At 49.8% G+C, this 208,725-nt stretch overlaps 5 protein-coding genes across 16 annotated transcripts; 1 reads left to right on the forward strand and 4 right to left on the reverse strand.

Moving 5' to 3' along the window:
- Positions 1 to 4,996: 4,996 nt before the first annotated feature.
- CRIP1 (cysteine rich protein 1) lies at positions 4,997 to 8,245 on the reverse strand. The gene is made up of 5 exons (XM_035537956.2): positions 8,100 to 8,245; positions 5,841 to 5,935; positions 5,665 to 5,722; positions 5,470 to 5,517; positions 4,997 to 5,345 (listed from the first exon to the last, which is right to left on the reverse strand). Exons 1-4 carry the CDS (start codon positions 8,137 to 8,139, stop codon positions 5,477 to 5,479), a joined length of 234 nt encoding a protein of 77 aa, XP_035393849.1. The 5' UTR covers positions 8,140 to 8,245; the 3' UTR covers positions 4,997 to 5,345; positions 5,470 to 5,476.
- An 8,233-nt stretch (positions 8,246 to 16,478) lies between these two features.
- Positions 16,479 to 28,251, reverse strand: CRIP2 (cysteine rich protein 2). 2 transcript variants are annotated; one of them, XM_035537954.1, is made up of 8 exons: positions 28,110 to 28,251; positions 20,384 to 20,478; positions 18,613 to 18,670; positions 18,037 to 18,177; positions 17,883 to 17,951; positions 17,604 to 17,698; positions 17,385 to 17,442; positions 16,479 to 17,300 (listed from the first exon to the last, which is right to left on the reverse strand). In XM_035537954.1, exons 1-8 carry the CDS (start codon positions 28,150 to 28,152, stop codon positions 17,233 to 17,235), a joined length of 627 nt encoding a protein of 208 aa, XP_035393847.1. In that variant the 5' UTR covers positions 28,153 to 28,251; the 3' UTR covers positions 16,479 to 17,232. The 2 variants fall into 2 exon arrangements, with proteins under 2 accessions (XP_035393847.1, XP_035393848.1); XM_035537955.2 differs by lacking the exon at positions 28,110 to 28,251 and adding an exon at positions 22,414 to 22,438.
- A 7,483-nt stretch (positions 28,252 to 35,734) lies between these two features.
- Positions 35,735 to 117,505, reverse strand: MTA1 (metastasis associated 1). Of its 2 annotated transcripts, XM_035537194.2 has the most exons (20): positions 117,312 to 117,505; positions 100,046 to 100,113; positions 97,538 to 97,631; positions 89,751 to 89,877; positions 89,514 to 89,577; positions 83,639 to 83,756; positions 82,012 to 82,114; positions 78,459 to 78,558; positions 76,860 to 77,048; positions 75,682 to 75,756; positions 67,461 to 67,519; positions 61,133 to 61,248; positions 60,168 to 60,319; positions 58,328 to 58,517; positions 57,847 to 57,936; positions 55,876 to 56,028; positions 54,631 to 54,666; positions 44,006 to 44,037; positions 40,973 to 41,124; positions 35,735 to 37,428 (listed from the first exon to the last, which is right to left on the reverse strand). In XM_035537194.2, the coding sequence occupies exons 1-20, from the start codon at positions 117,337 to 117,339 to the stop codon at positions 37,290 to 37,292; spliced, it is 2,085 nt and encodes a 694-aa protein (XP_035393087.1). In that variant the 5' UTR covers positions 117,340 to 117,505; the 3' UTR covers positions 35,735 to 37,289. The 2 variants fall into 2 exon arrangements, with proteins under 2 accessions (XP_035393087.1, XP_050568111.1); XM_050712154.1 differs by lacking the exons at positions 35,735 to 37,428; positions 44,006 to 44,037 and having other exon boundaries at positions 40,975 to 41,124; positions 117,312 to 117,430.
- Positions 117,506 to 120,420: 2,915 nt separating this feature from the next.
- Positions 120,421 to 196,833, reverse strand: PACS2 (phosphofurin acidic cluster sorting protein 2). 10 transcript variants are annotated; one of them, XM_035537193.2, is made up of 24 exons: positions 196,677 to 196,833; positions 171,597 to 171,684; positions 168,030 to 168,119; positions 164,965 to 165,090; positions 162,487 to 162,649; positions 161,374 to 161,447; positions 160,551 to 160,607; positions 158,227 to 158,286; positions 156,891 to 157,048; positions 155,210 to 155,300; positions 153,817 to 153,891; positions 153,077 to 153,198; positions 152,222 to 152,354; positions 151,385 to 151,489; positions 149,766 to 149,872; positions 148,874 to 149,028; positions 145,365 to 145,475; positions 143,136 to 143,244; positions 136,281 to 136,323; positions 132,542 to 132,584; positions 131,540 to 131,675; positions 128,069 to 128,295; positions 126,359 to 126,472; positions 120,421 to 125,363 (listed from the first exon to the last, which is right to left on the reverse strand). In XM_035537193.2, the coding sequence occupies exons 1-24, from the start codon at positions 196,802 to 196,804 to the stop codon at positions 125,245 to 125,247; spliced, it is 2,634 nt and encodes an 877-aa protein (XP_035393086.2). In that variant the 5' UTR covers positions 196,805 to 196,833; the 3' UTR covers positions 120,421 to 125,244. The 10 variants fall into 10 exon arrangements, with proteins under 10 accessions (XP_035393086.2, XP_035393082.2, XP_035393083.2 ...); XM_035537189.2 differs by having other exon boundaries at positions 152,222 to 152,357; XM_035537190.2 differs by having other exon boundaries at positions 153,817 to 153,894.
- A 175-nt stretch (positions 196,834 to 197,008) lies between these two features.
- On the forward strand, positions 197,009 to 205,237 carry SEC22B (SEC22 homolog B, vesicle trafficking protein). Its single transcript, XM_035537678.1, has 5 exons — positions 197,009 to 197,242; positions 197,395 to 197,504; positions 201,496 to 201,656; positions 202,766 to 202,912; positions 203,265 to 205,237. The coding sequence occupies exons 1-5, from the start codon at positions 197,168 to 197,170 to the stop codon at positions 203,417 to 203,419; spliced, it is 648 nt and encodes a 215-aa protein (XP_035393571.1). The 5' UTR covers positions 197,009 to 197,167; the 3' UTR covers positions 203,420 to 205,237.
- Positions 205,238 to 208,725: the final 3,488 nt, after the last annotated feature.

Consider the following 208,725-nt stretch of genomic DNA (forward strand, 5'->3'; position numbering starts at 1 on the left):
AACTGCCCCAGCACAGGTCCCCCACGGGCGGCAGCTCCCCCCAGGCCCCCTGCTCCTGCGTGGGCTCCTCTCCACGGGCTGCAGCTCCGGCCCGGGGCCTGCTCCTGCAGGGGCTCTCCATGGGCCGCAGCCTCCTCCAGGCCACATCCACCTGCTCCACCGGGGGCTCCTCCACGGGCTGCAGCGTGGAGATCTGCTCCGTGTGGGACCCATGGGCTGCAGGGGGACAGCCTGCTCCACCAGGGGCCTCTCCACGGGCCACAGGGGAACTGCTGCTGCGTGCCTGGAGCACCTCCTGCCCTCCTGCTGCACGGACCTTGGGGGCTGCAGGGCTGCTTCTCACTCCTTGCTCTCCCAGCTGCTGTTGTGCAGCAGTTTTTTCCCTTTCTTAAATGTGCTCTCACAGAGGCACAAACAACATTGGTCATTGGCTTGGCTCTTGCCAGTGGTCGGTCCCTTTTGAAGCATATGGAGCTGTCTCTGATCTGACATGGGGCAGCTGCCGGGCTCTGCTCACAGAGGCCACCCCTGCAGCCCCCCTGCTACCAAAACCTTGCCACATTAACCCAATACAGTGCCCTGCTACCCTGGTGCCAGGCCCTTGTGGCATTTCTCCATTGCCCAGAGCCTCACTGGAGCTGGGCAGCCTGCTTTCCCCTCCATGCTGCAGCCTCCAGGTGGAAGAGCCTTCACGTGGCGCTGATCTCTCCCAGTGCCCCATCCCCACACACATTCCTTGCTCTGGGCCTGGCTGATAACAGTGGCAATGAGCAATGGCCAGCTCAGCAGAGCTCCCCGCTCTGGTGTCAGTGCACACACCCACAAGGTCACAGGAGGCTGGCAGAAGCCTCTGAGAGCCTCCACAGGGCCACACCACCCTGACCCCTGGCTCTTTGGCAAGAAGGGCAGTGGGGACCACACCGGGTCCGGCCCCTGCAGGGAGAAGCCCGGGATGCTTGTCCTCTGGGGAGGCCACAACCGCCTCCCCGATTTCTCAGCTCCTCTGGCGCCAGGCAGGGAGCGGAGTGGCGGTGCCATAGAGCCAGAGGCAGTGTTTTGCACACAGCAGTGTCAGTTCGGGTCGTTTCCGCCCCGGGTGACTCAGCCAGGGATGAGGCCGCATGTTTGCTCCCCTGCCATGGCAACCCGCCGCAGCCGCCCCACTGCTGCCAGCCGTGACGGCCGTGTCCCATTGCCTCACGCGGATTGTATGTGATAAGGGCCATCTCCGCGTGCCACGGCTTCCTAGCGGCACCTGGGTGCCATGGGAAGTCACTCTCTGACCCTGCAAGAACACTCCATTTGCTTTTTAAAACTATTCTTTATTTCTATCCACCCGAAGCGCAGGTGGCAGGCAGCCTGTTTCTTGCCAGGCCCCCAGGCTGTGTATCCAGCCGTGCTTCCCATGCTCCGCCACCGCCCAGCAGCTCCTCTCCTCCCTTCTCCTCCCTGCAGCATCCACAGCTCAGCAAACGCCCCGGCAGAGAGCAGCTGGCTTTCCTGCCCCTTCCTGGGTGGCCGCAGCATTTCACACCCGCAGCATTTCGCCGCAGATGAAGTGGGCTGCATCGTTTCCTGCTGCAAGCATTTACGGCTCCCTCCCAGCGCCCTCCCGGCTCTTTTACACACACACACTGCCTCCCCTCGCAGAGACGCCAGGTTGATCTGAGCGGGCTGAGAGACAGCCCAGCTGCTGGCAGCGCTGCAGCATCCCAGGGGGGAGCAAAACAAGCCCGGCCAGGGAGGAGGAGCAGCAGCACCAGATGTGGGAATGGGGTCGCAGAGGAGGAGACATCTGGCGAGGTGCAGGCAGCACGAGGGATGCTGGTGTTGCTGGGGTAGGCGCCACGCATTTAGCATGCTGTGTCACCTCACACAATGGTTACAGATCAACAGGCCTCAGGAGGGACTATAATAGTTGCATGAGTGCCCTAAGGCAGGTTTTCCTGGACACAGCAAGCTGGCCTGCAGCAGGCCCGCAGCGCCAAGACTCAGGGTCAGCTCCCGGCAGACAGATGCTTGAGATGTTTAAGGTAGGCGTTGGCGCTTCAGGCCCTCTGATGCAGGGTCTGCACTTTCAGTACAATAAATGAATCAGGAAGGATTAGGAAGAATAAAAGCCAATAAACATCTGCAAGTTTGCAATTCTCTGTTCTCAGGAGCTTCACCCTTTTCTTTTCACTTCAGTAGCCAGGGAAATGTCCCTCTGCACCTCGGGAAATTCCCTCTGCCCTCTTCCCCCAGGTCCTTTAAGCCAAGATTCACCAAAGACAGACACAGAGGTCTGGCAGAAAGCTCTTACACCCTTCTCCCTTGGAAACTCTCCCTGTTTCCTTGAAAATAAGAGGAGAGGAGTGAAGTGCTGGTGCCTGAGGCCAGCTTTTTACCACCAGCCCTCTCCCGTTGGCTACACTGCGGGACACAACCCCTAAGGAGGGATGCTGAGGGCTTCCAGCCCAAGCTGTCCTTTTGCCAGCTGCAGGCTTAGGGACACAGCTACCCTAACGCAGAGGGGACACGTCAGTCTGGAGCAGGTGAGGAAGACACAGGCCAGGTGACCCAAAGGGCTCCTTGCTGCCTCCTCACCCTGGCTGAAGACCCCCCCACATCTTACAGCACAGGCACCCAGTGGGTTCGGCCAAGCTGAGGGCCCCCAGTCACCCTTTCTGTCACCCTTTCCTTTTTTCTTCTGTACAGAAAGCCACAAAGCGCAGGGCGGGGGGGTAGGACCGCAGCAGTTCAGTTTCTGAGCCCATGCTGTTTCCTGTCCTTTGCCAAAACCTCTTCTGCTTTCCTACCCAGCGCTTTCGGGCTCGCCCGTGCTCGCTGCCAGAGGAACGGCTAATTTTGTTTGTTTTTTTGTCACCATGATGAAGTGTTTATAGCAACCAATGCTCAACAATCCGCAAGTATCACTGATCTCAGCCTCAGCTTCCGAAATAATGTCAGAGGAAGCACAGCTCCTTCCTCTGGGATCGAAATCTGCGATGCTTCATGTCACCAACACGGGGGACTTCGCGCTGGGCATCACCATGCTGGAGATCATCCAGTGCCTAAATGGTCACTTTGTGGCTGCCCTGACCTTCATTGACAGGGGCATCTCTCAGTTGCTCCCCAAAAGAGCCAGGATTTTCCCCAGCATCCTGCTCTCCCCCTCCTGGCACGAAGCTTGTGCCTGCTGTGAGCCCACCTCCCCGCTGCCCGGCGCTCTGCGCATCGGAGGAGTGCATCTGGCATCTCATCCAAATGCCGTACAGCCACTCCTTCTTCCTCTCCAAAACCAAATTGAATTTAAAATCAATTTATCATGTATTTTCTTTGACCGAAGCGCCTTCCGGATGGGACCTGAGCCTGAACTGCTCAATCTCACAGCATCAAGCCCCTGGAGCAGGCGGAGAGCGCACCTCGTGCCAGCAGAGCGCTGGGAGGGGAGCATGCTGACAGCAAGTCCTGGGGCTACACATGCCTCCGCAAGAGGATGGGCAGAGAGACAGTGCAGCTGGAAGGTTTTTGCAGCAGGAATCAATATGCAAGGGCTTGTCCTTGGAGCTTGCTTGAGGTACCCCAGTTTTTGTCCCCCAGGCAAGCCGCGGGATGGGGTTTAGTTTGTCTACACGCTGCATGAGGCTGCACAGACCCTGCACAGCTCAGCTCCTACATCCCTGCGGGCACTGAGAGCAGGCAGAGCTGTCCCAGCACCACACCCGCATTGTGCATAGGTGGCAGGGACCGAAGCAAAGGGCAGCAGGGCCCTGCAGGCTGCAGCAGCCTCAGAAAGAACCCATTACAGCTGCTGTGAGACAGCCGTGCCACACCGAAGCTGCTAAAACAGGACAAGCCAGGCACCTTCATGGGTCCACAGACAGCTCAGTGCTGGGAAGCAGCTCCAGCCCCACTCCAGGCAGAACCAACCTCCTGCTTCCCACAGGTTCCTCGAGGTCCCCACCAAGGCACACTTCTCCCCACGAAGCTGACGGGGCTGTGGGCACGGCGAGGCTGAGGTCCCCACTCCACCCCACTGCCAGGGCAGGGAGGCACTGCAGCAGGCAGGAGAGCAGCAGGCAGGAGAGCAGCAGGCAGCCGAGCACAGTCAAGTCTGCCTTCAGTAGGGCTACACAGGCATCAAGCAGCCCGTTAAGCTTCATTCAAGAGCCCTGTGCAGGCGAGCAGCTCTCCTTCGTTAGAGCAGCACTCACAGCTTGCAGAGGAAGGAGGATGTGGGGTGGAGGGGAGACTTCTGACAGCAAGCGCAAGGGGAATTTTCAGATGGTTATCAGACGGGGCTGCTTCTGACTCCAAAGATTTTGATATCAGGCATGTACCCCTGAGGGTTTGGCCAAGTCCTAGTAACACCAGCGTGACAACAAAACCCAGCAGTTTCTAAAGAAATGCATTTGTATACTGTAGACAAAAATATCTGTGTGTGTTGTGTAGTGTATCAGAATATGTAAATCGAGTGGTTCAAGCTAGGGAAAGACATGGTTGAGAAACCATTTTCGAAACATCCGTCAAATCGACACTTTTACATCTGTCGGTGCTGCTCTTCCCGCGGGGCAAAGCGGCTGAGGCACGAGAGAGCAGGAAGCTGGGGATGCAGCCCTTGCTCCGTAATACTGCACCTTCGCTTTTACTGACGGCGGGGCTCGCCTTGCCTGGCCAGTGACCTGCCCACTGACGTGGCCTTTCGGTATGACTGCTGGGGGTGGAAGCAGCAAATAACAGTTTTTGTGGTGTGGCCTTCAACCGCCTCCCGGTGGGAGCCCACCCTGCCCCGCCGAGCTCCCACCCCAGCCTGGGGCTGCACAGCCACGTCCCCAGCGCCGGCAGCACAGCGCTGGGGGCTCTGCGGGCACTGCCAGCGACAGGGAAGTGGCTGCCCGGGGACAGGGGGACACAGGGACAGCGCTCAAACCCTTGTCCTGCAGCTCTGCCCTCGTGGGGTCCTTCGCCAGCATGTCTCGTGGGACCCCCCGGTACAAAGAGCACAGCACTCGCATGGGGGAAGCATCTCTCGGTCGGGGTTTATTAAAGACTGAAATACAAGTGTGGCCCGGCTGCAGAGCCGGCTGCCAGAAGCAGGGCTGGGTTTTGGCTGGACGGGTGCGGTCTCCTCTCCAGGCGGCCTTCAGCGGTACCGGCCAAATTTCCTACGGGCAGCGTCCAACCTCCCACCCCTGCGGCGCTCCCTCCAGAGCGGAGCCCCTCTCCGCACCAGCCCCATCCGTGGTTACTTATTGCTTTCGACGTGCTAATGGAGTACAGAGTGAATGAAGAACGAGAAGGCATGTCTGTTGCGGCGGGTTCGTGCCGTCGTCGGGCTGTGCTGGGAGCCCTGGCTGTCAGACCTGCGGAGGGATGGAAGAGATGGGCCATCAGCGGTGACACCCCCAGGACAGCGGTGATTCGAGGCACAGCCCCGGCCCCGGCTGCCCATCAAGCCACGGGGGAGCTCCAGAGGGAGGCACCAACCTGAGCTTTACTTGAACGTGTGGCTCTCGGCTCCCCCCCGGCCAAACCCTGCAAGAGAGACAGAGCGGGGTGAGCGACGCCGCGGGGCAGTGAGCGCACGGCGGGACGCATCGCCGCTGCATCACGGAGAGATGGGAGCACGGAGCCCCCTTCCTTCCCTCCCCTCTCCCAAAGCCCCAGCCACGGTGACCTTACCTTTGGGTCCGAACAAGGCGGCATAGCAGGGGTGGTTGCAGTACGGCTTGCCGTCGTGCTGCGGGGAGAGAGGAGAGCATCAGCCCCGGTGCCCTGCCGCCTGTGCCCACCCCGTTCCCTGCAGGACACCAGCCCTTGGCTGCCGGGGTCGGGGCCTCCTGGACACCAAACCTCACCTCTGCATGGCCTCCAGATGTCAGGGTCTTGTTACACTTCTCGCATCTCAAGCAGGGCCGGTGCCAGTCCTTCCCCAGAGAAGTCACCTTCTCGGCTGCCACAGAAAGGAGGTGGGTTAGCTGAGGCCACCGAACGGGCACAACGAGGTGTTTGTGGCAGGCTGGCCTCCCTGCTGCCAGCCCCAGGGAGGACATACGTTTGGGGGGATTTTCTCAAGTCTGCTCGCCCAGAACAGAAGCCCTGCAAGTGCCAAACCCAAGGCATGCACACCTCACCACGCACATCCAGGTGCCCAGATCCGAAATCCCGGGCAGGGCACTGCTGTGAGCCCTCGCCGCTGCGAGCAGCGTGGCACGTGGGGTCACCGCTGCGCTCGCACGGACAGACCGACTTCTGTCCGTCTTCCAGAGAAGACTTGGACACTTCCTCCCTTCCAACATCAGCCTGCACGGGGATGAATTCCCCCCCGGCCAGCTGGAGCCCGTCTGCAAAGAGGACAGATGCTGGGCTGGTGGGTCCGGGGTGGCGAAGTCACCGCTGCGCCCTCCCTGCCACCAGCCAGGCCCCTCCAGCGCTGCGGTGACAGCTCTGATTTGCCGTGTGCTGTCACAAACCACAGCAGAGCTGGAGCCTGGCTGGGGCTCGGGGAGCAACGTGCTGCTTGCTCGGGCCAGGACGTGGTTATGGAGAGGGAGAAGGCGGTGTGGCTTTTTCCATTGCGGCCCAGCAGGGGAGGAGGGTATTTTCTGCAGTATTTTCTGCGGGTGCACGTGTGCTCACTATTGGCAGCTGCACTCCTGGGGATTTATTAAGTGATAAAGCAGCGCTCCCCACGGGAACCCGGTCACAGCCAGGTCCGAGCGCTTATCCCACGCCTGCACAAGGTGGCCGAGCAAAGGGTTTCTTCGGGGCCCAAGCCTGCCCACAGCAGCTTGCGCAAGGAGCCAGGCAGCGGCTGCAGAGGTGGGAGCGGGGGCCGCACCCAAATGTCACGAGGCAGCCCCGGTGCCGTCTCCAGCAGCACAAAGCCCCCTGTGTCCTCCCCCGGAGCCCCAGCCGGGCACGAGAGGGCCCCCCTCTCCCCAGCTCCTTACAGGCACTGTGTGTCCTACAGCAGCCCAGGGCACCTCTGAGGAAAAAGGGCCACCAGGCTCAGAAAACCCCAGGCACAGCGGAGCAGGGCTTGCTCTGCCTCCTCTTCCAGCACTATCTCCAGGCACAGAAATCACGCAGTGAGCTCATGTCTCCGGCCACTTTTGAAGCCTCCTGCATCAACAGAGCCGGTTTCATAGGAGCGGGCCGATAAGAGCAGGGCCAAACCCCTCCCTGGTCAAACAGCCCTGTCCCAGCCGCAGCCGCACCTGCAGGCACAGAAATCCCAGCTGAGACCAACCTCAAAGCCTGGCTGTGGGCAGAGGGCTCGGGATTAGCCAAAGCTGTGCTCCCCAGCTGTGGGAGCCACGGCCACGCCAGTGCCTGTACCGCACCAGAACCCTCTGGGTGGTGGGCATCACCAGCAGACAGATTTGTGTGACGGGGGGAGCAGCTATGGGGCAGCCCCCGTCACTCACCCCACATTTCAGCCTCAGATCTCTTTGGCCGAGCAGAAGCGGAAGCCGCGGCACACCCACAGGCAGAGCAGAAATAAGGCAGGGAGAGCAGAAGTCAGGGCACGGCACTCAGGTCACCGAACCCTCATCTCAAGTACATTACAAGCAGGGAGCGTTCGAGCCTCTGTCAGCAAACCTCAACAAATTCAGCTAAACGAGGGAAGTGGGGAGGTTTGGCGGCTGGAGCCTGGCTGTTTCAGCAGCTGCTGCCAGCAGGGTGAGAGGCTCAAAGCCCCAAAACACACTCGGGCAGGACGGCAGGACCACGGCACCAGGAGCAGGACCCCAGAACTTGGGCCCCAACGCAGCGGCAGCAAACCTGCCTCAAAGCCCACGGACAGGGGGAAGCGCAACGAGCTGAGCTCACGGTCAGCCTGCAAGGCACCCTGAAAACACCACGGCCACTTCTCTCCAGGCCATCCCCTCACCATGCTAAACCTCACAGGCCAATGGGCAGGACGTCCCCGAGCACCCCTGCGCCCCTCGCAGCGCCTCTCCTCGGGTGCATTTGGGGGGCCACCCAGGGCAGCCACAGCGCAGGGGGCACCCCGAGCACCTGCAGCGCAGGGGTGGGTGCTATTGGGGTGCCCAGGACCCGCAGAATAGGGGTGCCCGGGACTTGGGGGGGTGTGCGCAGGATGCCCTTACCGAAGTAGACCTCCTTCTGGCAGCGGGGGCACTTGGGCATGGTGTCAGCTCGGGGCTCGGCTCGGTTGTGGGATGCTGGGCGCCTGCACCGCCGGAGTCACTGCTCGGGGACCCCGCCCCAGCCCGCCCAGATGTGGACCCCGCCCAGATGTGGACCCGGTCCAGATGTGTGGTCCCGCCCACAGCTGGAGACACCCGCCCCAGGCGCGGTCCCGCAGCCCTCGCACCACTGCGCCCTTTGCTTCCCGCACCCCTTTCACCCTTTGCATCCCCCGCGCCCTGCGCCCTCTGCATCCTGCACCCTTACCCCTGTGCACGCTTGCAGCCCTGCACCCCTTGCATCCTGCACCCCCGTACCCCTTGTACCCCTGCACCCCTCGCATCCTGCACCCTCTGTACCCCTTACACCCCAGCCTCTGCACCCCGAGATGCCGTGCCCCAGCTCCCTGCCTGCCCCTGCCCACCCCAGTGCTATGGAAGCGCTGAGCAGGGCAGGAGGTGCGATTAGCATCGCCAATTAACCACGCTCCCAAATCAAGCTCCCCGGGACGCTGGCCGCAGGGCTCTCCCTCTCCAGACAGAACTGTTTTCTCCTAGCAGTGTAAAAGTGGTGTTTTGTAAAAGCCCACTTGGGCTGTGTCTGCTGCCTGGGGGGAAGCCTGGGGTAGGAGATGATGAAGCAGGACGGAGCAGGGGGGCTGTAGCCCCCCTCTTCCAGAGCCTCAGGAATGGCGTGGGTGCAGGACACGGCTCACCGCAAAGAGCCTGCCCATCTGCATCGCTGACTGTTGTCATTTTATAAGAGCGAGGACTTGTTGTTCCTTTGTGTTTGGCTGCGAAGGAAATGAAAAGCCTATCCAAAGGTCTGTTTTGCATGAAGCAATCCTCCCCAGGGCACGTTGCTGTGCTGGAAAGGTCAAGAGGGCTTGTGAAACCCAGCGGCAGGATGCCGGGTGCCTGCCTCCTGAAATGCAAGGCACCCCTTGCCGCCCCCCTGCAGAAACGGGGCGCTGCTGGTGCCAGAGCCCACCCGTGGGTGCAGGAGGAGAGGTGACAAGCTGCACCCAGGGGCGAAGGGCGCGGTTTGTGGGATTGTTTCATGACCCTGCCGCGCTCCACACCGCCTTTGCAGCGGGAGCACTCCTCCGGCTGATGCTCCCCGTCACACCCAGGCTCAGCGATGGCAAGCCCACCGCGCCCTGAAGACTTAGGGGACACGGGGCATGCCCCCCTCCCTCTGGTGACCCTATTTCCCCTTACACACACTGTTTCGAGGCTGCTGCCCGGCCAGGAGAGCCATCCCCAGCTGTGCTCCCTTTTAAGGCAGGTTTTGTGCCGGCGGGCAGCCGCAGGCTGGCCCAGCCCCGGTCCCCACGGACCACGCAGCGCCTGGCCGGGCTCCTGCAGCGGGAGCGTCCCCCTGGTACTGCGGGCCGACTGACCCAGCCAGGCGGTGGGGACAGCACTCAGCCCCCCCCACCTTGTACTTTTTCAAGCCTATTCATGCAGCACAGAGGACACAAGGCCGGCAGGAGGGCTTGCAAAGCTGGCGCCGAGGAGCTGCATGCTGCTCTCTGCCAATCCTGCTGGGACGGGGTCCGAGGCTGCCCAGATCCCCGTGGCGCTGATATGGCACAGCCGCCCTGTTGGGGTGAGCATGGGGTGCCCACGGCACTGCTGGCGGGAGAGGGAGCACAGCAGTGCCACAGGGACCCTCAGGATGTGGCCTTTTATTCATTTTATGGGGAGTGAGTTCATAAACGCTCCTACTGATGGTGTGTGAGATGTATCAGCAGGGCGATAAACAGAGTCCCCGGCAGCCTGCAGCCCCCAGCCCACACGGCAGCAAGCTGGTTGGAAGCACTCCAGCATTTGGGGCAAGCTGGTCGCTGCCCCTTCAGGGCCCTCTGAACGCCCCAAGTGCAGAACTCAGGCATTTCTCAGCAACCTGGTTCCTACAGTGACTTCCAGCACCGTGCCCAAGGGCATAGCAGCTCATCTCACAACCCAAGCTAAATCCAACTAAAGGGCACGGGATGGCTGCAGGGAGAGAGCCACACTGCCCTGCAGGAGAGAGGGGCCGGGGCAGCATCTTCAGCCAAGCCCGGTCCCAGCCCAAGCCCTGCATCAAAGCAAGGCTCCCCCACCTGCGAAATAGCCCAGCCAGCTCCAGCTGCCAACAGCCTCCCCAGTGAACCACAGGTTTATCTTATCTGCAGACCTTGTTCCAGCTAATTCAACCACCCGAGCACAGCACACCCCGGCCGCCCGTGCCCTCTGATACAAATCTGGGGGTGGAGGCTCCGTCCTGGCGCATCAGGCGCCAGCGTTCCCCGAGGGCACGGCAGCAGCCCTCAGACAAACCTGGGCCGTCCTGTTTGTTTGCGTGTGACGAGGTGCTGCCAGGCAGCGCTGGTACGGATCGCTTTGCTGAGCTCGCGGGCAGGGATGACAGTAGGGCACAAACGGCTTCGCTCTGGACAGCCGTGCCCCGTGTGGATCAACCACAGTCCTTGTTCGCGCCTTCCCCCCCGTGCAGAACCGAGGATGCCTCTTCTCATTTCTTCCCCAACCTCAGATCCTCCCGAGCTGCCCCCAGGTCCCCTCCCTGCGGAAAACGTGACTAAGAAAAACCCAGGAATGTCCGAAGCACGTCGCCGCCGCGGGGCTCAACCAGCATTTTCCAAGCGGTCAGACAACTGCAGCTTCTGCAAAATTCCCCTCCTCAGCCATTTTTCAGCCTGCATGTTGCAGGCCCACTCAGCCGAGACGATTTGTTGTAAACTATGTCCTCCCGAGCCCAATATGTGACTAATTTGACAAGAAAATTACAGGGCGGCTTAAAAAGCCCAGCATGGGCTGGGAGAAGCTGCCAGATGTGGGTTCCCATGGAAAGGTTGGAGAGACACCAGGGTGCGCAGGGGGGGCACGCACTCACCTGGCATTGCCCCCAGGTCTGCACGCAGTTAATCCCATTACCCCTGCACTTGGAACAGCCGCATGGAGCAGGCTGTCAACCAATTTATGCCCTAAGGAAAAATCTGGGGTACGTCTTCATAAAGCTGACAGGTGGCTGAGGGCTGGGACGGATCGGGAACAGGGTGGCAGCGGGAAATGCCCTGAGTGATGCCTGTGCCTGGCTGCACTGTGGGAAGGGACGGGGCTGCCCCAAAAGCTGGCTGCTGTGGGGGACATTCACCATGCTGGACCTTCAATACAAAATGGTTTGAGACCGCAGAACACACTCCCTGCCCTGTTTGTGCAGACGCAGCCCAGAGTCCGTCCCCCGTGCCCACGGACAATCACACAGTTGTTTCTAGCAGAAAGTGCACAAACATTTCCAGCCCTGCTAAGGCTGCTGGCTGCCCACGGCAGTCACTTATCAGGCCAACACAAAACCTCAGGAGCATGGGCGTGAATCGTTATCACGCCGTAAATGTGATACCACGCACGCTGTAACAGACACATGCTCTTGCAGGGCTTAGCTCCTACTCCTGCGAAGGGTTCAGGGCAGGCGGCTCATGGAAGCAAACATTTTTGGGTCCGTACCCACAGCCTGGCCCTATGCCCATGCGCGCTCAGAGGCGATACACCCAGTGCCAACAGCTCCCATACTGCTGCCCAGGGTGGCAGTGGCACACAGGGCAGGGGCACACCGGTCCCATTGAGTGCATGCTCAGGAGGATGCCTGGCTGCAGGTCCATGCTTGGGGTGTGTCTGGGATTTCCAGACATGGGACGGGAGAACCTCTCCAATCCCTCCAAGTCCCAGTGACATGGAAAATCTCCTCAAATTTCATCCAGGCACAGCTTCCCACTGTCTCCCCGCATACAGTCTGGCCAAAAAGCTCCGTTACCATCTGCTCTTCCCTGCAAGCTTTCCATTAGCGGCAGCCCCAGGAAATCTCCTGGCCGAAGCCCTCTGTGGGAGGGTTTGGTGCATTTTCCTGGCATGGCCACAGCTGTTTCTGTTGCAGCGATCGCACCCGCCCGCGGCCAGGCTGGCTGAGGATGCTGCTACTTTGGGAAGCTGTCTTGGAGCTGGGGGTGCTCAGCACCCTGTGGGCTCTGCTCGCACCAGGGCCACCTCCCTGCCCTGCCATACCCTGCTGTAGGGATCAGCTATGCCGCTCAGCCTGGGCCAGTTACAGGCTGCTGATACCACACCTTTCAGTCCTGGTTAAAAACTCACTCGCTCCTAGTAGTCAAGGTGAGGAGAAGGGGAACAGAGTGCAGGACCCCCAGGCACCCCATTACTCACCCAGGTACAGATGATGAGTCCTGGTCCAACGCCCTCACCTGCAGCACAGCCCTTATTGCGGGGGAACTCCCTGGTTTACTGCCCCAGCGGTGTTTGCCCTCTGCAGTGGGGTTGTTGATGTGATAATGGTGTGATAAGGGAGACCCACTGCCAGAAGACCATGTTCTCTGCAGTGGTGTCACAGGCAGGGAGACAGACAGCCCAAATGCTGCAAGGCTGCACCCCTGTTTCAGACAGGGCTGCTTGGCTCTGCCTTACTGCAACAGGACAGGAGCAAGGCAGAGAAATCGGGACAGAGTGAGTGCAAAGAGAGGGAAGAAGAGAGCAGCCATGGGTTGTGTAGCATGCAAGCCCCAACAGCAGCATGCACACCTCCATCCCATTAGCACAGCTATTCCTCCCCCAGATCTGCCCCACATCCAGCCCCAGGGCACTCCAGGAGTCCCCAGGGTGGTCCCCAGCTGCTCACACCTCTGGAAACCCATCAGTGATATACAGGCTGCTGCGGAGCCCAGCAGCTTCCAACAGGCAGCCACGGTCTGCACCGCCACCGCTGCAGCTCTCCCAGCACACTGGCAGGGAGATTTACAGCTCTAATTCTCCTTTGCATGGTTTCATGCTGTTCCTCCTCCTACTGTATCCCTGCCTGCCCTCCTATACCCTCTCCAGGATTTAGACCCATCACTTTAACCTCTCCCTGGGGCCAAGCCGAAGCCCAGCCAAGCAAGCAAGAGCCGCTCCATTGCCTTCAGGGAGCATCAGAGTGGTTCTTGGCCCGCACGGAAGCAAGCTTTGTTCACAGGGCCCCTTTTAATACTCCCTCTTAAATCACACCTTCCAGCACTTTATCCCTTTTGGCTCCTACGTATTGAGTCCCCAGCAAATGCTTTAAATCTGTCCTGCTTTCCTGCCCAGCCGCACTCCCAGCCACAGCCTCACCGGCTCTATGTGGGTCAGTGCTGCTCTGTAGTGCTGCGGGCATCTCCCGGCCCTTGGGAGCGTCTCTAGATTGCTTTAGCAGTGTCTAGATTAATTACACAAGCGTAGTGCCTAGATTACTTTAATTTAGTGCCCCCTGGAGGACTCGCAAGGCGCTCTAGTGCACTCGAGGGCACGCTCGAGGCCTTCCAGGGCCCTGCAGTGTGCTCTAGCGTTAGCTGGAGGCCTTTCAAGGCTCACCAGTGTCCTCTAGGGTGCCCTAAAGGCCTTTCAGTGCTCACTGCACACCTCCAATGAACCTCCACTCTGCTCTACAGTCTGTGCATGTCTACCAGGGGCCCCCAGCGTGCTCTAGCTCTCCTTGAACGCCTTCCAGTGCCACCCAGTGTCCTCAATGATGCCCTAGAGGCCTCCCAGTGCAGCCATGAGTCTTGCTGCGGCCCTTCAGTGCTCTCTAGTACCTTCTGGCGGTCTATCACACCTTACAGTGTAGACTAGCATCCCCTGAGGGCCTCGCTGGAGTTTACTCTATACAGTTTACTCTAGTATACTCTAAGGAACACTAAAGGCCTCCTAGTGTGGCCTAGAGCACCCAGTATGTCCCAGTGTAATCTAGCTCCCCACGGACACCTTGCAGGGCCTTCTCCCTGGGAGGCCTCTAGGGTGCAATAGGAGGCTCCTAGGGCAACCAAGAATGCACTGGAAGGCCCTGGGAGGCCTCTAGGGCACATTGGGAGGCCTCTAGGGCTCTCTAGAGAGCACTTGGAGGCCCCTAAGGCGCATGAGGGTATATTGGTGCCCTGGGATGCCTCTAGAGATGCCTGGGAGACTTCAAACTTTTGGTAGAGTATGCAGGAGAGCACAGTGAGGCCCCCAAGGGGTGTTAGAGCACACCTGGAGGCCCTGGCAGCTTTCTAGCTGGTGCTAGACAGCTGAGGACAGCAGGGAGCCCTGTGAGACCCTTGGCTGTCAGACAGCCATGGCACCTCTCCCCTGCACATACCGGCTCTGACTTCACGTCACAGGGCTGCCCCGTCATTCCTGCCCTCACCCAATCCTTGTGGGACCACCTGGGACCAGCATTTGTATGCTCATCATTCCCTTTTCCAGGTCACTAACAGGGACATCAGCACCCCATCACCCAGACTGCCCCAAAAACGCATCCAACACCAGTGCATGGTGGCACTTGGAGGGATCCCTGTTCTGCCACCAGCAAGGAGAAGCCTGCTGCAGGGCACGGCGCCGTGCTGGGCTCTGCTGACTCCCAGGGAATCGAGCAAGACTAATTGGATGGAATAAGTTCATGGCGCCTGGGGGATTTCCAGGCAAAGCTGCATCCACTTTGGTCTGTTTTCTTCCGTACCCTGGAGAGCATGTCTGTAATCACCGGCCCTCTCCAAGTTTCTTATCCCACCAGCAAGTCCTAGCTGAAAAAAATAATAAAATACTTGACATCCCCGAGGGGAAAGATGTTTTCCAAGCCCCTTTTGGCAGTAAGGGGCCTTTTTCAGCTCACATAGGTCTCCCAAAAATAAATACAAAAATGCAGCAAGGATCAGAGGCTAGAGCTGCCCTCCCGGCTCAAGCAAAGCACTGCTGTGCTGCACCAGGACAACCTCAAACCTTTGGCATGCAGGCGGATAACCCCATGGGGGGCCCCAAAACCCCCCCAAGTCCTTCAGATGCCTGCTCTTAGCACCCACCTCACAGGGACCTATGGTACCTGGTGGCCACCTTCTGCCATGAGTGGTGCCCAGTGCCCTCACCATGTCCCCAGGCTGCAGGGGGGCACAGAGAGGGGATGTCACCTACCTGCAGCCCAGCAGCTGGGCTCTCCCTGAGCAGGCAGGCTTCTCACTTGCACAGAGCTGAATTTTGACTATTTTTAGTTTTTCCCCAATGAAACTCTCTTGAGGAAAAAAAAATGTAAGCAAGAAAAAAAAAAAAAGAGAGAGAGGAAAAAAGCCAACTCCACCCAAACAAAATAAAATCCTGCCTTTGAGAGCTGCCGCCTGGGAGTGGCTCACGTCACACCATGCCATGCTCAGCCACGTCCCTAGCCCATGCAGCCCAGCACCATGCCTCAAGCCTCATGTCCCCCCTTGTGTTGCGTGTGGGCAGCACCTAGAGTGCCAGGGGTACTGCTAGCAAAGAGGTGGGTTTATTAAGCTTGTTAATTAATGATGGTAAGTAAATAAGGGTTGCCAGGAGAGCAGCACAGCTTGATTGATGCTAGCTTGCTGATGTGGCAACAGCTGTGACCAGTGCTGTTAGCCTCCCTGCCACATTGCAGTGTGCCAGTAGCCTCAGCTGCAATAGGGGGCAATGAGGTACCCTGGTCCCAGCCCAGGTGCTGCACGGTGCAGTGCTGCAACCTTGTAAATGTCAGCCACAGGATCAGGGAAGGAGCCTCGGAGCGGTCAGGTCTCCACGAGAACCCCACCAGACACAAACATCCGCTTCCCGGGCACAGGAACTGCTGCGGCCGAGCCCATCGTGCCTGGGAAAAGGCTGCGGGCTGCTGCAGCCGCTGCTGGGAGAGGGCAAGCTAGGAGCTCCCATACCAGCAGCTCCTCTGGCATGGTCCTGCTGGGCAACAAAGCCCAGGGAGATGCCACCATGACGGAGTGCTCCCTGTGGGCAATGGAGCAGCTCCAGGGATGCTGCAGCCAGTGTTTGGACTAGCCAGGAACAGCCCTGCAGCAGTGCCACAAGGCTGCAAGACATTTGGGGAGGCACCAGGACCCGTTTTCTCCCACAAACATAGTGTTTGGAGCACCTGCTGTTTGGGAGGCATGGTGACCCTATGCAAACGCAGGTGCTCAGCTGGGCCAGGCTGGAGCTCTGCTTGTGGGGCAGAAGAGTGGAGAAGGTGGTGTCCCACTTGCCTCTGCAGATGGCCACTGTGGGACAGCAGCACGGTGGGGAACGAGCGACGGGGCATGCTTCCTTTGCAAGGAAAACAAGGAAGAAAGCCCTGGACTCCAGCCGTGTTGTGCGGTGGGCTCTAGCAGCACTAAGTGACAAACCTGCTCTGCTCCTGCCTCCAGCCAGGCCATGCCAGGGTGCCCCTGGTGCTCCAGCCCCACCGCCCCGGCACAGGCTGGGGCCACTCCGTGTTGCCTCACAAGGCACAGACCGGGGCAGGAGGGCACCCCCAGAGCTCAGCCACACACCACATCTCTCAAAACCTTTATTGTCAGCAAATAACAAAACTCTGGGAGCCCGGGGAGCGCACGGCGCTGGCGCCGCAGGGCCCGGCCTGGTGGGCAGCGCAAGCAGCGGGGCTGGGCATGCGTGCAGGGGACGGGGCGAGACCCAGGCGGCACCACTCTCCGCGGCGAGGAGCACACTTACAACAACTTATAAATAAACAACCACGACGAGAAACCTTGGGCTCGGGAAAGCAGGCGGGGGCCACACCGCCCAGCCGAGCCGCGAGCCCAATGCGCTCTGCCCCCGGACGTGGGGAGCAGCTGGGCCCCGCAGCAGAGCACGGGTGCAGGGATGGGGATGCCCTGGGGGTGCAAGGGTGGGGACACAGGGAGGTGCCAGCCCCTCGATTGCTGGAGCTGGGCATGCAGCTTGGGAAGACCAGAGCCCCTAGGGGACGTGGGTGTCACCAGCGATGGCATCCCTGAATGCTGCGGGATGCTACACAGCCACAAAGCTGCCTCCTGCGCTGAGGGGGGTGGATAGAGGGAGGGAGAGGAGGGCAGAGCGCATTGGGGACGAGCAGAGCCGCCTTCAACCTTTGCCTTTAAACACTGAAGCTTATATTAGAGACTATGATATATAACCCGGAGGGCAGGGCCGTCCTGCCCGCAGTAGAGACAGCAGAGAGAGCACAGCTCCGAGGCGAAGGGCCGCTCCAGCTACTTCTACGAGCGGGAGGTTAGTGCGGGGGCACCGAGCGGGCGGGCAGGGGGCTGCCCTACGGCTGGTTCTTCGCCTCGGGGTCTTTGTCGTAGATGTAGCTGCCCACGGCTCCGGTGTTGACACCTGCAAGGAGGGACACGCGTGGGGGTGAGGATACGGGTGGGATGCGTGTTGGTGTTCCCCCAGTCCTGCGTCCCCAGCACTCACCCTTCGGCCCAAAGAGGATCCCGTAGCAGGGCTTGTGGCAGTAGGGCTGTCCGTCGTGCTGTACCAGGCAAAGAGACAAACGCGTCACCCGTGGGGACACGCGGCTCGGGACGCGTGGAGCCGCTCTGCCCTCTCGTGGTGGCACAGCGCGGCTCGGCACGGCTCGGCTCGGCACGGGGCCCCTGCAGCATCGTGGGGGCCCGATGGGGCTGCCCTTACCTCGGCGTGGCCCCCGGGGGTCAGCGTCTTGCTGCAGCGCTCGCAGCGTAGGCAGGGCCGGTGCCAGTCCTTCCCCAGCGAGGTCACCTTCTCGGCTGCAGCGGGGACAAGCAGGGACGGTCACCCACACAGGTCACCAACACGCCGGGGGTGGCCAGAATGCCCCACAGGGACCTCACCTCCGTGTATACAGACCCCAGACCCCCCCTTCTAGACCCCCCCATGCCCCAGGGGTCCTGTGGACACCACACACCGCCCAGTGCCCGCTCGCAGACTTACCAAAGTAGACCCTCTTGCCGCAGCGCGGGCACATGTTGGGCTCCCCAGTGAAGGTGGTGACGCTGGAGGCTGGAAGACAAGGGGACACAAGTGTGGGACACCCCGGCTAGCACCCAGCTGAACACCCCTGTTGCCCATGCCCCCCACCCCTCACCTTTGCTGGGTCCCTTGGGCGGCGCGGCGTTCACCTTCCTCTCCTCCACCTTCGCCGGGTGCTCGATGGGCCCCGGGGCGGTCTGCCCCTCGATCTGCGGCTTCTCGTAGATGTAGGACCCAGCGCCACCGATGTTCACCCCTGTGCAGGGGGACAGAGAGGCTGCAGCGTCCCCAGAGCCAACCGGGGGTCTCCATCCTCCACCCGGCCCCGTCCCACCTCCCCTGGGCACCCCTGTTCCTGATGAGCCCCAGAGCCTCAGCCCCAGCTTGCTTTCTCCTGACCCAGGCTTTCTGCAGCTGTGTTTGGGATGGGAGAGTGACTCCACCTTCTGTTTGAACGGAAAATTGTCTCTTTTTTAATTAAAAAAATAAAAGAGAGAGACAGCTGTCAGGATTGACTGCTGTCAGGATTGATCCCTCCCTCTCCTATCCCTTTTCACAGTTTCTGCAGGTTTGGGACCGCTTCAGCCCACACCAGCCCGACTCCTGGGGCTTTTTAGGGCCGTGGGGATGGGAGCAGACGAGGCTGGGGGGAGCAGCCCCCCCAGCATCCCCGAGCAGAGCCCAGACGTACCTTTGGGGCCAAACAGCGTTGCGTAGCAGGGCTTGTGGCAGAAGGGCTTCCCGTCATGCTGGGGAGAGAGGGGTGTTAGGGTGCTGGGTGGTGATCACCAGCTGAGCACCGATCCAGCTGATCACCAGCTCCATCCCACCCCCTGCCCGGCCCCGGGACATCTCCACACACCCTGGCAAGGCCAGGAGAGGGCTTCTGCTCAGCTTCACCTCCAGCCTCGCCGCTGTGCCCCTCGCTTGGCCCGAGATCAGAGGCCTCATGTGGGCACCGGTCCCAGCCCCGCTGCCATCAGCCCCGCTATCGGCCCCGCTATCGGCTGGGGCCGGCTATCAGAGGAAGGCACGAAGCGGGCGATAAGCACCAGGGCCCTTCTCCCATGCGCCCACGAGAGCCGCTGGCGGAGGGGAAAGGCTGGGGCTGCCAGGGCCCCAGATAACGTCGTGCAGCTCCAGCAGCGGCTTCTCACGGGCCACTGGAACAGAGGCCAAGAGAAAAGAAAGAGCGTTTGTCCCTCTGCACCACTGGACGCAGGCTTTCACAAGGCCCAGTGTCACAGCCCTGCTTTTTGTCCCATGCCCCTGCCCTCTGTCCCCTCCGCTGCAAAACAACCGTGCCTTGCCCAAACAAGCAGGGTGGCAGGGCTGGGTGAGAAGAATCTTCTCCAGCCGTCGGAGAGGGAGGTAACGGAGCAAAGTGAGCGCAGCCCCTTCATTCCCTTCCCCTCGCCCCTCCCAGTGCAGCTGTGCAGAGGGAGAGGGCTCGGAGCTGGGCAGGCCAGCGGGCAGCTGGCTGGGAGCAAGCAGCTGCTGGGCAAAAATATCGGCGTCCTCAGAGCACTCCGTGTCGGAAGGGAGGGTAAACATTTAGTCGGTCTCCCCGCGACACCTTCCCAACCTGGCCAAACAAGCTGGCTTTGGGGGGGAAAAAGCTGGGAAGGGCCAAATCCTGCTCTCGGCACAGTCACTGGGGGCTTGGCTGCCGTCCCCCCCGGAGCAGAATCCGGCCTTATATGGAGAAAAGGCAAATTCGTGGCCTTAACCCAACCCGAAACATGGACCCAGCCTCCCCTACAGGGCTGGGGGCTCACAGCCCCATTCGCTGCCCGTCCCCAGCCGGCACGGCTGTCCCTGCTGCCACCAGCTGCCCCTCAGCTGCGCCGCTAAGGAGCTGGTGACACTTTGGCATGACAGGCACCGTGCGAGATCCGGGGCACGGCGTGTCGCGGCGGGGAGCCACACGAGGCAAACACAGTTGCTCCGAGGGCTCAGCACCTGCCGTCACAGCACCATCATGCTCCCAGGCGCCGGTCCTCGCTGGGCACGGCGTTGGGCACCTTCCCCAAACTGGTTCCTGGGACTTCCCCCTCCCCGGGGCACTGGAGAGCCCAGGAGAGTCCATCAGTTCCCCCCTGGCGTGTTGGCACAGCCCCTGCTGCTTCAACTTCTCCAAATATTTACATTTTAAATGGATTCGGGGCTTTTTTAGCTCCATTAGTAGCTGCGCAGGGAATGCAAGCGGCTCCCCGGTTGGGGCGGCGGCTCCCCTTCCTCCATTCCTTCCTCCGGGGCCTGTGAGCGGAGATGCTCGCGGGTCTGGTGGGTGCCTGCACCACGGGCAAGGCCACACGGAGGCACAGCGAGCCCTGGGCCCCTCCGGCGCTGATTACATGCCAAGGGAAGTGCTTGTGGGCTGCAGGACGAGGGCAGGATGTTGGGTTTGGCCCCAACCCCATTGCTCCTGCCTCCCCGCTTCACCCCCCAGCAGCTCTTACCTCAGCGTGCCCGCCCGGGGTCAGGGTCTTGTTGCAGCGCTCGCACTTCAGGCAGAACTTGTGCCAGTCCTTGCCCAGGGAGGAGACCTTCTCGGCTGCGGGGAGACACGAGAGAGCGGGTGAGCGACTGCCTGGCACCTCTGCACAAACCCGGGCACGAGAGGGGCTGCGTTTGGTGCGGGGCTGCCCCACCGATGTGCTCGCACCCCCTTCCCTCGCCGTGCACGCTGGCCACTTCGCCGCAGGCCCAGCATCCCCGGGGTGACAGCTCTGTCGTGGCACAGCCGCCCTCCCCAGCACGCTGCTCCGGCAGCAGTAGCACGTTCCTTCCTACTCCCCGTGTCTATTTTTGCTGCCGCGTTACCCCGAGCGGCCCTGCTCCATTCAAATATTTGGAGTTGCCATGCCCACCCGGCCCCACCCAGCCCGTCGCGCCGGCCCCGCCGGCTCCTGCTCATTTTCATGCCTCGGCTGCCGTGCCTCCGGCTGGGAGGACGGGATGGCAGACAGCCCCTGGAGTCACCCAGGACGGATTTTGGCCCTGGAAGACACCCGTCTGTGGGTGCACGGGTGCGACGTGCGGATGGGTACCGGGCACGGTCCCTGCGCGCTGCGCGCCTGCGGAGCGACTGGCTGCAGGCACCAGAAACGGCTTCAAAGCATCCAGTTCGGGGAGGGAAAACGCTTTGCGACCGGTTCCACAAATGCACCTCCTCTGGCTATCCCTGCTGCACAGCTCCAGGGACCTCATCCCACATCCCCATCCGTACTCCTCTGCGGGCCCGGGGGACCACTGCGGTTTGTGGGACCCTTTCTCCACTCTGTGAATAGCACTCAGGCAGGCACCATGCACCTCCCCGAGCCCTGCTGCTCTCTGTATCTCCCCCCACAGCCCCCACCTCCTCCCCACCCCGCTCCAGGGGTCGGGGTGTCACCTTGCGCCCTCCCGCCCCTCGCACACACGCGCAGACAGCTGGAAAGCAGCACCATCCCATTAAAGCCTCTGTAAAACAAAGTCGTAAGGGCCAAATAAAATATTTAACGAGCAAATAAAAGTGCAACCGAAGCTCGGCCCTGCTCTGCAGGAACACCTCCTCCATGGTGGCCTGTTTTCCAGCACCTTTCCGCCCCAATAAAAAGGGCTTCAGCAAATGTCTCCAGCTTGCATCAGGTCAAGTTGGAGGCCAAGAGCTCCGTGGGCAGGTCCTGGCCTCAAGAGCCGCCCTCCTCCAAGGGCAAACAGCTGCGCCCAGGGCACGCCGCAGCACCAAGATAAGCCGAAATAACTGCCCTCAGCACCCCAAACATCAGCCCCGGTGCGAGGCAGGGCGGCGGGCAAGCCGCAGAGGTAAAGGCAGAGCACCCCAAGGGAAGCACGGGCTGTCTCCAAACGAAGCGTCTCCAAACCGTGACTGAGCAAGAGGAGCTTCTGCAGCGAGCAGGAGGCAGGAGCAGGCAGGCTTTGCGCAACCAAAATCCCCGGCGGGGTCAGCAGGCTTCTCACGCAGACAGAAATTTGCTGGAGCCCCGGGTTCGGCCGCACGCGGGTCACAAGGGGCGGCACACAAAGGAGATGCTTCCCTGCCCGCCTGGGGCTTTCTGCGTGCACAGCAGCAGCGGGGCCAGCACGAGCCCCGGGTATCCCCGCGTGGGCTCAGCAGGCTGCAGGGGCTGAACTGAGTTTGGCCTCGCGGTGACAGTGACCGGACAAATGCCCTGGTGGCACGTGGGTCACGTGCGAGACCACACTGCTGGGCTGAACCCGGTGCAGGAGAGGGCGGTGGGATGCACTGCTGCTGCCCCTTCCTCCCCGGCACACAGGGCAGCCTCCCCTGGGAGGGAAATGGAGCGTGACCGGCTGAAAGCCGAGCCAGAGGCTTGGGGCCAAAGAGCCGCTCGGCTTTGTCACAGTGGCTGCACAGCCAGGCCATTTCGGCTGCGTCACCTCCGCCCCGTCGCACCCCCAGTGCAAAGCAAGGAGCCGCAGGGGGAAACTCCCAGCAGTGTTTTGCAGAGGCCGTGGCACTTACAGCTGGCCATGGCTCACGCGACCTCCTTCCTGCCCCTGGGAGATGAGATTCACCCCCGGGAACATCTCAGGCAGCTGTAAAACCCTGCTGCTCCCCAGACCTCGCAGGCACCTGCAGCCCCTGGCAGGGGATGGGGCAGGAGGGACGAGGTGGCTCGGTGCATTGTCCTGCTCCTGGCACATGGGGACATCCCGGGAGCCACTGGGGCCACCCCTTGTCCTCGTGTAGAAATGCCGAGCCCCCTGTCAGGCTGCCCAGAGGTTGGTCAGATGTCCCCTGGCCGCAAACAAAGGCTCCCAGGGGACAGGGAGCAGAGCCAGGCGCTCAGACCCCGCTCAGCCGGGGCGGCTTTCGGGCTGCATTGTTCACCCCGGGCAGAGGAAACAGCTTGGAGCCAGCCCAGCCCATTTCCAGGGCAGCGGCGTCCCGTTTGTGTTTGCGCTGCCCCATAAATCACTGCGGAGAGAAAGCTCCAGCGGCCAGATTTCCTGTCACCCAGCCACGGCTGCTCCGCGGTTGCATCAGCTCCGGTGACGACGCCTCCAGCCTCATCCCCTGCCACGGCGGCGACCCCCGGGACCCCCCACCATGGGCTTTGAGGTGCCCGGCTGCAGGACGCCGGCCCCTCACCGCGCCCCGTGGCATGGCACACTGCTGCGGCACGGCTCCGTGCCCACGCGGGGAACGGAGGGAACCTGGGCGCCCGCTGCCCCCCGCTATCCACATCCCAGGCACCCCCCGGGATTTGGGAGGGCTGCAGGACCGGCGCTCTGTCTGCCGGTTATCAGCCCCGCCGTGGGCGGGCGCCGGCAGGCTGAGCCCGCTGGCAGCGGGACTCGCGGCGAGGGTGGGAACCTGGCTGCCTCCGGCGCCTTCGCGCTCACCAGGCAGAGCCGCTGCCTCTGCTCCTGGGAGCCAGCCCGCGGCCTTCCCTCCCCTCCCTTGCCACTGGGATTTTCCAGCTGGCTTCCCCGGGGACGCCCGGACGCGCGGCGGCACATCCTATCCCACCCCGGAGCCGAGGCAGATGGAGCAAGGATTGGGATGGGGCTGCTCCCCGGGCTGCTGGGGGAGCTCCACCCCGAGACACCGCGGCTCATCCCTTAATTACCCGCCGTGCCCGGGCAAGGCAGCCGGCGTGGGCGAGCGGCGAGCAGAGCACGCATCTTTTCGGGATGGGAACGGGGAAGGAGCGTCCCTCCTCCCCGCGGGGGGCCGGGTGCCGAGCCCTCGCCCAGGCTTTTCCACGGGCTGACATCAGCTCTGCCTCGCCATGAAGGTGGCGGGGTGTGTTCCAACGAGTGGGGCCTGTCCATCCCATCGCCTCCCTGCGCGGACAAAGCCCAGCTCAGCCACAGAGATGCCAAATCCCCGCGGGGACCCAGCGACAGGCATCCCTGGAGGAGAGAGGGATGCCATCATGCTGTCAGACCGACTGCAGATGCGCTTCAAAGCGGTCGCAGGCACAAAGGAAAATTGAAAAAAAAAAAAAGAGAGATAAGAGCCGGTGCCGGGAGGGCACCGGCAGTGCTCCTGTAGGCACATTCCCCTGGGTCACCGGGATACACAACCAGGCACCACCGTGCAGCCGAGCTGCAGCCCCTAGGGATGCTCCTCGCTGCTCCTTTCCTCCAGCCAGGGCCAAGCCCCAGAAATCAGCTGCTTTCCTGCTACAGCGGAGCCCCGCCACGCAGGGACCCCCGCAGGGAGCAGGGCAGCCACACGGCCCTGGCGCAGCACAGCTGGGACAAGAGCGGCCGCTGCAGCAGCGTGCCAAACGTGGCTGCTCCCCTGTGAGGCCATTTCCTTCTGCCCCGGGGGTGGAGGCAGCGAGCGGCAGGGGCGGCTGGAGCTCTCTCTGAGCCACGGATACGCGCTGCCTGCGGGAGCTCCAACAACCTCCTGGCACCCATACCCCGAGTCCCTGAGCTTGTGGCTCCCAGGGGACGCGACTGGATAGAAAGCACCTTCTGCCTTTGTCTGCCTTCTGCCAGCCTCGCTCCTTCTGCTCGGGGCCCTGCGTCACCACGAAATGGTGAATAACAGGCAGAGCGCACAGGGTGAGCCCGGGCAGGCACACAGGCACAACCTCTCCCGGGTAACTGCTGGTCCAGAGCACCGCGTGCCTCCCGTGCGCTGATACGATCTGTGACGGGCAGCGCTGGGAGGATGAGAGAGTTTCCTGGCCCGTGTCTGGCTCCGAGGCCTTGGGGCGATGCAGGAGCAGCTGTGCCCGTGCCATGCCCACAGCCCCACGGCTCTGCTCTGCGTGGGCACAGCTCGGTGCTGCCGTTCCCCCTGTGCAGATTTTCCTCTCTGGACTCAGGCAGAGGCTGCGTGCACCTGGCTGCTCCTGTCTGCCAGCGGCTCCTCATCCCTTCCCATGGCAGGCTGCACACCCAGCCTCTCCTCGAGCCTCTCGCTTCCCTGTCCCGCTGGTGCCCCAGGGGCTGGGGCCAGGCCTGCGGCAACACAGCATTAACACAGGTGGCAGGGGATGCTCGGCACCTCCCTGCGAGCTGCAGCACCGGAGCTGCCCCGCAGCACGCCCCAGGACCTGTCCCCCAACCTCCCTGCTCCGTGGCATGGGCACTGCCACCCCACCGCAGCTGGAAGCGGCACCACGGCACACGCCCTGCTCTCTCTATTTGATCGTAATGTTACAGAGACAGATTTTCCATTACCTCTCGCTTGGGCGTTCCTGCTCCGCCTTTCCTCTCCTTTCCTTCCCCCTCCCCGGCCCTGCCACCTCTCCCCATCCGCGGGCTGCTACCGGGGACCATGAGGGTGGATGGAGCACGGGGAGCTCGCACCGAGCACGAGCTGACCCGGTCCCCATCTTCCATGCTAGAGGTGCAGCACAGAAGCTCGGGTCACCCCCACCAGCCTGCCCAGGACAGGGACACGTCCACAGCTCCGCCAGCTCCGCACCACGCGGTAGCCGTGCATTTACCGTGCGCGAGAGCCAAGGGGCAGGGACCTCGCTCCCGCCCTCCCTCCCAGGGTTCATTCCTACAGCTCGCGCCGTTTCCCTGCGGGAACGGCTCACGCTCATCAGCCCGTCCTTCAGCTCCCCACAGCCCCATCCTGCCCCCGGCAGGGCCCTGCGCTGGGAGCCAGGAGCCGCAGCGCCCTCCGTTCACGTTGTGCGCGCTCCCTGCGGGAGGCTGTGCCGCGCTCGGAGGGCGGCCCCTTTGTTAGGAGCCGGGTGGAAATAAAGCCCTCCTGCCGCTGCTGGCTGCCCACTGGAACGAGCAGCGCCTGGCCCAAGGACGGCGGTTACTTATTAATTGCGGGGTGGCTTCTGCAGCTTGGATTTCTGCTCGGGCTCAGCGGGGTGAGCACCCCGGCACGCCGTAGCCATGCCTCCGAGCCACGAGGCTGGCAGCGGCGGTGAGCCCCTCCGAGCAAGGCTGGCTCGCACCCACACCCACGTGCCCGTGTTGTCCCCGGGGCTTTCGGGTGCCTCGCGCTCGGGAATCGCCGCGCGGGAACACAGGAAGCTTCCCGCGCTGCCGTCCCGACCATCCCTGGGAAAAGGGCAGGAAGGGAGGCGGAAAGGCTCGGTCACGGCTCCCAGCCCGCGCAGCCGGGGGACCCTGCAAAACTCATTTAAGGCTGGTAGCACAAAAGGGAGCTCAGGAAACCTGCAGCACTTTGGCTCCAGGATACACCAGTCCCTCCGGCACCTGCCAGCGTGGGAGCAGCAAGTGGCCGCCGCATGCGTACGGGGCCGGCCCCAAAAGGGGAAAGGTTGGCCGAGCAGCCCAGTCCTACTGGAAACAGCGGCGAGCAGATCTGAACGCGCTTAAAAAAAATAGAAAAAAAGCCAGCAAACTATTTTTATATTTCCCTATGCTTTTTAAAGAATAAAAGCTCATTCTGCAGCTCAGGAAACGCCCACATCCTTCTGACTACAGGGAGGAGTCTCCTGGATTTTTCCAGGGAGCTCGAAGCAACAGGCGGGCTGGAAATGAGTTTTCCACCGGTACCAATTACTGCTGGTTTGGTCAGCCGCTCAGCCAGCGGGCGGCATCCCGCAGGACGACTGCGCAGGGCCAGAGCGGGACGCGGTGGCATTTCTCGCACGTGACCCCAGGCTACAATGCCAAGCATCCAAGAAGCCCGGGCTGCCAGCGTTCATTCAGCACCGTCGGGCCGGGCTCCTGGACAAGCGGGGCTTTATAAGAGGGGCTCCTTGCTCTGCCAGGGGCAGCCGAGGAGCACCCCAAAGCCCCGTGGCGGGATCCTACTGGGGGTAACCCCTGCCCGCTGCTGGCCTCGTCCCCTGCTCCATCTCATCCCAGCCCCCAAGACAGCTGGCACAGAGGTTTTGCTCACTTCCCATGCACTGAATAAACCCACACGGGTTTATTCTGTGGGAGCCTGGGCGGTTCCTCAAGGAAAAGCCGAAGACGTCAGCGGGGACACGCTCCAGCCTATTTCAACACCGAGCGAGGAGAAGTTTTTTGGCCAGCTCCCTCTTTGACTCACTCCCCACGCTCTCCCACGGGGTGCTGGGGGGGACGGTGTCACCGCCCCATCGTGGCAGCGGCCACCTCCCTCCTGCCACCCTGGGTGTCCCCGAGGGGGACAGGACCGGGGGAGCCAACCAGGACCTGCACAGGGGTGTCCTGGCCATCTCCGGGGAGCTGCGGGAGGGAAGAGGGCGGCACACGCCCAGGGAGCAGCTCCGTGTCCCCCCGGCCATCGCCCTGGCGTGTCCCCTCCTGCATGGCCAGGCTGCCTCCGGCGGGGCAGGAGGAGCCGCTCTGACCCCGGGACGGCCGTGCCCAGCTGGCCGGACAGACGGGCTATTTTCTGCTTAAAAAGGAAAAGATTCACACGAGGCAGGACATCCCAGAGGCCGAGGCGTTCCCACCCCCACACAAATAGGTTTATTTAAAGGAGGAAGACAGCAAATTCCTATTTCTCTGTGTTTACTTGGAGATGGCTGGAAAGGAATGAAAGCTGCCGGTGCTTCAAACGCCCGGGCACCTCCAGCTCCCTTCGGGATTCCTCCACAACCAAACGTGCCGGGGGCCGGGCCCTGGTGCCCGGGAGGGCAAGGGGCAGGGAGGGGCACGGGCAGGTGGCACCCCCAAATCCCCCCCGCAGCAGAATGCCTAGCAGAGACCCCATTGCCCCCAGCCGGCCGCCACCCCACCCCGGGCACACCGAGGCAGAACCCCAAGCCCTGACCCTTTGGGGACACACCGGAGAACCCCAAAACGTGGGCTGGCTCACCCAGCCGGGGGGGCAAGGGGGAGCCGCACACCCGGCCCCGATGTCGCAGGGAGCAAATTGGCCGGGGTCGGGCGTGCCTGCACCTGCCACCTCCTGCTGCCCCGCACCGAGGGACCCCAGCACCTGGACCCGCCCCCCCCGGGCCCATTTTCCCCCCGGGCCACCCCCCAACCCTGCGGACACCGGGACGCCCCCCCGCAGCCCCCCCATGCGGAGCACCCGGGGGTGGGCGCACCCGGCGCGCCCAGGACCCCTGTCCCCAAGCTTCGCCACCTCCAACCCGGGGGGTGCCAGCAGCAACCCCCCAGCGCCACCCGCCCCAGGACCACCGGCAGCATCCCGCAGCTCGGCCGGGGGCGGCGGGGGGCGGCGGGGGGGGAGCCGGGCGGGGATGCGCCCCGGGCCGGGGGACCTGGGGATGCAGCGGGGACCCCCGGGGGGGCGCTCACCGAAATACACGGTCTTGTCGCACTTGGGGCACTTGGATGCCATGGCTGGGGAGCGGTGCGGAGCCGAGCCGAGCCGAGCCGTGCCGTGCCGAGCCGTGCCGTGCCGAGCCGTGCGCCCCGCTCCGCCCGGCCCCCGCCCATTGGCCGCGCTGCCGCCGGGGGGGGACCGGGGCGGGGCTGCCCGCAGCGCCCCTGCTTGGCACGGCTCGGAGCGGCACGGCACGGCCCCAGCGCGGCAGGTGCGCGCTGAGCGGGGCTCCCGCGGGCCGGCGCTCAGCCCCCGACCCCCAGCCCGGGGGGTGCTGGGGAGAACGTGGGGGAAACGGGGGGGTCCTGGCCCCTTCCCTGGGAGCAATTCCAGGACCCCCGCCCGGCCACGCGCTGGTCAGGGTGCAGGGATGGATGGGGCAAGGTCACCACGACCACCCCGGTGCCCCTGGGGTGGGAATGTGGGGGCACAGGGAGCAGCCCCCCCGCCCTACAAAGTGCGGTGCGTGCACAGGGCCGCCTTAGGCATGTTTTTTCTGGATGGGATAACCAAGAAAGGCAGATGAAGCAGCCAGGAGGGGCACAAGACGGGAGACCTTGACGGGGAGACGAGGGCGAGAGCAGAGATAACGCTGGCGGCAGGCAGGCGAGGCATGGAGCACTGCACGTCTTCCCACCCGGGCTCCCTTACCCACACGGCACAGCAGTGCTGCCCATGGCCCCGCATGCTCCTGGGGCCTTTCCTCTGCCAGTGATTCCCCGCGCCATTTTGCTCCGTTGCCGTGGAAACAGCCATGTCAAAAATCCCTCCGGCACGGGAGCGATGCGCGGGGAGCCTCGTGGCGCTGCGGTGCCACGGGCGCATGCAGGAGGGGGACCCTGGGGAGCCCCACCGAGGGGCCCCGCAGCCTCGCTCGTCCCCGGCCCAGCGCCGGTAAACAGGAAATCTGCTCGCAAAGCCCAGGCCATTGCATTATTCATCAGCCCGCAGCCCGGCTCTCCCCCTCCGTGCTCTCAGATAATTCCTCCTTTCTCTGCCGTCAGCTGGCGCGCAGCCGCACGGCCCCCGGCACGGGGACGGCACCGGGCAGTGAACCCCGGCGCCGAGCGGCGCCCAGGGACGGCGACAGCGGGCGCCTGCCGAGGCTGTGTGCCCCACCAGGGTGTCGGGACCGGTGGTGGCCAGGCGGCCCCGTCACTCCGGGCCCAGCTGCTGCCACTACAACGCGTGGCTTTGTCACCAGCGGGGTCCCCGGGCCGGGGCAGGCGGAGCGGTGGCTGTGCCGCGCATCCCCGTGATGGGGCTGGTGCTCCCAAGGCACCGGTGACCACCGCAGCCAGGCGGGGATCTGTGGGCTTCTGGTCCCTCTGTGGCACGAGGCCGCTGTGCCCTACATGCTCCCGTGTCCCCACGCTGGTCCCAAAGGGGCTGGAGGGCCCCGCACTTCCCCCAGAGGCCCGTCAGTGCGAGCTCTCCTGAGCCCCCTGCAGAATGGGGCGGTGAGGGATGGCTCTGGAGGGGCAGGGCTCGGCCTTGGCGCATCTGCTGTCAAAATCCCTCTGTAGCAGCTGGAAATCTCAGCTGGTGTCCCAGCCTCGGTGGCCACAGAGGCAGGAGGAGAACAGGGAGGAGGAGGAGGAGGAGGAGGACGGCTGCACCCCTCCAGTGCGCGCGCACAGAGCAGCCACAGGCAAAACCCCAGGCTTAGGCAGCATCCGAGGGCTTTTCACACACATGGGCCGGGGGGACTTATGGCAAATCACCTAAAGGTGCGAATCCCTGCCTGCAAATGCGCTAAATCCCAAGCGGATATGCTCGCTGAGGAGCAAAGTGGCTTTAGCTTGTCCCCTCTTAATCTGCCCCCGCTCAGGTTCTGCGTGCCCCCGCACCGAGGGCAGGGCTGCCCCGGGGCCCTGGGGACAGGTGACTGGGGTGGCACCAGGGGCACCCTCCCCAAGCTCTGCCTTTTACATCAGAAATTCGGGGGCTCCCTCTCTCGGCAGCACCGGGTTTCCCTGACAACGGGCATAAAGCCTCCTTCCCGCAGCCACGAGCCCCAGGGAGGTTTTTGGTGCGGAGCCGCGGGCCTTGCACCTCGCACAATGCTGGGGGTGTCCCTCCGAGGGGACCACCGTCCCCCCCGGCAGCGGGTGACCCATTTTCCTCCAGTCGCACCCAGCCCAGCCCTGGGATTTCCTAAGCCGCCGCCGCCAGCTGGCTGCACGAGCTGAGAAAGCTGCACGGCGCGGCGCAGGGCTCCTGGTCACCGCTCCTCTGGCCGTGCTCACAAGCACGGGACAGGGACAGGGAGGGGACATGGAAGGGACAGGGACAAGGAGGCTGAGGAGCCCAAGCTGTGCCCCTTCCCTGTGCTCTCAGCTCCGTGGTGTGGGGATTTCAGCAGCAGAAGCCCTGCTGATGGGAAACCCTGCCGGGAAGGCGTCAGGGTGAGCAGAGCTCCCTGACCGCCCCAGCACCGTGCGGGCCGGAGCTGGCCACGAGGCCGGGATCGCCTCCGCAGGAAGCCGGCAGAAGGCAGAGAGCCGGCCGGGACCTCATCCTAGGGCAGGTCAACCAGAGAGCTCGGCCAGGCTGTGAAGGGAAGGCAAGAAATAAATAAGGGCTAACTGCCCCCCAGCTGCCTCACCTCTGGCTCACCCCTCTCCCCCTGCTCCGGCTCCCCTCTGCTCTCCCATCTGCCTTCAGATGGAAATGCCACGGAAAGGCCGGCGCTGCGAAGCCTTCCTCTGCGCGCCTCTCTCTCACATTTTCTGGCACCTAGGATCAGTTGGATGTGTTACAGGATAAGAAGAGACTAGAGGGAAAAGTATTTAGGAAAAAAAAGAAGGTTAAGGGGGAAAAAAAAAAAAACTGCTGCTTGCTGGGTTCGCCCAGAGGACAGTCATCAGTGCATGGCCCTCCTGTCCCCTGTGTCAGGGTCCCCCAAAGTGACACAGGCGATATACAGGATTTATGGGATTATTTGTCCCTCCTAAAGCACCCACATCCCTGGACAAGTCCCGCAGCAGAAGCCAGGGCCCCTGTGTGGGGGGTCAGAGGCTGCAGCTGGGTGCGGCAGCGTGCCGGGGCTGGCGGGCCCTGGGTCTCATCAGGCAGCACATGCCAGCGCCTGGGACTTGGCACGTCACCACCTCGCCCCCGCGCCCGCTATGCGGAGCCCCGGCCCTCCACTTGTCACTTCTCTCCTTTAGAAGGCATCCCAGGCCCCCGAGTATCACAGGGCAGATAGCGCTGTCACGGAGCCTGGGATAAGCAGGGCTACGGCCTGCCCGCTTGTCCTTGCAAGTAGCAAGGAATGGATGTCCCCGTGTCCCCTTCCCACGGGGCTGCAGCTGCCCCTCACCGCTGCCTCCGTCCCTGTGGGCTCAGCCCCCGGTTTGTCACCGTGTCCTGGGGGGCACCGGGCTGCTGGGATGTGCCTGGCTCATGCCATGTGAGCAGGGGCCCAGGCTGGGCACTGCATGTCGCCTGTTGTCCCCGCAGAGTGCCCTCTGCCCCGGCTCCATCGTGTCCTTTCTTCCAAGGGTCTGCTCCAATCCCACCTCCTGGAGCAGCTCGAGGGCTGGTCTGCCATTAACATCAATGCCGAGGATTTCTCCCTGGGGAAGACGCGCTCCAGGCCACTGCCAGTAGCTCCCAGCACGGGGCAGTGTTGCGTGGTGACAATTAAATGAGGGTACAGATGCTTCCGATAATGGCAGCGAGCTGTTTTCCTCACTATAAACATCTCCTTGGCTCCAAGCTGCCAGCACTTACTGGGTCCAAGCACCCATTTGACTTCAAGGCATGTCCCGAGTGCCCTGCTCGAGGGGAAGACAAACAATCAGCCCCTTCAGAAACCACTCAGACCCACAGAGAAGTTCCCAAAGGGCAGCTCCCGCGGTGCCTGCACGTGGAGCAGGCGCTACTGGGCGCAGCCACAGGCTGAACGCCGGGGCGCTGGCACAGGAGAGAGCTCGCACAGCTCGGGCAGCGGGCGTTATGCCTTGGTGAGGTGGGATACATACCTGAAAAGGGGTCTGTAATCCCAAAAACAAGGCAGCAAAGCACCCAAGGGGGGAGTGTGCAGAGCACGGTCGGGCATGACTCCGCTGGCCCTTCGCCAGTGCTGGCTCTCGCCCCCCTCTTCCACGGCGAGGACGGGGTGTCCCGGGCACGGGCTGTGCTTGCAGGCGGCTTCGGTGGCAAAGTTCAGCTCTTGGCTGCGCGAGGAGGCACAGGGATGTCTGTGATTAGGGGACCTGGCTGAATCCTGCAGCGAGGGGCGCTGAAGGCGCCTCTCCCCACAGAGCACCAGCTCCCTGTGGGTGAGGAGGAGGTGAGGAGGAGGCTGGGTCCACAGCACCAGCACTCGCACCAGGAACACGGTGAAATTGCAGGGTCGAGGGTGCTTCAGCCCTGTCCTCATCCTTTTCCCAGGACGAGGAGATGGAGGAGATGGGGACGAGGTCCTGGCCCCAGCAGGGACAACATTCAAGCCCAGGCACCATGGACCTGTGCTTGAAGCCCTGCAGACTTTGCCCCTTGCCAGAGCAGCCTGGGTGAGCGGCCGCCTCTGGAATGAGCTGAGAAAACAGACGTTTCTGGGCAATGTGAGCCTGGCTCCACAGCCCCCAGACACAGGCACATAAAAATGCTAAATATTTGTTTGGAGGAGCGCTCGCCAGCTGCCTCTGCTCCCGCCTGCCCCCGCTGTCCCTCCTCGGGAACGGGGACGACCACAGGCTGCTTTACACCGCGTGCCGTGCCCGAGCCCTGCAGCTGCCAGGACAGAGCTGGAGCCACATCGCAGGGCTCGCACCGGCACCTGCTGGGGCTGGGAGCAGGGAGCGGAGGCGGAGAGGCCAGCCCGGGCCAGGCTCGCTGGCTCCTGAGGAACTTGCCAAGGGAGCCAGGAGCAGGGCAAAGCTGGCTGACCTGCTGGGAAAGCAGGGCAAGGGGGGCACGGCCTTCCCGCGCTCCTCCTTGGAGGCTTCCCACGGTAAAAGTGGCTCAGGGCATGCTGCGCCTCCTGCTTGGCCCATCTGAATTTACTGCCTGCCTCCCCAGAGCCTGCCCGGATGCAATGCGTCCATCAGGTCCTCCTGCCAGGCTCCAACCCCGAGCGTGTGGGGCCAAACCCAAATGTCTGAGTTCCCAGGAAGGGCCCTGGGGATGCGCAGTGAGGACCACACGTGCTCGAGACGTGTTCATGCCCCAGCGGCGGGGATCACAGCTGATCCCATCACCACTGTCTTTTGTAGGCTCTCAGAGAAGTATTCACTGAACAGCACATTTACAGAAAAAACAAACAAACAGAGCAGTAACAAGGCAGCTGGAGGAGCCTGTCGTGCCACAGCTTGCCCGCTTGCAGTGTTCTCAGTTCCAGTCTAATGCCGCTGCCAACGCTCCTTTCAACTTCAGTGTGGTTTTAAGCCCTCTGATGGATCAGAATGAAAACACACAGGGTCCAGTTTCTGTATTAAACCCCTCCTCCCTCCCTCTCAAAGCAGACTGGAAGGTTTCAGGCGCAGCCTTCCCGCAGGGTGACACCCTGGTGGTGTTGGGGCACGCCGACCCATGCCGCCCCTCGGCTCGCCAGCAGCTCCGTCCTCGCACCAAGCGTCCGCCTGAGAGCGGCTCGCAAGCGTCCCAAGCTCTGGCTTGTGTAACGCCGGGGATCCAGAGCCTGGAGCGGAGCTGGCATGGGCTCCAAATTTCCATTTCAAAGGGAATTTCGGCATGTATTTCGCTTTACAACCCTACAGTAGTGTCCCGGTTACAGTCTACCTCCTCCATCAGGAATTCACGTTGCGGAGTCGTTAGTTTTGGTCGCACTTTTTCTTTCCACACCACTCCAGCAGCGCTGTTACGGACAGCGTGCTGCCCTCACGTTACCGTGCCAGTAGCACAGATCACTGTGAGCTGCTACTGACAAGCCAGTGCAGTGCAAAAATCCAAAGTAAAACAACAAAGCAAGGTGCTTTTCCTCCTGGCTCTGCCTCGTGGAGCAAACATACCCCAAGTCATCTCGCCGGGGCTCCCCTCCTTGAGCACGTGCTGTCCCCTTCCCTCTCAAGGGCTGTTTAGGAGGTGGAAGGGACACTGAAAATGAATCGCTGCCCCAGCTGCGTGTACCTGTTTGCAAGGCAGCAGGAAAATAAATAGATAAAAAAATTAAAGACACTCCCTGCAACAGCAACGCATCAGCGTGTGAACGAGAATGTGATTTTCCATAGAGGAGAGGTTGGTCTGCGAGAGGTGCTGGAGAGGAACGGCTCAGGCTTGGACAGGTCAGTGGTGGGACTGACTGCTTCGTGGCACTTGTTGAGACCTGTTAATTTTCTGTGGTTGCTACAGGTACCTTCCCAGCCCTCTTCCCAAGCAGGTACAAATGTAACTAAGGCGGCGAAACACAAGGGAGCGAAGCCTGCTGTAATATATTTAAAAATGGCATCCACATTAAAGGACACGCGAGGGATCCTTCAAAGTCATGGCAGCACAGGATATTCTCTACTTGCCCGGACTCATTTCCAAAGTAACCTCTGGAGCCGCTCCAGGAAAGCTTTCAAGTTGGTGGAAACTGCAGAGCTGGCACCCCCAAGTGGTTTCTCGGAGCCACTTCGTGTGCTCTGAGCCCGCCTCACCTCTCACCAACAGCTTGGCCGCTGCTGCCCCACCTGCAGCTCCCCCAGCACCCGCTGCTGCCCCAGGGGACCTGGCAGAGCACAGCCCGGACATCAGCTCCTCATCCCGCTGCGGATGGGCTGGGGCTGATTCGGACACAAACTTTTCAAAGCCATCTCTTTCAGATTTCATTTTGCAACAGGGAGACTCCTATGAGACCTTTCGCTCGCAGAGAAAAAGCCAAGCGTTACGAAACCTTCCTGCTGTCAGCAGGATTTCTTACGTACCTAGAATTAATCCCGCAGACCGATGAAGGCGAAGGAGAACTGCCAGAGGACTTTGGCACAGTCCTGCACCGTGCTCGTGGGCGGCCTGGAGGCTTTTTGTCTGGTAAGCTCGGTGTCCTTCACACCGAGTATCCTTCAGGATCCGCTGCCCCTCCTGCTTTTAAGTCTTGGAGAGGAAAACGTGAAAGGCAGCGAAGGATAAGCCTCTGCTAAGCTGCACACCTACACACCAGCCAGAGTAAACCTCACCACTCCCAGGCAGCAACTGAGGACAGGCAGAACCCTCTGCTTACCCCAGCAAGGAGCAAACGTAGGAAGGAGGCACTTGGACACTGGCACGGTCTGCTGCTAACCCCCAGGGATTTCTTTCCTCCTGCCACATGTCAGAGCCGTGCCACCCCTCGGCAAGATGCACGAGGCACGGCAGACAAAAGGCTCATTCAGAGCTCCAGCGTGGCATCTGCTGCGGTGCTTAAAAGGAGGAGGAAGTGGGATTCGGAAGCGTCAGAAATATTTGAACTGCGTGTTAGGGGAATCGAGCTATGAATGACTCTCACCCCGCACAACACAACTGCACGGGGAGGCACCGCGGCTATGCAAACACCTCGGAGCACAACACAGCTCTCGGATAGAAAGAAGGGAGCGCAGGCGCCGCGCGCCAGCCAGATGGCACCCTGAGCAAGGGTCCTGGCAGCTGTTCCACAAGAGACAAAAAGCAGATGTTTCACAAAAGCTCACTTTCCAGGTTTATTAAGTAAAGTTAACTGAATTGTTTTCATTTTGTGGGGATTCCTTTCTGTCTAACCCGGTGGGTCAGCAGAGCTGCACAGAATCACGGTTGGACTGTGATAACCCAAATACAACTTTGGCTCATCTCACTGCTGACACATGGAATGACTTGGGGGTTATTACATGCTGTGTCTGCTTGAGGCAGGTACATGTACAGATCAGCACAAGTTGCAAATGATAGTTTACATCCTTTCAAAACAGAGCAGGGCATTCAGCAAATGCACTGCAATGAGAAGACATATGAAAAAGAAATTATACAGACTTGCAAATACATAAGAAGTTCAAGAGATGCAAGAAACCTCAAACACAAGAAATGTCAAGGGGGGAAAAAAAACACTTAACTTCAGACACAATGTGTTCAAATTAAAACCCAGCTGTAATTTAAATTCCCGTCCAAATGGGAAACGTACAGTAACGCAATTTAAGAGGAACCAGGTTTTGTCCTGGGGAGAGACGTGTCCAAAAACACTGATGCACAAACAGGTTCAGAATTCTAAGCAAAATGTCCCTGGGCATTGGTGTACTTGACTCTTGGAGCCAGAGCAAAGCAATTCATTACACTTGCTGGACTGCTGGGCCTACTGCTGGGTCTCGGTGGTACGACAGCACGTAGGATTCCAGACGTCAGAGAGAAGGCAGCACGCAAACTGCTGGTTACAGAGAGAACTGCTGCAAGCCAGATCTCCCAGGGATTGACTAGAGTAAGGACACCTAATTCTGGTAGCCTGGCCTCCACTGCACACGGTAGTGTAACGTTCTGCAAGGGTCTTCGGTTCTTAGCTCACTCCTTTCTCAGCCTGAGTTGTTTCTGTCTTGTGCATGAGCACAACTGGCCGTGCAAAATTATCCAAAAAACAGAAGGGACAGGACCAAAGAAAACTGGCTGAACCTGGGGCTGGCTTTCAGCTCCTATTTCCAAATATCGGTTAAAGGTTGGAAATTTATCTACAAAAGAAATAATATAAATGAAATAAAAAATGGCACCGTCCACAAAATTAAAAAAAAAAATCTTACAACACAGCCTCGTAAAAACGGCTTTGCAACGAGAGCTCAGTCACAAAATGAAGGGTTCTAGCTCTTCGTACATCAGAAGAGGAAACAAAGCTAAAAAGTACTAGTCCACATTCTCTTAATAAGTTAAACTTACTTTCCCTCCCCCGTCTACAAAAGGGGTAGAAGCAAAGGGGAAAATAGGCTACCAAAAATAAAAATAAAAAGAAAGGAGAGAGAAGGAGAGAGCACGCGCGAGAGAGAGAGAGAGGGAGAAAGAGAGAGAGAGAGAGAGAGAGAGAGAGAGCAGTCTGTGGTCAGAGGCTCAGAGCAGGGCTGAGTTCCTTTTAAGGGTTTAAAAGATGCAAAACAGTTCCTCAGAAGTTCCCTCTCTTCAACAGTTAGTTCAATGCTGTAGCCATAGAAACTCAAGTATACATCGGAGGAGAGATTCTTTTGGGCAAATCCACCGTCGGCCGGAGAGCTGCTCAGCATGTGTTAATCCTCAATGATTATGGGTTCATCGTTCATGGGCTGGCGCAACTGCACTGCCTGGATCGGCCGGAGGATAATGGGCTTGTAAGGGCGTCTGGCGGCTCGCTTGGCTTCGGAGGAGGAAAGCAGCTTGCGGATTTTCCTGCAGACAGTAAGGAAGAAAGGAGGCTGTTACAGAGACCGAAGGCTTAGGCACTGTGTGCTTCTCTGTTTCTCCGAGCAAAGCCAGGCCTGCACATGCAGGGGCTGCTCCTTAACACGACAGACTGCCGCTGTTTATTTTGGCAGGGTCTTCCCCAGGGAACTTTTGTTTCGCCCTGTGTAAACCCCACCAATGAAGAGGCAACTGCTTTGGCTGTTCCAGAGCCCTCTCCCTGGAGAGGAGCAGAGGACGTCCTGGTGCAGTTTCACAGGACCGGGGTCTCCTGCTGTAAGCACAACACACGAAATAGTTACAACAGCCAGCTCCCACACCGCTAATTTCTTTTGATGCATGCAAACACACCCGCACAACGTGCCGCGGACAGCTTTGTGGGAATTTCGAAAGCCCAGTCACAACAAATCTCTTCTGGCAACTTTGGTTGCTTCCCCGCCTGTTCATCCATCTCCGACAGCACTCTTAGGCATCTCCCATTCCAAGCAGGTGCACGCAGCTGCCTCTTCAACAGGAACCCGGCCCGGCAGCATCTCGTCTCCCAAGGAGCTGTGCCCCGGGGCTGAGCTCCCACAGGGGAGCTCCGCGACAGCCACTAAAGAGGGAACCAACGCTGGAGACTTATCCTTCCCCGGCACCACCCCAGGATTACTAACAGGGTGTCCCCACTTCTCTGCACGTGCCTGACCTAGAACCGGGCAATATTCAAGTCTTGCATTTGTTAAGTTTCCCTACACACTACAAGGCCAGCATTAAGTCTGATCAGAGGCAGGAAGCAGATTTCCATCAGGAGAGAAAGTAAAACACAGAGAGGGACACGCTGAAGGCTTGAAATTAGAAAAACAAGGTGGAAAGAAACAATACCGAATGATTACTCGCTTCCTTCTGACAATACCAGGCTTAGAGCTAGAGGAAGTGCCTTAAAAAAAAGCACAGCAACAACAATAAAATGTACGATATAATCAAAATGGGAAAATCATTTCCAGAATATGTTCCAATGGTCAAAGATTAAAAAGGAAGGTGATAAATATTCACAGTAGCGGCCCACGAGCATCCGTCATACACACAGCCTTCGTTCAGGGACCAGGACAGCGAGGAGGGGTGATAAGGAAGCCTGTCCTCACAGCCTCCTTCCTTGAAGGTTTAACTTACCAGGAGAGGTCTGGCACTGCACTAGAGGAAGGGCAGCCACATGGCTTTACAATCCACAACTGGACTATCTGTTCCCCAGAGGTAACTGCTTTATTTTTTGATTACTCAGCATTGTTGGGGCCAAATTTCTCTTTTATAAAGACACGTTCCCAGAAGAAACTGGTCAAAATACTCCCCCACTCAATATACCCTTCTTGCCACCAGCATGGATAAATCAACACCTTCAGGTGACAATTTTCAATTGGCCGCAGTCGGATTTGGTTCTCTCCACGTGATTTTTTGCCCACCAAACAGAACAAACCTGCCACATACACACAAATAGATGGGGTCTCTCGTTTGCTCAGTGTCCCCATTTCTCCAGCTTCTTCTAAAGCTGATCGGACATGGGGTGGGGAAAGGAGAGAGCCGGGTGGAAGTGTGTGGGAGCAGGGGGAACCTCGATGTGATGATTTTTCAAAGACTCACTTGGCTGAAGCTGACTTACTGTTACAGCCAGTGGAGCTTCTTACCGCACCTGCGTGTGCTGTTAGACACACCGCCACCAGAAATACGTCTCTCAGCAGTTCTAGATTCTGATCAGGTCACGCTCTGCCTCCACTTGCATAAATTATACGTGCTGAGCTCCGTACTGTGAGACCTGAATTCAAAGACTTGTTCCTTTCAATCTACCAACTTTTCTAATTGCTCCCTCAAAGCTATCCAGTTTTCTAGCACCGTTCTCAGCAGCACCATACAAAAGGGGGGTAAAATTTTAGGAGAACCTACTTTCTGTGACAGAAAACACAGCCTGACCCTCAGCTGGAGGATGATATGCAGATATTGCTGTGAGATTGATTGCTACGGAGCCAACACAAAGCTCAAATTGTTTCAGAGCTCACAAGCAAGTCTTACATTCTTGATACTGGAATGCAGCAGATGGTCCAGGGAAAAGTTCGAGGTGAAATGCCCAGCAGAAAACCCGTGCCGCTTACAATGCTACATCGCTCAACCTTCCCCTGCTTTTCAGCAGGCTGCCAAACATCTCTTTTCAGCACTCTGATCAGTCAGCTAAGCAGCAAAGCTCTTGGACAAAGAAGCCTGTTCTTTTTTCCTTTTTTTAATTTTTTTTAAATGGAAGAGATACTGTCTCACTGAGCTGATGTCTATCGCTGTGCTACGATTTCTGTTTGAGATATGTCAGTCGCTGTGAGACTGATCCTTCCTGCCATGCTCTGTGGTCCTGTACAAGCAGGCAATTCTGTGCCCCTGCAGTAAGCAGTTCTCATGACCGATATTGATGAATATTCTCTCTGTTCTGTATAGATCAAAGAGCAGGACCTTGTAGTAGTACTGAGACATTGGTACTGCAAATCTACAGCATTTCTTGTGGTTTGGACAATAAAGATGTCAAGAAGTGTTTTATAGCTGTAGGATTATGAAATAAGCCTTAAGCATCTGAGGATTGAATCAGAGACTGAAAACCCTGCATTTACAATGGCATGTGAATTTGTCAGATCTGTAACAGGATCCCAGCACCCCTTCACCAGGGCAAGACGACAACAGGAAAAAAGAAATGCCCTCAAAATTTAATTATTTCTCTCACTTTGCTTTCATTTATATTGGGGATCTCACTTCTTACCTTCACAGCACCTTGCAGGAACAGAGAAGGAAAAGAGAAAGGCAGGCTAAAGATATGAACTGGGCTGAGATGTACAGATGCACAGTAACTTGGACGTCACCATCTCAGCCTGTGTTCGAAGCCCACCTTGTAACAGGCCCACAGAACAGTCACTTGACACTTGAAACACTTTGCAGGCTGAGAATTGTTCTGGGAAGCACTACAGCAGAGACGTCAGCACACAAGAAGGCATTCAGAGTGTGTGCAGCCTCAAAAAGTTATTGTGGCCAAAACAATCTGTACCAGGGTAGAGACATACTGGATATACCATAATGGATAACGCTATGCATAATTCAGCGGTCTTAAGTGGATGCAAACATATGAAAGCTTTAAGAGCTAAGGAAAACCCTGTATATAGGAGGCTCAGATCCTCAGTATTACCCATAAGCCAGAAGGCCCTACTCTCCTTCTGAGACACTGAGGTAGGTCCTCCAAAGGCATCTATGGGTCTACATCAGGTGAGTGTCCCACCTCAGTCTTCCTCCCAAGTCATTGCCAACATCTTAAAGGAACTGCTCAAGAAGAAGAATCTGCTTTCTCTGGGAAGCAAGTGCCTGATTAGGCCTATCAGACACGACTAGATCTATCATAGCCTTTATCCACCTAAACACCAGAAGTTGTGTGGCATCCAGTCTGCAGCAGCAGATCTGCTGAAGAGATCCCCATGTGGAACAAAAACCAAAAGACCTCCTTTAAATCCTCTGAAAAATCCAAGCGTCTTACCTGGTTTCTTCAGTGGCCATGTAGAAAACATCGTCTGGTGCATCAATCCAGTTCATCCTCCTCCTTTTCACTGGAGGCATGGATCCACCACGAATTAATCGGACTTTTGTTGGGTATGATTTCCCATTGAGCAGCAAGTTTCGGCTTGGTCCCTGACGTGATACATAAAAAAGTACAATTATGGACTGCAACAAACCTGCAATAGCGTGTGATAAGCACTCAAACAAAGGAAAGGAGAGTTAAAAGTTTTCATGTTAGTTGTTGAGAGTTTCTGATATGTACCCTCTTGCCCACGAATGAATAAAGAATTCACAAAAAAGCAACTGTCCATAAGCAGCAGAAATTAGGCACCTTCAATATACAATAGGGCAGCAATACTCCAGCGATAGGACAAATAATAAATGGAAAGCATCACCATTAATCTGTTCTTTGCGTCTATAAGATGACATCAAACTTGGAAGATTGAGCATGAGACAGACTTCAGCTACTACCATAAACCTAGAGCAACTCTAGTGATTTCAGGTAAAGAAATCTAGCTACACAGCATGAAATATATATATAAAAAAACAGAATTTACAGTTATTCTGGGGTACAAAACTTACCCACATCCTTTTTGTTGTCAGGAGGTTAATATTTTAGTATATACTATCATCGTTAAATAAGTTGTTGAAAACAAATCTAGATCTACAAAGCTTAACACCTTTCATCATGAAATCATTTTGAGCATTTAACAACACAGATTTCCCAAATATATCATATTTGCTTTGCAAATCAGCTACCATTTTCCAAACCCACATTAGCCCCCTTCCACTCAACTGGAAAAACATGAGCTGTTATTAAGAGAGGTGCAGATACAAGGGAGCAAAGGATTAAGCTTCGCAAATGCAGCTGTCCTTGATCATTTGAAGTCCAGTTCTGCCGCCCCTCTTCCTGCTGATAAGCGCATTGAGAAATCCCACTGAAAGCAGCAACACTGGACAGTCAGGAGAGATACAAAATAAGGGCCCAGGAAAATGGATATGCGTAAATTAAAGCTGGTCAGAAAATGCCACAGTAGAAATTTAATGCTGGTACGTAACAGGCCAGAACACCTCCCCAGATGAACCAAAGCTTCCTGTTCTATCCGCAAAATAGGAAACTGAGCACGCAGAGGGAGATCTGGCTGGGGAGATCCACCTCAAAAGGAAAGGTAAGGACATGAGGTACTCAAGCCCATAAATGTCAGGTTATGGCAAAAGCCCAGCCAAAGTTTTGTATGTTGACTTAGAAAGGGAAGACGCTGGCTTGTCCACCAAGGAGGAAAAAAAAAAAAAAAAACAGCAAAACCCTGCATCTCTCACATTTTATCTGAGGATGGGAAAAAAAGGATCAATGACTTTTTTGACCAGCCTTAATTGACTATACTAGACAGATCTGCTTCTTGTAGAAAAGGAGGACTTTAGAGCCAGACAAACAAAATCCCACCTTTAAAAATCCTAAGCTGTTGCATACAAGTGCAATAACAATTTTATTTCTTAGTTGCCCAGCTCCATCTTATACACAACAGTTTTGGCACCACGGCAAACCACTGAAATACTTCAAGAAGTGCTTTTATATTTGAAATTTATTAAGGAAAAGGCTTCAAGTGAAAGGGTTTTGTTCCCCCTCCCCTCCAGATTTCTCCAAGAAAATCCTTTCATGAGTGTTGCGAAGGATGTTTTCTCTCCACGTGCTATACAGGCAGGAGAACAACTCCAGAGACCGTTCTTGGAAATACCTAGGAGGGGCACCCAGGTGCTTTGAGGTCGCCTTTTCTCTACCTGCACAGAACAATGGTTCAAATGGTACATCCTAAACGTGGCCCTTCGGGTTCAGTGGCATATTTTAATCAAGCAATCAAGGCAGTTCAAGGTTTCCTCCCTTGCAGCTAAGAAGCGTTGGGTCATCACAGATCTCTCCCCCTGCACTGAGCTGGTTTATACAGCAGACACAAACAAGTAGCCAGTCTCCTCAGTGACGAGCAGTGAAGCTAAATGCAACGAGGAATAAATAAATACGATTTACTACTTCGTTTCAGATGCTCAAGTACCAAGCCAAACGGATGCTTCGTTATTACAAGCAGACTAGCATGCTCAAGCTATAGCCTCCTAATACTGCCCGCCGTCCGAGAACATTATTAGATTTAATAATCTTTGTGTGATCACTCTGCAGTGACCATAGCTCAGACCTGCTGATTTACCCATGTCAGAGGGACTCTGCTGACACTAATGCATCGTGGCAGTTCACCTACTGAGGCAAACTCCACTTTATCAACGCCAGAAGCAGATCTTTTCTGGGAAAAAAAACAAATGATGCTTCAAGTTCTCTCCCATGAGCAAAGAGATGTAACGTCAGGGTCTCACATAAGCCATCAGCAAGGGGTAAAGTGATGCAGAGCCCTTGTGCTGGCCCTTTCACACTGAGGTGAGTTTCATGAGAAAGCATTTGGCCAGAGATGCATCAATCAGACTGGCTATTTGCTTCTGTCTTTTGATAAAACTCAGCGTAATGGATGAAAGGCTAGGAATCATTTTTACTCCAGAAAAATAAAAGAACGTAACAGAACAAGCATTCTCAGAAGACAACTCAAACACCAACTTCCTAAAGAAAAAAAAAACAACAAGAAACTTTTCCAAATTAAATCCTTCTATCATTTAAGCCTTCCTCCTTCAAGTGAAACACATTCCACCTAGAAACACATCCAGACCTTTGCTACGAACAGCCACTCAGTTTCCCTACGAGCACAAACAAAATATGTCAATGAGATTGTTTGAATGGAACATCAGTTGATTGGAGGTTTAAATTTTATTTAACCACTTGGACCTTTCATACGCCCCAAAATATTATTTTTACTTCATTTTTTCCAACTTTTCAATGGCTCGGGAAGTATGACCAGCTGCAAACAGCAAAGACGGAAGTGAAGCACTACGGTTTAATGGGGTGTGCTATCTAGGGAGGGTTAATAATCATTCTTTTTCTTTTTTCCCTGTTTTGGTTAAATGAACATTCTCTTACCATTTGTCTGGTTTGTCCGTGGTTAGGCAGACCTAACAAACAGGAAAGAGAATAGAGCTGGTAAGACCATTGCTTTTCCAAGACAGAAAAAGTACAAAATCAAAACACGCAACTATGATTGCAACGGTGTCGTTTTGCTAAAAATAAAGAGTTTTCTACCAAACTAACTTCTCCCCTCCTTGGAACGTGACTAAGAAAAGAGCTTCCTTAACAACATGGTTTGAAGAGCAGAGCCCCCAAGTTAAAAGCACATTTCATTCTCTCAGTCTTTTCTCCAGTTTCTCACACCTTTCTTCAAACTACTGCTGCAAGTCCACCTCCTCTTTCAGATCTGAAGTTTTCCTCAAGTCTTTGGAAAAATCTGATGTTCTGCTTTAGCTTTTGAGGAATTCACTGATATCAAGGAGGAGAAAGAGGAAGGTATTACACTGTCAAGACAGCAACAATCTTTCCTATCATCCCTGGACCCCAGGGAACGATCCAGCTCAGACATGAGACACAAACTGTTAGCGAACAGACTGTCGCTGCTAACCTGCTCTGAACCTACCACCAGTGAATACTGCCACAGGCTTAGCTCCATCCGTCACAGAGCACAGCACTCCACGCAAAGCCTTCCTCCAGCAACACTAACAGCACCGTGAAGCACCAAGGCTTGATTTTCCTAGACTGCCACTTGCCATACCATCAGATTCCCCATCACACGTGCACCGAACTGTGTCGTGCATCTACGAGACCCTGCGGGACACACAAAGGTCTTGGGACATGAGAGCAAAGTGTTGCTGCAACCCAGCAGGGTATGGCACAGAATGGAGAGGAAGATCTAACAAACACTTCTGTTACCACCATTTAGTTTTCCTGAGACGCATGCTCCCAGAAAACACCATTTCTTTAACATCAATGCACCAAACCATCTTTCTCAGCCTCTTCTGGCTGAAAACCAAAAAGGTCAGTGTAACAAAACAAAACAGGTACTACAAATGCTGTCACTGGCTACAGAGGTAGCTATCAGTATTAATGTGAAAGCGGAATTCCTAACAAGCTTCCCAGCACTGCCCTTTTGGTTTGGATTTTGAAATCTCCTATAGCTAGCCAGCTAGGTTGTGATGAAACAGCAAAGCCCTTTCAGAATCCAGCAAAAATGGGCTTTTACAGCTGATGGCCTATACTCCAACAGATTCCTCAAAGTTCTCCTTGGTAATAGCAAACACAAAGTATTCGCGGCAAGTATGCCAGGAAGCACAGGGCACAATAACATACTGGGAGGGAGAATGACACAACGAGGGACACTTGGAGCGTCGTGACACCACATTAAATCAATGGTTTATACCAAGTTTATTCTTTATTCTGTAGAGATGTATGCAGTTAGCTACTTTAAACATGAAGACACATGCATAGCTTCACTTTCTGCAACGTTTTAGTACCTAAGTATGCACAGAGATAAAGAAATAGTTGCCAAAAAGGCTTCCATTGGATCTGTAGAACAGATGTACCAGGCACCAAGTAAGACGACCAGCAACAACCTTTGGATGTTGACAAAGACAATGTAAGCGCCAGATAATCACAAATGTTTTTAAATAAATTTAAAAAAAACACACACAGGAACAGCAGTCACATGCAAAACGCAGCTGTGAGCAGCCGTCGGAGATGGATGGACAAAGAGCCCCACGGATGTTGGGAAACAGCACAGCCAGCAGGATGCAACCTGAATCTGTTGGCTTCAGCCCAAAGGGCTAAGCCCTAGCGCTTGGTTTTTTCCTCCCCCTTCCGTACCAGAAAGATAGCATTTTCCTCCTTCACGGGAGCTCTGAGAGATGTAAATCCACTGATGCTGGTCCCTGGATTGAAGCCACGTTTTTCTTTTTAACCACACTTAGGATTAGCTCTTTTCTCCTACTAAGAACATACTTGATGCCAGGAGCAGCTGATATATTGCGGTTGCTGCTGTGATGACTAGCTCTGGATGCACAATAGACACTAAAATTGTTATTTCTAAGCACCAGAATTAACCCAGAATATTCCATAACGAGATGTTGAGACTGACACTGACCGAGGGCTGCAAAGAACTGCTTCCAGCTCTGAGCCCCAGAGCTTCAGTCCTCAAACAGTGAGGAAACAGTGGTCTCAGAACAGGGATATTCCTCACCAAAAGCTACAACCTCCAGGATAAGCTGTCCATGACAAAGCTTTGCTCCAGTAAATTAAGGCACAGAATGTTACAGTTTCAGTACAATTTATGTTCTTGCTATCAGAGTAATACGGTACCGATTAGCATGTTAATCTTAACTACCTGTGAATTTTCCCTTTAGTCACACTTGCATAACCGGAGTTTGAAAGAATCAATATAAAAACAGACAAAAAAGACTAGCTTCAGTTTGCCATAAAAAAATTAAAGTATATGCACAGCTGAAGCGCTGCTTCCAAGTGAACAACCTTTATCCGTTACAGCCACCTACGAGAAGCAGAAAGCTCAACATCTGTAACCCATTGCAGAACAGCTGTCAAGTCAACAGGATGCATCTGCACTGGAAACAATGGATTCTCACCCAGAATTATTCAGTGGCTTCTGTGCAAGAGAAGAGACATGCACCTCTAAGAACTAAACTGAATACCACAAGTATAAAGGTCTACAGTGATGGCTCCAAGCAGGTCTTCCAGTCTTTTGCAGCCAAAGAAACTGAAATATATTCTAAAAATGCAAGGTGGGTTTTTTGTTTCTTTTCTGTAGCATGGAAAAAAAAATGAGGCCCTGGAAAGCCTCCTCCTATACAGTTCTTCCTGCCAAGGCCTGTGCTATACATTGAAATAAAGAGGAAGTCCCAGAGGATTAAGTGAAGACGAGGTAAACTGAATGTATATCCGGATATAAGCACAGACATCCTTTGCCACAGACGATTCTACCTCATTACTGAAATGTAACAAAACAACTCATCACAGTACAGAGACTAACGGAGACCCTCGAAGCATGCCTCCACTCCTGACAACTTAGTGACCAAGACCTCAGAACTGTTCCTCGAGCATAAGCACAATTACAGATGAGATTTTAGTCCACAGCAGGTTCCTAAGGCCTAATGAACCCTCCATTCTCGAAGTATCAGAGCTGCAGATACCCCCTCGCAGTCTACCTACCTGGTTCTACCCATGTAACAATCTCATTGCATTTGGGGCTAACTTTTTAGATTTAATGAATGGTGCCATTCAGATATTACAGACTGAATTTCAGCTGCAGGAGGTTTGTTTATTATTATTATTTTTAGGCCAACTCCACACAATGCATGAGTGCCATGTTGAGGAGGAGAGCCTAAACCCTGAGCAGCGTGCCCAGCACAGGCTGGAGCTCAGAGCTGCTTTCAGGTAGTTACTACATCAAGCATCAAGAAGCTGCACAATAAGCACCAACCATGGCTTCTTTTCTACTTTGGCAGAAATCTTCTGGTGCTTTTCCACACCTGAACATACACACTGTTGCCTGTATATTCACAGACCATTTAAAAGCATGGCACAGAAGTCTGTATGTACAGAGATGACCCTAGCATCAAGGAAGAAGAACAGCCCAGCCTCCGGCCACTGGAAATAAATTGAAGTTGTTTAATTTATAGTTGTTAGAACTTACTAACTCCAATCTTCAGCATATCCACCATGCACAAAAATACAGGTCCTTCATCTTGTGTGAACCTAATCTTTTTTTCCTCTTTCCAGACATCAAGCAATTCGTCACACATAGTATCTTGTTTTTACTTCTGCTTACCTAAGAGAGGTATCATGCAGAACATGCAATATGCAGCAACGTTCATAAGCACATCTTCAGTCACAATCAACACAGAGAATTCAGTCAATACTTTCAAAAGTTTAAAATACAAGCTATACTAAAATAAGTTGCTTTCAAAATCCACACTTTTTATGTGTGTTTTCCTTTTTCATAAGTAATCTTCCTCCTGGGATTCCATCCTTCCCAGCAGGAAGGAAAACAACAGTACCACATTTGTGAGCAAGCTATTAAAAATAAAAAACAAACATGCATGAATGAGGCTTGACGAACAAGAATTTTATTTCCAAGTTACTGGTTCACTTGAAAAAGCGTGTGTTGACATATACACACATACAGTCTTTGCAAGCCTACAAGAAGGCTTTAGTACCTTTCTTTCTTAAACTGCCAAGAGTCTGTTACAACTGTGAGTAGATTGAGTGTCCAGCTTCTAACAATCAAAGACTATAAACCTTTAGGAATGCAAGTGCAACAAGCAGAACAGACCATAAATTGTACCAAATACCACCTAGACTAACATTTTCTTAAAATTCTGTTGTATATAAAAACAATGTTAAAATTGCAATTTACTTACCTAAGTAAGTTCCTACCAAGATTGGCAAAGGAAAAGGAAAAAAAAAGATCTAAGGTTAAAAAAAAGGAAAGGTTCACATAGTTCAGAATACAGTAGCTCAGCCCCATGCAACACACGCAGAAACACAGACTGTTTTGTTCTAATGAAACACAGAAGTCATCATCTGTTGGACAGATAAACCCAAGACAACATTAAACAACCAGCAATTCCAAATAAATTCCCAAAAGAGCAGCTTCAATTTTGTATGAGTAAGCAGTGGTTTCTTACCCACCTCCTTCCGCTAACCCCTGCACGTTAACCTGCTTGGATTTGGACAGCAGTTCCTAAAATGCTCGGTCTAACAGTTCACACTAGCGTGCTTCATGGCATCTCACAGCTGATGTGGTTGGTCATGCAAAGCTGGACCTTCTGCTAAGAGCACTTCAAATGTCCCTTCTAATGCTGCCTGGGCAGTGACATCCAGCTCTGAGGAGTCAGTAGCTGCCCTTGGACTGGTGTGTTCAGAACGGAGAGCCAGGACCTGCATCTCAGGGTTGAGTGAATCACTGCTGTTCACCCTCTTTCCTAAAGGGAACAGCGTGGTATATTCTGACTGTAACACACCAAGGGGTTAAAAAAAAGAAACAAAGCCATACATCCCATTGCTTTAGGATTTGTTCATTCAAACTGTAAACTAGAAACCACTGAATTATTCACTGTACTTAGAATTAGGAGCATTCCACTTTATATATGTATCATGTATATATATGTATGATATTTATCACATGTAAACTCCACTTATTAAAAACTCCACTTATTAAAAAGTTCAGGTTTTGTATCATTAGGGTCATTCACAATTCTGCCCTTGCATTCTTATCCATTCATCTCCTTTCAGATTAATTGCACCTGCTCCCTACTTTGGTATATACATTCTACTCTAATTAAATCAACATTTGTATCTTATTCCACACCATCCCTCTTAAATAAAATGGTTTTCACTATTTGATTCATAGAGCGTGAAGCCCATCCCCTGATTTCATTTCCAGATCTTTCTCCATAGCACCAAAAGAAACTTGTCACAGCGTCATGACTGAGCTGAAGACAAGTGGAAAAAAATCATTCAACATCTGAATACAAAATGCTAAGAGAAATTCTCAAAAATAATCTGCACTTTTGTCATATAATCTAAAGCAAGGAAATTGCATAGGCATGTCGTTCTTAGGGTCTCCAAAAAGCATTTCAAGCAACTTGTCATTCTTCCCAGCTATGCTGCTGCTGGCAAGAAACGGTCCTTGTGTTAAGCAGCACTGAGAAATTTTTCCTCTGTTGACACTAGTCAGCATTACACTGATCTGGATATCAACAGCTAAAGCCAGGACCTTTCCCCCAGTACTGCATTATTCATTAAAGGAGCAATATTCCCACTTGTTTACACCCTGGATGGACAGATTTTCTTGGGCCTCATCTTTGGAAGGGCAGCCAGTGCCACTGCTGATAAAGGCGGAATTTTAATGCAGCTTATGCATCCAGGTAAGTTTCTGCAAGGTCCAAGTCAGCCAAGAAAAGAGCTTCCAGATAAGTCTAGTTTCCTACATAGCTGATGCTAGAGGATTTCTCTGTATTCCCACCCTCGATAGCCGTTTTTGATCAAGAACATTATTTCCATTTTCATGCTCATCTCTTGATAATTAAACTAATGCTAGGCTGATGAAGCTACAAGGCTTCCAGTTCCAGGAGTCCATTCACATTTCCCTGAAAGGAGCTGAGAGACAATGAACCAGAACACATTAAGTTAGATCAACGCTCCATTTTGCTTTAGAAATCCCCAGTAGCAGAAGCAAGGTATTCCAACAGTTAATTAACCTCGCTCAAAAAATTGCAGCTTTTTTCCAGCCAAAGTTTTTCTGCCGTACCTTCTGGCTACTGCAGCTCATTATTCCATTCCCAGCTGGACTAAAAAGCCCTCTATTATTACACTTCTGCTGCTCCTGTCAGCAGAGACAAACATCTACTTCTGCTTTGATGAAAGTATTTTCCATTATACCGTGTGTTTTCCAGTCTCTTCACCGTTTTCATGGCTCTTCTATAAACCCTCTCCGATTTTTCAATGTTTTACATGGAGCTTGACCCACTACCGTTTTTATCAATGTAAGTTCGTTGCTAGGAAAAGCCTTTCCTTTGTCCTGGCTACTCATTCACATTCTCTCTTTCTGCCAATTTTAGAGTGCACGTGATGACCCTGAAAAACTAATTTGATTAGTTGAAAGCTAACACAGTGCAAGAGAGAAAAAGATTTAACAGTGCTCCCTCCCTTCCCCCTGTAGGAATCTGTATGGAAGAGTATCACACAGACCCCATGCTGGATAGCTGTAAGGACAAAAGTAACCAGGGCCCAGGACATAAAACATCCCTTCAGCTTCCCTAGGGGATTTTTCACAGTGAATATTGTCAGGCAAGCTCCAAAACTTTAATGGAAAAAGGAATAAACTTATACATTTTTAACATCTCGCTGTATTCTACAGCTTATGAGACTCCCTGTACTTTTCATGCTCCAAAAACAGCAATCTGCAGGAGTTTGCCTGTGCCAGCCTAATGCTGGAAGAGTGCTGGGGAAGCCAGTGTATGCCTAATAATGCCTCCAATATGACTTAAAGTGGGAAAACAAAAATACAGATTTAAGAACTACACCTTTCTTTTAAAATAGAGTGGAGGGAGAGAATAGAGATGAGTATTTTCCTGTTCCTGGAATTCAAGCATCAGTCAAAATTCTCTGTACCTGGCCAGACAAGTCATATTTAAAGAAGTTCAGCTCTGCAGTGTTAAAGAGGGATGATTCAGAAACAGAAAAGTTCAAGATATTTAGCTGGAGTTACAGTAGCAAGAGAAAAACACGAATTTCAAAGGAAAAATCCAAAGTACTCTTAAAAGTTCAGCAATTTCCAACGTTTTCATAATTAGCTATACTAGTTCAGGCTGCAGCTCGGTAACAGCAGTCTCCTTTCTTTTCATCCTTGGTCTCTCACTGCCAAGATTCCCCTTTCCCAGCCTTTCCTTTGCTCCCACCACCACCGCTTCTCCTCACAGAGCCCGCGCTGACCAGCCCATACCCGCACACGGACTAGGCCTTCCTCCCACCTCCAACTTCCCCACCTCAGCCACCAATTTGGTACACAGAGCCGTTTTGGATTTAGGTTTCAATTTAAATAAGAACAATTCAAGGAGCTTCATTAATCAGGCTTCTCTGAGGGCCGAACTCTAACCACCAACCACCATCCCTAACTGCCGAGTGGTAGGAAGGCCTCAGATGCGGATCCTCCAGCAGCGCTGCCTGAAGAACACCCCAAAACCTACACACACAGTTTGATTTTCAGCAGTATTGGACAGCCTAATTCTAAATGAAGACAGGTGTTTAAATGCTTAGAAACCTGACCACCAATATACACGCACAAACAGGAATCTTAATGCTTTACACTAAGCAAAAATACTATCTGCTATTTGGCTCGTTCCCTGCAAACCCATCTCCTGTTTCACGTTGCTTTAAAACCCAGCCACAAGGAAAGCCTTACAGACTCATCACAAACCATCAGCTCAGCAACAAACCATCCCTTACAGCACAGGTACCTTCCCCCACAAGCCTGGAAGTAACAGCCCAGCACCAAAAGGCTTTTATCACCAGTTTTCAGCAAAGAGACTTCAGCTGAAGCCCACCGTACTAGCTGCCTACTGCCACATTTTAGAGACTTTAACACAGTGACCTACACAAACCATAAAATATCTTCCAGGTGCCAACACAGCACGTCAGCGGGACACTGGGGAAAAAAGTGGATAATTCACAGAACAATAAGTTAACATCTCTTTGAAAACTATTTCAACAGAAGCAGACAAAATATCTTTCTGCACCTAAATTTGTGCAGGAAGACTATTTTCAGTCTCTCCATGCAGTAGTTTTAACACCAGCTTTTCTTTGCAGTACATTCCTAGAACAAAATCACCCAAACCAGTCAGTATGCCACCATGTCTCACTAAAAGCAGAGGAAAAAAAGAAACCAAAAAAATACAAACACCCTTCCTGTACTGCCTATAGGAGCTATGTAAATGCATCTATGCTTATAAAAAAGAATCTGACTGGTCATAAAAACCCTCATTCATCTTTTGCATATATTTTAGGACTGTTATAACCCCAAAATCAGTTGCATCTGAATAGATGGGTTCATTTCAATCCTTTTATACCGCTCTCACCAGCTCCTAAATTCTGTTTCCGAGGCCTCATCACTCCCACTGCTTTTCACCCTTTCTCCACAATGCTTCCACTTGTGCTCTTCCTCTTCCCATGCCTCCTCCTCACCCATCCCACCCAACTAATAAGCCTGTACGACTCCAACCAGAGCCAAGGACCTCAGTTCTGGCACAGCACAGGCAGCAGGCATTAGGTAGGTGTGCCCAGAGCCAGCAAAGCTGACCAGCTCACATGCAAGACAACTGGGAACCAGCACAGAGGCACCGACACAACTGGCTCCAGGCCACAAGCACCTCTACTAGACTTTCACCATCTGATCCCTCGTGCCCAGCAGATCTTGAGGTTCTTTAAACCCTCTTTCCTTGCAGGTGATCCCCCTCCTGCTCCATCTCAAAGCTTCCAACAACCCAGGATCAGAAAATACTCCACGTGTAGAAACTGCAGCATGACAAATGTTTTCCATTCACAACTGAATCGCAACCAACAAGTTTCAGCTGAACTGCACACAAGAACATCTAGTCAACACTGACTACTCCAGCAGGTAAACAGATTCTGGATCTGAATCATACTTGGCTACCTAGCAGTTACAGGAACAACCAGCGCTCCGAGTCTTTCAGCAGCTGGTTGAGAACAGAGCAGAGAAAGCAGCAGGCATCAGTGCCTGCACCACTGCAGGCATTCTGAACAGCCTGAACAGGTACCTCACTGAGATCTGCTTTGTACAAACTACTATAGCAGAAGTTAGCACTGAAATATATCTGATGAAATAGGTATACCAGCAGATAAAGGTTTTAAAACACCACCACTAAAATATAAATCCTCCATTTGCAGTAAGTAAATATTCCAACGTCATGAAACCCAGAGCTTTACACAGAGACAGCCTGAGGGAAGGGGTCAGCTCTTCTTTCCTCATTCGAGCCCCAGCATCTCCATGCTTCAGGAGTGTGTCATCTGCTGAGTGACTCAGCAATCACCTTGCTGATGAGGACATTTAGCAGGGAGCAGCAGCAATGACCATAAGTAGCTAGTCACCAGGAGACGTGGAAATTCAGTGAGCTACTCCACAGCTACGTCCCTCATTACCGAACAAAGCTTCTGAGGAAGCCAAACTAAGTCAGAAGAGTTTGTTGTTTTTTTCCCAAACATAAGAGCACATTAAAGACTCAGCAGCACAGCATCGAAGTATAAGTTCCCAAGGACAGCAAGACAGCATAAAGATCACTGTCCTCATCTTTACTGTGTTCTCTGCATGCACTTACGTATGCATGCACGTATATATTGGAGAGTCATCCACTATCTCAGCCAAAACACAGAAAAGAAAGCTTAACATCAGGGCATGCAGCATCATTATTTAATGGTAATGCCTAAACCCAAGTTTTTGGGTCTCACATTGACATTTCCATAGCCTACCTATTCAGAATTGGTCTGTTTTACTGGATTTGGACAAGCAACATCATATGTACGTTTTCTGCATTATTCCAAACTGAAGCTTCTCAGGACAATTTTTTAGTGAAAAAGTTTGCTTGTTTGTTTTTCTCCCCCTGTGGAAATTTAAATGCAGTATTTTCTACTGCAGGTAGAGAACATGCAGACAGCCTCACACTGGTGAGATTGCACTCATGCTAGAAAATACAGAGGCTTCAACCTGGGACTTGATGCAAATACTGTCTTTTTTTCTTTTGGTCAATGTGAATCTAAAGTAGTTCAGAATATATGAAACTTCGATTTCTTAGAAGTCAAGCAGTGAAATAACACACAGTTTCAAACCAACCATCACAGCTTTCAGTAGTTTCACAAAACTGCTAGAAAAATGTTTTGTCAACTTGAGAAATTGGTCATCAGTTCTGAATATATCTTTTCATGACTTCAGTACGGTTGTATGACTTCTTGTCTGCATGTGAAAAGCCTGGAAGGTGAGCAGCATAACCACAGGTGGAAATGGTTACCCAAGGAACATAGACATCAACACAGAATGTACACACAGCATCATTAGCCACAAAGCAAGACAAGCCAGCAGATGAAACTAAAAGTCACTGTCCTAGCATAAGCTGAGCGCAGCTTCAAGGTCTTACCCCTGCTAGGCATCAACAGGCGCTTCTTCATGTTGCCTGACAGAGCACAAGTGAACAGAAAAGAGAAAAATATCACATCAGCAACCTGAACAACAACAGTTTAAAAAGTTCTTAATGTTAAAACAGAAACAGTAAGATATCAAATGTCTGTAATTATATTTCAGATAAGCCATGTATAATGTTAAAACTAAAGGTGAAAAATAAGAAAGATTCTGTTCAGCTGCATCAAAACTTCTGTGCAATTTTGCTGCACTACGACAGTGTAGTTCTATAGGAATAAGACACAGCAGGAGAGAATCCATTTTCCTTCTAAGGAAACGCCTGTAAGGGGACGTAACTTAACTTTTGCTCACCCCTGGGAGGCCAGTAGAGATCTCTCCCACTCAGAGCCACCTTGAAAGCTAACAATTCCACTCCCCTGTTAAGGAGAAATACCCCTCCATGTCCTCACTCACGTTAAGACATTTGAATAGGCCCTTTTATCCTCATCTGAGGAAAAAAACTGCACTTTGTCTTCCCGACAATCTCAGGCAAGAGCAGCTCTTCAGAACAGAGCCCTGTGTTCCATGCCAGAACATCCTGTGTCTACCTCTCACTTCAAACAACTTCCCCATGCCTTTTATCCTCGGGGAGACGAAGCCCACATTTCATTGAAGAGGTTCTCAGTGAGAGGGCCAACAGAAGCAAACGCTCTAGTTCTGAGCAAGGCAGGAGCAGGTTTATGGCACACCAGGTCTGGCACTTCTGCCTCCCTTAACTGATCAGAAGCCTGCCTCTCACACTGCCTCCAGCAGCTTTTCTGAAACCCAGGTGATCCAGACATTACAAAGCCACCTGGGAATCACACAGCTACTATACTTACAGGTTAAAAAGCTGTAAACCTCACAAGGAAAAGGAAGCATCTCTGGAAATGGCTATTAAGGTTTTCTTCATACTGGTCATTTTAAAAAAAAAAATGAAGGGAAGTTCCTCTCTTGCTGTCCCACTTGCAAGGTTGGTCAAGCTAGGCAGAGTTTCACTAACATGGTAGCCTTCCGTGCATGTACCACCCAGGCAGCACACATCACATCACACCCAAAATTAGAAATGGAACAAGCAACTTCTACGAAAGGGAAAGAAATAAAACCCCTACGAATAAGAAACTGAATTTATATCTAAGGCTATGATTTTAAACAATATCCTTGCATACTGAAAGGACAGAATAAGCCTACACAGACAACAGACATGTTGAAGAAAAATATTTACCATCCATTCCATTGTGTTGTTCATAACTTCTTTTTCCCAGGATAGTTGGGGACCCATTATTAATGACAGGCGTAAACTTAGCAGGAGTCAGATTGTTGAGAGAACTGGATAAGCTCTTTGCAGGATCTGGTTTCGGAGGACATGGATGAGATTCTGTGGTGAAACAGCAAGGTGTCACTTTTATTAATGAAGATACTGGAATTACAAACCCGAAAGCAACCTGCAAACATCCACAGTGACAAAGTATACTTCCCCTTATACAGAAATTATCTCAGCCAGTAATTTTGATTGAGGATTGCTATTTATATTGATCATTTTAAGTATATTTAGGAATTCACTTCTACTGAAGATGTTAAAATCAATTTCATAACATCCACTGTACCATATCACTATCCTAAAATAAGAGCTGATAACAAGAGCACTTTGTATTTATTTCCAAAACACTGTTCTCCAATAATTTGCTGTAATTTCTGGCCTGCTCTGTATTAAAAGCCATCTTTGGGCAGTCACACAGCACCCCTAAACTCTGAGAAAATGACAACTTTACCAGTTTAGCAAGGTTTGTAAAAATATAGTTTTTAACTGGCTGAACAAGTGAGGATACAGAGCACCACTAGAAAGAACACAGAGTCTGAATTCAACCTTTTGGCTGAGGCAGAGACCAAGCACAGGCTGTCCAACAGAAAAGGTTTTGAGAAAGCTACAACTAACAGCAAATGAGAGCTTCAAATGAGTGGCGCCCTCAGCCCCAACAGTAGGGTAACATACGATGTAAAGTGCACTGAGCTCCAAAAAGAGAGCTATATTCTCACCAATCCATCAGCCTCCCTCCACTTCCTTCACTCCCCTCTCCCTATGCAACAGTCACAAATCCTGACACGGCGCTACTGAATTTGTGCTCAGGTGAAATCTCAAAATCTATTGTTACATGCTCCACAACTATTAAGAGCAGGATTTTATTCAACAGCAAAAAATCTATTTGCTTTATGTGGTCGTGCCATACATACCCAAGGTTTCCCAGTCTGTGTATCTCATCAGTATTCAGCACTTAAGCACAACACTCAACAGAGAAGCAGTAAATATTTAATTAACCCTCAGCCTTACAATATTTCATCAACAAAAATGTTCAAAGAAACATAAAAATTAACTCCAGTGTTTCTTATCAGAGTAAAAAGGCAATCAATTTCCTTGATAACCTGGAAGCCTTCAAAAGACCATGGTCCAAGCTAGCTTTCCACGGTTAGACTCCTGTTAGACTGCTGTTACACCCTCAGACTTGGCTTCAGGGTATCTCTAACAACCAGCAGCACTAGGGAAAATGATTTGTAGTCAGAGCTGGTATATCATGTATCTGGCTGCTTCCAACACCTAAAAACTTACACTACGGTCCGAGACAGAGCTACTTAGTACTCCACCACAGATCAGCTGCGAGAGAGGCCCAAGTATTCAAGAAAACAGTAGAAAACAAGATGAAAATTAAGATGAACAGAAGCATATGCCCCATTGTCTGGCTCCTACACAAGAACAGCCAGCAGCTGATTCACAAGCTGTGCTAAACCTGAAAGGCTCCCTGGAGGACCCAGCTGTAGTAACTGCCTTCAGAGTGCCCTAAAATTGGAATAACGGACTGACCAATTGTTCCCAAAACATGACATTTATGCCTCCACTAGCAGAGGGCAACCTGTCCACACATGCATGAGAGACCACAGCAAACTGTGCCATGTCCCATCCCTCGTGTAAAAAAGCTTCAGCTGCAGCTCAGCAAGCCCACAGTGGATTGGAGCAACTAGGTCTGTCAGACAGGAAAAGGGAGAAGTTCATGGGGAGGTCTTCAATTTTATTTTTTTTTCTTTTAATCCAGAACCAGCATCTAAACCCAAAATAGAAGGGAAAAAGAAAGAGCTAGCAGAATTAGCTAGTAGGGTTTTCTGTTTATTTTGTGAGGGTATTTTTTGTTTGTTTTTTAAATACCTAAATACCGGAGTACTGCTTCTAAAGGCTTTCGAACCACTTGCTTTAATAGCAATGGGTTTTCTGATGCCTCTGGTAAACGTGCTGTGCCTGTAAAACAAACAAAAAGAATTAGAGGGCAACGACACTTAGATATTGTAGTAGAACTAAGCGAATAACTCTAGTGTTCAGAAAGAGCTTTCCAATCAAAAAGGGCATTTACACGTTGCATGCATGTCTTGGCAACAGGACGCAAATGCAGGAGAATGCTAAAGGTACTAGCAAACAAGAATATTTTAAAACAAATAACTCATGAATTTTCACAGTATTTGTCTAGCCTGTCATCAGTTAGAACACTCTACAAGTAGAGCCAGGTTTTGTGGGAGCACTAACTGAGAGCAAAAGAACACCAGGAAGCTGCAGCTCAAACTTAAATACGTAAAGGAATCTCAAAGGGCTCCTTTGCCCTTTGCAAGTTGGTGCCAGCTGCATCACCACTCACATTCTGCTTTGATTGCTGCGCTGTTAATAGGCAGATAGGGATGTCTTGCAGCATGCCAAGGGCGTAAGATATCTCGACATAAACGTCTGGCAATTCTTGTCAGTTTTGTTGTATGGAGATAAAAAGCTTGTCGTGTCTTCATAGCAAACTTGGGGCTCCCACTGTTTCGTACTGGCACACCATGAGGACTCTAAAAATAAAGAAAAATAAATATAATTTTTAAGAGCATGGCCTTAAAGAAAAGAAACTATATAAAATCACTTTCAACTACTGATACACAGACATATGAACAGCAACAGTATTATAGAAAAAAATATTTTCAGCACAGCTATTTACCATTTCCCAAGTCTTATCCATCAACACTTGCAATTTTCTTCCAAAATGCTTTCAGGATAAAACAAAGGTAAACATTTTCTCTTCACAGGTATGTAGTCAATTCTGTCCTCAATTTTAAAGCAAGGATTCAAAAGCCAGGCCGAAAGAAGTTGCCTGATGTTATCACGATTTAGTACTTAACAGGGTCAATGGCAAGACTCACAAACTTTGGGTGCTTAGAGTTGCTCTGGATATATAATGCAAACTCCTTATAACAAATCATTTGTAGGAGGGAGAAGAACACCAGAAAGCAGCTGTATGGCCAATTTACATCACAAACTCACCTCCCAAAGCAAACTTACAGCATGCAAGAACTTTTTTGTCTCAAAGCTGCAGAAAATTGTTAAATGCTTACTCTGAACTCAACTTACAGAGCAGGCAAGTATTCACTACATGTAATAAAGAATAATACAGAAAGACATTTATCTAGTACAGAGAGCAAAAGCTGTATCTTTTTTAATAAAAGCAACAAAGTAAACCAATCAAATGATGAAAGTAGTATCTTGTTATCTCAAACCTGCCTATGGGCGGAAAATAAGAGGAAATTTCAGCTTGGTAAGAACAAGGATTTCCCCTCTCAGACTGTTTGCATACTTTTTAACTAACAAACGAGCTATAGGGCTGATAAAACCTGGCAGCTATCTCGGCAATTAAGCAGCTTCAGAGGGTAAACAGAATGCTGGAAAGGACAGAGGCTAAAGGAAAGAAACAGAAAAGGAAGGCGGCAATAGGAAAGACTAGGAGAGGGGAAAAGAAAGAATCTAAAACCAAAGTGCACTGTGTACTATCCTTCTCTCCATAGCTGCTGTTGTGATGCAGCCATTCTTTCCAGTCAGCCCAAAATACAATGCTTCAAGACTAAACTTTCTCTAAATTCAGAAAAATTGAGAATTTTTTTAATAAATACAGTACAAAAAATGAAGCTCACAAAACGCTTAATCAAAGACTAAAAAAAAGAAAGGATTAATTGAAAAAAATAGGAAGAAGAGGAATAACAAGATAAGGGATCTCTAAAAAGCTACTAGCTAATTGGGATATCTAATTTTGAGTGTGCCTTAGGAAAGGGAACAGCTTTCAGGAAATAATGAATTCCTTTATGGAAAATTAGTCCTCTTCCTCCTGCAGCAAAAATCATGGAAAGAGAATATCAGAAACATTGGCTGGCATTCCAATTTTTTTCCATGAAGTTCCTGAGGTTATCCCATGCATTTGATGGCTACTTTGCTAAACAAATAATGTGGGTTTTTTTCTTTCCGTGGGGGCGGTACTTGGCAACAAATTGCATATAGCTGAAGTTAATATGCCTACTTTTTGCAAGTGATAAAAAAATCAAACTCAAGAACAACGATGGAGGTTGAAGGCATTCTTTTTCTTAAATATTTAAGAACAGTGAAGAATTGATTACAAATTACATCACCTAACTTTCCAGACAAGATCACCAAGCAGCCTTTTTTCTAATACCTACCAAATTATTGCGGTTTGGTCCTGGTCTCTCTCCATCTAACCGTGTTGGCATTTTCAAGCCACCGTATTTCTTCCAGTACGTCCAACAGGATGCACAGAGGCGACACTGCATGTTAGGGGGACCCCAAGAATACCACTGGTAAGACTGTGTGGCTAGAGATAACAAAGGTGGAAATTATATATATCCTTAAACAGGATCACTTTTCAGAGCTTATTCTCTTTAGAACCATCATAAAAGAATACCCACACAAAGACAGTGCAAATCTCAAACAGATCTTAACCTGCTGATGGCCTTATTGCCATCACCACTGTTAAACGTGCTTGTTACTTCAGTGAAATCAATTACATACATTAAAACCCTTTTCAAATATGAACAGAAAAAACACGTACTAGGATGGGAAAACATCCTGCCAACAAAACTGAAAGCTCTTGTTTTGCAAGACTGATAGACAATTTCTACAGAGAAGGATAGAAGATTCTCTCCAGGAACTCCCCAATACATTCATTTAACAATGGAAGAATGAAAGGTAAGTCTGTGACTTGACTTCTCGTGCAGTCTTACATTCCAGCACCTCTAAAGGCTCCCCATAAAGGGGGGCAAGCATTAGTGTATTAGTACCAGACAGCAGACCAAATACACTGATGTCCCATATTTTGGAATCTACTCAAAAATAATGAAAAAATTGTCAAGTTCACAGCTTGGTGATTAAAGTCTTTGCTCAACAGTAAATGTCCTATATAATTGTAGGTAGCTAACTCCCCCTTAAGTACTTCATAATTATATTTATGCTAAATCAGTAACTCCAAAACCACTTTTGCTGAAATGTTGCTTATCAAATTCTGTCCCCCCACCATTTCAAAGCCTTCTCCCCCCTGCTCCCTCCTCCCAAGCACAGCTTTTACTTTACTGCTTGCAATACAGCACTCGCTCTCTATGCACAAGTGCTATGTTCACGTGTCACTTACTATAACAGCTTTCACAGGCCCGTCCTGCTCCCGTGTTCTGTGCCTGTACTCCAGTACCATTTACCACTCCTGGTTTGACATTATTTACATTGATCTGGTTGGGGTTTGGCTTGTTACTTAAAACACAAAGCAAAAAGGAGGACAAACATTAATCAAGGCATGCAATTTCCTAGGAGACTTAACAACATGGCCCAAAATATTTGAAATTGAAGACTGAAATTTTGTTCATCGTGTGGCTTTCAGAACAAGGAGCTGTACTTACCAGCAATCTACCTTTCATGAATACGCTCTCCAATGTCCACATTATATTAGTTCAATACCATTTAAGAGACCAAAACCGTTTAAAAACAACAAACCACTGAGGCAAGGCAGGTATCTTAATTACAGTCCTGAACATTCTGATCAAACTGGCAAAAAGATCCTATCTACAGATCTCTCCCTGCCCTCAACATGAAGGATATGTTATGTGAATCTCCAAGAGGCAGCACAGGGGATGGAGAAGGAGAAGTAGGCAGAGAAAGACCCGTTTTATTCAGGGAAGGATAACCCTATACCACAGTCACATACATATTTTCACATTGTCTTACTGTAAAGGTTTGCAGTACATAGCCACAACTTGCGCAAGAACACCCAACACCTTAAATTACATCTCTGGACCTAACATACAGAGGTGATCAGGAATACAAGCCTTCATCAAGTCTTAATCCACAATCTGAGCTTTTCCTAGGAAACATCTAAGCTTCGGCTAAATGCAGGAAGTCCAAAAGTTTAACAGCCACAGAGCAAGAAGTCCATTGACATCTGTCATTAATACATCCTGATTTAACAACATCACCTCCACTCATCCCTATGTGCTGTTAAAGGTGTTGACTCAGGAACAAAAGTTAATGGCAGAAGCTGGGAATAGAAGGACAAACAAAACCTTGGCACAAAGACCAGTACGAAGAGTACAGGCACTGCAGAGGAAGATGCCAGAGAGGGAAAAGGAGACATTCACAAAACCCTTGGCATGGGAAGGAACAAGAAGCACAGTGAATCCATATTGCGGGGACAGGATGTCTGGGGAATGGAAGAAGGTGGGACACGCAAGAAGTTTCACTGAAGCAGTATACGCAAAGAATTTATGAAGACACAAGGACTCCAAGCTGCTGTGAGGAGCTCAGCTTAGAGATGCAACAAAAAGTGGGCAGCCTTTGGTGCGGGCTTTTGAATATAAGCCCAACCTCTAATGCCAGTTATGTTTCACCCATACTCTCTTACCTGAAAAAAAGAATATGCCCACTCCCTTCAGTTATTTCCAATTAATAAACTAGTAAATCCACATATTCAATTCACATACTGGACGCTGCAGATGGCAAGAGATCTGCAGACACGGTGCAACAAAGGGACAGTTGGAACAGGGGAGCTCACGCCACCCTGCATTTTGTTCTGGAGTGTCACTACAGTAACCTGCTGCAGCACAACTTTTGCCATGAGTCACTAGCAAACCCCATGTGCAAACACGACTGAGATGCTGCAAAACAAACGGCCCTCACAGATGCACAGTTATCAGACATGCCTGCTCCACGGACAGAATGAAAGACTGAAGCAAGGAAAACTAAAGGCTCCTCTCTGGGTTTTACACCTCAACATAAGGCATGTGGTTTCCCTTCCATACATCGATTTATCCTCTGAGAAGCAGCACTACAGGAGGCTGAAATCCATCAGCATAGCGCACAAAAGGCTTCGTTTTTTGAGCAGTGTGCTGGGAAGCCCTGATGGGTGCAGTTGTAAGCAGCTGGGAACAGGACCAAGCGTTGGCACGCACGGCCAGACCACCGGGCTCACGTGTGGAAAGGAGGCTGACAGCCCGGCTGTTCTCCTCCCAAGAACCCTTATCAAACGTGCATTTCTAAACCCAAGTGAAAGCAGTGAGCGGGTGTGGGTGAACGCCGATCCCCAAGATAAGCACACTGTAGCTGTGACAGTAACTTCCCACTCGGGGATTTTGGAAGGCTGCAATGAAGGTAGCTGCAACAAGCACCACGAAGTGTCCTGGCCCCAAGCTGAGGTTAAGTGTCACAGTGGGTGACCACCAAATTTAGGCAGCTGTTTTCATCTGACAAGAAGCAAAAAGTCCCCAATTGTTGGTGATTTGTTAATTAAACTTGTTTGATATCACCAAAGCCTGCTGCAGCTATTAACAAGAGAATTAGATGAATAACTGTATGAATCATTAGGCAACTGATGAAGCTGAAGTGAGAAATGCAAATAAGGTACTGAGAATATTGATGGTGTGGTAAACTATCATTTCCATTTCTTAAATCAGGAGTGGAAGCCTTTTAAATGGGTTTCAGCTGTGATGGAGCACTCAGTTATGCTAGAACAGGGATTACAAAGCACAGGTTTCTGGGCTGTCATACAGAACAGTCTCAAGTAGAGAGATGAAGATGATAAAGCACATGCAGAAAGACGACAACCATCATATACTGAAGCCACACCACAAAACAAACAAACAAAAAAGCCATAAGATATTCCTGAGCCATGCAGAACACTGAAATCCTCTCACTATATAACTAACATTTGAGCCACAGCACAATAATGAAATTTTAGTGGTTAGAAGTAACTATAAACTTAACGCCATCAGTGAATGTTTCCAGATATTCAAGAAAACACAATTGTTCTGCTGCATCTAGAACTAGTAAGAAATAAAGGCTCAGAAATAAGGAATAAGAACAACGTTTAATCCTTTCTAGGGACAATTTATGCCATCTGCATTTAGGCATCTAATTCAAGTATCTGGATTCCTTACCCAGGCACCACAGTGGTGAGCTCTCATCACAGCTCTCACAATTCTAAGAATGGGTCTAATGACTGCAAGGCAATGCTTTCTGAAAATTAAAAGCTTTCTCCAACAACGTGGTCAAGGTCACTGTTTTAACTAGCACAGCTACAGAGAAAGACCAGCATCACACTTGTGAGTTTTCCCTGCTACAACAGACCTCTGCACCATTAAGCAAGGAAGGAGAAGTCTTGCTCCTCAGGCAGAGGACAACGAAGAAACACATAAAGGAATCATCTTCAGCTTGTTAAGCAGTCTCTCCTTGTAGTGATAGAAAGCTTTGACCTAATCCTCCTATTTCCCTGTTGGCTTAAAAAAAGAGGCAAACATTCCCCTACTTACGATGTTTGTGAGGCAGCATTCACGGGTTGTGAAAGTGCTTTGATATTCTTGGATAAAATATTCCAAGTAGAACGTATTAATTTGCATTTACAGATGCAGTTAGAATTTACATTTTATATCAATATATTTTAGAGACTGGGGACTGTATTGGGCAATTCGTTCTTCCCTTGCTGTTCTTACCACTTCTGATATCATCTAGATCAAAGCAAAAGAGAGAAAAGCCACACAAAACTGCATGTCTTAGCCTTCACGATTTGCAGATGTCCTAATCCCAAAAAGCAGCAGCTACACAACCAGACTGTCATTGAATAGAAGCAAGTAACAGGTGCACATGATGCCCCTAAGATGAGTAAAAACAGAATATGAGTTCCAAAAAGGCTTGAATAATATGTCTGGGGACACACTAGAAGAAGAAACACTGAGACTGGAATGAGAAAGCTGTGAGCCCTACAGTCACACTGGTGGATGGCGGGATGAAAGGAGTAAGAGCATTGAATTATACATTCAGGATTGCACTACTGCTTTATTTAACACACTTCCCAACTAAAACTTACAGTATTATCTGAATGCAGAATTCAGCTTATTTTATACCTTCCCTTCACCACAGAAGCATATTGGTGTTTTCCAACCTAAGGGATGCCTTACAAACCCATGCTTAGAAGCAATGGGTTCAGCCACATCAACTCCAGATGTCTGCCCCAAAACCAGGGCTCTTCTTGGAAGGAGCACAACAATTTATGTCCAACACCTAGGATGTTGCCTACGGACTTGAGAACCTCACAGCAATTACCTGCATTAACTCTGCATGGAGTACCTAGCCTCTCCGTGATTCAGTTCCTCATATTATAAATTTGCAGTACACTCTCAGGTTAAAAAATATCAACTATAAAGTTTCACTACTCGATCTTATCTTTCGCTGTATAATATGCATGTAGGATGATAAACAAGCCTTGAAGGTTGCTTCTATTGCTTTTCTTACTATTTTTTCCTCCCATTGCTCTAGATTTTTCTGTTAACATCATACAAACAAATGAAATCCCTGTCAGTGGAAGTATGCCGGGGACAAAAAATAAGGTTGTTTGAATTATATCCTTCTGGGTCTCTCTTTGCAAACCATTTTACACCAGTTATTGCTAGAAAGTTTCACCCAATCAGCTGATATGCTTCTACATAGGCCTCGTCACCTCCAAAAGAAATTACTTGATGTAGCTTGTCACAACTGGATCATTATGGTTCAAGCCTCAAAACAGGAATGAGCTCAGTAACACGATAAGGACTAATCAATAACATTGATATTTAGATCCTTACACTGTGTATTGCTTTTACAAGCCAAGAATATAATCTTTTTCTAGGTCACAAGGTAATGCAGATGCAATATATTCCCTGTGTATCAGATCCTGGACTGAAACTTATGTAGAAATAATCCAAAATCTTAGAAATACTTAACTGTTGCCACATTTACAGGTTTTAATAGGAAAAAAAAGCAGCAGAAGCATTTATGTGGGATTGCCAGGTACACAGCTGCTACTTTTCCTGATACATATGAAAGGATATTGAAGGAGGAGATAAATCTGACGCCCGTTTTGTCAATCAACATGCGAGTTAAGGTACAACACTCACAAAATCAGCTGTGGCTGGAAATCAATGCCAGAGACAAAAATAGCAGGCACACAGGTAGAGAGAGACTTTTCCTGAAGCAGAGAGGTAAGCTGCTGATTTGATTACATTCGCTAGATAGCAACAAGAATTATCTTACTGAGATACAGGGTGGAGGGATAAGATACCACTCCAGACAGTCATTATCAAGTGAGCACTGTAACCTTTCAAATACAAAGCCGTATCTACACACATTATAATCCAAGAGCAACAGGAAGACTACTGGGCTTTGTCATCTGCAATATCCTTTTGCATTTGCAGTCTAAATTATGCTAGCTTGTGCTTTACAGGCTTATCACATTTTGAATTCATGTTTAATTTGGTGTCCAGAGTCCCCTTGCACAGTAACACCCTCCATAAAAGGCAATACTGTTGAAAAATAGCATGACAAGAAATCTATTTGGCTTCACACTGAATCTTACATTTAATTTTTGGTAAATTCACGTGAGATATATTGACACACTTCAGTTAAAAGAGAGGCAAAAAAGAAACCAAGGATCCTGTATTTTCACAAGAAGTTAGAGACCATCTTGCAAGCTAAACACGTAAGACTTCATTTTGCCTTAATTAACAGGAATACGTAGTAGACCTTCCTAAACATTTGAAAATAAATAACATAAGAGTAAAGGAGTTATTAGGGTCACACATGGGAACGTGTCTGGGAATTAAAGATGAAAAGAGGTAAGGCAGGGGAGATTTGAGTTCCACATTGTAACAGCTGTTGACTGGGTTATGCAGAGGGAACACAAGTGAAGAAGCACAGTTTACTAACCATATGTATATATATATGTGTATGTGTGTATATATATATATATATATAAATACAATGTGACAATGTGACATTAGGAAACAACTATGCATTCGTGTTCCACTGATGACAATTAAAAAAAACAGATGAATTACTATTAAACAGTTAATTAGCTATCCTTCTATGCATGACCATAGTGACCTGCTACCAAGTCCCCACTCACTTTCTGTATAAAAATAAAAATCAGAAGTAATGATTGGTTCAGGGTGGCAACACTATACAGTACGAAGGAAACAAGCAACGTGACAGCACAGCATCCTAACCAGGAACGCCCTCAGCTACCCATGGAGGAAATACCCTGCGCTCCAGAAGCAGCAGGTCAGCTTGTAGGAACAGCTTTGTCTTTTGTACACTCATAAGCAGCAGCACAGGCATACTGGGAGGAGTGCTGCTTTGTTCCAGGCAGCTCTGAAATACAACAGCAATCGTGTTGTCTTCCACAGGACTCCAACTTGTTTATTAGCATCTGGGTGCTTAGCATTAACTCAGCTAAAATAAAAAGGAATTCAAGCCTATTTAAGCATCAGCAGAAGGCTCATTATATTGGTAACCTAATTTAGTAACTCTCTGACATTGTTTGTTCAACTATGTCTCTCATTATATAATTAAAGCTAATATATAATACTGGCAGGCCATGGAAACTGCTACACCAGACCCTCTATAATGAAATAAAAAACAAAACAATACAGAAAGATACTTACTAGTTGGGTATATACACTTGTTTTAGCTTGCTTTCTGCTTCTGCTGCTTTCAATCGTTTCTTTAAAAAGAAAGAAAAATAACAGAAAAAAGTTAGAATAAAAAGAAAATAAGGGCTATTTTACCTGGGAGTAAAGTAAGTCACCAGTGAAAACTTTAGCACTCATTATCAAACAAGTTTTTTAATTTCACTGAGCAGCTATCCTTTTCCAACAGGAAAAAAACACTCTGAAAACAATTGTGGGTAGTAAATGACTACATACACAGCACTTTGAAAGAGTTAATGAGATTACAAAACTACTATTTATACAAATTTTTTTTATTCCCATTCATTCCAATACAAATTCATACATTGTTTGCCCCATAACCCTTTATCTTCCCCTGCAGAGAACGATCCAAAGTATCAGCCTGTGCTTGTCCTCTCTGACAAGATGCAACAACCGGATAATAACAAGCATAGCAAAACACCTTCTCCATCATTTTTCCCCAACAGCTGAAGCAATTCCAAGAATTTGAAGGAAGACTCCTTTTGCTGATAGTTCTCTTTTTATTTCTTTTTAACTGACTGAAAACTGACTCACACTGGAGATTTTCTTTAAAACTTAAAAAGGCTACAAGCTTAACTAAAAAACAGACACAGCAACACCCAATAGGTTTGTTAATTATGGTAGGTAATCACTTCACGCTAAACATCAGCCATGGGCAAGCCATACATTTGCACTTTCTAAAGGTGAAAGGCTTTAGGTAGACAAAAACTACCGATTATGCCCCTTTCAGATAAAAGGAAATAACCCTGAGGCACAAATCTCAGGGGCCAGGTAGCAAAGAACATCAAGGGGATAAAAAGGGAGAGGTTAACTACACCAAACAATCAGCTCCTCGTTAAAAAAAAACCACCCATCACCTTTCCCAGGAGATATTAAGGAACATCACAGGGTGTGATGTTCCATGAAAAACATGCACAAAAAGTAGCCTTTCAGAGCATGGGTACACACAATTTGTCTCTACATGGCCTTATTTTGGTAAGACCAGCCATTAACTTCCATCCCCGTTTCTGGAATAGGTGGATTATGCGATCCTTCCAATGGCAGGTAGAGAAGCAATTCCCCCAGAACGGTACAGCTCCTTTCCTTTCTGAACATGGCACAAGAGGAAGACAACTAGCAGGAGCTTTACTAACTGGCCAAGAATTCATTTTATTACTCAAATCTTCACTTTTTTTTTTTTTTTTTTAAGAAAGAGACATTTGAAGGTTCACATTTCCTCTTTATTACATGAACTAAATGAATTTAGGGTGAAAGAAACCTCTGGAGGCCTCTATTCCTCTCCTGCTGAAGCAGGGTCCATGCCCTTCAACATCCACGTCAGTAACAGCAGTCTGCAGACAGTAATGACGATGTTTTCCAGACAAACCAGCAATGCAGGGTTTGCTGGGGGTTTTACACATATCCTAGGCAAACAGATTAGTTTAACTTTTTCAAATTTATGACATCTTCTTGTGCTTTTTATTTCTATGCAGATACTCACTTTTGCTTTAGTTATTTTCCTTGAGGAAAAAAATGCCTTGAGGCTGCTCACTTAAAAAAAAATAGGACTATACACATTCTCTTTACAGGGCACTATGGACACATAAAAATAATGAAGTAAAAGCTTCCAGTATGCATGAAGCTCGCTTTGATCAGAGGGGCAGTCTTAAGCAACAGTTTTCCATTTGACAGCCTGACAGTTTCTCACCTAAACTCTCTAGACTCAAAAAGAATTCCCTCTTACCTTTTCCAGCAAGTAATAGTCAATCCATCTTAGAAATCAAAGAACGAAGGTGTCAGACAAGAGAACAAGGACTGAGAAAAACAAACAGCTATTGGAAGGGATTCAGAGACTATGAGTATGCCTTCAGAAAGCTGCATCCAAAAGCAGACTTCTTGCTTCCCAGGTTGGTTGCTTCTATTAAATCTGGTCTCAGACACAGACAGCTACCCCAAAGCTGTCCTTGAGAAAGCCCAAACAGACCTCATGGAGACGATACTTATCAATCCTGCAGCACTGGAGCAATCAACAATACACTCTGTACTGGCAATCAGTAGGATAATTAAAGAGGTTCTCCCTCCATATAGAGCCCAGAAATTCCACGCTGAGCATTTTCAAAACGCCTTCCTCAAGTTGTTTTATCTAGGCATCAACAAGTGCTGTGCAAGTAAGTGGCTCTCCAATAGCACCAGAAAACCTTCTTTAACTTCCAGAGAGATACTATCCCAAAAAAATCCTCCTTCAGTGAGATGCATGGTCATCTTCAGGAGCTGAAGGCAGCTCCACCCTCAGCCTGGACTGGAAAACAAGCCTTCTCCTGCTCTCCCCAGGAATTACAAGGAAGTCTAACAACAGGTGCTGATAAACATTTAAAATACTGCTTGATGAACCTTGTACAAGAATCGTATTTCCTCGAGGCCAAGGCAGGAAATTCAGGGAACTTGCACTGGTAGAGAACTCTTTTGTTTTGTTTTTTAAATTTCCACTAGATTTCTAGTGCAAATTGTTGGGGGGAAAATAGCTGCAGTGTTCTTGACAAAAGCTCCCAAGGGCGCTATCTAGAGACATTATGTTGTGACAGTCTTGGAAATCTACGAGCAGAAAAGCTTCATGCAAACACAAAGCATTTCCAGCAGCTGAAATATTCTGATATCCACAATGTAAAGTCATTTGCCTCGGAGGCACGGTTAATTTAGCTTGTTAAGCAACATTTTCGTAAAGTAGTGATGAATGCTAACCTCACACCAGATTTTGCTCATGACTGATGACCATGGTGCAAGCTCTAAGCTAATAACTGCCACAGGTCACCTGGGCCTGGCAATACCCCCTTATCTCCTATAGCTGCCTTGAAATCAAGGCACAAGCCATATGAGATGTTCTGCCTTTATTACAGAGCAGGATATCAGAATACCAGAAGGTTCCGCAATGTGCTGGGGCTAAGAAGGCAAAGAAGAGGTTGGTTTTGCACTAAGCATTTGTGGCCGTGGAGAATCAATAGAGCAGATCTCATGAGCTTCCTATTCCGACAGTGACTGAAAACAGAAGGTACAAAGAAAGGTGCCCGACACGTAGTCCCACACAACTTCAGCACAGTCCCTTCACAGAGAAGTGCTTTCCTAGGTCCTTTGCCAGTTATCAGTTGATTTGTGCCTGAAGCATATTTATGCTATAAATTCTTAATGTTGCTGGATGTAGTTAGGAATGTTCTCATCCACAAAAAAAACAACACCCTGAGCATTTGTAACTTCTTCTAGAAGCTTGGCCTAAATGAAATCTTTTGTCTCTGTGAGTTATTTATAATTGCATATCTTAAGTATATCCTCATACTTACCTCATATTTTCCCTATCTATAACAGGGAGATGTTACCAACTTTTTTTTTTTTTCAATCCCACAGAGACCAAGGGATTAAAATACTTTAAAATCCTGTACATTCAAGCTGGTGCAAACACCTCTCCTTTACATAGCCTCTCCCTGGATTTAACATCTTTAATTCTAGAGTTTGAAAGAGTCTTAAAACGTGACGTATCACGAAATTATTAAGAAACATTTGTGGGCATTTTCTAAAAAGTGAATGGCTTATAAAAAGAAAATAATAGAAGAAACACAGGAACGCAAGAGATATTTCAAGGTCCGCAATGCAAGAGTTGGGTTGGTAGATGGTGCAGGGACAGCTCAGATACCCTCTAATACTTAGCCTCTTTTGGTTCACGCTGGGGAAGAAGAATAGCCTCTAACTTGCACTTTCTGGATTTAGGGGAAAACTTTCACACTGCTTTCCTGCCCCCCAAAAAGCCTCTGAGCACACACACAAGTGCTGCTGGGAGGCAGGGGGGAGGCAATTAGTCCACGATGCAGTTGGCAGAAGTGATTCCAGCTGCCTGAGCTCCTGCAACACATCTCAGCACTGGCATGCAGTACCTACAGTCTCTGTCACTTGCTTGCCAAAATTACCACAGTTCCATGTTACTGCAGGCTTACTAGGAGGTGTTTTGGGATAACATGTCCTACGTCTGTGGAAAAGCATTTCTTTGATGTTATTTCTATTTTCCTAGCACGCAGTACTTTATGAAGGCTAGTACATTAAGATGTCACACACAGCTCTTGGCTAGGTACAAAGGTTAGCTTTCCTTAATAAGGACGTTATCTAACTGCATCAAGACTTACCCAGAGCTCCACCCTTTGCACTCCCTACCTCATGTAGTCATATTTAATGGCACTTGCACTTCTCCATCTTCTCTTTTACATTTGTTTTTTTTTTCAATGCTGTGCATACCTTAAAACTGATTCTGTCTCTTCCTCCTAATTCATCTTTGACATGCTGCAATTTTAAAATGGGACTTCCATGTAACAAAAAGACAACCGAGTAGAAATTTGTAATGCTTGATCTTCCTCTTGGAACTTTCATGCTCAAGCACAAATGAAAAAGTAAAATTGAAGTCTAACTCTAAAAAACACATAAAACTAATTCAAATGATCATTTGTCACTGCCATGCCCTGAGCAATTCTCAAGTGCATCTCAACAGCTGGAGAGTGCTTTAAAGGTTTCAGGACTTCCCCTCCTGTTACACAACACAGCAAAAGCACTCGGATTTTAAAAATAAAAACAAAAAATCATCCTGGAACACACAACTGCATAAAAACACAAATTTCATTTTGAATGAAAACATAGGCATGCCCAAACATCTCAGAACTTTTAAAGAGCTTTGGAATTGCTGGGGAAAGCCACCACCAGCAGTTAGCCAGTGGATGCAATTTCAAACCTGTCCAAATCAGAAATATATGCTCTTGTGAATTGACATGTGAAATCTGACTCAAAAAAAAAAGATGCATTCAAACAAGATATGGGATACTGAATTTGGAATTTGGCCTTTCCCTCATTTTCTTCAGGACAACTCTGAAAGGACTACTTTGGGGATCACTTTGGACATGCGTTCAGGACCATGCATCAGACCATGATTTCTGTGCTGACACCGCAAGAGAATTATTCCTTCTCAAGCAAGTCTCTGCTTGGAGGGTTTGACCTCCTCTTGAAGTGACTGAACTTCTAGTTAATGCTGTTAAGTGTCGGAAGTAAGGTGGAGTTCAAGCCAAATAGAAATCACTGTGTAAGAGATCCAAGAACATGCTCGAAAAGAGGTCATTTTGCATCCATCTCACGTTATGCTACCCACAAGACAAGGAAGTGCTATATTAAGTAGGAATACCAAGCATCAGGCCTTCTTTTTCCCCTCCATGCAAGCACAAACACCTGTGTATGCCAGCACACCTTCTGTTATTCGTGTCCAGGTTGTTCTGACTACTGGAATTCTTGGTTTAGGCTTGCACAGGACTCTGCACTACCCTTACTGTTCAGTTCTGAGAAAAGGTCTTTTGTGAAAGTCAGCTCAAAATTTAGCTTCCTCAAAGTCCAGGAACAGATAGATTCTTCTTCAAGATTATGACAGAGTGCTTTCTTGCTCCAAGAAAATCTCAAAGGAAATACAGAGGGAAGTAAACAGTTCCCACTAACTGGTTTTTAAAACAAGCAGTTTGCTTGTGACAAAACCTTCATTATGAACTTGTATAAATCACAAAAATAGACGGTCTAAATAGATGTTTTTAAGTGCATTCAGCCAAAGAGTCTACAAGAATGAGCAAGTTAAGTTTTTTGGTTTGTTGTGGTTTTAAGACAGTAACATACAGACTTAGAAGGTACTTTAATTATCCCCTTAAAAGGAGGACAAGTGAAAGTGAAACAACTCAGGACACACACTTGTCATATCCTTACTTAGCACATTTTCAATATCTGAAGTATGAAAATGCTGTTAGGCCCAGAACCATTTTGTGGTATTAGGCTAAGGAGAGAATCCACACAGACAAAACACTGAAGAAACAGATGGAAAAAATGGTGAGGGATGCACTTTGTCGAAGACTTAGGGCACGCCAAGTAAAAAATAAATGCAATGCACCATTATTTCAAATACAACTTCCTATGCTTTCTTTGTGGTTATATATAGATAGCTCTCCCAAGCTTTTTATAAATGTTTAATAGTATTATTTGCTTGTACAATCTGGGAATTTGAGATGAAGTCTTCAGCTCAGTTCAAACTTAATTGATGCTATATCTCTGTTCTGTAATTTCTACCTGTTCAGCTTATGCTCATGCTCTCTCCTAAGTGCACAGCCTCTAATTGGAAGTTTTCCCCAAATCCCACTCCGTGGTACACTGCTGGGCAGCACACGTGAGGTACAACATTATCACCATTACAGAAAACTCACTGCGTAAGAACACAGCAAAACAATACAAGAAACTGTGCGTGGGGGTGTTACTTTATTGCTGCGAGAACAAATAAAGCTTTTTATGCAACTATCCCCTCTGCAATTTTGTCTTTATAATAAAAAAGTTCATAAAAGTGGAAAGAGCAAAAGAACTTAACCACTTCCTAGGGAAAGCACCATTTCTGTAGCGGTCTCTCCTTCCACAAAATATTTGCTTTTTCTCTGTTGTCTATGACTGGAATCAGCATCTCAAGACCTTGATCTTACTGCTGCATACTACCACCCACCATGCCCCTAACCCTCCATAGCCCCCGGGGCTGAAAGCAAACACCCGGACCACAACACTAACCTGTCTCCCACGGTATCCACGAGTGGGCACCAAAAAACCTGCTCTGAACCTCTTTGTTTCTCAGCCCCCACACTGTTACATACCTTGAGATGTGCCTAAACAGAACTTCAAAGATGCGAGTGTATCATGGATTTTCTGAGCAGGACAGCGCTGCTTTCGCCTCTAACCATTCCTAATTCCTACTACTGCTTACTGGTTTGACTGCACTGGGGTGATATTTCATGCAGCAGTCTATTTAAGAATCTAGTTTTCACTATCAGATAAAATAACTTTCCTTACCTTTTCCGATACCTAGCACATTGCTACATGGATTTTTATCTTTACAAGAAGAGAGGTGAGATAAAAAACGCACAGAAGGAGAAGACTAATTGATTCATCTCAGTGCAAACACTGAGTACAGTACAGGTTGAGTACACTCAGCTCTTGCCTCCTAAGTGGCTATAGTCAGACAGTACAGCAGCACCCACTACACATTTTTTCTCCACCACAACAGCTTCCACCGCTGTCCCACCAAGCATTTCCTTATCAGAAGGAAAAATTTCCATCCAGGAATGAGCTTGGAAAATATAGGAATGAGGATGCAACTATTAATGCTGCTTAGTATTATTTAAAAAAAAAAAAAAAAAAAGGTAATACAGAATCAATTCAAAAAGTATTCTGATTTGTCCTGAGTCGCCCTCTGTAATTTAAGCAGTATTCCAATCAGAAGATCGCACCGCAGACCTTGGTGGCCAAGTACATGCCAAACACCGGTCAATGCCCCAGGCATTGAATCTTTATCATAGGCTGAGTATCTAATGAAGCAAGTCAAGGCAGGACATTACTGTGCCTACACTTTTTGTAATACTTTAAATAGATGCCTAAACATTATACTGATAATTACCATAAAAAATACATTATGTATTTCTCCCTTTTAATTAATTTTCCTATTAAATATTGTAAGTATTTTTCAGTAACTGATATTCTAAAAACATTTTACATGCTTCTTGCATTGTGCTTTCGTTATTTAAGGTACCAAGCAGCCTTTGTATTTAAACCAGTAGGAGATAAAAATTACTGTAAACACTAGTCAAAGTTGATTCTCAAGTATAATGAGTCTGGGAATTTGAGCCATCAATGCTTCCCAAACACTCTACTTACAGCACTTCCATGGGGGAGATTCCTTGCATCTGCAATCAAAGTCATGGACAAGCAGAGGTGGGGGATAACGATGATTGCCTGTTGTACAGCAACTGTCCACTCCCCCATAAAAAGCTAAAACTGAAATTACTGCTGACCTTGAACAGAGTTATTGGCAGAGATTAACTGTATACTCTTCCTCAAGCTATTGAATTCCAAAACAGACATTTGAAAGCTCCAAGTAAAGTAGCAGCAAACATGAAAAAAACACAAATGCCAATGCCACAAGTATTTATCTACAGAATGGCTGATGAATTTAGCAACAAGAGTTTATTTGGTGCTTCAGATGATTACAGAATCCACCTATAAGAAAGGCTGAATCCCACATAGAAGAACAAAGCAACTGCTCGGTTTCAGCGGCAAGTAAAACAGCTTCTCTTGGAATGAAAGAGGTGATTCTGACTCTTACCTGCTGAACGTATCTGTCTGTCGTTTTCCACATATAGTAATACTCTATTATGCTTGTTAAGGACTTCCATGGGAGCTAAGGACATAAAGGAAAAGCAACAGTCATTGCGGGGAGCTGGCGCACAGCCTCACGGAAATTCACGGGATTCCTGTGACAGACAGCTTAAAGCAGAGTTTGCAACTACTAACCCTGCTAGCAAAAAAAAAAAAAGACAGCGTCTGTTATCTCCTAAGGACATTAGATGCACATGGGCCCCATGATAAATTAAATGGCCTTTCAAAAAACAGTGCTTTCAGTGTAGAAACAGAGCACGTTACAGGTAAATCTTCATGCTGCATTGGCTCCACAGTAAACCATTCAAGAGAGGCACAATGTGGAAGGGAGCCCACTGGCTGAGACAGTCTTGCTGCTTGAGCAAAGACTCAAGCAAGAACCAGTTATCACAGCTCCAGTTTTCTCCGCTTCTATGTAGCTGGCCTATAAAAATAATAAAATAATAACTACTAACAGAAATGTGCCATACCGGCTGTTCTCTGCATGAAAAGCACAAGGCTTTCAGCAGGACCACAGAGTGTTGTGCTGCTTCCAAGTCCCTCCATCTAAAAGATTAGAGCACAGGACAGGCAACACTGACACTACTCGCTTTGTTCTGAGGACTCGAGGCGTGATACAGTGAAACTTGGCTCTCTTTACAGTGCTCCATTCAAACTGCAGGCTGAACACCTAGGGTGGAGATTCGGCCAAACTGCAGGACACTTCCCCTGAATGCCCAAGATTCCTTTTTAAAACTTTCACAGAGCCTTTTTTGAAATAACGTAAGAGTGACTAAATTTTCATTTTTCAGAAGGCTCAATACTCTTTCAAATACAAATTAATCTACAGTAGCCAGGCTGTCACAACACTTTCCTAAATCCTCTCCCAGCGGCAGTGGAGCAGACTATTTTAAATTAACATCTCTGAAGGAAAATCTATCATTGGTGATTTGAAATTCTGACTGTACAGCAGGCTGTCTTCAGTATGAGGTCTGCCTTTCCCCAATTTACTGCAAGGCACATGCTCCAGTTCAAAGCCCTCCTCTTCAAAACAGAGAAAACAACTCTGTTTAGACAAGCTGTAAACCAGCTCTGTCACTGATCAGACCCAGTCGCACCACGTGGGCCCCCATTTTACATACTTACAAAATCTTGCTGAATGTCAGTGAAATCTTTTCCGTATTTTTCTAGTGCTTCCTCGAAGAGGTTTGCCTCCGAAGCAGACCACTCCTCCATTTCATCTCTGCACAGGACTGGCCCACCTTGTGGCACAAGCGCAGAGATTGCCTTGGAAATGTCATAGACATTTTTGTGCAAAGTGTCCATCGCATGGAACTACATTGTCGTAAAAGAGAAAAACAAACATAAGGACAAGCATCCAGGGGGGAAAAATGCTTAGCAATCAAACAGCAGTAACACAAACCACGCAGTGAGATTTGAGGATGCTGTATTCTACAACCAATAAAAACTTGTTCCAGTCTGAGACTCACGATAATTGTCAGTGTACAGGTCCAATATTCACTAACAATAGAGAGATTTTTGGAACATGAGCATCTGCGTCTGAATAACTGCTACTTTATCTACTACCCAGCACCAACGCTGTAGCACTGCTGTTAAGAAAATGTAGGGGACAGAGCCCCACTCACCAGGACTAAGCAGCCCTGTTAGGCATCAACAACAGGTGGAGCATAAAGATAGAGGTCTGAGGGTGTGTTTTTTAATAAAGTTATCCATGCACCTTCTTTGTCCACAAAGAAAATAATCCACAAGAATTACATATAACAACGAATATTTAAACACACACTTGTCCCAAAGGTCACAAATCCCAAAAAGGATTTAAGTCACGTATCAGAGCTGAGTCGGAAGAGTTTCTCCCATGAGCAACTATCCCTCAGAAAGCTGAGCTACGACTGTCTGAGCCTTGTGATTTACAAGGGATAAGAACACGCTGTGAGGAATTGGCATTAGTATATTAAAGCTTGGCTTTATTTCTTGATTTCTGTAGTTTTAAATCAGGACGCCACTTGCCTCTCATCATACCAGAGTTCTGTGCACATGCATAATCAATCTACAATGTTTTATCCTAGAATTTGTTCTACATACGATTTCACATTACTCAATTATGAGGTGAGGCTTTGATAACAGTACTCTGGAGACTTCATAAATTTTATTCACATTTCTATTCAACTCTCTCTACCATAGAAATTTAACTTTTCCCTTTCCTCTTATCTATTCAGAATCCTTTATAATTTTAAAATATTAACAATATCACCACTCCTTAGGTAGATGAAAATGAAGCTCAAAGGAAAGAACTTGATCAACTGAAATTTCTTATCTGACCACAAACTTTTCCCCCCAAGACAATTTGCCCAAGGATGCCAGTGGCAGTTGGGGAAGCGATAAGGAGTGGCATTCTGGCACTACAGCACTGCAGACAGGCAGATAATCACGTGCGTTCTTTTCAAGACCGCTACTAAGCCCAAGCAAGAGATGTGCTATGAAGCATGGTCAAAAAAATTTAATTAAAAAAATAAAAAAAAAAAAAATCAAGAGTTAACCATGATGGATCATAAAAGGCACAACGCCAGAAAAAAGTTACTTCATATGTAAATAAAGAATTCCTTTACAAAGACAAGATCTGGTTCACAGCAGGCCACAATTACAGTCCATCTGTCTCTCTCCTTTTGCCAACTGTTATTGCTGAGGTGAATTATTTTACATCTCTCAATAACTTAAAAATCTTACCAATGTGATATCCCTAGAGGCTGCTGCAGCACTCATGTGTAAACTTGGCTGTCTGACAGAACTACTGCAATCCAGGGCTCGGGCAAATGTACCAACAGACCTGAAAGAAATTAAAATGGAGCATTAACTTTGCAGGCAAAGCAAGCATAAATATCAACACCCAACCAACACTTTTTGAGATCAGCAGACTCTGTTTCTCAGCAAAAAGATTACGTGGTTTGGCGCTAGTTCTGAGCCAGAGACCAGCCTCTTCAAATGTGGTTTGTTATTAGAGACGCTTTACTGTACTTGGTTCATGTGACCAAGACTGCTTAGGACAGAAAACAACAAGACTTGAAGATCACAAACAGGGAGTTTTGAACCATCTTATCCCCTATCTCTCAGCACAGACCTCTGAATTAAAGTTTAACAGAAACTGATCACAAGTGAGCTTTATGAATGGCACAAAATCTTTTCCACAATGGCATGAGCAGTGCTACATTGTCCAAAGGTACGGAGACAGATGCCAAAACCAAACAGAGAAAAAAAAAAACAGTAACGATCACTTTCCTAAGTCTCAAAAAATTAAAATAGACTTTATTTTACAACATAGTATAATGCCGTAAGTGCATATATTATATAGACTGCATAGGAGTATAGCAATTCTCAAATACTTCCCAATGCCAGCCGCTCCTGCTCGTTAGGCCACAATTCCCATGCTCCTCATTTTATCCCTAAAGAAATTAGCTGGAGAAATCTTTAACAGGAACATTGGTTCCAGTAATTCCCTCTGCCCTCAATGCTTATCGTGCACACAGTTGGGAATGCTCTTGCACAGTGAACTAGAGCTGAACTCCTCTGAGCAGCTACAACAACAACAGAAAAAAATCCATTTTTCCCCCCACTCGGATTGCTTCCCCAGACTAGTTTGAGTGCACAGGGGGAAAAACTCTAGTGCCAAGCAGTGCATTAGAGGAGGAAAGGTAAATACTTAGGCAGGAGTCCGTCAAATAATGGAGTTTGGCCAAAAGCCAAAGCTGCCTCCCTCACCCAGGTTTTGGTGCACGCCCACAGCTCACCTCCTCCCCAGCCTCCTACCCACTCATCCCCGTCTCTGGTTCATGGATTCCCCATCTCCGTGTGTGTGTGTGTCTGTGTGTGTGTGTGTGTGTGTGTGTCTGTGTGCGTGCGCACCTAATTATATGCTGGATCACTTCGCTGATTGTGGGCAGAAGCAATCTTTATGCTGATCTGTTCAGCGACTCTTTGCAGCAGGCAGCCTCAAGCAGCTCTCAGCAAACCGAGCAGGCAGCAGCAAACAGCCAGAACTACTAAAGACAGTGTCACCACCAAAAGCCTGCACGAGGTGGAAACCACCATCACAAAGCAGCTCTGCAGTCGCTCTAAACCAAGCCAAGTGCAAAGGCCCATCCATGGGGGCAATTCTACCCTCCGGCTTCCTTCTGGGACTTCCTAACACCAAAACTGCCTGGCCGAGTGGCAAATTTAAATTAACGCTGCTGAAAAACAGCCCAGCAAATGAGCTTTTTGTTGGTGGTGGTGGTGGTGGTATCTTGTACTTCGCTTGATTAGAAGCAACTGTGAAACTGCAGGCTTGTCAAGAAGCTGGAATACCCTTTGCTGGAAACATTCCAGCTCTCCCCATCGCTCCTTCATCCGCTTGTTCCGCGCTGCTGGTGGAGATTATCCTCTCCCCACTTTCATCCATTTCCCTATGTCCATCTGATTAAGTAGAATTAATCTGTTACCCATAAATCACTTAGTTCAGCAAGTTTGAATTTACTGTTGGCACAGGTCAAGGGAAACAGCAACGTATTGTGTAAGCAGCACAGTGAAACTTCAAGAGCTTAAATTTTATGGTGATTCCTTAGTGTAGACATAACACTAAAGATTTTATGAACCTTTAAAAAAAGCCTAGAGAACAAAAAGCACATGCTTAACTAAAGACAAAAATGTACTGATAGATTCTGAACTGTCAGATTTTCTTCAATCTGGACAGCAATTAACATTTTTCCATCTTAACCTACCTACTTTCATTCTCAGCTCCCCGTTATTGGACCTTCATGCAAGGCCCAAACACCCATACAAAGGTTTTAAAGTGCTGCAATTCAGAGTAGCTGTTTTTAAAACTTTTGGCTGAAGTTCATAATAATAGCAAGCTTTATCTTCAAAGTACATAGAAAAAAAATCAATATTGTTGCATATTTCTGCGTATACACATTTGAGTTCCTAAAACACATTTCACCAGCTCCTCAATTTTCCTCAATCCTTTTTTTTTTCCAGTATTTCCCTAAGCTTGTATCATTCAACATGTTGAAAACATTTACTGCCATTTCATAAACGCACCCTTGTTGCATCATTCAACAGCTCCAGTCAGAACTAGAGGGTCCCGTCCAGACAAATTCTCATGTACAAGCCCTCACGTTACCTCCTCAGGAGGCATCTCCTTACCTTACCCACTATGTACACACCAATGCCACGCTCGGGAAAATTCAGAAAATTCAAGAGCAAGATAATTCAAGAGGGTAAAAACCAAGAAGTAGATGTCTGACAGCCCCAGAGCCAAATCCAAGAGAGTACCTGAAATGTAGGCTTAACTCCATTTTCCAGGGCTAAAGCCCTTGGCTGCAGCAGACTGCCCTACAAGTCAGGGTCCAGATCTGTCACACAGCATGCTCCATCAGCATGCTGTCAAGAGCAGCAAGCCAAATACTACTAACAGATTGTAACTTTACACACCCCTTTCCTACCCGTATCTAATAGCAAACTATTAGATACTACAAACACCAGAAAGTCCAACTGTCCGTCTACTCACACCACTTTACTCCCATGCTTCCACAATCTTACAAACTTACCTAAAAGACAGAGGTTGGAGAGCATTACCTCTTTTCTTTAATTTTTTAGAATTAATCAGTCACCAGTTGCTACAAGAGCCTAAATTTTGGTATAGGCTTCTGTTTGTACCAATGCATAATACTGAAAAATTTCATGAGCATTTAAAAAACCTAACATTAATGGACAAAGATTGCCTTGGGCTTAAACAGAAGCATAAATTTCACCATCTGTACAGATTTGCAGGGTTTTACTTTATTCTGCTTACCTATTGGAATCTAGGCATTAGAAAACATCTACAGTATCAAAAACGCCTTACCAGACATCTTAGCTATAATAACATGTTGAAATGTGACTGGGTTTGAAAAAGAGAGAAAACAGACACAGTAATGTTCTGTCAAGAATTTAGTTCACTACGCCTTCTGCACACTTGCCCCATTTGAAAACCCTCACCAATTACACGGCAGTTTTTACATAAAATACTTTTGATTTTATATAAGTGAATAACTTTGAGAAAGTAAAAACTGTAAATCCGAGTTCCTGAAGTCATGCAGTTCCCAGCAAGGCACGTATGTAACATGTCCATCGCTTCAAAATGAAACACATGAATCATGCAACCAAACCAGTGTTCATATTAGTAAAGCAAAAAGAACAAAAAAGTGCTTGGAAAATAAGCGTTATTAAAATTTACTTATTCAAAGAAGAGGTAAATTGCTCTTACCGTGCTACCACCAAGAACTGGTCTATCTGTTTGTCTACTAGCGGGTTAAAGGCTTCCCAAACTTTTGTTTCAAGTTTTGACTGATCTCTTCCATCATCCTCACCTGTTTGAAAAACAAGTTAGAAACACTCAGTATGGCTGTTTTGGAATAAAAATACTTTCCTGGTTCTGTATATAAATTTAATAATAATGTATTAATTTAACTGACAGTCCATCTCACATATTCTGCCTAACACTTCTCAGCGAGAATTTCATTCACCCATTTGTCTGTGGCAATTCCAGCCTGACAGACACAGCTACCCAGCTCATCCGAATGAGGCAATCAGGTGCAGAAGAACTGGTTTCAAAGGCCGCAAATAGCAGGAAACCAAGTACATCCTTCTCCAAGCTAGCCAGCCTCTCTTCAGCCTCCTCCCCTGCCTCTCTCTTCTTTCTCCTCTACCCTGCAGCAGTTTCAGAAAAACAAACATGCTGCTGGATGCTCTGAGCAGGCAATGAATAGCTGGTTCAGTCTGCATCAGCTGCTTTCTAAGGGGTAAATCGTGGCATCAGATCCTCCTGCTTCTTTTTATTCTGACCCTACACAAACCAAAATACCATGGAAAAATACAGGAGCAATTGAGCTTTTTTTTTTTTTTTTGCGCTCCTTTTCAAACATCTGGAGATTATCCTTCTCTGAATCCCCGTGTTGGCCTGCTGAGGGAAGAAAATGCCTTTCAAATTAGTTCATCCTCACTTAGGAGGCTAGCCCAGCTGCTGAATAAATACCACAGACAAATTAAACAAGAGTCCTGACCAATCTGTTTGCCTGTTCTAACATTAGCCTAACAGTATCAGCAAAACTCCAAAGCAGAGACTGAAGTGCCTCTGTGCTTTTCTATCTCTGCCTGCACGCTTTGGCAAAGCCTCTTCCAACACCTGCTCCCTCAGGAGGACCTGTCTGCGCAGAAACATTTTTCCACCCACTTCTGGATCTGCAGGGCAGTGCAAGGACCAGTCTGAAGTTACCATCTGGTGACCAGTAACAGTCACTTCTGTTGGCCCCTCTTCCTAGGCTGGGGTCCTCGTGCTCCTTCTGCAGGGCTGGCTGAGGTTGCACACCGTGGCAGGGCAGCAAATTCCTCCTCCTGCCTGCTCTGCAGGTGAGAAATCGAGGCTGGCAGCCAACACCGCTGGATGGGGAGGGGGCTCTGAGGAAAAGGCACCCGGCAATAATAGGCAAATTGATGAGGGGAGACAGCATTTAATTGGCAATAATTTGGGAGGGGCTCATGCAGGGAAGTGAGGCTTGATTAAAAACACGAAGGCTTTACAGATGTGCTGGAAATGTGTGCTTCCCATGGAAATTCTGAAATCTCTTAATAACACGAGTGCAAGCTCAAAGAGCGCCAATTAATTCAATTTGTTTCAACAACTTTTATGATTTGGACAAATGCCCACTTAAAGACTGGTTTGAGACATAATTAACTGCATTCAGTGGGCAGCAGCTTCAGTCACTAACAAACCAGGCCATCGGGGTACGCATGACCTGGCGGTAGAAACCTCCATCCCCCATAGGGGCCACGTACATAAAGGTGGCCGCATCCAACGTGGCCTCTGGAGAATTTAAATAAATTATGGAAATTACCCTCTTTTAGTAAATCTGTTATATCTGCCTGGTATCTGTTTCCGACTCGAATTTCTCCTTTATCAGCGAGTAGGGTCTTTTGTTGAGGATCGTATACTAGTGAATAGAAGAAGAAATCCTAAAAATAAAACAAAAGCAAAAAAAATAAAAAGAGTATTATTAACTTTTATTTTTAGCATTGCATACATAGTAGCAAGCTTTTACATTGCAAGTTTGTTCTTACTAGCTATATATAGATTTTAAAATTGGGTGAACAAGCAATGAATGAACCACCAGTTTTAAAACCCAACGTTAAATGCTGCCTCTCTCTTTCTTCTGTACTGTAACAACTCTCCCAAACAACAGCAGCTCCCCCAATATACACTCTTTGCAGTTGAAGCAAACGTGGCTCATCTTGCACAAGCAGGGCTCAGGAGGGCCAGAAGGTAATTTTTGGTAACACCAGATGGTTTAGGACGTGCAATTGCATTTTCCTGTTAATCAAAACGGCAATAATTAGATGCCAGTGACTTCTCTGCACAGAAGTGTTGATACAGACTAAAACTTCTGAGTGTTGCAGCTACACCAACACAACATCCCAAAGTGGAATCAAACCCCAGACCATCACTGTATCCCTCTGCTGGACCAGACACAGCACTGGGAGCACCCAAACTGGGCACTGCACTCCAGAAGTGGTTGTGCAAGCAATGAGCAGAGGTGGAAATCCCTGCCCTCCGCCTGCTCCCTGCTCTCTTGCTAATAAAGACCGGGATGTGGTTGCCTTCCCTTGTCCCAGGGTTGCACTGCAGACCAACCTGTTGCCTGCCCCTACTTAAGCATAGATTGCCATCTGTCCTTCTGCTGGTTATTGGGCAACGGGAAGCAGATCTGGCAGCAGCAGCAACTAGCTGCAGGTGGTAATACATTAATTTGTTGCTTTTGCTCCAGTAGATGAGAAAAAGGCTAAAAAAGCTGCTTGGCTTCCATCACCTGGGGAAGCACGTACAATTAAAGCAAAAAGTCACACCAGAATGAGAATGTCCTGCCAGGGGGGAGGAAGAAAACAGCCGTAATTTTAACTACACAGTATAAGTAATTAAACTTTTCTGCACAGATAAGTACTTAGATATAGCTACTGAGTGATGAATTGGAGACCAAGTATGTAGCACGGGATATGAGGCAAGAAGAGAGCTCTGTTAGGACATAAGATAACAAACCTATCAAAATCTCCATCCACAGTAACAATGTCACCAGGAAAGAGAAGTGTTTCTGAACAGAAACACAGTATGCACCATTTTTCACATCTCAGGTTTCTGGCTCATTTTCCCTTTCCCTTTATTTCTGTGTAAATAGCAGGCACCCTGTTTAAATACATCTCATTTCACGTTCACCTCATTTTCTCTTTCCCTATATTTGTACGTGTCAACAGCATGCAACAAAAATTAGGACAAAGCCGGCATCAGTTCTAAGCTCTGTTCATCCTCATGAAGAGGTGGCAAGGGAAAACAGAGTCCCCCAGTATGTCTTAAAAAAGGAAGAATCACTGTGAATTTTACCAGTACATGGCAAATATTCCATGGGCTAGAGATTCAAAGGTACACATTAGGTTTGTTTTCCCAGCCCTGCAAATTGCACACATTAATCTAAGACTGATGTCACATAGGTAAGGTCTCCCATGGTTGTTTTTATTTATTTGTTTTACACGTAAAGCATCCACCATGCAATTATAGAATTTAAGAAAGTTAATTGGGGGGATATATGTGAGGGGAGTGTGCAGTAAGCCAGCCAAACCCACTTTGCTACCTGAGAAAGCACCACACAAAATGGTCCCACCAGTAGAGCACAGTACAAGAGGAAAGATGGGAATTTGCGCTGATCTTCTCCAGCAGAAAACATGCTATTTGACCACAGCGAAAGGGCAGGAACAATCTCATGTTCTGTCACAACAACAGGATAGAAGTCATAGCTAACACTTGGCAAAATGCTGTCCTAACACCCAGTTAAGTGAACTGGAAGGGTTCTATTTTGGGAGATTCAGTTGCATCCTAAATCAATAATATTCTTGACAGAATTGATTCCTACTCCCACAGGAACCAAGGTCAATTTACATCAACCTAACATCAGAAGGGAGCTTCAGAGTAGAAGAAAACTCATTTATATTACAGCTGGATAAAGAAATCTAGGTCTCTTGCTCCCTGACACATGCAGAGCTCAAAATATTACAATACTGAGGATACATTGTCGCATAAACAAAATGTAGGAACAGGTTTCGTCTTGCAAGCTTTCACCTTTTAAACACAGTGTTTTATTCGTTCCAGCTCCGAAACACCTAATTGTAAGGTAAAGTATATGCAGTGCAATGGGAATGCTTTTCAGGCACGTTGCCCAGCAAATGCCCAAACCCAGTGCCGTAGTATAGTAGCACGGGGGGCTCCAAGGAAGACCAGACCCTGAAAGAGATTTCTTAATGCAATCTTCGTTGGCCAGGAAAAATCATTCATCACGGAGGGGTTTTGTCCAAAAATATTATAGACTGTGACATGCCCTAATGCTTCTCTTCTGTGTATTATTGCTGTGCATTTAGCAGACTAAGGACAATCATTCAATGAAAAAAAAAAAATGAACAGGCTACACACTTCTGTTTGCCCTTCTTCCTCCACCCTTTTCTGGGAAGCAGAGGCAAGGGAAGGCAGGAGGAAGACAAGCAGCAGTTCTCTACAAAATAAAGAAGTTCAAGTCTCTGGTCTCTTCTGCCCAGCTGGAGCCTCTCCAAGAGAGAAAAGATGGAAGTTATGGGGCAGAAATGTGAATACAAGACAGAATGCAATCCCTAAAAGTAATGCAATACCACTACCATCTTCCTCCACAGAAACATGAAATTCAGCTCACACAAATTTGGGGGGATTTTTGAAAACATTAGTAAGTTTAATGCCAACACAAACTACAGCCCAAGGAGCAGAGCAGATCCCTGTATAGACTAGAGTGTATGTGAGCTCTTGATCACCATTACATGATACAAATGTGAGATTTTTCAGAAGGGTTTCACGAAATGATATTCACAACAAAACAACATGGCTCTTCCAAACCCTCCATGCTCATTCTAGCTGTCAACACTGTGTGTGTCGAGCTTGCAGCAGTCAAGAAAAAGAAGGGGTTTCTGTTTTAATTTCAGATCCCAGAAAACATTCAACATGTTTGGAAAAAAATAAAATGACCTGCCAAGAGTTAAAATTAAACCGTGGCTTTCTGCTTCTCCAAACTGTTATACAGACACATATGCTCAGAGCCTCCCTACCCAAGCCCCGGAGCTACCATTAACTATAGCCAAGAACCAAAGCCACCAACTGCAGAGACACTGGAAAAAAGGCTCAAAGTGAAAGTACAGCACAGAAAGAGTGGTTAGTTTATTACAGCTTGCAAACTTACCCTCGTGAAGTCAGTTGGGGTGAAGGGGGCGGGGGGATAAGTTTAATTATATAGCGCTTTATTTATAGGGGGTACCAAAAGAAACAGAAGTGCCAGATATCTACCCAGCAGGCAAAATTCACACAAGTACATGGAGGTATCCTAGCAGCACAGTAAAATAAGTGGTACATATAAAATAGTTTCCTGCAGACTAGGGAAATCTAACTCTTTTGCCCTAAGTGGCTATGCCATTCTCTTGATCTCCTCAAGAACTCAGTGTCTACACAAAATTTAAGTATTTTGTTGCTTTTTACCCTTTTTCCTCCTGTTCCTCAATTCTGCACAAACCCACTTTTGCCAGGCACAGTAAAGAAGTTGGTGCTGGTCGCCTTTCTGCCCCTCCCTGAATTAATGGTGCAATCTTCGTGAGAAGCATGACTGAGAAAGAGAGTGGAAGGATAGAAAAACAGATAACACAAATGTAATTTTGCTATGCTTACTATCTCTCGAAAAATTCCTGTCTGCATGTTTAACCTTCTTCAATGAAGACAGCCTTGGGCCAAAAACCTACTTTCAGTGGTCATAATATACAAGAAATCAAACGACAGATTCCCTAGAACTGCTTATGCTTTACTGACAGAAGCCACATTAAAATATAAAAAAATAAAAGCACTCTGAAAGCAGAGGATTAAAAACAGGAAGAAAAAAAAGTAGAAACAGTTCAAAACAACACCATCCAGTGCTAGGAATTCACCCGGCAACAAGTACCTCCTTTTTTTAATCTCTTTACCCTCCACCCAAGCACATTTCTGTTCCTGAGCTTTTAATTTCTTTACCATCTGTCCAAGTTAGTTTGCACCACGGCAAAATACTGTGCTAAGTGACAGGACACATTCAGGGAACTCTCTCATTCTGTGAAATCTCTAAGTGCCTGCTCGGTTTAAAAATAACCTGCACCACTCATCTTGCATTCTGAGAGTTCAAAAGGATGAAAACAAGATCCCTTTCTATTCCTACATCTGCAACCAAGCAGTTGCACGATTAGAGGAAGGCAGTTCCCTTCTCAAGGCACCTACCTGTAAAATTGCTGGTAATAAAAATGTTTGGGGAGCAATTGCGAAGGAACGCTATTTAAAGGTTGGGTACTGGTAAATCTAAAACTAATTTCAATTTGATTAACTTTTGCTTTCAAATGGGCATATCCTCAGCTGCTAGTTGGTGACAAGCATTTCTGAATACAACAGCCCTTGTTTGATGCACTGCCATTTGGCAGCCCTGAGCACACTCGACATGTTTTTGGTTTCACATTCCGAAGAGAAGCCTGACTATTTAATCCCTATGCTTTGTTTAAAATTCTCTTAAACTGGAGCATTGGATTAAAATTAATCTTACATTTAAATAAATACTAAAGAAAGTTAAAAATACACTTAAATAAAACCCAATTATGAGACAGACTGCAATATGCTCCTTCCAAAAAAAAAAAAAAAAAGCTGTTTTCTTCTTGTTTCTTAAAGGCCAGTTAATGACCGTTACCCTACTGTTTCCAATTACAAGATTTCCTCTCTTGTATAACATTTAAATTTTTTCAAATCCAAATATAATGCTTGCAGATTTATTCAAACAATAATACACTGAAATTGTTTACTAGTTGTTAGTAAGTAAAAGTTTAAGAGAAAACTGCTGCTAATCTCCAAAAATAAAGCTTTCATATTGTCAAATTCCAAGACCACATAACCCAGAGCAGCCAGAGGTCTAGCCACATTTAAAGGTATATAAAGATATTTAAAAAGGATTGCCATTGCAATTTTTAAAATCACAAAACACCTGAAAAAGTAAACCCCAAATTTGTATTCTGAATAGCGATTAACAGCAAGACGATTCAGTTACAAGCGTTCGTTTGAGGCACTCTTTAAGAGCCAGATTGCTAAAATTTCTGCAGGAGTCAGAAGTCAACTGACAAGTAGTTTTTCAAGGATCTAAACATCTGTAGTGGAAAATTAGAGGATTACAGGTAAACATTTTGAACATTGAGCTCAGAAAACTGGGAACTAAGCTCCTCAGAGATCTGAGGTGAGATCAAGATTAAACCATACTAACATAAATGTGTAAGATTTCAGGAGAAAGCTAATACATAGAAGTACAGTTTGCTGGCTTGCTCCCTCTTCTACAGTTACTTCACCTCCCACCCTGTCTAGCCTGGGGGCACGAGCCTTCGCTTTGAACTTTCAGACTGCCAGGCTGATGAGCAAGAAGGGTTCCCTTAACAGGAGAAGAGACAGCTTACTTGCCACAGGGATGTCTGTCCTGCTAGAAACACAAAGTTTTACATCAGAATGAAAACTTTATTGAGCTTAATGCTTCCCACTACCAATGCCCAGTATGCTTAGAAATGAAAGAACCGTCTTTTTTAAAACCTTGTGAAAAGCCACCAATCCTAAATTGTGCCAAAATAAAGTGTTCAAGCTTGACAATTCACAAAATTGGTTCATACCTCCCGTTCCAGATATGATTTAAGGGATTCTGTCTCATTTAACAGAGTAACGCTGCATTTGCCTCTAAAAAAGAGAAACATATTTTATGAAAATACATGCATCTTAAATGCTTGTGTGAGTCACAAGATGGTACTACTGAAGTTGTACACAAAATTTAATATTACATTGAAGAATATTTGGATAATATTAATGCCATTTGTTTTTTTGAATAAAAAACACTGGAAGATGGCTATTACCTAATGTGTGTGGCTGGCAGAGATTCCAACTGTCGTGAGAGAAACAATTCACGATGTCGTAGCTGATGCTTCTGTTTCTCTGGCAAATCAACCATTTCTGGATTTTCCATCTCTTCTTCCATTTCTCCTAGTTATAAAGAGACAAAATCTATCATCGAGAGCACAGTGCAAGTATTCATTCTGGGTCAATCAGAAAAAGCAGCTCCAAAACCACCACTAAATAATAAATAGACATAGCATGCGGATGAAATCTAACTTTGTCTGAATCCTCAATTTTCAGCCAAATGAGTAATGAGATAATTAGTGCAGATCCTTTAAGCTATGCCTGTGATGAACTGTATTTATCACCACTGGAATGAAAGCACTCCAGGTCCACACTTGCCCTGGTCACACAGAAATCTGCCACCAATGGACAAGCCAAGCCCAAGGGAGAGCTCTTCTTGGAATCATCCCTGCACCACTGACTTCATCGGGAAGAAGCTGATGCATGATGAATGAGGCACTAAAAGTGAAGTCTTTCCTCTTTGCCAGGTGTCAGCTATCATATGCCCTACTCCTTTTCCAGGTTGTCAGTCACAGATTGTCCCAGCCCATCTTCAACAGCTTCTGAGGGAAATGCCCACCAAAAAGGCTAGGTTAGTCATTTAAAGTATTTTACTCTTTTCACCCCAACCACGGCCGATAGATCACAGTCACAAGATTAACTGGAACCGAACCAAGTGCCCAAGGCCAGTCTTGCAGCCAGCCCTGCCCTACCTCAGCACACACTGTCTGCAGTGCTGCTGTTTCAAGAGCTCGCTTCAGTCTGCAGTCAGAATCCACGACCTGGGGCTTGGAGCCATGCTACCTCCATCCGACCAGCTTGAAACAAATGCCAAAGTAAATACATGAAATCACAGCCATACTGATACACAATTGATCCAAAACATCTCTAGGCATCTTTCTGGTAGGAAATACATTATTAGTGGTTTGTGTTCGTTAGCAAGCACCCTGTCAATCGCATAAGACAAAACTGTAGAAGGTGAAAGACTCCAAGAAAACTGCAAAGCTTCTCCATGATGGAGGACTGCAAAAGAAAACATCACTCCTTCCCTGTGAAATTAAGGCAGTTACTGTATTTTCCAAAACCACAGTACAGTTTCCCAGCCTCTAGTAGAATGAGCTGTGAAGTCTCATACACGAATAGTAAAACCCCAATTTTACTGCAGCTGTACTCTCAAAGAGCAGACTTATGCCTGCAGCTTAATTCGACACTTGTTGCCAAGAAACATTTCTAGTCAAAAACACACACAGGCCTACTTGTGATTAATGTACCCTTAAGATTAGTTAACTATAATCCTCACAGCTACCCCAAAAGAAAGCAAACAGAAGGGAGAGATCTCCATTTAATAAAACATTAAAATTGCATTTACTTTTAAATTGGCCACCACTATGCCAAAGGGAGGGTGACAAAAAAATTAAAAAAAAAAAAAAAAGGATGTACCCTTCAGGTTCCCCACAATTTATCTCTCAGTTTTACTGTTCCAGACAAAAGACTTGTGGTTTATACGCCCTTCAGGTAAGCTGCTCCAGCAAGGAAAGGAAATAAACACAGCAACATAATTAAAGCAGACTACAACATACAATATCTATTATGCCACATGAGCTCTTAAGCACACAGCAGCACACACTCACAATTTAATATTTTCCTAAGAACTGGAACACAGAATTTACATTTGTGCCACAGTTTCATGGTTCTGCAATTTATTTACTGAAGTGGATTCTGTTTTAGTTGAAAATTAATATTGTGGCTGCTGACCTCCACTATAAATATACCGGCAGTAATCCACAAACAAGTCAGCAAGTTACAAGCTAGCTTGCTTAAAAAGCGATGGATACTAAAATGAAAAGGCATTCATGCCTGCACTTATGAGAGTTTGTGGAGAAAGAGAGCAGTGCACTGTGTAATGTAGGGGAAAAAAAACACTATAAGGAGCAATCTAAAATACTTAATACCTTCAGTATATTTAATAGCCTAGAGCTTTCAAAAATTACATTAAAAAAAAAAAAAAGACAACTGTGCCAGTCTTATCTATAAACAAAATGAAACCACCCAGCAAAACCAAGTTGATCTCAGGAACTGCATCCCTTCAGTTAGGCTTGCCTTTCAACTACTGCTTTATTTATATGCCTAGCTTTTGTAATAAAACAAGGAAGGTGGGAAGCACACGTTTTCTTCTTACGCCAGCTCTGCTCTGCACAGCCTTTCAAAATAAAAAGGCACAATGCATTTCGACAAACGCATCCTGAACAAAAGGAAGATGGAAGGAAAACAGGGAAGATGGAAAGAAACAGCCTAGATTCAGCACAGGAATCTCTGCCTTGCTGAAGTCATGCAAAAGTGGCTTTGACAAAAACCGTAACTAACACCGCCTCATCACCTCCTCGCATACAGCAAAGGTTTAAGTCAGGCTATAAACCACCACGAGGGCTGATGCAGCCTCTGGTTCCAGGACAAGCCCGTCTGACGCATCTGCATCTCAGCCTCCTATAGCTCAAGCTCTCAGCAAAGCGGACTTTATCGTTGAGAACGGCGGCCCTTGAGAAATAAGGTCCATAGTTTTAAAACTAAATAATAAGAACCATAAAGATAAATTCTTTTCAGAAAGACTTGCCCACGTTTACGGCAGCACTGTAGAGCAAGTGATGAGAAAGCACAGTAGGTGCAGTATACTGGGACTTCAGAGCTCTCATAAAGGCTTACTTCAAAATTAATCTCTCTGCTTGATAGATGTGCTCACACAGATTTAAAACTAAACATGTAGTCTCAGTACAAACAGTAATATGTCAGCTATGCAGAAGTAGCCAGTGGAATGCTGCAAGGAGTGCATTAGATTAAGTATTATTTGATATTTGGTGACAGAATCATTAATAGCACATTAAGAAAAGCTTGAAGACAACTTATATTGGAAACGAGAGACAGGCAGATTGGACACAAACAGCAAGGCTCATGTGAAGCTAACATATATGGGGAAAAATGATTAGAAAGAGTAAACTTTGAGTTGGCAGGAGAAACCCAAGAGGCAGAAATTGTAATTTAAAGTGATTGGGTGTATGAGATGCGAAATTAAACATCAATATTTGCTAGACACTAGAAAGAATAGCAATTTGATATAGATCAGACTGGGCTCTCTACAACATCAGAGGCAAAAGAACAGCCCCTGCTCTGCATGCTGAGTGTTGTACGAGTTGCTACACAGCAGAATTCAGAAAAGCATGAAAGCAAACGATACAGAAATTAGGTTTCGAGAGCTCACTAGAATGTTCAGTTTGGGAGACAGGTACATCTGTAATAACAGAAGAATTAGGTAGCATGGCATCACTACCACTGAAATTTAAAGGGAAAAAAAAGGGATCAAAACATTGGGAAACAGAACGAAGTCAGTGGCACTGACCTGTTACAGCTCCTTCAGTAGGAAGGCAGGATGTTCTAGGAGTGTTGCGTTTGAAGAGATGACCAATATAACAACAGATTCCTTCTCCCAGGTCCAGTTTCTAATGGTCTATATTACACCTCCTAGCCTCATTCATTTTCTCCGTCCCTACCAAAAATTTAATATCGATTCATAGCTATAAAAAACGTGATAGAGTTTCTGAACAAGTAGAAATCCTTATACCTTGACAGTTCAGGAGCTGGCCACAGCATCGAGACAACATCTTATCATGATCCCTTCCAAGGTTTCTTGTGATCATCTGTTGCAGCCATGGCCAACATTGCAGGTAGGACACACAGCAAATGGATGCTATTTTTGACACTCAGCACATCCTTCCTTGCCACGCCACCGCCAGAACAGGAAATCACAGTTTCCTCCTCTCAGCAGGGCCAAAAATGTCCATTAGTAGATTAATAAACTCATCATTCCAGAATCACACGTAAGTATTAGGGAGAAAATGGGGATGGAGAGTGTAAAATGGCCAAGAACTTGTCTGTGAAGCTACCATCAAACTGCATTTGCACTGGCTGGTGTCATCTAAAAAGCCTCAGTGGACCCCTACCTGTTCAGGCACACAGCCCTCACGCAACTCACGGACTGACGGAGTACTGACACTTCGCTGCTGCAAGATGCTTATTTTTAGAAGCTTCAGCACCTGGAAGGCCAGGCTGCCATGCCTGCCTGGCACCCACACATCAGCTGCTGAAAGCTAACCACAGAGCTGCCAAAAGCTCCCCGTGCCATTCAGCTCACCCCAACTACTACCAGCGTTGTTTTACAGTCAGGACAAACATTTTGAATGAAGCACTGCAAGACAGACCACGCGCAACTGGAGCCAGCTGGGGTGGGTGGGTGGAAGGGAGGACAGGAGGTTGTGCTCCTGCTGTTGGAAATATTTGCTTAATTACATAAGAAACTGCGGGGAGAACATATATATAGCCACAGCATCCAAATAGTAGCTTGAGGAGTAAGCGACAGAAGTCAGCGTGCTTCTCTTCCGTCAGGTTCTGCCTGCAATTCCGTTTGCATACAATATTCTACCTTAAACCACTACAAAGTCTTTGGGCAAAGAACATTAAATAGTCTCCTACCGGTGAAGCAGGTTTATTTCAGAATCAGGTGGAGAAATGTCCTGGAATAATTTGCGAGGTGATTAGAGAGGCTTATGAATAAAAAGTGTTAGCAATCTATGGAAGCCATTATAAGGCTGAAAGATTTATAGGACAGCCTAGACAAGTTTTATATCATGTGATAAAAATAGTAAGATCACAGATCAAATCCAGGAATCAGGTTGCGAACATCAAGGTACTAATTTACAGTCACCAGCTACAGAACAAGCTGCTTCCTACTCATTTCTCTTCTTTATAAAGAATTATGAGAAAATGCAGCATAACCCAGATTTTCAAATATCTGATAGATTATTCAGTTAAAGCATAAGAGCCTCTTTTTTCTTTTCTTTCCTATTAAAGAAAGAAAATCAAACTTTGCAGGATTCATTTCACAATCACATCTCTTTCCTTCTTTTATTGAGAGAAAAAACATTACAAAATACACCCATATTTTTCCATTCATGTTCTTGCCGTATCTTCCCATTATTTGCTTCTCTCACTGCACTGATCTCAACAGTAGGTCTAAAATAAAGGCATCTTAAATATAAGACTGTGTGAATCCAGAAATGTCTGCAGTCAGAAAGCTCCATTAATCAGCTGAACAAAGGCAGTTAAAAGATCAGTGATGCAGATACGTACATCTACTGCAAATGCATCAAAATGAGGCAACAGGAGACTTTATGGAAATGAACTCAAAGTCAGTGGCAGTGTTGAGTAGCTGTACTGGAATGTTAACATCCACAAAATTTAATTTCGTTATATCATGCAGGATGTAATTTATTTTTTTTTCAGAATAAAGAGCTAACTGCTGTCCAAAAGCTTAATTTTACTCTCTTCTCCCTCCTCATGAGGAACAGAAGCCACACAACACAACATCCATCTAAGTAAACGGAAGTAATTTAGTAGCAATTTAATTCTGCACCAAAAGGACACATACTAGAAAAAAATCTAGCTACTAATGAAATTTACACTAAGCCTTAGTTGTCTCTGCTGAGTCTATTACTACGACTGTTCCACAGAAGGAATTTTCTGTCTTTCAAGCAGATATGAAAATGAACAATGAATTATTTGTTTACAGTAAAAAGAAAATCTTCATTTCCTATTACAAAAAAAAAAAGGAAAAAAAAAGTCAGCCTTTGCAGGCTGAAAGAACATTTACATGAGTTGCAAGGAAGGCTTTTCATTTTCCGCCTTAGACGTGCCTTTCTTTGAATCATTCCTACCTGCTTGCTTTACTAAATCTAGTGGAGTGAGACACAGATGAAGGAATCAATAGTCATGTCGTTTATGGCGAAGCTCCTATTAAGCCTCAGTATTCTTGGATAAAATGAGTGCTGCTGCACTGAGGAGATCAGAAAAGCTTTGCCTGCTACCACAGTTCTGCGACCCAGCCAAATCTCATCCCAATGCCACACGACTTCTTCCAATGTATAGTCATACTAACGCAGTACAGAGACTTATCTGGAATTGAATATACATTAGAAAGTATTTAAATTTAGGGGCTAGCTTTGCTGCATTTTTCCCCGATAGTACTACAGTGGCAAGAACACCTCAAAATATTGTATTAATTGTTAAAACCAAAACCTGATTTGATCAACCCCCATGTCACACAACCCTGTAGATCTGTACTACATACACATCAGTCTATTTGTACGTAGACTACAAAGCATGTTAAAAGACAATAGGACTTGGCAGCCAAATCCTAATTTTGACATGCCCAGATCTGATCGTTTCTTTTTCACTTATCTGTGTGCCTACAGAACATCCTTGAATTATAAGGATTGAAAAGGGTGTCCATATTTGTTTTTAGGTTGCTAAAATTTATCAATCTGAACAGTTACATCTCACATACTTGATTATTTACAATTAAAATGACTTTAGTAATTCCACCCACTTACTTCCCCCCACTTTTAACATGCCCATTTCGGTACCAGTTTTATTAAACTGCATCTATCACCTCACAAGTATGGGATGAGAGGAATGCTGAACTGGCAGAGGAAATTAGAACGAATCTAAATCTAACCCTCACTGGCAACTAGAATGGAGTCGAACATGCTGGAAGGACCCCAAATAAAGTGCCCAACATCACTGTGGGCATGGTTATATCGCACTATTTCTCCCCCAGAGATGGGCACTCATTTTGAGAGCTGGTTAGTGCACCATGCTCACCCCTTCCTAAGTTCGGAAGGCACAGATTTACGGCAGCTTCTCAGTTATTTCGTGTACTTTGTTGTTGTTGTTTTTTAAAGTATCTGGATGTTCTTGCACTGACTTACCTTACAGATTTATACAGGCAAACAACTATTGGTTTTGTGTGCATTTTTTAGTATTTTTAAACTGCTTTTATAATTGAAGAGTTGTGTCACTAAGTTTTTGTTTAGAAATAAGCTTCCATCTCTGCTCAACTGTCTCACTTCCTTGACAGAGTACATGCCAACATAAGCTAACACAATACTCTGTAAAATAATAAAATCAAGGCATACATGCAAAGGAGGCCAAACTAAGGCAGTATGAACAACCCTGCAAATTGCGTACGAGTTCAGTTTTCTTTTGTTGTTGTTTCTTTGCTTTTTAAATCATAATTCAACTAGAGTATTAAAAAAAATGTTTTTCAGGTCTCAAGACTAGACATTATTCTTTTCTTAACAAAAGAAGCTGAGCTACTCAAAATAGAAATAGACTGTCCTAAAATTCAGTGCTTTAAAATGCATTTACTCAGCATGTCACTTTGAAAAATATTACTAATATTGAAACGTAAAGACAATTCCTGTTAGCCAAGTTTCAAGTTGATTTCCTATGATCAGACTATTTGACTTACTCTTAAGCAAAGTTTACATTTTTTTGTTCTACTAACCAAACAATTCATGGGCAAGTAACACAAGAAAGAGAGTATTTTCCCTCACCCCGTCCAGTAGAAAATTCACTTTCAGGAAGCAAGTAAGATGCCTTTATTAAGCCCCAACAGGCTTTATCCACCCTCAAACTTCTGTTCCCCTCACCATGATAACCAAACCGTAACTAATTGAGATTTTAAGGAAGTGGGGTAGGGAAAGAGAAATCAGCCAAACTGGTAATGCAATTTGCTGAGGATGAATACAGGGAAAGGATGTTTTAAAATAACACCACCAATACTTGTAAGTGCAACAGAGTTCTACCCTAGTTTGGAAACTTTGCATAGAAATTATATGAACACAAAGAAGCTTACTTGCATGTTTATCTGCCAACACAATAAGTGTACTTGATATGTCTCTTCTTCTGTAGAAGCACACCACCTTTGCTTCCACATTTCCATTGGCAGTCTGAAAAAGGAAAAAAATAATAACTGAATAGAAACCAAAACTTGAACTGTACATACTTAATTAGAAAACTTCATAAATAACCAGGAATTTTGCCACACAGGCTACCTAACATCATCTTCTAGCATACTCCATCTGCCCAGACTTTATCTAAAACACTACATCTAGTGGGATCCATTCTAGAGAACAGGAATAGGTTTGGCCCTTCACTCCCAATTGTTTCTGCAGGATCACCATTTTAAGCGGTTACAGATTTTTCAAGGGGTGAGAAAAATCACTTACCTGCAGGTACAGCATACCAACAAGCCACTTGGCTACTTTCCAGATGATGCCTGCATTTAGCAGAATGCAAAAGCATCTTTACAATCCTAATAAAAGTAACTGTGAAATATAACAGAATTCAGGTTTAGGCTGTTCTCCAGACTCAGTAGCACAGCAGAAAAGCAAGAAAGAACACACTCATTACTGCTCTCACAAAAGAAGTTCCATAATGCTTCCTTTCTCTGACAGCACTGGCAGGTAAACCATGACCAACACAAGAATCATTCTAAAAGGAGAACAAAGGAAGCTGCACCAGGCAATAAACTCTACACCAGTGGCAACATACAAAGAGGTCAGATTTTTTTGAATGGTTTGGGATTTTTTTTTTTTCTTAAAACTCTTAAAATGAGATCGGTGATGAATTTCTTGTAAGATGATAGCTGCTGAATTATGAAGCTGGCTTTATGCAGACTCTAAAGGAAGTACACCTACTGGTTTGAAACAGACCCAGCCAACCTATTGTTTCCAAAATAGGTCAATAAATAATGAAACTGTAACTTAAAAGAGTTGTCTCCTACTATTGAAGAGTCCTTGAAAACCAGAATGATGGCACACAGTTTAAGAAACTAGAAGATTGAGATGCAAATTCCCCTCCAGGAAGTCTCCAAAAAAGGTAGTGGACCAGCAATCTGTCCACAAGGAAACAAACAAACAAAACAAAACTGATATACACGCTTGTTGCTAAGTTGTAAAGGGAGGAAAAGTTTTATCTCTGATAACAACAGTTTTCCTAACACACCCACAAAAAAAAAAAAATCAGAGAATACATACATGCTCAAATATTTTCACTTGCAGCCTACCAGTTTTGTACAGAACCTGTGGAATTTCTATCCTTTTCTGTCAAGTAATCAAGAACTTTTAAATTTTGAGGAAATACAACACAAAAGCAGTAGTCATCTTGCAGCTGTCTGTATTTTAACAATGTCGAATTATGCACTTCGGTTAATTGTCTGGCCTTCATTTACAGTCAGTGAAAACAAATGCAACTTGACATATGATTCATTTCAACCTGAAAGACCCATTTCAAAGAACAGGTCAGAGAAATTACAATTTAAGCAAGAGTTGCTCTAAATGAGAGATCCAGGCTGAAAGTACCATTATTTTTAAAGAGGGGAAACGGAAGAAAGGTAGGGACGGGACCAACCCCACAAGAAAACCCCACACACTTCTGCACCCTGTAACTGATGGAATACAGCCACTAACATAACATCCCAATGGATCCACTGGGAACATGTTAAGGAAGTTCCTATTATTTCCTTAATGGAAGGGACACGAAGTATTCTGTAAAAGATCTACACTAAAAAGAAGGGGTTACAAGGATGCCCTAAACTTCAGGTTCTTTGTCACGTTGATACATTTTCTCCTCCAAATAACTGTTTCAGAAAGGCATGTTTTTCCATCCCTGTTGGCTGAAGAAAACACCCTATTTTTAGGTAGCTAATTTAAATTCAACACCAAACAGCAACATTACACTCCTTCTGTATAGGCTGTAAAGCACGCACTGGTATTAAACCTCAAAACGGTGTGTTTAGGACACAGCTAATGGCTTCAGATCAGTCTTCCCTCCTCAACCAAGTAAAATTTCAGCATTGAAAACTTCAGCTGGCTTCCCACGTGCAACCCATCATGCCTGCTTTTTAAATCTAAAGAAGGGGAAATCTGGCAAATGAAATAATACACTGACCCAAAGGACAACTAAAGAAAACAGTCTGAGGAAGCACATAATAGCTCCAACTCTTCCTGTTGAGTGACACTCCCCCAAGAAAAACCAAATTACAAAGCTCTCCATCCTCCTGGGAAGCTCTTATTTTGTCTTCCTATCACCTGATCAGGGCACAGAATGGAAGACCAGCAAAAACCTCCTTCCCTATAGGTGGGCATAATCACCTTGAGAATGACCTCCAGTTGATGCTCTGCTCTTTCATGCCTAAAAAGAACAATCTAGCAGGTCTCAGCGTTTCAGAAAATTATCACAACAAAAGTATTTTAAGCTACTAATTACCAGAGAACTGCTAATGATTTGTTTTGATTTTAATCAAATAAAACAGATCATAAATTAAATCAGCTTCAAAGACTTGATGGCAAAAATTGTTTACCTTATTGAGTTCTTCTATTCTTCGTATCAAATATGGGTTACTTGAAGAATTTTCAAAGTAGACGTAATCTGACAAAAGAAAAAAGATTCTTTAAAATACGAGCTGCTAAAAATCAAATAAAAAGCCCACATGTATACCTGCTAAGGACACCATACCAAATTAATTTCTTGGCACAAGCAGCACTTCAGAATGTTCCCACTCAGTCCCGGATTTTAGGCGAGGAAATACAAAATCCATACAAGTATAAGAAACAAACATGGGTGCAATCTGAAGACCATTAACTCACTTTCCAAAAAACAGAGCTCTATTATCTGCCTGTACAGTGGGAAAGCAAAGCATATGATGGTCTGTCTCCCCTGATCAGGTTATTTCATTTTGATTACAATGTTTTCTTTACTTGCTTCCTTTTCTTTCATACAAAAATCCAGCCGCAACATGCTATCCTTCCTCTTCCCCCCAGCTCAGCTTCATCATACAGCCCAGTTACTTACGCCACAAATTGCTCCATTGTTTCTCTCTTATCTTTTCTTCTACTTCCTGCTCTTTTACACCCACATTATCCCAGAATAACCTCGACAGAACTCTATATTGTAAGCCAAATAGGTCAGAAATGCTCATATTCAAGCAGGATAAACATCTTCAACCAGAGGGCAAAAAGGCAGCTCTTTGCTAAGGTGGTGCTGTCACAAAACCCTCGGAGAGGCACCAAGGACTGCCATACGAATAGCTCAGCGAATAGCTCAGCATCGCTAAGCTCCAAACTTTAACACTTCTCACAAAAACAGAAACTCGAGAGTCTTGAGCAGACCTCCTGGCCTTTGTCACCCAGGACTCCTGAAGCAAGCCTTCAGCCTTCACTGAGGCGAGGAGAGGGCTGAATTCAGCCCCCCCAGCAGCCGCCCACCCTTGGGTGCTGACCTTGGGGGCAGTCTTGACCTGCCACGGTTTTCTCACGCGCTCAGATCTGAGAATGATCCCTCCAAAGATATTCTAGCCGATTTAAGACGATTTCCCTTCAGATGTCCCAGTTTATTTGTATTTGGAGCAAAACATCCATAGCCTTCGGGGCTCCACTCAGGTAATCCTCTGAAATGAGCACATTAGCATGACCCTCCGCTGCTAAATGGGTGTTTAGTGGTGCTAAATAGAGACAACTACTTAAGCTGTTAGCTTCAATCTTCCTAAAATGCCTCCTAAAAGGGCAGTGATGGATGCTGTTAACTCTTCCTCTGGGCCGGGGAAGAGTCAGCCTCCAAAACCTCCTCCCCAGCTCCACCACAGAGCTGGTTCCTCTCAAAGGCAGCTTCCCTTCAGGCTTCGCACCGGAGAGCAGGCTAAGGAGTCCAGGTAGGCCATGCTTTGTGGAAAAACATCGCTCTCAGCACCTTACAACAGCCAGGAGCTGGGGTCTGCTGCCCACCACCAGCCAAAGGGCTCAACACCACCAGAAGCCACGAAACCAGACGGATATGTGGCAGCTCCAGCAATAACTGCTGACTGAAGTAACAGTGACGGACAGTAAGCAATTTACAGGTTAGTGATCAGAGGGAAAAAAAAGAAGTTTTCTCCTAAGCAGAAAGCCTCCCCTAGAAGGGCATGGCGGTGGAGGACACAGGGCCTTCGTCTGCCCTGCAGTGCCTCCAAGCTCGGGGGCTGCTTGAGGACCCCCTGCCCACCTCCTGAAGAAGGCCAAGTTCGCTCGGCCTACCCCCTTACCACTCCCAAAACCTCACTTCAGGTACTTCAGCTGAGACCAAACACAAACTCATAGCATTTGTTAGCACTCTGAAAAAACTGAGTCTGAAGGAATGGCAATGGCAGCCTCCGACTTGGAAACACAACCTTGCCTTTACTTCCAGGGGTTTATAGTGAACATCACAAACCTTTGTAGTTCCTATCACTTTTCTAACAGCTCTTCTGAGTGTGCAACGTGTGCGTGTCCGCACTAGCACGCCTTCTACCTCAGGTGAACATTAATGCAATTTTTCAGTTAACTACAGTTTATTGAGTGTTAAAATCTGGCGTGGATTTTAAAAGAAAGTTTATCACAGATCAATGCCTTATAAAAGGCTATCTCAGGGTGATGTCCAACAGTTTTGAGTAGTAAAATCCAAAAAATCTGTTGTTTTGCGAAGCAGTAGGAGTGTCCCCAGACCTGTACCCCACGATTAGTAAGTGCAAACAGCCTTACACAAAGCAGCACACTGCTGGCAGAAAGACAGCAATGAAGATGTCCCACTGGCATTCTTCAAGAGCAGACACATGACAGAGTGTAAAGGGATGTGCTTAGGCCAGTCCTTGATGACTTCATCACAAAATGCACAGCCCAGTACTTCCCAGCCTTGTTTGAGACTAACCGCACAGCTATGTTAAGCATCTCACCAGCACCTCACGGAGACCTGCTTCCCATTGCTCGAGTTACCTGGAGAAGGGTCTCTGCCTCTCTGCGTGTAACGCAGAGCCCACTGCAAATCACATAAAACAGAATATGTGAGCAGAACAGAGAGGAGCGATTTGCATTTTTTCATACAGACTTTAAATACTTTCATCTAAAATTAAAACGCTATCTTGCACAGAGAAATGCTCCAGTTGCTCAGTGTGCCACACATGCAACAAGGAAATTGTGAGTTCAACAAACCACTCTTCAAAACGAGGATGCTTTAGCACGTGAGAGCACTCCTCTTAACCTGTTCCATGAGCAGCAAAACCCAGCCAAGACTGGCTTCCTACACACTGGGATTTAAAGGAGGCACAGCATCACGCTCCATCAGCCCCTACTCTCCAGAACACCTCCTTTTCCCCTGAGCAGCATTTCCCTTTCCTCTCCAGCCTCTTCCCAACCCACTTCAGTGCATCCTTCTCATACTGCCCACCCAATATGATTAATAATATTCCCAGTTTGCTTCCAAGACAGTAGCTACATCTGTACGTGCACAGAGACACAGTGGCGAGCAGAAACCCTCCACAGGCTCCCAGCAAAGCAGCTGTTGATGGGAGGCATCCTGTACGTGCACAACTGCCAGTCTGTGCCGTGGGCTGAAAGAGAGGATGGGGAAAGAGACCAAATTAACAAACCTCTAAATAACAGGAAGATGCATGCATCTCAAGTCCTACCACAGAACAGGAAGGAAAGAGTACATTTAAAAAAAAAAAAAAGTCTAGGGACAGGAGAGTAGAGCCTGAAAAAGAGCAAAGCAACAAGTCAGACCTTTCAAACACAACAGGCTGGCTATCCTCGCCAATTTATTGGCTTTCCTACCTACATGATCGAAGAAAAGACTAGCTTATCTGCTCCGCATCCCACCAGTACAGCATGCCTCCTTGGAAGCAGCAACTGCCACAAGCACTTCGTACGAAGCCCACCCCTCACCAGCCAACCGCCCGAAACAAAGGCAGAGGCTCAATCCCACACCTGCACAGCAGCTCACAGCTTAAACTCATAATCCCAGAATTAAGCAGCCATGCATCCACATCACGACTGTAATTAGCAGCATCGCCCTTGCGTATCGTGCAATCCTCTACGACCAGGCTAAAGCAGTGACTGAGCAGCATGGCAATATCACGAGACAGTAAGGACCATCACATTCCTGCCACAGACTCCAAACTTATTTCTTCCTTTTACCTATGCTGTTATACAACAAAAGTACCTACGTCCCTAAAACAACTCCAAAAGCCTTTCCATCCCCTGCTTTTTTTCCCTGAAGATGAGAATACACACAACTTACTAAAAAGCAATGTTATTATACAGATACTGAACTGCTGAACTAGGATGATGACCTACAGACCGCAGAAGATGGAAATATTCCACGAAGGAAGTAAAATAATTGTTCTCAATTAGCAATAAATACAACACTTTCTTTTTTGCTCACACATGCTTTTAAGACATCACTGCAAAATTGCTTCCCCCTCTACCCTCTTCATGTCAGCTGTTGATTAAGTCTAGGCTGGTCGGCAGAAAAGAAAAACAGAAGGGGTACTGCAAAAGAAAAGAACACGCACTGTCTAGAGGTCATATTTTTATAAGATTAAGCTATGTCTGAGCTACTTAATAACCTTACAGGCTTTTAGGTGATCAAGTTGCAAAAATGCCCAAAAGTATTTTTATCCTTCCCAACTTGCATTTGCCTTTGAGGCTACATGTGCTTTCTGAGGACCTGGCTGAACATTCCTCACCTTGCCTCCCGAAATTCCCCTCGCTGTGTGCCCTGCATTATCCTGCAGCCGTTCTCGGGAAACAAGGGAGGCTGAAGCCTTCCTCTTCCCACACTCACTAGTGCTGCTTGGCACGATGCGAATTTCTAGACGTGTTATAAATTAGTAACTCCAGGGTTGCAAATATCTCCCCTGCCCAATGCACAAAGCTGCTGCCCTGAATTAAAGATGAGCATCAAGAGAGTGGATGAAGTTATGACGACCTGGTTACTTTACGACCTAACTTACGGGAAACACATGCCTCCTCACAGTCTGGATTTCCGCATCAATTTGGGGTTAGTTTCTTTACGTAAGCTCCAGTTTTCAAATTATTCAGCAGCTCGCTCCTGAAGCTGTCAATCACCTTACAGTTTGGGTAATACAATCCGTCGTGGTCTATGCTTCTGTGAAAGAGGAGGCTGGAGGAGGCTAGCTGGAGAGGCCAAGCTGCTCGCAGCCTACGAGCCCAGCAATCTCACCCAGGAGAGCCCAGGTCCCACTGCCTTCTGGCTGCTGAAAACCAGCACCACTCAGAAGGTATCACCCCACGAAATGTCTGGTTTCAAGAGATAGTTTCAAAAGAGAAAGTCTTACCAGCAGTCTTTTCATTACAGGAGATGCAAAACTGCAACAGCTGTTTCTGTTGCTAAAAGGATTAGGCGAGCCAATACACCTAGCAGTATAAAGCAAGCAGATATTTACAATTAATTTCTCTCACAGCTCGACAAAAGGCATCATGCATACTCTGTCAGCACAAGTCCAAGCACGCTTTCCAGACGGCAGTACCGCAGGCATGGGATGCGTGCTGCCCCAAAAAGGTCCCTGTGCCACGGGCACCGCCACCACCACAGCCCCACTCCTGACAAACGGGCTGGAAGCAGAGCAAAAGAGCACACGACCCTCTGCAGTACCTGCCGAGGTACTTTAGCGAGGGACTTGGCAGAAGCGAGCACCACCTCCTGCAGAAATCCCCAGTCGGACAGCAAACCCTCACCGAGTTTAGCCAGGAGAGGCACCCCAGTTAAATCAAACTAGCTTTGCTCTTCTGACCAAAGTGACCAAGTCAAAAGGCTTACGAGGACAGGGATCAAAATAAATCACCCTTGTGTGAAATCTTTAACCGAGACACTCGTCTCACAAGGCGCCGTGCTCACACGGCGTGCTCCTGAGATTAGCTGCCCGGTCTCGATAAAAAGGCTCAGGCAGAACAAAACTGGGAAAAATTACCAGAGCGACAAGTCCCTCTCGCTGCTGAGGAAGAAAGCCTGGTTTTCAGCAACGGATCAAAATTAACAAACCACTACACCACTTCCTCGAGCCCGAAGCCTGCAGTAAACTTCCTAGATATAAACGAGCAGCGACGGCCCAGCTCGGGGAGCGCGCGCCCATCCAGAACAGCCACAACCCTGCCTCCGAGCAGGCAGCGGGCACGGTCCCAGGCCAGGTGGAAGCAGACAGAGCCTCCCTCGGCCAGGAAGGCCGCCGTCCTAAAGAGCAGCAGCCACTGGCAGGCAGTCAAACCTTTTAGGTCACCGCCAGGTCTAGAGACATCGCAGACTCTGCTTGGTAAGGCTGGGGTGGCTCCGTGCACCAGCAAGGTGACACGCGGCCAAATTATCCTCACGGACTTACAGCTTCTCAGTCTGAAGCCTTCCAAAGGAACTGCTGCAGCCCTGCCCTTGCCCTCACTTACGGCTTTCCTCCTTCACCTGGGCAGCCGGCAGTCTGCTCGGCTTTGCCGGAGCAGGACCCCTCGGTTAGCTCCTACAGCTTCCCAGGTGTGGTGGACACCAAGGGCTGGCCTACGCAGGGCGTTATGCGAGCACGCTCCCTCCAAAGCGGCAGTTACGTCTAGTTAATTACACGCTGACGTTACACACATAGGAAATCTTCTTTTACAACGCTGTTTTGTCATTATGTTAAATTTGTTCCTGCTTTTACCCTCCTGGAGGGCATGCAGGCAGTGTAACAAGGGTGCCTGTACGGACCCGAGCCTATAGGGACACATTAGGAAGACAACATCCTTGGTATGAAACACATCAGCATATCGCCCATGCGCCAAGCACTTTGGTGGTGAGCAAGCATAGAGCCTCTCCAGATTCTATCTGCTCTGATAATACGCTGTAAAACATCCAAAAATGACTTTGAAGATGTATGTTATGTATACAAGGATATACAGTGTGCTCAGCTCAACTTCCCCTTTTCAACCATTTTCCAAGAAAAACATGACTTAAAAGAATGCTGGGGCTGTAAGATGAGTCAGGATACGTGCAAGGAAAAGACAGCTCAGTTTCATTTAATAAACTAAAGCCTCTACTACTGCCTATCAAATCCCAAGCACGCATCTACATCCATATACATGCAGGAGCAGCTCAGGACTGCTTTGTACTAAAGGAAGTTGAGCCTCACGTATTCACAACACATGGCAGAAGTCCATGTTCTCACTTTCACGCTAACTTCTGCTCTATTTTCAATAATAAAACAGAGCACAAGTTGCCATTCCAGCCCCCAACGGTGAGAATAAAGAAGAAATTGGTTAATTCATAAATACCAAAGTACTTGTTGCCAAGTCCTCACGAACCACGCACCTGCACAAAGGTGGGCAGAAGCTAATAAGCTGTGTAAATATCAGTACTTGGTCCATACTTAACACCGAGCCAGAGTGCTTGTGAGGAACAGGTGGTTGATTTTCCCTGAGTTTGTTAACCCATCTCTTTTCCACATGCTCAAACTCTTATCTGTAAAGGTGAGTTGCCTTGACGAAGGTGATTAAAACCCTGAGTATGGAGAAGCAGGAACAGGTTTTTATCTCCTCCCCTTAAGAATTCCCAAGCTGTAAAATGTTCAAGCAGCAAGGATTAGGTGCACACATCAATCCTCCTCACTTGCCTCCAAAAACCCAGGTTCGAAATTCCCCAAACTGTAACCTTATGGTAGGAGCAACCCCTTGCAAGGTCCGTGTAACAGGACTATGGATCATGCACGGACCTATAAAACACCTGATACAAACTCTTCTCGATGAAAGCTCTTCTGAATTGATAAAAGGTACTGAAAACAAAAACCAAAATCCACTCTGAAGGACCTGTAATGGTTCCAAACAAAAACAAATAACTGCCACAGAGCTCCTTCCTCAAGGTAAGAAATAACTCTCTACCTTTTTGGAGCAAAAAATATCTAAGTTAATGCCATGCAACTTGCTTGGACAAACTGACAGTTGCTTGATCCAGTTTTAACTATGAAACAGTAAGGGATTTGGAACTTCCCAAAGGTTTTCTGTTCTTTGTTTTCTGTCATGTCAAAGGAGGGGGGGAAGAAAAAATTCCTGTCCAGCTACCTCATCTTTTTTTTTTTTGTATGATTCTTAGTGAAACAAGGTTTATGCAACTCCATTATCCATGCATTAGTTCTTCTCTATTAACTCCTGAACCCTTTGTTCACTTTCAAACATTTCGCAGAGGAACAGAAGTCTCAAAGATAATTAAGTTCTGATCACTGGTCCCTATCTGAAAAACGGAGACACTAAAAACTACGCGTGAGGAAGGTAAGACAGACAAAGATATGAAACGGTTCCCATTTCAGAAACAATTAATAGACTAGATTTTAAAGCAAATCCCTGGAGGCTCCCCAGCGTTTGGGGGAATTACCAGAAGTGCTTGCTTTCTTAGGCACCTCCCAACACCACTACTGCCAGGGCTGTTCAGGGCAGGTCCCGGGCTCGATTAACTTCTGATTTGATTCATTACGACCAAGTGCATTCCCAAAAGTTCACTGTCTCCGCCACGGAAGGAGGCAGGCATTCTGCTAGCAGCAGCTATCTAGAGACCTGAGATCACAGCTCTGGACACGGCACAGAGCTTGTACGGTGAGGAAGAGGTGGTGGATGGCAGTGGCACGTCGCAGGTCCCGGCCCTGAGATAAGAACTATGCCATGCCGAAATAACCGCTACTGGAGACGCCAGCTGAAAGGTACGGTAGGGAGACTGTGTACAAACAAGACTCAAAAAGTGAATGTGCGAGAAATCTGGAAATAAAATCAAGTTTCCATAGTACTTTCCTGAGGATAAGGGAGCAATTCTGCTCCTAGAAGCCAGCTATAGAGCAGCCCAAGGAAACCCATTCCAACCAGTCCCCCCCCGTGCCCCAGCTGTAACCGAGGCACGTTTGCATGCAGCACCGACCTTCGGGTTCACCGAGTCAACTCCCTGCAGGTCCCTGCGGGACGACAGTACGCTACGTATTCCTGGAAAAACACCACTTCTATCCTGCTTTACAGAAGACACTTAAGTATGACTTGAAGTCCCCTGGACACAAGAGCAATCCTCTGTTCTGTATTACCTCTTCTGCCACTGCAGTTCCCAAGGATGTGGCTATACGACCGCTTTCTCCAGGAGCAGTTGTGAGCCTCTCATTTCAGCTGGGCCAGTACAAGTCTTTGTGGGGCAACGCCACAGACCTGGCAATGGAATGAGCCCAGGCTTAAAACCAAAAATCCTTCCCAAAAGCTGGATTGTAAGGGACGACCAGGACGGTTTAATTTACAGCTAAGTCACAGAAACACCTAATAGATGGAGAAACCAGGTGGAAGAGAACTCCTTGGGGGTTCTTTTGGAGGGCAGGCACGGGAGACAAGTATCCTCAAACCACACCCTGGCATTGGGCTGCTCTCGCAGCCAAGAGAACAGCCTGTCCCACTGCACCTCTCCTTGCTAAGGGCAGGGAATAAAAACACTCTTTTCCAAGAGATAGATACTCGGGCAGTGCAGACAATCAGAAGAAAACAGCTTCACGTTCCCTGCAAGTATCCCAAGAGCTGCAAAACAAGAACCTCTGAAGTACTTGGACACAGAGTTTGGTATCACTCTCATGAAATTAAAAAAAAAAAAGTTTTTTTGGGGTGGGCTGTTTTGTTTTTTTTAAAGAGCAAGGCTTGACTTCGGTTAGCCAACATGAATTAACTGCTTGGGTCACAGCATGACAGCATATTAAGTGCAGGAGCAGGGTGTCAGTGCCAGGCCAAAAACATCACGGCTCCACAATGTAAGTCACGGACCCAGTATAAACTGCTGCCATAGCTTTGCAGATGTTTCTTCAAACAAGAGTGCCAGTGCAGCTGATTCATCCCCCGCCCTCCCGTACCTCCCCCTCGAGTTGTGACAGCTTCGCCTTGGATGGAAGGAGCAAGGCACACACGTGGGAAACCAGGCCAGGAACTCACCCGGTTGAAAAAGCGTGTCTGAACCAAAGCAGTGCCCCGATGCGCTTCGCCACACCGTGCTGAGCTGCATGAGCCCAGCCGAGGAAGCACCCGGCGGACAGCGCCGAGCACCCACCAGCAGGCGCTGCTCGAATCGATGCCGCTACCCAAAGCGGCAGCCACAGGAACCGTCTCGCTCGGCTGCCTCGAATTTGCTCAGACGTTGACAGCTCCGCTCTGTAACGACAAGCTCCGTGCTAAATGGGGAATCGCCCGCTCACAGCGCGCCGGCTTCACGCTTGGTCGAGCGTCGGCCGTCCTCTTCCTCTCACGTAGCAGCACGACGTCCCCAGGTTAGCTGGGGCGCACCGTGCGCGGTTTATCTGAGCCCTTACCGTGGGCCGCGGCCGATGCAGATCACATCTGGCAATCTGGCAGCGCAGGAGGACCATGAAAGCACAGGCACCATCAAGACTAAGCAGCTTGCAAGTAACACGTGGAAGAGACAGGAGAAGCCTGAATTCTCCTTTTTTCGCTTGCAAACTCGCTTTAAAGCTGCCAACTAGCTTCTCCTTATTGCAGTTAACCTCGTACATCAATGACAAGAGAAATTATCTCACGAACACTCCTCCTGCTTAAAGACGATCCAGCCAAAGAGCCAGAAAATCAGTCTGCTTGCTACGCAGCCCTAAATCTTCGTGGGTCCTGCATGGGTCCTTCTGGAGGCGACTCCTCCTGCTGCCTCCCTCGTGCCAGCGAGCAGAGACGTGGGGTTAGTTAGGAGCACCAAAAAGGAGTGTGTGAAGCCTGCACGAGACGATGAGCAAAACCTCATTCTTCCAGACAGGAGCTTCCCCTTACAGTAGCGTGGGGATAACAAATTGAGGAAGTCTTCAGGTTTGCCACGAGGTACTGCTCGCCCCGACATCCCGCGGGCACACGAGATCTGTAAAAAAGGACAAATCCCCACGCCGGCAGCAAACCAGACACAGATCAGCAGCGTTGCTTGAGGGGCCTCCTCTGCTCAGCCAGGCCTAGGTCTCACCCAGCCTTCAGAGTCTATACGTAAATAACATTTTTCAGGGAGGTTGAGATGAAATCTCAAGTCTTTTGTGAAGCAAACGAAGTAAATCAGAAGCGATTAGACTATTCTCTTTCCAGGATGAACTCTTCACTGAGATTCCAGTGGTTTCGGCACATCTTGAGGCACCAAATCGGGTTCAATCCATTAAGTAACCTCCCCGAAAGACCAGCGCGTAAGAGGAGCAGGAGCAGCACAAGGAAGATGTGGCATTTCCTGAAGCTTCCAAAAAGGGCACTCTTCTTCCTTAAGTTCATCTTGGGCTTTACAGTCTATTTAAACAAACTTGGTGAAGCACAGAAAGAAGAAGGTTGCCACAAATATTCCGAGAGTAAATTTTGCCATGCTTGAGAATCCAGCACCAATTTTGATGATCTGGCAATGCATTAAACTCCTGAAACTGCCATACTGCATATCCTACAGGACAACGTGAGGAACTTCCCTGTCTGCAACTGGGAACAAATTAAATTATTCATCTACGCACAAGAGTTCAACCCCCTTTGAACCACGGCATAACAAAGTTCCTTTTAAAGTAAGTCTGTTGTGTTGTGTTTTTTTTTAAATGTGAAAAATTCCTCAATGTCTTTCCCTACTGAAATGCTTTCTTACACATTAAACAATTACAGTGGGAACTCATTAGTTCTTGTTAGCAACAGAGAGTCCAACAGCCCAAATTTGGTTTCACAAGTTGAAGAGGAGAGGAGGAACCAAATGGGACTTTAAAACACACTTTGAAGCAGGGCTTCTTTGTATATTAGAGCTACAGCAGCAAGCTCGGACACACCGAAGACGTGGAAGTGCAGTACCCTACAAAAGCACCTTTCCCAACTACTCCAGTTACCTCAACTCCACTGGAAACTCAGGCAAGACTGGTAAAAGGCTCGGCCAGCTACCTCCTTGGGAACATGAAAAAAACAATTTTGTGAAGAAATAAGATGCAGCGTAAGATCCTGGTGCAGACGTGACACTGACTTAACAGATCACTTGTCAGAAGAGGCGCAAAACTAGATGGGGGTGACTCCAACAGCTTATACCCGCTTTCAAGCAACCCCAAACTAACTCAGGAGTAGTTTAGAAGCTGAATTGAAAACAGTAGCAACCACCTTACTCCTTTCTTGCCCTGCTCAGAAGAGATGAGGTGTTTTTATTTATTTAAAGTTAGGAAATTTCAACATCAGAAGTTGCTGCTGTAAAAACAGCAGCTAGATGCAGGTTCCTTCCATTCACACACAACCCAAATCTCACAAGCTAAAAGGAAAGACGTTTTCTCAAGGAATTATAGAAAAGGGACTTATCAAGTGCCTTCGCTTATCAGGTGTCTGTCATCCACCATCGCTGGAAGGCAAAACAGGCAGACACGACCAACGGGATGGAAGAAGCAGCAGGGGAGGAGTGCTGCAGCTCAGCTCGGCTGCCCACAAAAGCCCAGGGGAGCTGCCAGGCCCCAGCCAGCCGGGGGTGTCCCCAGCCTGCCCCCAGCACCCCGAGTTGCCAAAAAGCACCCAGCAGAAGCCCCCTACACCACAGTGCTGGATCTCCACCAGGCCAGCAGCACCCGTCTGCCCAGAGAGGTGTCCGGGAACTACAGCAGGCACCCGGCAGGTGCCGTCCTGCTGGGACGGAGAGGGGAGAAGCCACATTCCCCCGCGGGGCAGAAGCTGACCAGGTGCTCGCACTCCGTCTTGCCAAGGGCACGTGGCTGCACAGCTCCACGGAGCGCGTCCACATGAGCCTTACACATCAGCTGGGCACGCCGAAGCTGTCTGACATCTCCACATCATGCCACGTTTCTTAACATCTTTCTTTCACCAAGGCAGTCCTGCCTGGGGGAGAGGGAAAGGAAGACTGCGGAACACAAGATAAATTTTGGTGTAGCTAGAAACAGCTAAAGGAGAAGGTGAAGAAACCCAGTGGCTGAAATGGGATGAGTTAGAAGCTGTCCTACATCCATTAGGACCACCGGCTGCAGAAACCTATTAGTAAGTTGCGAGAACAAACTCATTTTTATTACCTTTACTAGTTATACCTCTCTCCACTAAGCCCACTCTCAGCTCAAGTTACCTTCAGCTCAAAGTTAGTAACACAAAAACCAGTAAGTGAGAAGACAGCTCACCCGAGCCTGTGCTCATGGAGCAGCACTCCCACTAACCCTCCTGCAACCCCAAATATATACATGCTGGCAATAAAGAAGGGGGCCAGAAGAGGGTTTACACGTGCCCCTGTAGCTAAATTATCTGGATTACGTGCTTTAGGCCTAGACTCAATAACGTGCATCTTACTAGCTCTGTACCCAAGTTTTTTTTAACCAGGGAAAGCACAGAAAATTATTACTGGCATCACTATGATGTCAAGAGGACAAATTCAGCCATCCTCAGTAGCTCTCAGGCAATACTAGGAGCCACGAGAAGTTTGGATTCCAGGCTGTGATATGTAACTGGATGGGGGCAGGCCAAACCTGGTCCCCAGCGATGCATTAATAACACCCTTAATTAACAGAGCAATGATGTCACGCTGCCATGCCTAAAAATTTTGGGGACGGTTACACTGAAATGAGAAGTATGCCCGCAGCACGGACAGGCGCACCAACGCTGGGTCCAATCCAGCCTGCCTGGGGGGAACCACCAGTTACGTGGTGGAGCTGCATCTCCAGCACGCTGCGATCCAGCTGCTGGGAACCTCAGAGCCCACGCGGGGTCAGGGCACCACTTACCTTCAGCGTGTTGGATTCAGGTGGCACGCGTGCGCCTGACTGACCTAGGATCATAAACGTGCCACTCAAACACACCTTCAGTGTGCTACACACTCAAGAGCAGCCATCACTTTCTAACCTAGCACGCTCCCAAGCAAGTGGGTAACTCTTAAGCCAAGAATACATAAAAAGCTTTTCATCTAAAAGCATAAATCGACATTTGCCTCAGCAGAAGTGTTGGCTTCAGCGGTTCTTCCTCCATCCTTCCTCTCCTTTCTTTCCCCATCCATCCCCTTGTTCCCAGCCCTCCCACTGAGCCCATTCAGCTGTTCGCACAGTCCCACGGGCAGCCAGATCGGGTGCCTGATACAGATTAAAAATAATCCCGGAAAAACACAAAGCGCGAGGAGGAGGAAAGGTGGAAGGATTCGAGTTCCTCGAATCGCTGCAAGATGGAAACGCAGAAAATCGTCGTTCCACTGCGTCGAGGGAATGCCACAAGCCTGCAGCGGGGCTCAGTCACTTACAGCCACCAACGAAACGCTCGTGCTGCGGTTAAACTCTCCCGGAGAAGGTGCAGATGAGACAGCGTTGGGAAGGGAAGCCTCCTGGTGCCGAGACAACCCGCTCTCTTCCAGGCAGCTGACACAGCACTCTCCTGAAGGGAGGCTGGCACTAGCTGGAACAACGAGCATCTCTCCCACATGCATTTTTTCATCAGAGGCCCCAGACTCCAGCCCAGCGGTCCCAAGTTTCCTAGACCTGGTGTTTATCCAGCACTCCCATGCGGCCTGCAATCAGGCAGACAGCCGGGCCGCTCCACGGGGCGGCGGGCCGGTGCACCACGACTCCTTCCAGGCGAGGAGAGCCACCTCTCACCACGCTACCATTTATTTCGTGGCTGGATGGCAGCTGTTAGGAAAATCCTCATTCAGAGCATCTTCACCTCTGCTACGCTGGAGGGACACAACTCCAGGAGCTCCTTCAGGGTGACTAAGCTCCCATAATTCATTTTGCAAGTTGACAACCCAGCATCTTCACACACACAAAAGTTTTACGTCCCCCCCATAAACAGCGCTAACTTACAAGAGAGCTATTTGTGTCGGCGCTAACCCCCTGCCCCACCAGAGGTGCACCAAAAAAAAACTCTGCAGGACCACGAAAACCAGTTGCTTTCTCTAGGTGCCAGCAGTCAACTTACCCAGAGTCTTATAACCGCTGAAGTGGCAGCCCTGACTCCTGCAGCTCCCCTACGCTGAGAATAAGACCTGGGTGCCCCAGTGCAGGCTGCCAGGCTCCTCTGTAACAGAGCCACTGGGCACCAACACTAAAAAATGGCACTTAAAACCAGTCTCTGTCAGAGAAGTGCAACCTACCTACCGGTTTATGAAAATAAGAATTCACAGCGTTTCACGACCAGGCCAGAAGTGATCACCGTATACTCCCAGGAGCGTTATTGATCTACGACAAACAAGCTGGTTTTGGCAGCTGTTAGGTCTGGAGTTCGCGCACACAATTTGGTAACCACAAGGATAACGGCGGATTATCTGCTGAATGCTTCCCTTCCAATGGGAAGTCTATGAAATGACGACGCACAAACCCCATTCAGGACTTAATCCTGCCCTGGAGTCCGCACACAACTTCGGTGCGCACAGCTCCCATTAACGGGAGCCACCAGCACCAGGGGCAGAAACAATTCAGCAACACAAACTCCTCTGGCTCACGCCGAACAGAGCCGTCATACAGAAACAGCTGCATCTGCCCATATGTTGATCTTGGTCATATCTCAAACCCAGACTTCATCCATACGTACGGTACCAGAGCACAGTAACTCTGGCCACCGGCCAGCTGCCTTGCCCTCCGCCTGGGAAGGTTACAGAGCAAATCCTGGACGCTGCTCCCGAGCACACCAAGGTGACTGAGACCAGCCAAAAGGGATATACCAAAGGCAAATCATGCCCGACTGATCTGACTCGCCGCTGCGATGAGAAGACCAGCTCTGTGGCTAAGGAGAGAGCAGGGGTGTTGTAGGTGCCTCGTGTCAAAGGCCTCGTAGCCCCCCAGGGGAGCCTTTGAACCAAACTGCTGAGAGAAAGACTGGGCAGCAAGGTGGGAGGCAGACCGGACGAATGCCGGGCTCAGAGGACTGCGATCAGCAGCACAGCCTTCACCTAGCTGCTAACAGCATCCCTCGGCACCGACATGGGGCCAGCCGTGGACGTTTTGCGATGGACTGGGACTGGAACGCGCTCGCCAGAAGTTTGGGGAACCAGGAAAAGCATGCCACGTACTGGAGGGCAAGGCTGCTACTCAGAGGAACTTTGACAAGCCAGGAAATGGCTTGACAAGAACCTCAGGAAGTTCAGTTAAGGCTAAGCAAAGTCCTGCATCTGGGATGGGATAACTCCCTGCAGCGCCACAGGCTGACTACAGAGCGTCTCTGTAGAAAAACACCTGGAAAAACAACAAAGTGCCCAAGGGCCAACATGCACCCTCGCAGCAAAGGCGGCCAACATCCCCTCGTGCTGCACCAGCGGGGTGAAGGGACGGGGGGTCCTGCCCCGCTGCTCAGCGCTGGAAAGGCCACCTGGAGAGCCGGCTCCGGCACAGGGACGGGGGCACACAGGAGCCACCAAGGTGGGCAGCGCTGGATGTGAAGAGGCAGGTTGGTTCAGCGGAGATGTCACTGCTGTCACAGCTAGGAGCGGGAGGCGCAGAGCTGGCAGGGCAGGGCTCTTCTCAGAGGTGCACGGGGAGAGGATGAGGGACGAGGGACGCCAGCTGCAACACGAGGAAGTTTTCCCTGGTGGCTGGCTGGGGTTATCTGCCGTAAGTGCGGCAGAACACTTTGGGCAGGGCCCACATGAAGGATGCCATCCCTGCCTCGTCGTCCTTAGGGATGGCACCGCGGGGCAGGCAGGCCCCGGGCACCCTACAGGACAGCCTGCAGCAGCAGCAGGTGGCCTAGGGACCTGCAGACATCCCTGCCCACCGCCCAGGCGGATCAGCAGGGAGCACAGCGCAGACCTTGCCGTGCAGAGTACCAGGGATGGCACAGGGACTCGTGCCTGTGACACTAAACACCAAGCACCACCGATTCCCTTTGCCACTCACAGCGGGAACCCAGCTGTGAATTTTCCCAACTCTCCTCGCCCCTCATCCTTCCGCTCTCAGCCTCCCCGTCCAACACAACGCAATGCACACCACCAGCTTGTAACCAGCTCGTAACCGTCCAAGAAACAAAGCCGGGACAGCCCAAAGGCACACATCGTCCCTCCACGAAACCAAGCACCAGAAAAAAGTACGGCTGTGACAAAAGGAGCAAAAATTTCAGAGCACAAAGTAAGGGCAGGCCGAAAAAGCAGAAAAGTAGTCGCCGATGGAGAGCAGCCAGGCAGGATGGCTTGGCCACCTTGGCTGTATTTTCCCCCTAGTTTACTTTACTCTGGTTTTACAGAGCTCCGAAGGAAACGGGGTGTTTGGGGAAGGAGGAAGCCCCCCAAAAGCATCTTCCTGCACATCCTGCGGAGAAAGAAGTTGCAGCGCACACTTTCTGCGAAGGGAAAATGGCTGAGCGCAGATCCATGCCAGACCACCCTCGGTGTTTATCTTCCATAAAATCCACCAGCCAGGGCCCTGTTGCCTCTCCTTTCTGTTGCCGTGAGTTAAAACAAAGGGCAATCAGGCGGGCGGGGGGGAAGAGTAATGGGAGAGCGGGCAGGAGAACGGCACGGAGGGGAGGGGAGGGAGGGGAGGGAGGGGAGAGATGGGGAGGGAAGGGGAAGGAAGGGGAGAGAAGCAGGGGAGGGGAAGGGAAGGGAAGGGAAGGGAAGGGAAGGGAAGGGAAGGGAAGGGAAGGGAAGGGAAGGGAAGGGAAGGGAAGGGAAGGGAAGGGAAGGGAAGGGAAGGGAAGGCCGGGCAGCCCACCAGCAGCCTGCCCATCTTTGTGCTCGCCTCCTCCCGCGCCCCGACCCCCCAAACCCCGTCCCCATCCCCGGCCGTGCCCCCGCAGCCCCCCCCCGGGGCCCAGCCTCCGCGGGAGGCCCCCCCGGGCTCCACACGCGTGTCCCGGCCCCGCTGGGGCCGCGGGAGGGGTCCGGGGGCCGCTCACCTCCGACCCGGTACATGTTGGCGGCCATGGCCGGCTGCGGGCCGCCGCCGCCTCCAGGTGCCGGAGCCGCTGGAAAATGGAGGCTGGGGCGGGCGGGGGAGGGGAGCGCCGAGTTAAAGGGGCCGCGCCGCCCGCCGCCGGGGGAGGGAGGGAGAGGAGGGAGGAGGCACCGGGAGGGAGGGCAGGGGCCCGGCGGCGGCGGGGAGAGGGAGGGGAAGGGGAAGGACGCGAGGGAGGGAGGGGAGCGGCCTGCGGGAGGCGAGAGGGGAAGGGCGGAGCGCGGCGGGCAGCGCCTGCACACACACACACACGGCCCGCCTCGCACGCACCCGGCCTGCCTCACACACACACACGCACACACACACACAGCCCGCCCGGCCTCACACGGCCCGCCTCACGCGGGCACACGCACACTCAGCCCGCTTCACACACGCACAGAGACCACCCGTGCGCACATCCAGCTCTCACACGCACAACCTGTGCTCACACCCAGCCTTCACACACACACATATATCACCTGTGCGCACACCCAGCCATCCCCCCACACACACGTATACCACCTGTGTGCGCACACAGCCCTCACACATGCACACACAGTGCCTGTACTCACACCCAGCCCTCACACACACATAACATCTGTGGGCACACCCAGCCCTCACACGGGCTCATGTATCACCTGCGCTTACACTCAGTCCTCTTCCCATGCACATATACCACCTGTGCTCACACCAAGCCCTCACACGCACACACATACCACCTGTGTGCACACCCAGCCCTCACATTGGCACATATATCACCTGTGCACACACCCAGCCGTCTTCACACGCACATATATCACCTGTGCTCAAAACAGCCCTCACACAGATGCACACAGCCCGTGCTCACACACAGCCCTCACATGCACACATATACCACCTATGCTCACACCCAGCTCTCACATGCACGCTGCCTGTGCTCACACCAGCCCTCTTCACACACACATATATCACCTGTGCTCAAGCCGTCCCTCACACACACACACACTGCCTGTGCTCACACACAGCCCTCCTCACACACATATAGACCGCTTGTGCTCACACACAGCCCTCCTCACGCACATATACACCACCTGTGCTCACACCCAGCCCTCCTCACACGCACACACACCACTTGTGCTCACACCCAGCCAAAAACAGCAGGCCTTTTGCTTCCTGTGAGAGTGACGAGGCTCACGTCCCCACGTGCCTGGCCCAAGCCAGGCAGCGAGCCCTGAGCCGGGCCCGGGGCAGTAGAAGAGCCTAGTGCCGAGCGCGGTCCCAGCCCCAGGCCCTACCCATGGTCAGGCCGGGCCTGGCTACAGCCCCCAGGCGACACAGCCATATTCAACACAGCACACAGAGGTGCCAAAATCTCCGTCAGGCCCCACAATCCAGTAGGCCATGCCTCCACCTTCCCAATATTGCACGGAGTGAGCCAGGAAAGCATGGCTGGCGGTGAAAATCCAAAAACATTCACTCCATGGAGGGTACCACCACGATATTCCCTCCTTTCTGAGCTGGCCCAGGAGTGTGTGCCCGCTGAGCCACTGTGGACACAGCTGTCTGTGCTGCACGCAGGGACCGGCTGCTGCCGCCACTGCTCTGCCGAGCGGAAAATAATTCAGTAGGACACAGAAAAATTATCCAGAATAAATATTTACAAATCGCATCATGGGGCACTTGGTGGTTGCACACCAAGAAGTGGCCAGTCATGTGGTGTTGACTGCTCTTTCCAGACGCTAAATTGGTTTTTAAACGATAGCAACAAAAACATGTCAGGACTTCCCTGCTGCTCCTCTTCCACGTTGAGCAATGGCTGTGGTCACCGCCGGGGCATTGTGCAACGGCAGGAGGGCAGCTGGCTCCGGCAGCCGCAGCCTGGGAAGGAGCGGGATCGTCAAGGCCCTGTCTCCCACTGCCAAAACCCAGACCCACGGGCATCACTGGTTCTCCCCGTGGCAAACGCAGTCCTTCCAGAAAGCCCTTGGTGTTTTGAGGGGGCATCTCCTCCATTCGATGCCTTTCATGCGGCACCGAGGGAGCACATCCGCTGGGAAAGGCTGAGACCTGCAAAAAGAAGATGCCGGCGCTTCCAGAGCCCCGTCGGAGGCCACCTGGCCCAAATCAGCTCATCCCAGCACACGTGGGCGAGGGAAGATTTCTGTGCCTATTGCATGCGAGTGGGCACACCCTGGCCCTGAACCATCCTTGCTACACCCAGCTCCATTGCCATCTTGCTCATCACCCCGCTCTGCTGCTCCCTGGTCCCATGACAGCCCTCCTACTGCTCAGCGGCAGCAGGGCCTTTCCTGCTGAGCTCAGTGAGGGACCAGGACCGAAAGGTCAGCCCTTCAAATTCCCTTTGCACATATCTTCCCTTGCAGAAGACACAAGAGCATGTCCTGCTCCCTGGTGTTGCGGGGCTGGTCCTCTGCTTTCCTGAAGGGGAGAGGGCAGTGGTGCTGGGAGAGGATGTGCTGTTCCACCAGCTCTGCCCTGGGACACACTGCTGGGCAACTGGAGGTACAATGCAAGAAAAAAGAAATGTGATTGGTACTGCAAACATGCTCAAAACGGGATTTCCTGCAGCTAAGGCCCCTTGAGGGCAATAAGACGTGCTGTCTGGGAGGAGCTGAGGGCATTCTGAGCCTGCTCATGCACAGGAGCCAGGAGGTGATTCCTGGAAAGGCTGCTCTGACCACCTTTTCTCTCTCCTCTTCCTTACAGCAGTGGTGAGAAGTTGAACAAAGCACACCGTGGTCCTGCTCACAGTTCCCAGTACCACACACCATGTGTACAACACACTGCAGCACCTCACTGCTCCGTCTCCCACACGGCTCCAGAAGAGGACCCAGAGCCCAGTTCTCCCATCATCTCCCACCCCACACGCAGGACAGAGGAGAACTGGCCACGATGGGAGCTCAACACCTTGCCTTAAGAGAAGGCCTGCTCCCACCCATGTGTCCTTCTGTGCTGCTGGCTAAGGGACCAGCTGCTGGCAGCAGCTTCCAGGAGCATTTCCTACCAGAGACAACTGCCCCAGTCACGCCAGAACAGCCCCTGCCGAGAGATGACTCAAGGGACGGGTATGTGCTTTCATGTCCAGTTTTATTAGTGTTGCATTAGTACCATAAAATAGTTGACGAGGTCGAGCACGTTGCAGTTTGTTCCAAAAAAAAAAAAAAAAAAGGCTATTTACACTTAATGTCTTCATTAAAAAAAAAATAGAACCCAAACAATACAACAACGAAACAGATGGACAACTCAGGAACCTACACAGTGGTAACGTCCCCTGGCACGCTGCGGTCCGGACAAGGCTCGTGGCACGCAGCAGAGCACAGCACGCGGTACCCGCACTGGCAAGGTGCTTCCCTGTGGCATCTCCGTGGCCGAGGCACGCAGCGGGGCAGGCAATGCTCTGGCCAAGGTGCAAAGCAGCAGCTGACTGCTGTGGCCCGATACCAGAGCTCTTCCTTAAGGAAACCAGTCACCTGCTGCTTTCCAAGTTGGCATGTCCCCTCCTCCTGTCTGTCCCACTGCCGCCGACTGTCCCTGCAGGAGCACCTCCCCTGACAGCCCTGCTGAAGAGGCTCCAGAAAACCTCTGGGAGATGCTGCTGCTCAGTTCTGGCCTTCTCCCTACCTACTTGATAAGCCCAGAGGGAGTGTCACACAAAAATGAGTCACCACACAGCTGTCCACCAGACTGAGACCAGAGGAACGGGGACATTGCATCTGACCTAGCTCCAGGAAAGCACCAGGCCCCCCAGCCCGGTGCTGCTGCACAGCAGGACTGCCCTCAGCCCAGACTCCAGGCTCCCCCGGCACATCCGGCAGCAGAAGGCCATCAGCTCTGCTTCCTCTCACCAGGATTTTCTTAAATTTTGAGGCACCAGGTGCAATGCCCTAGGGCCTGGCTCTCCGCTGCTCCCTCCAGCACCCATTACTGGTGAGAAATGACCAGGCAGAGCCATTTGGGGCAAGCTGCAGCTGAATTCCTGCTACCCCTAAGCAGGACGAGGCCTTTGCTGTAATCCCAGGTGAGCAGGGGTCAGCGTGGTGCTCAGCCAAGCTTGATGACTGCACACCAACACGCACATCTCCTCCAGCCCCAGGAAACCTCCAGCCTCCCACCCCTGCCCGCCCTGCAGGATAAAGCAGCAAGCACGTACTAATAACACAACAAAACACAGCCACAGAGACGGTGGCTCTCCCCAAGCTCATGTGTAATTAAGAGGGACTCTGCAGTTACCGCTGAGATGTAAAGGGTAACAAATTAAGTGAACGGCAACTGCAGTGCTGAGCTACAAAAGCCACCCAAGACCTCTGCAAAATCACCAGCTCAGCAGGTGACCGTCCCGGGCAGGGCCAGGGACAAGCCTTAGTCTCCAAAAAAACAAAACTGGAGGACTGGGAAGCACAAGGTGCAACACGACGCCACAAAAACCTTCCATCTTTCCTGTGCTCACCAGCACTGATAAACTAGGTCAGCCTCGCACAGCACAGCAACGAGCCTTTTCTTGAGGCCTCACCTCTGAGGAAGGAGGGGCCCTTCTCCCACCAGCAACTGGGAAGGACACCAGCTGTTTCAAGCCCAATCTCACACGGGCTGGTGAGATAACACCGTGGCGTTTCTTCCTTTAAATTGCACCTCTCTCCAAAACCCTCAAGCTGAACATGGGGCTACGCTGTCTCCTGCCCCCAGCCATCCGTCAGTACCCACCAGCTCACACGCAGCCACCTCTCCCCACCGCGTTCCCAGCCCCGGTGCTCCGCCTGGCTGGCAGGGACCCCAAATCCTGCTGGGAGAGCAGGAGATCGCCTGGTGGGAGACCTGAGAGCTGCCAGACCCAGGAGGACAAGGCTGCGAAGTCCGGCTGTCTCCTTGCACGGGCGAAGGGCTGCACTTCCGAGCAAAGGCAGCTTCCAACAGGGCACAAACACAAGCCCTCAGGCGTGCAGAGCTTCCCGGTGAATTCGGTTGTACAGAGGTGGAACAAAACGCAAACCAACGTGAAACGCAACGAGCGCGAGTGCTTCTCTCACACATACACGCACACAGTAGCGCAGGGCAACACACGTATAGGCAGGACCACGGAAATCCCGCGCTAGCTACCGTCTGTTTCTTTACAGTAGGTTGAAATGCAGAGAGGGGCACAGCCATGCTCCCCTCTCGCTCCCCAGTAAACAAAGTTATTGCAGTCGGTCAGTCTGTCCGTCCCGTCCGTCCCTCCTCCGCAGCAGTAACGCGCCGGCACCGAGCTGCCCGGGCCGCGTGCGGCTCCCAGCGCTGGAAGCCAGCCCAGCCGCTCCTGTAACTCCAGCGTGAGCCTTGAGGAAGAAATCGCACACTGACTAATTTCCTTGAAAAAGCTTTTTTTCGATGCAACAGCCTCAATAAAATTAAAAAAAAAAAAAAAAAGGGAAAAGTGATGTGCTTATACGCCATCTCCCACGCTGCTGCTGCTAGGCAACGCTACTCAATCCCACAGCATCAGCTCAGGTCAGCCAGAAATGCACAAACTGGTGGACGTGCCACCGTTTGCACCGGAGCTGAGCTCCTGGCACAGGCAGACGGAGGCAGACCTGCCCGCAGACCGCAGGGAGGAGGACTGCAAGCGGACAAGATGGCCTGCCCAGCAGCGTGCCGCCGAGCGTTGGACCGCGTCCTCCTCCCGCGGGTGGCTTGAAGGGAATGCCCAGTCCCCGGCCAGGCAGGGTGCACTTGTGCTGGGAAAGGATTTCATGAAATCAAAATCAGTGAAGCAGCCCGTGCCCTGAGCTGTGAGAGGCACTAGATCCAGCAGGGATCACGCTCTCGCCTGAAGATCCCTTGTTCCCCGTCAGCAGAAGCCCTAACAGAGCACACCACCAGCACCCTGCTCAAAGCCACCTGGGCGCTCCCTGTGCAGAGCAGGACAAAGCAAATTCTCCAAGACCTTTAATAACCAAGGGTAACGAGTCAGAGGGAAAAACAACAACAACAAAAACTGACCAGTGGATGCCGGGAAAGGTTCAAAAGCATCACTGCTCTCTGAAAGCGCGTTCTGGAAATGCTTGTGGAGCCAGACCTGCTCACAAGGGGGGGACCCAAAGGACCCCACCAGAAGCTTCAGTCCCTCACCCCGAAAGGCCAGAAACATCTGCTTTTCAACACAACAGGCACACTCTGCTCCCTAAGCCCCATCTGCCGCCTGCTTCCAGCCCCTCCTGCGAACACCTCGGGAAGCCCAGAGAGCAAAAAGCCACATCCGTAGCACCAGGGCTGCCCGGAGCTGCTGCCTGCCACACCGACTCCTTGCGAGAACATCCCCGTGTCCTGGCAGCAGTGAGATGCACAAAGCGAACATAAGCACGGCCAGAGCCAGGCCAAAACGAGCCCTGGGCACGAGACACCCCCAAGTCTCACTCCTCCAGCTCCCCCGAGGACACCTTGCTGCCCCAGCAGGACAACAAACGCGGCTGGCTGCATCCTCTCCCACGTCCCAGCTGTAGCTTCCACTGCAGCTTGGGACTGAATCGCGTGGCAAAGCCTCAGCCCGCAGGCAGTGCCCTGCCAGGGCAAACACGCTGCTGGGGAAGGGATGCAACCCATGGGGAAATAAATGCCCCTGGGAAGGGATACCCAGAAAGCAGACGGTCGGGGCAACTTCCTGCAGGAGGCCGCCTGCCCGCAGCACCCTTTGCTTCTGTTGCAGTCTCGCAGTCCCTGTGAGAAGAGATCCTGGGTGTTACGCCGGGCACGGTGAAAATACACCCAGGCAAAGCCAGCAGCTGGCTCTGGGGAGGACGGCGCAGTCAGAGCAGGACAAAGGCAGAGCGGATAAAGCAGCCCACGCTACCTCACGTGTGCAGTCTGACAGATGGACGGGAAGGCAGCTGGACGTGCAGAGCGCCTTAGCTGGCTCTGACTCCAGCCACTACAGTGATGTATCACTTCACAGACAACGGCTCATCTTCTGGGTTTGGGGTGGGTTTTTTTGGCAATTTAATTTTTCCCCCCTCTTATTTTTTATTTGTTTTTCTTTTTTTAGAAAGCATTAAAAAAAATCTGCAGCTATTAAAAAAATCCTTTCCCTTTAGAGGCTGGACGAGGTTTTATTGACAGGTAAATAATCGGTGTGAGTATGTAAATAGCAGCGACCCCACTGACGCGGCGTCCCTCAGCAGCGCAGCCAGCTGCGGGGACATTGTGACTGGCTTGGTTTGGTCATTGTCACTGACCTGGGACACTGGAGTTCCCTTACACCTAGTGTTTCCCTAACTCCTGTTCCTGCCCAACCCTCCTCAGGTGTCACCTCAGCACAAACACCTGCCTGTCCTCGTGGCGGACTCCGTGCGCTGAAGGGCGATCTCCTCTCTAGATCTCCCTAGCTATGCGGTTTGTTTCTCAAACCAGACAGCTGAACTCCCTCCAGCCTCGCTGATCTCTCGTCCTTTGGCAGCAGGAAGAAAGACTGGCCATTGGTTTTGCTAGAAACATGGAGGGAGGGGGCCAAATGCATCGTAACGTGCGTGCTCTTCTGCAAAATCTGTTCAAGCTGATCCGCGGCTCCCCAGCCCACGCACACCAATGAGGTCTCGGGTTAATAAGCAGTGCAGTAATTCAGCTATCTGCTTGTAAGTGGTAGGTGTTCTCGGGCAGGTTGCCTGCTCCTGCCAACTCCCCCACAGCTTTTTTGTCAGCACATCTATATTTAAGACTGTTTTGTTCTTTTGCCTTTGTTTAAAGGGGTTTCCTTCCCTTGTAGTAAACTTAAGAGTTAATAGAAAAAAGTAATTCAAAAGTAATCCAAGCACATCTGTAATTAATTCTGCAGGAGAGGGCAGAGCGACGCGAGTCAGAGTTGGCACGCAGTTCCTGGCTCCTGGTGTGCAGTCCCTGGGACGGACAGAAGGTCCCTCCGCCGAGCACGGCTAGAAGTTAGATTTGGAGTGTCCAAATATGCAGATGGGAAAGTGCTTGACATGAGAGGACCACTGTGCTGCCAGCTGAAAGAACTTGACGTCGTTCCACTCTACCCCATCGATCAGGACTGCAGGGGAGGATTAAAAAGAAGAAAAAAAAGAGGTGAGTTAGAAAATAGCAAGTGGAAGTGGTCAGCCAGAAACAGCTTTGCTAGAAATCTCCCTGCAGTCAGCAGAGGGAGGCCTGGCCACGTTCTGCGCTCAGGGTACGAGCTGCTCTGCCCGGCCACCCTACTGCTGTCTCTTTAAGTTGGTGCAGACACGAGGGAAAAAGGCTCAAGTGCAGACCAGCTTTAGGGAGAACAGCTCAGACTGTTCCTGCAGCACGCCTGTGTCATCGCTACGCGCTGATGCTGCAGCTCCCCAGAGCACTGATTTCAGCTTCACCTGATCTGATCTCTCCAGCTTCCCAAACACTCCCCACTTTCTTTTTTGAGAAAATGTGCTCTTATAGAGATGGACAGGAGTCTCTCCTCATTGCACTTTAACGGAGATCTGTGTTTTCTAAAGAGGTGAGGCATGTTTTCTGACCACCCCTTACACTCACCTCTCTCACAGGGATCAGGCCAGAATTAAGGAAGGTGACCTAAGCAGATTTCTCTGCAGTTAACAGTGGTGGGAATTATTAACTGGACAGCGTACAGATATGGGATGCACAGCTCTGCTGACAGGCACTTTAGGTTTGCCTGTAGATGCACTCTCACTGTGGTGTGCCTTTGTGCCAGACTCCTGCCCAGAGGAGCAGGCACTCATGGCCCTCCACCATTCCTTCCCAGATGTGCACAGGAAACGCTGAAGGGAGGGGAGATGGAACCTGGCCCAGTCTTTGTCCTCATCCAGGGCACTGATTCAGAGGAGTTCCTAGGAGAGAGAGGATTTTCCCACATCCCAGACCTATTAAGCAATCCCCCGTGCTGGCCACATCCAAGTGCTTCCCCAGGAAGGCCCCCATTACGTTGGCTCCAGGGCACAGGGCAGGGTACCAGCTCAGCTCTTTGTCTGTAGGAAGACATCAGCAGCTGAGCCTCACCCCAGAGCCTGAGGGGATGCAAGCCGCACTTACCCCGCAGCATGTTCTGCTGATGTTTCGCTGTGCAAATCAACCTGCTGATTCCTTCAATACACTGGCTCTTTGACTCGACCTCTTTGTCTTTTGTTTTCTTGGGCAAGAACATCACTGGAAGAAAATCAAACCAGCACACAGTGAATCTCTGCCACTCACAGGAGATGTACCACGACTCATTTGGGTTTTTGCATTTAAACATTCACGTCTCAAAATTCTAACCCCGATTTTAATTCTCACCTGTTCGGCAGGAGTTGGACCATGCTCTGCACCATCACCTGTACACATCAAGACCTTAGGCCTGACTGTCTCTACAAGAAGCATTCCCAGCTCACGGGAAGGGCCGCTTCAAGGGAACTCCTGCTGCTCTGCAGGGACGCTGGGCAAACAGCAGCATGTGCAGCGGGCCCCAGCCTGCGCCCTGGCAGGGATCTGCCGGGCGGCCGCACCACCTAGGGGGAGTCCCACACACTGCATGTGGCTCCCAGGCAGCGCCGCGCTCCAGCCAAATCGGGCACACACCCAGGTCCCGCAGCCAGCCCAGCGATGAGCTGTTTGTGTCTCAGGATTGCTTATCCCCTGTAGACATGCCACGCCGAAAGAGTGTGGCTGGGGGTGAGAGCTCTGGTCCCAGCAGTGCCACAGCTATGATGGTCCCGTGCGACCTGGCTGCGGTTATGTACCCGTGTCCTGCAGCCATGGGTCTGGGAGGCTCTGCAGACCTTCTCTCAGAGCCCCCAAGCCCCTGCTTCCACCAGAAATGACTCCCAGGCTCCTCCTGGGCAGGAAGATGTTGCACCAGACAGCTACTGGCAGTCAAATGCGAGTGCAGAACTGCCTTGCAGCTGCCCTGAAAATACTCCTCTGCAGAGCTGTTCACAATTTCTAATGTTTCACGTTACCAAGGCCAGATGCAGATACAGAATTACTGACACCATCTAAAACGCATTTTTTTGGTAAGAGAAATACACTCAAAGCCACGAGCTTAATCAACATCAGGCTTTGTTTGCATTGAGAGAATCTCTCTTCCATATCTCCTTGTCCCACAAAGCACAGTGCAAGAGCACTAGAGCTTGCGTTGCTGCAAACCTGCTCGGAGTGACACCACCTCCCACAAAGACGAGCACAGCTAGCAATGATTCGGCAGGTCTGGCTGTGACAACTGTACTCTAACGTGAGAACACCACATCCAATCCATCAAAACGGCTCTGCTGGGGCTGCTGCCATATGCTGCGACATGATGGGATGCGCAGATGTCCAGACTCTCTGCAACTCTGCCACACACCAGAGAGACCACAGCATGGAGCTGTGCAGGCTGTAGCTCCCTCTCATCTAAACCAACCAAACCCCAAACCAGTACCAGTGGGTTGACAAAGAACACAGGGAAGCTGCCCAGAGCAGTGCATCCTCCTGGCGTTAACCACCCACAAATGACCTTTCTGTGTCCCCACCTTTGTTCTTTTGGGCTTTGCCATCTTAGCCGTTCAGCTGGAGGTATGAAGACATCCCTTTCTTACAGCACGAGGAGCCACCCCTTCAAACTATCACCTTATACAGTCACCTCTTGTCTACAGACACGAGGGATTTGGGGGCTAAAACCATGACTAAGTCACTGTAATGTGGGACTGACAAGTCAGCCTCGGAGTGGCAGAACAAGGAGAGCAGCATTGCATTCCTGGCCTCTGGCAGCAGCAGACACGTCCACCTTACCTTTCTTGTTCTTCTCTTTTGTCACGACAGTCATGGACATGGTCGGAGTGGTGGCAATCTCACCGCTGGCAGGTAACCTGCTGACCTGGAGGGACCGGAAAGTGCATTTCAGTGTGTTTTTGGTAGTGGAGGGGTCCTTCTTCTCCGGGTCTCTCTTTCTGTCCACGGGTGGAGCTGCAATCCAGTAATCCACCTGCAGGCCCATCAGCTCAGCACCGAGGCTCTGGCTAGAAAATAGGAGAAGATGATCATTTCTGTGCGGCAGGCAGCAAAGTTCTCCCCGTCTGTGTTTTTTCAGTGGCTGCTGCTCTTGAGCAGACGGTCAGAGGACAAGCACCTGTCTCTCTGGGAAATCAGGCAGCACCGTTCCTCGGTGCGACCCAGGAATCACAAAGGCACAAGAAGTCATCACGGAGTGGTGCAGGCTGGGTCACGTTACGGGGTGCCAGAAGCCTGGCAGCGCAGCACTGCAATGAGCTGACAGGAACTGTCCTGCACAGCCACGGAGGTGAACAGAGGGAAGGGGATCAGACAAACCGCTTCCCAACACCATGCCGAGTTCAGTGGCCCAGCTGGCAAATGCAGCCCCTGAGGTGGCCCAGCTCACCTCCAGCCTTTGAGTGGGCAAGAGGCTGCAGGCACCGACTCGCTGCTGCCTCCTGATGGGTGAATGACTCTGGCTCAGTTGCAACATGGCCAAAATCATGGATCCCTGAGCACTAGGCACTCAGTTCCCAGCTCCCCTAACCGCTTCCATCTCCTCTGCCCATCAGCAGCTGCCTTCCCTCCTGTCCAAACGGCCCACCAGGTCACACAGGAGCCCCAGTCTCCCCAGGTCCCTGCACAAGAGCTGGCGCAGGAAAAGCGGCTCCACAGCCCTGCTGCAGGCTGGGGAATTCCTGTGCTAGGAAAACGCTCGACAAGTCCTGTGATGTTTGCTAAACAACGGCAGATTTCAGGACACGATGTGCTATCGAAGACTCCCGCGCACTGTGTGGTAACAGACATGTGTCACCAAAACACACTGCCAGCCTTTCTTGAGCCAGAAAAGGGAAGATGAGCAACCTGGGAAATTCCGCCGCCCTCCCTGCCTGCCCCTTGCCTCTGCATCAGGGGTTACCGATCAGTGGACCTGCAGCTGACCTACAGCCTGTACTTCTTCCTACACAATGACACGGTGTTGAATAATACGCAAGTACTTGACAAAATCTTATCTACCAGTCTGCTGGCTAATTACATTTAACTGTGTGCCCTGCCTGAGAAATGGCAATTGTTAACAAAAATTATGAATCTGTGCTCTTGAATAAAATAAGCATCCGTCTACATCCCCTGTGTAATAAGAAACTCGCATGTAAAACAAGGACGGACCATTGTTACAGTCCTCTCTGCAAATCATTTCCTTTTCTTTGTCATTTACTCATCTGAAGCCAGACAGCAGAGCAGAGTTTATCTTGGATCACCAAAACCAGGGTTTGATTTCGCAGGACAACTTCCAAACTGCGATTTATTTTTTTTTAATAAAAAGAAGTTGCAGCTTCTTTGGGTCTTAAGGCTCTACATTTCTCATTTCAGTTGTAAAGACAAAGCATTTTTGTGCTCACTTTGCCTGCACAGGACATCCTGCTCCATCCCTGGTTAAACACATGGGTTAAATCTTTCAGTCTGGGTCACCCTCCACCCCCCTGTGCTGTCACATACAGATCAGTGGAGACAGAATAATGCTGAACCTAAACTTCCTCATTTCTTGATGATTTTACCACAGAGCATTAGGCTAAAAAGTACCCGATTCCCAAAGGCGAGCTGTCAGCTTCAGACGTGCCAACTCCACGCCTCACAGCTCTTACAGCCTAATGCGTTCCCAAACCACTTCCCCATTTGAGAAGCCCGTGTGGAACTCACACGAGCAGTTAGCTCTGCTCTTCAGAGCCTGCACAGCCCCAGCAGTGCCAACCAGCTGCTGCTGGGACCCGCCTGGGCAGCAGGAGGGCTCCAAGGGGCTCAACAGCAGGGACTTGGGGGAAGCAGGCTTCAGCCTGCCCCAGGAGGCTGCTAACACCTTCCAGTCGCTGGGCACCTGCTAATCTGGGACTTCCGCATTTCCAGTTCCTCTTGTTAAAGGAAACTTCAACTTCTGATATCTAAAACAGGCTTGAAAGTGCCCCGTGGGGCTCTCTGGGGTGGTGGGTAAGTAGGAAATGCTGTTTAGGGAGAGCATGTGAGCCCAGTCACTGAAGGCAGAGCATTCTTTTGGATTACGGATAGCAGAGGGGATATCCCCTAGTGTCAATTGATGGATCTGCTTCTCCATGAATTTGCCTGCCCTCTCTTGGACCTGCTGATCCTGCTGCCACAGAAGTAGCAGAGAAAAGTGTGGTCCCAATCCACCTTCCCTGCTGTCGGTATCCCCTTCCTTTCTCCCTTTTAACTGACCTCTTACTAGTCTCAACTGTGTCCCCCCAGGCCTTGTACCACAGGTTTGGTGAACCACAGCTCAGTATTCAGCAAACCCAGCACCACTGTGATTTTGCAAAACTTGAGTTTCTTAACTCTCTGTCTCTTCCTCACCAAATCTGGGGAATCCGAGCTCTTCTAGTACCCCCTCATAAGATGTTGCTCAGTCCCCTTGGTCACGTCACCTGCGCTCCCCTGAACCTGCAACTTCACCGCGTGCTTCTACAGGTGGATACCAGAACCACACACAAGCTGTAAGACAGCTAAGGCAACATCTTGTTTGGCAACAAAGCGAGAGGCCTGCTCAGGGCAATTCTTTACCAGTAATCTTCTCCTGGTTTCCTCCCTCTACCTGCAAAAATTTCAGCTACGCCAGAGCTTCGTGTTGCCTACAGGTGCTGTCTCCTTGCTATTCAGATATGCTCTCAGACAGGTGCATGGATGGAAACTGCAGCTCCATTATGCCACTGACAACTGTCAGCTCACTACCCCACAGAGAAAAAGCCTGCTCTTTCCACAGAGCAACTCTGACCTTATAGTCCCTTACAACATTTTATAACAATTGTGAGGGATTAGGCTAGCTACAGAACAGGCACCTGGGTGACATCCACATCCTGTGTATTAGGTATTTTCTTTGTCTACGTCTCTCCCCAACAGAATCCAGTCTCAAAGGGAAAATACCAGAAGATGGAGAACACAAACCTTCCCAAACAGGTTGCCACATTGGCTCATCACAATCAGGGTTTCTATCAGAAACTTCTAGATCGAATGTGTCAGCCCTTGAGAAACACAGCCTTCATGTCAGCTGCAAGATCCCCTCTGCCCTCCCCAGCTCTCCCAGGGTCAGCAAGGACACAGTGACCCCAGAGGCAGGAGAGGCAAACAGGAAAGGTGACAACTTAAGTTTGCAGAGGATGAAGAAGGCAGAGCTACGAGTTTTCCTTCCGGAGAGTTTTTCTCTTTCCTGTGTATGTCATAGCACAGACAAACGGGAGCGTAATGAGACAAAACGTGCTTTACCTTGAGGACGAGAAGCTGCCTGTGACAGACGGTGAGGAAGGTGGCGTGGGGGAGGCTTCCTTCACAGCAGGAGACACAGAAGGTGGGGTAGAAGAAAGGACGCTGGAGCTTGAGGGAGCTGCGTCATCAGAGTCACCTTGCAGAGAAGAAGCCACAGTTTGTCTGGGTTTGTCTCAGGGCCCAGCACATGCACGCTAGGATAATAACTCAGTCTCTTTGCCCACACACTGCACAGATCTCTGCGTTGGCTTTGTTCAGGCTCGATCCAGAGATCAGCTAGCTCATCGGTTGTGACTGCCCCCATACCTACACCATGGGGCTTTCTGAATTGGGGTAAGAAGCAGAGACACTCACACTCCTCTGGGCTCCCCATTTGGCATCTTCTCACCTAGGATTTGCTCAAAGTTCCCTGCTGATGTTTGATTAGGAAAAAAAAGATTCCTGACTAACAGTGCACATAAAGGAGGAAAACCCAAGTTCACACCAATAAAATGTCACTGCTCCATGTCCACGTGTGTAAGCACGTGTAAACAAGTTTCACACTCCCACATTAAAACACCAGGGCCTACACTTGTTGTCAGACTGGCAAACTGGCTGCCTACCCTGGAGTTCCCAGTGTTGGGCACGTATTTGATGTTGAATTTATTAGGTGACTGAGCTGCCTCTCCAATTTGGAGCAGGAACCTCACATAACCATAGCGGTGAATCCACCCCAGTGACAAGACACGTAACAAAAACGGGGGTTTGCTCATATCTGTGTGGAATTTCCCTGGACAAGGGAATTTCAGCTGGCCTGAAGCTCCTCATACTGTACCAAGGAAAAAGGCTTCTTAGGGTGAGGACAGCCACTTGGAGTTAAATGCAACAGAACTGAGAGCTAATAAAAGCAGTTTCACCTTACAAAACCTCGAGACACGAACAACAAATAAGCTCATTCAGCCTGTGAAATCAGCCTCCCACAGTCTGTATGACACAAGAAAGCACACACAAGATGCTTGTTACCTGACGTTGCAGAGGATTGTTCCACTATTCCAACCTTCACCACCTAGAAAGGGGGGACAAAACAGCACAGCTCTATGAAACAGGGTCCCATCAACTTCAGGAGCCCTCACCTCCCAAACTAAGCCCATCCCTACAACCCCCTTGGCTCTGTCCCTGCAGAGTAGTGTAAAAGCATTGCTAGGAAGTGGAGTCTTGTAAGGGCCAGGCGGGTCCCAGCTGTGTCCAGCCAAGCTGAACCAGCTCACAACCTTTCCCTGAATTATCCAAAAACCAGCACAGACTCCATGGAGCTGCTACAGACTTGCAGAGCTCTGACTAGCCCAAGGTCAGCCCCAGGCTGTGTCAGCTATAGGGTCTGCCCGTGACACCTGTGGGAATAGGGCAGAGAGGAGAAAGGAATGTAACTATCTCTTCAGCATCGCTGCAATGCACCTGCTAATATTGCTTCCACCACACAAGTGCAGCCACTTCCAGGGCTCACTGTAGCTTGGGTTTGTTAGGAAACCACAGAAGTGACAAAGTACAGTTTCTAGCCAGAGTTTTCAAATCTCCAAACAAGAGAAGAGTCCAGCAAAGAATATAAAGCTCCTTGCAAGGCCAGTGGGGCACAGACCAACTGTACATGAGATACACCATCACATGTACAGCTCAGAACAACCCCAATCACACCGTAAAATGGATACAAACGTGTCCTGATATGAACAACCACCAGTCAGTACAGTCAGGACAAGAATAAATGCCACACTTAGAAAACTAACAGTAACTTGTGGAACAGAGCATGCTACAAACAAGCTCCCAAGAACACACTAGGCCTAGAGAGATAAAACAACCCTTGGAGATATAAAGCAGGGCCCTTCTGTTGGCACGATCTGCTAGGGTGCATGGGCATCATTACTCCACGCACTGCAGCAGAAAGACCCTTCTTAAGGCCCTTACACCTGTATGCAGGACTAAGTCTGCACTATAAAAATGCTGACAAGTGTGGAAGAGCTGCAAAGTGACCTCACGTCAATAAAACTTGTTTTAGAGTGAGAAATTATACTGCTTGGCCTATTTAGCTTGAAAACAGAAGATGGTTAAGTTCAGGAAGATCATGTCTAGAGCACATCTCCAGGGAGCAGATTACAGGACCAAAAAGGATCCAGTCATTAGAAGCAAGCAAGTCTGCAGTTCTTGGAGGGGCAGGGGTGTGCTGTACACTCAGCACCAGATGTCAGAGAGCTGTCAGGTAGACTCTGTTAGCTCCAGGCTTTGAAAAGCCATCTCGAACCACAGCAGTACATGTGCAGTGGCTCCCCGAGTGGATGCTGGCTCGGGAAAAGGAGTTAGGGATCTTAGCAGGGGCTGCAGCTCGGTTTGGTCAGTCTCTGTTCAAAGGGGAGCAAATCAGGAGTCCAGCAACCACTCATGCTGTATGCGTTAAATGTCAAGAGGATGTTTCACAGACCGAGTAGCTGGGAACAAGAGGAGAGGAGGCAGAAGAGTTAGAGGAAGAACAAGCAATACAGAAAATTGCCTACAACCACCTTGATCTGCAAGCCAGAAAGGAAATCTCTTTTGGCCTTTTCCCTCCTGCTGGCTGACTGATGATGCTCGAGTTCAGACACAAGAGGAAGACGAGGTTCAACACCTTCCCCTCCCTTCATTCAGGGAGGGGCTTGAGTCTGCTGCAGCTCCAACAAAGCCTCCATCCAGCCAACCTCCTCTCCCTTCGGGAAGGATGTGCATCCTGTTAACTCTCCTGGCACCTGGCTGACGATGCAGCCTCACCACCAGCCTTTGTGCCCGGCTGGTCCCTCGCGAGGCCAGGCTCTCACCTCTTCAGAGCCCAGCTGAGCAGCACAGCGCTGCCCTGCTTGATTCCGGATCAAACTGCATGACCCAGCTGCAGGACAGAAGTTTTTGCAGCCTAGAAACCAACAGAGGCCAAGCAGCATCAGGAGACCCAAAACCACAGATCGCTGGCTCCCTCCCCTCCTTGGCCAACAGCTCCAAGCAGGCTGCAGCTGAAGGACAGAACAGTGCTCATGGTCAGCTCTGTACTTGGTGAGAAGCCTGTAATCGGCCTTTAAGAGTCCCTTCAGACATGTCTCATGGGGAATTACTGTGTCAGGAATATGTCAGAGGCAGGAATAAGCAGCATTTAATTTGACCCTCTCTGCCAGCCAACGTAGGAAGCCAGCCCATGTCTCCAAGGCAAAATTTTGGGAGGTTGGCAGCATTACACACACAACAGACCTGTTGACTCTTCCCCTTCCAGACAATCAAATCCAGTCTGGGTAAAGTGTTGTACTGTAAGGATAATGATTGTTCAAAGAGGAGGTGGACAAACGCTCCCATTGCACATGGCACTGAACTACATCGGCCCCAAAGAAAAGCTTTGCAGAGCTTAAACAGCTCCAGCAAGATGAATCCAGGAGCTTTCAAGCACTTCTGGGCTTTTCCTGTTACTGGGAAGGTGAAACGGCTGTTTCATAACAGCAGTTCTTCACCAGCAATCACAGAACACGTACAATATCACAGCAAAACTCATCAGCAGGGAGCAAATCAGGAAGATGTGCCTCTGCTTTAGCAGAAGACATCTTTCCTTCAACAAACAAAGGTGTATTGTCATCACAGGAGCACCGCAGAGAGATTTGCGCTGAGATGAGACACCAGAGTGAAAGCAGGGTCAGCCTGAGTGCAAGAGTGGATAAACTCTCTAAACTCCTTGGGATCTCAGATGAGCTCTGATGCAGGGATACAAATGGAAACACACGAGGCGGCCTAACACAGAGAAGGCAAAACAAGACAACCAGCATGCAAGAGAGAGAAGCTACAGGAGAGCAGCACAAGCTGTGAAGAGGACATCCAGTAGCTGAAGAGCAGTCAAGGGATACCCTTTGGGCCACAGGTCAGTGACTTGATACCTAAAACTTAAGGAATTGAAGAACACAATCAAATAAGGGGAGGGAATCTAGAAAAGGCAGAGTACATAGTGCACAAACCAACAGAAGCAAACACACCCCTGCCTAGATACTCTGCACTTGGCCACACAAGCTGGGAGCATAAAGACAGGAGGAAAACCAGGGAGCACTATCTCAATATATATTACTTATATACGTACTGTCTCTATACATATTCGCTTGTTAAAATATCTTAAATAGCTACTGCCTCAGCCAAACCTAGCAGTGGTATATGTGACCTCCCTAGGGGGATGTACCCTTCGTTTCCCAGGAGTAGATGGGATGTCAAGAGGACTGGAGACCATTCATGACAAACACACAGGACTGACATCGGAATACAAATCTGGCCAAACTGATACATGGGGCAACGTTCAGCACAGAGACCCTAGGATCAGGTTTTCAGGAACACAGCCCATTCCTCTGCACATGGCCAGCAGTGACTCCCACTAACTAGGTGCTTTGGCCTGCAGCAGAGACAGGCTGCGGGTCAGAGCACTTCAGCATCATGCTTTCTTCTCTGTAGTGAATTAACAAAGCAATAACCAGGCTATGGTGGTTGCTTCAGTGCTGGCCTGCATGCAGCCCAGAGAGCTGCTTGGGAGGTGGAAGACACCCAGCAGTTTTTTGAGGGATCTTAGAGGTTTGCTTACACGAGGCAGTTGCATCCTACCTTTCACCATGCTAATGGTAACACTGCCTCAGGACACTCCTGAGGCTCCTGCTGTGCCCCACAAACCAGGTAATAAGTTGGTTTCAACACCTGTGGCTTGAGACAGTAACTAAGACACACTCACCCCAACAAAGGGAATGAACTTCTGTGAAGATTCTTCGTCGGGGCTAAAGGCAAAGAGAAAAGAGTTGTTAATAGCTCACCTCCACAGGCACGATACTCACTTTATACGTTGCATTCAAGCATGCAGCGGGGACGGACAGTATGCAAGCGCCAGTCCAACGTCTTCTCTCAAGGCCCCCTGCCAGCACGGGTGGGGAAGAGCACACAGCTTGCGGCACGCCTCTCAAGGGGAAGGCCCCTCAAGGGAAACATCTCCCTCGCGCTCGACAGAGAAACATGCTTTAACGGCACAGCAGTCATCGCAGACATACGGCCTCCTGCCGCGAGGAGACGGGCCTGTGCCACGACACCACGGGGAGCGGGGCGTTACTTACTAGTCCCTGCAGCGCTGCGCACGCCCGGCCGTCACGCGTGCCACCTTGGGAGTCATACCTTGCACATCCCGGCATCGCTAAAGCAGTTAGCCTGCCACGGGGTTACAAGCCGTGACACGTGGTTACTGGTGCAGCACTAGCACGTACATACACACACACACACACACGGATGCACGTTCCCTGCCACCGGGAGCTTGCAGCCACTGAGACAGGCACCAGGGCATACCGGGTGGGTCGGGACACAGCTGGAGAACAGCACACGGCTAAACCAGACCAAACAGCACGCACACGTCGGCTCAGAGCCGCCTGAAGACAACACCACGCACGTTCTGCAAGCCCCTCCTGCTCTGCTCCTGCCTGGGATTTGGAAGCCAGAGGGTGATGACAACGGGCCAGCCACGAAGGCCACAACCAAACCTAGCAGGAGCCGGGAGAATCAACAAAGACAGGAGGGGAGGATCCGAGTGAGGAGGAAGGCAGGCACGTGGGGGCAGGACAGGGCTGCAGGAGCACACCCACGTCTTCAGAAGAACCCACGTTCAGCACTGGAAGTGGCCACACGGGTAAGATACACAACGTTTCTCAGGGCCAAGCACAGGGAGCAGGTAGGAAGCAGCCAACCACGGAGCTTTCTCACGTCTCTCCTTTTGTGCACCCCTCAGAGCACCGCAACACACAGGGCAAGCTCCAGCACTGCCTTCACCCAGAGCGCTGCTGGGCACAGCACATATTTCAGTAAAACGGGTATTTCTGCACCCTTTTCAGCACAGATCAGAAACGCACCAAATGCACAAAGGTTGCCAACCACCGTGCAGCTACCAGGGGCTGCACAGTTTCCTCTAGGTCCTACAGAAAGAATGGCACATAACTGCAGGAAACGTGACTCAGCCAGGGTTCCCTCACGGTCAAAAGCAGAGGTGCTTTTGCTTCCTGCCTTGCCTCCACTCTGCCCTGAGATCTGGAGCCAAGCTGGGGGCTTTGCTTCCTTTCTGCCTTCAACCCCAGGCATTGTATCTTCACTCCTTCCCCCAAAGCATAGCAAACACGGCAGAGCCCACAGCTCTGGGTTGGAAGCCAGAACAGTCACGTCTTTCCAACCACAGCTGCAGGTCCCCTGGCAAACAGATCTCCTATGGACATGAGATTTCCAGCTCCTCTTCTCCAAAGGGCAAGGAGAACTGCACACAGCTGTTCGGAGAAGCACGAACAGCAGCTCAGCTTTCTTCTTTCTTCAGCTCCATGGGCTGCGAAGCAGGGAGAAGCAAGTCAAAGAAGCAAGACCAAGGGAGGGAAGCACCATCACGGCCTCGTCACCTCACAGCTGCTGGGTGGCTTTGCTCTGAGCTCTTGAAAAGCAAATCTTGCCCAATTCCAGCAGGTAACTTGTCCCTGCTCCCCTGGGAGCTCAGACTCTCACCAAAGAGAGCCAAGGGGCAGCTCTGAAATCAATACTTTGCTTCAGCCACCACTTATCGCAGCTCACAGTGATGCACAGGTTGTCCCTGAAGCAATCCATCTGGATTTCAGCTGGGCTAGGCTAGTCCTGTCACACATCTTCTTGGGATCTCTGATCTCACATGCATGCCTCTGAAAACACAGCTTATCAGAACAGCTGCTCTTCATGTAGACTGAAGGACAGATGAGATGGCTGTGCTTGTTCTTCACTTTATCTTTTATGCTCTTTCCTATTTCTTATCCTTTGGGATCCCCAAACATTCATCCAGAATCCTCTCACCTAGGCCAAAGCCTTCCACCACAGCCCCTTATAATTTATAGCCAAACCCTACCCCTTTGTCTGTGATTTTTCAACAGCATCATTGATACTTCATCTCTATTTCTGAGGAATAAAAAAAAAAAAACACAAAAAAAACCCTAGACCCGTGCAGAGAGGCTAGAAAGAAACTACTCTTTATTTGGAATGGGTTTTGTCTAATTACTGTTTTTGATTGGGCAAAATCCATCCACCTGCAATCAATCCTTCAAAGGTGAACTGTCCAGAAACAGACTCACATACTCCCTCCCCACCAGAAGAAATAATTCAGATCAAACAAAAACACGTAGGCAGATTTAGATGCTTTAAGACTCTTAGAAATGACAAGCCAGAGCACCAGGAGTCACCCACCTGACAAAGGGAAGGAATAATCTCTCTCACTTCTGGGACAACGTACAAAATAAGCCACAAAGCACACAAAGGTTACAGTAAGAGAAACTGAATAATCACTTCCACCACTTATGCCAGCTATTAGCCTTTTCATAAGATTTCATTCCAATTTAAGCAACCCAGAGCAGATTCTTATGCAGCCAAACACTTGTGGTTTCCTAGCAGGAGGGTCTCAGGTACTTTATTCCAAGCGAGTCCTCCAGGGGAACAACAGGCAAGAAGGGACTTTACCACAGGAGGACTAGCAGCCCTCCGTGCAAGTTCAGGCCAGGCACCACCACCAGCCCTCCAAGGTTTGTCTCTGGTACGAAGCATCCTTCCCACGGAGGAGCTGCTGCTCTCTGCTGGCTAATGCTGTCCCTGTCCCACCAAGTCTCCAGTGGTCACGAGGCAAAGGGACTCCGAGTCTCCATGACACGTTGTGCGGGTCACCTCTCTGCTTCCCTGTGAAGCTCTCAGCCAGCATCCCTCCTGTTCCCACAGCAGGCTGGCCATACTCATCAGGACGTCCAGGGTATTTCTTCAGCCATGACTCCTTCCTCTTTCACACTGCTCCGCCAGGCGAGGGGCACACGTAAATGCCTGTTACGTTTCCTTTGGCTTCATGAGGTTCACACAGCAAGAAGGCAGGTGATGTGGGCACTGCTGAGCCAGAGGAGGGACCGGGTCCGTCTTCACAAGCTGCGTTCACATTCAGCAGCTGCTGCAAGGTGTGTTTTAGCAGCAGCACTCAGAGAAAGGACCTGGACTCCTTGCCCTGCAGGTAGAAACCAGCATTACCCCTGCTTCCTATTGCCCAGGAACCTGGCTCACCTTCCAACCCACGGCATTTTCTTGTGGTTCAAGAATTGGTCTAAGTTCTCCTTACAACGTCAGGTTTTAATAAACATGTAACGAGGTAGGAACTAACCCAGCCCTCGCCCTGACAAGCGAGCAGCGCTTTCTTTTCCAACAGCCAAGCTGCTCCCAGGTTCATACAAGGGCTATCCAGAAGCCACATGGCATGAGCTGTGCTGGATGCCGACTTACAGTGGGTGACAGCAGCCCAGGTACACAGAACTGATCAGCAATCCAGCTACACTGGGAGCAAGCACCTTCTGACAGCGTCAGATCTCAAATACTGCTCAGCTTCATTCAAGAAAGCCAAGCAGAGAGGCATCAGCACCCCCAGTGAGAGGCACGCCTCTGGCAGCACAGCCTCAGCTCCCCAGGTGCTGCCTTGACAATTCAGTAACCACCAGCTCTCCCAGTGCTCAGGGACAAGGTCGGTCACCCAGTGCAATGCAGACAAGTCGACATGACAAGCATTTCCTTCCTGAACACCTTCCTCTCTCCCAGCCCCCTCAGTTTCAGGTAAGGCCAGCAGATGCTGCAAAAGAACGGGACAAAGCTCTCGCACCATATGCAGCCCATCACAGGCAGTACATGCGCCAACCTCTCGGCATGACAAACAGAACAAGGGGACGGGAAGGACAGCAGAGGTCAGTCAGAATAGGGACAGCTAGCGATAAAGTTATGAAGCGGCTCATCACATACAGCTATGTCCTAAAGGCTGGCTAGCTGGCTTCGCTCTCTCTGGACCTTGGGCTTGTTTAACAGAGCAAATGCTAGGATCCTGGGAGATTTGTCTTGCAATCAAGTTAGGTAGGTAGTGCTGCTATTTCGATGTGGACCATTGCCTTGGAGAAGCCATTCCCCTCTGGCCTTGAAGGAGAAGGAGTTGCAGTAACTTTGTGAACAGAGGTCTAAACAAGCAATGTCCAATAACCACACGGTTAGAGGCAGGGGGCCCTGCAGAACAAGGAGGTCTCAGGGGCAGCTGAGAGTACAGCTCCCCCTGCTAGCAAATATCCTGTCTCTCTTAGCCTCAGAGAAGTCCTATATGCCTCTGAGAGCCTGCCAATAAGAGACTAGTCCTCAACTTTTCGATTCTGGGGAGAAGATTCACCGGTCTGCACTCAGACACTGCACAGCTGAACCCCAACTGGCACAACCCCAAACCCAGGGGTCCGAGGCATGCCCTGAGCCACCAAGTGCCCCCTAGAGCACTCCAGGTCCAATGGATGGGGAATGAAAAGCCTTTGCTAGTCCTAATCCTTCTGGAGCTACACTGCACCCTCTGATGGCTGCGACCAAGCAGCAAGGATTAACCAGCAAGTAGGAAAGATAAAAACCTACCTTCTCAGTGTTCTACTGCTCAAAGCTATTTCCTTAATAACCCCTTCACTCCACTCAGTGTATGCCCTGGCAACCCGTCTTTGTGACCCAAAGGCAGAGCAGTTATTTTAATGGTGCATTCTGCCAGCAAATGCCATAGTTTCAAAGCAGCGAGCAGAATTTAACCTGAAGCACAAACTGAGCATCCCAGACCTGCACGAACTGTTAAACAAGGCACAAAAGACCAGCTCATGGGTGGAAAAGAGACAGGAGATGGGAGAGGGAACCTAAAAGGAACTGATACCTTAGAGTAAAATCAAAATGAAAGCTCTTTTTCCTTTTCAGAAAGCAACCAAAGAAAAAGATAAATATGTTATTATACTTACAACAAAGTGATGAATTCATTTAGATAATGGAAACACAATTTCTGTGTTCTTTTTCCACAATACTGCCAATGACAGACAGCTGTATTTCCAAAGAAAGCCACGTGAAGAGAGAACTGTCCATCCCTCCCTAGGACAGCTTGTTCTTCTAGCTCACTCTGCAGCTTACCCATGTGGTACTTAGCTACATGTGGAAGCTGTTTCAAAGTGGCCACAGATACTAAAAGACTGTAGGCTACACCACAAGTCTGACTCAGTCTCAGTAATCTCTTCCAAGCAATCTTCTGCAAAGTTTGAACTTGCGGCATAATCTGAACCATCTCAACAGTGTCAAACATCTCACTGCAAGGTCCAAAAGGTCTAAAATCCAAGTAGGATGAGACCAGCTTGGAAAAGAGGTCATGCACACAGCTGAGAGGGGTGTGTGTGTTGCTGAAGTAGATTTCAGGTGTTTTTTTCAACAAAGTATGCCAATTGATCTTTCTAGATACTCAAAGTGATTAACTGTGCATTAATGACAAAAATGAACCTGTAACTGAATGGAGAAAGCAGTGGAGATTCGTGCAGAACCCAGCAACTGAAAGGACCAGAGAAAAATCAGCCATAAGAAGGGGTTAACACTGCACTAGGGGTGGCTGACCTTTGTATTTGTAACTATGGTAAGTCCTCACACCAAAAAGAACAACAAAAAAAGACTGAAGCTAAGAGCTTTGAGCTCCCTGTGGCTCTCCAAACTTCACTTTTATCAGGTTAACATTACAGAAATTCACAAACATGCAAAGAGAATGCGTTATCTTTAATGGACCAGTCAATCTAGAATATTTTCATTAGGAGAGCATAATGAATGGGCTAAACTTCACTGAATCATTTCTGCAAAGTAATGTAGAACAGACAGAGGATTGGAAAAGCAATTCCAACCAGCAATAAATATTTCCAAGAAGAGGGAAAAAAGTGACTCTGCCCCCTCCTTGAATCCTTCCCAGTTCTTAAGCAAATGAGGCACCAGTGATGGCTGTTAACAGACGAGCTGTTAATAGACCAGCTGTATCTAAAAGATCAGAGACAGCATGGGATGGGTAATTATTAATGGTTAAAACCATCCATGCCACACAGAAAATTGCCAGTCCTGAACAGAGAAACATCACATGCGGGTGTTAATCCTGCTCGCAAAAGTCATTGGGATCTGTGTGATTTAGAGTTTGTTATTCTCCCCAGTGCCTCAGAAACAATATATCCCTCTCCCTTCTAGTGTTAAATTACTCTTCTTCACAGACAATGGCTGTATGAGGCTCTACGTACTTCTGAATCTTGTTTTCAGACCCCAATTCCTTCCTCTGACAGACTGTTTATCCCTTAAGAGCAGCTGAAATAAAACCTGGTGAATGTCAGCTCTCCCAAGTAGGAGCCCTGGTAGCCTGCAACTGCCAATTAACAAGGACTTTGTCTCCCCTGTGTGAAGGTCTGCTATTTACACTCCAAAAAGAAAGGGTTTCAGTTCTCTTGATACTAGTGCAAAAAGGCCAAATCTCATAGAAGATACTTTGGGGAGGGCATGCCACAGTCCACAAGCTTACTTCCCCAAACCTTGCAGGTCTCCAAAGAAACCACGGTGCTTAATGAACCACACTGCTGCAGATTCACTATTATCTAAGTGTAACACACTAAGGCTCCCATGGTGTTTGCAGTTTGGAGTGACTTTAAAGCTGCTGGCACACAAGACGAGAAAAACACTTCACTTCAACATGATGACCATTCTGGAAAGTGTTATGTTAGTAACATACCTTTTCTGCTTGTACGTCAGCATTGCTTCAGCAATGGGCAACTGGTGCGCACAGTTTGCCCCTGCTATATACTGCGTTATTCTGGAGACGACATCAGGTGCTTCTGGAACTGCAACAGAAGAGAGAAAAATCAACAAAGTGACTTCTGAGACCATCACCAGCACTGCCCTCCATTTGTTCAGCCGAGCAGCTGATGGTGCTCAGCCAAGCAGTTGATGGTACCCAGCCAGCTTCATCAGAACTGCACCTTCCAAAGGAAGCTGACTGTAAAGGTGTCTAAGCAAAAGCAAACAACCTCCAGGAGTACAAAAGTAAAAACAATAGGAAGGCACACTAGATACACAGGCCTCTGGCACAGCACTATTTATTCAAGTATTATGGTGAAACTTGTTAAAATACTTTTATTTGAAAATGTGCACCTGCTTAGACTTTTCTCCATCCAGACTGTATATCTGCTGAAGAAAGTGCCTAGTTACCTCTCCCAGGGCTTTGGGTAGTTACTGTGCTCACGCCAGCGTTTGCGTTACCTGATTTCCTACTGAACTCATGGCCTTGCTGAGCCCATTGCAAAGACTGAGAGGCACGCAAGGATGGAAGAGCACAAAGATCATTTGTGTAGCAGCAAGCGTGCCCAAGGTCCGTGAGAGTGCATTTGATTCCAGCTGACAGGAAGGCATTTCCTAAATGCCTTCCATTTCCTTTTGTTTCAGGAAAAGAATCTCGACTGTGAAATCAAGGGAACGCAAGTTACCTTCACCGGGCACACTTCCATAACTTAATGAGCATTTTCACCCAGAGTTTCTTACAATTTCTTCACCAGGGAAGAGTGAAAAGCTATCATTGTTTGCCAGATTGTCTTATGCCATCACAGGGTTTCCATGCGGTTCTATATCTATATATATATATTCTATATATATATATCCTATATTCATCTCTATATATGAATATGGAGAATCTACAAGGTCTGGGTGGCACGAAAATGATGATGCATTTTCCTCATAGCATGCAGGCAAGTAAACAAGGGCTGCAGCAAACAATCTACAAAGAACAGACAAGGCTCTTGAGCTGGATCTCTACAGTTAATGAAGTATCCCTAAAAGGTAGATACAAGAGTCAAATCTGTACGGACATTTGCCTCCATTTTTAAGGAATTAGAAGAAAACTGTTCTGTACATCTCTTCTTCCATGAGCTCATAATCAAGGAAAAATGTTTGGGTGTCACACGAGGAGATCTCTAGTTCAGCCCCCTGCTCCAAGCAGGGCTAACTTTACCTCCAGAACAGGCTGCCCAGGGCCTTGTCCTAAGTTCCCCTCTGCCGGAAAATGCTCTGAACAATCCCTTGCAAAGATGCTCTCTTTCCTCCTCTCACAGCTAGAGGACTTCCATGAGCATCTGTTCCCTAAGGAGCCTCAGGCACCCTCTACAATTCCAACAGGAGGGCCACACTGCAACCCTTCCACCCTTGCAAGTGTTCCAAAGGCCCTGATGCATTTTCCTCCTAGTGAAATTCCCACAGGGGATATGCCATCATGAGAGGATCACTCCTCATTCACGTGTCAACCCTTCACATAGCCCTAAATGAAGGATGAAAACCCTCCATTCTCCTGTTTCTCTCCATTCTCAAAGGAACGGATGGAAAAACTGTAAGCATTAATGTTTTAAGCAAATCAGTACTTTAACAAACAGTAAGGCTTTATCCTGGCCTAGAACAGATTCAGATCAGAACAGGAACTTGTTGATCTGACCTAGGGCAGCTCTCACATGTTACAAACACTGGTGAAGAACAAAATTCTTTTTTAATGAGAAAGATCCTGCCAGCGGATTTCAGAAATGCCAAGGTCATTCTCCCGTGCAACTAACAGAAGTTAATCTTCCCAAAGTTTACAGTTTTCGGAATCTTTTGGGCTGGACGGTTTCTGAGGGGCCACAGAAAGCAATGTACTGAACGTGGTGGTTTGTGAGACCTCCTCACCAAAGAACAAAGCTGCAAGCTAGGTAAAAACAGAGTGACTCAGAGGCAGCTAGTGTCCTGGAGCCAACAGCTGTTTGCAAACCACCAAGCGGAGGACATACAAAGGTCAGCATCTGAAAAGGGAATGTGGTGGAGTTAGGAAAAAAGAGAAACAAAAACATTTGTCTGCTTCCTCTTATATTTACTTGACCTTTACTAAAATTACTTATTCAAGCCTTTTATCCCACACAGGCCAGACACAGACTCACGGTCTTACCAGTGGTCTGTGCTTCAAGTTTGTTGAACAGATCTCTCCAGGCTAGATCTTGGAAGAAGTTGTTGTATCTATAATCTACAGACCCCAGATACTTGGCCACTGGATGAGATCCTAAGAAAGAAAGGAAAACATGACAGTTGTTCCTCCCAGCACTGAACGCAGGTATGATTTTTTTTTTTGTCTGCAAGGAATTAAAATCCAAAATCAAACTATACTAGACATCCCAGAAATAAGTTTCTTCAACTATAACAACAAAATTTAGTCCAGCTTATCTCTGCAAAAGCATGCAAATAGACTTCCCAGCAGAGAAACTGCTTCAGTACCACTTTCAGTGACACCTTCCCTTCTCCCCTCTCCCTCCCGCCAAATTAAACTTTAAAAAGCAAAGGAAAACAGGACTGCGAAACTGCTGAGGAAACAAATGATTTGGAAGACACGGAGGCCCTGTGGTTCTCCGTCTCGGTCACTCAGTTTTGCAAGTGGCTGGCCCCGCAGCCCTTCCTGCCCGCAGGCTGCATGTGGGCACCGTGGCCATAGGAGACAGATCCTTCCTCCAAACACCATTTGCACACCATTGCTCTTTTGCAATAGAGGAGAGGAAATCACCTGCAACCAGGGAAAACCACCCAGGGAGCCTCGTTTAATAGGAGGAGAAGTAAAATGGCCATAAATGCCATATATAAGCTGTAATTAAAGACAGAAGTCAGAGCCCAAGGATTACAAGTCCCCAGTGAATGTTGGCACATGCATCAGGTCCCTGCTTGCCCTAGCTAAGCCTCATGCTCCTTTAAGAGCATGGAAAAAGACCTAATTTCACCAAGTTTGTGTCCTGCCTCCAGCTTGCAGCCCTGGATGGAGACCTGCCTTCACACCTGCACCGAGCAGGAGAAGGAAAGCATTGAAGTGACCGCCTCTGCCCTGGGAGAGTTCAAAACATTTGCCACTTTCATTTTAGGTGACGTGTCCCCAACTCAGACAACCTGCTCTTACAACTACTTCTCCAGTCTACCAACAGAGGAGTGGAGGTGTGCCAGGACCGCACTGCCCAGCCACCACGTTTCAGTCTTTGCTCCTTCCGTGCTCAGCATGGGCCTTGTACATTCACACTTTGTACAGGCCTCAGAGCTTCTCCTCATCAGCCTATTTTTATCCTTCTTTCATGCTGAATTCTCACATCAAGCCTCACTTCCAGAGACCACAACAGCTGCGTCACTGGCTGGTAATTGCTAACCTGACAGCTCCAGCCCAAAACACCCCTGACTGCTTAAATATGCTCACCATCCACACCTAAAGCTCACTGTGGAAAAACCCACTGCTTCTCACCCTCCAAACCAGTGCTAATTTTCAGACTTCCACAACACGTTTAAGCAGAAGGTCTCTGAGTTCCCCTCAGAGTCATTAAAAACCGAGGCCTAAGCTCTTCCCTGGAGCCTGCCGATAATGGCTACTTTGAGAGTTGTAATTTCTTTTCCTGTGGAGTTTTTAGCAGTGCACGTGGAGCAGCTCAGCATCACACGCTGGAGAAGTGACAGCTTCCCCACATGTTGGAAAAACATATCACATATGCATGGCAGATGCAGCTGGAAACGAGTACTAAACAAAAGATCCCAAGTTCTATCCCTGGGAGCTAAATGAAACGTTTTTAAAAAACTACGGCCAAAATAATCCCAACTTTTTTTTTTTCCTTCTCTTACTTGCGTCTTTTCAACCGTCTCTTCACTTGTTTGGCATTAAAGGAGTCTTTCAGACACAGAACTGGAAGCATGAAGCAGGACTGAATCTCCCAGTACAGACATTTACAGACAAGAAGCGTTTCTCAGTGTCAACAAACCACTGCAGGTTGGCTCTTCTGTCCCTGCAGCATGCAGTTGAAGGTAAAACCACCTTAGAAAAGACTCCACCACTCCTACTTTGAAGGTGCTGCTAACAGCAGAAATCTTTTCCTTTAAGACTTTTATGGCATGGTCACCATCTTGTCTTTGGTGCTTTTTCAATTGTCAGGAAAGAGACGTTGCTCCTCAATCACTTTAATGAAGTGCCAGAAAGCTGGCCAGAAATAAGCACTTGGTCCAATCAGGAAATACTGCAGACTTCTATGGGAAAGGCCCTGACAGAAGAGAAGTTTCTATATTTAAAGCACATTCAAGAAACATTCACAGTTCCATTATCAATTTAAAGTGCTTTATTCTTTTTTAAATTACCAAAGTTTTAAGGTTAAAAAAATAAACACAACAAATCCCCAAAACACTAGCTAAATCTTGTGTATTACTTTCAAAAAGATGGTATTTTCAGACCATTAAAGACTGAAGGACAGAAAACTCTCTTTTGAAGGCTAAGAGACAGGCAGCACTCGAGGACCAAAATCCTCAGCCACACAGACTCTCTCTCATTCAAAGCAAATTGAAGCCTGCAGAAATCTTTCTTTCTTGTGTTTCTATCCCCTAAAAGGTTCTGTCTCCTATTTCTGCCAACCACTTTGGAAACTAAATGCCTTCCTTACAGAAGGATCCAGGGCTCCCGTCTTTTTCACTTGACTTCTGCAAATCTCACCACCCTATCAACAGCCTTATATCCACTGCTCAGGGTGCTGGGCAGCAGCTTCTGACTCCTACAGCAAATGCCATCAGCTGGTCCCAAGCCTAGAAGACTGGAAAAATCACTTTTCAAGGTTACTGCTGCCTGTGTCACTTAAGTGCCCTGTTCACACTCACTGAAGCCAAGCCTCGGACTAGAGCAACTTCTGGCATCACACACTTATGGCACCAACATTGCCCAGATGCCCCTGCCCACAAGCACCAATGACTGCCTGGCTGCCCAGGCCTCTCTGCTCCAGCATTCCTCACATTTTTGACGGTGACGAGACCCCTGATGTTGTTATCAGCGCACACCACTTCCCTGGACACAAGAGATCCAAGCTGGGTTACTTCCCAGCCAGGCAGGCTTGCTGAGCTGTTAGAAGGGCAGAGATAAGGTGCTGGAAAACTGAGGAAAGAACCCGAGGAGAAGAGCACGTGAAGGAAAGGTCAAAAGATACATGTAATTTGAATAATTTAAACTCTCAGCAGTTTCAGAGCCTTTTAACATTTTTCATCTCTACCCCCCTACATAATAAACATTTTCTGTGTCAGCCTCAGAAAGGCCTGAACAGTTATTGCTTTGGGAAACACAGCGCCCAATGAATTAAAGATTTCAGCCAGGGCAAGAGCTTCTAGAACATTATTCTGTGCATTCACTGTACCATGATAATAAGGTATATATGAGCCTGCCCCTATGGGAGAAAGGACTCAACGCCTTACATTAGGCAAAAGGTTTACAAGCAGACTTTGACATCAAGAATAAAGATGAAATTCACTCACACAAGAGCAGTGCAAGCATTAAGCAACACTATGAGATTTGCCTCATTTAATAACCATATACCTGGCCAAAGCTTTCATGAGGGCTACTGCTAAGGGAACACATCACATTTAACCCATTCATCTTTCTATGAAGAAAAATTGTTCCTTATTTACCTAGAGGGATGATCAAAAATCTCATGTAGCCGAGCCAGTCTGGGGTTTTGTGAGACAGCTGCTCTACAAAGAGCCTCAATACAGCACTGAGGTAATTCTGGGCTCCGGCCACTGCAATTTTAATGGGGTTTGGAGGCTGAGAATTGCAGTTACAGCTAGACAGAAAAAGAGGGAACATGTTCATAATTGTGCTTCCAACCAACTATTTCAGAACAAGTCAAAAAAATGGGTTAATAACAACCAAGGCAGAAGAGAGCTCGTTCAACACACAAGGCAATATCGCAATGATTATCAGCAGCTTAAAACATTGTTAATAGAATGCAACATTGTTCAGTACTTTCTTAATTGGTCTTCTTGCTTTTTTTTCACAAATTTTGATAGTTTATAAAGGGTTGTACTCAACAATCTATGTTCGGATGTACCTATTGCAACTAACAGCTGTGTTGGAACATACCTATAGCCCTCAATACATAGCTGGGAAATGCCTCAAGGAATTGAGGACCTTATCTGGGAATTAATTTAAGGGAAGAAAAAAAAAAAGAAAAATTGTTTTAAAACCTATTATCTTCACACGTTTTACTGGTTATTAGATCTGACACAGGAGGCAGCCTCTGAAGTACAATCTCTTAAAATCAGTGCTGTCAATGAAGAGAGACTTGTGCCCTCACACACGTGGCAGAACAGCAACAACTTTGCAGGGCTGGCAAGTACTGAAGAACCACACAACTCGGACTTCAGGAGACTAAACTGGGGAGAAGTATTCCCCCACTGTTGGATGGAAAACTCCCCGAGCACTGGGGCACAGGAGCTGAGAGGCTTTTAGAGCTGAGGACTGCCAGCCCTCCTTTCTGTGGGAGGCTCACCAACCGAAACAAGCAAAGCGGTCACTTACTATCGCTGTATCCTGGAGACAATAGTACTGAAAGCTGCCTGAATATCAGCTGAGGAGCACGTGCAGACCACTGGCAAGGTATGCTTTTGTAAGACGTCTGATAGGTACTGAGGAGAGAACAGAACACGTTAAAGTCCTTTTTGCTACAGTTTGCCACATGAAAATCTCATCTCCCCCCAGCCTCCTATGTATTGTCACAGCAAAGTGTGGGCACTCTCCCCATGTCCAATGTGTAGGCGATGCAGCTGTTTCCCAGACACCTTTTCCTTGCGCATCAGCCAAAGAAAAGCTTTTCCTCTACAAAGATGGAACCACTGCTTGACAAACACAAACACTACATCCAAAACATGGCATTTCTGGCAATGATGACTCTAGACCAGCAGTTCTCATGGCCGCAGGGAGCAGGGCAGCAGCAGAAGGCTGTTTGCCTAGCAGACAGCCCTGGGTAAGAGAAGATGCTCTCTACTTACCTGCCTGCAGAACTGCACATGCAGTGCTCTCTGATTTAAAAGCACTTGACAAACACAATATTCTAATATTTTGCCTACCCTCGAATACCAAAACAATGACAAAAAATAGTGCTACCAACACACATTCCTTGTGTTGGACCTCTCCCCCTCCATGCAGCTCAAAGGGAAAAAAGTTAACATACACCTGAAGTACATACGGATAAAACATTGACAAATGTCTGCAGTTATCTCATGCTTTCAAATTCTGCACCACTAATCCGCACACCCTAGCCAATGCCATCATCATCTCATCTGATGCTGTATACACTGCTAGAAGAAATCTGCACAGCTTTCTCCCCATCTCTAGATGGCATTTCTCCCTCTTCTGTGTTTAGAGTGACTTGGAATCAGTAACTCAACTGGTATTTTTGATTTCTCAGACACTGAGACCCCAGTTCTACTAGAAGCAGAGAGCAAGATCAGCCAACCTAACTCCACAAACCTGGCACAAGTTCTACAGCCCACAGTCAACCATTACTCATTAATGTGCCTCTTCTCTATATATTTTATTGCTGTCTCTGACTGAGGTTCAGAAAGGAGCAAAATTTCTCCTGACCCCCCACCCAAACCCATAGCAAATGGCCCCACATTGCCAGTACAAGAGAGCAGTGCTCAGAGTTCTCCTTATCACAAGTATCACACACTAAGAAAATGCGTTAACACGTCCGCAGACAAGAATCACAGAAATACGTGCAAGGCAATAGTGATGAGCTGAAGTATTTTCTCCTGTGGACATCACCAGTGCCCAGCAATATCAGTCCAAACCACAGATGTGTCCTCTCTGCTTGCTTTATCCCTACCTACCATAGAGGAGAAGCAAGCTCTAGAGTGCAAGGTTCTAGCCATACCTGTTGTGCTGCTAACCAGAAGAAATGGCCTTTCAGAGAACAGAGGAAATCTTTGGGAAAGGATTGAGCTGACAAAGCTTTACAAAATCCATAGCACCTCTTGGTGAAACTCTCTATCTGTAGGCAATGAACCTTCAATATGCTGCCACCCCCATGAACCACCACCACTGCTCTTCAATCAAGCAGCAGAACCTACTTGGCTAGTGGTAAAGGTCAATTCCCAAGGAAGAACAGCGCTTCAGATAATGTCTCCTGCATTTACCTGGCCTTGCCAATCAGAAGTATTGACAAGAATAATGTTTTCTGGCAGCTGGTCGTCAGAAACCAGGATGTGATTTAGTTGGTCATACACCGTTTTCCTGGGGATCTGGAAATGAAGACACAGAGAACAGAGCAACAGAAGATATCAGCTTTAATCCTCACACCAGCAGCTCCAGCTCCTGCAGTTTGAGAGAGGTGGCTCTGCATGGGCTGGCCAGTTCTTGGTCACTCCATCAGCGACACATGCTAGTGGACACACAGATTGCTGGCAGTGACATTGGTCAGCTTCTTTAGCACTGCAATATTCCGCAGGCTCCTTTATCAGCCACCTAGGTTTTGTCAGCCATCACTCCTTCCATAGTGCATTTTTCTTAAGTCACTTTATACCAACTAACAGTAGCTCAAAGAATTCTGGGTTTACAGAAACCAGCAACTATCTCTGTCAAGGAGGGAACTAACTGAGTCCTGCAGTTAACAAGAGCATGGCACAGAGACATTTTGCATAAATCAGTCCCCTTTTGCAACTTCCCTTATTTCAAATGAGTAATTTCCCTTATTTCAAAGAAGTAATTCCTCAAGACATCCCTATTTGTTCCTCATCACAACAGTCTGTTCCAGTGTTTTCAATTTATGGCTGGCAACAAGCTGACAAAGCCCAGCAGACAGCATGGAAGGTACAATTATCAGCCAAGAAGCAAATTTCCTCCTTCCTGGAGCTGCGAGGTCCTGTTCCTTTCCAGCAGGGACAGCACTTGGGCCAGAAGGAAAGGGACCACAGGAGACAGATGGAGAACACAAAAGCCATGACTGACTGGAGACAGAGAAATATTTTTCACACCTGTAAGTGGTGCCGGGTGTCTGGAGATCGTTCATTATCCAGACTGTTCGCTCTCTCGTTCTGTGGCCTCACTGGCTGCCTCTCCTTCAGAGACGTGCTTCTTCCCCGGCGTCCCGTCTGCTTCCCTTCAGACCTGCTAGAGAGGTGCTTTCATTCTAGACCTGGCTCATATCTGAGCAAAATTAATCCCCAAACTCCTAGATCAACTCCATCTGGCAACCTCAGCAATGCGACCCTAGGCACTGGAGATTCACACACGTAAATCTGAGCTAGCCTGAGACCTGTTAATTCTGCTTCTGACAGTTCAGAAGCTATAAAGCACATGGTTCAGCTATACAGAATGTTGTCATCGTGTTCTCAGAGTCACAGGCAGACTTCCACACCAAGACACACACCACCACACTAATCACCGCTCCAGTGTAACAAGAACCAGCCACACAAACTGCATAAACGCCCCCAAAAGCAGCACAGAAATACCTCTTCAAAAGAGCCTCTATTTGCTCGCAAATAACCAAAGAAACTATATGGTGTGGTTGTTGAAGTCCTTCCTTATTAGGGAACTTAGACTTAACAACCATCTTTATGGTCAAAATCTGCATCAGCTGACTTAACAACAGTATCTTTGAGCATGCAGCCCCAGAGTAAACATCCCTGAGCAACATCAGGGCAATATTCCTTTTCACGGTTCTTGGTACTCATTTATCAAGTGCCCAAGGCCCACCTCTCAAGTGCATGAACACAAGGATAGGCTCCTTGCGGTCAATGCCTAAAGGCCATACTGAACAAACTCTAGCAGGCTGTCCACGTCCTCCCAAGCAGCCCTGCAGCAGGTGCAATGCTGTATCGCTGCTCTACCTGGTGGATGGGATAATGAGGGACTCTGTCTTGGTGATCTTCCCGCTGGGTGGGAGCTTCTCAACAAACACATCTGGTGTGGGAAGCTCAGCTTCTTGAACCTCAGCTTGTTGGCTGGACTCCTGCAAACAGACAGAACCAAGTCAGGAACAAACCATTCCCTCTCTGTGACTACCACAAGGGCTAGCAGGAGGGACACCTGGCTGGGCTACATGCAGCCTGTCCCTTCCAGACATGCTACTCATGGCCAAAGGGGACAAGTCAATACTGTCTTGTTGAGAGAGAAATACATTGGAGAAATGTACAAACAACATGCCTTCAGCAGAGCAACTTGAGCTTTGGGATTTTTTTTTTTCCCCCAGGACCAGCTTGATTTCTGCCAATTCAGCTGGAAGTAGTAGTTCTGCCTGACATAATGCACCAGCCCCAAGAATACTTTCCAGGATGATACACGTGCTCAGTGGCATACTTTAGGCCAGCCTTCCTCAAACCAAGAGAAAGGCTGTTTAAAAAGAAGGCCATGTAAAGCATTTTAATTTCAAAAGGTTGAAAGACAAGAACCTCCAACAACTGAGGTCAGGAGCAGAGCTCAGCATTATCTTCACTGCAGCTAACATTGTCTACATCAGTTGTGTTGTATATGCTGCTATATGAACAGGTAGACACGTGCCACAGAACGCAGCTCACAGTTGACAACCAAACTGCCAGGAGGAACGTTAACAAGTGAGTTTTCAACTTACAAAAGATACAGTGTCAGAAATACTGTCGCCTGGATGTTTGGTTCCGAGAGTCTTTGACTTTTCAGGCACTTCTACCTGCTTGAGAAGAGAAAACCATTAGAAGGTATGACAGAAGCACAATTTTTCACCCATGCTGTCTGGATAAGGCTGTTCAAAAGTCACAGTTTAAATACTGCACAGCTCTGCAGCAGAGCCGTGAGTGCTTCTGTTCACATCAGAACTGAATATGTTAGCGTTGGACATGGCAAGGCAGCAGCTGAATCCTGCTAACAGAGATTTAATGCAACGATCCATTTAAAAATTGGGTAACAAAAGCCTACGAGAAGATCTGGTGTCAATCCAAAAGGACCCAGGCCCTGCAAGGCCTCCTGCCGCGGTTCTGCAGCTGTGGTACCAGACACGGTTAGGCATTAACCAGCACAGACTGCCCTGCAGCTGCTTCACAGAACCAGCCTTGGTGTCTTCAAACTCAGCAGCCTCCCAGCGATGCCAAGGCCTGGCACTGCTCTTGACAACACAGAGCCGGATCAGACAAGGGATGACACAGGCAATGATCACAGATAAGAAACACATGTGTCTCACGAATATGACAGCTTGTGAGACCAAGGGAAGGTGCTCGGGGCAAGGCCTCCACTGGAGGCTCTGTTCTGGAGCTCCTGGACACAGACAAGGCAAGTTCAGCCCCTGAGCCCACTCGCTCCCATCAAGGCTGCTCATTAGTGCTGTAACAGGAGGTGCTCCAGCTCCCCCCCTTCCCTCAGTCTTAGATACTCAACGCCTAAAACCCTCAGACAGATCCATTACTACACTAAGAGACGTACTTTACACCGTACAGTGTACACAGAGGCAAGAAAGTCCCCCAGAATTGGGGCTGATATTCGCTGTGCCTAGTGCTCCCATCCAACAGGAGATGGAAAAGGGTAAGCAGCATTCACTTCAGCATTCACTCCCAGCCATCAGGAAAAGCAACCTGACATCAGTGTGGTAAAGCTTCCTCCAAGCAGGGTCAGGGAATCCCTAAAGCTCGCAGGCAACATCTCCCATCCTGGCTACTGCAAGTGCATTGAAAACGTGGAGATATTCATACCATTAGCAAGTATTCAACACATAAACTGAAGATGTTGACTTAATTTCTGTTAAAAAAATAAAAAAATAAAATCACTCTTTCTTGGCAGAATATTCACGTCTCTGCATCCAAGTCTTTGGAGGAGGTCAGAGAGGGTGCTTTAATTTACACATGTAAATAGAGATAGCGCAGGTATCAAGGATGAACGCGACAGGTTAGCACCGTGTGGTCAGAGCACTTTAATTTCAAAGGGAATGCAGACGAACAGACAAGACCTTGAGGCTGCTACGTTAACCGCAGACAGATAACCTTCTTGAGACGACTTACAGGACTTGATGGCTCTCTCTGGCTCTTGATGCTGTGGATGCTACCAATTTCTGTCTGAGAGCTGGAGTGTGACAGTCCTTCAAAATAAGGTCTGAATAAGGAAAGCAAAAACAGTTTGTTTTTATTAAGAAAATTAACAGAGAAAGTCCACTATGTTCTCAGCAAAGAAATGTGACTGTTCCCAAGGTGTCTTACCACTCCTCTACACTTCCAGTAAAATTTACAAGCTACGTTTGATCCTGTGAGTGAAAGGAAGGGGAGGAAAGGTCTCCAGGACAGCAAGAGAAGCCTGAAAGTCCAAGAAGTCCTGTCTAGCCCTGGCACTGACTGACTGACCTCCATGTAACGGCTCCAACGTGTCAGCTGTCACCCACCGGATCATATTTATAAAGCGCTTACAAGGAATGCCTGCATGCTCTCACGCGACACACCAAACAGAAGTTTTTACTTCCATAAAATCTGGGATGGGCCCACGGGTCCAGCATTTTCACAGAGCAGAACAGGACGCACATTCACCCCACACGAGCAGTTGTGCCTTTACTACCCCAAGCACCAGGTGCAGAGTTTCACACTGCAGCTTTTGTTTCAGCTTTGCAAACGCTGATTGAACTACACGGCATTCCAGACAAGGTCTAGCTCTTGACTGAAAGACAGCAAGTGAAGGAGAATTACTGCCCCCCACCCATTCTCCACTCCTGTGGATAAGTGACTCCTGGTGCTCATGTGCATTTTATTTCCAGCTTGCATCTGGACTTGGCTGCCGGCCCTAGGATCCAATTACACATTTGCTCAAGAAGATAAGGTAGCACATACAATCAGATTGTGCTTCCATGTAAAAAGGCAGATCATCACAGCAGGCTTCAAGACTCAATTACAATTCAAGGAACTGATTTTTTTTTTTTTTTTTGCAGGAAAGAAATAATGCCTACAAGCATCAACATTTATCACATTCCTTTCATTATATGAATGCAAGAACTGGACAGAGGAAGCCAGAAAGCATCTCCCCAGGACCAACGAGAAGCGATCCATAGCTCAGCTTCACTGTGCTGCCATACATCAGCACCTATGAAAGCTAGCTCAGAACAGGCTTGGGTGTATCTACTTCTGGTGCAGTCAGTCACCCTTAGGCCCTGAAGAACTCCTTTGTTTCCTGCAGTTCTGCTTCCTTAATCCCTGCAAAGACTTTCTTTCCACATAGGATCTTATCAGCTTTCCCAGAAAGACCGCCTTGTCTATCACTACTACTGCTTCTGCAGCTTCCAACCCTTCTTCTGCCATAGCACCAGATTTCTTGCCTGTTTCTACCACCTCTTCAGAACATCTATGTGAAGTTTATTTCCACTGTCTCCCTGTCAGCAGTTCCTACCCCTGTGCTCAGGTGGCAGGCAGGCAGAATATTTGCAAAGGGAGTGAGGAAAAATATAAGAAGGGAAATTAGACACCTCACACCCAACTCACAAGCAATTATCAAGTTATCCTAACATATACTGCTGCTCTGACACCTGGTCAAGGGAGGGTGGGAACAGGGTGGAGGGGTGAGAATAGAAACACCATCTAATCTGTGCTGACACTGCACACCGTCCCTCTTCAGTCTCAGCTCTCAGGAGATTGAGCCCCAAGCAGTTCCTCAAACTGACTGCTCTGCAAGCGCCTGCCCCAGCATCAGCCACCCCACACTTACTTTAACTTTGGCTTTGGAGTGCTCAAGACACTGTCGTCATCTTCCATTTCTGGCCCGCTGTCACTGGGGTTCTCTATGTCCAGTGTGTCATACAGGAGGTCCAAGTCCTCCTCCACCTCTGGGACATGCTCTGCTGGGTCCTGCTCCGAATCCAGAACCTATGTGCAGGAGAAAAGCAGGCATGGCTGACCCTGCTAGCAGTCAAACAGAGCCCGTAAAGTTTGGGGGTGAAGTTTGTCAGTGCCTGTGTAAGCAATACTTACCTCTTGGACTAGCTATCTTTGAACAAGTTATTAACCATGGGGTATGTTCACTGCTCAACCCTATTCTGTAAACAAAGCCTCCAGAAAGCCCCTAATGGAGTCCCAGTATTCTTAGAACAAATACAGAATTGCGGGGCTCCCAATTGAGTAATCTGTTTTGGGTTTCACTGAAAAAGTTGCCATCATAAATCCTAATTTCATATTTGGTACCCAAGCAGGCAGAAATGTGACGAAAATGTCCACAGAAGGTGTCTGAAACCTGGACAAGGATCAGCTACAACCTGCATGCAAACCTGAAGAAAACAGGTATCTCATGTCAAAACTTCCCTAAGGTTTCTGCCCACATACAGAAGGGGCACACCACTGTACCCAGCTCAGAGCTTGCATTTTGAGTGGCATCTCCAAAAAACAGCAGGCTGAGACCTCAGACATGGGCACTGACTCTGCTGAGCTAACTTGGGAAGAACAGCAGAGCTTACAGGGCTGTTTGGAAGAGTCAGGAAGCATGAGGAGTTGCTCACCCTTTCCCACAAACCACAGAATCTGCACGCAGACTGACAGCCAAGCGAGCTGTTAACTGTTTTCCTATCAGATGCTCAATGTTACGCAGGTTCCTGGGTTCTGGATCTCTTTCATTTTTAACTCTGACCAGACAGCTGTCTCTCCTGTGGAGCTGTGTTTCCTATCAAAGTTTTTCAAGTCTTGCCTGGCTGTTCTAGTAAGATGATCAAACAGGAAGCAATTTAACTTCACAAGCAATATACATAGTAGACTACTTGCCTTTGAAAGAGCCAAAGATAATTTCAAAGCTGTCTTTGAAACTAATGGGTACGAGTGTTTATCAAAATCTGGTTTTGATAAAATTTGATCTAGAAAACATTTGATGGCATTTTAAAGTTGGCCCTCGAGCTTCCATGCAAGGCCAGGGCATTAGGACAGGTCACATCATCTGCAGACTTGGAAACAAAGTGAAGAGAACTAGGACAATGTTCCTGATGACTACAGCAGGGCGCACACCGAGCAGTAAAGAGAGCAATATGCAGACAGGAAGGCTTCCAGCACGCATTACTTACCTCATCAGACACTTTAAACCTCTTCAGCAATGCCACAACCTTCTGTTTGAAGTTTTGTTGCTGCAAGTCAAAGACATTTTTACGTAAGTAAAGCATCAGTGAACTGTTTTCTCCCAGTAAGAAGCCCAGACACATGACGTGGGTGCTCTAGCTGCTGCTTCATGTCAAAAAACTGCTGGCACCACAAACCAAGTCTCTGCTATACACATGTTGAAATCAGCTTTTCCACACCTATGACACTTTCCTGCATTACAACAAAGTCCCACTCCACTAAGCATTATGATAAGCCTTCTGGCCCCAATGGATGGCACACCGCTCTTGGTTGGACACACAGTGGACAGCGAATTTCTGGTGAGCGTTTGAGAGTCAACTTCTCTGATTCTTAACACTGCTGAGCGAACACAGGCATCTACCCACTGACCCAAAGAACAGACGTATTTTCTATCAACACAGCATTGTTCTTCCTGTTGCAGTTCATCCGGACAGGCTTGCTTGTACAACCAGTAGCACTGCAGAAAAGTTGTGAGGCTTGTCCTTTGCACTTGTCTATCAGAAAAATGCTTCCCAAGTCCAATACCAGCAGATCTAGGAAACAGCAGGCACCGAGCCTAAAATAACACAAACCCAACTGCTGCACTGCCTTTGTGCTCACTTGCACACAAGAGCTATTTCTCTCTTGCAGGACCAAACAGCTGAGATTTATCTTGAGCTACCCAGCCCTTCTCTGTCGCTGACCAACCTCACACACACTCTAAGGAAAAGGCACAGAAAGGCACAGGCAAGAGAGCTGGTTCAGGGCATGTGAAGTGGCATCCCTGTGTCAGGAGGAAAGGGAGGAGAAAATGGCTAGCGCCAGGCCACTCTTTGGTGCAGCAAGTTGTTCATCTACTGGCTCAACTGTATCTCACGTGAGCTTTTCTTGTAAGTCCCACTGGTCCCACCACTCTGGCCTCAGACACTTCACACCACCCCACTCTTCCAAACTTAGCCCTTTACCACTGAACGTAAATCCTGCAAGCTGTGCCGCCTTCCAGACAACTCAAGTTCAGGTGAAATAAATTCACCAGGTTCAAACGTTGTCCAAAGAACTGTCCCCACTGCACTTGCAGGACCAACATGCTCTCATGCTTGAGCTGTGCTCTGACTCGGGATGTAAAGCAAAAATGTCCATCACGCAGACCAGCGTGGCAGTCTGTGGAGGGAGCACACACAAAAGGCAGTAGCTAAGGTGGCATGGCAAGAACTGTTCACTGGCCTGAATGCTTTGACAGTTGGCAGACAGGACCCCTGATGGGTTTGGAGCTGGGCTGATGTTAAATTTCCTGGCAGAACGTAACCCGGTCTTGCACCAGCTCTACACACCAGAGATTCAGTACCAGCTCAATGGTCGGGGACAGAAAGTCATTCTTATTATGAAGAAGTTGCTCCCTTAATAAGTACAGGGTGTATTTTGCCCTGTGCTGTCACTAATGCCTGAAAACAATACTAAGGACATCAAGCATATGAGCTAGCATACTCCTAGTCTATAGAGGATCTCTTTAATTGTGGATTGAGGTCAAAACAGTGTTTATTCCAGACCTTCTCAAAACACAGATTTCAAAAATAGCCTCACAGAAGGTACAAATGAACTCCAAACCTACTCCTAAGTCCAAAAAGAAACCTGGCCCGTTATGGTGATTTGAGTTATTGTCATCACAGACATGCACAAACACTTGTGTAGGCAGAAAGCTGTATTACAGTGCAGTCCAGCACAAGTCAGTGCTCCATACAGGAGTTTTACAGGTAATCACATGCTTGCTGTGAGAGGGCAGATGGCTGCATGCTACCTATCAAAGCCTTCAATATCCAGCTACTTCTTTTCCTCAACAGCACATGCACCACCTCGGGTTCATCGTCAAGCTCCAGCCCCTGACTGAGCTACTTCACTTCATTTTGAAACCTTTCCACAAGTCTCTCCCATGCAGAGCACAAGCAGAAGAGCATCCCTTCACCTGAAGCTATGCTTTCAGGACTTACGTGAGCACAGATTCTGCCCTGGCTTCGTTATGAGGCTGAATTTCACATGCTTACATGACTTTTGGAGCTCCCTCATCCTGCAGCTGAAGGACACTCACGACACACACACCACGGACTGCCCCACTCCCTGCTCTGACAGCTTCTGCTAGCTCTTCACATGCCGTGACCATGCCCCCAGGCTCCCTGCTGGGCCAGCGTGTCTAGTGCTGCTGCTCCCATAAGCCACATGCACTGCAAATCCTGGCCAAACCCCATCAGTGTTAGTAAAACTAATTTCCACCGACCCTGGTTATGGACGTCGTTCTTACTATCGATCTCCGCTGCTTCTTGGGCTTCCCCAGCTCGTACTCATCATCATCCAAATCCTGAACAGAAAGAGGATTCCTTTGTTACCTTTGCGGCTTGGGGACACATGAGCATTTAAGTGCTAACAATGTTCCCTCTATGAACCTGCTGCTCTATCTTCCAGGCATTCAGCATTTGCTTTAATTGTTTGCGGTTATGGTGGCAGAGGGAAAAGGAATTGAGCCAGGTCTGCAGAGGGCCAGAATACCAGAACAGAGAAGCAAAACAGCCCTAGTTCTACACTGAAGGAACAAGGATACTCTCAGCCCCACGTTGCAGTGGGTTCCTCTCTCAGTCCCTCCAAGAGGTGGAATGCAAGTGATGCCAGAGTCTGAAGCAAGTAAGATCCAAACTCAAATGCATCTCACTCGGGGGTTCTCTGTAAGGACTCAATTTGCAGAAGGCATTAAAGACTAACATCTGACTCAGATCCCACTGGCCCTTTAATGACAGCTGGGGGCCTAGTTGGGCTCTTGGAATCCAATCAGCATTACAGACGCAATCAACTGATGCCTTGACCATTAAGCAGAGAAATGCACAGGAATGCCAATATTTTAGTGCTTAAAGGGGGCTCAAATCAACACATAAGATAAATCACAGTATGGTGGAAGAAACGGGATCCTGTGCATCTCCATTCTCCTTCTGCCACCGCAGCTGAACACTCGGTAACAGTCTCACGCTGTCATGGTCTAGCTAAAGAATTAGACTTACAGCTTCAAGCACAGGCTGAGAACGTACATGCTCTAAAGAACTCCTCACAGGGAGAAACCATGCCCTAAACAGTACCTGGCCCTGTACGGCATCATCACTGGCCTCCTGCTCAGAAGAGAAGCTCTCGTACTCTTCCTCGGAATAGTTGTCTGAAAGGGAAGGAAAGAGGGGAGAGATCCCATGAAACTCCTTTAATGTGAGGGGACAATCTCAACTCAGGAGCAAAGAAAGCCTACTAACAGTCATAAACCAGGAAAGGGGGCACACGAGGGGCCTGATAGTTTATTTTCTATCTGTGCCTGAACCAGTGAGATGGGAACCTCCTGGAGATGAGAAACAAGGAACATATACGTAATAGGAAGGACAAACCAGCACGCAGGTAAGACTCCTTAAAATACCATCCCCTTTTACCCTGGGAAGAACCACCTGGAAGACAGCAGCAAGTACAGAGGTTTCCCCACAAGGAAAATCATTTTTCCCCTTAAGTGGGCACAACTAGCTTACGGAAGCAAGTAAGACATGACAGGAGAGTCTAAATTCTATTGACGTGACACTTCAGGTGTCCTGCCTGGCCTCAGGCAGCAACACACAAGCACCTGCATGCACTATCTTCAACAGGTCCCTCTTCTGGCAGTGAGCAGAAGCCTGGTACTACAAACAAGGTGGAAGATCATCACAAGTAAGAACCCAGTGACTTTATTACACAGTGCACAACACTTGGATTTGCTCTCTTTAAACCAGACCAGAGCCCACAGAAAACACGTGGCAGCTTTCTAGGTCTTACAGAAGTTAATGACATTTGTTGTACAGCACCCAAAGGAAAAAGAAGTTGGAAGAGCAGCTTAAATGTGCATCTCCTGAATATGACACTGTTAGTCCTGTGAGAAGCTACAGGTTCTCAGCACTCCTGCCAGTAATGCTGGAAGAGCACACGTCTAACTTGCTGAATGGCTCAAGCCTGGTATGATATGCAGAAGAACCTTTGACAATCCCCAACTCCTGTCACACTCCCTGCTTACACAGCAACAGGTTTGCAAAGTTGGTTTTCTTTGCAGCAATCAGTTACAGGTACAGAACTTGTGCAAAACAATTCTCATTTGTCCCCAGAAGCATCTAAGCCCAGGTGGGGTTTAACTGCAGCTAGTTTAGGAAGACACTAGTCCTCAGAGCATGTGGTTGTACTCTTACCTGTAGACTTGATTTTCTGGCTGGGCTGCATCGTGCTGTCTTCATGGTCAATTGGCTGACTTGACAAGGAGAAGATCCAGATTTCTGCTACCTTCACTGCAGCTTCTTTGATGTTACTGAAGAGGCTTAGCACCTGGCCACCTTCTGTGGGGTGCTGCATGACCTGGGACAGAAATCAAGCAGTACCAATCTGCATTTAAATGTATTTAAACTTGCACCATTTGCATACTACGAGAGCTATTTATGTTAATAGAGTTACTTCAGATTTCCAAGTACAGAAGGAAGCCAACACCCTGCAACTGCAGAAGCCACTTGCAGGCAATACGCAATGCTAGTTGAGATTTTACTTGACTATTAATGCAAGTGATGGAAAGAAAGGAATTTTTTTCTGAGTGTGACAGCTGATTAGCTCATCCTTGAAGCATGATACTTGATTACCTCATTACTATGTATTTGCTTCCACAACACAGTACTGATTTGACTTATCAAGTTACCAACCTTCTGAACACCTAATTAAGGAACTTACTTCTGTGTTAAAGCCCAACAGAAGAGCCAGCAAAAGCAAAAATTCTTGGTGGGGTACACAGCAAAGTGCTTTAATGCCCTAAAGCAAAAATTGCTGCTCCAGAGAGCTGGCGCCTGAATCTCAGAGGAGCTGGCCACCCCGGGTTAATGAAGAGGTGCGTCACAAAAAAAACAAGATGATGGAGGAGGCAGAGAGACATCTCAGTGTGGGTTTCTCTGCAGTTATCATCCCTTTGCCGCCCACAGTTCACAGAGCTATGCCCAGAACTTAAGGCTCAGGTTCTCCTCTTGCCCCACTGGAGTCAGAAATTGCTTCCCCATCCCTACTTGCCTGCACCTCAGCTTTCTGCCACACACCAGGCTGCCTTGTCAGCTCCTCATGTGGCTTTAAAATGACCTGAGCTGATGAGAAACATATGCCCCCTGCTCTTAAACTCTGCTCAGACTCATGCCTCTGATAGCTTTTCATTGCTTTGTTTTGTTTCAGCTGCTACAAAAACTTTTTTTTTTTTAATGAGTCAGTGCTGTCTAGGGGTCGTTACACTACAAACTGCAAAGAGGATATAGGATTTGTTTACCTGAAGTCTTCAATTTCAGAAATATTCCAGATGAGCTGGAGAGCAACTATTTCCCAACAAAGTGAACCTTTAAAAATTTATGACCTTCTAACCTCAGTCAGCTGACATTACAGAAAGACCAAAAAAATTAGCCACACGCAGCAGCAAATGCCCAACACTTAGAAGCTCACTGATGCGTCTAATTAATGGGCCCACACATTTTCTGCCTTACAGCAATATTTAACTTCCAGTTCTTAAACAAACCAAACATGGTACAGGAAAAACGTTAGCTACAACACTATAAATTAGAATTTGGCTGATTCAAATGGGGAATTCAACATTTACTGTAGGTCTAAGGGAAGCTTAACTCACACACAAGGAGTGTTCTTTATAACGAATTATTTAATAGAGTAATAACTCACCACAGCATAACATTATCTTATTTTGGATGGTAACAAGGTGTTGATAGAATGTAGTCTGATGAAAAATATTGGCGTTAAACTGAATTTGCTTCTGCTAAGCACATCTCTAAATATGTGAACACAAATGGCAGAGATTAAAAGGGGCATGAAAAAATGAAGCATGGAACTAAGCCATTCAGAAAGCTTTAGTGAATAATTTAGCCATTCTTGATTCCAGCATTAATTTTAAGTGTAAGTCTGAAAATTTTTATTATTTATCTCTCATGCACAGGTAATTCTACCTAAATTACCAAGAACAACCAAACAGGAATTGCAAAGGGTGTTTCGAGCAAAGTGATAAAAACTATGTGATGCTGAACTCTCAAACAGTAGCGCAGGGAAACAGAGCAAACCTCAGTTGCTTTAACCTTAGTATTTCTAAAGGTTGGAAGACTTGCACAAGTGACCCTAACAGTTTTGTTTCTGCATATATGAAACAACAAAACATTTTTACATTTAAGAACATGAGACAAATCATTAGTTGAACTCAACCAAATAAACTAAACTTTCTACTGTTCCTTCCTTTTGCAAAACACAGTAAAAAAGAAAATGTACAAGTATTTAAATACATGCTGAAGTGTCCTGAATGCAAAGGGGATTCACATTGCATTTGGGTGAAATTATCTGGACTCCCCCCAACTCAAAACAAAACCAAACAAGACTAAAAAATACCACAAACCTTGTAAGCTAACAAGCAAGCCTCAAGAAACCTCTAGCTCTCAAGATATTAGCTAGAAAACACAAAATGTTATTGCTCAATACTAAAATCTTTTAAAAATATTTTTCTCTGACTACTAATTGCAGTTGTTAAGACAGTTATATGAAATCCATCCAGGTACTCCTCAATGAGGAAAGTGACAACACGGGGCTTAAAGAGAAGGGAATGGGGAAAATATCCCCCCTTGTAAGTATGGATCATGACAAACGCTGCTTACCTCAGCCATGTTGATAGACCCAACAGCCAGAGTCTTGTAGCCCAAAATCGTTCGGTTCTTGTACCGCTTCCGCCGCTGCAGCATGATCTGAAGCTTGTTGCCTTCTCTCTTCAAGAAGTGAGGGTACTGAGGTTGGAAACACAATACAAAAGGTTATTACATCCCTTAACGTTATCTCCCAAGCTGCCTGGTTCACGGCTCAATTCCATTCCTAGGGATTAACCCCAGGGCTTTTAGAAGTGCCTACACGAACTAAACCTCAGTGTACAACCCTCCATTATCCCAAAGAGGCCGCCATCTCTGACAGAACCTCTCAGCTCTGGACTTTCATTTCCCCAGCCAAGCACTTCTCTCTCCCTTCATCCAGTCCTGATCCACCCTGAGGGAGCAGCGAAGCCACCTCTCACCTCAAAAACACAGCCTTGGCAAAGCTCTGCCAGAGCCCAAAGGCCACCCGAGTGACAAAGAGGCAGGGGGAGAGCGCAGGGAACCCTGCACCTGCAGGAACAGTTCAAGCCCAGGGGTGCAGAGGAGCTGTTCTGTTTGTAAGGGCTGAGACCGAGTCTGGTTCCAAAGCAATGAGCAGCCTCCAAGAAGTGGGTTGGGCTGCATGGGCCTGCAGGAAGGAGAACCTCATGGCAGGGATCCTAACGGCACATTGGACATACCTCAGTGAAAAACGCTTCATTTCACAGGCAAGAAGTATTTTTCCCTTGCCCTGGACATTATGAAAGTAACTTTCTGCCTATTGAAAAGCTTGATAAATACAAATGCTGGGTGTCACCAGAAACCTTAAGATATTAATTTGCAGTCCAGAGCAGGCCTGGCTGCTCTGCAGAGAGCCAGGAGCAGTGGCCGCACAAACAAGCGGAATACTAATTAACTGATTGCTCTGCAAGGACGGGATCTTCTGTGCATTACATGAGGAAGTGGCCACACAGAAGAGAGGAACAACAGAACAGTCCACATAATTAAAAGACCATCACAAAACACATCACACATCTCAACGTGCACAGCTTTCGGGACTAAACTGGATGGCTCAAGTCCATACACGTGCAGGTTTCTGATTTTCAAAGGTGCTTTTCCTTACCACCTCTGATGAACGTTCATAGAGATGATTTTAAAAAAAGTACGGAGACACCCAGGCCACTCACCTCCTCAGCTAAAAGCAAGGTCCTCTGGAACAGCTGAGCCACTTCCACTGTACCAACAAGCTATTTTTAACTGCTGCCAGGGCTTATGAACTCTACAGAATGGTTTCAACTAAAACTTTTCAGTAACTGCCAGTCCGTGACACAGTTTGGCTCAAAATATTTGGAAACGAGATGATTAGAGGAAGCACCAAGCACAGCAAGGCACATCCAAGGGGTGAGACCATCACACACCCCAAAACAGCAGGAGGCAGTGCAAGAAATTCATTCTGAAGCCCAAGTGACAAAATCCCCCCCATCTGGGAAGATGCATTAGATCAAACACAGTAATTAGGTGCTCTGGAGAGGTTCGAGGTTGTGCTTGGAATACACAGGGAATTTCATTTGATCCTGAGAAACCCACGGGTCAGGAAAAGCAGTAAGGGCAGCTTACCTTTAAGGTAGCTCACCTGCCAGAAAGGCTACTGCTGCTGTAGCCCTAGCTAGCGAGGTGAAACAGGATCAGACACTGCTTCTCCCATCTTACTCCAGCTGCATAACAGCAACAGGAAACTCCTCCCTTCTGTTGGAGTGAAAGCCTGCCAGCCACAACGGGCTGCGTGCTGTTGTGCCAGCCTGTCCTGTCACCTTAACGCTGACGAGGAAATGCTCGGTGTAAAGAACAAGAATTTCACCCAGGAGGAACAGCTGCGGAGGACGTGATTGTGAAGGTACGAGGGGATGCACGTCCACACAGCTAGCACAGAGCAAGGCATCGAGCTGGGAGAGCTGACAGCGCAGTACAGAGATGCTGGCTGCTGCAAGACGCCGAGACTTTCTCCTGCTGAGACATCCACACGCTTTTACTTTGTGGCCCAGCACCACTCTCAAAATATCCCAGGCACTAAATTCAGACTGTACCTGGCTCAGGCTGTAGTCATTAGCTAAGAGTAGCTTCCAGCCATCGTCCAATTAAGAAACAATAAAAGCTGTCATAAAAGTCCTGCTGTGCCATTTCAGGAAGGCTTCCCAGGCCTTGCTGCATCCAAGAGCACCGATCCTGCCTGCAGTCAGAGAGCAGCAGCACATCTCTGCATTAAGCTCGCTCCTCTCACACCCTCCTTTCTGAGGGCTGACAGTGTCACGGACATCATCCTCCTCTGTTCTGGCTCAATTCCCAGCCCCTTCAGGGGAAACCGACTTAAAAGCAACGCTCTGTGCCCTGCTGCAGGATTGCTCTGAGCTGCAGAAAAACACACACGTTCCTGGTTAATTCCAAAAAGATGGGCAGAAACACTTGCTCCTTTCAGGCACAGGACTGGCAGAGGGAGACCTGGCTCATCCTAAGGCTCTACTCCCTGTCCTTGTACAGCTGCGGCCCCCATGGCCACGCACACTTATTCTGAGCACGTGGTTGTCATTCCTATCCACAACAGAGGGATGCAACGCTGCAGTTAACCCAGCCTGGGGGCTGCGTCAGGACAGAACCACGAACACCAGCCATCTGCGTACCTGCCCGTGCAGTCCCGGAGTTATCATCCATCTGCAACGAAATCTCATCTGCTTTGAGTCTACCCAGGTCTCAGAGTAACAACCGGTCTGTCTCGCATCATCACTAGAGCCTTTCTTCTTACCAGATCAAACTCTCGACTTCAAAAATCTAAGCGACAGTCCCAAAATACAGATAACCCAGATACGAATGCTTCTGAGTGTCTGTCTGACTGCTCTATGCACGCAGGATCCTCCCTCCTGCTTGCAGCAAGCCAGCCTCTATTTACCTCACTTCCCTACTCAGGAGGCAGCACCAGGGCAGGATGCGTTGAGGAACAGAGCAACCAACACAAGGATCTTGACCACAGACCCACAAAGCACCAAATCTCACTGAAAAGCAGCAATTCCAGCAAGCACAGGCCCCGAGGCCGCGTCCCACCCTACCTGCAGCGAGAAGGTCAGCGCAAGTTCCGTCTCCACGTGTCCACTCGGGGGCAATACAATCTCGTGAGACCGCAGGATGCGCTTGGAGCCCTGCACAGAAACAAAGTCCACGTGGTGAATTCCCCAGCAGCCAGCCCTTTCCTTAACCACCCAAACTGACAGGCTCAGCAGTGAAATCAGGGAGCTCCTGCCCTCCCTGATATCACCCAAAGCTGCCTTTGGGCTGCGTGGTCTGCCTCTCCCCAGGGAAAAGACAGGGCAGCAGATTCTGCAGGCAGGGCTGTTGGAGAGCTTGAAGGACTGGGTGCTGATCTGCAGGCACTGCTGGAGTGGCTCTGGCCTTGGAGGGGGCAGAAGAGTGGGCTGAAATAGAAGAAGCCTCAGATGGCCATCCCAGCCCTGTCCCATTTATAGAAAAACTGGGAAACGTTTTCAGGGACTACCACAGAGAAGGCGAACGGAAGGATCTGACCTTGCACGTCTGTGAAATATTAATGAGATGAAAGGGAGATATTTGACTAATAAAGATTTGGGCATATTTACTGTCCCTCACTGCAACAAAGCAGCTTTTGTTCTGCCAAACCTCAGCATTCAGAAGCCGTGAGTCAGCCCCCACCCCTTGAGCTGCAGTCTGGGTTTATGGTTTCAGCCCGTAGGTATCGGGCTCCGCACCGGGGTTTGGAGGCAGGCTGCTGTGTCACACATCTACCTCCGGCGTTAGCCACGACATACTGATCTCTTCTCTTTGTACACACACCCCTCCCTGGGGAAAGCGGAGATTTTAACCTGTTTGAACAACTCTGAGTTGATCGGGATTACAGAGAAAAAAATCCCCTAAACGTTGCAGTAGACTCTGGAGACATGACAGGATTACTCCACATCAGCGCTGTTTGGGCTGCCATATGCGGAGTTACCGGGCTGCTTACTGCGTGAGCATTTCATTTCGGGGAACGTTTCAGGGAAAAACGAGCAGGGAAGCATGACAAACTGCTGCCTAGCAAACGCTCCCGCACTGTTCAAACAGTGGCAAGTTTCAGAGGCCGCTGGCTCGATATTCCGCTGAGGCTGCAGATCTGGCTTTGTCCAGACGGGCTGATCTCCCAGGAGCACGGAACTGCAGCTCTCCAAAAAGCAGCATCTGGGAAACTAGAGACAGGCAAGCGGGTAAACACGTCCCAGCTACGTCCAAAGCAGAACTGGGTATGGCTACCTCAGCCCCAGAGAGCATCCCAAGACGAGGGAGAGAGGCTGAGACTCCTTCACATCCCTTCCTCCCCAAACACTTCTGCAGAGGTGCCCAGCTCCAGAAGGTCTGGAGACAGACTGCAGAGCAGGGGCAGAAACTGAAGGGTCCCCCCAGGAAAAGCAGCACATGTGCAAGTGAAGCACGCCCAGCCTTGCCGCTGGCAACAGCGGCATCTGCTCCGCTGCTGCAAATCTCCTAGCAGTCAGAGTCTTGCTTCACTTGTTACGCAACTCTAAATCTAACGAAGGCCCAAATATAGCTGCTTTGAGAAGACTGCAGCAGATAAATAGAGCAACAGCCTGGGAAATATCGTTGACAACTCTTTGAACGTCCCTGTTTGGGAGGCTGCAAGGAGCCATGGGAAACGCAGGTGCGATGCTCTCATTAGGTCTGAATTCAGTCATCCCCTCTGGAAGGGCTCCAGGGCCTGACACCTCTCTCTTGCAATTCCCAACACAAAGACAGCGAGTCCTTTGACAGAGATCATATATTTGATGATCCAATATCACCAGCTTCAAACAATAGCTGTGTCAGACACCCGAGCACTGGCAAATTAAGTGGCCTTAAAAGAGCTTGTCAGCATCGTAATAATAACCTGCGAGCCATAAAGGGGCTTTAATAACAGTGCCTCAAATCTGCCTGCCTCGGGGACAGCTGCAGTGCTACTGACCTACCGTTAAATGGCATGTCACGAAGAGAGAGGGGTGATGATCGAACCCCGGTGCCAGGGACACCCAAGGTGAAGCTATAGGCACCCTCTGGGACAGCAGTCATCGCGGCCACGTTACCTCCACGTCAGCTGGAAGGACAGCCCAGGGGCAAAAAGGACGACCAAGGGGTGCGAGGTACAGCCTACGACTTGGCGGAGAAGCACCCCAGATTTTCCCAGCAATACAGGAGGAGTCCTTTCGCTTTCCGGTTCTTCAGGGATCGGCCCTGCTGCAGAGAGGACTGCAGGAGAACTGCTCAGGTTTCAGTGTCTGACTTACTATAGCAAGGCAGGTCACAACGTGTATCCGAAATAGACAAGAAAGTCCCATCTGTTAAAACCCCTTCAGACTTGCAACTCTGGGGCACCACTTCCAGCCTTCTCACCCAGAGGAGGCACCAGACACGAGGAGGAGGTTTTGTTCTAGTAAAAGCTACTGAATTTTCCTACCCAAGCCTGACACACTTTACTCGTAGATCATTCACCGACAAGCCTCAGGCCCTTACAGCGATGCATCCACTGTCTTGGAGTACAAACATATGGAAAGCTTTCAGCTGTGATAAGCAATATCTGACAGCCTGCAAATCCAGAGCTGTGTGTCTTCAGAGGTTCCGGTGAGTTCAGGCGTGTGAAACTGTTCCCTACCTTTCTGCTCCCTGCCAGGGGTGTGTGAACCCTCTCCAACACACGGGGACACAATTTTGCCCCAGCTGGAGTGCTCACAGAGACGAGAGATATTGGCTAAATCCTCAGCTGCGGGTTCTTGCTCCATAGAGCCTTTGCGATTTCAACCTCCAAGCTAGATTTTGACACCACCAGATCTCTGCAGGAGTTTGCCTGTCCCTTTATTTGCAAAGCTGCTGTTTTCAGCACGGTTAATGGTATTTGTCTACTTAGAGGTCCACTAGGCTTTTAATCAGTAAGTACTTCAGCATTTGCAGTGGTGAGAGCGCTCAAGCTCAGCTGATGCTGTGCCACAGTGTGGAACTTAGTCGCTTCCTTCTGAACCTGCCTCCAGGCAGCATGACCTGTATGTAGGCACCTAATTAAATGGCACAAACCCATGCTGCAAAGTAGGTTATTTACTTATGATGATAGCAGTTTTTTATGGAAACAAATTAAAATGTACAGGCACTCAATAAATCCACTGACAAGCACCTGGCTACAAAACCAGCCTGGGCTCCTGAGAGCAGAGCTGCCCCTCAGCAGGAGGCGGCCCAGCCTTCAGACCCTCCCATGCCAGGACCAGGATACCAAGACGTTCTGCCCTAGAGTGAGCTGAAGCATGTTAAATGCAGACTAGGCTTGGATTTGGTGACAGCTCAGGAAGAACAGGTGACAGCACGTGATCTGTAACGAGCGTCCTTACAGACAGATAAAGCTCACGCTGAGCCCTCAGCGAACAACAGCCTTCAGTCACTACAGTGAAATTCGGTAGGAACACAGGGGAAGGACCACAAGAGACTCCCCGTATCTCCAGAACACCCTGATGTACTTGGGAAGTGGCCCGCGGCTGTTATGGACCCTCACATGGATGTAAGCTCAGTTTAGGCATCTGCCAGTATTGTTACCCAAGCAACACGTTTGATTCTCAGCACTGAGCAGCAATTACCTGCATTTTGACAGCAATGACCACAGAAATAAGCTCCTTATCCAACTCCTTTAAGACTACCAGTTTCTTTAGTGTCAAGCTGCACAACCTGCAAACAGGAACAGAAGAGAAACAGTTACAATCATGCCTGAAAAAGGAAAAGCTCCGAGCAGCTCTCACGCAGCAGCATCTCAGTTTGAGGGAGAACAGACTCCAGCCACAAGCCACACACAGATACAGACACAAAGACAGCAGAAATATCCGAGGCTTCCCGGGCTTTTCAGACTGAATTTTTCCAGCCTTTCACAAATATAAGGAGGACCAAAAAAAATATGAGGTGGACAGCAGGTACGTCTCGCTGTCTGATGCAGACCCACAGCCTCACAGCACGGACCTCCAGGGACCACAGCCTGGGAACTCTTGCTCCAAGTCAGACCAGAAGCTTTGGGGTCAGGGGAATTAAATTCCAGCAATACAAAAGCAGTGGGTCAGGCTAATTTTAAACTTGTTTACAAAGCTTTACTAGTTTGTTGGCTTTTTTGGTTTGAGGCTCCGAGCTCCCAGAGATCTCACTCCTACCTCCTGTTGCCGACCCACGCGTTCTCCTCCTCGCCCCCAAACAAAAGCGCTAACAAGTGGCTCAGACATCTCTAATGGGAAAGCAAAAAAAAGAGAAAAGGAAAAAGGCGAGGGCTCACGCAGTGCCCTGGCGCTCACATGCTGCACATACGCAAGTAAATCACATTCTTTACCCAGGCAATGCTACATTGTTCTGGCTACAGCTGCTTGCACTCCTGCCTTCCAGCACGGGGACTTGGGAGGGAGAGCGTTTGGACTAGGTGCAGCTCGAGTTAAAGCTCTGAGGTAATGCGACCGGGATGCTGGCACTGTCACAACTTCGCAGAAGTTACCACCAGCTGGTTTAATTACGAGGGCGTGCCTAGAAAACAAACTTTGGGGAGGGCTAAACCTGAAGCAGACAGCTCAGCTTGAGGAAAGCTGAGGCCAGAGCACGCTGCAGGGTAGGCTCTGGGGACTAGACACCGTCCGTGACATGGGCCAGGAGCAGGCACTGCCTTCACGTCCGATCCCTGCAGCATCTTCACGTCGGTGACTGAAGCCTGCTCCTGAACCCTAGAGCTCTGTAGAGGAAAGCCAAGTCCAAATCCAAACCCCAAATCCAGCTCACTGGATGTGAGATGAGGCTCAACCCAGAGCGCAGGACGGAGCACAGCTTTCCCTCAGCGTCCCGATGGAAGCAGCACACGCAGACACACGCGTGCGGCCGCCCCCATCGGGCGTCCAGGCCAGGATCTGGAGGAAGGAGGCTGTGATGCCATTTGTTTTCTTTGCAATGCCGGAGCTGGAGGACAATTGCACCGGGCCTGCCAAAACCCACAGGGCTCTGGCCGGTCAGGTGGTGAGAGCAGAGGTAGGACAACACACTGGCATTGTCTCGGCCGACAGGCAAGGAACAAAAGCCTTTTCTGCCCGGCCCCGAGCTCGAGGAGGAAAAAGGTACGCGAGGAAACAATGGTGTTCTCAGCACACAGAGCAGAGCACAAGAAGGGTGTTCTGTTCTCTGCTGGGCATTCCTTCAATCCATCATTTATGAGCTTTGATCAAGCCCTGTGGAGCACTTGCTGCTCAGAAAAAAAAAATAGAAAAAAAAATTAAAAGCCTCCTTTAGAGTGATCAGAAAAACAAAAGCAGTTAAAAAGAGACGGGACGCATCTGCTTTCTTTATCCCCCACTGCTGGTACTGAAAGACACTTCTCACAAACAACAATGAAATGTTTATCTTCTCCATTAGGGGACAAATAAAGAAAAATAAAAGCAGACAGTTTAAATCCCACCAGAACACCCTCACCCTTAACGTTTTCAAACAGGACAGAGGCAGGAAGACCTGGAAAGATCTTAAAAATAATAATGAAAGACTGAGGCTGCATTTGGAAGTTTCACATACGTACATGATCTCTGCGAACACAGAAACATCACCTAGTACACAGACACCTAATGGGAACTGAGGAAGCCTCGGGCCTGAGGCTGAAGGAGCCCCCGGTATTTTAAGCAGTCTATAAAAAGTCTGCAGCTGCACGGCAGCAAGCGCAGGCAAACGCTCCGTGTGTTTGCTTCAGCATCGATCCGCGGCTGCACGTGGGGAGTTGAGCCAGCAAAAGCACCGAGTTAGCTGAAGCGAACTTCAGAAAGGGCAAAGGAAATCTGAGATTTCCACCCAGTCGTGAGGCTTCACAGCAGATTGCCCCGCTCGGCGCCCAGCGGGGTCCCTCGCAGGAGCAGCCGGGTCACACGCTGCACTCCCACGGCGGGGAGGCACGGGGTGCTCTCCTGACCCCTTTTTTCTGGGGTTAGCCCATCACGAGACATCCGAATGCCTCCTACAGGAATAAAACACTTAACCTTTTTGCGGCAGTGCTGCAGGAACCTGGTTTTAAAGAGGAAACCTGGACCTGACCCAAGGGCTTTGACTCGCCCTGCTCACGCAAGTGGTGCTGAACAGCTCCACCATGTGCTCCTTGCTCCGGGGGGCAGTTATCTGCACAGAAGGTAACATTTTGGTAACCGCCATCCACCACCAAACATGCCCAGAACAACCAAGTAAGGCATTGGATTCTTTACTCACTGGGTGTTTTGCTTTTGCATCCCTTGGAGTAAAAAGATCAGGAAAATAAATCCCCTCCAAGAAAGCCTCTGCCTCGCTGAATTAAATGTCTGGCTCTCCACAGGGAGCGCAGTAATTGCACTGAGACCTTGTTCACGCAGAGACAGTCGAATCAACAGGAAGGAAAAATTAAAAATTAAAGACCTGTATTTTAATTAAGCCCTTTGGAAGTCAAGAATAATAACAGATGCATCCACAGCTACGGGGGCTTCAAGCACAAGATGGGAGCTGGGGCAGGAAGACTCTAGCTCCCTACACCGGTGTCCTTTGCCCAGGTTAAACGCTGTGAAGATACCATTCCTGGAGGCAACCTCATTCCAGGAGCGCTCCCTGCGAGCTCAGTACACATCGATCAGCTGGTGGAGGCAAGCAAGGCATCTGGTCACTGTACAGTTTCACTGCCCCCAAGTCACTTCAGCATTTCAGGACAGCAAGCAGCCTCCTACCCCAATGCTTTCAACCTCAACCTCGAGTGGTTTGCTCTTGAGCTGACACTTTACATCCAAGACAGTCCCAAAATAAATCGTGAGCCACTTGAAGGAGAAGTGGAGGGAGACACCCGCCTACACACACACTTTCCCAGATAAACAGAGCCATTCTGCGCATAGCTCCAGGGCGGCTGTGCGGGACAGGCCGGAGCGAGAAGCCCTGCGCAGCATTTTTCCAAGACAGATGCTAAAGCAAGGTATGAACACTTGCAGAGTGCAACCGACCAACTGCACACACAGTTTTCTACGCCTGTTTTGCCCAGGCAGAGGGGCACAAGATGTGGTTGTACTCGTTGCTGCACTCACGTGCTAGATGCAGGGCTCGGTACTGGCCCAGGGGAATTAGCGTGGGGAGAAAAGTTGTCCTCAAATGTCACTGATGTGTCAGAGCGAGGCCACTGGGGGTATCAATGGTAGAAAACACAAGAGGAGTGGTTCTTCACTCTCCAAGGCTCATGAGCTAATTCCCTCAAATGATTTCATCTTGGTCCTGCTCTCTGGTAGCCTACAAACCAGGAACAAATTAAACGAGACAGAGGTCAAGCACACCAATTTCCTTCATGCCAGAAACATAACTTGTGCAACTTGCAGAGATGTGTCATGGTCCTGGATCAGCCGCTACCACCTTCTCCTTCGTTCACATGTCTCACCAAGCTAAACGGCAGGCTTTAGTCAGCTGTTCTGGCTACAGATGCATTCAAGTAAGCTTTAAGAAGCCAGGAAACAATTGCACAGCAAGTATTTTTCATTGTTCTTGTTCTCAAGGATCTTGAAATCTACTTCCCAGCATTAACAGAGAATTAAGCTCTTAAGTTTCTAGGGCCTAAGATCCACAAAAGTGCTGCAGCAAGCAAGTCTTGTTCAAACAGGTAAGAGGATGGCAGCTTATTTTATGCAACAGGCTCTACCCAGGACCTCACAAGGACACACACATATGGCCAGACACTTCCCTTTTACTGTTGAAATACTGTCCTACTCACTACAAATGGATTGCAAATGTTCCTGCTCCAAAGTGAGCTCGCAAAAGGGGTGAGGGTGTCAAAATTTTGCAGCTTGCATCATTTTGCAGAGATCCTAGAATTTTGCAGAGACATTTACTATTTGAGGAGCAATATGCAACTAATACGACCAAGAATTAAACCACATCTGAGCTTAGGTACTCCAATCCAACATTTCAGTGGGAAAATGCAAAGAGCTCTTTGCTCTTCCCTCAGCAGGCCAAAACATTGCTGGTTGGCTCTGGGGGCCTCACCCAAGGCAGGATCCCTGCACGTCAAATAACTTTATCATCAAATGTGGACTTGACATATTCCATTGGCACATCTCGCTTCGCAGTGCTTGTCATCTCAAAAGAAAAGGACACTACAAGGGGTGCCCACAGGGGTTAAAGTGAAGTCTCCACGACTCCAAATATACTTTCCAGGTAGCCAAGTGAAACTTCCTGTGCTAGCTGGCAGCTGTGTCCCACCACGTTCTGACTACCTGACCAAGACCTGTAGTATTCCCAGTCACATTAGCAGGACATCAGCCCATTTGTCCCCAACTGCTCGCCTCCAGCTACGTGCTCAGAACTTTGCTACCAAGAAACTGAAGCTCTCTCTCCCTTCAAGGAGTTGTTTCAGCAAGAGCTGAAGCCGTTCTCTTCACACATCTGGTGACCTCACACAGCATCTCGGTTCTTGCACATTCGGCTCCTTTCGCTTCATTTTGATGGTTTCAAATCACTCTACAGGGTAACTTAAAGGAAAAAACACAAAGCAGGGATTAGGTCTGTTTCTCAGACAAGTGATGGAGCACAAAGGAGTTTGTGTAACTCACCTATGTGTTCACACCATGTTGCCTGCAAAGCCAAGCACAGGCACGAGCCTAGTTAAATCCACCTTTCTCAGCTTGCCTCTTCAAATCCACCACCACAACTGCATGGCATCCTGACACGAACCGAAGAGCCCTCGGTACTGGTGGATTAAGTCTGACTGATGTTTTAAAAGTTTTGAGGGAGTAGGAAGGTGTTATTAAAGACTAAAGTAAGCAAATAGTGAAAAGCTGATTGATGGCTAAGGCTCCTTTGACAGACTGTCAGGACGACATTTTCTATACTATGGATGACACAAACACATCTGATGTTTGTTGCGCTAATTTAGTAGTAGATGGAGTGACCAAAGGCACCACTGCCAAGGAGCAAGCAGCAGGATGGAGACAGACCAGGAATAGCCATGTCCAGCTGACTGAAGGCCAATGGTAGCTGCGTTTCTAACAAGCCCACACGAGATAGCCAGGCCCCGCAGCACAGTCTCTGGCCCGGAAAGCCTCTCAGGACTGAAATGCCAGTGTCCCATCCGAGCATCTAATGAGAACAGTCAAAACAGCATGTCAGGCAGGGGGAGCCTATACAATACGGGCTGGTCAGGCAATTTCTGGAGCTTGGGTTTCATTCCTCAGCTGGCCAGCAACAAAAGGCAGGCACAACCCACTATGCTCACGTGAGCCAGCCAGGGCAGAGGGCAGCTCCCCACAGCATACCTTACAGATCAGAGCAAAAGCGCATACCCAAATAATGAACAAACGAATCATGCCCCAAAACGAAGGGAGACTCTGGGAACAAATGCAAAAACTGAACGGGCGGGTAGGGGATGAAGAGGAGACTTCCAGCTGGAACAAACCCAGCAGCAATCCCGTCCCTGGCACACCTTCCTCGTGCAACCTGCCTTCCCCTCAGTGCTTATCAGCTGCCAGGAGACATCCCCACCTGCCCCGAGCCCTCCGGGACCAGCAGGAACAGCACACAGCAGTCAGCGGGTGAGAAGGACCAGCAGAGCGAGAGGCTCTGCGTAAAGCTCTCTTACAGGCTAGAGAAATGGAAGGGGTAAAGAAAACGCCTCAAGGCACCAGCACGCTGCACCTCGCAGCAAATGAGACCAGCTCCTCCAGGTGAGGCAGGCCGTGCTTCCTCCTCACCCCCTCCGGAGCACAGCTGATGGCAAACAGCGATGAGCAAACACTCTCCCCACTTCGTTAATTTCAAAAGGTGAGGTGCTATCCTGCTTCTGTCTCCAGGCCGAGTCCTGCAGATGTCCCCTGGTCTACGCCCTCTGTCTGCACATCAGCCATCAAAGGCATGGCCAAGAGGAAAAACCGATGCCAGCAGGAGCCGTGACTCGAGGCCCAGGTCAGAAGAGCGTGCAGCACGGGGCTGCTCTGCTTGGCTGACCTGTCACGGCGCTCCCTTCATCACCAGAGCTCAGGACCAGGAAGCCTCCAGTGAGGAAAGCGGGTTAGGAAAGAGACGGCGTCTTGGCGTCCCTACATCAGGGCCTGCTCTCAGCCATGAAGTATTTGCCATCTATGCCTTATTTCCCTCCACTTGGATTAACTTCCACGACACCTCCTGGCACAGAGGCAAGCCAAACAGCCTGCTGCTCTGGGGACAGGCAGGATCATGCTGTGGGGCACGGCAAATTACTTCTCATTCAGCCATCCCTCAATGCGTGAGCAACAGTCAGGCCCGGCGAGACCCTACAGGACGCAGGCCTTAAAAACAGGTGCTCCTCTGAGAGACCCGCCTTACACCACTCTGAATAAAGAGACTGTCTGAAAACTGATTCAGAGGGCTTTTTAATGAGTTTTATTCTTTTACAAGCTCACTTTTCCCTCGGTGACCCACACGGGCCCAAGGCAGGTGGCCCATTCCCAATGGCCCGTCGTACTGTACCTTTGATTTAAGCCAGTTGCATCGAGTGCCGGATGAAAAGGTTTTTTCTGCAAAGTTTGCAACATGGCCTGAAATAAACAAGATGGGAGAACCACACAGGCATAATTTACAGCCCAAATGGCTGCTTGCTTTTTTTACTGAGAACTCAAAATGTCCCGTAAGGGTGAAGACAGCAGCCAACAGCAGTGAAAAACATGAGCGAACTTTGATGGTACGTTTGGTATCAGCCAGCAGAGCAACCAAATATGCAAAGCATCCTGCTGCTGGGCTTGCTTTCAGACTGGAAGAACACTTCACAGATCCCAGCGCTGCTCTCATTGCAACACGTCTGCCATTCTGGCCTTCTTCCAGCCCAGGCACGTGCATACAGCCACCCTCATACCACGGGGCCAACGGTCTGCACTGATCCCCTAAGTGCCCCACGTTTAATGCCGCTCCCTCCTCTGCTGGCTACGGAGATGAATGGGATGACAGTTAAAGACATAGGAAAATTCATCACCTAAGTCAGAAACATTTTTTGTGCACAATTCTCATCATGCCTCAAGCACAAGAGGACTATTTAGCACTCCAAAGTCTGATTTCTTTCCAGCATATGGAGGCTAGAAAAATACAGCACTCATAACATGAACGACCACAAAGGAGCAGCACAGGGGAAGTTGCAACTCCAGACCCCAATGTATTCAACAGCAGATAAGGTGAGGAGAACCACCAGCTCCGTGATGAGCAGCTTCTGCAGCCATAGCGAACACCCTGTGTAACGGTGGCAGAATGCAGGACCCAGCAGCACCGAATGCCTCTGAGCCCCACGGCACCGGTTCATTTATGCACAGGTGCTTCACAAAGGGGACTGCAATTCTGACAACTGATTTGCTCTCTGGCCGCAGCTCAAAGGATGTTTCCAAGTCAAACAGGTTAAAATAGTTATAAAAAGGAAGGTTCTTCTTTCTCAGCAGCATTTATTTAGATTTGAATGGTGCCAGTTTTTACAAGGCAACAGCACACAGCTGACAAAGCAAGCTCCATCAGCGCTAAATATAATCCACAAAGAACTCCAGATCCTGCCACTAAAGCTGGGGAACTCTATTCAGCATTCAACACATTAGAAACACTGGTTAACGCCCCTCAAAATGGAACAAAACAACTAGGGTAAAGCAGCTAAAACATGCTATCCCTGGCAGATTCGTCTGCCCAGCAAGGAGGGGGCAAACTGAGAGGTGCTTTGCAATAGTACCAATGGTCAAGAAAGGGCTGAAACTGCAAAAGCACTCGGTTCCCCTTGGAAGAAAAGAAATGCCTCCTGCTGCCTTTGGTTGAGGCTGTGCTGTGTGCTCCAGCATCCTCGCATTGTTTCCATCAAATATTCTGGGCAGCACTTGCTTATTTGCACACTGTCTGCAGGAGAGATAAGCTGGGAAACGAATCACAAAAGACCAGGAATAAGGGAGCTGGTGAGATTTTAAAAGCCAAATGCTTGAGGACATCGGCCTAGGCAACGTGGTTAACTGAATGGCTGAAGTAGAACTACCACAGCTACCGCCAGGGAAGGAACTTCAGCAGTAACCAGAAGCAGTATTTCAATTTCCAGACCCAGCTGAACGGGACTGAAAAGGATTACAGGGAGCGCGGTGCCCTAGCCCGCTGTCAAGCACAACAGAAGCTCTGCACCAAAGGCCTTAAAAACTACAGAACCAGCCAGAAATGCGCTAATGAGCAAAAAACTAGGACCTCTTGCAGTCTTTAAAGCTGACCTGCACAGGCTACTCAGCAGAGCAGCTGAAGCAGGTTTCACATTGGCGAGGACTGTGATGTACCTTCCCCAGCTCCGAGGCAGGAATGTGTACGACCAGGCTGTCCCTCCAGCCTGGGGAACAGCTGGATTGCAGCAGGGTTGCAAACACCTCAGGCTTTCAGAGCACTTCTGATCCACTCCTAACGAACGCAGCTTCCTTTAAGGAAACCGCCAGTCCCCGGGTGATCTCAAAACGTCTCTCAACAACACTCAGAATACATCTTCTTCTCCCAATCTTTCCTTTCACATCTAAATATACCCTGCATGCTCTACTTTGAGGAGCTGCTACTGAAATAAATAGCACTTGTTTGGAAATAACTCACCACATTGTCTATATGTTTTCTTTTCTATAAAAAAAAAAAAAAAAAAAAAACTACTCACGATTGAGATTTCACTGCATTGCTCAAGGAAAAGGGAGAAAACCTGGCAACTCAGACTTTGCTTACCCTCTTTTCTGAAAGCTCACAGCACCTTTGGGTTTACCAGGGAAAAAAGGAACCACAATTTTTACGAGAGGAGTTCGGAAGATCCACCAGTGCCAACTGTTTGCGGTGCGGGCACAACGTAGTGCTTTGCTCTGGAGAAACATTTGCATTTGCTTAATATTCTAATCCTCTTCAGCAGCTGTCGGAAGCTGAGCTGGCAAGCAGAGATTCTATATTATTTTGATATTACATTTCTTCGGCATCACGGCCGGTGACATTTCATTCCTGAAAGCAGGAAGAGACCAGCAAAGCAAAGCAAATGCCTGAGTTTGTTACTTCAATTTGTCAAAGTGTTTATTAAAATATCAGAGTGACTCGTGTAAACAAGCAAAACAGTGAGCTGTGATGGACACCAGTCGGCACTGCTCAGGACTTGTTCCAGAGCTCTGTAAGATTTTTAATACTGCATACAAGCAATAAAAACAAGTGGTTCACAACAACCGTAACCCATTCAGCACCCACAACCTTTCATCAGCCCTAGGAGCTCCCGCTGAAGCCAGCCTTATCAAGTTAAGGTGTAGATGTTCCGCGGGACCGAGCACAGATGGAGGTAAATGAGGCATGAACAAGCAGAGGCTGGATGCGAGGCGGTATTAAGGCTCGCTGCTGGGAGAGGTTACCTAGGAGCCCACCCCGCATGAAGACAGTTACTCCACCTGTGAGCAGGACACACCACCAGACCACTCACGGAGACAGATGCCCACAGCCAGCCCAGTTCTCAGCTCCCTGAAAACGCTTTCTTCTCATACCTTTGCCTGACGCGATCAGCTAACGCTCCATGACAGCGATGCTAAGAGCAAAGAAGAGGTATCAGCATCACTTTGCGGTCGGTTCTCCTGTTTACAGATGAGTCAAGGAGCATCCTGAAAGCAGATACACACACTCAAGCTGTCCAAAACCACTTCTGTCATATCAGGGCCATCAGTGGGATGAGATAGGAGCAAGCTGTTGTGTACCACAACATATTTTGACCATCAGGACGGGATGTATCTTTCCTTTCGTACTTCTTGACTCAGAGGATTGCACCCAACCTCTGACTTTTACCATACGACCACAGCTATTACCACATGCATCAAACTTTGCTTTGGGACCTACGGCTAGCCATACATGAAATGTATTTGTGTACATTACATGTTTCTGACTACTGAGATTTCCACCAATAGACTCAGACAGACTAAGGGGCAAATGACCTACTAACACGACGTTTCCTGAAGTTGTTAGATGTTCCACATCTGGCATACTGAGCTGAGATTTAAAAGGGTGATGCAAGAAGCTCTCTGTTGGGCTACCTGCGTCATTAAACCTGCTTCTCTGTGCCCATCCGTCACAAGGCAATCCAAATCCAGCATCCCTCATGCTCTTTTCCTTTGGAGCCTGGGTACTTACACTGAAGCCGTGATGAGAGGGCCTAGTGCTACCTCCTCACATCTTACAAGTAGTAGAACAACGCCTCCCATCTTAAGATTTTAGAAACAGCTTGCAAGAAGTCTCCCAGGGCTGTGGTTTGGCACGACAGCCAGCACCAAGGTAGTCAAATCCACACCTCTGAAGAAACCACATTTCCGTACAGAGACGGAGAACAATAAAAGGGTTTGGGGGGCTCTGGCATGTGACCCTGGGTGCCAGACAGCCAGTGTGGATTTGCTACCACTCTCTAGGTGTTTATTTTGAGCCTTCATTTCCCCCACCGTGAAGCAAAGGTCAGCTCATCAGCTCACAGCAAGCACCTCGAAACCGGCTGAAGGGAAATGAGAACTGAGGGGAGTGTGTGCTACTCAGAGAGTTTACTAAGATTTTACTTTGGTACGTTGCATACGTGAGAATTCTGACCCCATGTATATGTTCATAAACAGAAAAGTTACTGAGTCATTTCTCTGCTTTCACACTTAAATCAGCAAGAACACTGCATGTTGAGACATGGTCCCCAGCGACCGATGCTCGGCAGGGTCTCTATTTGCTGATGTGCCACCTCAAATACAGATTAGCTTCTACTCGCAGCAGCTCCTCTTGCAAGGCTGTTGGAGAGCGTGAATTCACTCACAGGAGGAAAGCCCAAAGTTACTCATACAAGAGGTTGGAAAATCTGGCGATAATTTGGGAAGCAGGACAGCCCAGGAGACTGTCAGCAGGAGCGGCAGCAGTTTGCTAGCAGAGGACAGAAAACAGAGAAACAAAAGCTGGAGATGGAGCCTGCGTTCACTCCTGTGCTGTTCAGGAGGCTGGAACGGTGCGAGATGAGCTGAGCTGCTGAAGTTTCCTGAGACCGGAGAATTGTGCACACTAAGCTACACCAAATTCTGCCTTTAAACTGGAACAAGCCTTCCGTGTTGTCCTGACATCAATAAATCTATTTCATCTTACCTCTAAACAGATGTTGGCTCTTTGTATCGCTGTGATTCGCTCCCACACACAAATCCTGGCAGCACGGGGGCACAGTAACTGCAACAGAATACGATATGCCTGCAGCTTTCAGACACCGGGCTTTGTAATGCACCATAAGGAGCACGAAATCACAAATGCATCTCGTTTGATGGATCCAAGGAGGACGGGGAGATGCAAAGCTTCTCCATTCAGTGGGGAAGGTAGGGGAGAATTACCCAAACGTGCCTTTGAACAATGTGCTGGAGAGCTGCAGCACGTAAGACTGGATATTCCTGATGCTTCAAACATCAATAAAACTTTTATCTGCTGCTTCCTTTATTGTACCCCAGCTTTTATATACAACACAGCCAGAGCTAAGAAAAACCTCAGCTACGTACCCTGTTCTCAGGGATACAGCCAACGTATCTCCTTTGGATTTACCCTGCTCCGGATACTTCCTCTCTCCACTCAGCGTAAAAGTCACGAGTGGTCAAAACGTTCCCAGAGCTTCACAGAAATCAAAGCCAAGCGTTTTCAACAAAATCCTCTTTGCTGCCACATTCTGATCGCTTGGCTACTGGAACTGCAAACCTGTTCAGAGAGATGCCTTCACAATGAAGTGTCATTAAAAAATGTGTTTGCAGCTGTGCATATTTCCCTTCGGTCAGACAATCGTGAATTATACCTCAGCATGTCCTCGTAGGAAAGAGGTGGGCTGTCAGGGGGATGGGGAGGGGGGGGAGAAAAAGAAAGGAATTTCTATCAAACAAAAGAGCTCCAAGAAACCGATACAACTTTGCTGGAAGCTATTCCCAGCCCACTCGACATTTTTGATTGTATACAGACATACCAGAATTCCAACAAGGGGCATTTTTCCCAGCTCAAATGTGAACCATCAGCAAATCTGGCCCCCACCAGAGAAAGAAACACGACAACCTAGTGGAAGCAAAGAGAAGCGGACTGAAAGCATCCCACGGTTGGACTAACTCAAGAGTTTCTTCCGAGAGCCGGCCGTAGAGGCAGTCTCACACAAACCCACGCCCAGCACGCCGCTAGTCCCAGCTAAGCAAAGCAGGACACCAGCATGGTTGCTCACCTTACTGACAGGGCAGAGTCATTTACACCACGCTTAGAAGCACACAAGATAACAGGGCATTTTCCCCTGCCTCCCGAGAAGTCCTGCGAAGAGCTGTGTGACTTCACCAGCATCCACCAGATGGTTTCACAGTGACCCATTCTCCAGGAAAGCATGCCCTCACCCTGCTGGGAAGCCAAGCACTCCGCATTCCTCTCACAGCATGAAACCACAGCGGGGGCCTGTGGCAACGCTGAGAGAGGCCAGGGGAGATGTAAATGCCACGGGAACACAGGACTGCATGCCTCTGGGACCTTGGCGAGGTCAGGGTAAACGTGCCCACAACCGCGCTCTGCCTGCACCAGGTGTTTTCATCCACAGATCCTCTTGAACACTGGCACTGTACAAACAGAAAAACCAAGAACCGGGCTGCCCTGACCTGCAGGAGGGCACTGCTGCAAAGCAAGGCATCCAAACCCAGACAAAGCAGTAGCATCTTCAAAACTCCAGACCCTCGGCATCTGTGCAGGACACCAAGAGCTGGGCACTTGCTGCAGACGTGGCTTCATCTGTGCTAGAGAGTGAGGGACCGGCACCAGAGAGCTGGCCTTGAGCCGCAGGTGGAGCTGGAACAAACAGAGCTGCCCTGCACTGCCAGGCTGCCCGCACATTTAGGTTACGATCCTGGAACGAGGAAACAATTGAATCAACACCACTGACTTATCACGGACTTGTTTTTTATGGACAACCAGCAGGACTTGCCATTTACACGTCAGAAAAACATTAGCGTGCTGATCGAAAGCCAAACTGAGAAAATTCATCTCTAAAATCCGCTCTCCCCGGAGACAGCTCTACTCACTCGCTTGAGCTAAACGCCCGCCAGGCTTCTCGCCCTCAAGCACATCCCCCTGGGCCATGGGTAAAAACCACGAGAATTTTGTCTCAGGGAGCAGATTTATACTTGGACAGCTGAATGCTACATGTTGGGAAGAAAAAATCCTCTGCTTTGCTTTGGTATCTGCAAGCAACTGCAGATCTTGGTCTCACTGGGACCAAGCACAAGCAGGCAGAGCTCATCCAAGTACCTGGAGATGCTCAAAGTCTATCCGTGAAGCAAGGACAAAGCCTACGTGGTTGCTCCACCCCTTTAAGCAAAAGAAAGCAGAATCCTGGCAGAAAGAAGATACAGATCCTGCCAGCCTGAAAGAGAAATCGGAGCACCTTAAATTCTGGCACGCTCTCAGGTGCGGCACAGGGAAGAGGTAGAAGAGCAAATAACAGAGAGTTCAGCCCCCAGCAAGCCACTAGCGACATGAAATATATATGATCCACTTCTTGCAGTTCTCGGCTTCCCTTGCAAATCCTTCATTTTAAGGCAGTGGGTGCAACTTGAGAGGGAAAGCAGCATATCATCTTTCCAGCAGTTAGAAAGCACACAGAGATATTTTCAAGGAAGGGGACATTTTGCAACAATCCTTTTGGCAGTGAAAGCCGCCCAGCTGGGAGGAAAAGACCACAGAGAAGGGCTGCAGGACAGCCCCAAGAAAGTCACAGCAGACCCTCTAAGTTGTATATCAGCATGTGGATAGAAGTGTGGAAAGAGCTTTGGGAGAATGGGATAGATATAGAGGCTGGTGATAAACGATGCTCCAGCAACAGCTTTCTTTTAAGAAGGAAGCTCTTCCTGCTGTAGTTAATCTGTTTAGGCTGAACGTAGGTCCACGCACCAGGAAAGGACTACTTACAGGTCAGGCAACTTCTCGGACAACAGAAAACCCGACAAAACCTCAGCAGTAACAGGGACCATTGCTTCCCCAAGCAGCCATCAGATGTAGTTCAGCAGAGCCGCTCCAGCCTTTAGACAGAGCCACAGAAGATGACCTAGTAAGGTCTTTTTCAGCCACATTTTCTATTCCCATCATTTCTCCCCACCCCAAGAGGTCATGCAGATGAAAACATCAACTTAACTAATGCCAGATGGGAGAGAAGTTAAGCCATATGAATCTTTGCTTATTATAAAATTACCCTCGTTCCTTGCAGAAACATGGAAACGCTTACACTCACTGGCTGGATATTTTGTACATAAACAGTAAACATTTCTAGGCTGTTTATACCGTAAAGAAATTAAGTGCACATGGGTTTGACCATCTATTCCAATACCACATGGCACATTTATGAAAAAACAAGCCTAATTTTGAAGCTCTGCCAGGACACCAACCTCCGCCAGGAGCCCAAAATAAGACTTATCAACTCGGTTATAGACTTACTGGGTAAAAACTTCAGATTAATTGCACTTGTCTTATTACTTTCTGCAGAACTCAGTATCTATCATTGAATCTACCTTCAGTGAGCCCCAACACGTCAGCAAGGCAAACAGCACTGAAATGTTCAAGTCCATTTTACCCCTCAACTAGACCAGTAAGGCAAAGGAGAGCTTCAGCACCGAACAAACCACTTGCCAAAACCTCCACAGGTCATTCCCATAAAACCTGTGGTGAAACACCATTTGTACAGGTAAGAGGACCATGAGGAACAGTTACACATGCAGCTCAGCAAGCCATGCTCCTACCACAAAGTCATCAGCAATTGCAGACCCAGTGCCGGGATGCCCAGCTCTGGATGGCACAAGCTGTATTTGTACAGTCCCGTTAGAGAGCAGGAGCCTGAATTTGCATACGAATCGGTGTGAAAGATTCGGTTACGTCCCAAAGAATCTCCAGCAGCTTTGGTTACACTGTCAGGTACAAGAATTAGAAAGTGCCCGGCTGACAATCTCCTCGCAAACCCCGCTGGAGACCTTCCCCGTGAGCAAGGCAGACGGGACACAGCCCCAAGGCCAGACCTCCCCGACCCAACCATCCCATTCCTCATCCCACCCCGCAGCTTTGACAGCGGCAGCCCTGAGCTGGAAACGCCTGGAGCGCCCAGGGTTTCCAGCACACAGCTAAAACACAAGGGGCTGGGCCTCTCCTCCCACAGCTTACGATTCCCAGAGTCATTAAAAGTCACTTCCCTGGCCTGAAGAGAAGCACTGCTAAATTAGAAACGTGGTGCATGCATCGGGAGCACACAACTCTGCCTATTGCTTCTAGTCGATGCCCCCACTGCTCCATCCCTGTGCCCACGCAGCCGCTGGGGCCATCGCGCAGCAAAAGGCAGCAGGGGCCTGATCCTGCTGATACACGGCCCACTTCCTCACCCCCAACCCCAAATCCTGGTCCGTTTTACCACGTGGGCTCTCGACTGCTTGTGTTGGTGCGAGGCAGAAGGTGCTGGCAAGGGGCAGCCTAAGTGAGGTCACAAGGAGCCTGCGGACACATCAGGCTCAGAGGAGCTGGTAAAAGCCAGCTGCAGCCTTACCTGCAGTGTGCAGGGCAGCACATCCAGCCCTACGAGCGTCTGAGAAAGGGCTCTGCACGGACAGAGCTGCCGGGGCTTTGCTGTACCAAGCAGAGGACGGGTAACTGCTTTGTCTGCCACCCACCACGCAGATGGAACAGGAAAAGGGGAGGGAGCCCCGATGCTGGCTCCCCACGGCCTGGAAACAAACCCCACAATTGCTCTGCTGAGAACCGTAACGTCCCCCTTACAAACCACCAAGTTCACCCGGTGGAGGCTGCAGAGAAATCAGGACACACGTGACGAGGTGGAAAAGACTCTGCACGCGTATCTGATGAGCTGGAAAGCCTGCAGGACTGTCATGAGATTCGAGCCCATGCCACAGGCACCCTTTTTCAGAGCAGCCCCTCCAGAGACACTCAAATCTAGCTCTGGCACAGCCTGCAGCTGGAGCATGCTCTCCCCGAAGAAACTCAAGGCTAGCTGACCTCAAACGATCCTGCTATATTTGTAAAAACGTGTGCGAGGAGACGTCCTCCAACAGCCCTGCGACTTTGTTGGGCTTAGGAAAGACAGAGCACATCTTGCCGAGGTTCCTGCCAGAACAGGGTTAAGGACTGCGCTGCCAGCCCCGCTGCCTAAAAGACCTGAGAAAGGAACCAGCCTCTCCAGTGTGGAAAACAGAGCTCTGCTTTTAAAAAAGAAGGACCTAAACCCACAATCCCATACCCAAATGCATCCAGAGAGATTGCATCCTTCCAGCTGGTCCAACAGGACCTCATGAGCTATTCACACACTGACATTTCGAGCCGGTACAGGCCTCCCCGCAGGCTCACTCCTTTGGGTTCACGATGCACTGTAAAAACGGTCAATGGGCAGCAAGCTCTCTGCAGCAGACACAAGGCTGAGCTCCTCCCCAGCTGACCCTCGGAAGCTGCCAGGACAGCTACAAAACCTGGTGGTGCGCTGGCTGGAACAGCTGCACGCAGCAGGGAGAGGAAGGCTGGCTGGAAATAGCCTCAGAGATCCCAGCCACGAAACCACAGCCCCAGGCCAGCTAACGGGACCACACTGCTGCACGGCAGGGCAGCCCCGTGCACCTAGCTGGGTGTTCCTGCTTCTCATCCAAGCCACCTGCTAGTCCGTTTTTGTGCTGTTGTGTTTTTTTTTTGCTGTGTTGGGATGAAGCAGATGGGCTGAGCGCCGCAAGCATGTTTTTCTTTCCACCAGCAGCAGTGTGCCTGCGCACGCTCCTCTCGTGGCACAGCCTGGCAAGCGGCTGCACGACGAGGGAATTGCCCTGGCACACGATCCCACGAGAGCTGCTCTGTGACGAGGCACTGCCAAGCCACCATCTCACCGCTTTTAACGAGCGCCCAGCGGGACCGACGTGCTCCCAAAGGCGCGGGCACCGGCAGCTCCGCACCGCTGACGTGCCCCAGCCCTCGCAGCCGTTCCCTCCGACCTGGGGGGGGAGGGACAAGCTGCATGTCACCAGCCTGTCACGACGGCACGGTCACGGAACCAGGGTGTGCAGCTGGGGATTGCCTGTGGATGGGACGGTGCAGACCTGAGCCTCTGCTGGTGCTCAGGAGCTGGGGTGCGCCTGGTGTCAGCGTGCTCCCCAGGCAGAGGCTGGCCGCCCAGCAGAAAGGGGATACAGGCTTCTATAGACTATATATAGATAAGGCTTCCTAAGAATCTCTTGACAGGGCTTATTCTCTGCTCTATATCTAGATCTGGCCGCGTGCCTGCTGGGAAATACACATCAGACAAGCGTGTGCGCGAGCTGTGGCTCGCTGCGGCCATTAACGAGAGCGAGCCCTGCACTTTGCACTGCAGCACCCCTGAAGCGCAGGCCAGGACCACAGAACGAGCTCTGGGGTTTCCCCTGTCTCCGCTTGCAGCCCTCCGTGTGTTTCCCTGCGGAGGTGAAGATCCCTTTAGAAATCTCTCCTGCACAAGAGACTTACTTCGGGCAGCCAGGAGCACCTCCAAGCCCTCACGCTACAGCAGTTTTGTCGAGAAATAAAAAGAGGAGGGAAAGGCTTCTGAACTGTCAAGCTTAACAGAGCAAAGGGATCTGATGGAAAGAGACAGAATCTTTTTCCAGAGGAATTTCAACAGCAGAAGAAAGCATTTTGCTGAGCAGCAAGCACATGCCTCCCCTCACCCTGCGCACAGGCACACACTTGAGCCCCCTCCTGCACAGCCTCGCACCTTCAAACCCTCACCTCTCGGCAGCAACATGAGCTTAGAAACTCCATCCTGGCTCACCAGGGCTGCTCCTTTTTAGGGCAGAAGCGGCTGCCCAGAAGGCCCTGCAGGTTTTGGTTAAGCACCAGTGTTTCCTCACCCCTACTCCTTTTTGCTTACCTTCTACAAGCTCCAGAGCACCTGACTGCCCAAAAAGTGAATCAGCCGCAGAGGGGAGTCGGATTATCTTTAGGGCGAGCTAGAGCTCGAAGGGGGTCCTGCACATCTTAGAGCACACGGATAGCGGTGGCTGCACCGGCAACGAAAGGATCACATTTCTCTCTCTCCCTAAGGCAGGTCGGATGAGCCGCTGCAGGGTGAGCCGACCAAGCCGCCCGGTGTCCGGGCACTGCTCCCTGCCCGAGCGGCACACACCGTCCCCGGGGCATTTCCCAGCACGTCCCAACACCGAAGAGACAACCAGCTGATTGTCCAAACCAGCCCAGAGGCTGTGGCCGAGGAGCACGCTGCCACGACACCGGAGTTGCTATTTTATGCTGACGTGCCTGCTTGCAGGAGAACAAGCGCTACTTTCCTTGACAACTTCTGAACTGAGATCTGAGCAACCACACAGACTTCAAACTCTTTCGAAATACCCGCAACCCAAACACTGCTTTCAGCACAAAAACTTCCGAGAGCACCAGGCTGGAGCGCAGTCAGCCCACGACTTCCACGAGGTGCCCAGCCTCCAACAGCCGCACCAAAACAGCGCCGCAGAGGCGCAGCGGCCACCACACCACCCCGAGCCAAGCGCGCATCGCCGTACACAAGCTGATTTTTATTTTTACCGCACTCTTTAAAAATTATATCACTTTCCCTGTGGAGCAGGGGAGGTCCAACACTGGCATTTGAGCTCCTGATCAAAAATAGCTGTTGCTCGGCAAGAAACTGCGCTTGAGGCCAGCCTGGCGTGCAGACACGTGGCTACGAGATCAGAAGGAACAAGTCGGCAACCCCAGAAGGAAGGCGCAGCTCGTGACAAGTGTCACAGCCACGCAGAGCAGGCCAGGAAAGCCTGAAGTGGTCCTAGAGGAGGAAACGGGTTCCAGGCTCCAGCACGCACGCAACCAGGCAGCCCGCACGTCTACTTTCCCAAACACAAGGAGCGTGTCTTCCTCCTTCCCCCAGGCTCAGGTGCACGAGGCAGCTTTGCAGACCCTCTGCTCCAGCTGTGCTGACCCGAGAAGAGGGTCTACACGTGCAGAAGTCCTCAACCAGCCCGGTTTTTGGAGAATCCCCCCTCCAGGGTCAGAGGCTCTTGCGTGCCCATCAGAGAGCTGTCTAGGCAATTCATTGTTTTAAACAAACGAGCGATTAGCAAGGATCCACTGTCTCCTTGTGAAGCTGGCCGCACGCCCTGCAAGCCTCCGCGTCGCTGTGCAGGGCTATAATCCAATTAAACCTCGCCACGAGAGGAGCTTCCCGCTATCACATTCAATTAGGCGTGTAAGCCTCTTATCATCCGCACGTTGGGATCCGTTTGGGCGAGAACTCCTGCTGCACCGTCGCAGAGGTGGCGTTCGTCGACCGAGCAGAGCCGAACACGGATGTCGCGTCTGGAGCCACAGGAAGACCTCACGAGGCAGGAAACTCACACCGCCGGCTTAGAGGGAGGTAGAAACAGAGGAAAAATAAAAGGCGGTGACCGACTCCTGCCCACTCACGGCTGCATGCTCCCCGAGGGCTCCTCTCCCCATCTTCCTCCTGCTTTCCCGTGGAAATGGAGCGGTCCTGGAGGAGCGCAAGAGCCCCAGAGGGATCCCTCTCTCTCTCTCCAGCAAGGCAATGGAAAGGGAAAGGATAATGGAGGGCCTGGCAACACAGAGCCCGCTGGCAGCCGGCCACCAATTCCATAGGAAATACCCTCCCTAGAAGGTCACCAGAACGGTGGCAAAGTTTGGCCCAAAAGAATTAGGAGAAGCTGCCAAGACGTGACGCAAATGAAGCCAGCGAGCAGGCCAGCTTCCTGCGCGAGGCCGACACACCAAGCGCGCTTGGAAAAAGAGATTGAGGGTTGCAAGGAGCACAATGGCCTCTTGTCACGGCCCCGTTGTTGCTTTCCTTTTTCTTTGGCAGAGAAGCGGGATGTTTTGTTGCCGGTTGATTAATCTATTATGCAAATCACTTCGTTGCTAATTTGATACAGACGCGAGCTCGCCACGGAAATCATCTGTGGGCTAGGGGCTGGCGAGAGGAGGAGCACCATGAGCTCCCTTCCACCAGCAGCGGCACGGTCCCCTCCTGCCAGGGACCTGACCAGGGATCCGACCCCAGGGCTGCCGGAGAATGGGCAGAGCCACCAGGGAGCGCGAGGGGAAGGCTCCTCGGACGCCTCCCGGCTGAAAGCCCCCTTCCAGAGCGCCCCTGCCTTCTGCTCCCTGAAAAATCCCACCCAGAGACCTTTCGCTTGCAGGTTTCAAACTTTTTCAGAACCGCTCTTCATGCACGAGCTTAACCTTACGTCAGCTAAAGGAAGACTCAAAATAGGTCTAATGGGAAGTTCACCTCTGACACAGCGTTGAGCCTCTGGAGAGACTTTTTTCTCCACTGAATACAAGAACCCAACAACTGCCGTGATAGGATTTACGTTGGGAGCACGAAGGGATCACTTGATATCTCCCAAAAGAACGTTATTTTGGGCTGCTTCTTTTCCATGAAGATTTCTTTTCCTTCCAACCCCAAAGCAGGGGAAAAACAGGACCTACCGGCTCCAAGAGTAAAGGGCTTTGGCCACCGCACCCTACCCCAAACATTTCGCTTCCACTGCTCAGTTCTGGATGTTTTTCCTCGCACATCTCAAATGTTTAACATCGCCTTAGTTAGCAATCTTTTTAAAGCCTATCTCGCGTGCTCATTTGTATTCGGTTTCCTTCAGTGGTAAAATGCTAGGCATGCCATGCTATTCAAGCAAAAACAAAACAAAGCCTCCAAATAAGCACTTGCGAGACGTACCTAGTCATCTGAGTAATTAGACATTTTCCTGGTTCCAAATGTACCGAAACCCACAGGCAGCTCCCAAGGAACGTGCCAGCAGTTACCCTAACAAACCAGAGCTCTTTCTAACCGTTAGTTCAGGAGGTTAAGACATGTTTCAAACACCACCTCTCCCTACCTGAATTAACCAGTGATTTTACTTCCTTCGTGTGCTCTCAGGCGCCTTTGCCAGCCACACCAACTCGATCACCTGCAGGCAGCTGCCGGCAGCACAGAGCAGTGGAAGGAGATGGAGCTGGCACAGCGAGAGGAGCAGAGCCCAGGGCGTGAGCGAACTCATGGATCTGCTCAGCTGCTGTGAATCCACAGCCTCAATCCGTTGCCATTGCCCCAGGCAAGTCCGCACCAGGGCCAGCACGAAGCCCACGTGCTGCGAGGCCATCCCACGGCACCGAGCAGCAACATCCCCGCGAGAGCGGCCTCCTGTTCGAGCCCAGGGGATGCACGTGGAATCTGTTCACGTTTCCTCACCCCACAGGCAAGCGACGGGGGCAAGGTGGCACACGAAACACACAGGCAGCGCCCGAACAGCGATCTCCAGCACAATTTTTTTTCCAAAATTTCCTTTTTTTTTTTTTTTTCCTCTCCTCGTATTTCCACGGGGCATCAGGTCATACTTGCCCTATCTGCAGTTCAGCCTCACGGCACTCCACTTCACAGTCCAAACCTTAATGTGAACTTTCTTAATTATATGGGAATTAAGGCAGTAACCTAAAGCAAACCTTGTCCTGAATGGGAGCACTGACCCTCGCCACCTCCTGTTCCAGCAGACCCTCCTGCCAAAAAAAAAAAATCTTTCCTCCCAAGACTATTTTCTTCCTCTGAACAGCCTCCGAATGCTGCTGCCTCCTCCTGAGGCTCCCTCAAAGTGGTACTGTGGTTCTGCCATTCTCATCCACAGCTTCATCGACAGCACTTTGGAAAAAAAAGAAAAAAAAAAAACACACAATAATTCCTGTTTTTCAATGTGAGGAAACTGAGTAGAAAGGCTTGATTCCCTCAAACATCACTCTTCATTTTTGCAGGTACAGGGAGAACTTTATGAAAGGTAACCCTCCAGGAAGGAAAACAGTTCAACACACAGAGGTAAGAAAAGGGAGCAGAAGGTAGGCACCGTTCCCTTCCGGCCCGGAGCAGTTACACCCAGATAGCGAGGCAGCCTGAGTCACGTTTCGGGGATGACTAAAGGAAAGTGCTCGCATTCCCGAAGCAGCCCCGTCAGGAACCCCAGGAGCTATACGTGCCCAAGAAAGACGTCAGAAGTCAATTCTGCGAGCGGCAGAAGAGCAAGGGAGACCAGCGCACGCACACAACACCGCCCGACCTCGTGGGGCACGCGTGGCCCCAGCACACCGCTACGGCTTCCTTAAGTTCAGACCCAGCAACACTGCAGAGGCACCGAGGCAGCCTTCCAGCTTCCACCGAACCTCCCCAAACCGAACAGATTCTGGTAAATCAGGCGCTGAGGAGCGGCGCCTCCCAGGTCCTGCTCCCAGAGCCCTCATCTCAGCCGCCCTCGGGGAGCGCACGCCGCGTGTGTGCAAAGCCCTGTCCGAAAACCCACGCGCTGCTTCCAGCCAGGCCCTCCCGCTCCGACTTACCATGGGAGAAATGGGTTAGAAACGGAGGAAGAGCCAAAAAAATAAGAAAGGGGAAGGAAGCAGCAGGCCCTCCCCAGACGCACGCCCCTCTTCCCTGAATCCCCTGACTTGCTGCCAAGCCGTAACCTCTCCTCGCCTGCGAGGGCGCGTCCTGTCAGCGGGAACCTGGAGGGGGACTCGGAACCGGTGAAATCTCACACGAGACCCAGGCGGTGCCACATTGCTCGACCACATGCCGAGGCCCGCTGTCCTCCACATCCTCTTTTCACGTCCCAGCAGACGTCTGCTCGAACATCAAGCTTATTCTGAATATTGTTTCCCCCGTAGGACGGTTTTCATCCCAATCCCTCTCGCTTTAACACCAAAAAAATCTTAAAACAGCTTTGCGTAACAGAAAAATCATTACAACGTGAACTTAAAACACAGGGGTGGTAGTACAACTTGGAGAATGCAGGAGTTCGGAGACCTTTATCGCGGCGAGTTTTTGTAAAGGCTGTAATGAAATGCAACGCGTGGACCTAACGTGGCATCACAAGACGCAACGTTAAACAGCCGGACACAGCAGAATTTCGCGTCCAGGCCTCGCACCCAGCTGCCGCTACAGAACTTGCGCTTTGCCCAGGACACGCAGCGCAGCAGGCACCGCACCGTGCGGTCAGACCGACCCCTCTGCAGGAGCTGCAGCCTCAGCTGCTTCTGCCTTCATTTCAGGGCAAGAAACCCTCTCGGCATCCCAGCGAGAGTCGCAGCCCCGCCACGCATCGTGTCCCTGACGCAGCGCCCGCACCGCCTGCCCAGCCCACGTGGAGGGACAGGCAACGGCAAAAATGGGGCCGAAACCGGAGGGACCCGCTGCCACACGGAAACTCACACAGCAGCTTGCTGCAGAGACTCCAGAATTTTCCCCCCAGCACCCCCCGGACCCCCGGCACTGCCTGTAATCCGCTGCCCACCCGGCCCCGGAGCCCCCCGAGGGTGCAGCCCTCGTGCGCCTCCGTGCAGGGCCGGTGTCCTTACGCTGCATTTTGTGGTCATCCCCAGAGCTGCAAACAAGCACGCTAGGTCGGGAGCTAGTTTTCATATCTGCAAGTATCAGCATAAATGGTAATGCAGGACTGAAAGTCCTTGACAGTGACGGACGCTCGCCGGCGGGCTTTTATTTTATTTCAGTGACCGCAGTTACGAGGCTGGGGGAGACGGAAACCCCGCTACCTTCCCGTACCGTGGGTGAGAAGGGTTTCAAAGTGGCATTACAACAGGGGTTCTGCGTCCTCTGCACACCACCAGGGTCGACACAAATTCGTGCTGGAGCCTGGCCCGAGAACCAAAAGCTCCCCACCTGCTCCCACCTCCTTCTACAGGGGCGCTCGGGGGGCACGCGCCCCCTCGGTGCCGGCCCCCTCCCAGACCTCCCTGTGCAGGGAAGGGAGGCTGAGCGGGGAAAGTTGCTGCCCGACGGACACCGCGAGGTGCCGGCGGCGTAGAGGGGATGGTATAGCTCTGGAAATGCGGGGTTTGGGTTGTAAGCCGGGATCACCTGGAAACACTCGGTTATAAACCGGGATCGCCCGCAAGCGCAGGGCTGGGTTATAAGGCACGATCGGCCGCAAGCGCAGGATTTGGGTTACAAACGGGATCGCCTGCAAACGCAGGACTTGGTTATAGAGCAAAATCACCTGCAAACGCAGGATTTAGGTTATAAATGGGATCGCCTCCAAGCGCAGGGCTCGGTTACAGCCCCAGCCGCCTCCAACTGCAGGACGCGGTTACGGACCGGGATCGCCTGCAGCCGTAGGACTCGGTTACAAACCCAAACCGCCTGCAACCGCAGGGCTGGGCCACGAGCCACGGTCAGCCCTAGGCGCAGGATTTGGGGTTTTCCCCCCAAACACCCCTCCAGCCGGGGCTCAGGGCACAGCCACCGGGACCGGCCGAGGAGCGCGGCCGCCGGCTGCGGGCGGCGCAGAACATAGCGGGAGCGGGGCGGCCGGAGGGCTCGCCGAGCCGTGCTCCCGGCGGCTCCGGTCCCTCGCCGCTCACTTACCGGGTAACCGGGATAAAACGAAATAGGAAATAAAAAGGGAGCGCCGGGAACGGCCGGTACCGGCGCTCGGAGGGCGAGGCGGGTGCCCACCGGTAACGGGGACGGGGAGGGGAAGGGGAGGGGACCGGTCCCGGTGCCCCCAAAGCGGGGGGGGGGGGAGATGGAGGCACCGCCGCGGCCACCGGGAGCCCACAGCCGGGGCGCGGGGGGCTCGAACCGCGGGGAAGCGGGGCCGGGAGGGCGGTACCGGCGGGCTGGGCGCCGCCGCCGCCGTTACCTGGGGACGCAGCTGGGGCTGGAGCCGTCGATCTCCCAGGTGGCGAAGAGGTTCATGGGCACGGGGCGCCCCAGGGCCCCCGCGCCCCCCGGGAAGCTGAGGCGGCCCCGCTCCGCCGCCGCCGCCATGGCCGCCGGCCCCCCGCGCACACCGGCACCGCGCCGCCCGCCCCGCCCCGCCCCGCGCCGCCCGCGGTCACGTGGGAGGGGCGGGGCCGCAGCGGCGGGGGGGGCGGGGCCTCGCTGCTGGGGGGCGCGGTTAGGGCGGGGGCGGGGTGGGGTGGGGGCGTGGCCTCGCCGGTCCTAAAGCCGCGCCCACCTCGCGGAGGCCCCGCCCGCCGCCGCCGCAGCAGCACCGGGGCGGTTTCCGGAAGTGGCGGCGGCTGCGCAGGGACCGGAAGTCGCCTCTATCCCTAGAGCGGAAGTCGGCGCGGCGGCGGCTTCCGGCCAGCTCAGTGGCGGCGGCGGCGGCGGCGGCGGCGGGCTGCGAGGATGGTGCTGCTCACCATGATCGCCCGCGTGGCGGACGGGCTGCCGCTGGCCGCCTCCATGCAGGAGGACGAGCAGGTGGGGCTCAGCCGCGGGGGCGGGGCCCGGAGCCTCCCCTCAGGCCTCGGCGGGGTGCCGGGGCCGGGCGGGAGGCGCTGCCCGCGGGGGGGGGCGGGCCCGGGAGGCGCCCCCCGGCCGCGGCCCTCAGGCTGTGCTCCCTCCCTCCGCAGTCGGGCCGCGACCTGCAGCAGTACCAGAGCCAGGCGAAGCAGCTGTTCCGCAGGCTGAACGAGCAGTCCCCCACCAGGTGCACGCTGGAGGCGGGAGCCATGGCCTTCCAGTGAGTACCGGCGGGGTTCTCCGGGCCGGGCGGGGCCGGGGGGCGGCTGGCAGCCCCGCTGGCCCGGTGGGGGGTGCGCCAAGGGACCCTGCCAGCTGTTGCGTCGCGGTGCGTGGTTTTCAGCCCGTTTTGTTGCTCTGCCTTCGCTGAACACAGCGTAGGTTCTCTTCCCTTTAAGCTTTCTCTGTTTGCTTACACGCCGTCTGCCTTCCCTGGGTTCTCTCTACCTTCCGCCCTCCCTACCTGCATTGCTTTCTCTCTGCCTTCTGTGTCTTTTCTTCCTAAAAAGATGCTCCACGCCTTCCCCTTCTCTTCTCTCTCAGTAAGCCTTTGGTAAAAGCAGGTTGGCAGTACCGCAGTGAACCCCTTCTGCACAGGACTCTCCTCTCCGTAAGAGCGTACCTCGTAACGCGTCCGCTTCCTGGGTCAAGGCACACGGGGCATCTCTGATTTATTTCATCGCTATATTTGCCAAACGTGTTTTTCACACCCGGTAGATTTGTCAAATGTGTTGCATTTAATTAATCTCCTTAACTATTTGAAAGCTTTCAGCTTAAATGCTCTTTTGGCTTTCTGCAGCAGCATGTTAATAAGGTAACTCGAATATAAAATAAGGAAAGCCTACGGAGACTGCGGGTCAGGCACTCTTGGTCCCCAACTAATAGCAGTGGGACAGGGAAGGAAAGTAGGAGGAAGAATTCACGGCCCGTGAAAGGCAGGAGAGCAAGCTCACGTTTGAGAAGAGGAAATGCTTCTTTACGTGACCTGTAATCACCCAGCAGAATAATTGCGGGAGAATTGAATCAGACCCCAGGTCTTGTCAAGCATCAGAGTTATGTTCGTTAGAGAAGTAAGCCCCAGTGAGACTGGGTGCCACGTGGGGTCGCCAAGGCAGAGCTGTGCAGTTCTGGCAGCGGGGTTGTTCTCCGTCCCCAGACCCTGGTGGCTGGCTGCGTGTTAGCGGCTGGGTGGATGGGGAGGTGGACTCCAAATCCGGGACAGCTGGCTTTAGTTCTGCACTCCTGTAGCGAGGGCCCTTTAGTGCCTCTTCTGCCCGACCCTTTTCTGAAGCGTTCAGGGATTCAGCAACGTGAGAAGACAAGGAGAGGAGATTTTTGGGAGAGCTGCCTTCAGCAAAAGCCTCGTGGTCCCCAGGGCAACTCTTCTCGTGGTTGGCTAACGTACAACCCGACTGCTGCAAGATTGTTTGGTTTGGCTTTTCCCTTGGCTGTGATGGGGAGCTGTAGTGGTCAGAGGGTGGCAGTGATTCAGGTTGTCTGCCTGTTCGTATCTCCTGTAGGGTTTGGGTGGTGTTCGCAGAGTTAACTGGAGAGTGCTGCTCTGCATCTTCTTCATAGAAGCTGAAACTTGCTAGAATTAAAAAAAAAGTGTTTCTAAACGTTCCTGTGGCACAAAATAAGAGCTGCTTGTTTTCAGATGGGACGTTAAGGCAGTGAAGAGAAGAATGCTATCAGATCAGAACATCTCCTGTGATAGCGGTGCAGGAACAGGAAAGGGAGGAAACGGGGGAGTTTGAGATTGAGTCTGACACAGTGCCGATGGCCGTGCTGTCAGTGAGCGCAGCACGTCTTGTCTTCTGCCAGATCAGAGCTCCGACTGCTGAGGGCAGCATAAGCCAGGGCTGAGCAGTTTGTGGTGCGAGAGGAGCATGGCTGAGGGCACTGCTGAGCTCACTGAGATGGCGGAGGACGTTTTTAGCTTGATCATCTCGGAGGAGAGCCTAGTTGTGGTGAAGTGTAGGGCTCAAACTAAGACTGCTGAAGTGATGGCCATAAATGTACGGTGTAGGCTTCAGCTCCCAAAGCTGTGTCACCCCTCCAGCCGCAGCTCCCGCTGCGCACGGCCGTGCAGGTGCACAAACACCCACGTAGCCGCTGTGCTGCGGGTCGGGAGGTGACCTTTGGCTCGTTAACGGCCTAAGGCTCCTACCTGTTGTGTTGAAAGCAGCCCTTGGTTGTTGCCGCTGATACCAGATAGAAGGGTAAAGCTTCTCTCTCAAAATTATCCAAAATAAGTACAAAAACCTGCTAGCTGTGCTCAGGGTACAGGAGTTAGAGCTGGCAGACTGCAAACATTTGCCCCTGCCGAGCAGACCGCGTGCTCGGGTGCTGTCTGAAACTCAGCAATTCAGAGAGATGTCCGGCTGTGCGGGAGCGCTGCTCTGCTCCTGGGCTGAGCCTGGCAAAAGTGTCTGCCTCCAGGGCAGAACGAGGTGTGCCTGCTTGTCCCGGTGCTGACAGAGGGACTTCAGATCCCAGGTATCACATCGGGGAAAAGCAGCCGGGGAGCGCAGCCGCACCGACAGGACGCGCTCCTCCGTCTCCTCGCACCTTCAGCCTGCTGCTCTGGCTCCCGGGGAACACTGTTCCTGCCTGCCTTGCTTGTTTCAAAAGGCTTTTCAAATACTGTTGTTGGTGGCCGTGGCTAAACCAAGCTCCGAGTGAAATTTGGAGCATCTCTGAGCTGCCGAACAGGTCTCGAAGGGCGAGGAGAGAACAGGGGCAGGACGTGCTGTAGGGTTAGTCCTAGGGCCCTGGTGCTTTCCAAGCTGAGGGACACACAAACGTGGGCTTGTGGGGGTGAACTTCTGAGAGTTGTAGAGGCGGCAGACGTGGATACTGTGAGCCGGAAGCGAGTTGCGTAAGGTGCGTTTGAAGGATTTGGGCCCTTTGGAGTGTCTGGAAGCACAGCAGGGACGAAGTTGTTTTATAAGCTGGATGCAACTATTCATACAATTTTTAAGCTACTTATTTAACGACAGCGCCCTTACGAGTAGGTTAATTCTCTGATATGCCATTAAGCTCTGCGCTGACTGCTACATAATGGCCTTGTACAGGAAGTCAGAGGAAGGTAACGTAAAAGGAACATTCAAATTCCATCTTAAATAAAATAGCTAAAATTTTCAGAGCGTATCCAGGGCTGTCTGCCAGCTCCACTGCCTTGGCTTTGGTAGAAATGTTGCTGCCTCTTTTTGTATTGGCCAGCTGAGGAGGAAAGCGGAGTAAGGGTCATACAGCGGCAGACAATTGCAGTGAAACCCAAATAACACCAGTGATCTCGAGGCTGATTCCATCTTATCCCTTATTTCAGTAGGGTTTTTAGCTGAATCAGAAGGGAACACCCCTCCCTGTTCTTCGTGCTCACGGAGACACTGAAGCCCCCGCTGAAACAAGCTCAGCACTAAAGCTCTGCAAAAAAAAACGAGGATTAGATGCAATAGGGAATGGGGCGGGAGGTAAAGAAGACATCTCTGCGCGTTGCCCTGCAGAGTGAATCAAACTGCGTTAAACAGCATCGGCACCTCCTGGTCAGCATCGCTCTGGGGCTCCTGGCGCCGCAGCCCAAGCACTGGTAGCACGCTCATGCTCAGCCTTTGCACGTGTGCCGGGGAGGCCACCAGAGCCCATCTAGCGCCGATATTTTATTCAGCCGCCTTTGAGGCGCACGCGGACAGCAACGCCCCACCGACAGGTGAGTGCTGGGGAGGAAGGGGGCACCCAGCCCTCCAGAAGGCAAGGTGGGAGCTGGCAGCCGCTGGGCGCCCCGTCAGAGGGTTGGCACGCTGAGACCGAGTTCCTGTGTGTGCCTGAACCTCGTGGCAGGGCTTTTCGTCCGTGGGCCTCAGGTACCTGGCTATGCCGTGCTGTTTTAGAGCTGTGCTTGGCCACCTTCCCCTCTGCTCTGCTGGCAAACTCTCTTGTGCTTCCCTTCTGACTGCAGAAGCATCCTCCCTCGTGGCTCTGAAGTTATTACTCTTGTTACAGGTATTTTGTTTTGATGATACTCAACTTTTGTCGCAGTGAAGTCAAAGATTGGGGTCTGTTAGAGCTGGTACAGGGTCTGAGACTGTGAGGAAATTTATTTTAAGTGAAGGACAAAAGCTGATGTGTCTGGGTGCAAGGTGGGAAAAGTGATGCCGGAGAGGATGGATCCCAAACCGCTTGCTTAATTCTGTCTGCTGTTCTTCTAGCTACATCATCGAGAAGGGGGTTTGTTACCTGGTCCTGTGCGAGTCTGCCTTCCCGAAGAAGCTGGCCTTTGCCTACCTGGAAGATTTGCATTCGGAGTTTGATGAGCAGCACGGCAAGAAGGTGCCGACGGTCTCCAGGCCCTATTCCTTCATCGAATTTGGTGAGGTCCCTCTCCAGGGGGCTAGTTAGGAAACTTTTTTTTTTTGGGGGGGGGGGGAGCAGCTGCAGGATGCTCACCGGCTTGGCCGGTGGAATTAGCAGTTTGGCCTCTTTTTGGTGCTAGAGAAATGGGTGTTTTGCGTGAGGAATGCTTGTGAACAGAGAAATAGTAGGAAAATGGTAGATGCCCTTTGATTCAGGTTTCTGTAAGTCTTTTGGCTCGTCTCCAGCGAATGTTTGCAAGCAGTCTGTTGGCTGTCTGAGCAGTGCTCCCACTCCTTTGGCAGCTGGGCTGCTCTCTGTTACGTGAGCGTTTTCTCCACGTTGCATTTCAAGGAGATGGCGTGGAGCTAATAATGTGCAGTAAGGCTTTTTGATACAGCGCCCTGCATGAGAGGGAGTGGGATGAGAGTGCGAGGAAAACCAGCATCCACGGGTATGCTGGGAAGGGAGGGAGAACTCCAGATGGCTGCACTGAGGTCTTGTTTTCCTGGTGGTGGTGTGTTCTCCTCCGGTGTGCCCACAGAATCAGAACCAGGGTTGTGTGGACAGAGCCTGGAAGAAGGTTGTTCTCCTGGAGGCAGCACGATCTCTCAGCCTTCCTGCCTTGCTTTTAGGCTGAGCCTTTGTGTCGTCCTGTGCTCACCTGGAGGAGCAGGCTAAGGAGCCCAAAGCTTCTAACCCATGTCCGCAGCCTCTCCCCGCAGCCGGATTGAGGCTTGGAACTGCTTGTTAACGTTTTATTCTTTTCTGATCAGGTGACTGCATTGTGAGGTGGGAGGGGAGAAGCAAGGCTTACATCGTGTTCTATTACTTGTAGTCATTTCATTTACAGTGAGAGGTGTGTTAACCTGAAGTGTTGAATGGTTCCACCCCCCGTGCCCTTTTGCCTCTGTATTTGAGGGTGTGTTTCTATGAACACAATTCACCAGAAACCCTGGGGGTTTTCACAGAACACCCCTGACCTATCAGACCATTGACTGGAAGTCGTGGTGGGTCATTCAGTTTAAGATGTAGGCTGAAGAAGAGACAGTCTAGTTCCTTTTGCAGGGCAAAGCAGGGGATTTTGGGGAGATAAGAGCTTCCCTCTGACAGCCTCTCTTGTTCCAGACACCTACATCCAGAAAACCAAGAAACTCTACATCGACAGCCGGGCGAGGAGGAACCTGGGCTCCATCAACACAGAGCTGCAGGACGTGCAGAGGATTATGGTGGCCAACATCGAGGAAGTCTTACAGCGAGGAGAGGCGCTTTCAGGTACAGGCAGTGGCTGCTGTTTGGTGAATGGTTCCTTGTCCCCTCGCTCAGCTGGGTGGGGAGAGCGTACCAGAGGGGAAGGTTTCCTAATTGCTGGGAAGAGCAACGGACTCTGGGTTTTCCATTTGGTGGGTATGGTGCTGGTGCTTCTTTTGTGTGAGACTAGTGCCTCCCCACCTCGGGTGGCTCTCATCCCAACAGGACAAGCACCAGAGCACTGCAGACAGGCACAAGTCATGCTGCCATGTGATGTCTCAGCTGCTCCAGAGACACTTGCTCAGTTAACCCAACATTCGGGGATCATTTGGTTGGGTTAATCTACGTTAATTTCTCTGCCCTTTCCCTTCAACAGCTCTTGATTCCAAGGCCAACAACCTGTCCAGCTTGTCCAAGAAGTACCGCCAGGATGCGAAGTACCTGAACATGCGTTCCACCTACGCCAAACTTGCGGCCGTGGCTGTGTTTTTTATCATGCTGATCGTCTATGTGAGATTCTGGTGGCTGTGACTTCCTTTTGACACGAAGAGGGAAAGCCGGTAGCCTGGCAGATGTGTGTGTGTGCAGGACACCGGTCACGGGGGATGTGCATTAGAATCCACGCAGGACCATCACCTTTATGCAAGTGTCCTGAAAAGGTTAGGTGGCACCTGAGTACCACACTTCTTAGCGAATCCGAACCGTAGGTGTAAAGGCTTGTTGTCTACAGGCTTTTCCTCTGAGGCAATTTGCACTAGGGTGCTGTCGCGGTTGACCTCCCGAGGTTCTGCACCCCTCTGAGGGGTGAGCTCTGGGAGCAGTCAATCGGTGCAGTTTAGCATAATCACCTTTGACGTCCTCCTCTTAAGTAGCTCTAGTGGGAACTGGACTCTAATGAACATTCCTTGTGTTGGCAATGGTTGCTTTTTTAGAATCTGGGTCTGTGTTTTTTTGGGGTTGTTCTTTTCTTTTTCTAAGACGACTCCCCTGTTTGAAGGCAAATACTGCTTTGTACATATTACAGTAGCTTTCACCTCTGTCAAGCTAGCTGTTGTTTTCTGTCTCTGACGTACTTTCAATTGCTTTAGGAACAATTGGGTGGTAAATAATGCCTTAAATACATTCTGTCTAGTGCTAGGAGAGGCAATGAAATATTACCGATTCCTACAAAATTAGACTCCAGGTTTGTAAGTGTCCACTTTCCCTCTCCTGGCAGCTGTGTATGACGGTATGTTTCCATGTGATTAAGAACAGGGTGTGTAGCTCAAGCGCTGTTGAAGCGGGCACAGTGCAAACTGTCAGCATTGTCTGTTTTTTTCCCTCCTATCTGCAGATTCACTACATTGTTTCCTTCCTCTTTACTACGCTTTCCTTCCAAAACGTGTCAAAACTGCCAGCATTTCGTCTCCGGAATGCTTGTTTTCTTTCTCCCTCTTCCACCCAAAGCAACCAAAAAAGCAAAACTCTGAATGTCGTTGTGAAGAAAAGGCAGTGTTTCCTTAAAGAAGACTTGAACTTTACATGAAGGATTCGAGAGGATAACTTTAAAACAGTGGAATCCTTTGGAAATGCCACCTTTTTTTCCTCTGGTCACCCTCTCCCTACCTCACTTGGGAAGTTGAAACTGTAGGTGAAGAAAAACTCATTATGGGGCAATAGTATATAACTTCTTCTTTCTCATGGGCCAATCTATATAGTTCCAGTGTAATGTGATTTATTTTTTATTGTTGGTCCAGCTGTGCTAGGAGTACAACTTTATCTGTCAGCCTTTTTTTCCTTTCAACTAAAAAACGGCAAAGGGCTATAGGCCTTTCCACTCTTTTCTGCTCTCAAGTGTCTCTAACGCGGTAGGAAGCAGGCACTGTCACAGAAGAAAGTTTCAGGGTTCCCCAGCACCTTTTAAAAGCACATTCTGGTGTAGTTTTGGTTGTATGAACTGTGACCTGGAAGCGTTTCCTGCCCCTGGGTAGGGATCAGGGAGCTGTTGTCCTGCCTGGGAGCACTGTCCAGACTGGCAGGGACGCAGTTAGCACTCGTCCCTCAATCCCCCTAGCAACTCTGATCTGCCACGTAGGCTAAAATCATCCGTTTCCTGCATGATGCCAAGTCTTATGTTGTAGATTGCTTTATTATTACCGTTTTTAATCCTTACACGTGGTGTCCCTTCCGGGTGGATGTCCCAGCGATGTAGGTCTGTGTGATGCAGGTGCCGGGAGGTGGGCAGGCACCGACCGTACCCGGATTGTTGTGACCGGGGGGGGTGACGCTCCTGCAGTGACCAGCAGCTCCGCCAGCAGTTGCCTGCTGCAGCCCCGCTGTCAGCCGTGAAATAAACGCTTCTGAAAAGTCCCTCGGCAGCGTGTCTTGTGTTTCCATGATCCCGGAGGATGCCCTCCTTCCTTCCAGGCGCACAAGGGGGTGAAGACCCCACAGTTAACCCGCAGCTCTCCTGCAGCTCCCTGCTCGTGTGCGCTGCAGCCTGAGCAGTCAGTGCCAGCGCAGGGCCGGAGCTGCAGCCTGCAGATGGCAGTGCCTGCACGGAGCTGGCGCACGGCGCGGATCCCTGCCGGAGCTGGCACCCTTCCTGAGGGCGCCCCAACTTGTTGCACTGCCCTGGCCTCCCTGGGGCCCCGCAGCATTGCTGGGCCCAAGTGATTTCTCCAAAAAATCTGGTTTGGGGTTCGCTTGCCGCTTCCAGGAGTGCGAAGGCCATCGTGTGTGGCAGGGAAGGACTGGGACCGGTGCGGGGACAGCAGTTGGCACGTGTGCACCGATCAGCCCTGCAAATCCTGTCCCCTGCCTCCCCGCGTGCCCCTGCCCGTGTCACGTACAAACCAGCTGCATCTGGCACAGGCCACAGCACATCTTCACCATCGCCGCTCCCAGAAAGCAGTGGTTTGGGTGCTGCAGGGTTTTGGTTTCTGTGTTTATTTGGGCACCAGCTGCTTCCCCTGCTTTGAACCCGCTCCTTGCACTTGCAACCCCCTTTTTCAGACAGGTTCTGAGAAAAAAAAACCCACATTTGGCATCTTTCTGGGGTCATGGGGGTGTTTGACCTCAGATGGTTTCTGGCAGCTGTTTTGCCATGACTGAATGTCCCGGTGGCACCCAGGGCTTGGGTTCAGCCCTCGCAGCACCTAGTCCTTGTCCTCCCTTCCTCGGAGGCTGCCGGGGGGCAGTTGGCACCCTGGGTTCTGTCTCTCCATGGGGCTGGTGAAGGATGCCCTGCAGAGCAGGCCTGGTGGGCTCGGGAGGGTGCCTTCCCCTCCCTCCCCTCGCTGTTTGCTCTGCTGCCAAGGTGACCTTTAGAAAGGGAGGTTGTCTATTTTCTGCTGCCCGAAAATGAAGGCTCTTGAGACGGCAGGGCGCTGTGCTGCCGCAGCCGGGCCTGGAGGCTGGCCAAGGGCGGCTGACTGCCGAGAGCAACCCTCCCTGGGTCGGCGTGCCCCCAAAACCATCCCATCGCCCCTCAAAAATGCCCCATCTTCCCCATCCAGGGTGACACAGCTGGGCTGGACCCCAACCCCGAGCAAACTCAGGGCAGGATGTGGGCTACCCCCAAACCTGAGCCCTCTGGGGGTCTCCAGGGGCCGGGCAGCTCCCAAGACCCCGCAGCCAGCACGGGGGAGAGGTGGGCTCTGCCCTCTCCTCCACGCTGCTTTGCCCACGCTTCCCAAACAGCCTCTGAGAGCTGCCCACGCATCTCCCCAGCTCCGCAGCCACCTGGGGCAGCTGTACCACCTCCTGTCCCCAGCCTGTCCCCAATTTTTCCCCAGATCAGGTGCTGTTGGGGTCCCCCGTGGGACACGGGGTACCCCTGTGGGACGTGGGGTACCCCAGGGTTTGCTGTGCACACAGCACCGAGCCCCACAGCAGCTGTCCCCAGCTGACTGTGGCCATGCCTGAGCAAGCAAGCCCACTGGAGGGGATAAATTAGAAGTTGGGGGGCCTCTAGTGAGCTCCCAGCATCTGCAGAGACGTGGCTCAGAGAAGAGCACCGGGACCCACGCCGTGGGGGTTTCTCTGCCATGACGGCTGCCGGGAGAAGCCCAGCGTGATTTTGAATCATGGCTTGTAAAACCCCTTGCGGCTGAGCCCTGGCGCTCTGCTCAGAGATGATAAACCCATTTCCTGTGTCATTTCTTTTTTATTTTTCCCCTTCCCCATGTCGAGACACTGCTAGCTGCTAGCGTTGCCTCCCACCCGAGACCCCCTCGGCGTGCCCCGGGGGCTGCCCGCCGCCCCAGCACGCTGCATTCCCTGGCACGCCACCCGTGCTCGCAGGGATTGGGACTCCCCGGCACGGCCCGGAGCTGAAAGCGTGCCCTCCCTGCCACCTACCACCCAGGTCCCCAAAAATGGAAGTAAACACAGGATTTGCATAAAAGAGCAGAACTAAATGTGCTCACTCGGTGACCCCGGGACCTCTGCTGCGGGACCTGTGCATGGGCAGTGGAGCCGGAGGGAGCTTGGGGAGCGTGTGGCTCCCAGAGCCGAGGGACAAACACCCACCGGCGTCCTGTCCCCACGGCCTTCCGCTGCATTAGGGGCTGTTTGGGAAGGGGCCGTCTGCTGGGTGCTGCCCTGCAATTACAGCCCCGGCTGCTCGTGGTAACCACGAATAAGTGAATTCTTACTCCATCACATGCCCGGGGCTGAGAAGGTCCCAGGGGTTTAGCAGCCACCCCGTACGCCACCAACTTTGGTAAAAGCAGCACAAGCAGAGCCCCGCTGGGACAGGATCCCGCCGGCACGCTGGTTATAAATATTCCCGGGGCTCCTGGAGCGAGTGCCGCTGCCCGGGAGCCAGACGGCCGAAATTCCCCATGCGATTAACTGAACTGCGGCGCACAAACAGCTCGGGGCGCGCGGTGCATTCCTGCGGGGCGCGGGGCTCCCTCCGCCCGCTTCATGCAGGAATGAATGCCTTTTCTCTCCTCTTTTTTTTTTAAATCCTAGCAGGTAAGATAATCAGCGCCAAAGCCAAGTCATGTGAGGTTTAACAGTTAACAGATGAGCCACAGGACGAGCTATTTGTGGTGCGAGGGCTAGGTTGCCAGCCCTGAGGATTTTGTTGGAAGCTCTCTCCCTCCTGTTTTTCTTAAGCCTCTTGGTTGCTGACATCTTGTAACTGAGCAAGAACCCAGCTTTCATTTTAATGGAGTTCCAGATCTTCTGGTTGCAAAAGAGGAAGCTTGGCTAGATAATTCAAGACCCCAAAAAGAGGGGCAGGTAAAAATAAGGGAGCTTTTATATGGCTGCGTAAAGCGCTGGGATTTAAGGCAGGCATTTGGGTGTGTGCTGAGCTGAGGTTTGAATGCCTGAACCACCAACAATGTCACAGAAAGGTTGGTGCAAGAAAATGCAATTTATTTTGAAGGAGACAATGAGTTCCTGCAAAGCAGGTGAAACCAGCGATCCCTACGAGGTACAGACCGGAGGAAAAGCAAAGAGCCTCTCACTTAGCGTGCAGACAACCAAAAAGCACCTCGGGCTTAAATGTATTTTGCACACTGAGGAGAGAGTTGAGGTGAGCATGATGGTGCTGGCACACATTTCCGCACGGCAGCGTGCCCCCCAGTTTCAGAGTTACGAGCCAGCTGATTTCGGTGGGCAGAAGGTGCCTTGCAGCAGGTGCAGGGACCATGGGCTGTGGGTTCTCCTCTGCCAGCAGCTCCCTGGAGGCTGCACCATGCCCAGCACCACAGCCCCAGCACCATGACCCCAGCACTATGTTCCTCGCCGCCAGGCCAGCAAGCCCAGGCTGGGGCAGGACACATTCTCCCTGTTTTGGGGAGAGGTCAGCTGCTGGGGATCACGCTGAGCTGGGACCTGTC

The sequence above is a fragment of the Cygnus atratus genome, chromosome 8 (assembly GCF_013377495.2).
Source record: "Cygnus atratus isolate AKBS03 ecotype Queensland, Australia chromosome 8, CAtr_DNAZoo_HiC_assembly, whole genome shotgun sequence".
Lineage (NCBI taxonomy): Eukaryota > Metazoa > Chordata > Aves > Anseriformes > Anatidae > Cygnus > Cygnus atratus.

Coding starts and splice junctions, on each gene's coding strand:
- CRIP1 (XM_035537956.2), bottom strand. CDS start 8,139: ATGCCCAAGTGCCCCCGCTGCCAGAAGGAGGTCTACTTCG. Junction 5,936..8,099: donor CCAGAAGGAGGTCTACTTCG/GTAAGGGCATCC, acceptor TTTCTGTGGCAG/CCGAGAAGGTGACTTCTCTG. Junction 5,518..5,664: donor CGCCTTGTTCGGACCCAAAG/GTAAGGTCACCG, acceptor TCTCTCTTGCAG/GGTTTGGCCGGGGGGGAGCC.
- CRIP2 (XM_035537954.1), bottom strand. CDS start 28,152: ATGGCATCCAAGTGCCCCAAGTGCGACAAGACCGTGTATTTCG. Junction 18,671..20,383: donor CCCCGGGCGGGCACGCTGAG/GTAAGAGCTGCT, acceptor CTCTCTCCCCAG/CATGACGGGAAGCCCTTCTG. Junction 17,699..17,882: donor CGGCAAGAGGGTCTACTTTG/GTAAGTCTGCGA, acceptor TCCCCGCTGCAG/CCGAGAAGGTGACCTCGCTG.
- MTA1 (XM_035537194.2), bottom strand. CDS start 117,339: ATGGCCGCCAACATGTACCGGGTCGGAG. Junction 77,049..78,458: donor CCTCTAGGGATATCACATTG/GTAAGATTTTTA, acceptor ACGACAATGTAG/TTCCATGCGATGGACACTTT. Junction 75,757..76,859: donor CTGACATTCAGCAAGATTTT/GTAAGTATGTAA, acceptor TTATGTCCTTAG/CTCCCATGGAAGTCCTTAAC.
- PACS2 (XM_035537184.2), bottom strand. CDS start 196,804: ATGGCGGCGGCGGCGGAGCGGGGCCGCCTCAGCTTCCCGGGGGGCGCG. Junction 168,120..171,596: donor TCATTGCTGTCAAAATGCAG/GTAATTGCTGCT, acceptor GTTTCTGTGCAG/GGCTCCAAGCGCATCCTGCG. Junction 136,324..143,135: donor CTGACGTACAAGCAGAAAAG/GTATGTTACTAA, acceptor CTTTGCCTTTAG/CCCCGACGAAGAATCTTCAC.
- SEC22B (XM_035537678.1), top strand. CDS start 197,168: ATGGTGCTGCTCACCATGATCGCCCGCGTGGCGGACGGGCTGCCGCTG. Junction 197,243..197,394: donor CCATGCAGGAGGACGAGCAG/GTGGGGCTCAGC, acceptor CTCCCTCCGCAG/TCGGGCCGCGACCTGCAGCA. Junction 202,913..203,264: donor GCGAGGAGAGGCGCTTTCAG/GTACAGGCAGTG, acceptor TCCCTTCAACAG/CTCTTGATTCCAAGGCCAAC.